This window comes from Balaenoptera acutorostrata, chromosome 6, assembly GCF_949987535.1.
Source record: "Balaenoptera acutorostrata chromosome 6, mBalAcu1.1, whole genome shotgun sequence".
NCBI lineage: Eukaryota > Metazoa > Chordata > Mammalia > Artiodactyla > Balaenopteridae > Balaenoptera > Balaenoptera acutorostrata.
The window spans coordinates 98,513,679-98,802,036 of record NC_080069.1 but is presented as its reverse complement, the minus strand read 5'-3'; the positions used below and the strand labels follow the sequence as shown (position 1 = coordinate 98,802,036).

Sequence of the window (288,358 nt, the reverse complement as noted above, 5' to 3'; positions counted from 1 at the left end):
TATAATTAATCTTAATACTTATCCTATTTAAATCATCACTATTTTTTTTTTCCTCCATAATAGATCTGTGACTGGGAGACTGCTTAAAGTATCCTAAAACAATCAAATCATTCCATTTATCTTCTTTCTTATATAATATGCTCTAAAAAACTTGAATTCTATATTGTCTGAAATTATCACTAGCTCCGCTTTTTTTTTTTTTACACTTTCTTTCTATATCTTCACCACTCAATGATTTCATTCTTATTTTCGTACCTTTCAAGTTGTCCCTTGACGTTGTGTAGGTTTACATTAGGAATGTTTGACTTAAATGAGGCAGCTTAACCTACATATGCAGAATGTCATGACTGAAATATATACTCATTCTTCAATCATCTGCATTTGTGCCTTCTGTTTTTATGCTGCTTTGAAGTTTATTTTACGTCTTCTATTGTTAGGACTGTGTTTTATTTGTTTTATATTTCCTATTAATTTACTCAACAAACATGAACTTCCTCCTATGTGGCAGGCATTCTACCAGACTTTAAGCACAAAAATAAAGAGGAAAAAACGCAACTCCAGTCCCTGATGGGGTGAGGCAGCAGTGGGGGACATAGATATAAATAAAAGAATTGCATTAGTTAATAGATGCAAATAATTGCATTACAAATCATGATTATACACTGATAAATCCGCCAAAAGAAAGGAATGCAGTTCTATGAGAGGCCATGACAAAGGGAGTTGACTTAGGCCTGAAGGTCTTGGAAAATTCCTTGAGAAATTAAATATGACCTAAAACATGAAGAATAAGTAGGAGGTAACTTGTTAAAGGGAGGGTGGTGACCAAGGTGGAAACATTCCATCCAGAGGGAATAGATGAAAAGGACCAGTGATAGAAGGAAGCCATTAAAAATCCTAAAAACAACCCAACAGCAACATTTAAAAAAAAATTACACTGTAGCTGGAGCTTAGAGAGCTATCAAGATCTTGGTGTGAGATGAGATTTATAGGAATTTGATCAGCATTCATCAATTCCTGTCTCTTTAAATCTCGAAGTTAGAAATGAAATTAGACATTCTGATTCCTCCACAACCAAGCAGTTTAGATGAGGAATCAAGTGAGAGTTTTTCTTCCTCCTTAACACTTCTCAGTCTTAAAATATAATTTTAGATTTGGCACACCAGACTGTGTTTATTAAATTATTCTTTTGTGTGTCATATATCTTCCATGTCAAAAATTTTAATTGACATTTGCGTTCAGTTTTGAAACAATATTTTCAACAGTCAGTTTAGGTTAAACTCCAAGACTCTATGTTTACCTGCTTTCCTACTTATCATTAGCCTCCTTTTGCCACAAATTCCCCATGCTCAAGCTTTTAACTTTGATTAATCTTCTGGTCATTTAGAATAGGGGTGTGTCTTCCACTTATTCTTTCAAGAAGGGTGTGTGGTGGCGTATATTTTCTGAACCTGCTCTTTCATGGAATGTATTTGACTTCACAGATGAGCAACAATCTGGCTGTTTATAAAATTCTTGGTCCGTAACCAGCTTTCCTCAAACCTCCGTAGGATGATTTCATTGTCGTTTGGCATTTAGCATTTCAGAGGAGAGGTCTCAGAATGGCTTGATTATTGCCCCTCCAAAAGTAACTCTTTTGTTCTGTTTTGTTTTGTTTTCAGGTTAAATGTTTGTAAAATCATTGTTGGTCTATTCAAATATTTGTCTATTCAAATATTTTCAGGAAATTTTTTGGGTGTGGCTGTCTTTTCATTGATGTGGCCTCGATGTAATCAAGTGAAGTCTAAAAATTTGCATCTACAAATTTTGAGGGGTTCTTTCTCTAGATAAATCCCATGAGACTTTGGAATTAAGAGCATTCACTATAGAGGCAGGCTGGCTGGGTTCAAGTGCCAGCTTTGTCCTTCACTAGGTCTATGACTTTGAACAAAATTAAAAGAAAGCCCCAAATTAAAAACTTCTCTCTGTTTCAGTTTCCCTATTTGTAAAATGGGGCTGATATAGTACCTATCTCAGAGGGTAGTTGTGAGGATAGACTGGCCCCTACGTCCAGAATGGTATCACTATAAGAAAAGGGCAAGAGGCCCAGACACAGTGGCAGACAGAGGAGAAGGCCACGTGGAGACAGAGGCAGAGATTGGAGTGATGCAACTACAAGCCATGGAATAGCAAGGATTGTCAGCAACCACCAGAAGCTAGGAGGAAGCAAGGAAAGATCCTCCCCTAGAGCATTCAGAGGGACCAGGGCCCTGCCAGCACCTTGGTTGTGAACTTCTAGCCTCCATAACTGTGAGATGATAAATTTCCATTGTTTCAGGTTAAAAAAAAAAAAAAAAAGTTAACATTGGTAAAGCATCTAGAAGGGCATTTAGCCCATCCTGAGTGTTTTGCAAGTACCTGCTAGACCACTATCTTTTTTTTCCCTCTCTCTCTGTTTTTAAGCTTCAGAAAGTTTTTCTTTTTCTTTTTGAGAATGTCTGTTTACTTTTTATTGGGTATTTTAAGTTGCTGAACTGAAAAGTATAACAATAAAATTTTTGACTAATTCTGTTGCCATAATGAATAATCCCAAAAGTTTAGCTTAACATGGTTATATAAATTCACAAGGTGTCTAAGAATTAAATGAGAATTAAATTAGACAATATATAATATATAAAACATTAAAAATTTCTAGTATTCCAGCACAGGTGTGAATTATTTTTTTCTGTCATCATTGATATCTATTTTGTGCCTGTGTATTAGGTTTCTAAGCTTTACTGAGGCATAATTGACAAATAAAAATGTAATACATTTAAAGTATTCAATGGGATGATTTTATATATGTATATATTGTGACAGGATTCCCACCATCAAGTTAATTAACACAACCATAACCTCACATATTTATCTTTTTTTGTGTGAGAACATTTAAGTTCTACTCTCTTAGCTAATTTTAATTATATAATACAGCATTATCAATTATAATCACCACATTATACATTAGATCTTCAGGGCTTATTCATCTTATAACTGAAAGTGTGTACAATTTTACCAACCTCTCCCTATTTCCCCCTGACAGCCACCATTCTATTCTTTAAGAATCTGACTTTTCTTTTTCAGATTCCACATATAGGTGATACCATACAGTATCTGTCTTTCTCTGTCTGGCTTATTTAATTTGTCATAATGCCCTCCAGGTTCATCTGTGTTGTCACAAATAGCAGGATTTTTTTTAAGGCTGAATAATATTCCATGGTATATACATACACTACATTGTCTTTATCTATTCATCGGTTGACGGACATTTTGGTTGTTTCAATATCTTGGCTATTGTGAATATTGCTGCAATTAACATGGAAGTACAGCTATTTCTTTGAAATAATGATTTCATTTCTTTGAGTGTCTATTCAGAAGTGGAATTACTGAATAATATATTCTATTTTTAATTTCTTGAGGCATCTCCATGCTGGTTTCCACAGTGGTTGTACCAGTTTACACTCCCACTGACAGTGCACAAGGGTTCCCTTTTCTCTGCGTCCTCACCAGCATTTGCTATTTCTTGTCTTTCTGATAATAGGCATCCTAACAGGTGTTAGGTGATATTGTGGTTTTGATTTGCATTTCCCTGAGAATTAGTGATGTTGAACACCTTATCATGTACCTGTTGGTCATTTGAATATCTTCTTTGGAATATCTATTCAGGTCCTTTGCACACTTTTAATTGGATTTTTTTGGGGGGTTGCTATTGAGTTAGTTCAGTTCCTTATACATTTTAGATATTAACCTTATATCAGATACGTGGTTTGTAAATGTCTTCTCCCATTCCATAGATTGCCTTTTCATTTTGTTGATGGTTTCCTTTGTGTGCAGAAGCTTTTCGTTTGATGTAGTCCCATTTGTTTATTTTTGCTTTCATTGCTTTTGCTTTAGGTGTCAAATCCAAAAAAATATTACCAAGGGAATTCCCTCGTGGTCCAGTGGTTAGGACTCAGCACTTTCACTGCTGTGGGCCCGAGTTCAATCCCTGGTCTGGGAACTAAGATTCCACAAGCCGTGTGGCACGGCCAAACAAGCAAACAAAAACCCCTCAAATCATTACCAAGACCAATGTTAACGTCAAGGAGCTTTTTCCGTACGTTTTTTCCCTAGAAGTTAAAACTTATGTTCAAGTCTTTAATCCACTTTGAGTTGTTTTTTGTGTGTGATGTAAGATATAGGGTCCAATTTCATTCTTTTTTGCATGTGGATATCCAATTTTCCCAACACCATTTATTTATTTATTTATAAAATTAATTTTTATTGGAGTAGAGTTGCTTTACAATGTGTGAGTTTCTGCTGTACAACAAAGTGAATCGGTTATATGTACACATATATCCCCCTTTTTTTTTTTTAGATTTCCTTCCCATTACATCACCACAGAGCCCTGAGTAGAGTTCCCTGTGCTCTACAGTAGGTTCTCATTAGTTATCTATTTTATACATAGTAGTGTATATATGTCAATCCCAATCTCCCAATTCATCCCACCACCCCTTCCCCCCTTGGTATCCATAGGTTTGTTCTCTACATCTGTGTCTCTATTTCTGCTTTGCAAATAAGTTCATCTAAAAATATGGAACGCTTCATGAATTTGCGTGCCATCCTTGCACAGGGGACATGCTAATCTTCTCTGTATCATTCCAAATTTAGTATATGTGCTGCTGAAGCGAGCACTCCCAACACTATTTATTGAAGAGACTCTTCTTTCCCCAGTGTATATGATTGGCTCCTTTGCTAAAAATTAATTGACCATGTATTCATGGGCTTATTTCTAGGGTCTCTATTCTGTTCCATTGATGTGTGTTTCTATTTTTAGACCACAAACATAATTGTTTTGATTCTTATAACTTTGTAATATATAGTTTAAAATCAGGAAGTGTGATGCTTCTAGCTTTGTTCTTCTTTCTAAAGATTGCTTTGGCTATTTGGGACCTTTTGTTGTTTCAATAAAGTTTAGGATTGTTTTTTTCTTCTTCCATGAAAAATGCCATTGCAATTTCGATAAGTATTGCATTGAATATGTAGATTGCTTTGGGTGGTATGGACATTTTAACAATGTCCTCCCAATCCATGGACATGGAATGTCTTTCCATTTATTTATGTCTTCTTCAATTTCTTTCATCAATTTTTATAGTTTTCAGTGTACTGATCTTCCACGTCTTTGTATAAATTTATTCCTACATATTGTATTCTTTTTAATGCAGTTGTAACTGGGCTTATTTCTTAATTTCTCTTTCTGACAGTTCATTAGTATATAGAAACATGACTGACTTTTGTGTGTTGATTTTATATTTTGCAACTTTATTGAATTTTTTTATTCTAACAGTTTTTTTGGTGGAGTCTTTTGGGTTATCATGTCAACTATAAACAGAAAAATTTACTTCTTCCTTTCCAATTTGTATGCTTCTTATTTCTTTTTCTTGCCTAATTGTTCTGGCTAGGACTTCGTGTACTATGTTGAATAAAAGAGGTGAGAGTGGGCATTGTTGTCTTGTTCCTGATTTTAGAGGAAAAGCTTTCAACCTTTCACCATTGAGTATGAGGTTAGCTGTGGCATTTATTATGGAATTTATTGTGTTGAGGTACGTTCTATCTATGCCTAATTTGTTGAGAGTTTTTATCATGAAAGTCTGTTGAATTTTGTCAAATGCTTTTTCTGCATCTTTTCGGATGATAATGTGATTTTTATTCATTTTGTTAATGTGGTGTATCACAATTATTGATTTGCCTATGTCAAACCATCCTTGCATCCCAGGGATAAATCCCACTTGATCATGGTGTATAATCCTTTTTAATGTACTGTTGAATGGTTTACTCATATTTTTTGAGGAAATTTGCATCTATATTCACCAGGGATAATTGCCTATAATTATCTTTACTTGTAGTGTCTTTGTCTGGCTTTGGTATCAGGGTAATGCTGGCCTCATAAAATGAGTTTGGAAGTGTTTATTGCTCTTCTATCCTTTGGAAGAGTTTGAGAAAAGTTGGTATTAATTCTTCTTTAAATGTTTGGTAGAATTCACCTGTGAAGCCATGTGATTCTGGACATTTCTTTGTTGGGAGATTTTTGATCACCGATTCAGTCTCCTTACTAGTAATTGCTCTGTTCAGGTTTTCTATTACTTCATGATTCAGTCTTGGTAGGTTATATGTTTCTAGGAATTTATCCATTTTTTCTAGGTTATCTAATTTGTTGGCATATCATTGTTCATAGTAGTTTCCTGTGATCCTTAGTTTTTCTGTTTTCAGTTTGTAATGTCTCATTTTTCATTTCTGATTATATTTGAGTCTTCTCTTTTATTTCTTAGTTGGTCTAGCTAAAGGTTTGTCATTTTGTTTCTCTTTTTTTAAAAAACTAGATTTTAGTTTCATTAATTTTATGTATTGTCTTTATAGTCTCTATTTTATTTCCAATGTGATCTTTGTTATTTCCTTCCCTCTACTAACTCTAGGCTTAGTTTTTTCTTCTTTTTCTAGGTCCTTGAGGTTTAAAGTTGGGTTGCTTATTTGAGATAAACAATTTCTTTTTCCAAATGTAGGCATTTATTGCTATATACTTTTCTTTTAGGACTGCTTTTGCTGCATCTCATAATTTGTGGTAGGCTGCGTTTCCATTTTCATTTGTCTCAAGATTTTTAAAAATTTCCCTTTTGCTTTCTTTTTTTACTCATTGATTATGCAGATGTGTGCTGTTTGGTCTCAATATATTTGTGAATTTTGAAGTTTTCTTTTGTAACTGATGTCTAGTTTCATACCATTGTATTCAGAAAAGATGTTTGATATGACTTCAATCTTGTTAAATTTATTAAGATTTGCTTTGTGGCCTAATATATGATCTATCCTGGAGAATCTTCCATATGTGCTTGAGAAGAATGTGTGTTCTGCTGCTGTTGCATGAAATTTTCTGGATATGTCTGTCAGGCCCAGCTGGTTTAACATGTCATTTAAGTCCAATGTTTTCTTATTGATGATCTGTCCCTTGATGAAAGTGGGGAATTGAATTCCCCTACTACTATTGCATTGTTGTCTATTCCTCCTTTCAGATCTGTTAGTATTTGCTTTATATAATTAGGTGCTCCAGTGTTATGTACATAAATATTTACAGTTGTTATATTCTCTTGATGAATTGACCCCTTTATCACGATATAATAACCTTCTGTGTTTCTTATTACAGTTTTGGCTTTAAGGCTATTTTGTCTGCTATAAACATAGTTACTTCTGCTTTCTTTTTGTCTGCATTTGCATGGAATATCTTCTCCATCCCTTAGCTTTCAATCTGTATGTGTCCTTAGAGCTGGAGTGAGCCTCCTGTAGGCAGCATATATTTGGGTCTCTTTAAAAAAATCCATTCAGCCACTCTGTCTTTTGATTGGAGAAGGTAATCCATTTATTTTTAAAGTAATCATTGATAGATATGGACTTACTATTGCCATTTCCTTAATTGTTTTCTGTTTTGCAGTTCTTTTGTTCCTTTCTTCCTCTCTTTCCCTCTTCCTTTGTGATTTTCTGTAGCAGTGTGCTTTGATTTCTTTCTTTTTATCTTTTGTGCATCTACTATAGGATTTGCTTTCTGGTTACCATGAGGCTTACATAAAATACATTATAATTATAACAGTCTGTTTTAAGCTGATAACTTTGAATGTATACAAAAGCTCTATATTTTTATACCCCCCTCAACATTTATGGTTTTTGTGTCAAAATTTATGTCTTTGTATATTGTGTATCCATTAATGTGTCTCAGTGTGGGACTCTTGGAATCATCTTATTTAGTACTTTTGGGGCTTCCTGAATATGGATATCTGTTTCTTTCCCCAGGTTAGGAAAGTTTTTAGCCATTATTTCTTTGAATAAGCTTTCTGGCCCTTTCTCACACTCTCTTCCTCCTGGGACCCTTATAATGCACATATTTATCCATTTGATGATGTTCCATAAGTCCCTTAATCTATCTTCATTCATTTTCATTCTTTTATCTTTTTGCTCCTCTAATTGGATGAATTCCACTGCCCTGTCTTCAAGTTGCTAATTCTTTCTTCCACTTGATCTAGTGTGCTGTCGTACTCCTCTATTAAAATTTTCAGTTGTTGTATTCTTCGGATCTATGATTTATGTATGGTGCTATTTCATATTTTCTATATTTCTGTTAAAATTCTCTCTTTGCTTTTCTGACCTAGGTGAGCATCTTTATGACTGTTATTTCAAACTCTCCATTGGGTAAATCACTTATCTCCATTTCATTAAAATCAGTTTCTGGAGATTTATTTTGTTCTTTTGTTTTGAACATAGTCCCCTGTTCCCTCACTTTCCTTAACTCTCTGTGTTGGTTTCCATGCACTAGATAAAACAGCCACCTCTCCCAGTTTTGACACATTGGTCTCATGTAGGAGGTCAACCTTATTAATCAGCCTGGACCAGTTCTTGATATTCTCTCAAACCTTTGTGATTGTCCAAGCTGCTGTATTTGTTCTTAGTGGCTCCCAGTAGTTGAAGATGTGTCAAAAGCCATCAGTGTCCCAAATAGGAGGATTGCAGTCAACACCTAGTTGCAGGATGATTAGAAGCCAGACCCTCAGGCAGCAGCTAGGAAAGTATGCAGTTAAAACTCTTCGAGGAAGAAACTGGTAGATGGGCATTTTTGCTTGCTGCCTCTGTCAAGTCTTCATGTATATCCACGGAGGTGGGGAGTATTCCTGCACCTATTTGCTATAGTCCTGTCGGATTCTGGAATGCAGTCCTCATTGGCTATCATTTGATTTGGGGCCTGTCCCTTAGGTGGCAGCCATAAAATTTTAGGTACTAGCTATTTGGACAGCTTCTTCCAAGGAGATACCAATAACTTGCTTTTATTGTTGGGATGAGTCAGAGGAGAAGGCAGGGGAAGTGCCCACCAGCTCTTTTGGGCTTCAAGGAGGATCACAGAAAGCACCTAGATGCCTGCTAATTAGAAGCCAGACCCTCAAGAAGCAGCTTGTAAAGTATGTAGTCAAACCCTTTCCAGGAAAGACTGGAAGATAGGCAATTTTGCCTACTTCCTTTGCACTGACCTCTGGGGGAATAGCCTCAGTGAGTTCTTGTGTGCCCAGTAACAACTGATTCTTTGTTTGCTATAGTTCTGTGGGATTGTGAATGCAAGTCCCAATTGCTTTCAGAGCCAGTTGATTTGGGGGCCTATCTCTTGTGTGGTAGCCTTAAAATTTGGTGCACTAAATGTATGGCTCAAGCCCAACACTTCTCAAGGAGAAGCTGGGCATTGGGGGTTCCCTCCCAATTGTATGGCACTGTGCCGGTGGAAGGGGGGTGGTTATGGTGAGAGTGTGTCTCAGCCTTTCCTGTTTTTATTATTATATTTTCTCAGTTGTCTTATGCATGCAGTCATTCCTCTAGTTTCTGGATATCTCTCAAACGGAATTATTACATATGTGGCTGAATACTTGGTTCATCCATCGGAGGAGGGAAATTCAGGAGGCTCCAATGTCACTATCTTGGTCTGGAGTTGAGAATGTTTTCATTGAGTGTTTTCTTTTGCTTGTACTGTAATTATTCTGATTTCATATGGTTTGAGATCTGATCTCCATTCTCTGTGTCTCATATCTATCTTTCTCTTTTCCTAATTTCACCTCCATGCTCTTCCTCTAAGGATGGAGATGCTTCTCCAGTCTCAACCCCATTTCCTGATTTGTTTTACTGCAACATCAATTCTGCTCCTTACTGCCCCCAAAACTGATTGTTTAAATTTCGTTCTTCACATTTTACCTTCTTTGGAATTCTGCCTTGCTATCTTTTCTATTGTCTATTGCATTTCACTTTGTTAATATTATTTGTAAACTTCTCTTCTTTAAAATTTTCTGTTCCTCATCAAAAATGCAAGCCTTCTGGGAGATACTAAACAATTTCTAAACCTTTCTACTGCCTTTTGTAGTTAATATTTTCAAAGTTCTATTGCACGAATCTTCAGAATTACTTTCTTCCCTTCTCCTCCATTGATTGGCCCTCTATTGTTGCTGTTGTTGTATTTTCTATTTATTCATTTTAAGAGGAGGAGAGACCCAGACTCAATTAGCATTTACCAAGTGTCAGAGTGTGTGCATTTCCTGTGGCTTCATTCACTCTCCATTTCATTGCAAGTCAAGCCTCTTCCTAATAACTGCAGCCAGAGGGTAAATTTGAGTCTTTAGATTTAACAAATAAAAATACAGGATGCCCAGTTAAATTTGAACTTTAGGTAAATGATGAAAATTTTTTACTGTCAATACATTCCAAAATATTGTATGGGATATACTTATGATAAAATAATTTAAAAATCATCCAATATCCAAATTTAATTTGGCTCCCTGTTTTATCTGACAACCCTTGACTTGGCTGACAAGCATTCAAACCCAGCTCAGTTTCCTCTGTGTGTCAGGTTTTTATCTGATGAAGATCTACTGAGGGAAGTTCTTTTCCTATTCTGCCCACTGGTTCTCTGCAAAGGCTGCACTACTCCGGAAGACCTGCTGTTCCTCTTTCCTCCCCTCTCTACAGTGTTGGAGGGGACTCCATATCCTAGGGTCTTATGTGTGATTGCCCTTCCTCCTTCCACTTCCTTTTCACCACCTTGGGAAACTTCCTGTTCTCTGGGAGGTCAAGCTTCCAAAAGGATGGAGTAAAAATAATAAGTATTTGTTGAATGTTTACTATGTTCCAAACACTATGCTTAGTGTTTTGCATGAATTAGTTCTTCTAATTTAATCATCATGGCTACTCTTTAAGGAAAGTACTATATGAATACCATTTTGCAGATGATGAAACCAAGGCTCAGGAAAGTTAATGACTTGGCCAAATACTAAGTCGACAGCGTGGAGTTCAATTCATAGCCATTTGTCCCTCAGTACAAGCTTTCAACTTCTATCTGATGCCCACATCTCTGGGCCAGGAGGCAGCTGTGCAGTAGACACATGTGTCTTCCTACCTTTGTTCTGCCTTTTTGTGAGGTCACACGTAGACAGCCCATGACTTTTCCTCTCCTAATCCAGATCCAAAAGCTGTTGTACAAGTGAAATTTCTACCAGGTTGTAGAAATATATTTTCTTTCCATTTTTGTTTTGTTGTGAGTTTTTATGTTGTGAGTATTTTCATGGGGATTTTGGTAGAAATTTGGGACAGGCTGGGACAAGACTTACAGCCAGTTTCCGTATTAATTTGTAGAACAGAATTTCATTTTTGCCTCTTTCATTTTTCAGATGACAAGCTCTACTTTTTAAACTTTTTCGAAAAGCCTATTTCAAGCCTAGAGTGTGTGACTATATCAAGTGTCCCTAAAAACTCACTTTTCCCAATTCGTTATCCACTTTGATATTAATGTTTCCCTTCTTGCTCCCAACTGAGTCTGATGTCATTATTTCCTTCATTACTTCCTTGGCCTTTCGGGAGATGATGTCCAAGAAAGTTAAGTATGTTGTTCTGCTTTTCAAAAATGGAGATTTCCAGAAGAGCTGAGAAATATTGGAGTCCCCCAGGCTTCAAAGTCCTGGGCCAGCTTTGCAGGAGAGCATCATAAATTTCCTCCCTCTCACCAGGTGGTAGGTGTTAGTTCTATGGCAGTATCACATCAGTTCCTCTCTCCTTTGCTCTTTCATTTTATACCACTTTAGGTTCTCAATTACCTTACTACTCATTGCTGTCCAGACATACTCTCCTACTTCATTTCCTCTTCTATTTTTTCTATATTTCTATTTCTTTTAAATACACTTAACTTTCAATTGTCATTTTTTTGTCCTTGATACCCACTCCATCAAGCTGCACTGATACCTCTGAAATTTTATTTGACAATTTTGTGCTTTATTCCTTCTCTTGATTGATCCTTGTCCTGAATGTGTTGGCATGTCCACAAGGTAGCTATAAGACATATTTCTGAACATATTTTTATCTGAGTGTTCCTGTGATACTTCATACCACGTTGCTTCTTTTTCTCATATCTATTGTCCTCTGTGACATCTGCTTTTGCAGTTTTATCTGGGATTTCCTTTCCTCTCCTTAAAAATCAGCTACTCAGGCCAGGGACTCTCTGGCCAAATACATTCTTTCCAATCTGTGTGAAGCTCCTCCAGGCCTGTAGGATTCCTCCTTCAACTGACTAGAAAGGTGGTTTTTTTTTTTTTTTTTTCCTGAAACTTGAAAAACAAACTGCTGTCTGATTTCCTTGGCTCTCCCAGGTTGAGGTCATATGTGAAGATTTCATATTACTTGTGACCTTGACCTTACCCTGAAAACATCTACTATATGCCTTTCAGTTAGGGAACCATTTATATACCATTCTGCTTGGGGATGAAGTCTCATAGGGCTGAAAATTAAGAGGAAACAAATCAAGATAAACTTAAGAAAAATTATATTCACAACACTGTATTGTATATTTAGACTTTATTAAGAAGGTAGGTCTCAAGTTAAATGTCTTACCACAATACAAAATAAATAATTAGCAGCTTAAAATATAAAAGGAATTCAAGCAACATAGTATGGTGGTTAAGAGCACCAGGTCTTACATTAGAGAGAATTGAATTTGAGTATGTGATTTGCCTTTTACTAGCCAAGTGACCTTAGACAAGGTACTTTGCCTTTCTGAGCCTCAATTACATCCTCTTTTAAATAGATACAATGATAGCGACAATATAATAGAGTTGTCATGAAAAATATTCTAAATAGTACATGACAAGTGCTTTGTGCATGGCAGAGATAATATCTGAAATATGGTATGTTCAATAAATGTTACCTGCAATTAAAAAAAGAAAAGAAAAATTATATTATAAATGCAGTGTCTACCTCTATACACAACAAAAGCAACTTTTCTCCTTTTGACCTTTTCCATCCTGCATATATATTGATACCATATTTATATGATTTTAATTAAACATAAATAACATCTTATTGTTTTCTCATATTTCCACAAAGATTTCATTATATTTTAAAATGCATGCATCACAAGTTCATTGAGCATATGTGCCATAATTCAATTAAACATTCCCCTATATGTTGAATGTTCATATGTTAAAACCTAATCCCCAGTGTGATGGTATTTGGAGGTGAAGACTTTGAGGCAGTTAGGGCATGAGGGTGGAGCCCTCATGAAAGGCCTGTGTATCCTTATAAAAAATGCCCCAAAGAGTTCCTTCACCTCTTTCTGCCAAGTGAAGAAACATAGCCATCTATGAGCCTGGAAGTGGGCACTCACCAGACACCGAACCTGCCGGTGCCTTGATGTTGAACTCCCCAGGTGCCACAACTGCTAGAAATAAATTTCTGTTGTTTATAAGCTGTGGTAATTTGTTACAGCAGTCCAAATGGACTAAGATGAGGTCAGTTTGGAAAGGTGCATCAAGAACTGTAAAAATGATTTCTGCCTTTATTGGGAATTAGTTTTCTAGGAGTCTAATTTAATTTTTATAATATTAAATATTTGAAGAACTCAAGTGTCCGGCAGAAAGCAAATTATTAATGAGTTGTGGTACAGACGTATGGTAGACTATGATAGTCATATGTCATGCTTAGGAAGAACATTTTAACAACATGGTAAATGGGGGAAGGGAAAAAGTAACATCACATCCTAGGTGCAATATGATCTCCATTATGAAGGAAAAAGTGCAAAGAAAAAGTCCTGGAAAGCAATGTGCCTAAATTGTAATAATAGGTCGCTGCTGAGTGGTGAGCTTATGATTTATATTTGTCCTGCCTTTTAATATTTTCTAAATTATTCAGAATGCCAGTCTACTACATCAACAATCATAAATTAAAAAAAAGAGAGAGAAAGAAAAGGCAAGACTCTTTGGTGTCAAAGTCCCAATGTGCTCATATGGAATTTGAGTCCAGTAACTTCTAGATGTAGCCTGAACTCAGCATTGTCTCCTCCTTCATCCGCCTTTGTTCCATTGTATTAACCGTATGCATATTCAGCTTCCCCACTTGACATCAGTCTTTTTAGGAACATGGGGGCTGTCTTCCTCATTTGTAGATTCCATCACCTACTCCATCCAGTGTCTAATACAAAAATAGTGATTACTCTTCATTCATTTATTCATTCAGTCAGTCATTTCAGAAACATTTAGTTAGTGCATGGTGTCCCAGGTACTGTGCTACACTCTGGGGAAACAAACATAAACAAGGTAGGATTTTTCTCCACAAGTTGCTTAAGTAAAATCTAAAGGTGTTACTAGGAGGTTATAGTTTCAGGAAAGAGAGAGTGACAAAGGGGACTTTTCTGGCCATACCAGTCAAGTTACTAGAATGCCAGCTTCCATCCCCTAAGGCCTGCTACTCTCTGGTATTAGAAGTCCTCCCAAACTCAGCCTTGTTGACCGCATTCAGGCCAGACTCACCCTTCCTGGCATTGAGGCCTGGGCACCCCTGCAGGGCACCCCTGCATCCTCTGATACTGCCTTCCCTTCCCATCACCACCGCCTAGCCCACACTCCAGGGCTTTGCCTCTCTAACAAGCCAAGACTGCCATTGCCCCACCAGATGCTCTTTCTCACTCTTCAATCTCTCTTTGTTATTTTCTTTTTCTTGCACAAGTCAGGGAAAGCCTGAGATCCTAGAAATAGGTGGAGGTGCTCTCCCCTGCCTCTGGGGTTAGAGCCATCATCCTTAATTCTGATACCTCTACAGAAGGGCAGAATTTCCTCACAAAGTTTGATCCTACCAGCCAGCGTGGGATTCCCCTTCATTTCTTCCATCTCTCCTCTGCTGGAGGTTTTTCCCTCTGCCTGTCTCTTCTCCCCTCAAAACAGGCCCACTGTAGGGGTGACCATTTCTATTTCTCCCTGTCCCCATTTCACAGAAACCCACCACTGCCAGGAAAGTCACCTCCAGTGTAGGTGGTGGAAAAGAGGAGCCTCAAGGGTAGAAGAAAACTGGGGCAGAATCAGTCCCTTAAAGAGAAAGGTCCTCATAGTAAGTTCTTTCAATTAGCTTATTTCCATCTGCCTATTCTCTTTGATTTGATAGATAAATCCTCACAAACGTTGCTCTTCCATAAACTTAGACTTTCAGTTACACCAGAAGGAAAATTAAAAAATATTGCTTCATCTGTTCCAATTTTAGTTCTTTCCCTTTCCCCTTCCTTTTTTTTTTTTTCCCAAACATCTTTATTGAAGTATAATTGCCTTACAATAGTGTGTTAGCATCTGCTTTATAACAAAGTGAATCAGTTATACATATACAATATGTTCCCATTTCTCTTCCCTCTTGCATCTCCCTCCCTCCCACCCTCCCCATCCCACCCCTCTAGGTGGTCACAAAGCACCGAGCTGATATCCCTGTGCTATGCGGCTGCTTCCCACTAGCTATCTATTTTACATTTGGTAGTGTATATATGTCCATGACACTCTCTTACCCTGTCACATCTCACCCCACCCCCTCCCCATATCCTCAAGTCCATTCTCTAGTAGGTCTGTGTCTTTATTCCCGTCTTGCCACTAGGTTCTTCATGGCCTTTTTTTTTTTTTCCCTTAGATTCCATATATATGTGTTAGCATACTGTATTTGTTTTTCTCTTTCTGACTTACTTCACTCTGTATGACAGACTCTAACTCCATCCACCTCATTACAAATACCTCCATTTCATTTCTTTTTATGGCTGAGTAATATTCCATTGTATATATGTGCCACATCTTCTTTATCCATTCATCTGTCGATGGACATTTAGGTTGCTTCCATGTCCTGGCTATTGTAAATAGAGCTGCAATGAACATTTTGGTACATGACTCTTTTTGACCTATGGTTTTCTCAGGGTATATGCCCAGTAGTGGGATTGCTGGGTCGTATGGTAGTTCTATTTGTAGTTTTTTAAGGAACCTCCATACTGTTCTCCATAGTGGCTGTATCAATTTACATTCCCACCAACAGTGCAAGAGTGTTCCCTTTCCTCCACACCCTCTCCAGCATTTATTGTTTCTAGATTTTTGATGATGGCCATTCTGACCGGTGTGAGATGATATCTCATTGTAGTTTTGATTTGCATTTCTCTAATGATTAATGATGTTGAGCATTCTTTCATGTGTCTGTAGGCCATCTGTATATCTTCTTTGGAGAAATGTCTATTTAGATCTTCTGCCCATTTTTGGATTGGGTTGTTCGTTTTTTTGTTATTGAGCTGCATGAGCTGCTTGTAAATCTTGGAGATTAATCCTTTGTCAGTTGCTTCATTTGCAAATATTTTCTCCCATTCTGCGGGTTGTCTTTTGGTCTTGTTTATGGTTTCCTTTGCTGTGCAAAAGCTTTTCAGTTTCATTAGGTCCCATTTGTTTATTTGTGTTCTTATTTCCATTTCTCTGGGAGCTGGGTCAAAAAGAATCTTGCTGTGATGTATGTCATAGAGTGTTCTGCCTATGTTTTCCTCTAAGAGTTTGATAGTGTCTGCCCTTACACTTAGGTCTTTAATCCATTTTGAGTTTATTTTTGTGCATGGTGTCAGGGAGTGTTCTAATTTCATACTTTTACATGTTCCTGTCCAATTTTCCCAGCACCACTTATTGAAGAGGCTGTCTTTTCTCCACTGTATATGCTTGCCTCCTTTATCAAAGATAAGTTGACCATATGTGTGTGGGTTTATCTCTGGGCTTTCTATCCTGTTCCATTGATCTATATTTCTGTTTTTGTGCCAATACCAAACTGTCTTGATTACTGAAGCTTTGTAATATAGTCTGAAGTCAGGGAGCCTGATTCCCCCAGCTCCATTTTTCGTTCTCAAGATTGCTTTGGCTATTCGGGGTCTTTTGTGTTTCCATACAAATTGTGAAATTTTTTGTTCTAGTTCTGTGAAAAATGCCAGTGGTAGTTTGATAGGGATTGCATTGAATCTGTAGATTGCTTTGGGTAGTAGAGACATTTTCACAATGTTGATTCCTCCAATCCAGGAACATGGTATATCTCTCCATCTATTTGTATCATCTTTAATTTCTTTCATCAGTGTCTTATAATTTTCTGCATACAGGTCTTTTGTCTCCTTAGGTAGGTTTATTCCTAGATATTTTATTCTTTTTGTTGCAATGGTAAATGGGAGTGTTTTCTTAATTTCACTTTCAGATTTTTCGTCATTAGTGTATAGAAATGCAAGAGATTTCTGTGCATTAATTTTGTATCCTGCTACTTTACCAAATTCATTGATTAGCTCTAGGAGTTTTCTGGTAGCATCTTTAGGATTCTCTATGTATAGTATCATGTCATCTGCAAATAGTGACAGCTTTACTTCTTCTTTTCCGATTTGGATTCCTTTTATTTCTTTGTCTTCTCTGATTGCTGTGGCTAACACTTCCAAAACTATGTTGAATAATAGTGGTGAGAGTGGGCAACCTTGTCTTGTTCCTGATCTTAGTGGAAATGGTTTCAGTTTTTCACCATTGAGGACAATGTTGGCTGTGGGTTTGTCATATATGGCCTTTATTATGTTGAGGAAAGTTCCCTCTATGCCTACTTTCTGCAGGGCTTTTATCATAAATGGGTGTTGAATTTTGTCAAAAGCTTTCTCTGCATCTATTGAGATGATCATATGGTTTTTCTCCTTCAATTTGTTAATATGGTGTATCACATTGATTGATTTGCGTATATTGAAGAATCCTTGCAATCCTGGGATAAACCCCACTTGATCATTCCCCTTCCTTTTTCTATTTCATAGACTCATATGACTTCTGGATGGAAAAGAGCTCCAAGGTCATCCAATAAAATGCCTCATTAGATCATTAAAATTTCTCTGCAACATCTCATCCAGTGGCCCTTCAGCCTCTGCTTGCACACCCCCCAGGAATGGGGACCTCATCCCCTTACTGGGCAGCCCATGCCATCTTTATACAGCTCTGGAAGAGAAATTGTTTTAATTCCCAGTGAGTAAAAACTATTTCCCTGATACTTTCTTCCCTTGGCCCTAATTCAAGCTCTTGACTCGAGACCAAACAAATCTAATTCCTCATCCATGTGGAAAGGCTTCCAGTGCTTTCACCCTTCTGATTTATGCTAGACTCCTTTCTATTTTGAACTCTCTCATTAGAAAAAAATGCACAAATCTAATTTTCCTAACAACGTCTAGGAGATAAGAGAAATAAACCATAATGAAGTAAATTTATTCATTCATTCTTTTCATACAACAAACATCCACCAACTTCTCATTGTTCCAAATCTAGTGCAAAGATCTGGGAACATATAGATGAATGAGCTTCACTCCTTGCCCTCAAGAAGCTCACAGTCTAGTGCAATGGTTAAGATTGGGGATTTCAGTGTCAGATAGTTTGGTTCAAATTCCTGGTCTATCTCTTGCTATTTGTGTGGCCTTGGACAAGTCACTAGGTCTTAACTTTGTCACATGTGAAATACAGTATTGATAGTACCTTCTTCATAGGGTTGTTGTGAGAATTATATGAGATGACACACGTAAAGCTCATTAAAGGGTCAATGAATGTTGGCTGTTACTATTAGGAGGAGTCGTGTGGGAAAGAGATGAGGTCAGTTTCAATATAGTAGGTAGATTAGGCAAAACCAGAATGTGCTGCAGTGGCACAGAGGGGCACCTAACCAAGACTCTGTGAAGGCCTAAGAGAGCAGGTGATTTTTATCTGAGTCTGGAGAGATGGAGGAAGGTGCGTGAAGTTGGAGAGAGATTCCAGGCAGAGAGATCAGGTCATGCAAATGCAGGAATCTGTGAGATCCCAAGAGGTATTCAGGGAACTATGAACAATACAGAAAGGCTGGAGTACATCTGTATTGTGGCAAAGGATGAGACCAGGAATTTTCCAGGGATCATAAAATGGAAAACCTTGTAAGCCAGGCTAAGGAGGATGAACTTTGTCCTATAGGTCATGAAGAGCCAATGAAGGATTTCACGTGAAAAGATTGCATCTGTATGTTAGTATCACTCTGGAAGAGGGTGAACTGGAGAGAGGCAAGCCTGGAGGAATAATAAATTCCTCAGTAGGTGGGTTAAGCTCATGCTTAGGGTGCCAATAATGCATGGGTGAATGAGCCTGTGTCTACTACATGATTTATCCAGAATTTTGCAAGCAGTGAAATACAGAGACAAGTTCTTTTAATATCAGCATATGCATAAGCTCTGGTTTTACTGTTTGGTGTTGTTTTGTTTTTGATTTACAGATAGCAGCAAAGGGATTATGGTGCATAGAGCCCTTAAAAATTACATTAGAATAGGTGAGGAATAATAAAGGCTGGAATTAAGGCAACAGCATGAGAGACAAAAAGGGCAAGTTTCAAGGAAACAACAGTTAGAGTGGAATTCTCTTCCCAAAAATGGCAGAGCAGGGACTATGTTTTTTTCAGCCTAAAGTCTCTCCCTGATAGTGACAGAGCATGGCAATATAGTTGCTTCCAACAAATTAACTTCCAATGACATGAATATATTCTAAATGCAACTTTATCATTTTCCCAAAAATAGTTGTTCAAGATATTCCCTAAATCCTTATTTACTCATTTTTATTCATTTACTTATCAAATACTACTAAGATTAACCATGAATTGAGAAGTGTGAAAGTTCTTGAATATGCAGAAGTAAACAAGAAAGATGTTATTGCCTGATCTTAAGAAGTTTACAGCCCAGCAATGTGGATAGATATTGAATAAAAAACCAAAATTCATCACTTAAGCACATTTATGATAGAAACTACTTTCTTTCACAGCCAGCTCTTCAAAAAAGTGGTAACGTGGTATCTAGACATGCTCACCTACCATCCACTCTTCAACCCATTCTATCCAGCTAGCTCCTTTAGAATTGCCTTTGATAAGGTGATCAATAACCACCTTGTTGCAAATCCAATGGACAGTCTTCAGCCAGCACCGTATTTGAAATCTCCGCAGCACTCAACACTCCTTCCTCCCTGAAACTTTCTCCTTCCTTAGCCTCTGGAACATTACAATCTCCTCTTTTACCCCTTTGCTTCTGCTTCTGTCTCCTTTGATGACTCCTCTTCATGTTGGAGTTCTTTGGGACTTTTCTCATCTTCTCCGTCTTTCCCTAGGTGAACTCATCCATTCCCATAGCTTCATGTACTCTCTCCTTATTTCAAGATTCCTAGACTTATATTTCCAGCTCCAATCTGTTGTGAACTGTAGATTCATATAACTGAACTGATTACCTGATACCTCCACTCTGATGCCTCATGAGCATCTCAACCATGACATGTCCAAAACTTTCTTCTTGGACTGCTGACTCTTCCAATTCCAAATATGTTCCTCTCCCGGTGTCATTGCTCTCATTGAGTGGCATAATCAACTACCCAAATGCAAGACAGAAATGTAGGTGTCAACCCTGACATCTCCTAATGCTCCTCTTCATTTTTCCTTGCCTCACCCAAGTCTAGGCCACCATTGTCTCTCACCTGAACTACTGGGATAGCTTCCTAATTTATCTCTTCAGAGTTACTACTATTCCCTTCCCAACAATTTTCTACACAGCAACCAGATATTTAAAACACACACATATCCTTCTAATCAGGCCACTTCCTATTTAAAACACATCAGTAATTTTTCTTGCCCTGAGGACGTAATACAAATTCAACATGACCCAGGCTCAGCATGATCTGAGACCTGACTAACCAGCTCTGGTCTCTTCTGGGGACACTCTCATCTCCATGTTCCAATCATAGAAATTTTTAGGTCCTCAAACCTTCTATGCACCTCCTTTGCTCTTGTCTATGCTCTTCGTACTTCTTGGACTACTCCCTTCTCTTTGCCAGTTCATGTCTATTATCCCTCTCCAAGATAGCATCTAGTTCATCATGTATTTATTGTCTCTTCCCTCCCATTAACATGTAAGGTCCACACAGCAGGGACTTAGACTGTTTACTTACTGTTATGTACTCAGCACTTAGGAGAGTCACTGGCACATAGTATTTAGTCAATGAATATTTATTTAATGATTAATTAGCTCCTCATCAGAGTGCTGATTCGGTTAGTTTCCTTTATTGCATCGTAGGCTCTTGTTGTGTCTACCTTCTTCTCAGCAGCATAGATCACGGCCGTAACTCTACATTTACTTAGGATGATAATCGTGGTTATGACTGAGCAGGATGTTGAAGGATGAATGAGGTGTCAAGTCACTTGACCACTTCTAGCTCTTAATTATCTACTAAGAAGAGAAAATAGGAGGCTCGGGTAGGATGAATCTTCTTTTAGGTTTGCTTGAGCTGTAGAATTCTAAATCTAGGCAATTCAGGATTCGAGAAGCAATGGGTACTTCATCACTGAGAGGTGCCAAAGGACAGGAATGAGCACTAGGGTAGGAAAAGGGGATTCCAAATGCAGTTTTAAAGGTTAGCGTTAGCTGTGTGATATTTGCCTTTCGGTGTCACGGTAGCTCCTTCTGTAAAATTAAAGAAAATAACACCTTGCCGAGTGTATTAGTCAGGGTTCTCCAGAAAAACAGAACCAATCGGATACATATATCCTATTTATTTATACTACGGTTATTATAAGGTATTGATTCCTTGTGACCATGGAGGCAAAGACTCTCACAATCTGTTGTCTGCAAGCTAGAGACCCAGGAGAGGTGGTGATGCAGTTCAGAAGCTGAGAGCTGGAGAAACAATGGTGAGGTTCCAGTCTGAATCTGAAGGCCTGAGAGGCAGAAGTGCTGAAGGCAGGAGAAGACCTTTGACTCAGCTCATGCAACCAGGCAGAGAAAGAATTCAACCTTCCTCCACCTCTTTGTTCTATCGAGCCCCTCAGTGGATTGGATGATGCCTGCCTACATTGGAGGGGGTCATCTACTTTACTCAGGCTACCAATTCAAATGCTCATCTCTTCCAGAAACGCTCTCACAGATGCACTTGGAAATCATTTTTAGCCAGCTATCTCAGCAGCCGTTGGTCCAGTCAAGTTGACACACAAAATTAATCATCCCATCAAGGTTGGAAAGAGAATCCTGGAATGTATCTACTTTGTAGACACATTTCCATCTTCCATCCATCCGTCCATCCATCCATCCATCCATCCATCTCACCTGATACTTTTGCAACTAACAGTCACTGTGTGCAACACTGTGCCAGGCATTGTGCTCGACATTAGAGGGTCACAGATACAAACAATCAAGTACCTGACCTTGAGGAGGTTACAGTTTACAGACGGATTCGTAGAAGCAGGTAGTTTAGAATACAATGGTCTAAGGACGAGATAGACATATGGGCACCACTCTGAGACTAGTGCAGTCAAGGAGGGTTTCTGAAGGAAATAACTTAGCTGAGTCTTTAAAAAAAATGGGAGGGGGGCTGTTACCTGGGCAAGAAGATTGAGAAAGACATTATAGACCTGTGTGAGAGAGAGAAAGAGCGAGAGAGAGGCGGAAGGAGGGGTGTGGGAAAGGGGGCAGGGTTCAGTGAAGCAATGTGAACAGGAGGAGGTGTGCAGGAGCTGCAAACAGCCCACTGTGGCTGGACCATAAAGTGTGACATGGGGAATGTGGAGACTAAAGCTGGAGAAGTGAGCTGAGGCCAGGTCATGGCAAGTCTTGGGTGGCTTGGGCTTCATCCTCTAGATAATTGGTGGAGGGGGGCATTGAAGGTTTCTAAGCAAGAAAGGGAGGGTGATGTGGTCAGATTTACGTTTTGGAAGTGCCACTCTGGTAGCTGCGTGGTATTTGGAATGCGTATGATCAAGACAAGGGGTAAAATGAGGACCTTCCTCTTGACTCTACATACACTTAAGCATCATTTCATGGTGTGCATCTGTCCATATATACAGAGTCATATAATCTGAGATTTAAGAAGGGGCCTTAGCATCTGTCCAACCCTGATTCAAATCGAAAATCCCCCTGCCCCGTGGCTCCTGTACACACGCAAACAAACTGGCCCATTATTGTGCTGCAAGCAGACAGCTCCCCGGCACGCAGACATTGGCAATTGCCCGTGGTTTCATTTCCCCAGGTACCCGGCGTAACACAGCCACTGCCTGACAGATCTAATCACAGGCAGGGTCTCTTTTGCAGTCACCCCAGAGTGAAAGCTCAGCGTGTTCCTGAGGAAAAGACTGAAACATACAAATCAATTGCCCTTTTCTTCTCTTCTTTTTTGACCCCATTTTAAATGCAAGTATGAGGTTTGATAACAGTTCCAGGAGATGAGGTGGATTTCCCATGGCCAGGGGCTCATCAAAAGGAAAAAGTCTGCACAGAGATAGAAAGACTCAGCCTTGCACCAGCCTTGAAGACTGCCACAGCCGTTCCTGAGAATAGCCGGGAACCCAATCAAACTCTGAAATGTCAGTGTCAGAATGGGGAAAAACATCCAGCACCTGAGTCTCACCGCCTTTGGCTAGGGCCTCAGTGTTGCTACACTGCTACTTGCTGTTCCCGGCCCACCCATGCTCCTGATTACCAGCCTCTGGGCCTCCATTTATACTTTTCCCCACCTGGGACACCTTACACCAATGCCATACATTGAATTTCAGTGTATCCTTCCAGCCCAGCCCAAATGTCTTTTTACCTACGAAGTTTTCCTTGGATGATCTCTTCTAAAATGTCCATATCACTCCAGATGTATCTTTAACATGATACTATGTTTGCCTTGCATGGTGATTATGTATACCCATGTCTCCTCTCTTCTATGCTGAGAGCTCCTTGAGGGCAGGGTCAGCCTTGATATAGCCTGTAGCATGGCCTAGGGCTTGGCATATGGAAGGCACTGGATTAAAGTTTGTTAATTAAATAGGTGAAGTGGAACTGGAACTCACAGATACAAGTGACCTAATTTGGGGCCTTTAGGGATACAATTTAATCATGAAAAGAACTTGAGGAAGACCTACTTGTTCCAGAAAGAGGCTAGTTAGAGACTATATTGGGGGCTTCCTGTTTTCTTGCCAGGAAGCAAAATGTTATTCCAAGAGGGGTGGTCCCAAAGCTAGTCATCCCTGCATGCTAGGTCAAACAGCGTCTCGCAGAGGCCGGGACAAGCTTGTATTTTCAAGACAGATATACCTGTTTGGAATCTTGAATCCTATGTTAACAGCCACATAACTGTGGGAAATTTACCTCTCTCCATCTATAAAGCAGGAAGAATTGTTCTACCTCAGGGGAAAGGTCACAAGCAACAGATGTGCAAAGTGCCTTGCACAATGGCCACCTTTTAACAAATGTTAATTTCCTTCCATTTCACTTTTCTTCTTCCTCCTGTGCTATGCTTAGAGCCCAATTCCTATTTCATATGCAGATGTTTACTAAAGAAAACATGCCGTACTTCCATTTTCTGAATACCCCATTACCTGGAAATAGGTCTGGATTGCCACATTAATATCTGGTGAACCCATCTTCTGGCCTCAAATAAATATAAAGCAGGTATTCTTTGCCATTTCAGTTCCTTGCCAATAGAAATTTGGAACTGGAGCCTTGAAACAGAGTCAATTGACCAGGAGTAGCTTAGACATCAAGTTATAGAGAACCAGGTTAGAAAGAGTTTCCATGGTTGACCAAAGCCACTTCTAACCTGAAATGTTAAAGCGTCTTCATACCTTTAATATATTTTCCACTCATATTCAGGTTCTGAGCTCTGGTTCTCATGATTTCTCACCTGGACAACTGACTACATCAGTTGCATCCATGTCTCAATTTTTACCCCGCCTCTCTCCATCAGCTTCCCTGCAGCAAGAATGAGTGACTGCTCTAGAATCAAATCTTGTGAGGCCTCTCTCTGGTCTGTACTCCTTCAGTGATTCCCATTTGCCTACGGCATTCTTTTCAAACTCTTCCAGAGAAATACTCACAAGGATTGAAGCAGGTAAATACAACCATGTGGTACAAGATCAGAGACGGAAGGGATGGAAGGGAAGGGAACCATCTGAATTGTCCACTTGCCAATATCTTTCACTCTCTCAGGGTGTATTAAGATTCTCCAGAGAAATAGAATATATATATTCTCTATATATATGTGTGCGTATATATATATATATATAGAGAGAGAGAGAGAGAGAGAGAATATATATATTCTATATATGTGTGTGTGTGTGTGTGTGTATATATATATATATATATATATGGGGGTGGGGAGAGAGGGAGAGAAAGATATTGATTGATTATAAGAAAATGCCTAATGAGATTACTGAGGCTGAGAAACCCCACAATCTGCAGTCTGTAAACTGGAGGCCCAGGAAAGCCAGTGATATAGTTCCAGTCCGAGCCCCTAGGCCTGAGAACCAGGGGAGCCAAAGGTATAATTCCTAGTCCAAGTGCAGGAAAAGACTGATGTCCCAGCTCAGACAGGCAGAGAGCCAGTTCTTCCTTCCTCCACCCTTCTGTGCTATTCAGACCCTCCACAACTTGGATGAGGTTCACTCACATTGGGGAGGGCAACTTGCTTTACTCAGTCTGCCAATTCAGATGCTAATCTCATCCAGAAACACCCTCACAGACACACCCATAAATAATGTTTAGCCAAATATCTGGGCACCCATGTCCTGGTCAAGTTGACGCATAAAATTAACCATCACACAGGGAAATGGTGCTGTATTATGTTTTCTTTTTCTTTTTCCTTTTTATTCTTTTTTGCTGTTTTTGGGGGTGAGATGTCTGGGGGTATAGGGCAAAATATGTAGTGGCAGAATTTATTGGAGTGCTTCAAAAGTCATGGTTTATGACGTTGTCCTGGCATGTTACTAAATAGGGCCAAGTTTCAGTCTCAAGTAATAGGACCCATTTCCATTACTGATTTGGATGATAAAGTATACGGTCTCTCCAGAGAAGCATGACGGGGAGTGTTCTTCATTTTCCTATTACTCTTGTAACTTTCATCACATGTAAGTGGGATAAGATTCTCAAAAACAAAATTCCCAAATTAATCCTCATCGTTCAATTGCCAAACGTCAATAAATATTCAGTTTTGTTTTTCATTTGTTCATAGAATGTTTGAACATGTTTGTACATCCAGAGAACCAAAATTTGTGGACCACTATCTAATCATGGAGGAAAACAATGAAATCCTTCACTTTATACAGGTTCCCACTCTCTGTTATGTTTCTCCCCTTCTATGACAAAAAGACCCATTTAGTCCTTCATTAGAAAATCACGCCACAATTATTTCTTGGGTTAAACAAATATACATTTTGCAGAGTAGAGTAGGTTTTCAAAGCTACATCTCATTTCATTTTGGCTTTATCTTGAGATGAATATTCACACCACTTTCTTTATTAAATAAGATTTGTCAGTTTTCTACTCCATTGAACATACTGAGAAATTCAAGAGATGTATTTTTTGGGTGATGCATTCTCAGAGAATAATACAAAGGTGACTAATGTATTCGAGGGGGCATGGTGGTTTTGATCTGAGCACACAACTCATATGTGTATGTGTGTATGTATATATTTTATATGTATACAAATTTATTTTTAAATTTATATATTATTTTGAAAATGTTTATATCATGTCACTCTTTGCAAACAAATATTTTAATCCAAATATTTTCAATCTAAAAATAATATAGGAAAAGCAAATAAAAGGACCACAAAACCAGCATCAGTGTCTTATATAGTTAGACATTAAAGAATCAAATTAATTTCAGTTTTTCAACCACTTGTTCAAGAATATATTTCTGAGCACCTTAAAAAACAGTGTGTGATAGTATCATTCAATAGTGACACTTTTTCAGCATGGTTGCCTCTTATTGACCTTAACTTGATTTGGCCGTATCTTTTCCCCCGTTACTTGCGTTTCACCTTTCAAGATGATTTTTTTTGGTCAGTTGATTTTCTTTTTTTTTAATTAATTAATTAATTTCTTCATTTATTTATTTATTTTTGGCTGCTTTGGTCTTTGTTGCTGTGTGGGCATTCTCTAGTTGCAGCGAGTGGGGGCTACTTTTTATTGTGGTGCACAGGCTTCTCATTGCGGTGGCTTCTCTTGTTGCGGAGCATGGGCTCTAGGCACGCGGACTCAGTAGTTGTGGCTCGCAGGCTTGGTAGTTGTGGCACACGGGCTTAGTTGCTCTGCTGCATGTGGGATCTTCCCGGACCTGTGTGACACAGGGATCGAACCTGTGTCGCCTGCATTGGCAGGCGGATTCTTAACCACTGCGCCACCAGAGAAGTCCCCCGAGATGATTTTTGATATTGGACTCAGAAGAAATGTTAAGCATATTTTGTTTGCTTGATGTTTTTCATCATATCGGTCCCATCTAAAATATGCTTCGGCGTTCAAAAAGTTCAGATAATTATCCTACAAAAGTTGCAGGAATAAAAAAAAATTAATGCCAAATACATATGTAGTTATGCTTTTACAGCTGAAAGTCTTCTCAACACAAGATACATCAAAGTTTAAGCCCTTGAAGCGAGAAAATCACGCAACAGCAAGGTACATATTTTAAGAAGCATTTAAGCACAGACTTTTAAAGCTACCTTCTGAAATAAACTATCTGTTCATTAAGTGTCATTGGTTAGTGCTACCATTTTCCTCCTATAAAGTATGTAGTGAGGCAGGGCCATGGCTTTCTTGGTCAGTGATTTCAGGTTATTTCTAGATTTTGCTCATTTTGCAGAGTTTTTACCACTTTCAAGTTAATGCTTAAAACTTCCAGTTTTTAATCGCTGATAAATATTCTCAAATTCAAGATCATTCACTTCAAAATAAATGAAAATAATAAGCCTCAAATCACATACACATACACACAGAGAACAATTTTCTGTACTTTTGCATTATCAGGGAATTCATTAGTAAGAAATAGAATTAAGCATATTTTGTTTTGTAAACCCTGTGTAATAAACAAAACATTGGATCGAATGCAGCTTATAGGATCAAGTAGCTGATTGTTGTTGCTTTTGTGTGGTGTGTCAACAATAATTTTAGAGTACAAACTTAAGATATTTTTCTATACATTTATACTTACAAAATAATGGATGATGGCTTGTCATGTCCCCTGACCAATCGTCACATACCCTTGGCAATATCTGCACCCCTATTTGAGAAATAACGACTCAGTATAGTATACAAAGTCCCTGCTCCTCCTTTCACACTTCATTGTTCATTCTCTGCTTTCTGGCTCCAGATTTGAGATTTTTATCATTGTAGTAGAGGCCATGAAGGGAACAGGCTAAGAACATGGTCTGCAGAGCCAAACCGTCTGGGTGAAAATCTGAGGCATGCCATTCTCATGGCCTTAGCCAAACTCCTTAACATCCCTGAGTCTTGGTTTCTTTAGCTATAAAGAGAGGATGATAATTATATACTACCTCATAGGGTTGCTGTGAGGATAAAATGAGTTAGTACATACTAAGTGCTTGGAACAGTGTCTTCTTAAAAACACTATGTGAGGGTCAGCTATTAATTCCCCTAGTGATCTAAGTGACATTTCTCCTCCAAACCATTGTCCTTGGCTGTGACTCTTCTGGGATTCTCGTGCTGTGCTAGACCCCAGAGAAAGCCTTCTCACACCCTGCCTGCCAGAACAGCTGGATCAGTATCTCCTGTGTTTTCCCCATCACTCTGAAATGTAATTGTCAGTTGATTCATTTGTCTCCCTGGCAGAGTAAGGGCAATGCAATATGGAACCCTCACCTCTCCAGGGTGTATGTATTCCAGACACCTGAATATTCTACGAATTCATGAAATGATAGTTGAGTTAATGCATCTTAGAAACAGCAAAGGAAACCACAGAAGAAAATGGGATTCCTTTTAGATAACACTGGATGAAAGATGGGTTTTCAAGGTTACCATTTTGGGGGTAGACAATGGGGCAAACTGATAGGTCCTTTGGAAGATTCGTTTTCTCTTCCTTGAGTTATAGGCCTTGGCCACACGAAACTCACCCATATCCATCCAGTGTCTCTCAGAGGATGGTTCACACTTGCCTCTTTCTATGACCCTAGTTGTCTTTCCTGGGGTTGGGTGACACATTGCACCTCCTCGGGACAGTGCCATGTTCCCTGAGGTCTGATTGCACTTACTAATGGAGGGGTTGTGGGCTTCTTGTTCCTTTGGGCTAAAGAGGTGCTCTCGGTATTTTGGACCTCCAAGTAGAAAGGAAGGGGCCTCTGAGAGCCGAATAAATTAGATTGTAGCCCACCTGGGATTATAAGCAGCATGTAGCTGTGTAAGGCCCCTCCCAAGAAGCTTGACTAGGAAGGGGTTGGATTTGAGGCACTGCTGGGCGAGACTGACCTCTGCTCTAACTAAATATGCGGCACAGTAGCAAGCACCCTGTCCCCTAAGGCGCTGCCCCTCTAGAGCCCTAGGACTCACATGAGCGGGTATTTCTGAGCAGCCCATCCTCAGCTGAAGGACCTGGGAAGAGGGAGCTCGGAGCTTCTGCTGAGAGGAGATGGGACCACTTGTTGGTGCCTCCAGGATCTGGAGGTCTGCTCTGAGCTTCTCACACACAAAGGAGGCTTGAAGGGCTATTCCATGCCTGACAGTTCCTCTTTCCACTTCTTTAAAGTCGAGGGGTCTCAACTATTGTACCCAAGTCTAACTTACTTCTTGAAAAGGCAGCCAATGATCAGTCAGGGGATTAGATTAAAGCCTACGTGTTCGCAGCCAAGTTTTATGCTGATTTCATCAGGGACTTGGTGTCTACAGGTTTCTCTTTCTACCTGTGGGAACCTGGGCAAAGGCAGAAATGCTGGTAGGGGTGTGATTGGTAGGATAGTGTTGTTTTGTCCACTAGGCTCACTTTTTAGTCTAACCATCACCCTGAACCCCTTTTCTTTCATGTAACCTGCCCTCAATCTCTGCATTTGCAAGGGAAGAGGGGCGGGGGGAACTGCTGTGAGAGGAGAGTGCTTGCAGAGTGGGGACCTGCTGGTGGGCATCCCATTAGCCCAAGCCTGCCCTCAGAGTACGCTGTGAAGAGCTCCCCTGTTCTCCCTCCCAGGAAGGTCTCTGCTCTCCTGAGACTGGGGGATATTTGGGAGCATTTCCTTGGCTCTCTCTTTGGAAGGGGTGACCAACACTGGATTTCCTCCTCCTCTCCAAGTAGATGGGAGAGAGGATGGCTGTCTCGGGCATGAGCTAGCAGCTTTTGCAAGTTTTATGAGATTACATGAAAGCTCTTGCTCTGAGTAGCAGAAGCCTTGAGTTACCATGCTACTTTGCTTTCAGCATCCTCTATATCAGGTGTCCTGGGAGCCAGATGTCGGAGCTGAATAGACGGAAAGGTTCCACAAAACAACTGACTACTGTCCCTGGGTAACACAACCCCTATCACTGTAAAGAAGACCTCTTGAAAGTTACACTTGATGTTTTAACAGGTCAGGCTTGATTGTCTACCTGCTCTAATCCAGACGTTTCAGACTCAGCGAGTCCATTCACAAAAAATCAGGGCCTCGCTCAAAGCTAACACATAATAAGAAATCAGAAAATACTGGAGAACTGAGCTGAATTTGGGCATTTGAATACAAAACCAAACAAGAATGACTTAAGAGTCTGCAATATTCCAAGAGGTATCTGCACACACATCTGTTTCAGGCCTAGGTTGGAGTATGCACTGATTGAACTTTTGTACTTTTAATCTGCCTTGGAACTGGACTGAGTCAGGGGACCCTGATTTATGTCCCAACACTGCTGTGTAACTCTAAATAATTCACTTACCCACTCTGAGCCACACAGAGTTATTGTGAGACTCAAATGGGATCATGTATGTGAAATCCCTTTGTAAATGGTAAACAACTATAAAAGCAAAACACTAGGACTGTTGCTATTAAAGTAATTAATGTGCGGCATATGCATGAAGAAATTTTCATTAGAAACTAGAGGTAGTAAAACATCAGTTTAGAGAGGGGAAGTATTTCATATTTGGACATCACGTGCATATAGATTATAATCCTGAATTATTGTGACCCTCAATTTACAAATGAGACACAAGCAAGGTACAAGGATAGGAAGTGACAGAGCCTGAATCTAATTTTAGACATGAAGTATTCTAGTTGCCTCTAGCATAATTAAATGGAGAAGTCCAGGAGGCAGTTATTTCTGCAGTCTAGAGAGAGGAAGTATTTCATATTTGGACATCACATGCATATAGATTATATATGCGTAGAAACAGTGGCAGTGGATGAGATATCCAGGGATCTGTGTGCAGAGTGAGAAGAGACGATAGCCCAGAAGAGATGCCTGAGAAACACTAACATTTAATGATGAGTGGGGGAACAGAGTCCATAGGAGACGTAGAAGAAGCATCCAAGAGGTACCAGGATGAGTGATGGCTTACAGAAACCATGGGAGGGGGCTTCTCAAAAAGGGAGTGGTCAACAGGGTCAAATGCTTTCAAGAGGCCAAGTGAGATAAGAACTGCAGGATGCCCTTGGCAGTTGCAGCAGGAAGATCATCAGTGACTTTGACTAGCAGTGTCAGGGTAGTGGGGAGGGGTGGAGAAGCCAAACATCAGTGGGATGGATGGAAAGGGAGTGGGTTCGAGAAGGAGGAACAGTGAATTCAGCCAAGAAGTGTGGCTGTGAAAGGGGAGGAGGAGACAGTACAACTCTGGATGGAGGTTGAATGAATATTTAATTTTGTAAAGATGGGGGATATATGAACTTATTTAAGGTCTGAAGGAGCTGGAAAAGAAGGAGGGATGTGAAGATGTCTGGGAGAGGACGTAATGGTGGAATAAGGCCCTGAAGGGCAGAAGGGAGGAACTGTAGGTCCCGGTGGAATATCTCAATTTAACAGAAAGGAAGGAACAAATGGTGGACACGTAGGCTGGAAAGTCTGCTGGGCTGCTGTGGGCAATAGGGAAGGGAGTTTTTGCTTTTTTCTTTCTGTATAAATGAGAAGCAAGGACATCCCTTAAGAGTAATGGAGGTGATGGCTCAGGTGAATAGAGATGATTTGGCTTTGTTTTTTGATTGTTTATTTTTTAAGCTTCAATATGTTTTATTTATTTTCTATTGAAGTATAGTTGATTTACAATGCTGTGTTAGTTTCAGGTGTATAGCACAGTGATTCAGTTACAAACACACACATATATATATTCTTTTACAGATTCTTTTCCCTTATAGATTATTATAAAATATTGAGTAGAGTTCCCTGTGCTTTACAATAGGACCTTGTTGGTTATCTGTTTTATATATAGTAGTGTATATCTGTTAATCCCAAACTCCTAATTTATCCTTCTTCCCTTTCCCCTTTGGTAACCATAAGTTTTCTATGTCTGTGGGTCTATTTCTGTTTTGTAAATAAGTTCATATTTTTCAATTCCTCATATAAGCAATATCACATGATATTTTCTTTCTCTGACTTACTTCACTTAGTATGATAATCTCTAGCTCCACCCACGTTGCTGCAAATGGCATTATTTCATTCTTTTTTATGGCTGAGTAATATTTCATCGTATATATGTACCACATCTTCTTTATTCATTCCTCTGTTGACAGACATTTAGGTTGCTTCCATGTCTTGGCTATTGTAAATAGTGCTGCGATGAACATTGGGTGCACGTATCTTTTAGAATTAGAGTTCTCTCTGAATATATATGCCCAGGAATGGGATTGTTGGATCATATGTAGCTCTATGTTTAGTTTTTTTAAGAAAACTCCATACTGTTTTCCATAATGGCTGCACCAATTTACATTCCCACCAACAGTGTAGGAGGGTTCCTTTTTCTCCACACCCTCTCCAGCCTTCATTGTTTGTAGACTTTTTGATGATGGCCATTTGGACCGGTGTGAGTGATAGCTCATTGTAGTTGTGATTTGCATTTCTGTAATAATTAGTGATGTTGAGAATTTTTTCATGTGCCTGTTGGCCATTTGTATGTCTTCTTTGCAGAAATGTCTATTTAGATCTTCTGATTTGGCTTTGTTTTTGAAAGCGCCCACTGCCATCCCTGCCATCCCATTGCCCAGTTTCTACATCCTTTACTTCACTCTTTAACTCGTTTATTCATTCACTTGTCCATTCATTCAACAATTGTGAATGAATAGCTATGTGGCAGGCCGTGGGAAATGGGATGGAAGTATCAAAGTAAAAACCATGCTGGGCCTGGTAGACATAGGGTGACTGCCTGTGGCTGCAGAGGAAAGTCAACCTCACTTGACCTGTAATAGAACAGGCCCAGGCACCTTGGCCCCTGGAATCTTTACATTAACAAATTGAGCCAGAGAGCTACATCCTAATTAATCTGATTATTGGACATAAACACATTTCATGATCCATGGGGTAACAATCTTCCTTTCTCCACCCCTACAGAACCTAAATCTCTCTTCAAGCGTATGGTTCTAATTGAGTTTCTGGCACAATTCCCTGTGATCCCCCAGCCTCCTTTAGAAGGGACAGCTAATTATTCCCCAATATCTACGTCCCCTTCCTCCATGGTAAGGGAATTTAACTAGGTCCATGGCTACCCAGCTAAAGGACACTTTTCCCAGTCCCCTTCATGAGTAGGTAGGGCTACCTGACGAAGTTCTGACCAGAATGTGAAGGAAAGGATGCAGGTCATTTCCAGGTTGGTCCTTACAGGGAAGGGGCGTGCCCTATTTTTCCCATTTTCCCTTCTGCTGGCTGGAATGGGGACAAAGTGGTTGTTGGCTAATTTGGACGCCGCACAGCAGGGAGCGTGGAGCAATACCACGGAGAGAACCTGGCCTCCTTGTTAAGTTCTTCATTCACTACCCAGGACTTTAGCAACAGCTGAACCTCCATGTGGGGTCAGCAGGGGCCTTAGTGGAGGAGAGCTAGAGGAGGACAGGGGTCCATGATGCAGTTCCATTTGGGACAATGGTGCTCATGAATCCACGAAGCTGCCGGTTAGGAGTTTCAGCGGGAAGAGCTAGGTGCCTTCACACACACAGTCTCATTCAGCCCTCACCCCAGCCTTATGGAATACATATTATCACCTTCGTTTTATAGACTGTAAAACTCAGAGGGGAAAACGGGGGTGAGCAAACGTCCAGCTCTTGAGCCACACACTGGGGTAGGCATGTCTGCAGTGTTTGCCTCTGTTCTTTCCCGCTCACCATGAGGCTTCTTCTTGCTCCTGTGAGGGCCCCAGGCTACCAGGAGCTCAGACACTTTCATCAGCCCTGTGGCTTAGCAGGAGTGAGAACTCCGTCTTCCCGTCCAGACCACAACATCCTGTGGCCATGTGTCCATCACGCACTGATGGCTTTGAGCCCCTCCGTGTACAAGTGTTGATAGGGCCAAGGTGGGTAGTGGCACAAAGAGAAACTCCCCCAGGCCAAGAACCCTTTACAGTGGAGCCAGGTGCTATAAATTTCTCTAAATGCACGGCCCTTCCCCACACGCGCACATCTGGAAGGCCATATACTTCCCTCTCCAGCCCCCTCCGCAATGACGACTTCCTGGAGCATTTTAATGACTTGCCATTATAAATAATACACTCTACCCGTTATTGTAAAAAAAAAAAAAAAGCAAAAAAAAGCCAGAGGTTTCTGCAAAACCAGCAAATTACTCCAAATCATAATTTCATCGAAAACACTGGGAAAAACAAAAAAAAAAAACCTTCATACCCTGAGGTAGGAAAGGTTTGGGAGATTTATGTCTTTCCTTGAACACACAGATTTATAACAGTGGATAATGTACATTCATTTCATCCATATTTATACCTGAATTGATGCGGAGTCTGGTATCCATTACTTTAATCTATGTAACTTGATCATCAGAAATCTGAACCGTAATTTTAACACGTATTACAAAGAGTTTCTTTTCGGCTTAAAGGAAAATGACGGCAGAGAAGAAAAGCCATTAAGAGCCAGCTGCAGTCACTTACTTGCGCTGCACTTCCTTCTGCAGTAGTGTGGGTCCCCTGCCCCATTTCCCATCCCTTACCTTCCTGGACACACATTCACTCCCGTGTTGAGTCCTCAGCACTCACTGTACCATGACTGGAGCGGGGAGAGAGGAGCATGTGCAGGGCAATTCCGGGGAAATTCATGTAAATAAATCTCTGATGTCACGGCCAACCCAGAGCTCACACGGAGGCAGTGGTAATGGGCTGGTAGTAGCCTCTAGTCACTTAGGAGAAGTGAAAAAATGCAGGGTCTGATCAAAGCTTCCCTCTGACAGACAGTGGAAATTAAACCCAGATACCGGTGCTCAGACAGCATTGCTGGCACTCAGCACGCGGTTCCTGTGCAACTTCTGAGCACCAAACACTGGCCTGGCTTAAATACCAAATGCCTGTCCCTGGACTAAAGCCAAGTAGTGGATTTTTGAGAGATCAGGGCCCCACGATTATATTGGGCAGAAGATGAGGAAAACAAGAGCCTGGGGCCTCACTGTTTCAGAGGACTCTCACAAGTCACCATCCCTGCGATTTCTAAAAGTCAAAGAAGCACCATCTTTCTGCCTGTTTTGCTCACTGGTGTGATCAGGGCTGGCACTTAGTAGGTGCTTGATAAATATTTGTTGAATGAAAGGCCTTCATTACAGACCGTTCCGAGCCATAAATTGCAGTCTGAGTAGATATTGTACAACAGCAAAGGATGAAACCTAGGGGATTTTATGAAATTAGTCTTAGGAATGTGGTTAGAAGGAAGTAATAAGCAATTAAATCTTTTACCTTCCATTCTTGTATCTTCTAAATGCTCTTCCATTTTTCGTTATGTGTATGTCTTAATAATGTTTCATATTTTAGAAATACTTCAAGATTTTAAAGCATGATGTCATTCAGTATTCATGGCAATCCTGTCACATAATTAGAACTAATGCCATTCCCATTTCACAGATGAGGGAGTTGAGAAGCAGAGTTTCCATAACCTGCCTTGTACTACCGGCTAGGAGCAGGAAGCACTAGGCTGTGAGCATTGCCATCTTTTGATTCCTGGCCCCATGTTCTTTCTTAGACTCTACACCACAGTAGAGTGGCATAAAGAGGGCATATTAGGAGTGGCTGGAGGCAGCTGATCTGGTCCCAGTTAGGACCCAGGAAGAGGCTGCCAACCCACAAATCACTAGAGCTGATAAGTGCATTTCTCTAGAGCCTGTTGAGGATGGTTTTCGATTTGACTGTGCCTCAAGGGAACAAATTCCAGCTGTCTGATCCTTGAAGTCAGATAGGACAATAGTTTGGCTTCGTGTTTCACTGGTGAAAACTGATTTTTTAAAAAGGAAACCTATTCTCTCAAAAGGGGATTAATAGAGCTTTCGCTTTATTGGTTTTGTTTTATGTAAGAATGTAAGGGTGTTTATATATATGTATATATGCATATGTACAAACACATACACATATAACATATAAAATTATATGTAATTATAATAAGTCTTTAAAAATTATAATCAAAATAAAGTTTTCGCATTCCACTTTGCAGACACTGTTAGAAGGAAACAGTGAAAGTTCATTAACTGTCAGTCCTGCATTATCCAGATCATCACTCCTGTTTGTAGAAAAGGACACCTAGTGTCAGAGAAGTTGTGTCTTGGCTGAGGTTCCACATATAGTGAGTGAATACATTTGGGATTTGAGTCCAGGTGTCCGTAACTTCACAGCCCATGCCCTATCCAATCCGTGTTCACCATTAACACAATTCTACCAGTTGCAAGAATCCTGAACAACTTAAAGAAAATTTCTTTAGCTACAACCCTTAGATAGCTTCTTCAAAAAGTTTTTTCTCCCCAGGCAGACCTGAGCTTTTCGCTCCCTTGAACCCCAAATTATTACTTGATTTCAAATTCTTGGAAAACTTTCATACTCATTGGACTTGACTGGGGCACTCATCCTGGGAGATTGACACAGCAGATACTTCTCTCACTCCATCGCCGCTAAACAGACGAACTGACTCTAAGAAAGACTGGCAAACTAGCCGAGATCAAACCATGAGCCCGAGCTCACCAGGCACTAGTTCTGTGGTCCCAACTCCGGCCTCAGGGCCCTGCTTTCAGCAACCACATTATTTTCCACTTACTGCAATCAAAAGGAGGACAGAATGTGTGACATTTCTTTTTATTTTTTTTTTATGTGACTCTCACGGACAAATGAAAGAGCCAGGCTTTCCTGGGCATTTGCTGTGTGCCCAGAACTGAGCTGGGGAGTCAGATGACAGAGAACCATGAGCCGTACAGCCCCTGCCCTCAAGGGATGGACAAGGGGATGAACGTCGGAGCTGGGAGGTGTGGCTAAAAACACCTGCGTTATCTGGGCACGGGCTGGCCCGTCGCGCTCTTAGGTGTCTGTGAAGCCGACCAGGTTTCCTAGGTCTCCACATCTCCTGAGGCTTGGCTCAGAGTACGGTGTTCAGCAGGCCAGAGCCCCTGCACACAGCTGTACCCACCTCTGCCAGGCAGGTGCGAAACGATGGACCTCTGGCCCAGCCACAGCCCTGAGTGTCTTCGCTGACCCCCTGCCTAGCCACTCACTGTCCTCTGTTCCCACCCCCACTGCATTTCCACTTCATTCTTCCATTCCATTCTTTGGATTTGGACTTGACCTGTAGTACTATAAACTTTTCATTTATGAAGTCATGATTGCAGGCCAGGCATTGTGCGAGATACTTTCTATTTGCTGCCTCTAATCCCCACAGCAACTATGGGAAAGAGGAGACTTGGGGTCCCTATTTTATTAACATGGCAACGGAGGCTGGAACAAGGTTAAGGAAATGGCCTGAGGTCACAGCAGGCACCCTGAGCCTAAGAGCTTAATCGGTGAGGACCGATTAAGTGTTTTAATATTATGAAAAAGACTTTTACAAAAAATTTTGCTTTTCCCAAGATGTCAGTGATCTGACATAAATTTAAGTATGGCTCCCACATTAGAACATACTTTGAGACACATAGGCCCAGAAAAATACAAAATTGGAAAATAAACACATTTAAAAAATTTTTTTAATTGAAATATAGTTGATTTACAATGTTGTGTTAGTTTCAGGTATACAGCCAAGTGATTCAATTATATATATATATACATATATATATTTTAGATTCTTTTCTGCTATAGGTTATTATAAGATATTGAGTAGAGTTCCCTGTGCTATACAGTAGGTCCTTGTTTGTTATCTATTTTGTATATAGTAGTGTGTGTATTTTAATCTGAAACTCCTAATTTATCCTTCTTCCCCTTTCCCCTTTGGTAACCTTAAGTTTGTTTTCTGTCTGTGAGTCTATTTCTGTTTTGTAAATAAGTTCATTTGTATCATTTTTCTTAGATTCCACATATAAGCCATAATATATGACATTTGTCTTTCTCTGTCCGACTTACTTCATTTAATATGATAATCTCTAGGTTCATTCATGCTGCTGCAAATGGAATTAATTCATTCTTTTTTATGGCTGAGTAGCATTTCATTGTAAACACATTTTTTGATGTTGCCAGAGAAGGATTGTAAAAAATATCTTCAGTAGCTCTCAACTACTTATACTAAAATAACTTTCATTACATGCATTTACTCTCTGCTAGATGCTTTTACACGTAAAACCTCACAAATAACTTCCCATTTCACAGAAGGGCTGTTTGTGTGTGCATATGTATACATACATGTATACGTTTATATTTTATAGACACAAATATATGTGTACATGTGCACTTAATATGTGGGTGAAATAAACTGAGCTCAATCTTAAAATGATAGAAGTGGAATTTGAACCCAGCTTTCTTGACTCCAAACACTGTTGGGGGTTCTATCCACTAAATCATTGCTTCTCAGCTTTGCTTGTGCATTGAAGTCACCAGGGAGTTTATAAAATTCTGATTTTGAGGTCCCACTCCCAGAGATTCTGACATGACTGCTCTGGGGCATGGCCCCAGCCTGAGGACTTTTAAAAGCTCCCCAGCTGATTTTAATGCACTCTAAAGCTGAGAACCACAGCTCAAGCCAGAACTCCACTTATCAGTTTCTTACTGCTGCTATGACAAATGAACACAACCTGTAGCTCCAAACAAGACGTTATTCTATTAGTATCTGTAGTTCAGAGTTCCAACCTGGGTCACACTGGGCTAAAATCAAGGTGTGGGCTGGGCTTTGTTCCTCTCTGGAGTTTCTAGGGGAGATCTGTTTCTTGCCCTTTGCAGCTTCTAGAGGCTGCCCACATTCCTTGTCTAGCGGACCTCTTCCTCCATCTTCAAAACAAGCAACAGCAGGTCAAGTCCTCACATACTATTACTCTGACATTTCCTGCCTCCTTTTCCTCATTTAAGGACCCCTGTGATTACACTGGGCCCACCCAGTTTCTCCAGAATAATCTCCCTATTTGCAAGGCAGATGATTAGCGACCTTAAGTCCATCTGCTATCTAATTCTGCTTTGCCACGTAAGATAACATAGTCACAGGGTCAGGGGATTCGAAGTTGGATCTCTTTCGGGGCCGTAATTCTGCCTACTACCATCGACAAGCAGTTTAAAAAAAAAATCGAGGTTTCCCTTCTAATGCATCTGCTCACAGTGGGGAAAGCCAGTGTGCGGTGTGTTCTTTTACAGAACAGTCAAGTCAGAGCTGCTGGGTATCTGAAAACATCTCCCTTCTGTTCCCCTCGCTCTTCTTTCCCACGGTAAGAAGCGCAGTGAGAGCCTGTTATCCTCTGGGCTTCCCACAGCTGCTTTCACACCACTTGAAAACAGAGCCTAGGTGACCAGCGTTCCCAATCCATCCTGGGACGAGGCAATATGTGAGCTGCCATATGCTCCGGTGGGTTTCGGCTGACGCTGAGCAGGTGTATGGCATTTGGGCCAAGCATGTGGAGGGTGGTAGATTCACAGAGGGGAGGTACCGTTTTCAATTTACCGGAGGAAGACCTAGGAAATAACAGAGCGCTGGGTGTATTTGCCTCTCTCCTGCTTCCCGCTCATTTCCTAAGAAATACAAGATGGTTCCGGTTTTCATTCTCAAAATCCAAGGAAACACTTTGAACACGACACTTGCGCTGATTTAAAAATCATTCTCCAACATTCAGAATCCATCAATTATCAAGATGCAGAAAACCTCCAAATATTTATAATGACAGCACTATCATTATGTTAAGTTATTATGACAAGAAGGGGAGGAGAACAGTTTAACCTTAGTCAAGGTGTGTGTGTCTGGGTGTGTGTGTTTTCTGTGCAGCAATTTAGAATTCCGATAACAAGTTTGCCATATACAGTCGTGTCTCAATAACAATTTATTTTTTACAGAGACCACAGCGTTTATATACCTGAGCAACTTTATTCCTAAATACATTTACATCTACAAACACCTTTTTGAATTAAATGTATCATTTCTGATGGTGTGTGAGGGGAAGAGAAGAAAAGCCAAAGTTAAATGAATGGGACTCCACGAACAACCCAAGTCGAGTTCGCTGATGTTGGCTCCGAAGTATTCATCTTAATCAATGAGATTGCTTCTGCTCCCGTAAAAATGAGTGATTGGGACACATAAAATACGCTATCAACTTTTGCCCAAAACTAAGCAGTTTAGATCATTTATTTCCATAAAATGAGACTGCCTCGTATGTCAAGCTGGCGCATTTTCTGTGTGACTGACTTGAGAGTCTGAGTTGACAATTTAAGTTCTAATTATTTGCACCCTCCTCAGTCTGCTATTACAGGAGGACACGGGACTCTCCCAGAGGAGTGCCGGAAAGGACGTTATGTGGGCTGACGGGAAGCAGCTGAGAAAGATCCACGGGGCTTTTTAATGCAGATGATGTACGGCTGCGGAGAGGAGCCGAAGGGGATCGAAGAACCCTGATTGGAAGGTTCAAGTGTGTTCCATCTGTTACTCCCCTAGCCTTTTCATTAATGCTGTGTAAAGGCAAGCAGAGTCCCAGCTGGTGAAAAGGTATCTGTTTGACAGGCCCACGGCCTGAATCTCCTCTCCCCTGGCAGGGTCAGATGCTCGTAGGGGCCTTGCAACTGTCCACCTTAAATTTCAGGTCAAAACGCAGTTCAGCTCTTTGGTGTGGTCAGAGAATAAGCATGACCTTGGTCGGTTGGGTGGGCTTGGGTTTATATCACAGCACTCCCACGTCCTCACTGTGGGTCCGTCAGAACATTAGTTAACCTAAAGTTTAGTGTCCTCGTCTAAAATAAAATGGAAATTTAATCATGTAAATTCCAGGGCTCTAGTGAGATGTATCTGTGAGACTGCAGTAAATAGGAAGTTTCCTTCTTTCTCCACATTATCTACACTGTATGTGGATGAAGAAAAGAAAATGATAAAGAGGCAGCTGGTTTCATATTTCGGATGATTTACATAAATGGAATATACATGCAAAAAAGACCTCAAGTAGCATTTTCAAATGTATTGGGTCTTTTTTTTTTTTTTTTTTTCCAGCCTATCTTTCTTAATGGTTTAAAGAGCACAGATCTGGAGCCAGACTGCCTGGATTGGAATTCCAGTGCTACCACTTACTTACTACCTGTGCAACCTTGGGCAAGTAATTTAACCTCTCTGTGCCTCGGTTTCATGATCTACATCATGGAGGTAATAGTAATTCATAGGGTTGTTATGAGGAGCCAATGAATTAATACTTAGAATTATTAGAATACAAGAATAGTGCTTGCCACTTAATGTTTGTTGCTGTTACTATTTTCAAAAATATGTTAGTATTATTATCATTACTTTCCCTTCCCTTGCCTAGCTCTACACTTAGGCAGCCCATTCATTCCCATAGGGAAGGGGTTGTTTCAGAAAGGATATAAGAGTCTCATTTTGGTCTTTGAATTTCAAATGCCTAGCTCTCAGGGAAATAGAAATGACTCAGAGCAGATTAAAAAATACAAACAAGGCTTCCTGCTTCTGAGACTAGAATGGTGTTCTTGAGATGGCAAAGAGAAGAAAGTGAAGGGAAAGGTAGGTGCAGTCGACATTAGTAGGTGCCTGGAAGACATCCTGCCCCCTGACTTCACTGACCATGTGTGGGACTGAGGGCCAGTGGTGGAAGGAATGATACGAAACCCCAGAAAATCCGTGGAATGCAAGAGCACAGGAGATGCGTGCTTCCTTTCAGGGTAGAGTACTTGGGAGAGGCAAGACCCCAAAGAAGGAGTAGCTGTGCTGTGTATTCAGGCAGACAGGGCTGGGAGAACCTCACAAAAATTCTCTATACCACAGCCTGGTGGAGTCACAATGCTTCCTTTGCATCTGAGAGGGAGACCAAATTATCAACTAGAAAAAGCCAGGCCTGAAGGAGCCATGAGGATTGGAAAAGGGATGATTCCCGGTGATCTGCATGTACTGAAGATCAAGGATCAGATGGCATGATAGATGTTTCCACAGATGTCAGCATGGACAAATGACACTGAGGACCAGATACCCCTTAATCCCAGACCATAGCAATATGGTAAGTCCCCTGAATTTGGACGCACCCCAGGGAAAAATAGGGGGTAATCCTCAATTGACTGAAATTAAATTTCCACATATTTCCACTCTTTAGATCTTTAAATAGAACCTAAATTGAGTTTCAGGAAAATTTTTGAAGAAGTTCTTTCTCTTACATACCGGAGTTTATAGACCAAGATTCATACCCATTATATGTAAAAGGATTTGTGGAAGAACAGTTTTAAATTGATGACTGGATGAGCTCTTTGTTTTTAATTTAAAACAATTTTCTTAAATTATATAAATCTCTGAACCCTTCACATGTGGAATTTGGCAATCCCATCTGTTGAAACACATTTTTAAAACCTTATTGTGTAACAGTCCAAATATATATGTAAAGAGAAATATAATGAAATCTACCCCCCACATACCCATTTCCCATCTTCAACAAATAACAATTAAGAGTAACTTCTGTTCTGTCAACCCTCCCACATAACTCCAACCCCCAAACCCCTTTATTATTTTGAACCAAATCACAGACATCTTATTTCTTTAGTTAAGTAAGTATCCCTAAAAGTAAGGATTCTTTTGAAGAACATAACTATAATATCATTAATCTACATAAATATTTGTAGTAATTTAATATAAAAAATCCAGTGTCAAATATTCCTAATTATCTCATAAATTTGTTTTTAAAGTTTGCTTTTTTTAAAAATCAAGATCCAAACAATATCCACACATTACATTTTTATGGATTTCTCAGATCTTTTTTAAACTATAGCTTCTCCTCCCTCTTTTGTTTTCCTTACAATTTATTCGTGAAGAAATCGAGTTATTAGTGATGTTCTGTAGTATTTCTCACATTCTGGATTTTGTTGATTGCCAACTCTATGGTAATATTTAACATGTTCTTCTACCACTGTATTTCCCATAAACTGATAGTTATATCCAGAAGCTTGATTTGACTTATGTATGTCAATGCTTTGGCAAAAAAATACTTCCTAGAATGTATTTCATAATTCCAACAGGAGGCACATGGTGTCCGCTTTCCTCTCTTTGTGTGATGTTAATAGCCATTGATTATAGTTACCTAGATCCACTATTTTATTCGAGGTTTGCAAAATGGTAATCTTCTAATTCTTTCTCTGTTATTTGTTAGCTGGGATACTTTTATAAAAATAAACCTCAGGTATTTGGTTATCCTGAGGTTGTATAGGAAAAGCAGGTAGGACACTTGATTCTTTCTCTAATTACCAGCTTTCAGAAAAAAATTGAAAATTCGTTCTTTAGCATACTTCAAGTTTGTCACTGGCTTTTCCCCCTTCTTTTTAAATTGAAGTATAGTTGGTTTAAAATATTATATTAGTTTTAGGTGTACAACATCCCGGGTCAATGTTTTTATAGATTATACTCCATTTAAAGTTATTACAAAATAATGGCTATATTTCCCTGTGCTGTACAATATATCCTTGTTGTTTATCTATTTTATACACAGTAGTTTGTACCTCTTAATCCCATACTCCCCCTTCCCTCTCCCTACTGGCAACCACTAGTCTGTTCCTGTATTTGTGAGTCTGTTTCTGTTTTGTTATATACATTTGTTTTTATTTTTTAGATTCCATGTATAAGTGATAGAGTATTTGTCTTTCTCTGTCTGACTTATTTCACTAAACGTAATACTCTCTAGGTCCATCCATGTTGCTGCAAATGGCAGTGCTTCATTCTTTTTTATGGCTGAGTAATATTCCTCTGTGTGTGTGTGTGTATAAATATATATATCTCACATCTTCTTTACCCATTTATCTGTTGATGGACACTTAGGTTGCTTCCATATATTGGCTATTATAAATAATGCTGCTATGAACATTGGGATGCATGTAACTTTTCGAAGTAGTGTTTTCATTTTCTTCTGATATATACCCAGGAGTGGAATTGCTGAATCATATGGTAGCTCTATTTTTAGTCTTTTGAGGAAACTTCATACTGTTTTCCATAGTGATTCCACCAGTTTACATACCCACCAACATAATATGAGGGTTACCTTTTCTCTACATTTTCATCAACATTTGTTAATTGTGGTCTTTTTGATGATTGCCACTCTTGACAGGTGTGAGGTGATATCTCATTGTGGTTTTGATTTGCATTTCTCTGATGATTAGCATTGTTGAGCATCTTTTCATGTGCCTGTTGGTCATTGTATGTCTTCTTTGGAAAACTGTCTATTCAGGTCTTCTGCCCATTTTTTAATTGGGTTTTTTTTTTTTTTTTGGATAGTGAGTTGTAGGAGCTATTTATGTATTTTGGCTATTAACCTCTTATCGGTCATATCATTTGCAGATATTTTCTTTCATTCTGTAGATTGTCTTTTTTGCTTTGTCCATCATTTCCTTTGCTTTTAAGTTTAATTAGGTCCCATTTGTGTTTTTTTCTTTTTAAATGGCACATGTTATCATTGATTTTTCACATTTTTGATGTGTTTTAACCCATAAATTTCATTATACCTTTAGATGCATAAAATGTTTCATCTTGGTCCAGTGGGAGTCTCTTTACATTGCCTCCTGAGTCCTTTTGGCATGGCCCCAATAGTTTCTGATAGCTTCTTTACTTTCTAGTATAATAAAGTGTTTTAAGCTCATCTTGTACATTTTCTGTCATAGATAGAATCTGTCATTTCTCCAATCTGTCTCCTCTAGTAGGAAAAGATATTCAGATAACAATGTGTATGCTGGTGGTGTTTCTTGGTACCAGTTTGTTATACTATTTTTAAGTCTTTTAAGTGTACAGTGCTATATGTTATAAATATGTACTGATATTTCCATTTCCAGTGATAATATAGAGGTTTTATTTAAATTCTTTGATTTTATATGCATATTTCTTTTTCTACTATACTAAAAATCTTAGGTCCTAATGACAGTGATTATGTTCAAGTGATATTACTTTACTGTATTATATCATATTAATTATGTATACAAAATACATTGTATGTATAATAGTTTCAGAATAACAATATCAATATTATTACTCATAATTTTATTATACCAGTTTCAGAATTTCTTTTTACAGTTTTGGGCAGTTTTGTCTTTGGGGTACATCCCTCTAAAGATGTACAGATAAACTACTCTGTTTTAAATCACTTGAAAATGTTCCTCTCTATTGGGCTGTGCCCACAAATTTATATCAAATTAAAAGTTATTTTCTTCTGTTTTGGGGGAATTTAAAGGTTTTTTTCATTATTTTATTTTGCTTTATAATTGTAGGGACAAGGTTTATTCAGAGAAGTCTAGCTTCTGTCCCTAACGCTTTTACTTTGTTCATTCTCCTTCTATTCTTCACTTTCAAATTTTCTCTCTATATGATTGATATGAGGATGAATTAATTTAATGCATAGAAAGTGAATAGTCTATATTTTAAATATTCAGTAAATGGCAGCTATCATTATGGGGAAGGCATATGACTACTTATTGTCTTTGAAGTTTCCAAGTTTAAATACGCTCTACCATACTCTTGAGTGGTAATTTTGGTCTTGATTGAACCCTGGTTTGTATATATAAGTAATCCAAAACTGCTTCTTCAGAAACATTAAGCTTCTGCTTCAGTGCAGAAGTGTTATGGCTTTCCTGTGGTGACATACAAAGTGGGCAGGAAAATTGCAAAACTGAAGAAAGTCCAAGATTCGATGTTAGAAAATGCTGCATTGGAATCTCAGATTTGTTATTTACTGGCTGTTTTATAATATAAATTTCTTAGCCTCTCTGAGCCTTAATTTCCCACATATGTAACGGTGATGATTATATCCAATGTTATTATTGCAAGAAGTAAATGAGCAGACCTATAGAAAGTGACCTACACAGTACCTGGAATATACTGGTGTTCAAGAAATGTTTTTCTTTTTTCCCTTTTTAAACTTAATCTATATGAAAACCATCCCAGCTGTGATTGAGAGCAGATAGGTCTTTCTCTCTCTGATCAGCATTTACCAAATTTCTGTTCTGTTTGCTTCTTCCAGAGAACTCATTCCTATACCAACGTCCACCCATTTTCATGCTTGTGTGCACCTCCAGATTCACCCTCCACCGTTCTCCACCCTGCTCTTTGCCTCTGAACACTGACCTATATGGAATGTATCAAAGGGCTCCCATGTCCTCTAGCTTTCTGTTGAGGTCGTTCAATGGGAGTCCCAGCAGGAGATTGGTGAATTGATCAAAGAATTTGTTCCTCTAGCTCCCTTCCTGTAGGGGTGCTATTCCTTGACTGGTTCCTCTCTGGAAGTCCTGCACTGCTCCATGTTGATTTCCCTAAATTCTGCCCACTCCTTTGTAAAGAGTCCTTTCATTCAACTTCAAGTACCCAGTTTGAGTGGTGCCATCGCTTTCCTGCAGGGACCCTGATTGACACAATTTCCAATCAAGAAAATAATAGTGAGATTGTTAGTCTGAGGAGTACATCTTGCCTCAATTCCTTCAGTTATTCTGAAGTCCTAAACTCACATAAATTTGAATTATTGAAAAGCAGAGTACCTAGACTTCAGTAAATTACCCAAAACAGCAAGTCACTCAATGAATTTTGCTTTAACCTCTATGCCCTCAGCTTTTAACCAAGGTTCAATACAGGAAATGGTCATATGCTATCTCCATTCCTGCATCTTCAATAAATGTACTGTTGAAAACAGCATCCATTACTGTGGCCAATGTCTCTGACATGGTGATGTGAAAAGAGCACAAGATTTGGAGTTAAAAGATATAGGCTGGAATTCCCACTCTGTAATTTACTGGTTACCAAACCATATTTCTCTGAGCTTCAATCTATTCTTCTGTAAAATGAGACAAAAATACTTATATACTTGTATTAGTGGGGAAAAAAAGAAGAGAGCTTTTTAAACTAAAGAGTACCATAAATATTCACGCATAGTATGAATATATTAAATTTCTTTAAAAATTTAGCACAGGCAAAGGTTTTCTTTACTAAAGAGCTATTTTGCTTTATCCTGTTAAAAAGAAGTGTAGGACTCATTTTTTTTGCATTAGCTTATAAGAAATGCACAATTAACTGTAATATTTTATTATAATAAGTATATTTTACTAGTATTTTTATACCTGTATTTACTTCTCTCTCCATGATTTTTATTCCCATTTCGAGAATATTATGGTATATGTATGTTATATTCTAAGGTACATCCAATTATTTGGGGGAAGAAGATAGGATCTAAACAAACAAGCCAATACAATTTTCAAAAAAGAATTTGTCCATAACTGTATTGCCTCTGGGGTGAAGACTCTCATTCATCTTTCTGCAACATTCCTCTTTAATTCTGTACCCAAGCAGTGTTCATGGTGATGGTTCCAGCCTCCTGTGTTCATGATTCATTATTTGAAAATCAGCAAGATTGACATCTGCCTACCTATAAAAAGATGTAATATAAATATTATATATAATACATATTATATATAGCAATCCATATCCTATAGTTTATTGGCACAAGAAGAATAGGAGAAAGGGATGGAAGAAAAGAAGGAAGAAACGAGGTAAGAAGGGGAGGAGAAGGTAGATGTGAAGGAGGAAATTACCTTCTTCCTAGGAGTTATAATATCCATTTCAAACTTTTTTCAATTTTCGTTCCCAAGTAAGGGTCTAAAATTATTACCATCAGTACAGTATAGAGTCTGTTCATGAATATTCTGTTCTTATTCTACAGAGAGAGGGGCTCAGTTCAGATCCCTCCCAGATAATCACCACTATTTCCAGGAGACCACAACCTTTCTCCAAGCCAAATCAAATCCAGGACTTGTGAGACACCATCGCCTAATTTTCAAATCAACAGGACAGAAGCTAGAAAATAAGCTTTATCTCTTAGAATAAAGTGAAATTCTTGAACTATAGAACTACTACCTTATTTCAGGCAAAAGAAAGATTTTGGGTGAAGAACAGGTATAAATGTGTCTGTCATCAGAAAGAAAAATAGAACTGTCTGAGACAGCTGTAAGCCCAAGTGGAGTTGGTAGATTTTTAAACACACTCTCCAGGCCAAACAAAGAACTTATTTGTGTATGGTGAAGTATGATTTACCAAGGAAGGGGGCTCACTGTCCTATCTGAAACATCCTTTTGAAAGACACCTGCAGCACTATTATGCGACGTAAAGCACCAGGTCATTAAGGGCTCCGTCAATCAAGTTACTGATTCTTCCAGATACGGCTGGTGAATAAAGAAGGCACTTCTCCGTTTCAGACTGAAAGTCACACTCCACCTGCTCCAAGCCCTGGGGTTTTGAAAAAAAGAGAAGTTAACCTAATCTACTTCCATACTAAAAGAAACATTTGGTTCTCAAAGCCAGATCTCAGGAGTTCTTTCATCCAAGCAGAAGGTGATTTTTCAGGTATGTCCGAAAACACTTCTGGATTCCTTTATCTCTTCCTTGTAGGATGATTATTGGTAGAAAAATATGGTACCTACTACCATATTTAATTTTTATTTTGGGGTACAGTTGACTTACAATGTTGTATTAGTTTCAGGTGTACAGCAAAGCAATTTGGTTATACACATATATATCCATTCTTTTTCAGATTCTTTTCCCATATAGGTTATTACAGAATATTGAGTAGAGTTCCCTGTGCTATACAGTAGGTCCTTGTTGATGATCTATTTCATACATAGTAGTGTGTATATGTTAATCCCAAACTCCTAATTTATCCCTCCCCTGCACGTTTCCCCTTGGTAACCATACATTTGTTTTCGAAGTCTGTGAGTCTGTTTCTGTTTTGTAAGTTCATTTGTATCATTTTTTTAAGATTCCACATATAAGTGATAACATGATATTTGTCTTTCTCTGTCTGACTTCACGTAGCATGATAATCTCTAGGCCAGTCCATGTTGCTGCAAATGGCATTATTTCATTCTTTTTTATGGCTGAAAAATATTCCATTGTAAATATGTACCACATCTTCTTTATCCATTCCTCTGTCGATGGACATTTAGGTTGCTTCCATGTCTTGGCTATTGTAAATAGTGCTGCAATGAACATGAGTGCTGCATGTATCTTTTAGAATTATGGTTTTCTCCAGATATATGCCCAGGAGTGGGATCATTGGATCATATGGTAGTCTATTTTTAGTTTTTTAAGGAACCTCCACGCTGTTCTCCATAGTGGCTGCACCAATTTACGTTCCCACCAACAGTGTAGGAGGGTTCCCTTTTCTCCACCCTCTCTCCAGCATTTATTGTTTGTTGACTTTTTGATGATGGCCATTCTAACTGGTGTGAGGTGATGCCTCATTGTAGTTTTGATTTGCATTTCTCTAATAATTAGTCATGTTCAGTATCTTTTCATGTGCTTTTTGGCCATCTGTATGTCTTCCATGGAGAAATGTCTGTTTAGGTCTTCTGCCCATTTTTTGATTGGGTTGTTTGTTTGTTTTGATATAGAGCTGCATGAGCTGTTTATATATTTTGGAGATTAATCCCTTGTCGGTTGCTTTGTTTGCAAATGTTTTCTCCCATTCTGTGGGTTTTTTCATTTTATTTATGGTTTCCTTTGCTGTGCAGAAGCTTTTAAGTTTAATTAGATCCCATTTATTTTTGTTTTTATTTTTATTACTCTAGGAGGTGGGTCCAAAAAGATCTTGCTGCTATTTATGTCAGAGAGTGTTCTGCCTGTGTTTTCCTCTAAGAGTTTTATAGTATTTGGCCTTACATTTAGGTCTTTAATCCATTTTGAGTTTATTTTTGTGTATGGTGTTAGAGAATGTTCTAATTTCATTCTTTTACATGTAGCTATCCAGTTTTCCCAGCACCACTTATTGAAGAAACTATCTTCTCTCCATTGTGTAGTCTTGCCTCCTTTGTTGTAGATTAATTGATCAGAGGTGCATGGGTTTTTGTGGGCTTTCTATCTTGTTCCATTGATCTATATTTGTTTTTGTGCCAGTACCATACATTACTGTAGCTTTGAAATATAGTCTGAAGTCAGGGAGTCTATTCCTCCAGCTCCATTTTTATTTCTCAGGATTGCTTTGGCCCAGTACCATATTTAAAAATAAATAATAAAACACATTTCTGAAACTATAGCTAAATAATCAAACCCTAAAAATTTGATTACTTGCTTATCCATTTATTTCTCCCCACCATTTATTATAAAAATTTTCAGTCAGGCAGCAAATTGAAAGAACCATACAATTAACATCTGTATACAAATCACCTAAATTCTATCATTAACCTTTACTAGACTTGCATTCATTACACACCTAGCTACCCATCCCTCTGTACTACATATATCATCCTATTATTTTTAAGGCATTTTAAAGCAAATTGCAGACCCTTATTATTTCCCTCTAAATACTTCACCATGCACACCATTAATAGAGTTCAATAGTTGTTTGATAGTTATTTTCTTTGGATGTAAAATTTACATACAATGAAATACACAAATCTTTACTTTTGTTGAGTTTTGATAATGCATACATCTGTTGTAACCCAAGCTCCTATCAAGATATAGAATATTACCATAACCCCAGATAGTTATCTTTTTCCCCTTTCCAATCACTATCCCTACTACTCTGGAGATAAACTTTGTTCTGATATTTTTTTCTGACAAAAATTAGATTTGCTTGTTCTAGAATATCATATAAACAGAATCATGCAGTATGTATCCTTTGTATAAGACTCTTTCACTTAGCATAGTGTTGTGGATTAGCCAAGTCAATGCATGCACAAGCAGTAAGTCTTTCCACTTTATTGTTGAGTAGTATGCTATTGTGCGAATATCAATTTGCTTATCCATTCTCCTATGGATTGACACCTGGGCTCTCCAGACTGTGCTGTTATGTTTCTTTTAATTTATTTTGGGTAAATAACTAGGACTGGGATTGCTGGGTCTTAGCTGTAAGTCATTTTTTTGGTCATTGCTTTATGGATGACAATATTCATTCTTTTTCAAAGTCTACTTTAGAAAATTTGCAACTGTAAAAGTCCCTTTGATTCCTAAGCCTATAGTTTTCATAAACATTACATCTACACACATTATACAACCTGCAAAACAATATGTTTTGCTTTAAATATTCATATACATTTTAAAGAAATTAAGAGGAAAGAAAAAGAACTTTTCTATTTACCCCCATAGTTATCATTCTCAATAATTTTCACTTCCTTTCGAGGAACCAAGTATCATCTTGTATCATTTTCTATCAATCAATCAGCTGAAGAACTTCCTTTTGCACTCCTTGTAGTGCAAGTCTGAAGCTGATGAACTCAATTTCATTTTCTCTAAAAATGTATTTACTTTTACTTTGAAGATTATTTTTTCTGGATACAGAATTCTATTTTTTCCAGATGTATTGAAGTATGATTGACAATTATATATGTTTAAAGTATATGTTTGCTATTCATATACATTGTGAAATTATTACCACAATCAAGCTAATTAACATATCCATCATTGCACATAGTTCCCATGTTTGTATATCTCTGTGTGGTGAGGATACTTGAGGTCTACCTCTTTATAAATTTCAAGTTTACAACACATTATTATTAACATTGGTCATCGTGTTATGCATTAGATCTCTAGACCTTTTTCATCTAATAACTGAAAAATTTTGCCCTTTGATAAGTATCTCTCCTTTTCCCCCACCCCTAAGCCTTTGGTAACCATCATTCTTCTCTTTGTTACTGTGAGTTCAGCTTTTTTTTTTTTTTCCTTAGATTCCATATATAAGTGAGATAGTACAACAAGTATCTTTCTGTGTCTGGCTTAGTTTACTCAGCATAATGTCCTCCAGTATTATACAGAATATTTTCACTGTGCCCTAAAAATCATCTGAGCTCTGCTTATCCATGTCTCCCACCAAACCCTGGCAACCACTGATCTTTTTACTCTCCCCATAGTTTTATCTTTTCCAAAATATCATATAGTTTTGGAATCATACAATATGTAGCCTTTTCAGATGGGCCTCTTTTGCTTAGTAATATGCATTTAGGTTCCTCCATGTCTTTCCATAGCTTGATAGCTCATTCATTTCTTTTTAGCAAAGAATACTATTCCATTGCCTAGATAGGTTATTTATCCCTTCACCCACTGAAGGACATTTTGGTTACTTCCAAATTTTGGCCATTGGAATAAAGCTGCTATAAACATCCATGTTCATGCTTTTTGTGGATGTAAGTTTTCAGTTCATCTGGGTTAATATTAAGGATCATGACTGCTGAATCATAAGGTTAAGAGTATGTTTAGGTTTGTAAGAAATTGCCAAACTGTCTCCTAAGTTTCCATATTATTTTCCATACTGTTTTGCGTTCCTATCAACAATGAGTGAGAGTTCTTGTTCTCCACATCCTTGCCAGCATCTGGTGTTGTCAGTGTTCTAGATTTTGGCTATTTTAATAGATGTGTAGTACTATCTCACTGTTGTTTTAATTTGCATTTCCTTGATGACATATACTGTGGAGCATCTTTTCATATGTTTATTTGCCATCTGTATATCTTCTTTGGTGAATATATATTTTTATGTCTAGTATTACATTAGAATTTCCTTTTGGTTCTTCATAATAGTATCTCTCTTTCTCCACTGACATTTCCAATCTTTTCATTTGTTACAAGCATATTTTTCTTTACCTCATTTATTTTAGTCATAAAATCCTACTTTCAAGTCTTTGCAGCTGTTTCTGTTCACTCTCCAACAAAACAGAAATTTCATCTATTTAGTTTTGAAAGCAAATGCCTAAAGGCTTGTAGTATAAAAAGCAATGAATATATCCCTAAAATTATTTCTAGATATTTAATAGCTACTATATATGTGACTGACTAATAAGGAAAAAAATTTAATGACTGGCTCTATATCCCACAGTTAGATCCTTCTGCTACAGCTGCTTCCAAATATCTGAGAAGATTGTCCAAGATGGCAGAGTAAAAAGGCCCTGAGCTCACCTCCTCTCACATCAAAATCACAACTATCTGCAGAACAGCCATCAGTGAAAAGGACTGGAGCCTACCAGAAAAGATCTTCTACAACTAAAGACATAAAGAAGGAACCACAATGAAATGGGTAGGAGGGGCGGACTTGTGCTATCATCAAATCCTATACCCCTGGGTTGGCGGCCACAAACTGGAGAATAATTATATTGCAGAGGTTCTCCCATAAGAGTGAGAGTTCTGAGCCCCAAATCAAGCTCCTCAGCCCAGGGATCCTGGACTGGGAAGATGAGCCCCCAGAGTATGTGGTTTGAAGACAAGTGGGGCTTACTTTTTGAGAGCCCCCATAAGACTGGGAGAAATAGAAACTTCACTAAGGTGAAGTGCACACAAAATCTCACATGCACTGGGACTCAGGGCAAAAGGAGTAATTTGATAGGAACCTGGGCCAGACCTAGCTGCTGATCTGTGGGGGAGGTGGGGGGGCACGGCAGCTGTGGCTCACCCTTGGGACATAGACTCTGGTGGCATTCATATTTGGGAGTGTTCTACCTTGTGGACACTGCTGTTGGTATCGTGGTATCCTCCTTCTAGCTCATTATCACCAAGAGCTGTTCCCACCCAAAAGCCTGTAGGCACTAGTACTGGGGACACCTCAGGCCAAACAAACAACTGGGTGGGGACAGAGCCCCATGCGTCAACAGACAGGCTGCCTCTAGACACAGCCTTGCCCACCAGAGGACCAAGACAGCTCTACCCACCAGTGGGCAGTCACGAGCCCTGCTCTCCAGGAAGCCTGCACTAGCTTCTAGATCAGCCTCACCCACTATGAGGCAGACACCAGACACGAGAAAACTACAATCCCTCAGAATATAGACCCAGCCCACCCACAGTAGGCCAGACCCTACCCTGGGACCAGCTGGGCCCTGCCTACTAGCAGGCCAACACAAGCTTTGGGACACCCTGGACTCCATACCCAACTGTGTCAGAAATCAGCCCCCCCTCACCAGTGATCTGACACCAGCTCTGGGATCCCTGGGCCCTGCAGCCAGACTCTAGGGCCTGGCTCTACCTGTCAGTAGTCCAGCACTAACCACAGGACCTGGCTTCACCCGCCAGGGGGTGGGCAACAGCCCTGGGGTCTTCTGGACCCTGAGTCTGCCCACCAGTGAGCCACCATAGCCCTGGGGTCCCCTAGAGTTCTGCAGCCAGTCACCTCATGACTAGACCCCAGCCAGCAGCATCTTCCCAAGGCAGTGCCTTGCAACCAACTGGGCCAGGGGCCAACCAAGCCTACCAGACTGCTCACATAGTCAGCCCAGAGCAGTCAGAACTATCAGAAAGAGAAATTAAGGAGACAATCCCATTTACCATTGCATCAAAAAGAATAAAATACCTAGGAATAAACCTACCTAAGGAGGCAAAAGATGTGTACTCGGAAAACCATAAAAGACACTGATGAAAGAAACTGAAGACAACACAAACAGATGGAAAGATAGATAGACTGTGTTCTTGGATTGGAAGCATTAGTACTATTAAAATCACCATTCTACCTAAGGCAATCTAGAGATTCAATGCAATCTCTGTCAATGTACCAATGGCATTTTTCACAGAACTAGAACAAATAATTTTAAAATTTGTATGGAAACACAAAAGACCCTGAATAGCCAAAAGAATCTTGAGAAAGAAGAACAGAGCTGGAGAAATCATGCACCCAACTTCAGACTATACTACAACGTTACAGTAATCAAGACAGACAGTACAGTACTCGCACAAAAACAGAAATAAATATAGATCAATGGAGCAGGATAGAAAGCCCAGAGATAAACCCACACACTTATGGTCAACCTATGACAAAGGAGGCAAGAATATGCAATGGAGAAAAGACAGTCTCTTCAATAAGTGGTGCTGGGCAAAGTGGACAGCTATATGTAAAAGAATGAAATTAAACCATTCTCTAACAAACACCACAAAAAAATAAACTCAAAATGGATTAAAGACCTAACTGTAAGACCAGATCCTATAAAACTCCTAGAGGAAAACACAGGCAGAACACTCTTTTGCATAAACCACAGCAATATTTTTTTTGATCCATCTCCTAATGTAAAGGAAATAAAAGCAAAAATAAGCAAATGGGACCTAATTATATTTGAAAGCTTTTGCACAACAAAGGAAACCACTGAAAAAATAAAAAGACAACCAACTGAATGGGAGAAAATATTTGCAAACAATGTGACCAATAAGGGATTAATAACCAACATATGTAAACAGCTCATACAACATCAAAAAAACAACTTGATTAAAAAATGGGAAGAAGAACTGAATAGAAAATTTTCCAGAGAGAACATGCAGATAGCCAACAGGCATATGAAAAGATACTGAACATCACTAATTATCAGGGAAATGCAAATCAAACCACGAGACAGCACCTCACACCTGTCAGAATGGGTATCATCAAAAAGAACACAAATAACAAATGTTGGCGAGAATGTGGAGAAAAGGGAACCCTCATACAGTGTTGGTGGGAATGTAAATTGGTGCAGCCACTCTGGAAAACAGTATGGACGTTTTTCAAAAAACTAAAAATAGAACTACCATATGACCCAGCAATTCCACTCCTGGGTATATATTGAAAAAAACAAAAACACTATTTTGAAAAAATACATGCATCCCAGTGTTCATAGCAGCATTATTTACAATTGCCAAGGTATGAAAGCAACCTAAGTGTCCAACAACAGATGAATGTATAAGGAAGATGTAAAATACACACACACACACACAATGGAATACTACTCAGCCACAAAAAATAATGAAAATTTTGCCATTTGCAGCAACATGGATGGACTTGGAGGGCATTATGCTAAGTGCAATAAGACAGAGAAAGATTGTATGATATCACTTATATGTGGAATCTAAAAAATACAACAAACTAGTGAATATAACGAAAAAGAAGCACACTCACAGATATAGAGAACAAACTAGTGGTTACCAGTGGGGAGAGGGAAGGGAGGAGGGGCAATATAGGGGTAGGGGGGTAAGAGGTACAAACTATTAGGTATAAAAGAAACTACAAGGATATATTGTACAACGTGTAATATAGAGCCAATATTTTATAATAACTATAAATGGAGTATAACCTTTAAAAATTGTGAATCACTATATTGTATACCTGTGACATACAATATTGTACAGCAACTATACTTCAATGAAGTCTGTAAACAAACAAAAAAGCCAAATATTTGAAAACTTGCTTCTAATGGGATACCAATAAATATATTTTTCTGTGTTCACTAGTTTTGTGGGTCAACTTGGCTAGGATATAATACTCAGTTATTCAGTTAAACACTAATCTAGGTGATGCTGTAAAGATATTTTGTAGCTATGGCTAACATCTACAATTAGGTGACTTTAACTGATGTAAATTATCTTCAATAATTTTGGTGGGACTCATTAATTGGCCTAAAGCATTAAGAGTTAAACTGAAGTTTCACTAAAGAAAAAGAAATCCCACCTGTGGACTGCAGGTTCATCTCCTGCTCAAGATTTTCTAGCCGGCCAGCCTACCCTAGAAATATATTAACATTAAATAGACATATGTATAAAGAACATATGGAAGGGAGCCCTTATCTTTGGCTGTAGGTGTTGAGGAAAGCATCCAGGAAAGGTTACATTGAGATTTAAAGGGATTTGAAGGTTGTAGAGATGCTCTTTGGCAAAAGATGGTAGAAGGGCAATTTGCAACTAAGTACGTACATATGCAAGACAGAAGAAAGAGTGTGGAAAAAACCTCTTTGTTCAGGGAAAAGTCACTACACTGTGGCTGAAACATAGAGCAAGATGAAAAGTGGCAAGAAATGGGACTGAAGTGACTGATAGATTAAAACTTGGTAATACTACCCTGAAGGTCCTGCTAAGGATTTTGAATTTTGTTCCCATGGTTATTAGGAAACCCTAGAAGACTGGAATAGGGTGATGATACGACCAGATCTGTGTTAATGGGTAATGGTTTGGCAGGGACAGAACAAAAGGTAGGGATATCTGTCATGCTGTTCTTATTCTCACTTTCCCTCTAGATTCAGTTTCAAGCACTTTTGACCAGTTTGGTCTCTCACCAAAGCCCAATTTCTCCATCTTTTAGAAATGCAGGGCAATAGGTTGAGCCCAGAGCAACCAGCAAGACTGGATGAATGCTGTTCAGGTTAAGCTTAAATAGTAAGCAGAGGTGGTTTGAGCCAGGTAGGTCCCAGTGGTAGGTCTGGGCATGGAAATTCCAGCATTTGGACAGGTCAGGGCATCAGAGATAATGTTTGAGAGCAAGTCATACAAAAGTAACCTCTGATCCTAGAGCAAAGGCTGTTCACTCTCTGCCCTCTGCCCTATGTTATGCTCCCAGATCTGCATGGTAAGGACAAGGTTCTGGGGAATATGTCTGCAGTCAGAATTTCTAAATTGCACTTTGCCTTTTATTAGGAAAGGTATAGAGTTATCAGGCCTTCTGGGTGGTTCTTACATTATTCATACTTACACAGAGCATCCTAGATGACTCCAAGGCTGTGGAAATTATACCTGAGAAGAAAGATACAGAGCAGAGCACGTACCCTTTTGTGTGTTATCAACAATTATTGCATAGCCCAAATGAGAGTGTGAAGTGGTAAAACAAGAACACTTTGGATGTGGGACAGCATGGGAAGAAATTAAATGGAATTACACAGGAAGTGTCCGGATTTCAGTGCCAATGAGGGGAATGAAGAAGGTGTCAATTTTCATTCTGAGTTCCAATGAGGAATTATTCTTCCTACTGAAAGCATCAAAACCCCTCAAAGAGAGACACAAGGTAAACCTGCTAAAGAGTGAAGAGCAGACATCTGAATACATACATCGTAGGTAACATGCATACATAGAAATCAATTGATAAAGTCTATACCCAAAGTGAGCACTGAACAAGGGCTTAAGCAAAGATTGATAAAGAGATATTTGATATTTCATGGTTGAATGGCAAGGGAGAAGAACAGGAAGGGACACATGGAAGAAAAGGAGAAGAAAGTTGACCATACCAGGGGAAGAGAACTCAGTGCCCTCAGATAAAGCCTCTGTCTCTGTGCCAGTGGGAGGCTTCATCTGGCCCATAGCCCAGTCTCTGACCTTGAAGGGTTGTTCCTGCATCAGTCACTAGCGCAGACTGCCAAAATGCCAGCATTGCCAGATCTCAAAGACTACTACCTTATGCCAATGTTCTCTGTAAATCTTTGTAGCCAACACATTCTATCAGCTTCCCTTCAGTGGTTACTGTCAAAAATATAAAGCCCCACAGTTATCTCTGCTTACTCATATTTGCACCCCCTTACTGCTCTGATTTTCTCACTCCTGGTTTCAGTCTTACTGCTCCTCTGTCTTTCAAACGTTCCCAGTAAGACCTCTGGAATCCTCCATTATAAACAAATTCTCCCATATTCAGCTTATAATCTATTAATCCTTCCACCTTCCCCGCTGAAAGTACGGTTTTCCTGTTAGCCCTCTGAAATGAGAGCTGCTCATTCATCCACATTTCACCTTGTTTGGTGTCAGGAGGTAGGTTTGATGTTTTCTTTGATTCTCAATGCTACTTCCAGGTTTTGTTCACCTATTGTAAAAACTCCTATCCCTACAACCTCTGTCCTCACCCATCACTGTCTTCTTTTGGCTTCATGGGCCCTCCCCTTCATTCATTGTGGATTCTGGACCCACATAAATTTCTATGTCATGAGAGTGTCTTTAATTTTCATGTTGATGAACCATCCGGCATCTCATACCATTAGCCCTGTGGCCTTCAACTCCACTCCATCTCACTTCAACCTAGTCATTCACTTTTGTGGCCATTCCTCAGACCTTGCCATCAGGTGGAATGCTCCTCCTCTGAAATATAAAGCTTCAATTTCTCACATAAATCATCTTCCAGGTCCCTCAATATCTTATTATGATCTCAAATGTCCTTCAACCTATTTGGTACCTTAAATCATTCACATCTTCCCATTCTATCAATTGTGTTCTTATCTCTCATCTTTTTCTGCCCAACCCAGGTCCCATAATGGACCATCAACTACTTCCTCAGTTTTCTCCCATCTTTCACTTTATCCATCTAATACATACCTACATTTGGTTTAGTATTTTTTCCTCCACTTCTATACTTTGTTTAGTGCTTCTAGAAAAAGCAGGCAACGATGCAGACTGAGAACTCTACAAATTCATGCTCTCCAAATTGACCCAAGAGTGGTTCATCAGTCTCCTTATCAGCTCTTGGTCATCTCCCCTTTCTGTTTCTCACTGATGCTCTTTTAAACCTCCACTCGTCTCAAGTGCCCCACCCAACACCCACCTTCTTCATTCTTAGCAATGGTCTTGTGCCTTTCAAGAGTTCTAGAAAATGGAGTCTTCTCAATCCCTCTACCTACCTTATCTACACTCACACCAGCTGTTCTCCTGCCATGTAAAAGATTGAGTTGTCCTTCCTCTTGATCACAGCCAACCACTCATCTGAGTCCTGAGTACATCCTCCTCTAGTTCAACTGGCACTTGACTTTTTCAATCGTCCCACTTCCCTCCTGAATTAGTTTCATTCCTTCTCCCCAGACAATAAACATTTTCAAGTTTTTCCCATCCAAAAAAAAAGTGAGATTACCTCTTCAATCTTATAGATCCTTTTAATGACTGTCCAATCTGGCTCCTCCTCTTCTAAATCCAAACCGCTGAAACTCCTCAAAAAAAAAAAAAAACCCAACTTCTACTTCCTCACTTTCCACTCACTCTTCAAGACACTGCCACGATGCTACTAAAACTAGCAAGAGCTAGTTATCAATATCTTTGAATTGTTAAATACCTTGTGTATTTCTCAATAATTCCAGAATATGTGTGTGTGTGTATCTCCTATCTACCCCTCTTCACAAAACTCCAAATTAATATTCAGTACTGGAAAAGTCCTTCAGCATGTCCCACAAGCACCTTGTGCAAAAGTGAACTTACCAGTTCTCTGTTTGAGCCACATCCTCCTTCAGCTTTGCCCATCACAGATGCCGGCACTGCCATTCACACAGTCTCTGAAGACTAAAACCTAGGAGGCACTTTGACTAACCCACAATCAAGACGCCAATTTGCCATCCTCAGTATTTCCATAATATGCTCTCTCTTTTCTACCTCAAATAGCTATTCAAGTTTGTATCCTCATTGTCTTTCACCTATAACACTTCAACAACCCATCTTTGGTTTCTTTGTCTCCAATCTTGCCTGCTACAGTCCCTACTGCAGAGTAACCTTACTGAAAATGCAGATGTGATAATGCCATTTCCGTGATTAAACTCTTCAGTGGTTCCTACAGATATCCCTCATGATCTAGCCCTCGAACAGAATTTTCCCCCATTTCCAGCTTAGTACTTTATCATTCAACAACACCAAATTGCTTATAGCTCCCCCTACACAGTGTTATATTTCTAACTTTGATTCTTTACTTGTACTGAGCTCTCTGCTGAAATGCTCTTCCCCAGCACTTGTCTTTGCCTGACTAACTTACTTTCAAACTTTTAACCAAATTCTGTATTACTTCCCTCAGAATGAATTTCCAAAATGATTTATCTGTTGTGTTTTCATATATCCTATACATACCTCCACTAAAATGGCCATGGTCAAGACAACTCTATTTTGCCAAATCCAGCAATCAACTACCCATTAGCATGTTCATTAAACTCTGCAGCCTTTGGAAGAAAATGACTATTTTTCCTTTTTTGAGATACATTCTTCTCTTGGCTTTTGCAACATCAGTCTTTTGTTTTTCCCCTGACTGAAGCTGCTCAGTTTCTTTTGTAAGTCGCTCCTTATGGCCTCCAGTATGCATGTTGGAATGCCTCAGAGCTCAATCTTCAGCCCTCTTCTCTTCTATATCTAAAGCTATTTCTGAGCAATATCATTCACAACATTTAGATACCAAGTATATTTACTGCCTCTTACATCTATATCTCCTGTGTTGACCTCTCCCCCGAGCTTCAGACCTGGATATTTAATTGCCATCTCAAACTTAACAAGTTCCTAAAAGCACTCTTGATTCATAATCTCCTTCTCCAGTCTTGCCTATCTAAGTTAATGGCTCAGCCCCAAACCTAGCGGCTGTCATTGGACATTCCACTTCTCTTACTCTTCTCTCCAAATATATCTTAAATCTGACCACTACGCATTATCTCCACTGCTACATACCAGACCTGGTCGCCATCTTCTCTCATCTGCAATGGCCTCCTACCTGTCTCCTTGTTTCCATCTTGGCCCCTGCTGTCCATTCTCTGCCTTGCATAAAGTTAAATTAAATCATACATTAGGTTGTATAAAACCCTTGCATAAAACCCTCCAATAGCTTCTAATTGTACCTAGAATAAAAACCAAACTCCTTAATCATGACCTGTAAAGCCCCAGTGGTCTGGCCCCTTCCTCTGTCCTTGACCTCATTTCCCTGCACTAGTTTCCACATTTGCTAAGCTCTAACCACACTAGCCTTCTCTCTGTTCCTTTCCCCTCTCTTCCCATACCTTCCTACCTCAACTGCCTTCGCATTTGTGTTCCTTCTTTCTGGCATGTTTTTCCTTCTCATCATTGTATCCCTGTCCTAACTTCTCTTTCTAAAATACCTCAACCCTCTACTCCATTCAGCCTCTATTCAACTATCACCATTTTCGTCTATATAACACCATTCTCTGAAATAATCATATTTCTAATCACATTTGTATGTTTCCCTATTTAATTTTCATTAAGATCTATGTGAGCAAGGACCTTATCTGTCTTGTCACTGCTGTATCTGCAAGGCCTAATGCCTGGAGTATTGTAGGCATAAGTGCTTTCCCCTCTGACCCTTCCCATGATAGATCCTGAGTTTCTTGAAGCCACCCTAGTGACTTTAGCACAATGCCTGGCACACAAGGGTTGCTAAAATATTAATTAAATGAATGAGTGAATGAATACACAAACATGAGTAAACTTATGCTAGCTACACTGGCTTCATATTTTCACTTGTTACTCAGAGAAAGAAAATTGGGAGTTGACATCAGAACTCACTATGTTACTTATGGTATATCATGTATAAGTATGCCCAAGTCAACTGTGAATTAGCCATATAGTTCTCATTCCAGGATGAGGATTTAATCACATTGAACTAATCCCTTTGTTGTCTGTTGTAAAACTCTGAATTAGAAAATGTTTGCAGACAGAGGGATAGAGAGACATCTGGTTTGGGAGGTTTATGCCTTGCCTTGGCTACTCTGGGTCCCAGAGGTGGCTAACCCCATAAACATCTTCCTCATAGAAGGCTGAGTGAAATCCATGCCTGCCACAGTGCCATGTCTTATCATTTCACTGAAGTTATCCATTTGTGAGTCCAATGAACTGGTTACATTCTTTTGTTACTCGTTTTCCCCTGGTTGATGCTTTTTAATCTAAAGAGCAACCATGAATAACCACTGTGGTGGTTCCACACCCATCGGAGAGGTTATCCAAGGAGATATTATTTGGAGAAAAAGAAATAATTTGGCACCTAGGTCCATCCCTTGGCTAGGGAAAAAGCAGTGGAAACATATGGAAAAATTGCCAGGAAAACCCCATTTTCCATAATTAACAAGACCAAGAGTTTGCCTTGGGTTTACTAGTGCACTCTAATTTCACGACAAGAATTTGCTTCCTAATTAGTCTGAAGGGGAGGAAGAGAGTCCTTTTCACAGCGCTTGGTGAGTCTTTCCTCCACACCATGCCTGCTTATGGACTTGAGAGAAGATTTCATCATTTTGTGGATTTTGCCCAGTTGGAAGGAGGCAGGGTCGTGTGGGGGAAAGCCTTGATGTGTGGGTGTCAGCGAGGTGCTAATTAGAACCTTCTTGAGTAGTCATCTCTGTCCCCATTAAAGGTAACTCTGTTCTTCCAGTTCCAGTTCCAAAAGCCTTGGCGTCATCCTTGCTTCCTCTCTTTTTCTCATACTCCTTATTCCATCCATCTGCAAATACTATCAGCTCTACCTTTCAAATACGTCACAAATCCAACCATTTTTTCTCTCTTAGCCGCCACTTAAGTCTAAGCCTGTCTTACCCGGATTATTGCAAAAGGCTTGTACACAGTCTCCATGCTCTTAGCAGACACAGTGATCTTTTTCAAGCACAAGTCAGATCATGTCACTCTTCTTAAAACTCTCCAGTGGCTTCTATCCCACTCAGAATAAAAGCCAACATCTTTACAATGGTCTACATGGCCCTATATGTTCAGGCCCCTATAATCTCTTTGATCTCATCTCCTACTTGTCTCTTGCTCATTCACTCCACTCCAGACACTCTGCCCCTTGTTGTTCTTCAAACACACCAGCCATACTCCTACCTCAGGGCCTTTGCACTTACTATTTATTTCTGCCAGAAATACTCTTCCCCAGAAGGTCAGCAAGGCTCACTCCCTCATCTTTTTTATGTATTTACTCAAAGCCTCTGCCTTGGTGAGACCCTTCCTATTGGATGGGGACAAATGCCCATTATCCTACAAACACTCCCCTTTCTATGCTTTTTTTTTTTTTTTCACAGAACTTCTCTCCATCTGGCATATATATTTTATTTATGGTTTATAACTCCCAAGAGAATGTTATTTTCCACAAAGGCATGGGTTATGTGTGTTTTGTTTGATTCTGTACCCTCAACACCCAGAACACTTGAAACAGACGAGGCACCCAATAACCCCTTATTGAATAAATGAACCCTCTGAGGATTGAATGGAATCATGTATGCAGCATACATGGCAAATGGTAAGGGTTCAAAAAATATTAATTTCTATCCTCATCCCCTCTCATATTGACTACAATATCTGCCATAGTGATTGTTTAGAATGGCATATCACTATGGAAACATAAAACAAATTCCCAAAGGAATTTGTCTTAATCATAGATGAGTGATTTATATGGCATTATTTATAGAATCAAAGGCCATCCAGATATATTCTTTGGTCAAAATAATAAGACATTTGATAAATTTATATGTAATCCAGCCTGCATGAGTGCTAGCAGTGACAAATAATAAATAAAAAGTTCAAATATCTAGACTTTACTGAGAATGAGAGGAAAAAACTTATGGGTAATTTTCATATTACATGGTAAGAAGGAAAATACATGGGTTCAACCCCCAGCCTACCTCTCTGATTGGCTGTGTTCCTTGGGCAGGAAATTTTAGATTCTCAGAGCCTCAGCTTTTTCATTAAGAGGATGGGAGTATGATATTCCCCTTCTTGGGGTGTTTCAGGGTTTACAGAAATAACACATGTGAAAGGATGTATCCCAGAGTTTACTGATGGAAAACAACAGAAGTTAATTTTCACTAACCAAAAGTCTTGTCCTGATCCTATTTTTTCTTCATCTATAGACAACAACTGAAGGGAAGTATGGTCACCTGGAAGAGGGCTTGCCCTGTGTGTGCGTGTTATGCCCTCCCTCTACAGTAAAAACAGCTGAGTGCTTACTCTTGACCAGACGCTGATTCTCTCTTCTGATATCTTTAACAAGTGTAGGAGGTATATATAGTTACCACTGTCTAGATGCAGAAAGCAAGGGCCAGAGTGATTAAGTCCCTCAACCAATATCACACACAGACAGTAATTGGCTGAGCCTAGGCTCCTGACACTGTGCCCTGAGCTGTGTCCACTACACTACAGAGTGGTCAGTGTAGGAGCTAGAACCATCCAGAAGCCTCACAAGGCTGCTCTGCTTGTGGTTTGGTTTATTTCCCAGAGTATAAGCACCTCCAAGTAGCATCTCAGAATGATTCCTCCCTGTACACACAGCACCTAGCACTGGGTATGGCACATGGTAAATGCTTGAGAATTGTTTGCAGATTGACGGAGTGAACACGACCTGAATTATTCATCAGAAGACAGGGATTATTGAACCCCTACAATGAGCTCAGGACAAGCCTCTTTCAGGTTGCACTAGAGCAGCCTGGGCATCTGGACACCCAGCTAACCTGAAAAGCCTTCATGACATGGTCTGGGGGTCCAACTAACATCAACCTGTCACCTCCCCTCGGCCAACTCAGCACTTACTGCCCAGGGCCAGGCCCTCAACCTGAGAACATTGCACAGATGATCCCATCCCTGGTAAATCCAATAGACCATTTAAAGGTACAAGAAGCTATTTCAGCTCAGGTTCTAGACACATGGCTTTTACATGATACCAGTTATTATGAACAACCATCATCATAAAATTGAGCTTCCATAGAGCAAATTATAGTTTTCAAAGTGCTTTCACATCCATCGCTTCTAATTCTCACAATAACTGTTCAAGGTAGTTCTGATTCACCCCCTTTCACATCTGAGTGGACTGAGTCTCAGAGAGACAAAGTATCTTGCCAAAGAAGACACAGATGAAAACAGTAACTTTGCTTATTCAGAGCCTGCTCTGGGCCATACACTCTGAGGAGCACATCACTTACATTATCCCTTTTAACCTTCGCAGTGGCCTTATGACGTAGGTAACACCATGTTTCATATATTTCATAGGAGAAAAATGAAGCTTAAATTTCTCAAGGTTGCACAACTGCTAAGAGATGAGGCCAAGATTAACACTCAGACCAGAGCCTGCCCTTTTTCCCACTTTGCTCTGCTGCCCAATGTAGTGCAGTAGTAGCCTAAGAAAGGAAAGATCCCAACTCACAGGTCCTGACTCTACAAGCAGGAGAAGTCTGGAAATCCGTGGATTAATCTCAAGTACTGCACTCCTTGATTTTTCTCCTCTTAGTTGAATCTTGCATTTGAAACTTCCTTTGGTAACTCTGGGTGGAATTTCTCTAAGTGATTTTTCTTAAAAGTAAATGGCTAATTTCACACTCCTCTAATTCATCTTATGTCATGATGACAAACTCACCTTCCTCAATACAGTTTTCACTATGTCACTTTCTAGTTCAAGACAATTAATGGCTCCTTATTCCTTCCTATGTGAAATCCAAGTTCCCTACTTGGCTTTACCTAACCGTCTCAGTGTATCATCCACCTGTTCCCATCACACCCCCTCTTCGTCAGCGGGCTCCTCCTTCCCCTAAGAAGTCTTCTCTTACTGCCTCTTCCTGCCTTAAACCAGTGACTCTCAGGGACCATCAACATTAAAAAGAAAACAAAAGTTTTGGCAAACCACACACTTATTTTTTCAAAGTATGGAACTGGAAGAAACAGTGGCTTTATGCTCTCACGATCATTTCACAAAATAAAGAAAAAATTAAAGAAAAACATTAAAGGACAAATAATAGGATCAAAATAAAGAACTGTCAAAAGGAAAGATAGAGGAGGAGCTTCAAGATGGCAGAAGAGTAAGACGCAGAGATCACCTTCCTCCCCACAAATACATTAGAAATACATCTACACATGGAACAACTCCTATAGAACACCCACTGAACGCTGGCAGAAGACGTCAGACCTCCCAAAAGGCAAGAAACTCCCCATGTACCTGGGTAGGGCAAAAGAAAAAAAAAAAAAACGGAGGCAAAAGAATAGGGACGGGACCTGCACCAGTGGGAGGGAGCTGTGAAGGAGGAAAGGTTTCCACACACTAGGAGCCCCTTCGCAGGCGGAGACTGCGGGTGGCGGAGGGGGGAAGCTTCGGAGCCACAGGGGTGCGGAGGGCAAAGCGGAGAGATTCCCGCACAGAGGATCGGTGCCGAGCAGCACTCACCAGCCCGAGAGGCTTGTCTGCTCACCCGCCGGGGCAGGCGGGGGCCGGGAGCTGAGGCTCGGGCTTCGGTCGGATCGCAGGGAGAGGACTGGGGTTGGCGGCGTGAACACAGCCTGAAGGGACTAGTGCACCACAGCTAGCCGGGAGGGAGTCCGGGAAAAGTCTGGAGCTGCCGAAGAGACAGGAGACTTTTTCTTGCCTCTTTGTTTCCTGGTGCACATGGAGAGAGGATTCAGAGTGCCGCCTAAACGAGCTCCAGAGACGGGCGCGAGCCGCGGCTATCAGTGCGGATCCCAGAGATGGGCATGAGACACTAAGGCTGCTGCTGCCGCCACCAAGAAGCCTGTGTGCAAGCACAGGTCACTCTCCACACCTCCCCTCCCGGGAGTCTGTGCAGCCCACCACTGCCAGGGTCCTGTGATCCAGGGACAACTTCCCCAGGAGAATGCATGGTGCCTCAGGCTGGTGCAACGTCACGCCGGCCTCTGCCACCGCAGGCTCGCCCCGCATCCGTACCCCTCCCTCCCTCCGGCCTGAGTGAGCCAGAACCCCCGAATCAGCTGCTCCTTTAACCCTGTCCTGTCTGAGCAAAGAACAGACGCCCTCAGGTGACCTACACGCAGAGGCGGGTCCAAATCCAAAGCTGAAACACCCCCCGTGCCCCCCACCCCTGGGAGCTGTGTGAACAAAGAAGAGAAAGGGAAATTTCTCCCAGCAGCCTCAGGAGCAGCGGATTAAATCTCCACAACCAACTTGATGTACCTGCATCTGTGGAATACCTGAATAGACAACGAATCATCCCAAATTGAGGAGGTGGACTTTGGGAGCAACGATATATATATACTTTGTCCCCTTTTTCTCTTTTTGTGAGTGTGTATGTGTATGCTTCTTTGTGTGATTTTGTCTGTATAGCTTTGCTTTTACCATTTGTCCTAGGGTTCTGTCTGTCCATTTTTTTGTTCCTTTTTTTTTTAGTATAGATTTTAGCACTTGTTATCATTGGTGGATTTGTTTTTTTGGTTTGGTTGCTCTCTTCTTTCTTTCTTTTTTTTTTATTACTTAAAAAATTTTTTTAATAACTATTTTTTATTTTAATAACTTTATTTTCTTTTATTTTACTTTATTTTATCTTCCTCTTTCTTTCTTTCTTTCTTTTTTTTTCTCCCTTTCATTCTGAGCCATGTGGATGACAGGCTCTTGGTGGTCCAGCCAGGCATCAGGGCTGTGCCTCTGAGGTGGGAGAGCCAAGTTCAGGACACTGGTCCACAAGAGACCTCCCAGCTCCACGTCATATCAAATGGTGAAAATCTCCCAGAGATCTCCATCTCAACGCCAAGACTCAGCTCCACTCAACGACCAGGAAGCTACAGTGCTGGACACCCTATGCCAAACAACTAGCAAGACAGGAACACAACACCACCCATTAGCAGAGAGGCTGCTTCAAATCATAATAAGCTCACAGACACCCCAAAACACACAACCAGACGTGGACCTGTCCACCAGAAAGACAAGATCCAGCCTCATCCACCAGAACATAGGCACTAGTCCCCTCTACTGGGAAGCCTACACAACCCACTGAACCAAACTTAGCCACTGGGGACAGACACCACAAAAACAACAGGAACTATGAACCAGCAGCCTGCGAAAAGGAGACCCCAAACACAGTAAGTTAAGCAAAATGAGAAGACAGAGAAACACAGAGCAGATGAAGGAGCAAGGCAAAAACCCACCAGGCCTAACAAATGAAGAGGTAATAGGCAGTCTACCTGAAAAAGAATTCAGAATAATGATAGTTAAGAAGACACAAAATCTTGGAAATAGAATGGAGAAAATACAAGAAACATTTAACAAGGACCTAGAAGAACTAAAGAGCAAACAAACAGTGATGAACAACACAATAAATGAAATTAAAAATTCTCTAGAAGGGATCAATAGCAGAATAACTGAGGCAGAAGAACGGATAAGTGACCTGGAAGATAAAATAGTGGAAATAACTACTGCAGAGCAGAATAAAGAAAAAAGAATGAAAAGAATTGAGGACAGTCTCAGAGACCTCTGGCACAACATTAAACACACCAACATTCGAATTATAGGGGTCCCAGAAGAAGAAGAGGAAAAGAAAGGGACTGAGAAAATATTTGAAGAGATTATAGTTGAAAACTTCCCTAATATGGGAAAGGAAATAGTCAATCAAGTGCAGGAAGCACAGAGAGTCCCATATAGGACAAATACAGGAGAAACACTCCAAGACACATATTAATCAAATTATCAAAGATTAAATACAAAGAAAAAATATTAAAAGCAGCAAGGGAAAAACAACAAGTAACACACAAGGGAATCCCCATAAGGTTAACAGCTGATCTTTCAGCAGAAGCTCTGCAGGCCAGAAGGGAGTGGCAGGACATATTTAAAGTGATGAAGGGAAAAAACTTACAACCAGGATTACTCTACACAGCAAGGATCTCATTCAGATTTGACAGAGAAATTAAAACCTTTACAGACAAGCAAAAGCTAAGACAATTCAGCACCACCAAACCAGCTTTACAACAAATGCTAAAGGAACTTCTCTAGGCAGGAAACACAAGGGAAGAAAAGACCTACAATAACAAACCCAAAACAATTAAGAAAATAGTAATAGGAACATACATATTGATAATCACCTTAAACGTAAATGGATTAAATGCTCCAACCAAAAGACAGACTGGCTGAATGGATACAAAAACAAGACCCGTATATACACTGTCTACAAGAGACCCATTTCAGACGTAGGGACACACCCAGACTGAAAGTGAGGGGATGGAAAAAGATATTCCATGCAAATGAAAATCAAAAGAAAGCTGGAATACCAATTCTCATATCAGACAAAATAGACTTTAAAACAAAGACTATTACAAGAGACAAAGAAGGACACTACATAATGATCAAGGGATCAATCCAAGAAGAAGATATAACAATTGTAAATATTTATGCACCCAACATAGGAGCAGCTCAATACATAAGGCAAATACTAACAGCCATAAAAGGGGAAATCGACAGTAACACAATCATAGTAGGGGACTTTAACACCCCATTTTCGCCAATGGACAGATCATCCAAAATAAAAATAAATAAGGAAACACAAGCTTTAAATGATACATGAAACAAGATGGACTTAACTGATATTTATAGGACATTCCATCCAAAAACAACAGAATACACATTCTTCTCAAGTGTTTATGGAACATTCTCCAGGATAGATCATATCTAGGGTCCAAAATCAAGCCTTGGTAAATTTAAGAAAATTGAAATCATATCAAGTATCATTCCCAACCACAACGCTATGAGACTAGCTATCAATTACAGAAAAAAAACTGTAAAAAATACAAACATATGGAGGCTAGAGAATACACTACTTAATAACCAAGAGATCACTGAAGAAATCAAAGAGGAAATCAAAAAATACCTAGAAACAAATGACAATGAAAACACAACGACCCAAAACCTATGGGATGCAGCAAAAGCAGTTCTAAAAGGGAAGTTTATAGCAATACAATCCTACCTTAAGAAATAAGAAACAGCTCAAATAAACAACCTAACCTTACACCTAAAGCAATTAGAGAAAGAAGAACAAAAAAACCCCAAAGTTAGCAGAAGGAAAGAAATCATAAAGATCAGATCAGAAATAAATGAAAAAGAAATGAAGGAAACGATAGCAAAGATCAATAAAACTAAAAGCTGGTTCTTTGAGAAGATAAACAAAGTTGATAAACCATTAGCCAGACTCATCAAGTAAAAAAAGGGAGAAGACTCAAATCAATAGAATTAGAAATGAAAAAGGGGAAGTAACAACTGACACTGCAGATATACAAAGGATCATGAGAGATTACTACAAGCAACTCCATGCCAATAAAATGGACAACCTGGAAGAAATGGACAAATTCTTAGAAATGCACAACCTGCCGAGACTGATCCAGGAAGAAACAGAAAATATGAACAGACAAATCACAAGCACTGAAATTGAAACTGTGATTAAAAATCTTCCAACAAACAAAAGCCCAGGACCAGATGGCTTCACAGGCGAATTGTAACAAAAATTTAGAGAAGAGCTAACACCTATCCTTCTCAAACTCTTCCAAAATATTGCAGAGGGAGGAACACTCCCAAACTCATTCTATGAGGCCACCATCACCCTGATACCAAAACCAGACGAAGATGTCACAAAGAAAGAAAACTACAGTCCAATATCACTGATGAACATAGATGAAAAATCCTCAACAAAATACTAGCAAACAGAATCCAACAGCACATTTAAAGGATCATACACCATGATCAAGTGGGGTTTATCCCAGAAATGCAAGGATCCTTCAATATACGCAAATCAATCAATGTGATACACTATATTAACAAATTGAAAGAGAAAAACCATATGATCATCTCAATAGATGCAGAGAAAGCTTTCGACAAAATTCAACACCCATTTATGATAAAAACCCTACAGAAAGCGGGCATAGAGGGAACTTAACTCAACATAATAAAGGCCACATATGACAAACCCACAGCCAACATCGTCCTCAATGGTGAAAAACTGAAACCATTTCCACTAAGATCAGGAACAAGACAAGGTTGCCCACTCTCACCACTATTATTCAACATAGTTTTGGAAGTTTTAGCTACATCAATCAGAGAAGAAAAAGAAAAAAAAGGAATCCAAATTGGAAAAGAAGAAGTAAAGCTGTCACTGTTTGCAGATGACATGAAATTATACATAGAGTATCCTAAAGATGCTACCAGAAAACTACTAGAGCTAATCAATGAATTTGGTAAAGTAGTAGGATACAAAATTAAGGCACAGAAATCTCTTGCATTCCTATACACTAATGATGCACAATCTGGAAGTGAAATTAAGAAAACACTCCCATTTCCCACTGCAACAAAAAGAATAAAATACCTAGGAATAAACCTACCTAAGGAGACAAAGACTTGTATGCAGAAAATTATAAGACACTGATGAAAGAAATTAAAGATGATACAAATAGATGGAGAGATATACCATGTTCTTGGATTGGAAGAATCAACATTGTGAAAATGACTTTAGTACCTAAAGCAATCTACAGATTCAATGCAATCCCTATCAAACTACCACTGGCATTTTTCACAGAACTAGAACAAAAAATTTCACAATTTGTACGGAATCACAAAAGACCCCGAATAGCCAAAGCAATCTTGAGAAAGAAAAATGGAGCTGGAGGAATCAGGCTCCTGGACTTCAGACTATACTACAAAGCTATAGTAATCAAGACAGTATGGTACTGGCACAAAAACAGAAATATATATCAATGGAACAGGATAGAAAGCCCAGAGAGAAACCCACACACATATGGTCACCTTATCTTTGATAAAGGAGGCAAGAATATACAGTGGAGAAAAGACAGTCTCTTCAGTAAGTGCTGCTGGGAAAACTGGACAACTACATGTAAAAGAATGAAATTAGAACACTCCCTAACTCCATACACAAAAATAAACTCAAAATGGATTAAAGACCTGAATGTAAGGCCAGACACTATCAAACTCTTAGAGGAAAACATAGGCAGAACACTCTATGACATAAATTACAGCAAGATTCCTTTTGACCCACCTCCTAGAGAAATAGAAATAAAAACAAAAATAAACAAATGGGACCTAATGAAACTTCAAAGCTTTTGCACAGCAAGGGAAACCATAAACAAGACAAAAAGACAACCCTCAGAATGGGAGAAAATATTTGCAAATGAAGCAACTGACAAAGGACTAATCTCCAAAATTTACAAGCAGGTCATGCAGCTCAATGTCAAAAAAACAAACAACCCAATCCAAAAATGGGCAGAAGACCTAAATAGACATTTCTCCAAAGAAGATATACAGATTGCCAACAAACACATGAAAGAATGCTCAACATCATTAATCATTAGAGAAATGCAAATCAAAACTACAATGCAATAGCATCTCACACCGGTCAGAATGGCCATCATCAAAAATTCTACAAACAATAAATGCTGGAGAGGGTGTGGAGAAAGGGGAACCCTCTTGCACTGTTGGTGGGAATATAAATTGATACAGCCACTATGGAGAACAGTATGGAGGTTCCTTAAAAAACTGAAAATAGAACTCCCATACAACCCAGCAGTCCCACTACTGGGCATATACCCTGAGAAGACCATAATTCAAAAACAGTCACGTACCACAATGTTCATTGCAGCACTATTTACAACAGCCAGGACACGGAAGCAACCTAAGTGTCCATCGACAGATGAATGGAAAAAGAAGATGTGGCACGTGTATACAATGGACTATTACTCAGCCATAAAAAGAAATGAAATTGAGTTATTTGTAGTGAGGTGGATGGACCTAGAGTCTGTCATACAGAGTGAAGTAAGTCAGAAAGAGAAAAACAAATACCATATGCTAACACATATGTATGGAATCTAAAAAAAAAAAAAGGAAAGATAGTTAGATACATACATATGTAATAGATATATATAACATGGAAATTAAATATAGTATAATGATCAGATTATATATGTTCTATAACACACACTTCTATACTGATGTTAAAATATCATTCTTATTTTCTCTCCATTTTGAGATAGTTTGATGAATATTTCATCAGTGATCAGCACCAGCCAGAACAGAAGAATCTGGTCTCTATTCCACTGGTATTCAGGATGAAGAGCATACTGAATACATCTGATATTATTTCTTAGTCTTCCATCCTCTCGTTTTAGCTAAATAAGGTTCTCGAGAACAGAGACCACATCTTGTGATTTCTCTGCATTCTGCACAGGACTTAACTAGGCCAGGGCCACTCAGAGGAGAGAGTGCAATATATGTGAGTTTGTATATAATCAAGACAACCTGAAATATTGCAGGCAATGCATTTGGGGGAACAATTACCTCTGGGGTGAAATAAGAACAACCCGTCACCCCATATTAGCTTTCTAGAATGCAGACTTCCAGTCTGACCTTTTAGTGACCTCCGACTTCGCAGAGCTTGTTGATCATCTGAAGCCTCTTTCACTTACTTCCCAGTAAATCATTTCACTCACTGTCCCCACCACCCTTTCAGGGAGGGCGGGAGAGGTGTCCTAAAAGAGGCACATCAAAGCATGAAAATACCTTAACCACAATCATCAGTTTGTCTTCTCTGTCAGAGCAAGCAGGTAGATTTTCCAGCAAGCCTTGAGTCTGTGTCTCTGCACAGTGAGAAAGGCATTTAGAGAAAGAATAAAATACTGCATGAGGTTCCTGGCTGTGTGTGTGAAACCCACAAAATATTCTCACCCAATTAAACATTTAATGAGGCCATCTTGGAAAAGCTGCTGTCTTCAGTTGTAGTTAGTGTTTTCGCCTCATCAGAGCCTTCATTTAGGGGTCATAATGCCTGGAAACATCTTGATCACTCACCCTTTCCCTCGTCTTAATGGGCCATGGCTCACAGAGCTCTCCACCCCAACTCTCGCTTTCTCCCTCTTGCTGACCATCCAATATCTCCAGTGCCCTTACCAGACACTATCCTTGCGACTAGAGATTATCATACTAAGTGAAGTAAGTCAGAAAGAGAAAGACAAATACCATATGATATCACTTATATATGGAATCTAAAATACGGCACGAATGAACCTATCTACAAAACAGAAACAGAATCAGGGACATAGAGAACAGACTGGTGGGTGCCAAGGGGGAGGGGCGGGGAGAGGGTTGGATTGGGAGTTTGGTATTAGCAGAGGCAAAGTGCTATATATAGAATGGATAAACAGCAAGGTCCTCCTGTATAGCACAGGGAACTATATTCAGTATCCTGTGATAAACCATAATGGAAAAGAATATGAAAAAAAATGTATATATATGTATAACTGAGTCACTTTGCTGTACAGCAGTAATTAACACAACATTGTGGTTCAACTATACTGCAATAAAAAATAAATTTAAAAAATTATATTCATTTCCCTAATATGAAAACCAATATTCCTGAAATTCTGGCTGATATCTTTCAGACTCATCAATATCATTATTATTTGCATACACTTGGAATAAAGACAAAGGGCATATCACACACACACACAAACCAGACATTATCTGATTTAACTCCCACAACCAGCCAGTGATATAGGTTTTCTCATCTTCATGTTACAGATAAGTAAACTGAGCCCCAGAGAAGTAAAGTGACTTGCTCAATGCAACACAGCGATGATGAGGTATGGTTGGGATTCCAACCCTGGTCTGTCTGACTCCAAATGATCTGGTCTTTTTATCTAGCCCACCACGCTGTATCAGGTGGCTTGTTATATTTCAGATACATAGAAGATTCCAGTCTGAAGAAGAAATGAGCAAATAACCCCCCATCCCTTTGCTGACAGCCAACATAAAAACAATAGAGATTAGTGGACCTGCCAGTGAAAAATGTTCCATGAGGATCCGTTGTCTTTAAAACTGGTTCACACAGGAACTGGTTCAGGCTGATTAGGAGGCTAAGTTACAGATGGCAGTAAAGCAGTTCAGTTCTGGTTTGAGTTAAGCCAGATCTAAGTTAGTCTTTACTCTACCACCCTCTTAGGAGAGTGACTGTGACAATTAAAAGAAAGACCATAGGTAAAAAAGTACACAGCTCAGTGCCTGACCCATGGCTGAAGCTTATTACATAGTCCTTTAATCTCACTGACATTCAGACACAGTCGCTCACACAGAACTGCATATATTTGCCCTGTTCTATCTTTTAGATGCCATGTTGATACCACATTGATTCCCATAAAATCACAGCTATTTGATTGTCTGGAAAGGTAGAAACCAGGAAGCTTGCATCCATGGTAGAGTCATGAGAGGGTCCAGAAAGTTATGTGTGTCTTCTGCTGTAACCCACTTTGGGACCACATCGTCAAGAAAGAGCTGAAGGAAAATGCCTGCCGTGTCCAGTAGAAACGGTCTGTTACAATTGCCCTCCATAAAGTATTTGCTCCTACTACAGAGGGAGTCAGGAGGCAGCCTCTGAACTGAGAAGAAACAGGTCTACCTGGGATTTATGGTTCAGCGTCCTCTCATCTTTTAGTCAGAGAGCTAACTGACTCACGTTTTGCTCCCACATAAATTGCCTTTGTTCTCTTTCTCTTAGGAGGCCTGGATCGATCAGGTAATGAGATTTGAAATGTCTGTCTGTTTCCCGTGAAGCGTCATGAAGGACAGCATCATTCCCAAAGACGTGTTCCTTGTGCAAGGAAATAAGCAGGGAACTTTGAAACCTAGTTGGTGAAAATGGCCTCAGTGGGACCATTTAAATAAACAGCCACTGTGCCTCATTTTAAGACTGTTTCTCCTGTTATTTCTGTAAAAGAGCACCCTGCATGCCCAGGTAGCATGACATTTACTGATTCCACCAGATCACCGATAGAATTGCATCCTTCAAAGTGAGAAGCAACATGGTCCAGGAAGAAGAATTATAGGAGAATTGATGAAAGAAAAGTTGCTACTGCTAAGAGATGAGGAAAAATGATCGGGAACGTCATGAAGAAAAAGTGTGGGATTTGGGGCTTGAGACAAGTTACAACTCAATTCTCCAACAGTTACATAACGTTGAGCAAATTGCTTGACCTCCCTGGAGCTTGGTTTTGGAATTCCGTTCTGTAAAAATGAATAGGATAATACCTATGGAAAAACATTTATGTGAGCTCTTATACATATATTTAAAAATCTAATAAAAATTCAGCAACTGAAACATATCAGCCTATTTGACCTAAGTAAACTGCTATTTCAAAACACAGAGTTTATGGCAAGGATCTGCTACAATAGCAGAAAACAGTTGTTCTGTCTCAGAAGGTTCTGGTTAAAAAATAGTTAGAAGGGAGCAGGTGGCATAATCTAACAAGATATTGGTAGACCAGTTCAGACACTCAGCCCTAGGACACTCAGCCCTAGTTAACAATACTGTATTGTATATTTGAAAATTGTGAAGAGAATAGATTTTAAACGTTCCCATCACAAGAAAAATAAAATTTGTAACTATGTCAGGTGATGGGTGTTAACTAAACTTACTGTGGCGATCATGTTGTAATGGGTACATATATCAAGTCATTATGTTGTATACCTTAAACTAATACAATGTTACATGTCAATTATATCTCAATAAAACTGGGGAGAAAAAAAAATAATGCTCAGAGTTTCTCCTTTTGACTAGTTTGACTCTATTTTGATGTGTGGGGGGGAATTATGTGTGATGTATTTTTATACTATAAGAGAGCAAGTAAGAGGGTGGGTTATTTTTCACAACTTATGCAATTGATTTCCTGTGGTATCTTGTTTTGTGCTCTCTCACATTTTGACGATAACAAACTTATTTTTTTGTTTCACCCCTCTGGAATAACAGGATATTATCCTGGCATGTTAAAGAGGGACTTCATGATACGGGGTGCCTACATGTTTACACTCTTAAGAGTGCTAATTACCATTAGTATAAAATTATAATCAAATAGTTTTAATACATTTCTAGGGAGTATAGAGAAATACTTCCAATAATAGGAAATAATAGATGAAAGCAATTAATATACCAATGCAAAAGTTCTGTTTGCACATTAATATTACCATAGTGTTAAAGCAAAATATAAAGTAAACCGATCCCTCAGCTCTCTTCATCCCTAGCAAAGAACAGAGATTTTACAGGAGATGGGGCATGAGACAGGTTTCCCATGAACCCTGGGGACAGGTCTAAAGGAGAATTACCCCTGCCACCTCCTATGGGGCTTTGTAGTTTTCAAAAGGTTTTATCATACCATCTTATTTGATCTTCACCACAATTTGGAAAGAAAGGCAATTCAATTTAAAGAGATGGAAACTGAGGCACAGGGAGGTTGCCATTTGCCCACCTTCACCCAGACAAGTGGCAGTCCCAGGACAAGCCTTCATCCCACCCCACCCCCTACACAGGAAAGCACAGAGGAAACAAAGTATCTATTGGTTGCTTATATAAGACTCAGGAACTACTTTGAAGGGTAATTATGTAGCAAACATAAATGAAGGGCTTCCTGGATATCACATTTAGGAAAGAGGAGATAATGTTATGGAAAAACTTCCCCCTCAAAATATGTAGAAACTCTAAAGAACTATAGGGATTTATAAATCTACACCCTTATCCAGTTACTGTTGGCATGAATCTTATGATAAAGTTGCTACTCTCAGAGTTTTTTTCCAATTCTCCAAATCACAGAGTTCTAGACTGAAAAAAAAAACTTCTCAAATTTCAGAAGAGAGGATAGCATTAAATATAGACTCATGCGTCACATGGGTTTGCAATGATTTTGAACAAAATCATTTTAAATAATGTTTATGGTGTTGTTTGAGCGGATAGAATTTTAATGTTTTGCTTGGTGCTATCATTTGAAGTTAGAAGGGAATAAAAGGGAAGCAAGAATGTACAGAAAGACACAGGATAATAAACCCTGAATCTAATAATAAAATTCAAGTCCAGCATGTTTCACCATTAAATAAGCTAGGTACATTTGATATAATGGCTGAAAATTATTAAAAGTTGAGTCTTTTGCGGATAAAATTATGAGACTCTCAAAGCATGCCTTTGTTCTTCCAAGATGGCGGGAAGATGCACTCTGGGCCAACTACAAGGTGTGGCAATGAAGAGCACATCACTGCCCGACAGAGGAGCCAAGATGCACAGTGTACACTTATAGACAAGTAAATTAGGCATTGAGTTCTGCAACCAGAATAGTCCTTACAGATCAGGAGCTCAGTTCCCATCTTTTAGAGGAGAAAAATATAAGGCCTAAAGTGGATAAACACCACGCTCAATGTCCCTCACCTCCTAAATGGCAGAGATAGGACTAGAATCTGGACATCCACATTCTCAGTGAATGCCTCGTACACTAGACCATGTCATGTTTTCCTTTTACACTTACCTCGATTCTCAAAGTCTTGCAGAATGAGCATGTATTGCTTTCATGATCAGAAAAAAATTTAATGAAGGAAAAATATACCACAGGAAGCACATAGAAGGTAGACACCCTACGTTGTGAAGCATTAAGGAAGGAGAGGAGTTTGGATTGAGAGAGTCTAGATGGGGAGAGATGGTAGTGGAGATGGCATTTGAGGTGACGGAAAGGTGGGAGGGAGTGAGTGGTGGGAACACGGTGGAGCAAAGACAATAGGGCCAGAGTATGTAGAAGGTACTGTGAACCTTGGCAGAAGAATGGAGACTGGGGGTCTTTGAGGGATGACTCATTCCCCTTTGTGTCTCAAGACTTTGGTATATTGGGGATGTTTAATATCCTGGAAGGAAGGGAGAAAGGGTGGGAGATGGGAAGGCAGGGATGGGGAGAGGAAGAGAGGGAGGAAGGAAATGGTAAAAATATGAGGATAAGGGAAGTTGAAACCACATTGTGGAGATTTTACATTGTCAATTCTTGGAATTTGGACTTCATTTATGAAATTAAATGAATGTACTGATATGACTTCTGATCAGGGAAGCTACTTGATTTGGATTATATTTTAGAAAGACCATTATAGCAGCAATAAAAAAAAAGATGAATTGGGAGGTGAAAAGACTGGAAATATGGAGGTTTGAGATTTTCAGAACTTCTCATACAGTTGTTTCTTTTCTCTTTAATTTTGATACTCTGGTTAAAGGTTCCAACACTCAATTAGCAAACTCTTTTGAACATAGGGGCTCAAAAGATATCTTGAATTGTTCTTTCTCCTGAGTGTTTTATAAGCCCTGAGCTGGTGAAATGTATTAGCTTAACTGATTATATTTAAATCTGAATCAAAATTGTGGATTTAAAAGCTGCAGTATGTTTGTTTTTCTTTACCATCTGGTCCTTTATTTTTCTATTTTTTTTAAATTTTTTAACATCTTTATTGGAGTATAATTGCTTTACAATGGTATGTTAGTTTCTGCTGTATAACAAAGTGAATCAGCTATACATAAACATATATCCCCATATCTCCTCCCTAATGCTGCAGTTTTTAAACAAAAATATAGGTTAAATAAAAATATCAAATTCTAAATATGATTAAAACTCACAGTCTTTAAGATAAAACCACCCTGAAATATTAAAAAAAAAAACAGTATGCTATTATCAAAATATAGAGTTCATATAATTAGGAAAAAACCCACACATACACAAAATGTCTTCCTGCACAGAATTCTAAAAGACACATTTTTCCAAGCAAAGTAATGAACATGAAGAACTTAAAGCAGACAAGTTCTCACTCCAGCCAGTGACCAGCAACTCTGCTCTCCATCTTTTAGGACACCACAGATCTCATGGAATGAGGTCTTCAGAGACAAAATCCCCATAAAGCCAAAGCTACAAATGACCAATGGAGTGTGGAAGCACGCAATTCCTAGTCTATGCTTCAGTTAACAGGAGGGGGAATGATGGGCAGAATGTAGAGATGAAACCCTGGGCTCTTGGAGGCTGAGCTATAAAAAAGCTCTAAAGTTAAGGAGAAGAATAAGGAGTGGCCTGAATTGGGGATGGTAAATAAGGTGGAGTAAAATCTCATGAAATAATGAAGTAACAGAAAAGGAAGGAGCAGACAAAAGCAAACCTGTGAGAGACAGATCTATAGAAATTACCAAATCAACCATGGGGCCTTTAGAATGAAGGGATCATTCATGTGCTGCAAAAGATTAAGCGAATCTGCAAGAGCCATAAAGCCTTACTTCTCTGGAAAGAGAATTCAAAGCTGCACAGGAATTCAACTAGCGCACAGACAAATATCCGGTGACACTACCAGGAGTTCAAAAATGCTCTTTGCCTAGAGTCCAGTGCATTGGGGGAAAATGGCTTAGGAGGCTTTAGGAACAAGATACATAAGAGCAACCCTATAAATATAACAAGGCAAGTGAAAGGTGAAGATCTTATAGGAGGGAAAAACACACCCGAACTAACACAAGTCATGGGAACATAAATCGTCCAGGGTAAGTAATGATGATTTCATACCACCTTATTGAGCTCTTCAGTAAGTTGACTCTTCAAAGCTATTGGAGAAGTTTTGCATGTGGTATTCTCCAGCCTAGGGGAATAATGTGTTACAGGATATCTCTCACCCCCTCTTTTTTCATCCAGTCAGTTTTCTCTTTCTATTCACATCAGGACTTATTGAGAACATCTGCTCCATTCATCACGACTCCACAGAAGGAAGGGCACTGTTCACCTCAGAACCCTGAGAACATCTTCTGTCTGTGTGCCTGAGATGGATGCCCAGAGCTTTCAGGGGGAGGCTACTCACGTACCAGGTCTTTCCTTAACCACTGAGAGATGCAAAAGAAATGGCACACAGAAAGTAAAACACGCGCACGTCCTGCCCCACCCCACAACAGGAGTAAAAATCCACTGATGACATTAAAGTACTTTGAGTCTTCTTGTTTTGAGGATTCTGGAAGTATCTCTTCAGAAAAGTCACATTCAAAACTCATCCACCAAGGCAAGTGACTAATTATTTTGGAACACAATGAATATAAACAGTAAAGCTGGAGTTCAGACTTAGGAAAGAGAGGAGATCAGTACATTTCTAATGTCAGGAGCAGGCAAGTAACTCAGCAAAAAACAAAAACAACGAGAAACCATAATGGCTACAGTTAGCAGAGGCTACCCACGATGACACATCTGGAGAGGAGAAGTCAGATGATGTGAATAAAAAGTTCACCCAGGATGATGCTGAATGGTCAATGAGGTTGTATTTGAAAAGGATTTAAAGTTAGAGGATTAAGAAAACCTAGGAACCTCCATAGCAGTTTGTGCTGTGGTCAGAGGCATTGCTCAGTGTGGTGGGGATTATATTCATCCCCAAGTTTCTCCCTGAGCTGCACCCTCAGTGGGAGACACAGGGTACAAATTCATCATTACCATGACCGTTTTCTTGGCGCAGATGGGGCATGGTGAAGGGGGTCGGGAATGATGATTCCATGCTCAGTTTTCTCCCCAACCTTCTCACTGTGGTGTCCCTCTCAGTTCAGCCAACAACAAGATGAGCAGACATGTCACATTCAGGAAATGCACAGAGGTTAGATAGCCTGCTGCCATCTGTCCCCCTTGGGGTAGAGCAACACCAAAAGTATTTCCCTAGGCTGGGCAGTGAATTCACTCATCTGACATGGTGAAAACTGCTCTCCTGCCTGGGTCAAATCCTCGCTCAAGGTTCTTTTACACTGACATTCTTAAAGGAAGGACTCCACATCCCAGAGACAGACATAAACCAGGAGAGAAACCAGGAGTCACGCAAAAGGGGGATAAAGGTATTTTTCCAAAGACATACTTGGGCTGATGGACAAAAGGATCACCCAGTCTTGCACACTGCAGGCATGCAGGGCTGGGCTGATGACTCATGTCACAACTCAGACAGGAGGCAGGTGAGGCCTCAGCAACAAGAGCCTTCGAACAACCAGCTGATTGCTGTTCTCTCCCTCTGAAATTCCCTTCCTGTGTACTCATCCCTTATGGCCCGATATTACCCATCCTTCATGGTTTAGCTCAAGTGCTACCTCCTGCAGGAAGCCTTCCTAGCTTTATGCAGCCAAGTGACATTTCTCTCTCCTCTCAGTTCCCGTGACCTGTGTTTCTCCTGCAACCCATGCGGCATCTTCACCAAACCCAGTAGTGTTTAAGAGCTCAGATCTGGAGCCAGACTGCCTGGGTTCATAATCTTAACCTATCTGTTGCCGTTTCATTATTTGTAAAATAGGATAACAGAATCTACTTCACTGGGCTATTGAGAGGACAAAGTGAAATAACTTTCTTAAAGTGCCCTTCCCCTGGGAAGAGCTATATAGGTGCTTACCATTACAATTACTACTACTAGTGGTTTAAATCTATACTAATCAACCGCTTCTAACAGATAGTAGCTCCTTGAGGCCAGGATCTGTGCTTGATTTGTTTTGTCCCCCACAAACTATAGCACACTGCTTAGGACACAATGACATGCATAAGTAATGAATATAACATTCATTAGTTTTTTTAGATGTTTGTATTTTAAGGGTAGAGTTCTTGGGCAGCAGGGAGGGGAGGCAGGCAAGACCAGGGCTGAAGGAACTGGCCATTCTCTATATCGGCCTCTGCCAAAGCTGCCAGGGGTTCAAGGAACAGAGTTAAATGCATTGGCCAAATTCAGACAAATGTCACCATCAAGGGGGCTTAATTCATTAGAAAGAGAGAGGTGGTGAAAGACTCGCTTCTTCAGAAAGAGAGACTCAATGTAAGATAGAACTAAGCTATTTTGGACCTATTTATTTCAAGTCAACACAATAGTATGTGTTTGCAGGGCCCAGAAGGCCAGTAATATCCCGAGTAGACTGAGGTTTTGTGGTCAGAAAAATACATATCAAAATCTTGCCTCCACATGTGGCTAGTTACATGACCCTGGGCCAGGATGTAAGCTTTTCTGTAAAATGGGAATAAGCATACCTAACATTTGGGACTGGTGGAAGGATCAGCAATAAGTAGCCAGTCTAATTTGGACCCATAGCAGATGCTCAGCAATTGGCATTTATTCTTGTTCTTGTTATTGTTATACTTGGCAGGTTAGAGAGCAGCCTGTGAGCATAAGATTCAATTCCAAGTCCTAGGGATGGTGGGCCTGGCACAACCTGGGATGATGCTGGACTGGCCAAGGTTGGACCCAGTAACTAACGCTGGCAAGGATGGAGAAGGCAGAGGAAGGGGCTTTGCTCAGCCCTCCCATCTTAACAGTTTTTTGCATACAAACTGACCACACACATATTCTGTGATCCATTCTCCACGAATAGCTCCACCTTCATTACTGGCATCACCCAACCAGAAAACACAATCCTGTGGTACTTCCTTTGAAGGTAAGGTAAGCTGGGGGCTGAGGCAAGGATAGGACAGAATAAGGAAAGCCAGTTAAAGAGTAGAGATATTTGGGAGAATGAGAGACCATTGAGTTGAAGTGGTGTAATTCCACAACAGCTTGCTGAAAAATGAGAAAATCATTCAATATACTTTGCCAAACAGCTGCTTTGATTGATTTTTTTTTTAAAGCATGAACCAACCAAGTTTTCCAGCTGTCAGAATTGTGTAGCCAAAGCCACAGACTATGTTGCTCTAAGAAATAAAGGATGGCTTGAGCAGGCATGTTTAATAGGCCAAAGAATGGTATTAAGAATTCTAAAGGGAAAGATGGAGGAAATACAAATAAGCAGATTTTCCAAAGCTATTTCTGCCTATAGTATATTAGTGGAGGAACCCCAAATTCTTTAAGATTTATGTAAAGATGACATGCATAGTCACAAACAAGGAGGGACCTCAAAGATTACACAATTATGAGTATTTTTCCAGAAATCAGATTGCACAGAGTTGGGGCTATTGAGAGGTTCTCAGAGCCAGTGATTTAAAGATATTATTCTTTTACTTTAGGTGTTAGTAATTCAAGGGCTTCTGGGCTTTTTTTCTCTACCTTTTCTTCTAAGAAGGAAGGGGGCCAGGATAGAAATTAGCTGAAGACAAAGGGAAGTTCATTGCTGCCTCTTGTTTTGTTTTTTTTGTGTGTTTTTTTTTGTTTATCTTTTCTTCTTCTAAGTTACTTGTAAGCCTTTGCCTGTACATTAAAATACATCCTCATTTTTAACTGGTTGCTAAGAACTGAAACTGAAAGGGGAGGCTAAGAGGGAAGACAAGCCTTTAGGGGCAGGATGTCCACAGAAAGCAACTTACCAAATTAGAGCTGTCTCCTCATTCATCTGCCAGGCCCTGAGGCCTTCGCATGCCCTAGCTTCACATGACTGCATATCCCAGGGATAATTTTAAAATACATAAATTTTACTTTTATCAAAGCAATTCATGTTCACATTTTAAAAATCAAATACAACTAAGAGGTCTGTAATGAAAAACTGCATTCCCCTGGCCCACCCCATGGTCTGGCCCCAGGCAACAACTTAAAACACTTGAATTGTTTCTTCTGGCATCTATCTCCACACCTCTCATCATATACTCCTGGTGCTCTTTTTCTTTTGAAAATATTATTTGTTAATTTCCTGGCATTTTAGTTGATGATTTAGCTCTCTTATACCACCTCACCTCTCCTTTCCATCCAATATAGATATTGTTTCTGTTGTCTATTTGGGGATAACAAATCACCCCAAAATTAGTGGCTTAAGGAAATAACAAGTTATTATTTTTGGGGATGCTTTGCATCAGTTGGGTGTTCTTCTGGCTTCACTTATGTAACTGCATTCAGCTGGTGGACTGGCCAGGAGCTGGACTCAGCTGAGCTTTCATTCAGGGCTCCTTAGTCCTCTTCCACATGCCTCACTCGGGCTTCCTCAGAACATGGCAGTCTCAAGGCAGCATTCCAAGAGGAAGCATTCCTAAAGCTTGAAAACAGAAGCTACAAGATCTCTTAAAGTCCAGCTTCACAAGCCTTCAGCATTCGCTTCTACCGCAGTGTATGGGTCCATGTAAGGGACAGGGCAAGCCTAAACTCTGAGGGAGGAGAAATCAACTCCACATCTTGATGGGAAGAGTGACAAAGTCTCATTGCATAAGGCATACAGGATGGGAGATATTTGGAAATAAGTTACCACAGCTACATCTAACTCTGTTTAATTAACAGCAGTATTTAAGTTATTGTTTAAATATTGAATAAGGCAGAGACAAATTCTACAGGTATAGTTCCATTTTGCACAACATATTTACTTTTCCTACAGTTAATGACTATTATTTTGTTTTTAATGTTTGCTTTTGACATGAGTGGTCTTCAGTGTACCTATCCTTAGTTTTTTTCCATCAGATCAATTATGTGTTCACTTTTCAAATGTAACAGACTGCCCGGAGAGCTTCTCTCCCAGAAGTTTCTATCTTCCATCCTCCTCCTGCAGTCTGAACTGGCTTTTCTCTAGAAAAAAGCTGTCATCTTATGACTTCACTTCACCGCTTTCACCCTTTGTTGGGTTTCTCTTTCCTGAATGCTTCTTTCTTAAAAAAAAAAACAAAAAATAAACAAAAAAAACTTCTTTATTTTGCACATCTCTAATAGCTTGTTAATAAAGGTGGGGGAGGAATAAACATTTTAAGTCCTTCTTTTCAAAGCATCTTGAATCTCCAAAAGATCTCTGGGGACATCAGGGACACAAAATTGAAATTATGACTTTGCACCCTCAAGGTTTCATAATGCTGAAGAAGAGTGGGGATAGTTTCGTGAGGTCAGTATAACTGTACAGGGAGCTCTAATGAATGCAGAGTTTTAAAGGATATGTATAGAGTGGGGAAATAATGAAGGTGACCAACTGGTCAGAAAATAATAATTAGATTTACATGATTCTTACAATAAGTTTGAGGGACAACCAAAAGGGCTTACTTAGTTTTGTAAGGTTCAAGAAGGAAGTGTTGGAACTAATGGCATAATTTTTATGTGAAAATATATAATGGTATAATTATAAGAAAATAGATAATGGTATAATTTTTTTTTTAATTTTTTATTTATTTATTATTTATTATTTTATTTTTTATTTTTGGCTGTGTTGGGTCTTCGTTTCTGTGCGAGGGCTTTCTCCAGTTGTGGCAAGCGGGGGCCACTCTTCATCGTGGCGCGTGGGCCTCTCAACATCGCGGCCTCTCCTGCTGCGGAGCACAGGCTCCAGACGCGCAGGCTCAGTAGTTGTGGCTCACGGGCCTAGTTGCTCCGCGGTATGTGGGATCCTCCCAGACCAGGGTTCGAACCCGTGTCCCCTGCACCGGCAGGCAGACTCTCAACCACTGCGCCACCAGGGAAGCCCCGATAATGGTATAATTTTTAATGAAAACTGAACTTCATTACCGATTCTCTTAAAAAAGAATATTTTTTATGTATGTACCACATCTTCTTTATCCATTTATCTGTTGATGGACATTTAGGTTGCTTCCATGTCCTGGCTATTGTAAATAGCATTGCAGTGAACATTGGGGGTGCATGTATCTTTTCAAATTATGGTTTTCTCCAGATATATGCCCAGGAGTGGGATTGCTGGATTATATGGTAGCTCTATTTTTAGTTTTTTAAGGAACCTCCATACTGTTCTGCATAGTGGCTCTGCCAGTTTACATTCCCACCAACAGTGTAGGAGGGTTCACTTTTCTCCACACCCTCTCCACCATTTATTGTTTGTAGATTTTTTGACAATGGCCGTTCTGACTGGTGTGAGGTGATACCTCATTGTAGTTTTGATTTGCATTTCTCTGGTAGTTAGTGATGTTGAGCATCTTTTGATGTGCTTTTTAACCATCTGTATGTCTTCTTTGGAGAAATGCCTATTACTCAGCCATAAAAAAGGATGAAATAATGCCATTTGCAGCAACATGGATAGACCTAGAGATTGTCATACTGAGTGAAGTAAGTCAGACAAAGACAAATATCATATGATATCACTTATATGTGGAGTCAAAAAAAAAAAAGACTACAAATGAACTTATCTACAAAACAGAAATAGAGTTACAGATGTAGAAAACAAGCTTATGGCTACCAGGGGGTAAGGTGGGGGAGGGATAAACTGGAAGATTGGGATAGACACATACACACTACTATATATAAAATAGATAACTAATAAGGACTTACTGTATAGCACAGGGAATTCTACTCAGTACTCTGTAATGGCCTATATGGGAAAAGAATCTAAAAAAGAGTGGGTATACTTATATTTATAACAGATTCACTTTGCTGTACACCTGAAACTAACACAACATTGTAAATCGACTATACCCCAAGAAAAATTTTAAAAGTAGAGAGAATATTTTCAACTCTGAAAAGGGCAGAAAATACATGGATATGTGGAGACACTACCAGTGTCCACTGATAGCTTGTTCTCTCCTTCCTGATACAATGGAGGGCTGTGATTCCCTACCGCTTGAAGTTTGGCTTGGCTATGTGATTTGCTTTGGCCATGATATGCCACTAGAAGTGATATGTATCATTTTGAGTTTAAAATAGTTAATTGCCTGTGCATGACTTTCCAGCATGATCTTCCAGTCATTGCAATCATGTAAACCCATTTTGATACATAAGTGCAACACTAAAGTATAATTGATGCTATTTGTCACTGCAGCATAACCTAGCCTAATCCAAATAAAACAAGAAAATTGAAGCCAAACACAGGTGAAGTGATCATAAGAAAAAATTAGGATGTTTTTAATGTGTTTCCTGGCCTTGAAAAGTTATAAAGGGCAACATATATACTCATTAAAATCACAATCTTTGGAATTAGAGACCTGGCTTTGAATCCTGATTACTACTTACCATATGGGTGACTTTGGGCAAATAGTTAGCTCTTTGGGTCTTGGATTCCTGATCTGTAAATTTCAGATATTCATGCCTACTTCATAGATTTGGGGGAAATTAAATTAGATAATGTAGGTCAGGTGTCTATGCAGTGTTTATATACGCAACTTTTGGAATAAATGGTTATTGCTGTTTTTGTTGTTAAGAGAAGTTCCCAAATGTAGCCTCAAAATTCTGCCAGAAATCCTATAAGAATTAAGATAGAAAATACTATCTTGCCTCACCAAAAGGAACATGCTGCAAAAAATATATATTGCACTTAATGTCTATCCCAAGTAGTTTTCTGGGTCAAGTGATAAAATTGAGTATTTGTGAACTCTAAGAGAAGAAAGAGGAGAAAAATAATATGTTCATGAAAAACGAGATACATCTTAAGCTTTCCTTTTTGTAAAATAAGATTATCAGAATGGTAGATTTGGGGGAAACTATAGATATAGTGTAATTTGGGGGAAACTATAGTGTACCCGACCACACCAAAACATTTCACAACGTCTCCCTTTAGTAATTACAGATAAAAGTACAAAAATGAGGATATCTTAACAACAAAATCTAATAGATTTGTAACTGAAAGGGCCAATACTACTGTATGTCAAGGGAGACATGGCACAGGACACCACATTATTCATTCATTCATTCAAAAGTCATTTATTGAACACCTACTACCTAATAATAGGTGTGCTAGGTGCCTGGGGTGTAGCAAGGAACAAACAAACTTGCGTTAATTTTTTTTTTAAATTGAAGACTTAGATAAAGGCATAGAATGTTGAACCAAATCCTCTTTGACACAAAATTGGGCCAGAGAGTAAATGCATTGAAAAGAATAATCCAAATGCAAAATGATGTTAAGAGATTATAGCAGGAGATCAATTCTAGCATTTTGTTGTGCTACTCTCAAGAATTTATTTGATTTCTCTAAGCCTCAGCTTTCTTGTGGATAAAATGGAGACAATGATATCAGCTGGTTGACTTGTTTTGAGCTTTTAAGATAATGTATGTAAAGAATATAGCACTGAGCCTGGAATATCCTAGATGCTTAAAATGTAATCACTTTTATTGCTATGGGAATTATCTTTCCACAAAGAGTCATTTGTTCATGCATGCAAGGATTCTCAAAATGTACCAGAAGGCAAAGAGAAGTAAGGTGAATGGTTCAAGGTCAAATAATGAGAAATTGATAGTATCAGACCTTAAAGTAATTTTTCCCTATTTCTGATTAAAAATTTAATATTCTTGTAGTGACCAATATTTGATATTCAAACTCCTGTCATAAAGAATGCAATTATTGAAACAATTTCAAGGTACAATAATTTGAGAGTGCCAGGAGATCCTTTGGAACTCAAAGGGAAATTTTGTTATCCACATAGGAATTTCTGTTTCTGTTATTTTAAGCTAGTTACAATTATTGGAAACCAATATTGCTTTTAAAAAAAATCGGTGATATTTCTTTCATGGGAAAATCAACCTACCCTAACAAGAAAGTCCTTTTCTGTAACTGCACACAAGTTAGATGAAGAAGAGAAGTTGATAAAGCATGAGAAGCCTTTCTCTTGGCCATCACAAGGGTGAATAGGCTGGATGACATGAATCAAAGTAATACTGAGCATCTTACATGATCCTTATGGCAACCCAATGATGAAAGTAGTTAGTGTCCTCATTTATGTAGTGAGAAAATAGGCTCAGAGGGTTTAAGTGACTTTTCAAGTCACCCAACTCGTAAATACTTGAAGAGAGATTCAAATCCAGGTCTTTGCAATTCCATCTCCCATGCTCTTTCTCCTCTTCCATATCGCCTCTGGCATGTTTTTCTGCCTATGATGAGCTGCTGAGTCCTTAGCATTACCTCAAAAGTACCTGCTCACAAGGTATGTCATACTTGGCTAAATCCCACTACCCAGAGGACAGCCCCTTCTATGGGGTCTTTTCTTTGTTATGTCAATATAAAAATAGTGCAAAGCTTGGGAAATAGATTTTTAAGCTATTAAAATCTTACCATCTTAACAATACTATTTTAATTGTGTTTACATACATTCATATTTTTAAATAATTGTAATCATACTCTCTATATAATTTTGTATCATTTATTCACTCATTAAACACATATTTACTGAGTATTTGTTATGTTCCAGGCACCATTCTACCAGTGAGAACTACATACAGCAGAGAACAACAAAGTTCCTGATCTCTTTGAGATTACATGTGCTGGAGAAGACAGATAACAAACAATATAAATAAGTAAGACATATTGTACATTAGATGATAAGTGCTAAAGAAGAAATTAAAAACAAAAACAAAAACAGAAAAAGGGGGTAGAAGTTTGGGTGGGGATAAGAGGAGCAGTTGAAATTTTAGATAGATTCCAGGAAACACTTTGCTGAAAAGTTAAAAACTGAGAAAAGACCTAAAGGAAGTGAGAGAGTGAGCCCAATCTGTGGCATGGCAGGCAGAATTTTAATATGACCCCATGGTACCCTTTGCTCCTTGGTTTGATTTCCATGATTATGTTATGTGGCAAAAGGGATTTTGCAGACATTGACCCTAAGACAGGTCAATGGGCCTAACCCATTGCATATGCGCCTAACCTAATCACATGAGCCCAATAAAAGTAGAGTTTTCTCCAGTTGGTAGCAAAAGAGAAAGTGAGGAACAACATAAGGAAGGTTCTCTAATGCTCAGATGGAGGGGGCCACATGGAAGGGCCTTGGAGAAGCCTCTAGAGATGACAGTGAACCCACCAGCGGACAGCCAGAAAGAAGATGAAAATCTCAGTCCTGCAAATGCAAAATACCGAATTCTACCAACAACTTGAATGAGGCTGGAAGCAGATTGTTCCCAAAGCCCCAGGATAAGAGTCTAGTTGGTTGTACAACACAGGGAGTATAGCCAATATTTCATAATAAATACAAATGGAATAAGCCCTTTAAAAATCATGAACAACTATGTTTTACACTTGAAACTTATATAATATTGTACATCAATGATACCTCAATTAAAAAAATAAAAATAAAAAAGGAGTCCAGCTGGCCTTCACCTTAATTTCAGCGTGCATGGAGCTGACTGAGCCAAGTGTAGAGAAGTGAGTACACAGAGGTATGGGCATTGTTTCATGCTTGTATTCCTGATGATAAGGATATTTTTGTTAGCTATACAATATTCTCATGTGTACCACAATTTACTTAGACCTTCTCCTCTGACTAAGTCTGTTGCTTCAAGTCTTTTTTCATTAGAAACTGCCACAACAAGTACCTTCATTCATATAGCATTTTTCCTTAGTTGGCTAGTTTGTCTTTCCAAAGATTGTTATTTTACAATAATATATGGGCCTCAATTTCCCTGGATTCTTGCAAGCACTGAGTATTATCATTCTTTTAATTTTCCCTATTTTAATAAGTAAAGAATAGCAACAATTAAAGTCTTTTCTGTGAATACTTACAAGAATGAAGATTTCTCCCAATTTGTTTCCTCATAGCATTTCCGTTCATTGATTTTTGAAAGAGGCAGTGTTGCTTATTGAGTTACTGACAGGTAAGGCAATCAATAGAAAGAGGTTTCAGACTTGATTTTGATCATGACTTGCTCTTCTTCAATCCTCTATGTCTCCAGTTCTTCACCTAGGAAATGAAGACGAAGTCTGGCATCGTATCAAAACAATACTTATAAAACATTTACAGAAGTATCCCTGCATTTCTTCCTATTAACCTAAATATATATTTTCTTTTAAAACAAAAAAAGTGTTGTATAGTGCAAATAACTCTATTGTATTAAGTAGTCCTCAATCATCTAATTAGCATGCTGTGTAACTTTGAGTAAGTCACTTCAACTCTTTGTAGCTTAGTTTCTGCATCTATATAATGAGGAAATGGGAGTAATTTTCTAGCCAATTCCTGCATGCTATGAGTGTCTATGATCTTACATAGAAACTATCCACATAATTTACCAGACATGGGCTCTGGTAAAGCCTATCCTCTCTGCACAGATACAGTGGGTCTACATTTGACCCCCAAATTAGTTATTTCTGATCAACTCCCTCAGATACACCTTTTACAGCTCCCTATTCCATTCCTGTTTACTCTGTTATCTCTTCAAATAGTTACATCTTAGCTTTTACTTTTAAGGTGAAAAATTAAACCCAGGTGTCGTCTTCTTCTCTACAATAAATATCAATGATCAAGGAATTATAGACATTTGAAAAATGTATTTATACCACCAAAAAGCATAACCCCAATAAATAGCCCTCTGAGATATTGAACAAAGGTCCAAGGAGTGAAAACACAAATAAACGAGGATTGAGAGGGTGATGAAAATCACAGGTCTGGAAGATATTTTAAAACTCACAAATGAATAATAAATGCTGCTTTATTCCAATACATTTAATAAAATAGATGGATGATTTTCAAGGGAAAAGTATGTTCCCAAGTTGGTTCTTAAAAAAACAAGTAATGAGCAGATCAATAACCAAAGATAAAATTGAATAGGTGTCAAAGGGACATTATTAAAGAATAAATATGGCTAATTTTGTCTGTGTATTCTTTCAAACTTTCAAAGGCAAGAAAATTACTCTGCTTTTGAAAATATTTATTAAATAAATATGTCTAAAAACAGAGCTCTGGGAAACTTTCCCATTCACTTTGAGGTTAGCATAATTTTAATATCAAACTTCAAAAAGGATCACAGTAAAAGAAAACTATAGATCAATCTTTTTATTCCTAAAGATACAAGAATCCTAAATAAAACATTACTAGATTCTGTCAAGCAGGATAAAAATAGAACACTCAGAAATTACCAAGCAGGGTTTATACAGGAATTCAAGGATGGTTTAACATGTTAATTACATTAACAATTAAATGGGCTTTAATGAAATTCAACATTTCTGATTATAAACCTTTTATAAACAGAATGCAAAAGGAAAATTCCTTAACATGATAAAGTTTTCAAAAATCAGACTCTAGCAGCAAACATCACACCTAATGAGAAATATTAGACATATTTGTTCAAATGTTATAAATAAAAGAAAGATGAAGCTTATCCTTATTGTTTTTCAATACTGGATTGGAGATCTTAGTCAATTGATAGAATAATAAAAATAAGTACGAAAAATAATTGGAAAGGAAAATGTAATCATCATTTCAAAATGATATAATTATCTATCAAAGGGCAAGAACCATGTCTCTTCTTTTTTTTTTTTAACATTTTTATTGCAGTACAATTGCATTACAATGTTGTGTTAGTTTCTGATGTATAACAAAGTGAATCAGCTATATATATACATATATCCCCATATGCTCTCCCTCCTGCACCTCCCTCCCACCCTCCCTATCCCACTTCTCTAGGTGGACACTAAGCACTGAGGTGATCTCCCTGTGCTATGCGGCTGCTTCCCACTAGCTATCTATTTTACATTTGGTAGTGTATATCTGTCCATGCCACTCTCTCACTTTGTTCCAGCTTACCCTTCCCCCTCCCTGTGTCCTCAAGTCCATTCTCTACGTCTATGTCTCTACTCCTGTCCTGCCCCTAGGTTCTTCAGAACGATTTTTTTTTTTTTTAGATTCCATATATATGTGTTAGCATATGGTATTTGTTTTTCTCTTTCTGACTTACTTAACTCTGTATGTCAGTCTCTAGGCCCATCCACCTCACTACAAATAACTCAATTTCGTTTCTCTTTATGGCTGAGTAATATTCCATTGTATATATGTGCCATGTCTTCTTTATCCATTCATCTGTCGATGGACACTTAGGTTGCTTCCATGTCCTGGCTATTGTAAATAAAGCTGCAATAAATATTTTGGTACATGACTCTTTTTGAATTATGGTTTTCTCAGGGTATATGCCCAGGAATGGGACTGCTGGGTCCTATGGTAGTTCTATTTTTAGTTTTCTAAGGAACTTCCATACTGTTCTCCATAGTGTCTGTATCAATTTACATTCCCACCAACAGTGCAAGAGGGTTCCCTTTTCTCCACACCCTCTCCAGCATTTATTGTTTCTAGATTTTTTGATGATGGCCATTCTGACCAGTGTGAGGTGATAACTCATTGTAGTTTTGATTTGCATTTCTCTAATGACTAGTGATGTTGAGCATCCTTTCATGTCTTTGTTGACAATCTGTACATCGTCTTTGGAGAGATGTCTATTTAGGTCTTCTGCCTAAATTTTTGGATTCAGTTGTTTTGTTTTTTTGATATTGAGCTGCATGAGCTGCTTGTATATTTTGGAGATTAATCCATGGTCAGTTGCTTCGTTTGCAAATATTTTCTCACATTCTGAGGGTTTTTTCATCTTGTTTATGGTTTCCTTTGCTGTGCAAAAGCTTTTAATTTTCATTAGGTCCCATTTGTTTATTTTTATTTTTATTTCCATTTCTCTAGGAGGTGGGTCAAAAAGGATCTTGCTGTGATTTATGCCATAGAATGTTCTGCCTATGTTTTCCTCTAAGAGTTCTATAGTGTCTGACCTTACGTCTTTAATCCATTTTGAGTTTATTTTTGTGTATTGTGTTAGGGAGTGTTCTAATTTCATTCTTTTACATGTAGCTGTCCAGTTTTCCCAGCACCACTTATTGAAGAGGATGTCTTTTCTTGATTGCATATTCTTGCCTCCTTTATCAAAGATAAGGTGACCATATGTGTGTGGGTTTATCTCTGGAACTTCTATCTGTTCCATTGATCTATATTTCTGTTTTTGTGCCAGTACCATACTGTTTTGATTACTGTACCTTTGTAGTATAGTCTGAAGTCAGGGAGCCTGATTCCTCCAGCTCTGTTTTCTTTCTCAAGATTGTTTTGGCCATTCGGGGTCTTTTGTGTTTCCATACAAATTATACAATGTTTTGTTCTACTTCTCTGACAAATGCCATTGGTAGTTTGATAGGGAATGATTTGAATCTGTAGATTGCTTTGGATAGCATACTCGTTTTCACAACGTTGATTCTTCCAATCCAAGAACATGGTATATCTCTCCATCTATTTGTATCATCTTTAATTTCTTTCATCAGTGTCTTATAGTTTTCTGCATACAGGTATTTTGTCTCCTTAGGTAGGTTTAGCCCTAGGTATTTTACTTTTTTTGTTGCAATAGTAAATGGGAGTGTTTCCTGAATTTCTCTTTCAGATTTTTCATCATTAGTGTATAGAAATGTAAGAGATTTTTGTGCATTAATTTTATATACTGCTACTTTACCGAATTCATTGATTAGCTCTAGTTGTTTTCTGGTAGCATCTTTAGGATTCTTTATGCATAGTATCATGTCATCTGCAAACAGTGACAGTTTTATTTCTTCTTTTCTGATCTGGATTCCTTTTATTTCTTTTTCTTCTCTGATTGCTGTGGCTAAAACTTCCAAAACTATGTTGAATAATAGTGGTGAGAATGGGCAACCTTGTCTTGTTCCTGATGTTAGTGGGAATGTTTTCAGTTTTTCACCATTGAGAAAGATGTTGCCTGTGGGTCTGTCATATACGGCCTTTATTATGTTGAGGTAAGTTCTCTCTATGCCTACTTTCTGTAGGGTTTTTATCATAAATAGGTGTTGAATTATGTCAAAAGCTTTTTCTGCCTCTATTGAGATGATCATATGGTTTTTCTCCTTCAATTTGTCAATATGGTGTATCACATTGATTGATTTGCATACACGGAAGAATCCTTGCATTCCTGGGATAGCTCCACTTGATCATGGTGTATGATCCTTCTAATGTGCTGCTGGATTCTGTTTGCTAGCATTTTGTTGAGGATTTTTGCACCTATATTCATCAGTGATATTGGCCTGTAGTTTTCTTTTTTTGTGACATCTTTATCTGTTTTTGGTATCAGGGTCATGGTGGCCTTGTAGAATGAGCTTGGGTGTGTTCCTCCCTCTGCTATATTTTGGAAGAGTTTGAGAAGGATAGGTTTTAGCTCTTCTCTAAATGTTTGATAGAATTCGCCTGTGACGCCATCTGGTCCTGGGCTTTTGTTTGTTGGAAGATTTTAATCACAGTTTCATTTTCAGTGCTTGTGATTGGTCTATTTATATTTTCTATTTCTTCCTGGTTCAGTCTCAGAAGATTGTGCTTTTCTAAGAATTTGTCCATTTCTTCCAGGTTGTCCATTTTATTGGCATACAGTTGCTTGTAGTAATCTCTCATAATCCTTTGTATTTCTGCAGTGTCAGTTGTTACGTCTCCTTTTTCATTTCTAATTCAATTGATTTGAGTCTTCTCCCTTTTTTTCTCGATGAGTCTGGCTAATGGTTTTTCAATTTTGTTTATCTTCTCAAAGAACCAGCTTTTAGTTTTATTGATCTTTGCTATCGTTTCCTTCATTTCTTTTTCATTTATTTTTCATCTGATCTTTATGATATCTTTCCTTCTGCTATCTTTGGGGGTTTTTTGTTCTTCTTTCTCTAACTGCTTTAGGTATAAGGTTAGGTTGTTTATTTGAGATGTTTCTTGTTTCTTGAGGTAGGATTGTATTGCTATAAACTTCCCTGTTAGAACTCCTTTGGCTGCATCCCCTAGGTTTTGGGTCGTCGTGTTTTCATTGTCATTTGTTGCTAGGTATTTTTTGATTTCCTCTTTGATTTCTTCAGTGACCTCTTGGTTATTCAGTAGTGTATTGAATAGCCTCCATGTGTTAGTGATTTTTACAGATTTTTTTCCTTTAATTGATATCTAGTCTCATAGCATTGTGGTCAGAAATGATACTTGATACAATTTCAATTTTTTAAAATTTACCAAGGCTTGATTTGTTACCCAAGATATGGTCTACTCTGGAGAATGTTCCATGAGCACTTGAGAAGAAAGTGTATTCTGTTGTTTTTGGATGGAATGTCCTATAAATATCAGTTAAGTCCATCTTGTTTAATGTATCATTTAAAGCATGTGTTTCCTTATTTATTTTCTTTTTTTTTTAACAGGAGGAAATCGAATTTAATTTCAAACATACAGAAACCCCACACTTATTTATTTTCATTTTGGATGATCTGTCCATTGGCCAAAGTGGGGTGTTATAGTCTCCTACTATTATTGTGTTATGGTCGATTTCCCCTTTTATGGCTGTTAGGGTTTGCCTTATATATTGAGGTGCTCCTATGTTGGGTGCATAAATATTTAAAATTGTTATATCTTCTTCATGAATAGATCCCTTGATCATTATGTTTTGTCCTTCTTTGTCTCTTGTAATAGTCTTTAAAGTCTATTTTGTCTGATATGAGAGCTGCTACTCCAGCTTTCTTTTGATTTCCATTTGCATGGAATATCTTTTTCCATCCCCTCACTTTCAGTCTGTATGTGTCCCTAGGTCTGAAGTGGGTCTCTTGTAGACAGCATATATTGGGTCTTTGTTTTGTATCCATTCAGCCAGTCTATATCTTTTGGTTGGAGCAGTTAATCCATTTACATTTAAGGTAATTATCAATATGTATATTCCTATTACCATTTTCTTAATTGTTTTGGGTTTGTTATTGTAGGTCTTTTCCTTCCCTTGTGTTTCCTGCCTAGAGAAGTTCCTTTAGCATTTGTTGTAAAGCTGGTTTGGTGGTGCTGAACTCTCTCAGCTTTTGCTTGTCTGTAAAGGTTTTAATTTGTCCGTTGAATCTGAATGAGATCCTTGTTGGGTAGAGTAATCTTGGTTGTAGGTTTTTGCCTTTCATCACTTTAAATACATCCTGCCACTCCCTTCTGGCTTGCAGAGTTTCTGCTGAAAGACAAGCTATTATCCTTATGGGGATTCCCTTGTATGTTATTTGTTGCTTTTCCCTTGCTCCTTTTAATATTTTGTGTTTAATTTTTCATAGTTTGATTAATATGTCTTGGCATGTTTCTCCTTGGATTTATCCTGTATGGGACTCTCTGCACTTCCTGGACTTGATTGACTATTTCCTTTCCCATGTTAGGGAAATTTTCAACTCTAATCTCTTCAGATATTTTCTCAGACCCTTTCTTTTTCTCTTCTTCTTCTGGGACCCCTATAATTAGAATGTTGGTGTGTTGAATGTCGTCCCAGAGGTCTCTGAGACTGTCCTCAGTTCTTTTCATTCTTTTTTCTTTATTCTGCTCTGTGGTAGTTATTTCCAGTATTTTATATTCCAGGTCACTTATCCGTTCTTCTGCCTCAGTTATTCTACTATTGATTCCTTCCAGAGAATTTTTAATTTCATTTATTGTGTTGTTCATCACTGTTTGTTTGCTCTTTAGGTCCTTGTTAAGCGTTTCTTTTATTTTCTGCATTATATTTCCAATATTTTGGATCATCTTTACTATCATTACTCTGAATTCTTTTTTAGCTAGAATGCCTATTTCCTCTTCATTTGTTTCATCTGGTGGGCTTTTACCTTGCTCCTTCATCTGCTGTGTGTTTCTTTGTCTTCTCATTTTGCTTATCTTACTGTGTTTGGGGTCTCCTTTTCATAGGCTGCAGGTTCATAGCTCCCATTGTTTTTGGTGTCTGCACCCAGTGGCTAACGTTTGTTCAGTGGGTTGTGGAGGCTTTCTGGTGGAGGGGACTGGTGCTTGTGTTCTGGTGAATGAGGATGGATCTTGTCTTTCTGGTGGGCAGGACCACATCCGGTGGTGTGTTTGGGGTGTCTGTGACCTTATTATGATCTTAGGCAGCCTCTCTGCTTATGGGTGGGGTTGTGTTACTGTCTTGCTAGTTGTTTGGCATAGGGTGTCCAGCACTGTTGCTTGCTGGCCTTTGAGTGGAGCTGGGTCTTGGCGTTGAGATTGAGATCTCTGGGAGAGCTTTCGCTGTTTGATATTACATGGGGCCGGGAGGCCTCTGTTGGACCACTGTCCTGAACTCAGCTCTCCCACCTCAGAGGCTCAGGCCTGACACCTGGCCGGAGCACCAAGACCATGTCAGCCACACGGCTCAGAAGAAAAGTGAGAAAGAAAAATAAATAAATAAATAAAATAAAATAAAATACAGTTATTAAACTAAAAAATTTAAAAAATTATTAAAAATAAAAAAATAAAAAAGTAAAAAAAGAGAGAAAGAAAGAAAGAAAGAAAGAAAGAAAGAAAGAAAGAAGTGAGCAACCAAACCAAATAACAAATCCACCAATGATAACAAGCACTAAAAATTATACTAATAAAAAGAAAACAAAAATCCCCCGGACAGACAGAACCCTAGGAGAAATGGTAAAAGCAAAGCTATACAGACAAAATCACACAAAGAAGCATACACATACACACTCACAAAAAGAGAAAAGGAAAAAAAAAAAAAATATATATATATATATATTAAAAAAAGGAAGAGAGTAACCAAATCAATAAACAAATCTACCAATTATAATAAGCTCTAAATACTAAACTAAGATAAACATAAAACCAGAAACAAATTAGATGCAGAAAGCAAACCCCAAGTCTACAATTGCTCCCAAAGTCCACCGTCTCAATTTTGGGATGATTTGTTGTCTATTCAGGTATTCCACAGATGCAGGGTACATCAAGTTCATTGTGGAGATTTAATCCACTGCTCCTGAGGCTGCTGGGAGAGATTTCCCTTTCGCTTCTTTGTTTGCACAACTCCTGGGGTTCATCTTTGGATTTGGCCCTGCCTCTGCCTGTAGGTCGCCTGAGGGCATCCGTTCCCTGCCCAGACAGGACAGGGTTAAATTAGCAGCTGATTAGGGGACTCTGGCTCACTCAGGCTGTGGGGAGGGAGGGGTATGGAATGCGGGGTGAGCCTGTGGCCACAGAGAGCAGCGTGACATTGCACCAGCCTGAGGCGCGCCGTGTGTTCTCCTGGGAACTTGTCCCTGGATCTCAGGACTCTGGCCATGGTGGGCTGCACAGGCTCCTGGGAGGGGAGGTTTGTATAGTGACCTGTGCTTGCATACAGGATTCTTGGTGGCTGCAGCAGCAACTTTAGTGTTTCATGCCCGTCTCTGGTGTGTGCACCGATATCCGCGGCTCACACCTGTCTCTCAAGCTCCTTTAGGCAGTGTTCTGAATCCCCTCTCCTCGTGCACCTCGAAACAATGGTCTCTTGCCTCTTAGGCAGCTCCAGACTTTTCCCTGGACTCCCTCACAGCTAGCTGTGGCACACTAGCCCTCTTCAGGCTGTGTTCACACAGCCAACCCCAGGCCTCTCCCTGGGATCTGACCTCCGAAGCAGGAGCCTCAGGTCCCAGCCCCCACCTGCCCTGGCAGGTGAGCAGACAAGCCTCTCGGGCTGGTGAGTGCTGGTTGGCATGAATCCTCTGTGCCGGAATCTCTCCGCTTTGCCCTCTGCACCCCTGTTGCTGCGCTCTCCTCCGTGGCTCCAAAGCTTACCCCCCACCCACCCCCAGTCTCCACCAGTGAAGGGTCTTCCTAGTGTGTGGAACTTTTCCTGCTTCACAGCTCTCTCCCAGAGGTGCAGGTCCTGCCCCTATTCTTTTGTCTGTGTTTTTTCTTTTTCCTTTTGCCCTACCCAGGTACGTGGGGAGTTTCTTGCCTTCTGGGAAGTCTGAGGTCTTCTGCCCGCATTCAGTAGGTGTTCTGTAGGAGTTGTTCCACATGTAAATGTATTTGTCATGTATTTGTGGGGAGGACGGTGATCTCCACGTCTTACAACTCTGCCATCTTGAAGGTCCCTCCACCATGTCTCTTCTTATTTAACATTATGTCCTGAATGGCTAATACTTTCTGGAACTTAGTAGGAGTTGAAATATTTATTGAATAATAAATAAAAATATGGAAAAATTAACTAAAATTGTTCAAAGATAATAGAATGATAGAATTCAAAAAAGGTAAGCAAATTTCAAAATCTATAGTATTCATGTATAGAAATATTAGCTGGAATAAAATTACATCTTATGGAAAATATGTACAGAAACTCTATAAAGAAAACTGTGACAGAAGACTTGAATATCCCTGAAACATTCATGTTTCTAGATAAGAAGACTCAAACAAGTAAGGGTGTGAATTCTCTCTTAAGTTAATCTAAAATTTTATACAGACTATTAAAAATTGCAATGAATTTTTTTCAAAGTGGAAAACTGACCCAAATTTCATTTCAAAAAATATAGTTGGGAGCCATAAGAAGAATACATAATAGAGAAGAACAAGGAGTGGGGACATTTGCCATTGAAGATATCAAAATGCACTACCAAACGAGTATCTTTAAACTGTAATACAGATCTGGCAATGGGTGTGGCTATTACAGATATAAAATAGAGAACCTAGAAATGGATCCAAGATTTATGAGAATATAAAATATGATATAGATATACTATAAGAATGGTGAGAACAAATTGTCAGATATTGCTTTAGTTTCCATTTATTACAAAATAAACTGATACCCATATCACAACATAAACAAAATTACATTCAAAGTTAAAAATTTAATTAGGAAAATTATAAAATAAATAGAGGGACTTCCCTGGTGGCGCAGTGGTTAAGAATCTGCCTGCTAATGCTGGGGACACGGGTTCGAGCCCTGGTCCAGGAAGATCCCACATGCCACAGAGCAACTAAGCCCGTGCACCACAACTACTGAGCCTGAGCTCTAGAGCCCGTGATCCACAACTACTGAGCCCGCATGCCTTAGCTACTAAAGCCCGTGCACCTAGAGCCCATGCTCTGCAAAAAAAGACAAGCCATCACAATGGGAAGCCCACACAGCACAACGAAGAGTAGCCTCCACTCACCACAACTAGAGGAAGCCCACATGCAGCAACGAAGACCCAACACAGCCAAAAATAAATAAATTTATTTTTTTAAAAATTAAAAGCCCAGCTTTAAAAAAAAAAAATAGAAAAACATATTGCAGAAAATTTTAGAATGAGGAATTTTTTTCTAGATATGATGATACACTTGAGAAATTTGACTATATAAGGATTAAAATTTTTTGTACAGAATATCAAATAATTAGGAGTAAATAAAAAATAAAATAAAACACATTTAAATAAATATTGTTACTATATATAGAATTATTAAAATGACAGGACACAGACGAACATCTCAATGGAAAAAAAAGTGGGTATAGATTTCCAGTTAAGCATCACAGCTTGAACACATACATTTATCTTGGTTCCCTCCAAGAAATCCACTATAATGACAACAAAGGAATGACAAAGTATGGACCTTAAGACAAAAAATACAACAGAAGAGACAACACAAACGGGAGATGTCAATAACATTTTAAAAAATCTTAGTATAGAGAACAGAAAGGTGAGTGACTCTGATGCTTTGGTAATGGCATTCTGCTCCATAAGCATACCAACCCTGTGCCTCTACTCATAGCTTTTAATTAGCATTCCAATGCCTGATTCCAAAATACAGATTGACAAGGGTCACAAGATTTATGTGGAAAGACTCCAGTATGAAAGACAGAAACCAAAATTAACAGAGAAGAAAAGCTATAACACAAGGAGAAGAAAGGTTAAAAATATAATACCTTCATAACAATAAGAGAAGACATGGAATTCATGAAGAAAAAAGAACAAGACATTATAAAAAGAGAGCATGCAGGGAATTAAAAAAACCACCACAACATGACAATATGATTGCTAACATAAAACATCCAGTAGAAACTGGAAGGTCTTAGAGTCTAGAAAGTCTAGAAATTTTTCTAGAAAACAGAACAATCAGCCAATGAGAGAAAATGGGAGCTAAAATATGAGAAATTAGAGGATTAATTCAAGAGGTCTAACCAATAGGAGTTCCAGAAAGAATGAGTACATGTGTGTGTCTGAAAGACAGAAAACAGGGAGAAATTATCAAAGAAATAATACCAAAATTTCCTAAAACCAACAGACACAAATTTACCTAAAGTCTTCTCCTACCAATCAGCCCCAGTAATAGAAAAGAACTTGCAAGTACATCATGAAATTTTAGTGCTTTAAGAATAGAGAAAAGAGGGCTTCCCTGGTGGCACAGTGGCTAAGAATATGCCTGCCAATGCAGGGGACATGGGTTCGACCCCTGGTCCAGGAAGATCCCACATGCCGCTGAGCAACTAAGCCTGTGTGCCACAACTACTGAGCTTGTGCTCTAGAGCCCGTGAGCCACAACTACTGAAGCCTGTGCGCCTAGAGCCTGTGCTCTGCAACAAGAGAAGCCACCACAATGAGAAGCCCATGCACTGCAATGAAGAGTAGCCCCTGCTCACCGCAACTAGAGAAAAGCCTGCGTGCAGCAACAAAGACCCAAGCAGCCAAAAAAAAAAAAAAAAAAAAAAAAAAGAATAGAGAAAAGATTCTGAAAACGTCCAGAAAGAAAGATAAAAACACAGGAGATCAAGAATCAGAACAGCGTTGGGCTTGTTAACAACACCATGGATGCTGCAAACAGTGGAGAAAAACGCCTTTAAAATTCTGAGGGAAAAAATAGTGTCCAACCTAGAGTTACATATACAAGCAAATTACCAAATCAAGTGTGAGGGTAGAAAAACATACTTTTAGACATATAAGTTTTCAAAAATAAAATGGTTCCATGTACCCTTTCTCAGTATTATACTGCAGTTATGTCCTATAACAAAATGAGGGAAAAAGAGGAAATGAGGTCCAGGAAAACAGAAGCTGAAACACAAGGCGGCTGTAAGGGGATTTCAATAATGGGGAGAGGAGGTCCTAGGAGGATATTTTTGCAATGGGCCCAAATATCAACTAGCTGAGATTGGAACACAATGATGGACACATTTTTTAAAAGGAAATTATAGATCACCTATAATGCTTAACTTATTAAGAGTTTTAGCACTCTCACAGAAATTTTGGTGATAGAGATTTGTGTACATGGACGATTAAGTGCAAGCCCCCAAACGAGATAATTATTAACTCCAGGCAAAACAAAAAGCTGAACCATAAAGAAAACCTAAACTATGTACTATACTTACTGAGCTATGAATAGTATTCATGTAATAATGATGTAAATAGTGAATTATACACTTAGCCCCAAATTATGATGCATCTGCATTGAAAGGATGGTCGAAGAGAACTGAATATGTCTGTATGGACAGGGTGGGATGGGAAGAACATGGAAAGAAAGCTAAATCCTCCTTTTACCTAGTAGGAAATCAAGAACTCATATCTGAAATTTAAAAATAAAAAAGGAACACAGAAGCAAATAATTTAGAAACATGAAGTTAAATATCAGAAGAAACCATTACAAGAGTTGAGCATGGTTACCTCTGGGTAGCAGAATTGGGAGGGTAAGAAATATGGGACAGACAAATGCTATTTTTTGCTAGTAATCCTTCTGTTCTAGTGGAACTTTTAAACTATGTATGTGTATTATTTTGCTAAAAAGTAAAATAAAGAGTCAAAAGATATGAAGAAGAAATACAGATGGCCAATAGGCACATGAAAAGATGCTCACCATTGCTAGTTATTAGAAAAATGCAAATCAAAATTACAATGAGGTACCACCTCACACTGGTCAAAATGGTCATCATTAAGAAGTCTACAAATAACAAATGCTGGAGAGGGTATGGAGAAAAGGGAACCCTCCTACACTGCTGGTAGGAATATAAGTTAGTGCAGCCACTGTGGAAAACGGTATGGATGTTCCTCAGAAAAATAAAAATAGAATTACCATATGATCCAGCAGTCCCACTCCTGGGCATATACCCAGACAAAACTATAATCCAAAAAGATACATGTACCCCTATGTTCATAGCAGCACTATTCACAATAGATACGACATGACAACTACCTAAATGTCCATCAACAGATGAATGGATAAAGAAGATGTGGCACATATATACAATGGAATATTACTCAGACATAAAAAGGAACAAAACTGAGTTATTTGTAGTAAGGTGGATGGACCTAGAGACTGTCATTCAGAGTGAAGTAAGTCAGAAAGAGAAAAACAAATACTGTATGCTAACACATATATATGGAATCTAAAAAAAAAAAAAAAAAGGTCATGAAGAACCTAGGGGCAAAATGGGAATAAAGATGCAGACATACAAGAGAATGGACTTGAGGATACAGGGAGGGGGAAGGGTAAGCTGGAACAAAGTGAGAGAGTGGCATGGACATATATACACTACCAAACATAAAATAGATAGCTAGTGGGAAGCAGCCGCATAGCACAGGGAGATCAGCTTGGTGCTTTGTGACCACGTAGAGGGCTGGGATTGGGAGGGCGGGAGGGAAGGAGATGCAGAGGGAAGAGATATGGGGACATATGTATATGTATAACTGATTCACTTTGTTAAAAAGCAGAAACTAACACACCATTGTAAAGCAATTATACTCCAATAAAGATGTTTAAAAAAAAAAACAAGACGAAATAATGCCATTTGCAAGCAACATGAATGCAACTAGAGATTATCATACTAAGTGAAGTAAGTCAGAAATAGAAAGACCAATACCATATGATATCACTTATATGTGGAATCTAAAATATGACACTACTGAACCTACCTATGAAACAGAAACAGAATCATGGACATAGAGAACAGACTGGTGGTTGCCAAGGTAGAGGGGATTGGGGGAGGGATGGAGTGGGAGGCTGGGGTCAGCAGATGTAAGCTATTATAAATAGAATGGATAAACAAGGTCCTACTGTACAGCACAGGGAACTATTTTCATTATCCTATTATAATCCATAATAGAAAAGAATATTAAAAAAGAATGTATATATATTTATAACTGAATCACTTTGCTGTATAGCAGAAATTAACACAATATTATAAATCAACTATACTTCAATAAAAAATATTGATAAAAAAGAGTCAAAAGATATGAACTGGAAAAATCAAAATAAATTTGAAAGATTAATAATAAGCATCTGAAAAGATGCAAAACTTCAATAAAGAATCAAGGATTCAAATTTTAAAAAGAAGATATTTTTCACCTATTAAATTGGCAACAATTTACAAAATTTATAATATCAAGAGTTTATAAAGAGGCAGAAAAATGAGGACTCTCACAAAATGCTAGTTGAAATATATGAATTATCCCACTTCTCCTGAAAAGAAAAATGGCAATTCACATCAAAATTTAAAACATGACTGATCCAGCAAATCTACTTCTAAGGAAATCATGAGAAAACTTTTCAAAAATATGTACAGAAAGACATTCATTAAAGCATATTTATTAAAATACCTGAAACAAGCTAAATATTCATTTTATAGAACATTTTCAAAACTAAGTAGAATATTAATAAAAAAGAAACCATGCTCAATTAAAATGATGTAGATTCACATTATCATGGAAAGATGTTGGTAATATACTAAATTATATGAAACTGTGGGTAAGCAATACCTCAATATTAAAATTTATTATAGTTCATTTTAGTTTCTGGAAGGCACCTTCCTCCTCCATTATATGTTCTTTTAAGAGTTTTTCCTGTGGAGAGGAGAAGATGGGGGAAGAGTAAGACGCGGAGATCACCTTCCTCCCCACAGATACATCAGAAATACATCTACACGTGAAACTGCTCCTATAGAACACCCACTGAACACTGGCAGAAGACCTCAGACCTCCCAAAAGGCAAGAAACTCCCCACATACCTGGGTAGGGCAAAAGAAAAAAGAAGAAACAGAGACAGAAGAATAGGGACAGGACCTGCACCAGTGGGAGGAAGCTGTGAAGGAGAAAAGGTTTCCACACACTAGGAAGCCCCTTCGCGGGCGGAGACTGCGGGTGGCAGAGGGGGGAAGCTTCGGAGCCACGGAGGAGAGCACAGCCACAGGGGTGCGGAGGGCAAAGCGGAGAGATTCCCGCACAGAGGATCGGTGCCGAGCAGCACTCACCAGCCCAAGAGGCTCATCTGCTCACCCGCCAGGATGGGCAGGGGCTGGGAGCTGAGGCTCGGGCTTCGGAGGTCGGATCGCAGGGAGAGGACTGGAGTAGGCTGCATGAACATGGCCTGAAGGGAGCTAGTGCACCACAGCTAGCCAGGAGGGAGTCCAGGAAAAAGTCTGGAACTGCCGAAGAGACAGGAGACTTTTTCTTGCCTCTTTGTTTCCTGGTTCACGAGGAGAGGGGATTAAGAGCGCTGCTTAAAGGAGCTCCAGAGACGAGCGCGAGCCGCGGTTATCAGCGCGGACCCCAGAGACGGGCATGAGACGCTAAGGCTGCTGCTGCCGCCACCAAGAAGCCTGTGTGCGAGCACAGGTCACTCTCCACACCACCCCTCCCGGGAGCCGGTGCAGCCCGCCACTGCCAGGGTCCCGTGATCCAGGGACAACTTCCCCGGGAGAACACATGGCACGCCTCAGGCTGGTGCAACGTCACGCTGGCCTCTGCCACTGCAGAGAGAGGGTGAGAGAGGGTGGCCTCTCACCCCGCATCCGTACCCCTCCCTCCCCCCGGCCTGAGTGAGCCAGAGCCCCCGAATCAGCTGCTCCTTTAACCCCGTCCTGTCTGAGCGAAGAACAGATGCCCTCAGGCGACCTACACACAGAGGTGGGGCCAAATCCAAAGCTGAACCCCAGGAGCTGTGCGAACAAAGAAGAGAAAGGGAAATTTCTCCCAGCAGCCTCAGAAGCAGCGGATTAAAGCTCCACAATCAACTTGATGTACCCTGCATCTGTGGAATACTTGAATAGACAACAAATCATCCCAAATTGAGGAGGTGGACTTTGGAAGCAATGATATATTATTTTTTCCCCTTTTCCTCTTTTGTGAGTGTGTATGTGTATGCTTCTGTGTGAGATTTTGTCTGTATAGCTTTGCTTTCACCATTTGTACTAGGGTTCTGTCCGTCCGTTTTTCTTTTGTTTGTTATTTTTTACTTAAAAAATTTTTTTTCTTAATAATTATTTTTTATTTTTTATTTTAATAACTTTATTTTATTTTATCTTACTTTATTTTATTTTATCCTCTTTCTTTCTTTCTTTCTATTTTTTCTCCCTTCTATTCTGAGCCGTGTGGATGAAAGCCTCTTGGTCCTCCATCCAGGAATCAGGGCTGTGCCTCTGAGGTGGGAGAGCCAAGTTCAGGACACTGGTCCACAAGAGACCTCCCAGCTCCATGTAATACCAAATGGTGAAAATCTCCCAGAGATCTCCACCTCAACACCAAGACCCAGCTTCACTCAATGACCAGCAAACTACAGTGCTGGACACCCTATGCCAAACAACTAGCAAGACAGGAACACAGCCCCATCCATTAGCAGAGAGGCTGCCTAAAATCATAATAAGGCCACAGACACTCCAAAACACACCACCAGATGTGGACCTGCCCACCAGAAAGACAAGATCCAGCCTCATCCACCAGAACACAGGCACTAGTCCCCTCCACCAGGAAGCCTACACAACCCACTGAACCAACCTTAGCCACTGGGCACAGACACCCAAAACAACAGTAACTACAAACCTGCAGCCTGCGAAAAGGAGACCCCAAACACAGTAAGATAAGCAAAATGAGAAGACAGAAAAACACACAGCAGATGAAGGAGCAAGGTAAAAACCCACAATACCTAACAAATGAAGAGGAAATAGGCAGTCTACCTGAAAAAGAATTCAGAATAATGATAGTAAAGATGATCCAAAATCTTGGAAATAGAATAGACAAAATGCAAGAAACATTTAACAAGGACCTAGAAGAACTAAAGAGGAAACAAGCAATGATGAACAACACAACAAATGAAATTAAAAATACTCTAGAAGGGATCAATAGCAGAATAACTGAAGCAGAAGAACAGATAAGTGACTTGGAAGATAAAATAGTGGAAATAACTACTGAAGAGCAGAATAAAGAAAAAAGAATGAAAAGAACTGAGGACAGTCTCAGAGACCTCTGGGACAACATTAAATGCACCAACATTCGAATTATAGGGGTCCCAGCAGAAGAAGAGAAAAAGAAACGGACTGAGAAAATATTTGAAGAGATTATAGTTGAAAACTTCCCTAATATGGGAAAGGAAATAGTTAATCAAGTCCAGGAAGCACAGAGAGTCCCATACAGGATAAATCCAAGGAGAAACACGCCAAGACACATATTAATCAAACTATCAAAAATTAAATATAAAGAAAACATATTAAAAGCAGCAAGGGAAAAACAACAAATAACACACAAGGGAATCCCCATAAAGTTAAGAGCTGATCTTTGAGCAGAAACACTGCAAGCCAGAAGGGAGTGGCAGGACATATTTAAAGTGATGAAGGAGAAAAACCTACAACCAAGATAACTCTACCCAGCAAGGATCTCATTCAGATGTGATGGAGAAATTAAAACCTTTACAGACAAGCAAAAGCTGAGAGAGTTCAGCACCACCAAACCAGCTTTACAACAAATGCTAAAGGAACTTCTCTAGGCAAGAAACACAAGAGAAGGAAAACACCTACAATAACAAACCCCAAACATTTAAGAAAATGGGAATAGGAACATACATATCGATAATTACCTTAAATGTAAATGGATTAAATGCTCCCACCAAAAGACACAGACTGGCTGAATGGATACAAAAACAAGACCCGTATATATGCTGTCTACAAGAGACCCAATTCAGACCTAGGGAAACATACAGACTGGAAGTGAGGGGATGGAAAAAGATATTCCATGCAAATGGAAATCAAAAGAAAGCTGGAATACCAATTCTCATATCAGATAAAATAGACTAAAATAAAGACTATTACAAGAGACAAAAAAGGACACTACATAATGATCAAGGGATCAATCCAAGAAGAAGCTATAACAATTGTAAATATTTATGCACCCAACATAGGAGCAGCTCAATACATAAGGCAAATACTAACAGCCATAAAAGGGGAAATCGACAGTGACACAATCATAGTAGGGAACTTTAAAACCCCACTTTCACCAATGGACAGATCATCCAAAATGAAAATAAATAAGGAAACACAAGTTTTAAATGATACATTAAACAAGATGGACTTAATTGATATTCATAGGACATTCCACCCAAAAACAACAGAATACACATTTTTCTCAAGTGCTTATGGAACATTCTCCAGGATAGATCATATCTTGGGTTACAAATCAAGCCTTGGTAAATTTAAGAAAATTGAAACCATATCAAGTATCTTTTCCGACCACAATGCTATGAGACTAGATATCAATTACAGGAAAAGATCTGTAAAAACTACAAACACATGGAGGCTAAACAATACACTACTTAATAACAAAGTGATCACTGAAGAAATCAAAGGGGAAAATATAAAAATACCTACAAACAAATGACAATGGAGACACGATGACCCAAAACCTATGGGATGCAGCAAAAGCAGTTCTAACAGGGAAGTTTACAGCAATACAATCCTACCTTAAGAAACAGGAAACATCTCAAATAAACAACCTAACCTTGCACCTAAAGCAATTAGAGAAAGAAGAACAAAAAGAACCCAAAGTTAGCAGAAGGAAAGAAATCATAAAGATCAGATCAGAAATAAATGAAAAAGAAATGAAGGAAACGATAGCAAAGATCAATAAAACTAAAAGCTGGTTCCTTGAGAAGATAAACAAATAGCCAGACTCATCAAGAAAAAAAGGGAGAAGACTCAAATCAATAGAATTACAAATGAAAAAGGAGAAGTAACAACTGACACTGCAGAAATACAAACGATCATGAGAGATTACTACAAGCAACTCTATGCCAATAAAACGGACAACCTGGAAGAAATGGACAAATTCTTAGAAATGTACAACCTGCCGAGACTGAACCAGGAAGAAATAGAAAATATGAACAGACCAATCACAAGCATTGAAATTGAAACTGTGATTAAAAATCTTCCAACAAACAAAAGCCCAGGATCAGATGGCTTCACAGGCGAATTCTATCAAACTTTTAGAGAAGAGCTAACACCTATCCTTCTCAAACTCTTCCAAAATATTGCAGAGGGAGGAACACTCCCCAACTCATTCTATGAGGCCACCATCACCCTGATACCAAAACCAAAGATGTCACAAACAAAGAAAACTACAGGCCAATATCACTGATGAACATAGATGCAAAAATCCTCAACAAAATACTAGCAAACAGAATCCAACAGCACATTAAAAGGATCATACACCATGATCAAGTGGGGTTTATCCCAGGGATGCAAGGATTCTTCAATATACGCAAATCAATCAACATGATACATCATATTAACAAACTGAAGGAGAAAAACCATATGATCATCTCAATAGATGCAGAGAAAGCTTTCGACAAAATTCAACACCCATTTATGATAAAAGCCCTGCAGAAAGTAGGCATAGAGGGAACTTTCCTCAACATAATAAAGGCCATATATGACAAACCCACAACCAACATCATCCTCAATGGTGAAAAACTGAAACCATTTCCACTAAGATCAGGAACAAGACAAGGTTGTCCATTCTCACCACTATTATTCAACATAGTTTTGGAAGTTTTAGCCACAGCAATCAGAGAAAAAAAAAGAAATAAAAGGAATCCAAATCGGAAAAGAAGAAGTAAAGCTGTCACTGTTTGCAGATTACACGATACTATACATAGAGAATCCTAAAGGTGCTACCAGAAAATTACTAGAGCTAATAAATGAATTTGGTAAAGTAGCAGGATACAAAATTAATGCACAGAAATCTCTTGCATTCCTATACACTAATGATGAAAAATCTGAAAGTGAAATTAAGAAAACACTCCCATTTACATTGCAACAAATAGAATAAAATATCTAGGAATAAACCTACCCAAGGAGACAAAAGACCTGTATGCAGAATATTATAAGACACTGATGAAAGAAATTAAAGATGATACAAATAGATGGAGAGATAAACCATGTTCTTGGATTGGAAGAATCAACATTGTGAAAATGACTCTACTACCCAAAGCAATCTACAGATTCAATGCAATCCCTATCAAACTACCACTGGCATTTTTCACAGAACTAGAACAAAATATTTCACAATTTGTATGGAAACACAAAAGACCCCGAATAGCCAAAGCAATCTTGAGAACGAAAAATGGAGCTGGAGGAATCAGGCTCCCTGACCTCAGACTATACTACAAAGTTACAGTAATCAAGACAGTATGGTACTGGCACAAAAACAGAAATATAGATCAATGGAACAGGATAGAAAGCCCAGAGATAAACCCACGCACATATGGTCACCTTATCTTTGATAAAGGAGGCAAGCATATACAGTGGAGAAACCTCTTCAATAAGTGGTGCTGGGAAAACTGGACAGGTACATGTAAAAGTATGAAATGAGAACACTCCCTAACACCATACACAAAAATAAACTCAAAATGGATTAAAGACATAAATGTAAGGCCAGACACTATCAAACTCTTAGAGGAAAACATAGGCAGAACATTCTATGACATAAATCACAGCAAGATCCTTTTTGACCCACGTCCTAGAGAAATGGAAATAAAAACAAAAATAAACAAATGGGACCTAATGAAACTTAAAAGCTTTTGCACAGCAAAGGAAACCATAAACAAGACCAAAAGACAACACTTAGAATGGGAGAAAATATTTGCAAATGAAGCAACTGACAAAGGATTAATCTCCAAGATTTACAAGCAGCTCATGCAGCTCGATAACAAAAAAACAAACAACCCAATCCAAAACTGGGCAGAAGACCTAAATAGACATTTCTCCAAAGAAGATATACAGATGGCCAACAAACACATGAAAGAATGCTCAATATCATTAATCATTAGAGAAATGCAAATCAAAACTTCAATGAGATATCATCTCACACCGGTCAGAATGGCCATCATCAAAAAATCTAGAAACAATAAATGCTGGAGAGGATGTGGAGAAAAGGGAACACTCTTGCACTGTTGGTGGGAATGTAAATTGATACAACCACTATGGAGAACAGTATGGAGGTTCCTTAAAAAACTAAAAATAGGGCTTCCCTGGTGGTGCAGTGGTTGACAGTCTGCCTGCCAATGCAGGGGACATGGGTTCGAGCCGTGGTCTGGGAGGATCCCACACGCCACGGAGCAACTAGGCCCGTGGGCCACAACTACTGAGCCCGCGCATCTGGAGCAACAAGAGAGGCTGCGATGGTGAGAGGCCTGCGCACCGCAATGACGAGTGGCCCCCACTTGCCACAACTGGAGAAAGCCCTCGCACAGAAACGAAGACCCAACACAGTGAAAAAAAAAAAAAAAAAAAAACTAAACTAAAAATAGAACTACCATATGACCCAGCAATCCCACTACTGGGCATATACCCAGAGAAAACCATAATTCAAAAAGAGTCATGTACCAAAATGTTCATTGCAGCTCTATTTACAATAGCCAGGACATGGAAGCAACCTAAGTGTCCATCAACAGATGAATGGATAAAGAAGATGTGGCACACATATACAGTGGAATATTACTCAGCCATAAAAAGAAATGAAATGGAGTTATTTGTAGTGAGGTGGATGGACCTAGAGTCTGTCATACAGAGTGAAGTAAGTCAGAAAGAGAAAAACAAATACAGTATGCTAACACATATATATGGAATCTAAGGAAAAAAAAAAAAACAAAGGTCATGAAGAACCTAGTGGCAAGACGGGAATAAAGACACAGACCTACTAGAGAATGGACTTGAGGATATGGGGAGGGGGAAGGGTAAGCTGGGACAAAGTTAAAGAGTGGCATGGACATATATACACTACCAAACGTAAAATAGATAGCTAGTGGGAAGCAACCACATAGCACAGGGAAATCAGCTCGGTGCTTTGTGACCACCTAGAGGGGTGGTATAGGGAGGGTGGGAGGGAGGGAGATGCAAGAGGGAAGAGATATGGGAACATATGTATATGTATAACTGATTCACTTTGTTATAAAGCAGAAACTAACACACCATTGTAAAGCAATTATACTCCAATAAAGATGTTAAAAAATAAAAAAATAAATAAATTTTTTAAAAAAAGAGTTTTTCCTAACTATTCTGTTTATTCAAAAGAATAACGTTAGAATTATTTTTGTCATGGTCCCAAGCTGTAATGTGCGAGCCCATCCAACCCCAAGCTAGCTGTCCATTTATCCAGCAATCCATCCATCCATCCATGCTAATATAGTTAGGTTGTACCAACCTATCCCCATACTAAAAGTAGATAAAGAGTGTGGGATGATGTCTGAGTATAGATAACGTAGAGATATTTGCTTTCTGTTTTCTAACTTCTGCATTGTCTTAATTTTTCTTTTTACAATGAAAAGAATATCATGTTTGGAATCCTCTCAAAAAATTATTTCCACTTTACAAAATAAAACAAAACACAATGGGTATTTTTAAAACTGTTTTCGCAAGACCAGTGACTCAGACCATCTTGATTCCATTGACAATTTTGTAATGAACAGAGGGAGAGGCTGAAGATAGCAGAAGAGATCCAGATAACCAAGGAATTGGGACTTCCCTGGTGGTTCAGTGGTTAAGAGTCCATTTCTTCTACTGCAGGGGCTGTGGGTTAGGGTTAGGGTTAGGGTTAGGGTTAGTGTTAGATCCCTGGTTGGGGAACTAAGATCCCTCATGCCGAGTGGCACAGCCAAAAAACAAACAAACAAAACAAATAACTAAGGAACTGAAGTCCCCATGAATGCAAGCCAGGAAGGAGCTGAAGCCCAGACAGAATGGCTGGTCTTGAACAGGAATAGATATCCTCTGTGAGAGAAAAGGGTGACAGTAAGTGAACATGAATTAAAGTGTGTGGGGTTGGGAGAGGAGCAGGAGAGGAAGCTAAAGCAAAGTACCAACAGGTCAGCCAGAAGAGCAACTTTGAAAATTTGTTTCGTTATACCTATAGCAGATATACATGGTTTTTAAAAAATCTTATTTCTTTAATATAAAAGGCATTCATGTTCTGTGTAGATAATTTGGGAAATATAGGAAAACATAAAAAAGAAAATTAAAATTACCTGTATGTTCCCTTTATACTCTCCCATTTTCTCTCAATATTATACCCTGAGAATTTCCCTAGGTATTTAATGCTTGTAAATTATTCCATTATATTTGTTTTAACCATCCCTTTATTCTTAGATATTTAGATTATTTTTTTCATTCTATTATAAATATTTTAGGAATATCCTTGTATAAAATTCTTTGCACAGCTGGTAATTCTTTGGAATACATTTTTACAAGTGGAATTGCTGGGTCAAAGGATATAAACTGTTTTAGGCATATATATCTAGCCTGATTGATTTTTAAGAAATTTATTAATACTTCAAACAGCCTCAGATGAGGGTCCAAATATTCTATCCCTTGTTAACATAGAATATTTTTAAAACCTTTGCTAAGTTGATGAGTTAAAATTAATTAATTATTCATTTGGGCTTTTTTTTTTTTAATGCCGGTGGAGATGAACTTGTTTTTATATTTTTACTGTCATCTCTATTTTCTCTACTCTTTCTTCACATACTAACGAATTTTGCATTATATCATGGATAATCTGATGTTATATTGTAGAGACTTTGGATTCTTTTATATTCCTTTAAAGACTATTGACTTCCTTAAGTAGGCAATTAACTTGGCCTCAAAATGCAAACTCTGTCTCTTGGATAGTAACTCAAATCTCAATTCAGTTATTAAGCTTTAACTATTCTGCTTGTAATCTGTTTTGTATATGCATGGTTCGAGGGTCAACCAGATATCTGGATAGAGTTATGCACAATATGCAGGGCTTCCCTCTCTGGTTCTCTCCTTTCCAATACCCACCCTACCCCTCACTTCCTAGCACCCATGGTTGCCCTGAACTCTGTTTACTGCTTCTCTAGGAAAGATCAATTCCAGATTTTATATCTGTGTTTTAGCGAACCTGAATGGTACAGACTAGGGCCTGCCTTCTGGCTAAAAATCACACACACAGGTGGTTGTGTGATGAATTGGGAGATTGGGATTGACATATACACACTAATATGTATAAAATGGATAACTAATAAGAACCTGCTGTTTAAAAAAATAAATAAAATAAAATTCAAAATAAATAAATAAATAAAAAATAAAAATGTATTCTTAAAAAAAAAATCACACACACAAATAGACACACACACACAAACACATGTGGGAGAAAAATCACCAAGTGCTATTCCCTTTTTCCAAATACGGACTTTCCTTCAAAATGTGCCTGTGTCTGCTCACTCTTAAGCCTTTAGATTTTTATTTTTCATATTTTATTTTGAAGTTTACAGTTGTTATCTGCAGAAGAGTTAGTTTGATATGAGCTTATTTGATTACTACTGGGAAGAAAACCCCTGGGATTATAGATAATTAATTTTCACTTCCACAAAGGTTTTTTTTTTTTTTTCTTTTTTTTTTAAAGATGTAATTCCCAAGCACACCTCAAGGAAGATAAGTTTCTCAGAATTCCAGTCCTTTTCTTTGAACATATTTGGGGAATGTTTCCTACAGAAGTTGCTCCTGGTAACTAGAGCTGTCTAGTTAGCTCCAAGCATACACAGAAAACTGCACCTGAGCTCATATTGAACAAGATAACAATGGCACTGGGGGACTATAGTGCCCAGAAACCAATTAAGGCAGGGGTAAGGAAGGGATTTTCTTCAACTGGCTAATGGAGACCATAAACAGAGGCTCTGACCACAGAGAATTTGATGCTGGTCCCACACTTTCTTCTTGAATTTGAACAAGGATCAATGACTAGGAGGACTAATCTAATATGAGCCCTGGATGGCTTTTGTGTTTGCATTACCTCATGCTTAGCAACAATCGCTCATCTATGACTCCCTGGCACAAGGAAATACGATACTTTGCAGCTACAAGGTATTTGTTAAGATCCCTATGTTCCTTTTCATCTTAAAGGGACATGAGAACTTACCTATTTTAACCCATCATTTTAATTATCAGAAACCCACTGTCCAAAATAGGGAAGACCCACCCAAGATAACATAGGAAGGGGCAGAGCTGCAATTAGAATGCAGTTGAGCCAACTCTCATTCTTGCAACTCTCAGCTACACAATCAGTGTTTCAGAGACACTGCTATATGGCGTGTCCCTAACCTTTCTTAAGGTTAGACTCGAAAGTGTTCTGAGAGGAAGAAAATAGTCTGCTCAGTGATGTGATCACAATCTCTTGAATTCAGCAATATGACAGTGTGACCACTGCATTTAATGGTTGGTTGTTCTCCAAAATCAGGTAGACAAGTAAGGGCATGTGGTCTCTCTTGTAATTCTGCTCTCCTCACTTCCCCACCTCCCTCCTTCCCGTTATCATCTCTGTGGCCCCGTGCTCTCCCTCCATGCATGTTCCATAGAATTCAGTTGCAAAAGGATGACTCAAGATATAAGTCAAATAGCAAAAAGGAACTGGCCAGGGCAAAGTTAGGTCAAGTCTGAATGATAAACTTCTTTTCCTGTGAAGTGTTTGGTTCTTCATATGTAATAATTTCAATTATTCACTCGTTACCTAACAACACAAGAACATGTTCTTACTCATCAGCCTTCCTCACTTACGCTACAGGAACATGGAACTGAGCCATTCAGTCTGAAGAAAAAGCTTCTCCATGTTCAGAAATCCCTCCTTAATACCTAGCTACCAGCTCAGGCAAATCTGGTGGGACATCAAAGTCCTCAGCATGGAAAAGTAAGAGTAGATGTAGCTTCACATTATAAGAGTTGGGGAAAACACACACACACACACACACACACACACACACACACACACACACACACACACAACACACCCTGCCTGTCTTCAGTAGTCTGTAAGATCTCTCTTGTCCCCAGGGCGGGAGAGATTCCTCAGGTGTTACCCACTTTATCATAGCATTCCTCATCTTTCTTTTTATCTTGTGCCCTTCTCCTCTTTCCAAGATCATAAATCAACAGAGACAGGTCTTCATTCTTCTTTCAAAGAGACAGGGGGAAGTCTAGACTTCTCCTATTCCATGGCAAAGTGAACAACCAGATAAATTTAACTACCTGCTTCTCAGGTAAAAACGAACTATTTCAAAGCCCAAGTGGGAAATCTGTAGCCAGGAGCCTCTGTAGCACCAGTCCAGAGTCTTTTTTGAATTCCTCTCCACTGCAACACCAGGAAGGGGGCCCATGTGGGAAAATGGCAGATTGGTGCAAGAGACTTCAGATTCCGGAGAGGGGTCACAGTCAAATCCAAGAGTGTGTGACAGCTGAAATTGTCCATGATTTACAAATTGCTGAAGGCAGTGACCTCGCCATAAAGAGCAAAGGCCAAAGGGAAGGCTTGGTGCCCATTGCTGGCATTAGGTTTCTGTCTAGAGGAGGAGAAGATAGCAGAAAACTGAAGAACATTTGGAACTAATTAGCAGGAATGAGGAAACTTGAGGCTAAGAGGTGGGGGTGGGATCAGGGTTGCATTATTCCTTAAAATAAGAAATAGTTGATCAACTTCACCAAGGACTCTGCTTCTCCTTATCTTTCTTGTCCTCCACATAACTTAAACATAGCTGATTAAAGTACAGACTCAGCTTTCAGCTTCCTGCAATATTAAGGATCTTATCTGCAGAATAATACAACTTTAAAAAATGAAAGGAATCAGCAGATATTACTGTTTTCTTCAAGGATGGTCTGGACCTGGGAATGTGGGAGATGTCAGGGAAAGAACTGAACTTTAGAGTCAAACAGACATGAACTCAAATATTCGCTCCACTGCTTACAAGCTATGTGACCCTGAGAGAGTGAGGTATCTCCACTGAGCTTATGTTTTCCCATCGGTAAGAGTCAGCCAGTACCACTTCCTTCACATGGCTGACAAGAGGATAAAATGAGATCAAATATGAAAAGCCCCCCTCCCCTGCACTGTGCTTAGCACAGAGCTGAGCTCATTAATTAGAAGTCTCTTTTCTTTACGCCTCATAAAGAAATTACAAATACGATATGAGGCATTTTTATCATTCTGTCATTCTAGAAATCGAGGCATACAACAGAGCCACAGTACTTAAAACAGTGTGGTATTCTTTCAAGAATAGGCATATAGATCAATGGTATAGATTGAGAATTCCCCAAAATTGTCTTATTCATAGGCAGAAATAAATTCAAGTTGAGTTAAAGACCCAGATTTGGGAAAATAAAACTAATTTTGTGCCAAGATAATAAAGGACAATAATAAGACCCTAGAGTTGGGAAGATTTTCTTAAAATCAGTTATGTAGCAAAAATAGAAAGGGGAAAAAAATAGAAATTTGAACACTAACTAAGGACAAAGAGAAGAGATAATCTGAGAGAAAATAGTCACAGTTGTAAAATACTGAGATACAGAACAGACCAGAGATAAGTACCTGAAGCTTTCAAATAATTCTTAGATATCTATTTAAAAAGTCAGAAGTCAATGAAAATATGACTTAAAGGATGTGAACAGGTAATCACAGAAGATGAAATCAGAACTGCCCTATGAAAAATGGCTCTGCCTCATTATTAATCAGAAAATGTAAATTAAAATAACAATGAACTACTATTCTGCTACCAGTTTGACAAAGATTTAAAAGTTTGATAGTATCAAGTATAGACAAGCAAGGGATGGGTGTGGGGGAACGGAGAGTTAAATTAAACACAGCTGCTCAGGACCTTGAAATTAGTACAATCAATCTGAAGGGCAAAATGATGTATATATTAAATTACTCACCCTAGGCCCCAGCAATTTCTTTCTATATATCTGTCCTGGATAAAAACATATATACACACATAAAATATCTGATGCAGTATTGTATATAATATGAAAAAAATGTTTAAGTATTTAACCACAGAGGAAAGGATGAATACAATTCCATAAACGCAAAGAATTCCTACAAAATGTTCAAAGAATAAAGTAGATTACACATATCAACAAGGAACACTCACAAACAAAACCCAGAACCCAATATTTCATATTTCTCCCAATATATAGATATGTATGGGAAATACAAAGAGAAACTATTTCATCAGACAAATTGATCATACACTATGCTCTTAGTATTGATGGGAAGACATCCGTATGGAGATGTGAGTTATCTGGGGACTATGGTTTAATCTGTAATTTAAGTTATAACTGGTATATTTATTGCTTGTATAAATTTAAAAATAAATATGTACATATATTGAAGAAAGATAAGGTGAAAATATTCTGAAAATGTTGACAGTGATTTATTTTGGGGGGAATGAGGAAGGAGTATGGTTGATTATTTTTTCTTCTTTATACATCCCTATAATTAAAAAAAAAAAAAAGTTTTCCAAAGAGAAAAATGATCATCGTTATTCAGTGATACTCATAAAACCTCAGGTTATGGCACAAGATACCAAGCTAAACATGTTCAGAAAAAATGTTCTTGCCCAGTTTCGCAAGCATGATCTCATTTAATTCTTATATTAACCCTATGAAATAGGTATTATTATCTCCATTGATAGATAAGGAAATTGAGCTTCCAAGAAACTAGGCAATTTGCCCAAGTTCACACAACTACAGAGTCACAGAGCTGACAGCTCAATATATGTCTTTGGATACCAAAGTTAATACTTTTCTCACCATATGAGAGCTATCTCAATGCCAATGTTATATGTTACTTTTTTTTTAAAACAAACTATAAAGCTATCGGGTTTTTTTACAAATTATAAAGCTGCTTCACTGCTAAATAAATTTGAAATCTAAGAAAGTGATAAATTAAACAAGCTTTTAAAATATACAGACATTTTATGGACATATATGCATTTAAATATAGGAGTTAAAACAACCTATTTAAGAGAACAATATTACTGGTCCCAAATAAGGCTGGTGTGTAGAAAAGCCATTTGCACAGAAAGGAAAAATCCTTTGTTCAGACATAATATTCTTACGCAGTGCGATACAGCAGCATGGAGTTCCACAGAATCAATTGTTAGCTAGAACCGTATTAGCAGGATCCCAACTCAAACAAGCCTAAGACGATGAGAATTTATTGCCTTACATAACTAGTTGCAGGCATATTTGCATCCAGGGGTTCAAAAGATGTTATTAGATCTCTCTCTCTCTGTCTCTCCCTCCCCCCACCTCCTCCCCATCCTCCTCTCTTGCTCTCTCCCTCTCTCTCCTCTTCTCTGTGTTGTCTTTATTTTTCAGTATACTCTAGGCAAGTGGTCATATATATAACTTTCAAGTTCTCCAAGTTTCCATGAATATACTTTCTTGCAACCTCAAGAAGAAAAGAGATCCTCTTTCCCTCAGTGTGGGTCCCTGAGGAATAAATCTTCCATACCATAATAATCTCTGTAGCTAGTGGGATTGGTCAACCCTGGGTCTTTATTACCATCCCTTTAGGCCCAGAAAAATGGATTCAAGCCCACTCACACCAAAGGGATTGAATTGGATTATTACAAAATAGGTCAAGAAAGGTTAACCAAAGGGATTCTGGTCAAAGAACATATGACCACAATTCAGTTGCAGCTTTGACAGTATTACGTATGTGACCACTGGAAAGCCAGTGGGCTAACCTATGGAAGAGGAGAGACCTCACAGGGTTCTCTTGAAGATTAAATAGCTGGAGAGAAAATGCCTACCATAGCATCTGGCAGATACAAAGTATCTTATAAAGTTTGTTTCCTAATTGATTAATCAAAGGCAGAGGTAGTTCTGAACTACTTGTATCAATCACCTCATCGCAGAGACTTTATCAGTCAACAAGTCCAACTGAAGAATATAGCATTCCTATCAAATATGAAGTAGGATTGCAAGCCCATTTCAAGTTGTCCTTTCTAAGTCTATGGAAAGCCAGGGTACTGTGTGACCTGGGAGTCATAACAACCACAATAACAAAAACTGCAGTAACTAACATTTATTGCATGCCGACCATGTGCCAAGTAGTCTAAGTGCTTAACATGCATTTTCTCAGGCAATCTTTCCCATAACTAACAAAGTCGATATTATTGTTTTCATTTCCATTTCACAGATTAAGAAACAGATGTAGTGAGGCCAAGTAATTTGCCCAAGGTCAAGCGAGTGACAAGACTTGGACTCCCACTTGGTTGTGTTTGACTTGGGAGCCTGAGCTCTTAACCGTGCATTGTTCTGTCTCGCATTGCCCTTCGAGGCCTCATAATACCCCGAGGAGAAGACTCAACATGAAATAGCATTTGGCTGCATTCCAGTCAGTCAACACATTCATCACTAGATGCACAAAGAGAGCAGGTAGGTTGGATTCCCTGTGCTGAACACAACAATTCAGGCCAATATAGGCACTGACCTCTCACTCGATTTGAAGATTTAGCATCTCCACCTTGAAGACTTCCCTAACATCTCAGCTGCTGTATTTAATGGGACCTTTTGTTGATGGGGTCAAGTGGGATCAAAGAGAATTTACCTTTATAGTTTTTTTTCTTTCATTGAAAAAAATTATTTAAGCATAATGATTATGGAATTATTTCTCATTGGCAAAATTGTGGAGCTGCGTATTGAATCAGAGAAGTGTTGGGACGCTGGGCACAGATGGCTTTAATTATTAGGGCAGCCATTGACAGATGTGACAGTCTAGGTTTCTGCTGCCTTGGACAGGTGTAAGCTATAGGATTTACCCAGAGGGAGTTGTGGAGAGCCAGAATTGGATAGAGCCCTGTGATGGCTCTTTATTTTGTCTTAATCCACCCCTAGGTACATAGTGATCATATTTCTTTGCCTCAAGGCATGGTCAAGTCAGTCAAAACCATCAAACCAAGTTTGTGTGCAGAAAGAAAATCTCAAAGAGAGAATACACTGTTAGCAATTGGTCCCAAACTCTGTTCACTGTTTTTACTTAGAAGCCTTTCTTCTCTTTAATTATGTCTTTATAATCAAAAGACATAAGATATATGTATGTCCTTCCTCTGGATCAAAACAAGCATGTTTACTTCTCCAATTAGAGTCCACTCAAATAATTTCAAAAAATTGGAAGTCAGCCTGTGAAATCCTTCATTATTTTGCTCAACAAATTTATTGAGAAAGTTATGGAGAGTAGGAAGAGAAAGCAGACATATTCCCTGCTCTTAGGAGCTGGTATTAGGAGGGAATTTTCAGACCTTTGATCTGATAAGAATATGATAGTCAGCACTTACCATGTCAAGGCACCATTCTAGGCTCTGAGGATGCAGTGGTGATCAAAATAGCCCTTTTCCCCATGGAGCTTCCATTGTGACACGGGACATGGACCATTAAAAACCCATTTCTCGCTCTCTTGCTCTCTCATGTATATATGTATACATGTATCCAAATATACACGTATATATGGACACACACATATATATATATACACACATATTGTATGCGTGTGTATATCTGTGTATGTATTAGAGGGGGTGGATATAGTATACTACTTGTTATAACAGCTTATATCTAAGGAATTGTGACTAGCTGTGTAGATGCGTTCAACAGTTCTGCAGAGGAAAAGATATTTAAACTGGGCTGAATATGAGAGAGATCACCAAGTGGAAAAGTAGAAGAAGAAGGTATCCCAGGTCCTACTACTCTTTGTTTGAAAAAGCAGAGTTTGACTTAGTACCTAAGCTGAATTTTTTCCCCCCAAATTCCTGTGTGAAAGTCCTAACCTCCCAGTACCTCAGAATGTAATTGTATCTGGAAATAAGATCTTTAAAGAAGTAATTAAGTTAAAATTAGACCATAGGGTAGGGGCCTAGTTCAATGTGACTTGTGCCCTTATAGAAGAGAAAGAGATGCCAGGGAAACTCGGCACAGGGAAAAGGCCATGTGAAGGCATGGTGACAAGGCGGCCGTCTGCAAGTCAAGGAGAGAGGCCTCAGGAGAAAGCAACCAGCCAACCCTGCTGGCACCTTGATCTTGGATTTCCAGCCTCTAGAACTGTGAGAAAATAAATTTCTGTTGTTTAAACTACCCAGTCTATGGTATTTTGTTACAGCAGCCCTACTAAACTAATACATATGCCTCCTGTTCAGTTTGGAAGGAGAACAGTATATACCTAGTGTGCAGAAAGCTTTCAAAAAATATTTACTGAATTAAAATGTCTGAGAGTTAACACAGCTGACCTATACTGAGCACTGATCTAATTTAATCCACAACTCTCTGATGTAGATCTTATTATTTCTGTTTTATTGATGAGGAAACTGAGGCTCGATGAGGTTAACTAAGGTACCCAGTGTCACTTGGCTGGTGAGTGAGCATGTATTTGAGCCCAGGCAGTCTGATTTGACAGCAAATGCTCATCACTGCAGGCCCGGGGAGGGGGAAGGAGTTGGTAAAGAAGGAGAGGAAAGGCCAACTCATGGAGGACCTTGGTTATAGCCATGAGGCTGAATTACCAGGGAACCAGAAACCTAAGTCAGTACCCAGAAAACCTGTGATGCCATTACCTATATTTACTCAGGCCGACTCTCAAAGCGATCACAATCCATGCACACAACTCACCACCCTGTACCTCACGTAGACACAGTCCTCCCAACCACTCATCTCCCCCCTTGTGCAACACACACACAAACACACACACGCACTCACACTCGCCCCAAACTCCTCAGACAATACAACTTTTTAGGAAGTCCTTTGAAGAATGCCTTAATGGATCTGAATCAATAATCTCCTCAGATCCTAAACTGGTGCTCCCCAGTTTGCTTTTTAATGATATCTCCCAACTCGGCAATCACAGCTGCTTCTTACTGCTCACTCCTAGCTGGTTACTCTATTCTTCCCTCGGCCCATAGCACACGTTTTTTTTTTTTTTTTTTTTAAAGAAAGAAACAGACATGGAATTAAGTCTTGATGTCCCATGTGCTTCATTATCCTGCCTTGTTGGGAATGTGTTAAACATACAGTGTGAGTTTTCATAAGTAGCAGAAAAGGATCAAAGGAACCCACTTTACCAAAGGTTTTTCTTCTCTCTCTCCCCCCGTTTTTTTAAAAACTGAGGTTTGGGTGATTCAAATCACACTAGGTAGTTGAGCTGATAAGATAGGGGAGGAGAGATCTTCAGCAGTAGTTTTTATTTCAAGAAAAGAAAACTTTTTAAGTCCTGAAATGGTCTTAGTTGTCTTTGATTTTTTTTTTTTTCAGTTGAATTGCAAACCTGGAATTAGAAGACGTTTTCAAAAAATATGCCTGATGTTAACCCTAGGTAGTTATATAAATAGAGTGAATTGAAGGAAGTTACATAGCCCAAAGATTACACTTTGCTATGCTGTTGAGATTTTTACATACCAAAAACTTTAAAACTTAAAATGGGCTACTTAAAATTACATTCTTTACTGGAAATACACACACACACACACACACACACACACACACACATACATATATCCCTTTATAATAACGTTTTCATATTGCTCTTCTGTAAAACTTTGAAGTGCTTGTTCCTAGGAGACATTAAGTAACAGTCCTTGGATTGGGAGGATTTGAATAAATTGCCCTGAGATGAGATATAATATGAAATATAAAGTTCATGGGAAAACAAATTTCCTCATTTAATCCTACCTGTGCAATACAGAGGGATATTTTTTTTTCCTTTTCATTTTTTAAAAATTTAAGTATATTGACTTACACTATTATAATAGTTTGGGGTGTACAACATAGTGATTTGATATTTTCATAGATTATGCACCATACAAAGTTATTACAGTATTATTGACTATATTTCCTGTGCTGTACATGACATCCCTGTGACTTATTTTATAACTGGTAGCTCTTTTTCCTTAACTTTTGGATGTCCCTAGGCTATTTGGGTTTCCAAAGACAAGACTGGAATACATAAGCTCTCAAACTGAGTCGAGAGTACACATTTATAATGACAATCCATTAGCATCTGGTTTATATACAGGACTCTAAGACATTTTCCTCAGTAATACTTTTTGAAAAATTGCCTTTCAGAATCCAATTTTGCTGAATAAAAATCTATTTCCTCTTTCCTTTAATTTTGCAGCTACTATTGTGGTATTATTTTCACCAAAAATGGTTCTGAATATTTGCAGATTCATGTCTTTGATGTGTATTCAGCAGATACTTTTTTTCCTTGTGTGACATCAGTGAAATGGTGAAAATTTCAAATGAAAGCTCAGTGAAAAATATTTGGGTATAAAAAAAGTCATATAAGCACCACCCTCAACAGATTTTTGTTGTATTTTCATTATTCTATGCATATTTTAAAAGCTGTAATCAGACTGTGCCCACAACTTTTGTATCTTGATTCTATTGCTTAAAGTGATTAAAATCTTTCACATTAAAATCATAAGAAAATATTTTACTAAGTCTTTATTAAGTGTAACTTATACTCAATGACTCATCACTATTTATACACTCACACAACCATCATTCAAGTCAAGATAGTCAACATTTAATTGACCCTCAAAATTACCCTCTGCTTCCTTATAGGCAATCTTTTCTGTTCCTAGCCTCAAATAACCACCACTATGCTTTCTTTATAAGTATATTTTTTTGCCTTTTCTAGAGTTTCACATGAATGGAATCATACAGTATGCACACGGCTGACTTTGGTGTCTGGCCTCTTTCATTCAGCATATGGGTTTTAAGATTTATCCTTATCATTGTGTGTATCACAGGTTTGCTACTTTTTATTGGTAGGTAGTATTCCATTGTATAATTATTCAACCATTTATTTATTCATTCACCTATTGATAATCATTTGGGTTGTATCCAGTCTGTAGCTGTCATTAATAAAGCTGTTATGAACCTTCTTGTACACATTATTTTGTGGACATACGTTTTCATTTTTCTTGGGTAAATAACTAAGAGTGGAATTGCTGGGTGATAAGTGAATATTTAACTTTTTAGAAACTCTCAAATTGTTTTTTTAAAGTGACAGTACTATTTTGCATTCCCTTCAGCAACATATGACAGTTTAACTGCTTCATATTCTAGCCAACATTTGGTATTGTCAGTCCTTTAATTTTAGTCTTTCTGGGGCATGTGTAGTGATATGCTATTGTGGTTTTATTTACATTCCTTGATGACTCATGATGTTAAGCATATTTTCACATGCTTTGTGGACATTTATATATCTTGTGTGTGTGTGTGTGATCAAATATTTTACATTTTTTTAAATAAAAAATTGGGTTGTTTATCTTCCTATTATTGATTTGTAAGACCTTTTCATATATCATAAGTTCTTTGTCACATATATGCATTGTGAATGTTTTCGTTGAATCTGTGGCTTGCCTTTTCATAATCTTTATAATGAGTTTCAAAGAGTAGAACTTTTCCATCTTGATAAAGTCCTATTTATCATTTTTGTCTTTTATAGGTAGTACATTTTGCATCCTATGACATCTTTGCTTCAAGACTGTAAAGATTTTTCTCCTATGTTTTCTTCTGGAAATTATATAGTTTTCATTTTAAGGTACAGATTTTAGATCCACTTTCAGTTAATTTTGTATGTGATATAATGTAGGGATCAAGGTTCAGAATTGCTTTGGCTATTCTGTTTTATGCATTTCCATGTAAATTTAAAATCATCTTACTAATCTACTTTTTAAAAAGACTCCTAGGATTTTGACTGGGATTTCATTGAATCTACTGATCAACTTGGAGGAATTTACATAATAATAATATTTAATCTTCTGATACTGAGAAGTGTATATATACTATAGTATAACACTCCTTTCTTTGTCTAATTTAATTTATCTCAGAAATGTTTTGTAGGTCTCAGTATGTAGATCTTGGACATATTTTGTCAATTTTATCCTTAAGTATTTCATGTATAAAATCCATTTTAATTGCTATATGATAGTCTACTGAGCTCAGCCATTCTACCTATTTTTTACTGAATAAGTTGTTTACAGTGTTTATTCTAATACAATTAATATGGTGATTGGTAATTTGTGCATGCATTTTTTTGTATTTAAAATTAGTTTACAGAAACTTCCAGAAGAGAAGTTACTAAGTCAAAGGGCATGAAAAATTTTCAGGTTCGTGATGCATATTGAGTAACTTTTTGTCTTGAAAAAGAATTACAGAAGTTTTTTCCAGATATTCCACTCTTTCCTCCTCTGTAGCCAAGGTGAACAGAGTCACTGTTATATAATCTCCAAGAAAGATAGAGGAAGAGAGAAAAAAAATTTTAAATCCCTTTTAAAAGAGAAATAGAACACACCAATTTTTTTCTTGCTATACAGTTGAATATAAGAAAGACCAAGGCAAGCTGTTGCAGGTGATGTTTTTATATGTTAAAATGCATGGATTCTTTCTAGTAAGTAACTCTTCCTGGACCTCAGTTTCTTCATTTACAAAATAAGATTGTTAGAAGTATCAGTGGTTTTCAAAACCTGCTCTGAAAAACCTCAGGGTTTTGGAGGGGAAGGTTTGCGATGCAAGTCTGAGCTGGCCTGCTTTGCGTCCCCCAGTATTTCTTCATGCAGAAAAGCTTTTTTTGTCAGCTTTGCATAACATGTTCTTTCTCAAATGTGTTTTAAAAATTGGCATCCACTAATAAAAACAATTTAGAAACCCACTGAACTAGATGGACTCTAAAGTATTTTTCAGTGAAGTCTTTGGTTTGAAGCTATGTTATCTTCTGGGAGCTTGTCTACATAAGAAGTCCTGGGGAAACTGGGATTAAACTGGGATTCCGTGCTGCCAAATATATCATAAAACACCCCTAGAGTACCTTCAGTTCACAGGACACAGTGGTTCTGGGCAGGTCCCAAAAGAAACTGGAATCAGAATTCAGATTCAAATTCAGATTTCTGGGTGCCTACTACCACAGGCCAGGTGCCCTGACTGCATTCTAACATACACAGTCTTATTGAATTCTCACAAGAGATCTGTGTTATTATCACCATTTTGCAAATAAGGAAATTAGAGCCCAGCTTAGTAAGCAATGGAGTTGTGACTCAGCCTCAGGTCACCTGACTTTGCATCATCCCAAGGTATCCCAGATTTGTGAACAGAGCTTGGTCAGAGTCTGGGCACCAGACATGGATTGCTAAAATAGTCAAGGGATTAAAAACAGGTGAGAAGCTCAGAGAGTCACAGGAAGAACCCAGGACTGGAACATGCTTTTATGTCTACTTACCCCCAAGAAAATCAAAGCCAAAGTAGACCATTTGAGACCCAGTTCTGCTTTTTACTAGCCTTGTAATCTCGGGACCATGCCTTAACTTCTCTGAGACTCAGTTTCCTTATACATGAAGGAATAGCAGTGAACCTCATAGGGTATCTGTGAGAACTAAATGAGATGATGAATATGATAATATCTAGCTCAAAGTCTGCACAGGGAATGTGTCACACCCAAAGTGCCACATGAGCAGACCACAGACACATCATCAGATACAGCAGTTCTGAATCAGACCCTCGACAGACAGAGGAGAAGAGAAAAGAGTGAGGGCAAGGAAAATAAGATTATTATCGTTTCTAAGCAACCACAGAAAAAGAATAATATAAAGTCATTTCTCATAAGGGTGCTACACTGGCTACTTCACAGAAAGACTCGTCAGGTTTTAAAAGTAGGATACAATTATCAGTGACTGTAGAGAGACTTTTGATGATTTACAATTATTCAAAATTCTTCCTAGCCACACCCCCTCCACTTCCTCTCTCTCCCAGTTCTCAAAGTAGTCAGTGAGGAAAACCAGAAAGACGTTTTCATTTTAATTTTATAAATAATCAAACTGAGGCTCTGAGAAAGCTTAGAAAACTATACACAGTCATCTACTTTAGGCTCAAAGCCCCCCTGGGCTATAATCTTCTTGAGGCCAGGATCTATATCTTATTTTTCTTATATACCTTCCCAAAGTGTCCTCAGAAAATAACTATCGAGTGAAATACATTCGTTTAAGACCTGCTCATTCAGCCATTTTTCTCAGAAGCAGAATCTCAGATTAAATTTCAAGGTCACAGATGCTGTGGAAAGCATCTTCAGTTGGTACATATCCATTTAGGAATAACTTATTTTAAATGTCTTGGTGCATTGTCATGTCCCACTGCTAATCCATTCTTTCTTTTCTTTCTAATTTTTGAATAATGCATGTATTTTTTTTTTTGAGAAACAGCATAGAAAAAAACACTGATTAAGGATAAATTTTTATTTTGAAAAAATCCTTGATGTTAGCTTATCCTACTGATTGGCTTTAAGTTGCAAGGAAAATTAATTGACCTTGGACATAACATGTTTTAAAGCCAGAATGGGTGAAATTTTACTGAGGGCATATTTATCTGAAGTTGAGATGTAACTTGCTGTCTCTGGTATTATCTCTGATTGAAGGCAGGAAGTGTTGTCCTGCCTATTAAAAATGTACTTCATCTGGACCCAAAATAAAAATATGTCAAATGCAAAGAGACCCATATTTGAACCTTGACTCCCCAGATTTACAATGTTCCATTATGAATATCACTTAAAACTGCTCTGTGTCTCCAAATAAAATAACCACTTGCCCTTCTTCCCCAGCTCGTAAAAATTAATATAATGTTGCAGAGGACTGACATCCTTAGAAGAAAAGACTTGCTAGGTAAATGCAGAGACTCCCCCGGATTCTTAGAACCACAGGTCGTCACTATTAAAGCCATAAAAATAGGACAGAGAAGACATGTTTTGCTTCCGACAATTTGAGGATTGGATTTTCCAACCACCTTTGAACCTTTTGATGTTCAAATTCCTCACTGGCAAGCATTCCAAAGCCTTGCAGGGCTCCTGAAATCTGAGAAGTCTTCTCACCAGAGACACGTTGAGCTGAGCTGAAAGCTCACAGATGCGGCTGCAGTCTGGCTCCCGGAACGGGAAGAACCACAGTAAATTATTTAGATGATGCTTTCTCTCTGCTCTGCCCCTCTCAAGGTCCCCTTCTATGCCAGGCCACCTTCTTTTTCTTTGTGGGGAGAGGTTTTGGCAACCAAGAGGGATCTCTCCCCTCTAGCACTGCCTGACAGAGGGTACCTCTCCCTTGCCCCACCTCAGGGGCTGCACTGACAGCCTTTCTTTGACTGTGTCACTCACAGCTGGAGGAGAGTCCAGCCTGGAGATAAATCTCTCACAGCTCGCTCATTCTTCTCCACGGGGCTGTGAGGAGAATATTCAAGGCAGTGTGACAAGGCTAGTTTGCTCAGTGAACCACAGAGAGAGAGAGAGAGAGATTACAAAGAGCCCATTGAAATACCGAAGTCCCCTCTGCTCCCCCCTCCTAAGTCATGGCCTTGCTCTTACAATTTCAATGGGTGTATCTACAAACAGTGACCTCAGGGAGATGGCTGGCCAAAAATACCCCCTCAGGCGATGACCCCGGCAGCTCCCTGAAAATAAGGCCCTTGTACCTCTTTCGAAGAGGGTGCCTCTCCACCATCGTTGCCTAAGCTGCCAGTTGTTCATCCGATGGAGAGCAAGCTCTGGGACAAACGAGACTGGGAGATTAGCAGGACACTATTGGGCCACTGACAGGTGCAAGGAGACAAACATTAATTTGCTAAGATTCTAAAGCCCTGCTACAGGCCCCAGGCTGGCAATAATGTGCTCTCTCCAAGAACCCGAAGGTATTTCTGGGGTGGCGGGTCATTTTCCACAAGCCAGAAGGCTTTGTTGGGTTTCTGTGTCGTGCCCTGCATTCACTGTGCATTCCAGGAGCCAGCCCGTCACTACGGCAACTGGTCACTGATCTGGCCGGCCTTTTCTCTCTTTTTAATAGGCTGTCTGGAAGTAAGGGTGCAAGTTCTCTCCTCTCTGAGCCCAGTGGTTCCATCACGCTGGAAACAACTTTCAGTAGGTACTTTTCTCACGTATCCTGTCCGTCACCCTTGGCACATGCCTTGTAATTGGTTCCACTGCAACCAGTTTCTTCCTCTTCCATTCATACTCTTTGCATCCTGGCATCAGAGTGATCACTTCAAGCTCAGACTTCACAATGTTATTCTCCTGCTTAAAAAAACTGGATGGCTTTTGATCAATGACAGGACGGATCTCTATACTTGGTGGGCCCTACTCCATCATCCTGCATCTGGGCATGATGAGGATGTGGAGTCAAAGCCAACCCACGACGGACAAGCCTGCAAGAAACAGCCTTTTCTGCTGTCAGCCGCCAAGGCGTCAAGCATTACTTCAGCCAAACTTAGCCTAAACTGCGTGAAACTGTGACTATGGTCATCTTATTTGAGACATCAAATGACATCAGGGAAACTATTGAAGACCAATTGTGTCTTCAGGAAGAAATGTTTTTAAACAATACACTCTTAAGTCCAAGCTCGTCCTAGGCCTTCATAGAACTAGGAAGTAGAGTAATGGAGCATGAAAAATTGACCCTTTCATCACGATCCAAAACACTTTAGTTTGAGAATTCCCCTATATCTGAGAGAAAGAAATGATTTGAAAATCTGAAAAACAATCCATGATCTCAGTGTATGATGTGGTTTCCAGGACAAGGAAAGATCTACATTTTAACCTTTCCACTGTGCACCAAACACTTTGGGAGCTTTAGATAGATAGATAGATAGATAGATAGATAGGTGATAGATAGATAGATAGATAGATAGATAGATAGTTGGATAGACAGATAGATAGATAGATGATAGATAACATGGTCTCAGCCTGAGCCTAAATGTGGATATTCAGACATGCCCAGATGTGTCTGATGAGTATGAGGCCGGCCAGCCACATGCCTTTTTGCACCAGGGTTTGAGCGAGAGAACTCAGGGAAGGAGGAGCTGCCCGATGGGTACCATCATTCTGAGACTGGTGTGATGGCTTCTAGAGTCATTTCCAAGCACAGCCCACACAGGGTTCATCATATCTGAGTCCCATGGAACAAAGAGACTGAAGGAAACACCTAATGAACTGCCTTCATAAAAGTCTGTGAAACATCACGTCTCACGCAGCCCTGCACAGGGACCCCTGGAATGGAATGTGACACAGAGCTGGGACAGGGGCCTTCTTCTCTACCTTGTCCTAAAATATCTCACAGGCTCCAGGACCTATTCAGTGTTAGGAGTTCTTGGCTTATTGCTAGTAGCACTGAGCAAATGCCCTGCTGGAGACAGGGAAGCAAATATGACACCAGGGAGGAGATACACGTGGAAATTGCCATAAACCCTTGAAAAGTAATTACACAGAGATGAGGTCATGTGCACAGAAAAGGCCCAAAGCTATAGAACCATAATTACTATTGCTGATACAACCCCATTAATATCAATCAACAATTATGTTTCCAGCACCTACTCTATGCAAATTACTTTGTTACATGCTGAGCAATAATCCTTGATCTTAAGGGGCTAGTCTCTAGCCCTCCGTGGCCTGACAATGCTGGAAGAAACTCCATCTAATCACATATTATCTCATTTAATCATCACAGTAACTCCATGAGGGAGATTTTATCATCTTTTTAAAACAAGGACCTGGCTTCCCTGGTGGTGCAGTGGTTAAGAATCTGCTTGCCAATGCAGGGGACATGGGTTTGAGTCCTGATTCAGGAAGATCCCACATGCCATGGAGCAACTAAGCCCGTGTGCCACAACTACTGAACCTGAGCTCTAGAGCCCACGAGCCACAACTACTGAGACCGAATGCCACAACTACTGAAGCCCACGTGTCTAGAGCCCATGCTCCGCAACAAGAGAAGCCACTGCAATGAGAAGCCCGCGCACCGCAACGAAGAGCAGCCCCCGCTCGCTGCAACTAGAGAAAGCTCGCGTGCAGCAACAAAGACCTAACACAGCCAAAAATAAATAAATAAATAAATAAATAAAAATTTTAAAAAATTTTAAAAATTTAAAAGGAGGGCCCAGAGAGATTAGGTAACCTGTTGAAGGTAACACAGCTTTTAAGTGGTAGAGATAAGGCAAGTCAGATATGATGACACAAACAACTGATCATCAAGGCAAGGCAGAGTTCCTGCTTATTATTAACAAAACAAAAAGATGAAGAAACAAACAAAAGAAGTGCCACAGACCTTTTTTCTGTGATTCTTTGGTGGAACATGTCACCAGCTCTAACACCCCGGGGAGAAAACAGCAGCTGTCAGAGGCTGCCCACCTTGCTTTGCCTCTCGCTTGCTCTCTAGTAGCTTCCACGATTTCTCCCCTTACCAACCTGAGCCTCAGGAGTAATCAAATCAGTAACTGATATTCAGGAAGTAGGTACAGGCTTAGCTGAAGTGGATTTTGTATGTTAATTAAGTGTTTTATGGAACCTCTGAGAGCTCAGATGACACTCGGTAAATATTTCTCACTGAATCCACAGAATCTGTGAGCGGGTTCTGTATAATAAAGCAATTTCAATGTCCTGACAGATGGGCCACAGAAATTGACTGGGTGGCTATGATTCCAACAGATTATATACGATGAGAAATCTGGACAATAAGTGCTTTCTGTGATTGTTGCCTATGTCCTGGTCATTTTCTAGAAGGGAAGAACTCAACTGTTTTCAATTTGTATTACAGAGAGAGGAGGGGTTCTGAGATGCTTGCAGTTCTTTTGTCCTGGCATTAAGTAAAAAAGAAGAAGAAGAAAAAAAAAAGTACCTCCCAGTTCTGCTTCCTGGTTCTTGCATGAACAATGCAACCCGCTAAAAGTCATTTGTAAAGCATTTATCAAAAAGATAGAAGTGATAAATTCCCCCTTCTCCTCTTGAGTTCAGAGCCCTCTTTTTCCTACAATTTCTCTGTAGAGAGCCTGATTGAGGTTCTGCTGTACCTTCAGCTCTTTCAGGTCAGGACTCCAAATTCTTGGAATGAGTTCATGTACATAAACCCTCACCATGTGAATGTGCACACACACACAATCCAGGAATTGGCGAAGCTTGTGTTGTTAAACACGTTGATTCAGACTAATAAATACCCACTAAGCAAAATATTTTTAAAACATTCACATAAAGATCTTTCTAATCTAAACAGAAAAAATTCTAGGCTTCTAATCTGTGGATTTTGCCTACCTTGGACAACCACATTAAAGAATAAAATTTCAAAATTGCCTAAGCCAGTCACAAAAAGATAAATACTGTATGATTCCACTTATATGAGATACTTAGAAGGGTCAGAATCATAGGGACAGAAAGTAGAATGGTGGTTGCCAGGGGCTGGGGGAAAGGGGAATGGAAACTACTGAGCTATTGTTTAATGGGGGAAAGTTTCAGTTTTACAAGAGGAAGTTTTATGGAGCTAGCTGGTGGTGATGTTTGCACAACACTATGAATATATTTATTACAACTGAATTGTACACTTAAAAATAGTTCAGGTGATAAATTTTATGTTATGTGTATTTTACCATAATAAAAATTTTTTTTAAAACCATAGTACAAAATTAAAAACAAAACAAAAAAATTTTTAATTTCCTTTGTTGCTACTTTACCTTCATCAAGAGGCATCGTCTTCTGCCTACACTGGCTGGTCTATGCTCAAATGATGAAAGGAATCTGGTGCAGCCCCACAATTAGATAAAGGCAAAATTGCCTATGGAAATGACCGAACCCTTAATTAGCTAATTGTAGGTGCAATTGGCCACTTGCACCATCAGATGAAGGGCAAGTGGTTAATTGAGCCCACAAGTGACCTACTCAATCAGAACTAACAAATGGCTCATAAGATGAGGTCCTGGCCAAAACGTATCTGCAAACAATAGCATGTGTGAAAACCGCATGAATCAGAAGTGGCAGTCGGGCTGCTATCTAAAAACAAAACCCACAAAACACGAGCTAATTATGGAAATGATCAAAATAAGGAAAATTCAATAATGAGCCATGATCATGGGGGAAGGGAGGGAGATGAGTGATGAAGCAATTTTGGGAACCAAAGGCCCTAGATATTGGAAAGAGCATCTGCTTGGAGCCATCCCTACTTGTTCTTATTTAAAACTTTCAGGAACACTTGTCATTTTCTTCCATTGTACATTCTTATTCATGGAAGGTATCGAGAGACCTCAGCACAAAATGTTATACCGATAGGGGGCTTGGGAAATGTGACTGAATGAATGAATGGGGGACACCATATTTGCACACAGAGGGCTAAGACACAAATACAGCCACTTCAGTAAATTGATGGTACTGAGAAGTTCCTGTTGGGTTTCCCCAATACTGAATATTTTGTTTGACTGTGTTGCTACCACATGCAAGTTAACTAATAGGAGGAAATACTAACAATTATGAGGCTGTTGACAGAAACAATAATAATAGTTTGTACTCATGAGGTTAGGCCAGGTCTATGCTGAGGTAGAAATCCCAAAATCTCAGTGGCCCTAAACAACAAAAGTTTATTTCTTACACAAAATTCATTCTAGGTTGTTTCTCCTTCTCACCGGTAAAGATTCTTTCATCCTGTGATTCTGCCATCTCAACAAAGGCCTCTACCTTTACCACTCAAGAGGACAAGAAGACCAAGAACTATGCAGTGAAATAGGGCTTTTCATCACGTCAGCCTGGATGTGTCACATGTCACTTCTGCTCACATTTCTTTGGCCAGAATTAGTCATGTGGTCCCGGGGAGCACAGGCTCCCATTCGCTCAGGAAAGAGGAGAGATGAAATAGGGTTGGGTGAATCTGTGGCATTTTTTCTACCACAGAGGCCAAAAACAAAGAAGAATAAAAAATAATCTATCCATTTGGAAACTTAGAATACCTCTTGATATAATGTTATTTTAAAGAAGTACAGAAAATTAAATGTACAAATGAGTCAGAAACTTTCATGATAAAACATATAAGCTGAAGTGGTGTTCATAAGGAAATGCAAAGCCGTGAAACTCCTTATAAGAGGAAAAGTAGACTGAAAATAAATGACCCATACTTTCACTCAAGAGTCTTAACGACAAGAAATAACAAGTGTTGGCGAGGATGTGGAAAAAGGGAACCCTTGTGCACCACTGGTGGGAATGTAAATTGGTGCAGCCACTATGGAAAGCAGTATGGGGGTTCCTCAAGAAGTTAAAAATAGAACTACTATATGATCCAGTGATTTCACATCTGGGTATTTACTTGAAGAAAACAAAAACACTAATTTGAAAATATATATGCATCCCTGTATTCATTGCAGCATTATTTACAACAGCCAAGATATAGAAACAACCTAAGTGTCCACTGATGAATGAATGAATGAAGAAGTGATGTGGTATATATATACACACACACACATACTTACACACAGTGGAATACTATTCAGTCATAAAAAATGAAATCTTGCCATTTACGACTACATGGATGGACCATGAGGGCATATGAAGTGAAATAAGTCAGATAGAGAAAGACAAATATCATATGATCTCATTTATATGTGAAATCTAAAACAAAAAAAACAAACAAAACCAAGCTCATAGATACAGAGAACAGATTGGGGGTTGCCAGAGGTAGGGGGTGGGGGTAGGCAAAATGGGTGAAGGGGGTCAAAAAGTACAAACTTCCAGTTACAAAATAAACAAATCATGAGGACATAATGTACAGCATGGTGACTATGGTTAATAATACCGTATTGCATAGTTGAAAGCTGCTAAGGGAAGAGATCTTTAAAGTCCTCATCAAAAGAAAAAAACCTTATCTATGGGGACCAATGTTAACTATGAAGTAGACTACTGTGGTGATCATTTCACAATATACACAAATATTGAATCATTATGTTGTACGCCTGAAACTATTCAATAATATGTCAATTACATCTCAGTTAAAAAAAATCTTAAAGAAGCAGCAAAATAACACAAAAGAAATGTGATTAGGAATTACTGAAGATTTTTTAAATGATGAAATAAAAAATATTTTAAAAGTACATCATATTAATAAAAATTTTAAATGTGTCCTTTGTAAAGATTGATAAAGTAGAAAGATTTGGGGCCAGTAGGATTATAGGGAATAAAGAATGGATTACTATGAACAATGTTATAAACAATATAGGAGACATAAATATAGATGTTGAGGAGCTAGCAAACATCTTAAGAGAACACACATAACAATTTCAACCAAAAAATTGGAAAATATAGAAAACTGATGAAAATCTAGGAAAACGGTCATTATTAAACCTAGGAAAATTATTTATCCTTACTCAAAATTTTTTCTTTTCCTTATTTGCCTTCCTTAAAAATGAAATAACACTCTGGAGTTTGGGCTATGCTCTGGGGTATCAGTACCAGGATTCAAATCCTGACTCCACCCTACTAGCTGTGCCAAATTATTCCACCTCTCTGTGATTCAGCTTCTTAATTTACAGCTACTCACTAGATTATCGTGAGGATCGGGTAGGTAGCAAGCTATCAATGAACACTGATACTATTCTTTAAATGGGACTTTAAGCATGTGATTTTTAAGTGGGTTGAAAAAAATTTTTTAATAGATTATATTTACAGAGCAATTACATCAATTATTCCAGAGTATAGAAAATATCCTATAACATCGTGTTAATTTAAGGATGTAATCTAGGCACATGAACACAGATCACAGATACACAAATCAGTGGATCACAAATTCAGATGCTTTCAAGAGCCATGCAGCAATCTAAATGAGAAAAGTAGGCTTGGTTTAGGAAGGACCAGGCATGCATGTTTTTTGGTCTATTTTGGTATTCTCAGTTTTAATAGAAACATGAGACTAAGAAGCAGTTCTCTCCTATAAGAGAAACAAATGGGCACTCATAGTTAAATCACCCTCTGGCACGCTGAGGTGACAGGGAGCAAAAGGGACCATGAGAACTAGTGGCCATGGGCCCCCATTAAATGGGGCATTTGCCTCTGAGCTACAGCCAAAGGCTAATGTGCAGAATTAAACTCCCAGTGTAACCTCATCATCTCAATTTTTTAAAGAAAAATTCTCTTTTATAAAAAAATGTAGATCTATATATTTACAAAAAAATTATAGTGTTGGATCCCTACTTTATACCTTTCACAAAGCTAAATTTCAGATGGTTTAAAGAGATAAACTAAACTTAAAATAATATTTTTATGATCATGGTGTAAGACAGCTTTTCTTAGCAAGCACAAATAAGGAAAAAATTAACATGTTAGACTACATAAAATTTTAAATATTTATATAACAAAATAGTCGTAAAATGCAAGTAACAGACTTGGAAAAGTATATGTAGAGTATAAAACCAAAGATTAAGATCTAGAACAGTGCTGCCTAGTAGAATTTTCTGTGGCGAGGGAAATGTTAACAATTTGGTATGTATTCTTCTGGATATTTCTCTCTATATTTATATGGATATTCAGGTGGGTACATATAAGTATGTAGTACTATTATGCTAATAATAACAATATTGCTTACTATGTCATGTACTGTTCTAACGGTTTTTCATATATTAATTGATTTAATCCTCATAACAACCCTATGAGATAAACACTACTGTTATCCCCATTTTACAGATGAGGAAACTGATGCATAGATGGGCTTAGTAAATTTTCCAAGGACAGAGAGCTAGCGAGTGTCAGAGACACGACTCAATCTTGGGCCGTCTGGCTTCAACGCCTATACTCTTCAAATATATACTAAATTTCCTCACATATAATTTTAATTTTCTTGATTGTTTTTAAGGTTGTTTTTGTTAAGCATAAGGTGGATTTTATTGCACATGTAGCTCTACAAATGATATTTTTCATTAACAGTCTACCTGGCATATGTCTTCACTAGGACATATATCTCTACTTCATTCTTTTTACTGGTATGATATTTCATAGTGTGGATGCGATGTACCATAACTAATTTAACTATTCTGACATTGTATTAGGGTTTCCAAAGAACATCACCCAGAGAGCACCATTCATAGAAACTACAAAGTGAAAGGCATCTACTGGACATGTGCAGTGCATTGCCCAAGTGGTCCTGCATTTAAGTATTTCCACTTTTTTCAATAATACAAATGGTGCTGGAATAGACTTTCTTGTCCAGGTCTGTGCCAGTATCCCCACAAGCCAGATACCCAAAATTGGAGTTGTAAAGAAAAGAGTATGGATGGTTTAAATGGTGATAGACACTGCCAGAGTGATTCCAGAAAGACCCTATCATTATTCTCCCACCAAAAGTATAAGAGAGAACTCATTTTCTTCCACCCACACTAAAACCTACACTGCCAATATTTATGTTTCTTGTCAATCTGAAGAATGAAAACTGGTACCTGACTTTTGGTTGCTTCAGCATCTTTTCATATGTTTACTGACCTTCAGAATTTCTTCTATTGTTTTAAATTATTAATTTATAGGCACATATATAGTCTACATCTGCAGTGTCCAATACGGTAGAGACTAGCCACGTGGCTATTTGAATGTAAATTAATTAAAATTAAAGTTAAATATTTAATTCCTCAGTTGCACTAGCCACATTTCAAATGTGTATGTTGTCTGATGAAAGGAGACAGTAGAGAAGAGACTGAAGATAAAAGAGAATAAAGCGATAATTAGAAACTAAAGGGAAGATGGAGAAAGTAATATGATTACAGAAAAATAGCCATAAAAGTAGACAGCTAGTACTGAAAGGAAACTTGGAGATGATCTGATCCCATAGTTTTCAAATTCTATTTTGTGAAGTCCAGGAATTCTGTACAGATGCACAGATCTATATATTTTAAGATACGTTTCAATGTAATTTAAGGTTGTAAATAAAAACATAGACCCGGGGCTTCCCTGGTGGCGCAGTGGTTGAGAGCCTGCCTGCCGATGCAGGGGACACGGGTTCGAGCCCTGGTCTGGGAAGATCCCACATGCCGCGGAGCAACTAGGCCCGTGAGCCGCAACTACTGAGCCTGTGCGTCTGGAGCCTGTGCGTCTAGAGCCTGTGCTCCGCAACAAGAGAGGCCGCGATAGTGAGAGGCCCGCGCACCGCGATGAAGAGTGGCCCCTGCAACTAGAGAGAGCCCTCGCACAGAAACGAAGACCCATCACAGCCAAAAATAAATAAATAAATAATTAAAAAAACAAAACAAAACAAAAAAAAACATAGACTCAAATTTCAGCACATCATAGGCCACTGGAATTTTAACTTGTTTTGGGGCAGACCTGAAAAGTTTTCTGGTGTGTGTGTGTGTGTGTGTGTGTGTGTGTGTGTGTGTGTGTGAGAGAGAGAGAGAGAGAGAGAGAGAGAGAGGGGACAAACTTACGGAAAGTATGTCATTGGGTAGGAAGGTTATAGCTCTATGTGGAAGTTTTTTTTAACAATTCAAGACAATATGTCAACACTCATAACTGTGACCAAAAGCAAGCATGCCACCTTAGCTCATGCACACAATACCCATGCAAGGCAGGTCTCTACTACATCTGCTTGACACATGCTCCCATCTTCAATGAATACTCAATAGTGCAATACGAAGGAAATGTTAATATATACAGTCAAAATAATATGTTATATAGATAGCTTTAGAGCTCATTTTAAATCTTAGAGGCTTCTGGTTTGACTTTTTATTGATAAACTTTCTGCAAATATTGAGTTATTCTTATTTCATTTTTGTATTTATAAACGTTCTCTTTTTTTTCAAGAGATGTAAAAAATACTCTTGAAGCAAGAAAGAGTTATCTGGTGAGAAAGAGAATATTAAAAGGGGAAGTCAGATATGGCATATTAGCATGTATTGGTATATCCACTAATGTTAACTCATTGAGAATCATGTAAGGAGTGAAGGCAAGTGCTGACAACTCTCACACAAACGCACTTAAAATTCACACAAGATCAAGAAACTACATGATGGAAGGAAAAACTGGAGGAATCTATGTTTATGATCATAACATCGTCCCCATCTGCAGCAGGTTTTAGGCAACCAACTACTTCAAAATAGTGTTATGGTCCCTGACAGGTTAGTCCTATCTAAATAGAAGACAATGAGCAATATAGTAAGTCTTTCTACTTGCTTTTTTCAATGGTAATTGAACAGTGTGAATGCTATCAAATTTGATGCAAATTGCTTGTTAGTGAACATGCACTTTCTCCCATGGCAGAGAATCAGATTCTATGAAGGGAAAGTTTTAAAACCCAGTACTTTTAAACAATCCTACTCAAATGTAAGAGAATGAAACTATTATAAATATATACATACAACTGTTTCCATTTTCTGATGATATGTCTAGAGAGGAGTGAAATTTTTTTAAATTAATTTTTATTGGAGTATAGTTGATTTATAATGTTGTATTAGTTTCTGCTGAACAGCAAAGTGAATCAGTTATACATATATCCACTCTTTTTTACATTCTATTCCCATATACATCATTACAGAGTACCAAGTAGAGTTCCCTGTGCTATACAGTAGGTCCTTATTAGTTATCTATTTTATATATAGTAGTATGTATATGTCAATCCCAATCTCCCAATTTATCCCTTCCCCTCCCTTTCCCCCTTGGTAACCATAAGTTTGTTTTCTACATCTGTGACTCTATTTCTGTTTTGTAAATAGGTTCATTCGTATCATTTTTTTTAGATTTCACATATAAGTGATATCATATGATATTTGTCTTTCTCTGTCTGACTTACTTCGCTCAGTATGACAATCTCTAGGTCCATCATGTTGCTGCGAATGGCATTATTTTTTCTTTTTTATGGCTGAGTAATATCCCATTGTATACAATATACAATATCCCATTGTATACAATGGGATAAAGATGTACCACATCTTTATGGATAAAGGAGTGAAATTTTTAACACCCAAAATACATGATGGATCAGTGAAGGTTGTCAGTTTTATGAACTCTATCATGAATTTTACTAATAATACTGTGGATTTCAGAATATTTCTTATTTTCTATGTTGGGTTTATGCAGATGAAAACAAAAAAATGTACCTTACACTCGCCAATGTGTAGTTAACATCTATACAGATGATGTGAAAGTAATATCTAAGAAGAACACAGATGTAATGATTCTCTTAAAGCTCAGCACAATGTGTTCAAGCAGTCTAAAGACTCTTTAACAGAACTGTAGAGTCAAACATTAGGTGTTAACTTCTTACAAACATGCAAGCATCTTTCTAAATATTGTTGGAGCAAACCATATAAATAATCAATTACATTAAAATACAGCCTTAAAACTGCAATTTTTCAGAGTTATTGGTAATTATATTGGCAGTATATTACAGAATAGCCTTTTCTTTACAGGAGACTTACATGATGAACTGAAGGCAAGGAGCTAGTACAAATATTTCAAAGATTCTAAGGGAGAAAAAAAATTGTGCTTGTCAGTGAAGGAATTCCATTTATTAAGTAGCTAACAAAAATACAACAGCTTTTCAGAAATCCAGTATTTTCATGCTTATAATTGCAAATGAGGTGTCAGAAACGGAAATGAAACTTCAAATTTCTACTGAATGGAAAACAAAGTAGATTTTTATAGCCTTGAAAAATGACAGAGGTGTGCTAAGACATGTGAGATTTTTTTAAAATGAAATCACTGAGAAATCTTATATTGTTATCAGATATATTTGAAAAATATTTCCTGCCAAAGACATTTTAACCAGCTAGGTAGGAGTGAGTTTACCTACCCTCCCCAAATGAAACACTTACCAAGTAACCTAAGCGAGCGGCTATGAGATAATGTTAGTGATTCAGTCTCGAAATAAAAATACCCTATTGCTTCTCTTTCAGTCTTCTCTGATGGTTAATGGAAGAATAAGCTTAACCATTGAAAACCTGTTATCTTTTGTAAAAAACTTCTCTAAGTGAATCAGCATTTTTGTCCCATAAAAACCAAAACAAATCACTGGAATAATTGGATTCTGACCCTAGTTATTATCCATAACTCCTGATTTCAAAATTATGTTTAATGACACATAATTCTGATATTTCAGTTGCCTTTACAATAAATAATAATAAGCATGCATTAGATAAATATATGTGTATATGTAAATATATATAAGTGAATACATACTGAAACTAAGAAAATTATACTAAATATTGCTTTTTCTCTTATTATATATTTGGGTTTTTCATATCATTTTGTTGAAAAGAAATACTGCTAGAAATGAAGCAGAGCTGATTGATTCAACTCCATTTTACAGAAAAGGGATTGCAACCAAGGAAGCAATGAGCACCATACTTCAGAGCATGGTCTCTAGGTTCTGACAGATTCGGGCTTAAATCCTGACTCCATCACTTATTTTCTGTGTGCCACTGGCTATATTTCTTAGTTTCTCACCAAGTTTTAGTTTCATCATTTGTTTGATGAAGGTAATAATAGTATTGACCCCCAAGGGTTCTTATTATGGTTAAATTCAATGTAGTGAATTCTCTTAAAAAAGAAAAAAAAAAAAAGAAAACAAAATGAAACATGCCCTGCATGGGAAAGTGATCCAGTATTACCCAGAAGTCAATAGTTAAGCCTGGACAACAAGTTAGTTGTCCTAGTTATAGAGTTCTCTCCATCATACTAGTCTGCAGTGAACCCAGTGGGAAAGTTCCTTCGGATGAAGACGCATATGGCTTCTTCCTCTGTAAGGAGGGGAAAGAGACAGGAGTCCAGAAATTCTGATCTGGAAGGTGGACAATGGCCAGGAATATTTCTTAAGTGGTGGTTAGTTTTTCTGTTGAAAATGTGGGTTTTGAGTGGCATCGGAAAAGGTGGAAAAAGTCTTTGTAGCAGAGAGTATGAGATTAATAAAATTTATTGAGCTGCAGTTTTGACTAAGTTTGGAGACTTTGGAAGAATATGAAGCTTTGAGTTCCAGTAGAATTGCTGTAAGCTCAAGATTTGCTACATAGCAAATGTGTGGTTTTGGCAAGTCTTTAATATTGCCATACCTTTCTGCTGAGGTTACTGTGGCAATTACATTATATAACATTAGGTGAAATTCCAGGCCTGTTGCTGAGGCCTGCAGCACAGAAGGCAGACATATGGCCCAGATCCTCCTAGACCATGGGCTCCTCGAGACCGGGAAGAGTGTCAGACTCAACGTTTGTTGAGTGTTGAACAAACCCTGAACTCTCGTTTCATATACTCCTTGATCTGAATATTTGACCTTTGTTCTGCTGGTGGTAGCCCAATTTATTAAGACTTTTTCCTTCATCTTTCAGGCTATGTTACTACCCTCAGCCTCTGGTCCCTGGAAATAAAATGGGAATGATAACCACTTTGTACAGGTATTATGTGATTTAGCAGTAATTCATGTAAAGGCTTCAGCACAGTCCCAGCACATAGACACAAATTCAAGTTCCAGTATTTTTTATCTTCTAAGTGTCCCCCCCTGTGAAATGGGATAATAATGCAGTTTTCCTGAAGTCTAAATGAAATTTTTACATGTGAAAAGACTTTTCAAATTATAAAGTGCTAAATGAATGTTGATTAACATCTTCAGTAGAGAAGAGTTAATTTAGGTATCTTCGATTAAAGACAAAACAAACATAAAGTGCTAGAACTTGAAGTTTTCCCACTAAGTTCTCAAACTGAAGGATATTCTTCCTATTAATGTGTTGGTTAAATGTGGTCCCTCCACCTGCATTCTTGAAATCATTCCCTCTACCTTTTCCAGGAAATTTGTTCTATCAGTCAATGAATTGCTGCCTCTATAAGATCAAACTGCAGCTAGTAGCTTGGACACTTAACAAATCAGTGCTTGAAAAAAAATTGGCTAGAGGACTCCACTTTCCAAGGATGCTATAGAGGAAATGCCTGTGTTGGGTGGAAGACAGGACTAAAGCGATAGGAATGTTGAATTGGAAAGGGTTTATATTCCAGTTCTTACCACAGCAAGTGGATATTTATCTGCTTCTGCTGAAGCATTTCTAGCCATTTGATTTTCAGGGCACCTTCATTTTTAGAAAGCTCTTTAGATTGCATTAAATTCTACCTCTCCTTGGGCCACATTCTCTCCTCTGGAGCCATCAAAACCAGCCTCTTCCATATTCAATGTGAGGTTGTCAAATATTTAGAGAAAGAGATCAAGCTTTTCATCATTTGAGCATGTTATTTGTCAGCACACAAGGGAGCTTGAGGGAAGGGTGGTCAGTGGGTTTGAGGAGCATCTCAGACAGGGTTTGGCAAACCCTCTTTAACCACAGTCTATATCTTGATTGGCCACATCAGATCCAAAGAAGCCACAGGATGTCACTAAACCACCCAAATCTGTCCCTTCTCTTGAAATTCTCTTGATCTTAGTCATACTTTTGGACCCCTTTCATTTTCTATAGCATATTAAGTAGCACTTTGGTAAAAGACATGCTTTATGTGGGAAAAAACCTCTTACATATTGCGTAGCTACAGGGATTACGAGTCCATCTCAGTTTTTCCCCTCTCAGGCTCAAGTGTCTTTTTGTCAACCTTTTGGTATTCATCTCCAATCCCTTCACCATCCTCATTTTCTCACTGTATAATTTCTTCCTTCCTTTCTAATAAGCCATTTGAGAGGTTCCCAAACCATTTTACCTTTTCCTCAAATAGGGTGACAAAATGGCATGGAATATACACATAGTCAGGATGGCCTCAGGCAGGAAGAAAATTATAAGGGGACAGTAGAACCTCTCAACTTCCATGCCTCTTGATGATGGGAAGGCTACGGTTAGATTCTGCAGTGAACCACAATTCTGTTGTCTAACTCCAGGTACCTCTAACTAACTGCTACTTATAAGTAGACTATGGTTTCCTGTTACATTTAAGCCAGTGCATCTATTCTTATTTTTTCACCTCACTGTTAGTTGCTTAGTCACTCATTCAATGAATAAAATATCAGTCATTTCCATAAGTCTCTGCAGACCTGTTTCCAGATATTCAGCAAGACACTGGCTTAGTCTGCTAGGATTTCTCATTAGTATTTGTAAACTGGTAGCAATAACACGCATCATGTGAATGAGCTGTTATTAAATATTTTATATACATCATGAAGATCCTTATGACACTTCCATGATGTATGCAGAAGAGAGATATTATTAATAATTACCACTCTAAAGATGTAGGAACCAAGGTTCTGGAAGATTGTTTGCCTGCAGAGATTGTATGTGGTGGGGCTAAGACTCCAATGCGGGTCTTCAGACCCACAGTCTCACTTTATTTACCTCACACTGTATTACTTGTGCTACTCTTTCCCAAAAAGAACAAAAAAAAACACACCATGGAAAATATTATTAAGTACAAAAAGTTTCTCCTAAATTCTTCACCCTTGGCTTAAAAAAAGTAACACCCTGAAATCTCCCTAGAATACTTTAGTCTGAAGTTCTGTCTCTCCTTCTAAAACCAATGTATTGTACACTTCCTCTTTGACTTTAACTCATGTTCATTCATCCATTGTGCTTTGAGTGTCTTTCTTGTACCAAAGTGCCAAGCATTGGGAATTCAAAGTTGAGTAAGAGATGGTCCTTGCTTTTGAAGAGCTCACTGTGTAGTACAGGGCATAGGGAAATCTTTTAAATGGTACAAAAATAATGATGTTTATAACAATAATGGCTAACATTTATTGAGTACTTACTATGTGCCAGACACTTATAAGCACTTTACACATATGGTTAAAAAATGCACAGTGTAATATGATTTATATTTTCTTATGAATACATATTACTTGCCCAGCTGGTATGCAAACTCTTTGAGAACAAGAGCCTTCCTTCTCAGTGTTTTGCTTACATTATATATGTCCTCAGTTAAACCAAAATGAACCAGTTTATGGTAGCAACCTGGGAATTATAAACTAAACTGGAATACAATAAAAACTTTCCTACTTGTTTTAATGACAGCTGTTGCCAAGGGACACACATATTATTAGAAATCATTTTGACTAGGTTGAAAGGGGACCACAAAGGACAAGGTTTAATAGCACATGAACTGGATGATAGCTGTAAATACATAAAAAAGTTTGAAAATTGTTAGGATATGAAACACAATGTTTCACAGATCAAAAGCATATCTGGAGAATTAACCTTACAAGGGAAGGAGTAACAGATGAAAACAAGGGACTGGGGTATACAAGTCCTAGCTAGCTTATAAAGCAGTAAAGAATACAAATCTCAGTGGTTTAAGACAACAGTTCTCAACCAGGAGCAATTTTCTCCATAGGGGACATCTAATGATGTCTGGCCACAGCTTTGGTTGTCACAACTTGGGGAGGGGTGCTACTGATAGCTGGTAAGTAGAGATCAGGGATACCGTTCAATGTCCTTTAGTGCACCTGAGAGCTCTCCTCTCTACCCCCAAGAAAGAATTACTCAGCCACAATGTCACTAGCACCGAGTCAGAGAAACTCCAGATTAAAATAACAAAGGATCATTGCTCACTCCTACAACATGTCCACCACGGAGGAACTTAGAACTCTGCTCTGGGATCATCATCAACCTCAGTCCAGGATTCAGGCTAACAGAATAACATGGCTGAGAGAAGAGAGAGCTTTGGTGTTTCTCACAGTGGCAATTAGATCATCCAGCTCTGAAATGCCATGCATCACTACTGCTCAAACTCATTGGCCAGAACCAATCACATGGTCCCACCCAAGCCATAGGAGCCAGGAAGTGCAATTCTGAAACTAATCACACAGTCCCACCCAAGCCAAAGGAGCCAGGAAGTGCAATTCTACTGTGTGCCCCAAACAGGGGAGAACTCATATATATGATGAATAGCACAAATGTATAGTTTGAGGGATGGAGGGCAGGAAATAAGAATATTATTGGGCAGAATTATCGCTGTTCTAATCACAGTTTAAAGTTCTGAAGTCAATGCAGTTTCCACTTTCAGAAAATCTTTACAGAGAAGGAAGTAGTATATTCACTACTACAAGTGTAATTCAGAGATTCTTCAGCTGGAAATGGTTAGAAATAATGCCTACCTCTCAATGTTATGTGAAAGCATAACCTCTCAATATATGAAAGCAATTGATATGGTGCTTAATTTCTAAGAAATACTCTTTAAATAATTTCCTCCCCTCTTTCCTTTGCAGAGTGGATAGAAGGGCAATAATGTTGCTGAAGAAAAAATTTATCAAAAATGGGCTACTTCTTTTGCATTAGGGAAGAGAAGAACACACTGTATTATGTACGATAGCTGAGGCCTTTGTTCCTTCTTGCCAGGATTGCATCAATTACCTTATGGATTCCATAACTCCACTCTCACTCCTTTCCTCTTCTCCTTCCCTCCTTGACTTCAAAACTCCAAGTCAGTCTTTATTGTTTCCTTAATGAAAACCCTTCAGTGGCTTCTTAGGACCCTCACTAGAAAACTCTAATTCCTTAGCACGGCATCCTTCCCTTTATGACTTTGTCTGCCCAACTCTCCATCCTCATCTTTCTCCCTGTTGCCCAACGATTTATATTTTCTCAAACACAATGCTGTTATCCATGTTTCATGCCTTCTTGCAAACTGACTTCTTCTATCCATTGGCTTGGAAAACCATACTTTGCCCACAAAAAGATCTCAACCATCACTGTCCTCAGGAACATATTCTCTGACTCTTCCCACCCCCATACTCATTTCTATGATAGCATTTATTAAGTTACATTATTTGACTGTCTAATTGCCTGTCTCCCCCATTCTATGTAAACTGCTTTTACCAGGGGCTGCATTTCATGTCTATAGCCACAGAATCTAGCCCAGGACCTGACATAGAATGGGAACTCAACAAGTGGTTTTTGAATGAATCATTAAGATATAAATTTAATTTTGCTATGTCTTCATAATGATCATTTTAGCATATGCATATTATCCAGCCAAGATGATATCAAACTTTTCAAAACATTAAAACAAGGTAATATTTTCCTTTAATAAATTAGGAAAAAATATTTGTATAAAGAAGAAAAATGTCAATCCTCAGATATTTCCTGCAGTATTATATAAAAGCAAGATTATCACCTTCTTGTCTCAGCAGTAGCTCTTCGGAAGGGACTGAATAAGGTATCAATGACTGAATAAAGTTAGATAAATAAGTAAGAAAGGGGTTTCACCTTTTTTGTTCCTAGGAGTTTCCAACTCTTGCACCACAAACTCTACTTTTATTATCTGTCCTAGAATGGTCAGACTTGAACTTGAATCTCAAGTTTGCCTGGATCGTTACCTCTGAAGACTCTTCTAAGAAACCAGGGATTCTAAGCAGAGCACCATTGGTTTAGTCCAAATCTGTCATTTCACACAATCCTGTAAGATGGATACTATTATAATCCCATTTTACAGATGATAAAATGGAGGCATCAAAAGGCTAAATAAGGGCTTCCCTGGTGGCGCAGTGGTTGAGAATCTGCCTGCTAATGCAGGGGACACGGGTTCGAGCCCTGGTCTGGGAAGATCCCACATGCCACGGAGCAGCTGGGCCCGTGAGCCACAATTGCTGAGCCTGCGTGTCTGGAGCCTGTGCCCCGCAACGGGAGGGGCCGCGATAGAGAAAGGCCCGCGCACCGCGATGAAGAGCGGTCCCCGCACCGCGATGAAAAGTGGCCCCCGCTTGCCGCAACTGGAGAAAGCCCTCGCACGAACCGAAGACCCAACACAGCCAAAAAAAAAAAAAAGGCTAAATAAAACTGGGTAGTACATCAGGTTTGAACCAGGAAGTCTGATTCAGAGACTATACAATCCTTATACTATAATATCTTCTATAACAAAAGCTATGTATTTTAATAGCTTGAAAAACTTTATCCCTAAAAGAATGGCCTTCATAAATGAGTGTGAAAAGTAACTGGGAAAGTGGAAGAGCTTCAGTGGACATTTGTCTATTATTTTGTTTACTTCCCAATCTGAGGACTTGTCTTTATCAGGAGAATTCCTCATCTTAAGAAACTTGGTGGGAGGCAAAGATTGCCTTCCATGATAGTGAAAATTGTCCCCTTTTCTTTCTAGGGCAGATGGAGGGCACAAAATGGAACAAGGGTCACCCTGGAAAAATGATCTGTCTTGTTTTCCAGGTATTTAAGCTTTCTGATTTTTATACACAGAGGAAAAAAAGCCATAAGTCAACCGAGATCACTCTTTTACAAGCATGATTCACATGCCATCCAAACCATAAGTTATGAAATTGAAATCTAAGAGGAAGTGACCAGCCTGTCAACTCTACCTGAAGAAGAACCTCTCAGTAGGAACCATCCATGCATGCTTATTGCTGAGTGAATCTTCTCTAAAGACCCAGCCTCTTTCTGTGAAACAGATTTAAATATTTAAATATGCTATTTAAATATGATAATGGAAGACTTCCCTGGTGGTCCAGTGGGTAAGACTCCACACTCCCAATGCAGGGGGCCCGGGTTCGATCCCTGGTCAGGGAACTAGGTCCCACATGCATGCTGCAACTAAGAGTCCACATGCAGCAACTAAGAAGTCCACATGCCGCAACTAAGAAGCCCGCATGCCACAACTAAAGATCCCGCGTGCCGGAACGAAGATCCCATGTGCTGCAATGAAGACCCGGCACAGCCAAAATAAATAAATAAATAAATAGATAAGTAGGTAGATAGATAGACAGACAGATACATAAAATATTTAAAAATAAATAAATAAATATGATAAGGGCTTCAATGGGGGCATAAGAGAACTCTCCTGAAACACCTTTTCTTTGTCATATTGGTTGTAAGAGTTTGCTAGTAACTAGCTCATCCTGAGGGAGAAAAAAGCAAGAGAATAATAAAGATAGTTTTAGCTATGATGATTTCAGTGTCTTTCTCTGTTATCATATTGGGGAAGGACGTACACTCTGGTGACTGCAGCCATGAATCAGTGTCAGGGAAGACTAAGCATGACACAACCTCCTGGAGGGATCACTTGACTCAATGATTATTATTTTAGGACAGTATGTTTTATCTCAAACAAATGAAAATAGATATATTATAGAAGAGCATAAAAAATTAGTGTGGGGGACTTCCCTGGCAGTCCAGTGGCTAAGACTCCATGTTCCCAGTGCAGGGGGCCCAGGTTTGATCCCTGGTCGGGGAACTAGATCTCACATGCCACAACTAAGAGTCTGCATGCCACAACTGAAGATTCCTCATGTCACAACGAAGATCCCACATGCGGCAAGGAAGATCCTGTATGCCACAACTAAGACCTGACTCAACCAATCAACTAACCAACCAACTAACTTACAAACTAAATAAATAAATAAATATTTTTTAAAAAATTAGTGTGAACTTTTAAGATTCATTGATTTATTCAACAAATATTTACTGAGTGTTGGTGTCCCTATAATGGGCAGAAAAGAAAAATGGCCCCTGATCTTAGGAAATTTAAAACCTAGTGAAGGAGGCAGATGAGTTAGTCACAAAAGCTGGGCTAAGGGGTTTTACCTTTCTTATTCCTAGAAGTTTCCAACTCTTTCACCACAAAACTCTACTTTTATTATTATCTGTCCTAGAATGGTCAGACTTGGACTCGAATCTCAAGTTTGCCTGGATCATTACCTCTGAAGACTCTTTTAGGAAACAAGGGATTCTAAGCAGAGCAGACAGGAAGACATCACAATTCTTAAAAAGCCAAGAACAGAGGCAAGGGAAGGATAATCTGAAGGATGAGAACAGCAAAAATGGTGAAAGGCAGGGAGTGATGGTAGCAGGGAGGTAGGTACAGATGGCCTTGAAATGTATGGGGATTAGGACACACTGAAGAAATGGAAAAGAAGGCCAGTGAGACTGAAGTTCATAGGATAAGGGGGAGGGTGGTGGACCAGGCTGGAGATACTGCTGGGGCCAGACAGGGCAAATCTTGTGAGTATGTTAGGTGTACAAAACAACAAAGGTGAATACTTGCTTCACGCTGCTTTGCAGTTAATTTTCTGGTCCTTCCAGAGGACCTTCTCCCCTGATACTGGGGGGTACACGGATGGAAAATGTGAAGCATTGGCTTATTACATATCTTGCAAAGTCAACTGTACTGGCCCTAATTTGCAGATGAGGAAACTGAGGCACAGAGAGGAGAAGTGAACAAGGTAGTTTACGTTGTAATCAACAGACAGGATTTCAACTTTTGTCTATTGGACCCCATCCTGTGGTGAGACTTTAGAAACCAACTTTGTCTCCTCCATGATTTACCTGTGACCAGTCAGGGCTATGTATACTCATTCTGTGGGCAATAGTTTCCATTTTTATTGCTTTTTAAAATTGACCTCAACATGATTTCCTTTAGGCCCAGCCTCTTTGTGGAATCTCTAATCTGGGATCAAAGCAGGTTTACATGGTTGTCTTAAAATGATCTCCTTCTGGTCACCCCCTCAGTCACAGGTACATTCAGCACTCAAATGCAGTCAGCTTTCCTTTGGCTCATCTGAGATGTGAATCACTTGTCCACGCCAGTTACATTTTGCTTAGTAAATTCATTGCTCTATCCTCAACAGGTTATTCTCATCCTACCTCACTTCCCTGGAATTTATAGCAAACTCAGAATTTGTCAGAGTTGAAATTGACTCACTGCAACTTCTCACTCGAAGAGATTTCGTTCAAATAAATCCTCGATGCATCCAAGATATTAATGAATCAGCACATTCACAAATATCGCTCTAATATAATTTCTCCCAGAAAAAGAAATAATGAAATACTGAAACAGTTAGGTTGTGCTTTGATGATTTACTTAATGAGCAGTATTTGCCCGGGGTAGAGTACTGCCTGAAGTGGAATCAGAAATATCTTCTTCTCGATGCTGTACAGAGTGTATGGGGGACTCGTTTATGTCATGGAACCCGAGCACTGCCAAATGTGACATTCCATTCCTTAATGAATCCAAGGGTTCAGCTTTCTGGCAAGGGACTATCACTTTCTTAGGCTTCTTATTTTCTATTCCCTTTCGGCACCAGCTCTTGCAATTGATGTTCTTCTCTTGTTTAGTTTTTTCACAAAGAAATACAATTTATCACATTATGAGAATTGCTAAATTCTCGTCAAGGAGTGTGAAACCACAAAACTGATTAAGACACAAAAGCTGGACGGTTGGCTAGGTTCGGAGACAGAGTGGCGTGGTCGAAACGCGAGCTTTGAAAACCCATGTGATTTAACGTGCTGTTGCAGCAAAATGATAAATCACGCCATATCCTGGCCCTGCGAGGTCCCTTGTGAATAGCTGAATTCATGGATACCAAATTCACAAATGCTAATGGTCTCCTCTGTTCCCGTAAGTTTTCACCTAACTTGTGTTTTGCTTTTTATGTAATAATATCCAAAGTCCTAAGTCCTTTGTGTATACTCAGTCTGTTCTGGGTCTCTCTTTGAGCTTCTGCCTTTGACTGTGAACTTGCCACATGACTTTAGTCAATTCATCATTGACACTGACCTTATTTAGCACCCCAAAAGTCCCCATAGCCATTTCTGATTATTCTGTTCATCTGTTTCTACCAAACAGATTTTATCTGACAAAGGATATAAAGAAAAACCTAGACTGTCTAAGGATCTAGGTTATATTACTCTGGGTGAAACAAATGCTCACTAAAATAAACATTTTGAATTTTTTCAAGTGAGTCACAAATTCAGTGAACTATTATATATTAGTGAAAATTATGAATAAATAGTGATATAGGGAAATGATTGTGAAGTAGTACTAAGTGACAAAACAAGATACAAAATGACAAGTATAGTGAGATTTCAATGGTGTAAAAAAAGTATACTAAAAATACTAAATTGCAATATACCAACAAATAGTAATCATATCTGGGTATGTGAATAATTTAAATTTTCCATTTATAGTACCTCAGATCTTCAACTTTTTTACAGTCCATAAAAAAGACTATTCAACAGCTCAGTAGTACCTATGAAGTACCTTAGTCTTAGAAGAATTGTAGACCAGCTCCTTAAAACACAGCTCAAATTCCTCCACAGTTTCAGAGGCTAAAAATCAGGGCCAGCAACTTGAGGAATTTAATAAAGAACAAGAAACAAATCCCAACTTCAATTCCCCTGCAAATATGACAGGATTTTAAAATGTGCCTGGAAAACTGCATCTGGGGTTTTGCCAATCCCATAACGTTTGGGACGTTTGCTGAACCCAAAACACAGCCGGGCCCACCCATCCATAATTAAAGCCCTCCCCCCAGATGAATTCATTGCTTTGTGGTACCATCTGTCTCATTCCCTTATTTACATAATAGGGAACCCTGCTCCGACTGCAGCAAATGAGAAGCGACAAAAGAATGGCGAGTGAAGATGAAATGTATACATGTATACATCAGATTATGTATAATATGGTCAAATCCTTCCAATTTAAAATTTTTTTAAAAATTCCAAAACCCATCACAATTTTCACTTGGGCCTCTTTCCAGCTCTCGGAACCTCCTTCCTCCTTCTGCTGTATCTGCAGCTCTCCCTAATATGGCTTGTTTCACTCAAAGAGTTCATTTGTCACGTTTTATTTTATTAACTACTTTATTTTCCTCTTGTGGACCCATTAGAATGCCAGTTCGAGAAAATGACATAAATCAGTTGTGTTTGGTAGTCACTAAGGATGCAGAGGAGAAATAAGTAGTTTCATATTAACTTGAAATTTAAAAAGAAAAAAAAAAAATTGTCCCCCATGTAAAGCTTCCTTGAATCCTCATTTTCCTCTTGCCTGTCTCCTGGGAAGTTCCTGTCCTAATAATGGGAGCATGAAGAGTGGATCTGTTCAAAGACAGACAAAGGGCTGATTTTTGAATATGCAGCAGTCACTCTAATCCCATGTTTTGTGTCCCTTCCTACAGGCTGAGGCAGGGACACCCTTCCAGTGCCCAAGGCAGCCGCAGGATTCCTCTCTGGGCTCTGCCACTAACTCTCAGCAAATCCACTTCTGAGAACTTCAAATTCACAGTCAGTGCTCTGCTGCCCCAAAAATGCCTGCCTGGAAGCTGAGATGATGCTATTCTCTATGGATCTAGAGCACCCCCCCCCCTCCAAGCCCCCAGACACAGATGCAACTAGGTGGAGTGTTAGGGTGCCTGAGTTCCTTCAGCTTCGGTACTCACCTTTTGCCAGGACTGAGCACCGTCAGACCAGAGGGAGAAAGACGCCAAGGCTTAGAGGTATATATTGTCTTCTGCACCAAGCTGAGCTCTTTTGCAGTCAGGGATCAGGAGGGAGCCTCCTAGGTCCAGCACTGACAGCCCACCTGTGGAAGCAGCCACACTTCAGATTAAAATGTGAGAGGCTAGAGCAGAGTTCCCTGTGCTACAGAGTAGGTCCTTGTTGGTTATCTATTTTAAATAAAGCAGTGTGTACATGTCAATCCCAAACTCCCAATATATTTCTCCCTCTGCTCAATATTCTGTAATAACCTAAATGGGAAAAGAATTTGAAAAAGAATAGATACATGTATATATATAACTGAATCACTTTGCTGTACACCTGAAACTGACACGACATTGTTAATCAACTATACTTCAATATAAAATAAAAACTTAAAAAAAAGAAAAGATAAAAAAATGAAATAAAATGCTATGCAAAGTTTAAAAAAAATGTGAGAGGCTACTGCTGGGAACAGTGGCTTTATCACCATAGAGGGCTTGGGAATCCAGCTGATCTACAGAAAATGGATTCCTCAGCCCCTCTCCAGGTCTCTCAATCAGAATTTCCAGGGATGGGGTAGAGGAATCAATGTATTTATTATGTTCCCAGGTAATTCTGATTCATAGCCCAGGTTTGGGCCCTATTGGTTTCCATAACTCTTGTTGTGATAAAAGGAAGATTAGTATCTCTTTAGGAGAAACAATTTCTTAGTTCTAAACTCCAGAAGGAATTTGCCACATGTGTGTCTTTATCCAGGGCTTACTGATCAGCAGAACAAGTAAAGCTAGCAGCAATTTTATTCCTCAGATGCAGAAATGTTCATGTGGACACATCTTACACCCACCTGCGATCAACCTGAGGCCAGAACCCTAGGCATTTCCCTGGTAAAAGCATTTCAGTCCTGGCTATACTGATGAGGTGCAGGCTGGGCTTCTAATCTATGCCTGGCAACCCACTGAGGCTAAGAGCAGCCTCAACAAAGAGGCCAAACCCCCTCCCCCAACCCCACATTCTCATCTGGTGTCTGAAACCTCCTTCGAAAAAAAAGATGAGTACAATGATGATAGAATTTTTCAATATAGGCAACTTGGATTTTCTCAATCATATACGATGTATGAGATAAAAATAGCTTCAGAAGACATTACAATATTTACAATGATGTAGAACACAATCCAAACACAACCTCTGTCCTTGCCTTGCAAATGCAGCTTGAAGGCAAGTTGGTTAGACTTCTTTTCCAACCAGGTGCCCTCTGCTAAGCCCCTTCTGTCTACATGGGAAAAGTTGCCGCTGCTGTTGTAAACAGTAAAGAAGTGAACTAGCAAAGAGTGTATGGCAGTGGGGACACTTGGCTCGGACCTCTGGGCCTTCCATTTACTAACTGCACAACCTTGAAACGTTAGCTGAACCTGATCGTCATCTGTAAAATGGGATAATAGGGGCCTATCTGACAGGGTTGGAGGATCAATCAGACAAAGGACATGAAAGGTCTAAGTAAGCAGTAAAAACAAGCGGTGTATTTATAAGACATGGTACGTGTTCTACTGAGCTGGCAGTTTAGGAGAGGAGGTGATAAATTGGAAAATTAAGTGAAATTCAAGTTATTGCAAAAGCCCAAATGTGGAAAGGATTTATCTGGCCTAGAGATCGTCAGCCACTTTTCTTCACAAAGAAGATTCGAACTGAATCTTTAGGGGTGGGTGGAAGTCTTCTAGGAGGACAAAGGGAGGCAGTATAGCATATGCGAGGGGAAAAAAATGGATGCTCATTTCCGGAAATAGCCATGTCAGTTGACTTGACTGGTTCATAAGGTGCATTTTGAGGGATAGGAATTACAGAAGTGGGAGGTAGGGAGCCTCTAATTAGGCTTTTGTTGCTTTGTGCTGAAAGGGGAGGCCTTTCTGTTGAACACACTGAAGGACCAATGGAGGCTTTATAAAGGATAGTGACATGAATAGATTTGGGTGTAGAAAGGTCACTCCGGAAATACTGATTAAGATGGGCAGGAGCAGAGTGAGACAGGAGGCAAGAAGACCACAGTTGGAGGGGGTGTTGCAGGAATCCTGGTAAGGAGAGACAGGGGCAGCAGTGATGGAGTGGACATTACTTATTTGAAAGATGCTAAGAAGGCAAGAAAGGCAGGACTCAGGAACTGATTGGTTGGGGCAGATAAAGGGGAATAAGAAATCAAGGCTGCCTCCCAGCTTACAAATGCAGGTGAATGAGTAAATAATTTGCACACTGACCAAGAGAGAAAGAAAAGAAGAGGAACAAATTTAAGAGTAAGCTGATGTGGGAGATAGTGAATTTGCTTTGAGGCATGTTGAGTTGAAAACTACCTGTGAAAATCCAGAAGGAAAAGTCCAGTAACTATGGAAATGAACATCTCTAATTTATGCGGGGAAAAACTCAGGGGAAAACAATCTCATGATGTGGAAGCTAAGAGTAGTTACTTGATGGCAGGATGTTCTTAGAAGAAGTTTGCTAATAGCAAATACAGTGGTTATTTTCAGAAATTGAACTGCTTGGAGGATTGTGTTTCTTTCTCCATGAGCCAAGCTCTGGGTTCAGAGCCACACAACCAACAGTGCTCAACCATATTCTTGAGGCTCCAAACAAAACTCAAGGACTTTTCAGCTGTGCCATGTCCAAGGTGAGATAACCCTGGACAATGGTGAAGGTCATAGACTAGTCAAATGAGACAGTGTACATGAAATTGCTTTGAAGTCCCTCAAGATACAGCAGTGTCTTCTCTCTTCCCTCGTTTCCTCACACAGGGGTAGCCCACAGCAATACGATCAGAAGTTGCGTCATGCCTGGCACATTATCTGACACACAGTAGTTATGCAGTTAATGCTTCGTGAATAAACTGCCGAAGGTAGGTACATGTCAATCAAACAGAATAAACATCCCAATGACTAATGATGAAAAATCTGAAAGTGAAATTAAGAAAACACTCCCATTTACATTGCAACAAATAGAATAAAATATCTAGGAATAAACCTACCCAAGGAGACAAAAGACCTGTATGCAGAAAATTATAAGACACTGATGAAAGAAATTAAAGATGATACAAATAGATGGAGAGATAAACCATGTTCTTGGATTGGAAGAATCAACATTGTGAAAATGACTCTACTACCCAAAGCAATCTACAGATTCAATGCAATCCCTATCAAACTACCACTGGCATTTTTCACAGAACTAGAACAAACAATTTCACAATTTGTATGGAAACACAAAAGACCCCGAATAGCCAAAGCAATCTTGAGAACGAAAAATGGAGCTGGAGGAATCAGGCTCCCGGACTTCAGACTATACTACAAAGCTACAGTAATCAAGACAGTATGGTACTGGCACAAAAACAGAAACATAGATCAATGGAACAGGATAGAAAGCCCAGAGATAAACCCACGCACATATGGTCACCTTACCTTTGACAAAGGAGGCAAGCATATACAGTGGAGAAAAGACAGTCTCTTCAGTAAGTGGTGCTGGGAAAACTGGACAGGTACATGTAAAAGTATGAAATTAGAACACTCCCTAACACCATACACACAAATAAACTCAAAATGGATTAAAGATGTAAATGTAAGGCCAGACACTATCAAACTCTTAGAGGAAAACATAGGCAGAACACTGTATGACATAAATCACAGCAAGATAATTTTTGACCCAGCTCCTAGAGAAATGGAATAAAAACAAAAATAAACAAATGGGACCTAATGAAACTTCAAAGCTTTTGCACAGCAAAGGAAACCATAAACAAGACCAAAAGACAACCCTCAGAATGGGAGAAAATATTTGCAAATGAAGCAACTGACAAAGGATTAATCTCCAAGATTTACAAGCAGCTCATGCAGCTCAATAACAAAAAAAACAAACAACCCAATCCAAAAATGGGCAGAAGACCTAGATAGACATTTCTCCAAAGAAGATATACAGATTGCCAACAAACACATGAAAGAAGGCTCAACATCATTAATCATTAGAGAAATGCAAATCAAAACTACAATGAGATATCATCTCACACTGGTCAGAATAGCCATCATCAAAAAATCTAGAAACAATAAATGCTGGAGAGGGTGTGGAGAAAAGGGAACACTCTTGCACTGTTGGTGGGAATGTAAATTGATACAGCCACTATGGAGAACAGTATGGAGGTTCCTTAAAAAACTAAAAATAAAACTATCATACAACCCAGCAATCCCACTACTGGGCATATACCCTGAGAAAACCATAATTCAAAAAGAGTCATGTACCAAAATGTTCATTGCAGCTCTATTTACAATAGCCAGGACATGGAAGCAACCTAAATGTCCATCATCAGATGAATGGATAAAGATGTGGCACATATATACAATGGAATATTACTCAGCCAGAAAAAGAAACGAAATGGAGGTATTTGTAGTGAGGTGGATGGAGTTAGAGTCTGTCATACAGAGTGAAGTAAGTCAGAAAGAGAAAAACAAATACAGTATGCTAACACATATATATGGAATCTAAGGGGGGAAAAAAAAGGTCATGAAGAACCTAGTGGCAAGACGGGAATAAAGACATAGACCTACTAGAGAATGAACTTGAGGATATGGGGAGGGGGAAGGGTAAGATGGGACAAAGTGAGAGAGTGGCATGGACATATATACACTACTGAACATAAAATAGATAGCTAGTGGGAAGCAACCGCATAGCACAGGGCGATCAGCTCGGTGCTTTGTGACCACCTAGAGGGGTGGGATAGGGAGGGTGGGAGGGAGGGAGATGCAAGAGGGAAGAGATATGGGAACATATGTATATGTATAACTGATTCACTTTGTTATAAAGCAGAAACTAACACACCATTGTAAAGCAATTATACTCCAATAAAGATGTTAAAAAAAAAAAACCATTCCAATGGAACTGGAGGAGGCTGGAAGAAGTTTGGGCTCCCCCCTGCCCCCAGGTAGAAGTGATGCCCGAAGTGAGTACATTCAGATTTTAATCAATGGTGGCATTTCACCCTGGCCACGTCTCAAGGGATCCGTTAGGGGGGTTGAAAGTGGGAAACTGAAATTTTCTTTCTTTCAAGGAGGAAATGAAAAGTTCCAAGAAGGGATGAGTGGGTGCGGCTTCTTTTTAAACAACGGTGAAATGTTACATCAGGTCATAAACCTGCGGTAGAGTTTAGTGACTGTGTTTAAATGGATGAGTCTCATTGCCTTATGAGATCCGGAAAAGCCATAAAAATTCATGGCCTACTTGTGGCTGAGCTCTAATAAAGGAATAATCGGTGCTTTAAGCGAGGGGTAATGGGAGGTACAGTGGGAGATTTACTGGAGCAATAAGGGCTGCAGAGAGAGAGTAGGTTTTTCATGCCAATTACACTGACAGACAACAGTGCAAGACTTCCCTGACACACACTTGCAATCCTGTTCTGTTAAGTGACAAGATGGGGTCCTTAGTTCTTCCTTCTCCTGCACTTGCAGGAATCAAGCCTTGGAGTTTTACTCAGGGCTCCTGTCATCAAGGTCAATAAATCTGCACTGAGGTTCCCATTAGAGATCACTTGGTATGGCAGAAAGAACTTGGAATGTGGATAAGGGAGGACTTTAGTTTTAAACCCAGCTCTGTCACTTACTAGATGGCTTTCTTATTGACCCTAATGATTCCTTCCCAATTACTCCTTCCTGTCCATTGCCATGGGACTTGGGATGTCTATCTATGGGAGAAGCCCTCACTGCTATCGCCTGGACTTCAAGCTTGGCCGTATGACTTGCTTTGGCCAATGGAATGTGAGTTGAAGTAACGTATGCCACAGTCCAAAGGAGCTTTAAGAGCCTTTGGGAGGGCAGCCATTGCTCTTTTCTCTCTGTCATGAGAATAATCTACCCCAAATCAGGATTGTATTTTAGTCCGGGTTCTGGAATAAAGAAGACCCATAGGGCAGAGCCAAAGCTGCCCTCAGACACTGCACTAGGAATGTAATATGATTGAGAATGAAAGGCTTGTTCCAAGACATTGAGACATTGGGGGGTGTTTGTTACCTCAGTATAATATACTGAAAGCTGACTGATACACAGAGTGATTTTGGGAAAAGCTCTTAACCTGACTGAGCACTATTTTCCCTAAAATGGTGACCGTACACCCACTTTTATGTTTGGGCGGACATCAAATGAGATTCTTGCGCCAGGTATGACAGGGAAGATGTGCCATTAATGGTGGGTTTTGGGGCTTCCCTGGTGGCGCAGCGGTTGAGAGTCTGCCTGCCAATGCAGGGGACACGGGTTCGAGCCCTGGTCTGGGAAGATCCCACATGCCGCGGAGCGACTGGGCCCGTGAGCCACAACTACTGAGCCTGCGTGTCTGGAGCCTCTGCTCCGCAACAAGAGAGGCCGCGATAGTGACAGGCCCGCGCACCGCGATGAAGAGTGGCCCCCACTCGCCGCAACTGGAGAAAGCCCTCGCACAGAAACGAAGACCCAACACAGACAAAAATAAACATAATAAATAAATAATAAATAAAAATTAAAAAAAAAATGGTGGGTTTTGTTCTTCTAATTTGCTACTCGATTAGAGAAATAAGGGAGGCGAAGTTGCTTTTTCAACAGGTGTGCTTCTGCTTAGCTACGTTTCAGTGACTTGTTGCTGTGGAGTCCCTGTGCCAATGCGGCAATCAGTGGCAAATTGGACATGTATGACACCCTTCTTCCAGGACTAGGGCAAAAGAGTTTCTCAGATCTTTTCATTACAGTCTTCACAAGCTGTGATAGAAATAGCAGCAGGTTCACTTTCACCCCATTACACGTCCAGTCAATGGAACGCTGCCTTTCCCTTACCTGGGGTGACGGTCAGGCAGCTAAGCGCTGGCTCCTATGGCCCTGTGTACCTGGCCACACTGCTATGAGAGCCAGGGGACCGTGCTCATTGCAATCACAGTAATAGCCTCTTGCCCAGGCCCAGCCATATGTGGTTCACAAAGCTTCCACAGTGTTCATTTGGATTTTCACAACAGCTCTATGAGCTTTTCATTCCCTCACTCATTCATTCAACCGAGTGCCAGCTACGTGGTTTCTGCCTTCTTGGAGGTCGGTATTATTGTATTAGTGCCAGTTTATGACTAGGTATTGTATTTATTCAGCAAATATTATTTTGCATCTACTGTGTGCTGGGCATTGTAAAGTCAGTGAAGATACCCAAATGAACCAAGCCTGGTCCCAGCCCTCAAGGAGCTCACAACTGCAAAACGAGGATGCAGACACGTAAATCACCACGTCTGAAAGGTTATAGCAGAAGTGTGACCACAGAGGTTGAACCAAGTGTGTGGGGCACAAAGAAGTGAGACAGTGAGTCTGCCTGGAGAATCAGGGAACCCAGGCCACAGGAAGGGACACAGGGGCTGGGTTCTGAGAGATGATTGGTAGTGTACCAGTTGGATGAAGCGGAACAGAGGAGCAAACAGTAGAAACAATGTAGAGATTAGGAAGACTGTCTGTGCGTGGCTAGAGCACAGCGTCAGCTGGGGTCATAGGGAGAGATGGAACTCAATAGGTAGGAAGAAGTGTGTTGTAAAGAACCTTGAGGTACAAAGGAGTTTAACTTTATTCTGTAGGCAATGGTGAGACTTCACATAAAGTGTTCTAAACAGAGGACTATCGTGGTCACATTTTTTTAAAGAGATCACTCCGGCAACAATGTAGTCTATTGGAAATAAGAGACTTGGGTAAAGGAAACCAGTTAAGAGGTTAATTCCAAAATCCAGAGTCCTGAACTAATGTGTGCTCACTCCAAAGTCTTGTGTTTCTGCCAAGGACTTGTACTCATAGGGAGATGTCACCCGTATATCATACCATCTCTGCCCTTCCTTTGGGAAAAGCACACACTTAACAAATGATCCACCCACTTATCCCTCTGATAAAAGACTATAATTAATGATTATAGTCTTTTATCAGAGGGATAATCGCTTCCCAGATACCTCACACACTCTCTCTGGATGGTGATCCCAAGATCAGGGTCACCAGGATAATCAGCTAGGGCTTGATGATGAATGGCAAACTAACATGTGCTCTGAGCACCAAAAAAGCAGGGATTTTTTAAAAAGTACGTGTAGACATTTTAAAATCATCATGGAAAAATGAGAACTTTGTTGGATTTGGATACACTTATTTTATAATTTACCTTTGTTTTCCATTGCATATAATGTGGGGAATAGTGGTGGCAGTGGAGGTGGGACACATATTTTTAGCACAGAAGTCTTCTAAAGGACTCGGTCTGGCCCTGATTATGCCCTCTTTTCTCTGGTCGCACTGCAGGTGGCCATAGCCATTTCCTTCCTTGGAACTCCTTTACAGAGAGAGTCTAGACAGCAGCAAGCAGGAAACTGCAATGAATTGGATTCATCATTCACAGCAATGCCGTGGACATCACCACCGCCCTTAGTAAGGCTACACGAGGGGACATGGCTAGCAACTCTCATTGCTTAACTGTTCCGGTTTGAACTCCATGTAAGTTTATTTGGGCAACAGAACTGGAACCAGAGTATTTCATACTTCGGTTACTCAACAGCAGTATTAAATTGAGATCCTCTATACGGTCAGGGCTTGAAAGTCTTGGTGATTATTGCAGGGCAGGTTTCTTAAGCTGTAGATAAACTACTCCAAACTAGAGCAATCCCAACACTCTTCCAAGGGATCCCGATTGGAGGCCCATCTGTTTCAAGAAGGTCAGCTCCATAGAGAGAGGCTGAGAGGAATAAGCTGTTCTGTTAACAATATAAGTCATTGCTGTTCCCAAAATGGTTCCCAAACACTTGCACAACCCAGTAGGCTATACTCCACTAGAGAACCAAAATCTGAAAGGTCTATTCAGGCTTTCTAGGCCAGAGTCGTTCAAAATCACACTGTAAGCTTTCCCTACTAATTCTATCTTTATTCTTTGGTCACAAGCCACAAGCTTTCCAACAGAGTTCTCTTGAGATAATAAAGATACATATTGAGCACTTACTATGTGCCAGGCATATGCTAAGTGTTTTACATGCATTCTCTGATTTACTTTTCATATCTATGGGGCATAAACTATTATTATTATCCCTATTTAGCAGATAAGGAAACTGAGACACAATGATCTTTGGTAACTAGGCCAAAGTCATAGAGTAAGTAAGTTTTGGAGCCCAGGCTGGAATTTAGGAAGCCTAACTCTAGAGCCAACCTTCTTGACCATTTGCTTTCCTGCCTAGGAGTTTAACCTGATCTTTTATTCCAATTTACAAGCATTTGTTAACTTCATTTGTAGGGGAGAAAACGGAGGTGAGAGAGGTTAAGTGACTTGCCTCAGGTCACATCGCTAGTGGTGGTAGAGCTGGAACAGGCATACAAAATCATTGCCTCCTTGATTTCTTAATTTGACATCCTCATTTTAACCTAAACTAGGCCGAAGACAATTTTATCCCCTCAAGGGAAAGAACAAAGGGAGGTGGGAGTGGGGTGTCATTTATTGAGCTCTTTCTAAGCATCAAGTAATCTGCTAGGCACTTTATATCCGACATTCATTCATTCAAGCAACAACCTGGAAATGTTGGCATTATTGCTTCCATTTTCCAAATGAGAAAACAGAGGCTTCAGGAGGTCAGGGAAACCTTCCCAGGTACCAAGTGATGGAGCTGGGGCTCTAGACCCCATCTTTGTGAACATGATGCCCAGGTTCCTCTACCAAGAATTTAATAGTGGGTTTATCCCTTGCAGGTGTGGATTTTATTCCGTACCTGCTTTTACCAGGTCATCAAGGATGAAGGAGTAAAATGGGTCTTGAATCAACACAGGCAATCTTCTTCCATCACCCCCTCACAAGATCCTCCCCACTATGATTTAAATTGAATTTGTAAGCAGTTTCTCCAAGGCTCTGGGTCAAATGGCTTGTGATGTTTCGGGAAGATTCCTCCCCCTGATTCTGTTTCCTGACTCTTCTCATTGGGCCCAGCAATGAGAAGCCTCACAATTTATTTAAAGGTTACCCACCAGAGAAAACATCTTCTAGACCTTGGCTTGAAATTGCTAGGTGAGCCAAGTCATATTTTAGGTACAATGAATGTGTTATTTCCCAAGTATTTGGGGTTTAATACAGCAACAGAAGACTCTCACCAGAAACCGTCCCCCCTAACTTTGAAATATGTGTGTACAGCAGAGAAAATTTTCTGGTTTTGATGCCCTTGCAAAAATTGTCAACACACTGTATCTTTTTTCACAGCTCTTTGATGTACTTGAAGGGGTTTCTTCCTTGAACAAGAAGCCACAACTCCAAATGTGTTTAAAACAGAAGCCCCTAAACATTTGAAGTTCAGTTCAGAATTCCTAAGCAGAAACTTGGCAAGAAGTCCTAACTTAAATTAGGAGAAAGGAAAAAAAAAAAAAAACCCCTTCTCTCATCCATAAAGTATCAAATGTATACTTCCCAATAGAAAACAGACTTTTCACATCCATGTCATGCTGGTCTATCTTTTTATTCACTGCATTTTCCCCACAGAACTTAGACTTTTCGACTCATATCAAAAGCACGGTAAAGACCATTTGGATGTACTGCTTTCATCTCAAATTCAACAAGCCCAAGTCTGAACCTGTAATCTTTTCTCTACTCGGTGTCCTTTGCTTTCTTCTTTGTCTCCCCATCATATAGGCTCAAAATCTAGACAAGGACAGGAAATATGCCTTAATTATCTTTATATGCTTAGTACCCAGGCAGTGCTGGTACATAGAAGATGCTCAATAAATACTTGTTCAATAAATAGATTTAAAAGTCGTCTTCTCCTTTTCTCTCTCCTTCGCCCATGCATCTTATCTCTTCAAAGCCCTTACCACTTGTGTTTTACAATATGGTACCCAACAGCCAAATATGGCCCATCTGATCAGGATGCAGCCTGTTTAAGAATTTTATGGAAAAAACAAAAAACAAAAACATATAAAATCAGCCAGAAATAGAAACTAAGAGGCCAGTGGTTCCAAGTAATTATGGGTCTGAGTGCAGATTAGGGTCATTCTAAAAAGAAGTGGACCCGGTGTAACTGTCACTGAATCTATGAACAATTTTAATCTTACATATTAAATTACTTTATAAGATCAAGGTAAAGGTAATGGATCATTCCAAAGGATTTCTTACCAAAAACTAAGTATGCACCATATCATTAACATAAACTTCTTAAGAGCAGAATCCATAAAGCCCCTTTGAAGTCACTATCATGCTTTGAACATGGAAACTACTTACTAAAGCTTCCATGTATCCTTGAATCTCACTTGAGTCATTGTGCCCAAACTAAACATCAGCTATTAGCCCTCTTTTAAACTAAAATGTATTAACAATAATGAATAGGCTTCATTACACTCTATTTCTGATTATGGGGTTCTCTATAAAAACCATATACCTTTACCTTTTGTTTTCCTTCAGTTATTTATCTCTCCCCATTCTTTTAATATATACTATGAATCTTATGGCTACTGCTGTAGTTCATACCTTCCTGCTCCACTAGATCAGCTGTTCTTAACTTGAGGTCTACGGTATAGAAGAGAGACTGTGGAAGTAGAGATAAGGGCCCAGAAGCAAGAAAGCAGCATTGACTTCAAGCGGGCATGAGTCTAGAGAAACCTCAGACACGCTGACGAGAATAAGCAGATTCTGGAGGAAGGACCCGCAGGGTTTAATATGCACCAGGCATAGTTTTAGGTACTGGGGGGGAAAGCAGTGAACACAAATCCTGCCCTCCTGACCCTCCATTCTGATGGAACAAATGGCTAGCAAACAAATAAATACATATTATGAAAAACAGTCATGAGTGCTACGGAGACAAATGAAAGAGGTAAGGAATGGAGAGTTCTATAAATTGCCATTTTATACAGGGTGGTCAGAGAAGGCCTCCCCGAGCAGAGAGCTGATGGGAGAGAGAAGAGGGATTTGCTGTTATCTGGGGAAGAGCCTGAAGGCAGGGGAAACAACTGAAGCAAATGCCCTAAGGTGGGAAAAGCCTTGGACCAGCTTCAGCAGCAGAAAGCAAGGTGGCCAGTATGGCTGGAGCAGAAGGTGGGAAACATCATGTACAGTCTTGTGCTGGTGAGAGGGCTCACACTTTCACTCTGAATGAGTGTCTACTTAAAAAGACAATCTTTCCCTGATTCTATTCCACCAGCACGCTGGTTGTCCGTCATGTTCCAAGCACTCTGATAAGCTCTGGGAACGTACACGTAAATAAGATCCAGTCCCTCTTTAATAAGGAAACAGATATTTAGACAGATGAATCTAATGCCAGGCAGCAAATAGGCAAGTGCTGTTAAGAGAGCTGGGTGGTCTGCAGGAGAGCTGAGACCCCTCTCAGCTTCAGAGAGGAGGTAGTCAGGTTTGGCCCGTGGAAATAGTTCCGATGTGATGGACCTTGAAGGATGGGCTGGATTTGAATATGGGCATCACTGAGCTACAGAACTTTCTAAGAAAACAAGTCGGGCTTCCCTGGTGGCGCAGTGGTTGAGAGTCTGCCTGCCAATGCAGGGGACATGGGTTCGAGCCCTGGTCTGGGAAGATCCCACATGCCGCGGAGCAACTGGGCCCGTGAGCCACAACTACTGAGCCTGCGTGTCTGGAGCCTGTGCTCCACGACAGGAGAGGCTGCGATAGTGAGAGGCCCGCGCACTGCAATGAAGAGTGGCCCCTGCTTGCCGCAACTAGAGAAAGCCCTCGCACAGAAACGAAGACCCAACACAGCCATAAAAATAAATAAATTTAAGAAAACAAGTCAAGAGACAGAGGTGAAAATATGCCTGATATTTTCAGACAATTGTGAGAATTGCCTGAGATGGGAAATGCTTGAAGGTGAGTAATTGGAAATGGGTTTGGACAAAAGGTTTGAAATTATATGTTTGAGGTACATAGAGGCAAGACAGAGAATTAGTGAACCCTTATTAGCTCTGGGGTATAATATGCCTTCTACATCATTTCCAGATATGGATGTTTACATCTATATATGAAGATTTCATAGGAGAACAGTACATGCAATGAACGTACAGGAATTAAATTGAACTCTCCTTTGGTGATTTGGTGAAAAATTTTATATTAGATTCGCTATTAGAGATAATTTATTATAAACCCTTCCCTCACCCTCCAACATTGCACTGTCGAGGAGTATGAGTCCTAAAGGTTTAATAGGCAGTGAAAGGTCATGTTATTAATAACTGATGAATCAAGAATTGGACTAATGTCCCATTATTTTCCTACCACATTTCTCTACTCAGCTCTATCTGGCTTTTCCATTACTGTACCAAAGTAAGGTGAGGGTGACACATTTAGTGCTTCAAATCCAGATCTTGAGCTGTCCTATTGTAATACACAGATGATATTAATGACTCATCTGCTATTCCTCCCCCAGCTGAGTGCAATCTACCTCCTTACAACTCCTTCACATTGTCAACGGTGACTTAGCTGCACAGCTGTAGGCAAGGCCTTCCAAATACTCAACTATGGCATCTTCCACCCCTGCTTACTTCTCTGCAGGACAAAAAAAAAAAAAAAAAAAAAAAGGAATTCCCTCCACCCACCACTACCACACCATTAAGAAGTTTTGTTTCCATTTATTTGCTCAATATTCCTTACGAGAAGATCTTGACTTGTTCTTTTTCAATAATTGAGCTTAGCAACCAGATTAACAAGCTTTTGGATGTTTCAAATTTATTTCTAATGAAAAGCAGAGTTGACAGAGAGCAAGAGAGAATGAGCCAGAGAGAATGAGCCAACTTAGCCACAAAAGTAAATTTTAGCTCTTTGCTCATATCTTAAAGAAAGACTAGAAAATTTGGAAAAATCCTTCCAGAGCTTGATGTTTCATTTGAATCTTGAAAATAACAAACTAGCCTCAAGACTCCACCTAATGGCTAGCTGTTTCAGGAAACCCTCGGTGAACAAACCCCACTCCCCAAATCTGTGTGCCCTTGAAATTCCATACATACCTTTAAGATGATGGCACAGACCGTACTGTGTTGTGATAATTGCTCTACGTGTCTCTTCTTTCTCACCAGGTTCACAGCACCTATCACAGTGGGGAAGAAAGAAGGAAGTTATCAAAGATGGGAGGGAGGAAGGAAATGTTCAATGTACATGTTTTCCAAACTAACTCAAGACACATGATCTGGCAAAGAATGTCTTGGCTGCTACTTAGTTAAGAGTAACTTGAAGAGAAATAGCTTGGGTGTCAATACTAGGATTCCATGCACACTGCTGGTTTCTGATGACACCAGAAAAGAATGTTCTAATTTGAGACTGAAAATCTATGATGCTCATACACTCTGCTCACATTACAACTCAAACCTGGACAAATGAAAATAAACATTTCTTGGATCTACGACTATTTTTATAAAAGCTTACACAGGCACTTCTTGGTCTAGATACATTAGTGTTTTACATATTTGATATATACATAATTTTATTTAGGCCTTTTAGTGAAATAATACAGTGATGCAATGTAACGTGTGGCAAATACCATGGTAGGTGGGCACCGCAGTACCTGAGACTAATTTCTGGTGAATGACAACGTTCTAGTATCCATCCTTTACACTGTTCATTTCTCCATTGCCTGTCAAGTGAGATGCCTTTGTGCTGTGTTTGTGCTTTTCTGCACTGTGGTTTTCTTTCTCACATTAACTACTTTTGATTCCACAGCTACACAGAGCAACATGGCACATGCTTCACTTTTCGCAATTTTTAATTTATTTAAGCATAGAAAGAAAAATCCTAAGACATGATATGACCCATCGCCATCAACCCTGTGGCAGTACAAGGAAGCTGATTTATCACCTCCAACTCTTTCTCTGTTTACACCACCTCTCACCCTGTATACTTATTAAATTAGTCCAGCTTAAGTAACTATGGATTAAATAGAAATAGTGATATCCCCCTAGAGTGGCTGAAATATCCTAAATCTCTTCTGTGCCATTACTCTATTGGAAAATTGCTTTGGGCATATCAGTTTTGGCTGGCATCCTTTGTAAGGAATTTAGCCACTGGTCATGTCAAGGGGTGTCTGTACACCTGAGTTTTTAATCTCCAATACTTGGGACATTGGAATTATATTTGTATGTTTGAGAGACATTAATCGATCATGAGCCTCACCTTGCCAAATGACTTAAAGAATACTGGTATAAAAAAAATTAATATCAGAAGTTTGACTTAGGATATTAATTCTCCCTAGTATTTTACTAAGACACTGAAAGGGTTCTGCAAAAGGAGATACAAACAAGGAATGTCCCAGGGCAGAAGTGCATATGATGAAGGCAGCATGGATTACTCAAGGGAGCAACAGAATTTAAATGATTCAGAACCTCAATCCATGAATATATTTTGAGCACCCATTATATGCTGGAACGTGTGCATATATAAAATCATATAGTAGTATATATAAATATAGGGTATAATTATGAGTTCTTTTAGCATAACTTAGAAGGTATGGGAGATCCAAAGGAACACTTGACCACCTCTTTGAAGAGACTGACTTGGCTGAACAACATCTTGCAGGAATCTTTTGGGTGGGGCTGGAAGAATCAGGAGCCTTTCACATTGACTGTATTTACCCAAATCATCTGTCTTTTTTGCAAAGGTTTAATTTTCATGTGAAGCCACACTTACACTGAAGTATGAAACTTTCCATTATCTATGTTAAATATCATCCCTCTAGTTTGTTGAGTTTTTTGATATCTAATTTTGATATAACACATGTTCTTTATGATTCCTTCCGGCTCCATATCATCTGCCACTTCAACAAATAAGTCTTCACCTATCTCAATAAAAAGATGTTGGCCTGGGCCAGATCAATGACCTGAAGTTTCACCGTTTCTCCAGGGATCTCCCTTCTGACAGCCACTGTGACACTCTACCAATTACATATCCGCCAAATTGAAAACCATCAAGCTCCGTTTTCATCTTCACTTTAAGGTTTTATAAAGCACCCAGCTCAAATATCCTACTCTTGTGACTACAGGATTTTAAAAATGGGCAAGATTTGATCCACAAAATGAAATGAAGATGTGAGGGCATAATTTATTCTTAGGGATTATTGCTAAGTCCCAGGGATCGCTATACCTTTTGTAATGGCTCAAATTTTTTCACTTAATCTATTTAAAAATCAGAAGCATCTTCAAGTTTTCTAAAGCTTTTGGAAATCAAGATATTGGCTCAGTCACCTAGTACCTCTTGGCTCCCCTCATACTGCAAACATGGCTGACAGCATCTCAACGATCTCATCTGCGTCTCTGCCCAGCTCAGCATCAGGCAGGCCTGCAATTCCATCTGGGCAGAGGGCTGCATCTCCTTTACAGAAAGGTAACCCTCCTTTGGAATCACTTTATCTTGATTGGGCTTCCAGATCCTCCCCTTAATGTTTGTTCCTCTCTTTCCTGACTTTTTTGACTACTGATCTGGGGAGAACTTAAGAGAGGCGTTTTATAATTTATTCAGTTGACAATGGACACCTTGCTCTTTAAAAACAAAAACAAAAACAAAAGAATACATGTCACCAAACATAATGTACCTAAAAACCAAAGGTGCTTCAACTAATCGAGCCTAAAAGAACTGATATGAGTGAGAAGATGGAAAGGGGAATGTGTTTCTAGAGGGAGTGCTTTTATTTGTGGGAAATTCCCTCTACAGATGGTGAGCTTGTCAATATAACAAGAAGGGTGGAGGCCGCCCCTTTCAAGATGATTTGAGGAATAATGGTGAGCAACCAGGTAGCTGATGCACTGTGAGAAGGTCTGTCGTCCACGCCTCTACCTCCTCCGAGGGATCTGCCCTGTTCATCTGTCAGTTCAGCAGAAGCTCTGTCTGTGACAGCCAGAAGCCTGGCGGTAAGTCAATATGTTCCCCTTGAGACAAGGAAAATTCCGCAGGTCAGACTCACTAGGCAAGTAGACTACAAAAAGCACCTAGTGCATACAAATGCTGTAGTAAATTAAGATAATGATATTAGCTGTTTATTGTAGATAAAACCTAAATCTGTAATAGAAGCATCTAGGAGATTCCAACACCCAGTGTATCAACATCAGAAAGAGCAGTTATGATTGTTGTCAAGGAAAAAAAAAATGCAGGACTGACTAACATTTAGAGATATAAAGCTTTCATATCCTTCAGTCTTCTTTCCTTTGTGATTTCCACAGGATTTTCATTTCCAGAGATATTATACTACTTGCTTTCAAAGGAATTCAATATTTTCATTCAGAAAAGTAATTTCACAGGAAAGTAACACAGAGTGATGTCCTGGGTATTCATTTTCAGAGCCAATATTACAAAGTCAATTTGTGCTGCACGGAGCTGGGGCGACATGAAAAGGTGCAGATCCTGTGTATCTGGGTTTCCAGGGTCCTCTTCTTCCTTCCCATTCCCCTCCTGCAGGACACCCCACAAGCCTTTGAAAAGAAGTGTCTGGCGGTAAAACAAAACAGGCTGTCTGATTCCCTTAATAACCTCACCCAGCGTCACCCAAAGACCTTGATCCCGAGCCCAGGACTTGATTACGGCTTCATCCCCTCTGCCCTGTAGTAAAAGTCCTATCTCCATAACCATCACAATCATCCTGTTTCTTTTCTTCATGTTGTTATAGAAATTAGAGGAGAAAGCAGCCAGCCTAAGGTGAAAGACGAGGAGATGAGTGACTTCCTCTGGTACTTCTGTGCAGATAAAAGCTAATTCTGATAAAACCAAGACTGAAATCCTTCCAGCCCACATAAAGTCAAGGTCAGGCAACATGAACCAATCAAGTTGAAAGCTGACCGATTTTTTTCTTTTCGCAAGTAAGTCAGAGACTGACAGAGGAGCAGAGGTGGACGGAGGAAGGATGAGGGGGGAAGAGGGAAGAAAGGAGGAGAAAAGCCCCCCCATCGAGGTGAACAGATGGACTGACAGAGTGAACGAGAGACAGAGATGGAGGGGAAAAAAGGGAGTTCCTTTTGCTATTCCTGTTCCTTACATATTTCAGGATCACAAGGCATAAAAAAACATCTTCAAGTTTTTCATCAGGCATTGGGGGTGACGGGACCACAAGGTCCAGCTGCCAACGGGTGTTTTTCCTGGGGTGTTACAAGTCGGGCCGCATGCCCTAACCTTGAGGATGATGTTTATTCCTGGGGGAGAGATAAGCCAGCAGCCCTGGCCCCAGCCCCATCGGAGCAGAGTGGGCATTACCAGCGAACAAAGGAAGAGCGCTGTACAGCAACAAGCATTTGGTTTTGATTAGAGGATATTCAGGGACTGTGCAAGTTCTATTAAAATAAGCACAAAACCATCTTAAAGGGCTTTTTCTTTTCTTTCTCTTTTCCCCCCTCGGTTTATATTGTTAATCTTTCTTCCTGGACGGCTCCTCACAAATGCCTTTTGTTTTCTTGTGTGATTCTACGTGCCAGGACTCTAAGAAGGCAGGACGGAGGTCCTGTTCTGGCATGCTTTCAAGTCTCTTCCATAGGAGATGAAGGCTTGTTGCTGTGCCTTCAAGGGTATAAATTTAGAGGCCGCCAATCCGTCCGGAGGTAATTCAAATGCTGGTAAATGGTGGAATCCACCCTGGCCCCCTGCTCCTATGAATACCCTGGCACTTACCCCACTCAGAGGAAACGAAACCAATTTGGGAAAGCGAAGAGAGAATAAACATGCAATTAAAATGGTCATTTCTCCTGGTTTCTTCCTTTAGTTCTTTTTTTAACACTGCATCCCATTCTATAATCTGATGATGAAACGGGCCTGGTTAATTATAACAACGTACAAAAGATCGCTGCCTTTTCCCCACAGTGACTAGGCTAGGTCTGAATATTTTTTTTTTGTGGTGGTGGCGAGGAATGGGGAGAGAGGTGGGTGAACTTCAAGTGAAGACGTCATCTTGGAAGAGCCGCTATTTTTATATTGTTTCACACCCTTCGCCAGGGTGAGCATTACAGAAATGGCACTTTCCTTTCAATTTATCTATCTTCCTCCTTTATCCGTAGATAGACAAATAAAAATGAATTCTATCCAGAGGCAGCATGCATGCCGCTTCTATATGTTCTTCAGATAGCTTATTTTTATTCAGCTTAAAGCAGAACCTATAATTTTTATTCAAGATTCCATCCAGCCTCTCTCTCTCTCTACCTCCAAGCAAGTCTTCAAGAAGCCCTGCTGCCCTGCTTTGTTCCAAAGACTCTGCTAAAGGCCAAAAGATGGAGATAGCACACCCATCTGGTCTGTTTTCGCATCCTAAGAGAAGGGCTTGAGAGAGCCCCCTCCAGTGGAGGGAACAAGGTGGTCGGGAATAAGCATTGCTGTCTTTGTTTGTGATTAGCTTCTTGTGCTTATTCCAGGAAGACTCTTAATATCCATGGGGAAATAACACCACTAAATGAAGCTCACCCAGCAATCAGGAGACTTCGTTGCCAGGGCTCTGAAATACTTACACTTAAAGATTTCATTTCAGTGTCAAAAAAAACATAAGCATCTCACTTCCCCCTTCGTCCTTTTCTCTTGTTTTTCCCCTTACCCACCATCACCCCCACCGCCCCCCGCCTAATTCTCAACAGTGTGTGAATTTTATATGGATCAACCTTAAAGCATCTGCTAGAAAATAACAGCCAACCTGTATATGAAATAGGAATAGATTCCATGTCAGAGCAAAATTAAGATCTTGATGCCTCCTCATTTCCATAATATTACCCTTGCGCTTGGTGAATAAATACCACAGGAATACCAAACAGTGGTGGAGCAAAAATGAATATTGAAATTTAGAAAATGGCCAGTGTCCAAAATAGTAATATTCACGGGGAAGTGTTTTGACATCTGAGATAACCTCCATTTTCCTTCAGAGAGCTGAGCATGCTTGATTTGGTAACACGGATTTGAACAAACACGTTATTACAATGCATTTCAAACTGCTCACCTCTTTTTTAACCCCTTCAATTCTGACAATCTCCCATCACCCCAGTTTTAGAATAAGAAGGGTATTAAAGCACAGAATTTTAAGTCAGATGATTTGGGGCTAGAATCCTTGTTCTGTCACTCTCCAAATGTTTAGCTTTGGGTACCTGAATGAATGTTTCTGAGCTTCAATTGACATCTATAAAGTGAGGAAAGCAACAGACCCATTCTCACAGGGTAGTGGTGAGGACTAAATAATAACATATATTACAGATGACATAAAAAGTCATGGTAATTATCACAACTAACATTTATTGCATACTTTAACATGTATCACCGTTTTAAGAGTCTTACACGTACTAGCTTATTAACTATGAGATAGGGTTATTGGGAAGATTAAATGAGCTCTTTCATGTAAATGAAGTAATACACTTCTGCCTGGCACATGGTTAATGCACTATAAATAGTGATTACAGTGATAATAATATAATCCTCAAAACCTTCTAAAAATGGAATTGATATTAGGCTTTTTACACAGATGAGGAAACTGAGGCACAGAGATATTAAGGGACTTAACCCAATAGTACAGATTAGGAAATAGTGAAACAATTCAAACAGACAGTCTGGCCCTGAAGCCTATAATTTTAACCATTGTACTATATGTAAAAGCTCTTTATAAAATATGACACACGTTAATATGTACATATGTGTGTGTGTGCATGTGTGTGTGTGTCTAGACACACACACACACAAAATTGATTTCTCATATTAAAAAAGGAAATATTCTGGTTAAGTTTCTACCACACAGGCCAACCCCATAAGTAACGAAGGAAAGTTGTGACTGGTGCCTGGCCTGATTTATATTCTGAAATCATCATATTTTCTTCTCAGTCCCCTTCCTGCCCATATTTTCCTTTCTGGCTGATGGGGGTTGCTCAGCTGGGCTTTGTGTGAGTTACAAAGCAGCAACAATTACATGAGGGAGTCCAGGAGCATGTTAACCACAAAAAAACAGTTGTCATAAACACTGTGCATCTTAATGCAGTGCTTCTGTCTTTACGTAAGATTAATTAAAGAGCAGATGTTCTGTCATGCCCCACGTTAGGTATGGTTATCTTTGAGATTCCAGCTCCTCCATTTGCTGGGTTTTAATTTGCATCATTATGCATTTTGAGCCTGGGGCATGAGTAGTCAAGTGGTAAACATTAGCTATACTGCACTGTATTTCCAAATGCAACCTCACTATTAGGCTGACTAATAGAATTCAATTCTATTTTCAGCCGAATCCTCTCAATTTTCATTTGCTTTTGACACATTACATGGCAGGGGGAGAGAGCAGGGGAAAATGAGGGAGAGAGAGGCAGCTACAGCACTGTTTGTGCACAGGCCTCGAGTCGGCAAGACAGCCCCCTTCCGGTGGGTTTTGACCATGCAGCTGAAGAGCTCCCACCCTTGCCTTCCTTTTGCACACAGCTGTGACAGCCCTGAAGTTTCCCCTCCCATCCTCATCTCCAAGGTTGACACTCCAGATATGGCAAGATGTCCCTGCTGTTGTTAAGAACTGGAGACGCTAAAGTGAATTCTGATTTTCTAAATGCAACTCCTAAAAACTGATGTCAAAAAAGTTTTCAGGCCACGATCAAAGTCCGCTATGAATTAATTTGTCATTATAACACAGCCCCGCTTGCCAGGCATTTCAGGCCAGGGTCTGGGAAAGGCAGCAGATATCTGGGTTGACAATTTCATTTAAAGGACAGAAAGCTTTCTGCTTTCTTTTCATTGGTATCTTGATTTAATGAACACACAAACAGACCATGGCCATATGCTCCAAATACCAGCTTGCTGTTCTTCAAGAAGCAGCTTGGGAAAATGCCAAGGCAAGAAGCTTGGAAGAAACTTGAAAAGGCTTCAAGACATATCTGTGTAGCCTGGGATAGCAAATGCACCAGTGATTAATTACGCTGGGGTTGGACGTGAATAGGAATGCCAATAAGGCGTTCGTAGCACAGCAATAGTGGGCACGTTGGCCTGATAATAGAATCCTTCCTGTTTTGATTTCCCGAGTTTCCTTTCTGTTGGTAACACATTCACATGCAGGTCAGAGATATAAGATGGTAATGTCATGCTGCTTCTCATTACAGAATCATTAGATCAGGTGTGCCCACAATCAAAGAGGGGGTGGCCCTAGGAAATGGGAACTCCAGAATTTGTGCCAGAGAACTCTTGTCTGAAGAGAAATCAATGACTGCCTCTTCCTGCAGAAACCCTCCACTACATCCCCCAGAGATGCTCAAAAACAATGTAGGGGGTGGCTTGACTCTGCTGGCAACACAATCCATAGATTCTCCCCTAAAGGACTTTGAAAATGATTCCCCTCCTTCAGAATCCACAGTAGGAATTTGCTGAAGTTGGAGAGCAAGGAAGTTCATCTTCTTTCTCTTCCTCTGTTAGCAGATGAAGGAAGAAGAGGAGAGGAAGAAGAAGAAAAGCTACCTTTTATCCAGAGCAGAAAGCTTAACTGAGCCTAATAAGAGGGAAGAACTTGTCTTGGTGGTAGAGTTTCAAGGATTAGGCCCATTGGAAAAGGACCATTTTGACTCCAGTCTTGGGGCCTGTGTCATCTGCTTTAAGGACAACTTGTAGGTTTCTTCCATCCTGTATTTCCTGATCTAATAATCTGGCCACGTACATGTTGAATGGCTTCCCATCACCTACAAGACATAGTCTAGAATCCTTTATCTTTCATACATGGTCCTTTATGACCTGACCCTGCCTTACAGATCCAGTTGTGGCTCCTGTTTTTCCCCCCTTCACCCCCCATTCATCTTATCACACTACTTGTAAAAGGCTTAAGGGTGCTGACCCTTTTAACTTCTAGGCTTTTGCACATTTGCTACCTCTACCTAAAATTCTCTTCTCCACATTGTCTTTCTAGGAAAAATTCTGCCTACATTCCTATCTCTTGGGATATTCTCCCAAATTTCTCACTAATTCTCCTTGAAAATCCCACCAACACCTCAAACCAAACACATTTAGGGCTTAACTCATCTTTCCCTTTAGACATACTCCACTTTGTAATCCCTGATGCCAATTAATGGTACCTACAGACCATAAGGACACTAACGCTCAAAACATTGATTTTGTTTCCCTTCTAACTCCTTGATAGCCAGTCACTAAATCATTCCTGATGAGTTTACCTCCAGAATCACTCTTCTATCCAAAATCTTTATGCCCTACCTAAATTGTCTCCCAGGATTTTCCTTTCTATTGTCATTTCCCTACCCAAATACTGGTTTTATCTCACATGGCCTATTGTGATAATCACCTAATTGATCTCATTTCTTTCCAGTCTTTCTCTCTTTCTATCCATTTTACCTTGAGTCACAGGATTAAATTGTGATGCTTGAAGTATTTATTCAGTCATTCATTCGATATGTATAAGCATATGTGCCAGGTACCAGGAAGTACACCCCTTAAGAATAGAATTCCCATATCCATTGAAAGTGTCAGTCAGTGATTGGTACTTAGTCACTTTTAAATACGTGGGTATTAAGTAAATGACTAAATGAATGGGCTTAAAGTTTAGTTGGAGAGAAGAGTTATCAGAAGCTAAAAATAATAAAATGCTTCTATGGAATACTTCAGGACAATCTGTAATTGATTGCCAGATGACAGATATTAGCATTCTAACTAATGTCATCAGAGAAACCCTTAGAGAAGGTAAGGGAGAAGAAAGAGAACCAAGATTTATTGAGTAACTATTATGCATCTAGCCCGATGCTATGTGAATTGTATACATTATTTTATTTATTCCTTACAACAACCCTATTAGCAAGCCCATTTTACAGATGAATCAGCAGAGGCTCATGGAGGTTAAATAGCTTGCTCAGTCATCTAGCTAGAAAGGATTAGAACTGAGGTTTGAATCAAGAAGTGTGTTGTCCCAATGTCTCCCTTTTTCCACTGAACTAAGCTAGAAAAGAAGAGGTGGCTGTAAAAACATTTCAAAGAGGACTAGATAGGTCTTTGGTTACTGATTTGACATGGTAGACCTCAGTAAAGGAGGGGTCAAAATTTACCCTCAAATTTTGAAACAGAATGTTTGGGAGGAATACTAGAAGTGTGAATTGGGTATGCTTTTAATCAGAAAGCAATTTATTTATAGACCTACTAAGTTAGTTTAGTGAGAAACTCTTACCTCTAACTCTGGGTTCCTTATACAGTTGACCCTTGAACCATGCAGGGGTTAGGGACACAGACTCTCCACGCAAAAATCCATAAATAACTTTACAGTCGGCCCTCAATATCTGCGGTTCCACATCCACAGATTCAACCAACCGCAGATGGTGTGGTACTGTGATATATATTCAGTGAAAAAAATACGCATAAAAGTGGAACCCCTGTTGTTCAAGTGTTGACTGTGTATCATCCCTTGGTTTCTGCAGGGGATTGGTTGCAGGACCCCCAGAGATACCAAAATCTGAGGATGCTCAAGTCCCTTATATAAAATGGCATAGTATTTGCATAGAACCTACGCACAAACTCCTGCCTGCTTTAACTAATCTCTAGATTACTTATAATACCTAATACAATGTAAATGCTACGTAAATAGTTGCTGGCTTGCAGCAAATTCAAGTTTTGCTTTTTAGAACTTGCTGCAATTTTTTTTCTGAATATTTTCTATCCACAGTTGGTTGAATCCACGATGTGGAACCCTCCGACACGGAGAGCTGACTGTATTTGGTTAGGGTCTTCATGGGTTCCACAGTGCCTGCAGGATATCAGATAAAGACAACACTGAAAAATGAAAAATAGCCATGAACTTACTTTCTAAGGTTTGGGGGGATGCCTGGTCAGACTGTGGTGTGATATGATCAGTTTGGTTGCTAAGAACAAGCTTACGGAGGGTAAGGGTGGTATAACAAGATCACTAAGAGCTGGGCAGAACTTTCTACGGCACTTAGGACAATGTTCCATCCAGGGTTGGAACTTTGCCTCAGGAACCTCAAATCTGTTCAACTAGAGTCTGCTCACCACCTGAGGTAGCAAGAACCCCATTCTATCATCAGAAGTATCTAATAGTGAGAAATTGCTTCTTTTTTTGGGGAATCAAAATCTACCTTCTAGTTCATCTACTAGCCCTATTTCTGCTAGTCCTTTAGAATATATATGATAGCTCTTCCTATATTTTCTGACAACCTTTGTATCTCCCTTCAGTCCTTTCTTTTCCAGGCTAGAATCCACACAGTAAATTTATTGTATATTTTTATCTGGCCTATTATATCCACTTTGTAAATGAAGACATTGAGTGTTAATCAAGGTCAGCAATAAGCCCAAGCTCATAAGGCTCACAAGCAGAGAAGCAAGAATTTGAACTCAGGCTTGTGTGCTACCCTATTCTTTCTATTACAAACTGCTGCTTTCACTTTCCCATTGGACATTTATTTACAGATAATCTCTTTCCCCTTCTAAATTTTTAAGTGATGCAAAGAAGAACACTAAAGTAAATTGGTTAGTCAAAAATAAATATATTTCAATAAAAGGATGACAAGAACAGCATATTTTTTAAAAAATTTATTGAAGTATAGTTGACATTCAATATTGTATTAGTTTCAGGTGCACAACATAGTGATTCGACATTTATATACCCCACGAATTGATCAGCACATTAAGTCTAGTAACCATCTGTTACCATATGAAGTTACTGCACTGTTATTGACTATATTCCCTATGCTTTATATTACATCCTCATGACTTATCTATTTATAACTGGAAGTTTGTACCTCTTAGTCCCTTTCACCTGTTTCACCCAACTCCCCACCCGCCTCCCCTCTGACAACCTCCGGCTTGTTCTCTGTATCTATGAGTCAAAACCAGAATATTTTCAAGGAAGGAAGATAATTATGTCTGACAACAGTTGCAAGAGAAGTTTTACATTATGTTCAAGTATTTCATTTAGCTGTGAGCTTCCTGGCACTCAAGGCAAAAAGAGAAGTAAAACTACAGTTTCAAAGCTCTTGCCATAGGATAAAAGGAAACTAACCAGTTCCTGAGAAGACAGAAATGTTTTCCTGGCACTGCATTCTAAAAAGAATTCTCAAAAGCATTTATCACATAGCTGTAAGAAGAAATCATCACTTAGATGTTGAGTAAAACAACAGATGATGCCTTCAAAGTGGCTTTACAGAAGATAAAACAACAGTCTTCCCACAGCTATTGCTTGTAGAGATTCTTTATTAAAGCAAAGGGGAAAATACTAAATTGCTACTCAGCGAAGGCAATTCTAAAATCAGCAAAGGCAATGTAATTTGCAAGCATTCACGTAAGAACAGAGCCCAGAAAAAGTGAGGAATGGGCTTCTTTACTGGCCCAGACAGTTAGAACTTTGGAGAGGCTAACCCTGTTCTGGCCAGAGACTATATAAAAGAAATGTCCTCACATACATGCTTTGAGAATCTCATTTTCAGCTGGGTTTTATGTTTCCATTACCTGGCCTTTTAGTTTGGATGTCCACATGGTTCCTTCCAGCTCCTTCTCTTTATCATATTTTCCAAGCTCACAATTTCAACTCTTGGCACTGCATTTCTCAGAATGGATCTCCTCCCCAAAGACCCTTCCACTTGATGAGCCCAGGATCTTCCTTCTTCAGGTTCTGCTTTAGCCAGGGACACAGGCAGCACAGTAGGCACCTGGTCAGCAAATCCCTTTGAGAATTTCTCAAAAAGCAATCACTTCAACTGTGCTCTGGGAGAGAACTCAAGCAATCAATTCCAGACTGAGCTTTCTGGCAGCACTGAAGGTGCAGTTCCTCTGTGTGGCTGAACGAAGCAAATTCCATCGGCTTTTGATATGAGACATTCCACTGGCACAACTGACATTCTGTTAGGGTAATTGTGGAATCTGACATACTTTTCCAGTTGAAGGGGCAAGGCAGGGTATGAAAGTGCTTGCAGATACAATCAAAATTTTCTTTAAAAGAAGATTTAAATCTGCTTAAGAGCTCAGCTCAATCTCTGGTTGACTTCAGAACATGGGAGGGATTTTTCCCCTCAGTTGCCTTTGTTTTTGTTTCAGTTGAAAAACACTAACAAAATTCTAAATAAAATTAAGGATTTATCTACAGTCCACCATCCATTCATCCCTATCAGACTGACTTCCTTTTACCAGGTTCTTTTCTAGCCTTTGCTCATATAAAGACATAATTTTTAAATTACAATTACTGCATAGGCATACTCTTGCATTCTGGGTTTTTGCCCCATTCAGCTTTATAAACACTTTTCCTACTACACAGTTCCCACCACATGGTTTTCATAATTATCATTTATGATGAAGCCACACCTCCATTAAGCAACTGCATTATGAGTTAATTAACCATTTCACTACACAGACATTTAAGTTGTTTGAATTGTTTGGGTTATTTCCACATGACAAGTTCAAAGGAGTTAAATTTTTAAACCAAACCATGTAAGTATGGTTCTTTACATCTTGTCAAACTGATTTTCGCAATGATAGTTCCCATTTACACGTTCATCGGTAACATATGAAAATATCATCATCACCACAGCCATGCCAACACCGGGGATTTGCATTTTTTAAACATTAATGTTAAAGGTAGAGAGTGGCAAACGTGCATGTATTTAGTGAAGTGGCCTAGAAATGTGTAACAATTGTTATAATAAGTGTAACAGACAGCGATGGTGCCAAATAGCCTTTCCCTCTCTTCCTTGTAAGAAGCCCAGATTTTGTCCTCATTTCCATCTTTCCTCCATGTCACTAAGAAATAAATACTTATTAGTCAAAGACAATCTTGAAAATCTCATTTCATTGCCAATGAGACTCAGGAAGGGGCCCCCAGAGCTTCTAGGAATGGTTTCTTTGCTCCTAAAAAAGGCAGATGAAACAACTGAACACAACTGGATACTCTATAACAACAGGATAGCATAACCACAATCATTATATCATGTAACTTTGAATATACTTCTCTGACTATGTATCCTTAGTGGCATATGCTCTAAAAACAAAAAGAACTACAAAGAAATCTTAAAATTTACTCAGTAGGTTTTTTTATCATAGTGATGTCAGTGTTCTAATTTTGTTATTTTATTTGTATTGTAATATATATAATAATTATATATAATCTATTATGTTTATATATTATATATAATCTGTTATATTATATAGATATAGATATATAATCTGTTATTAGAAATAAAGATATGCACTTTAAGGGAAAAAACGGCAAACATAAAGTAAAATAAGACAGTGTAATGTTAAATTTGAATTGCAGATATCAATATAAACTTATGATTATATAGATTATATATGTATGTGTGTGAATATATATATATATATGTTTCTCCTAGCTCTTTCCACTACAAGAAGACAGAAGGAATAATAAACCACCATCAATAAATACCCCGACAACGTATCTTGGTTTCTAAATGCCAGTCCCCACCTAAGGTAACAACAGCTTATAGAAATGGCTAATCTATGTCTGGGACAGAAAAGTGCAAGGTTAATATTAGATAACTTGTTGTGCCAGAAAGCAAAGGAACATTCGAAGACTAAAGGGATAATGTCAAAAGCACAGAGGAGCCAACTTGAAGGGGTTCCAACTGGCAAAATTTGGGACAATTTAAGCATCAGAGATAGTAATCACTGTAATTGATTATAACATTAAAAATAAATGTATGACTCCATAGTAACATGTAATATTTAAGTAAAAGAAGGGGTGCTTTTCTCTACAGAAAAAATACAAACTGATAAATGTGAAAGGAATGATAGAATATTGCTATTTTATAACCTGCAGTGCAATAAGCAATTCAATGGATCCTGAAGTCATTAGCTGAGAAAGGACAAGATGGAGAAGTACCACCCCCTACCCCAGATTAACTGCTGAACTCTGCAGGGAATATATACCTTTGTTATGGAGAGATATGACGGTCACCACTTTAACCAGGTAATCACACTTAATATCACCAATAGTAGGACATCCTGACATTGTGCCTGATATGCAGCAATGTGTTGTACATGCCATCACCCATGAAGTTGTCTTGCCTAAAATAACCTAAATCTACTCAAGGCTCTAGACCTGATGTCTGTGTGTACAGTTAATTGAGAAAAATTTAAATGACACCATTAGGAAACAATCACAAAAATCTAGAATGTGGTACTTATTACAAGACCTGAACTTTTCAAAACATCAGTGTCACAAAAAATTAAAAGGTATGGGGACTGTCCTAGATTAAGAAAGACTAAAGACTCATAAACAAATGCAATGGGCACATAATCATTGGTCCTAGATTGGGGGGGGGGGGTTGCGGAAACAGATATAAAGGATATTTGGGAGCCGATGGAGAATTTGAATATGCATTCGATTTGAAATAATATTATGGAATTTTTGTAAACCTTAAATCTGACAATTATACTATTCTTACACAGGATATTATCCTTATTCTTAGGAGATGCATGCTGAAGAATTTAGAATGAAGTGTAATGATATCTGCAACTTAATTTCAAAAGGTTTGGCCAGAAGGACTGTTCTTTCAATTTTCCTATATGCTTGAAAATTTTCAAAAGAAAAAGTTCATGAAAGAAAAGAGAGATGAATGAGAACAAACAGTCCTACTTCTTCCACTAGATGTTATCCCTTAGTTGCCATAATCAGGAGGATATACTGATAAATTGAGAAGAGAACAGCTAAAAACAAACAAAACAAAATGAAAAAATGAGTCCTGGACTTCTTGAGCCACTGAATTGACCAATTTTAGAAACGTCTTACCTAATGGTTTCTTATTATATCAATTATTTTATTTTTTAAGCAGTTGAGGTTTTGTAACTTGCAGACAAAAGTATTCTAACTCATAGCATAAGTAGCAGACCACATAAACTTACCATGTGGCAGCTACCATAATAAATACTGTTATTTATAGTATATATTTTCAGCATTTTACATCCATATGAAGTAAGTACCACTATTGTACACATTTTCTTCAGATTTGGAGGCCAAAGTGTAGACAGGTAAGTCTTATTGAAGGTCACACAGCCATTAAGTAATCCAGCTAGAACTCAAGCCTAAGCATCTAGCAATACCTTGCCACTGAGTCCCAGACACTTATGTTCAATTGCCTGTTTACCAAGTCCATTTTGGTCTAGAATGTACTTCTTGAATTTAAATTAACATAGCTTATACAACATTCTTGATTCCCTCCACAAAACATGCCTCTCTACCCAATTCCTCAAGACTAAATCCTAGAGATATCCCTGTACTTGCCTCCCCACACCACATCCAGTCTATAAGCAAATCTCTTTTCCTTTACCTCAAAAATATACCCAAAATCTGTTTGCTTTTTTTTTTTTTTTTTTTTTTGATCTGAAGCTTCAATCTGCTACAATCGGGACTGAAGCTTCCACTGTCTCTTATACAAATGCAGTAACCTCCTAACTGACCTCTATACATTCATTTTGCCCCCTGCATCTTCTCTCTACACAATAGCATGAGTGACCTTTTCCTGCCATGAATGATTGGATCATATCACTGCCATGGTTAATGACCTCAAGGACTTTCCATTAAACTTTAAATCCAAATGTATTACAAAGGTCAATGAGGCACTACAGAATCTTTTCCTGTCTTTCCCTCCAACCTCATCTGGAACTCCTCTCCCCCAGGTTCACTACACTATAGCACACACACCTTCTCTCTGTTCCTCAAATACAACAAGCACATCCTTGGCACTGGTTGGTCTTCTCTCTACCTGAAATACTCTGCCCCCAGATATTTGCATTGTTGGATCCTTCAGATCATTCAAGTCTTAGTTCAAGTGTCTCTTCAGGGAGGTCACTGAAACTCTATACAACACACTCTACATAAAGTGTTCACGATCACTCTCAATTGCCTTTGTAAAAGTTAATAATCTTTCAAATGATCTTGTTCATTCATTTACTTAGTTTTTTTTTTTAACTTTCCTTTCCCTCTTCCCAACTAGGATGTATGTTAAATAAGAGCAGGAATATTACCTGTCTTGTTTAGCACTTTATCCCTTGTTCCTAGAATAGTGCCTGGCACATATTCAATAAATACTTGTTAATGAATGAATAAAAACAATATTCAATGGCTATTAACAACCACATTTTGCCATTTCTACACAAAATATTGACCCAGGTTGCTTTTCCTTGAAAGCATACCCCCTGGTTTCTCAAAGTTTCCCTTATAATGCCGCAGTCAGACAGCAACAAAAAACAGTAACCTTTCTCACAAGTTTTTTTGCCATATACTTTGTTTTATTTTCTTTTTTTCTCCTATTACTTGGAAGATGAACATTCAATTTTAAGCTATACCAGTGGTTATTTTTAAGTTTCATAAAAATATGTTTTACTGCTATTGCTCTAATTTTCAGCATTAAGAATAAAATATATTTTGCACTGCATCAAAAAGAATAAAATATCTAGGAATAAACCTACCCAAGGAGGCAAAAGACCTGTACTCCAAAAACTATAAGACGCTGATGAAAGAAATTGAAGATGACACAAACAGATGGAAAGATATACTTCATTCTTGGATTGGAAGACTCAATATCATCAAAATTACCATACTACTCAAGGCAATCTACAGATTCAATGCAATCCCTATCAAATTACCAATGATATTTTTCACAGAACTAGAACAAAAAATTCTAAAATTTATATGGAAAATACAGAAGACCCTGAATAGCCAAAGCAATCTTGAGAAAGAAGAACGAAGCTGGAGGAATCACACTCCTTGACTTTAGACTATAATACAAAGCTACAGTAATCAAAACAGTATGGTACTGGCACAAAAACAGACATACAGGTCAATGGAACAGGATAGAAAGCCAAGAAAAAAATCCATGCACTTATGTCAATCTATGACAAAGGAGGCAAGAATATACAATGGAGAAAAGACAGTCTCTTCAATAAGTGGTGCTGGGAAAACTGGACAGCTACATGTAAAAGAATGAAATCAGAATATTCTCTAATACCAGATATGAAAATAAACTCAAAATGGATTAAAGACCTAAATGTAAGGCCAGACACTATAAGACCGAAAAAATAGGCAGAACACTTTTTGACCTAAATCGCAGCAATATTTTTTTGAATCCATCTCCTGAGTAATGGAAATAAAAACAAAAATAAACAAATGGGGCCTAATGAAACTTAAAAGCTTTTGCACAGCAAAGGAAACCATAAACAAAACAAAAAGACAACCTATGGACTGGGAGAAAATATTTTTAAACAATGCTACTGACAAGGAATTAATCTCCAAAATACATAAACAGTTCATACAGCTCAATATCAAAACAAAACAAAACAAAAAACCTGATAAAAAGATGGGTAGAAGACCTAAATAGACATTTCTCCAAAGAATACATACAGATGGCCAACAGGCAAATGAAAAGATGCTCAACATCACTAATTATTAGAGAAATACAAATCAAAACTATAATGAGGTATTATATCAGTCAGAATGGCCATCATTAAAAAGTCTACAAATAATAAATGCTGGACAGAGTGTGGAGAAAACGGGACCCTCCTACACTGTTGGTGGGAAGGTAAATTGGTGCAGCCACTATGGGGAACAGTATGGAGGTTCCTTAAGAAACTAAAGATAGAGTTACCATCTGATCCTGCAATCCCACTCCTGGGCATATACTCAGAGAAAACTTTAATTCGAAAAGATACATGCAACCCAATGTTCATTGCAGCTCTATTTACAATAGCCAAGACATGGAAGCAAACTAAATGTCCATTGACAGATGAATGGATAAAGATGTGGTGTGTGTGTGTGTGTATATACACACACACACACACACACACACACACACACACACTAGAATATTACTCAGCCATAAAAAAGAATGAGATAATGCCATCTGTAGCAACATGGATGGAATCAGAGATTATCATATTAAGTGAAGTAAATCAGACAGAGAAAGACAAATATCATATGATATCACTTGTTTGTGGAATCTAAAAAAAAAAAAAAAAAACAAATAAACTTATTTACAAAACAGAAATAAACTCACAGACATAGAAACCAAAGGGGATAGCGGCGGGTGGGTGGGGGAGATAAATTAGGAGTTTGGGATTAACATATATACACTACTATATATAAAATAGGTAAATAATAAGGACCTACTGTATAGCAAAGCAAACTATACTCAATATCTTGTAATAACCTATAATGGAAAAGAATCTGAAAGAGAATAGATATATATTCATGTATAACTGGATCACTTTGCTGTACACTTGAAAGTAACACAACATTGTAAATTAACTATACCTTAATAAAAAAAAAGAATAAAATACATATTATGTACATATACACAGGCATATGTACTCTGTAAATGATGAAGAAATCAGCATAATATGATATTCTCTTACTTATCAAATCCTATTTTTAGGTAGTATACAGAATTTTTGTCTTAGACTACTATTGTTATCTTACTATCATTATGTTATTATTTTTACTGTGTATTTACCCTTTCCAAGAATCATTTAAGATATTTACATTAGAGTTTTCCTTTCCACCATATGTCTAGCTGTGATTTAATATAATTTTATGTTTAAATTATTTTCATTTAAGCTACTAGTTCGTTCATTCATTCTGTGACTTCTCTTTTAATAACCTTTATTTTGATTCATCTCAGAGATATCAGGAATAGGTCTCCAAGTAATTTTTCAAGAAAGATAAATGGAAAAAATATATTCCATGTCCTTGCCTATTTGATAATGTCTTTCTACAGCTTTCACATAAGTGTCATAAACTGGCTAGGCCACAAACTTTTCTTCCATAGTTATATAGATGTTTCTCTACTGTTATAAGACATAAAGTGTTAAGACAACCTGGAATTTATTCCTTTTTGGATGACCTTTTTATTTTGCATAAATATTTGTGGCATTTTTTTCTTTACTTGAAATTTTAAAACATTTCAAGAATGTGCCTACAGATTAGTTGCTTTTCATTAACTGCCTGATAACCATTCATTTGCTTTGATCTAGGGCAGACATCAGCAAATGTTTTCTGTAAGCGGCAAGACAGTAAATATTTTAGGCTCTGAGGGTCACATGGTCTGTCACAATGATTCAACCCTGCCATGTAGGGCCCTTCTTGGCAGCTGTTTTCTGGCTGGGATTGCTACAGGAATGAACAAAATGGGGAGGAGTCTATGACGATGAGGCTTGGAGAGGAAGTATTTGTTATTTCAACCTGCAGATGACACTAAAATCTAGCAACTTATAGCTAAGCAGGAAACTGAAGTCACTGAGTGAGGAAAGGGTATCCAAATGTGTTTGAAGAATCAAAGGGCTACAACACATTCCAGAGAGAGTTCAGAAAACCATGGATTTGAGGACAGAAAGCAGTGAGTAAGACAAATGCACAGTCAAGTGGTTCTGGAGGGGCATCTGAGACAAGGGTGCTTGGGTGAGGCTGGCTTTGATTCATTCCCCCACGGGGACTGAACAAAAACTATGTTTCCATCTTAAAGGATAGGACGAGTATACATCAATGGCCCCTACTCAAAGACCTTCCATGACCCCCCATAATTTATGCGATAAAGTTCAAATGACACAGCAGGAAATCAAAGCCTTAACCTATCTGATCCCAGCTACCTTTATCCTAATTCAACATCTGCCTTTTTCTCCCCTCCATGTACCATATATTCCATTAAATAACCCATTTTCTTAATGTGTCAAACTCGTTTACAACTGCATGCCTTTTTATTCTTAGAGTGTTCTTTCTTCTCCTCTCTGCCTTGTAAAATAAATATATTTATCTTTCAATGTTCAGCTTTAATGTTCCCTTGTATATGAATATTTCCCCACTATTCTCAACTATGTTAAAATATATTCATTCCCAATATCTCCCTGGAATTCCATCACCTGGCTTTCATCGTAATCCACTTACTTATGACAGTCTTCTAACTAATGGTTTGTCCCTAAGCCATTTCATTTCTTTGCTTGAAAATTAAAACATAAGTATTTCCACAAACTCAACCCTTTTCGATGTTGCATAATTGACCATCTAAATATAGAAAAAGACATGTGCCTAAATAATATAGCAGTATTATTTATAATAGCTAAAGACAAATGCCAGCAATTGGTTAGACTTTTTTTTTAAACATCTTTATTGGAGTATAATTGCTTTACAGTGTTGTGTTAGTGTCTGCTGTATAACAAAGTGAATCAGCTATATGCATACGTATATCCTTATATACCCTCCCTCTTGTGTCTCCCTCCCACCCTCCTTGTCCCGCCCCTCTAGGTGGTTGCAAAGCACCGAGCTGATCTCCCTGTGCTATGCAGCTGCTTCCCACTAGCTATCTATTTTACATTTGGTACTGTATATATGTAAATGCTACTCTCTCACTTCGTCCCAGCTTACACTTCCCCCTCCCCATGTCCTCAAGTCCATTGTCTACATCTGTATCTTTATTCCTGTCCTGGCCTTAGGTTCATCAGGACCTTTTTTTTTTTTTTTTGATTCCATATATATGTGTTAGCATACAGTATTCGTTTTTCTCCTTCTGACTCACTTCACTGTGTATGACAGACTCTAGGTCCATCAAACTCACTACAAGTAACTCAATTTCGTTTCTTTTTGTGGCTGAGAAATATTCCATTATATATATGTGCCACATCTTCTTTATCCATTCTTCTGTTGATGGACACTTAGGTTGCTTCCATGTCCTGGCTATTGTAAATAGTGCTGCAATGAACACTGTGGTAAATGACTCTTTTTGAATTATGGTTTTCTCAGGGTATATGCCCAGGAGTGGGATTGCAGGATCAGATGGTAACTATATTTTTAGTTTTTTAAGGAAACTCCATACTGTTCTCCATAGTGGCTGTATCAATTTACATTCCCACCAATAGTGCAAGAGGGTTTCCTTTTCTCCACACACTCTCCAGCATTTATTGTTTGTAGATTTTTTTGATGATGGCCATTCTGACTGGTGTGAGGTGATACCTCAATGTAGTTTTCATTTGCATTTCTCTAATGATTAGTGATGTTGAGCATCTTTTCATGTGTTTGTTGGCAATCTGTGTATCTTCTTTGGAGAAATGTCTATTTAGGTCTTCTGCCCATTATGGATTGGGTTGTTTGCTTTTTTGATATTGAGCTGCATAAGCTGCTTGTATATTTTGGAGATTAATCCTTTGTCAGTTGCTTCATTTGCAAATATTTTCTCCCATTCTGAGGGTTGTCTTTTCGTCTTTTTTACGGTTTCCTTTGCTGTGCAAAAGCTTTGAAGTTTCATTAGGTCCCATTTGTTTATTTTTGATTTTATTTCCATTTCACTAGGAGGTGGGTCAAAAAGGTATCTTGCTGTGATTTATGTCATAGAGTGTTCTGCCTATGTTTTCTGTGAAGAGTTTTATAGTGTCTTGCCTTACATTTAGGTCTTTAATCCATTTTATTTTTGTGTATTGTGTTAGGAAGTGTTCTAATTTCATTCTTTTACATGTAGCTGTCCAGTTTTCCCAGCACCACTTATTGAAGAGGTTGTCTTTTCTCCATTGTAATTTCTTGCCTCCTTTACCAAAGATAAGGTGACCATATGTGCATGGGTTTATCTCTGGGCTTTCTATACTGTTCCATTGATCTATATGTCTGTTTTTGTGCCAGTACCATACTGTCTTGATTACTGTAGCTTTGTAGTATAGTCTGAAGTCCAGGAGCCTGATTCCTCCAGCTAGCTCCATTTTTCGTTCTCAAGATTGCTTTGGCTATTCGGGGTCTTTTGTGTTTCCATACAAATTGTGAAATTTTTTGCTCTAGTTCTGTGAAAAATGCCATTGGCAGTTTGATAGGGATTTCACTGAATCTGTAGATTGCTTTGGGTAGTATAGTCATTTTCACAATGTTGATTCTTCCAATCCAAGAACATAATATATCTCTCCATCTGTTTCAATCACCTTTAATTTCTCTCATCAGTGTCTTATAGTTTTCTGCATACAGGTCTTTTGTCTCCTTAGGTAGGTTTATTCCTAGGAATTTTATTCTTTTTGTTGCAATGGTAAATGGGAGTGTTTCCTTAATTTATCTTTCAGATTTTTCATCATTAGTGTATAGGGATTCAAGAGATTTCCATGCGTTAATTTTGTATCCTGCTACTTTACCGAATTCATTGATTAGCTCTAGTAATTTTCTGGTAGCATCTTTAGGATTATCTATGTATATTGTCATGTCATCTGCAAACAGTGACAGTTTTAATTCTTCTTTTCTGATTTGGATTCCTTTTATTTCTTTTTCTTCTCTGATCGCTGTGGCTAAAACTTCCAAAACCATGTTGAATAATAGTGGTGAGAATGGGCAACCCTGTCTTGTTCCTGATCTTAGAGGAAATGCTTTCAGTCTTTCACCATTGAGAACAATGTTGGCTGTGAGTTTGTCATATATGGCCTTTATTATGTTGAGGTAAGTTCCCTCTATGCCTACTTTCCAGAGAGTTTTTATCATAAATGGGTGTTGAATTTTGTCAAAAGTTTTTCTGCATCTATTGAGATTATCATATGGTTTTACTCCTTCAGTTTGTTAATATGGTATATCGCACTGACTGATTTGCATATATTGAAGAATCCTTGCATTCCTGGGATAAACCCCACTTGATCATGATGTATGATCCTTTTAATGTGTTGTTGGATTCTGTTTGCTAGTATTTTGTTGAGGATTTTTGCATCTATGTTCATCAGTGTTATTGGCCTGTAGTTTTCTTTTCTTGTGACATCTTTGTCTGGTTTTGGTATCAGGGTGATGGTGGCCTTATAGAATGAGTTTGGGTGTGTTCCTCCCTCTGCAATATTTTGGAAGAGTTTGAGAAGGATAGGTGTTAGCTCTTCTCTAAATGTTTGATAGAATTCACCTGTGAAGCCATCGGGTCCTGGGCTTTTGTTTGTTGGAAGATTTTTAATCACAATTTCAATTTCAGTGCTTGTGATTGGTCTGTTCATATTTTCTATTTCTTCCTGGTTCAGTCTTGGAGGGTTGTACTTTTCTAAGTATTTGTCCATTTCTTCCAGGTTGTCCATTTTATTGCCATATGGTTGCTTGTAGTAATCTCTCATGATCCTCTGTATTTCTGCAGTGTCAATTGTTACTTCTCCTTTTTCATTTGTAATTCTGTTGATTTGAGTCTTCTCCCTTTTTTTCTTGATGAGTCTGGCTAAAGGTTTATCAATTTTGTTTATCTTCTCAAAGAACCAGCTTTTAGTTTTATTGATCTTTGCTATCATTTCCTTCATTTCCTTTTCATTTATTTCTCATCTGATCTTTATGATGTCTTTCCTTCAGCTAACTTTGGGGTTTTTTGTTCTTCTTTCTCTAATTGCTTTATGTGTAAGGTTAGGTTGTTTATTTGAGATGGTCCTTGTTTCTTGAGGTAGGATTGTATCGCTATAAACTTCCCTCTTAGAAATGCTTTTGATGCATCCCATAGGTTTTGGGTCATCGGGTTTTCATTGTCATTTATTTCTAAGTATTTTTTGATTTCCCCTTTAATTTCTTCAGTGCCCTCTTAGTTATTTAGTAGCATATTGTTTAGCCTCCATATGTTTGTGTTTTTTATAGTTTTTTTCCTGTAACTTATATCTAGCCTCATAGCATTATTGTCGGAAAAGATACTTGATATGATTTCAATTTTCTTGTTTACCCAGGCTAGATTTGTTACCCAAGATATGATCTATCCCAGAGAATGCTCCATGAGCACTTGAGAAGAAAGTGTATTCTTTTCTTTTTGGATTGAATATCCTATAAATATCAATCAAGACCATTTTGTTTAATGTGTCATTTAAAGCTTGTGTTTCCCTATTTATTTCATTTTGGATGATCTGTCCATTGGTGAAAGTGGGATGTTAAAGTCCCCTACTATTACTATATTACTGTTGATTCCCCTTTTTTTGGCTGTTAGCATTTGCCTTATGTATTGAGGTGCTCCTATGCTGGGTGCATAAATACTTACAATTGTTATATCTTCTTCTTGGATCGATCCCTTGATCATTATGTAGTGTCCTTCTTTGTCTCTTATAATAGTCTTTATTTTAAAGTCTATTTTGTCTGATATGAGAATTGTTACTCCAGCTTTCTTTTGATTTCCATTTGCATGGAATATCTTTTTCCATCCCCTCACTTTCACTCTGTATGTGTCCCTAGGCCTGAAGTGGGTCCCTTGTAGACAGCATATATATGGGTCTTGTTTTTGTATCCATTCAGCCAGTCTATGTCTTTTGGTTGGAGCATTTAATCCATTTACATTTAAGGTAATTATCGATATGTATGTTCCTATTACCATTTTCTTAATTGTTTTGTGTTTGTTATTGTAGATCTTTTCCTTCCCTTGTGTTTCCTGCCAAGAGAAGTTCCTTTAGCATTTGTTGTAAAGCTGGTTTGGTGGTGCTGAATTCTCTTAGCTTTTGCTTATCTGTAAAGTGTTTAATTTCTCCATCGAATCTGAATGAGATCCTTGCTGGCTAGAGTAATCTTGGATGTAGGTTTTTCCCTTTCATCACTTTAAATATGTCCTGCTACTCCCTTCTGGCTTCCAGAGCTTCTGCTCAAAAATCAGCTGTTAACCTTATGGGGATTCCCTTGTATGTTATTTGCTGCTTTTCTCTTTCTGCTTTTAATATTTTTTCTTTGTATTGTATTTTGATAGTTTGATTAATATGTGTCTTGGCATGTTTCCCTTTGGGTTTATCCTGTATAGTACTCTCTGTGCTTCCTGCACTTGATTGACTATTTCCTTTCCCATGTTAGGGGAGTTTTCGACTATAATCTCTTCAAATATTTTCTCAGACCCTTTCTTTTTCTCTTCTTCTCTCAGACCCCTATAATTCGAATGTTGGTGTGTTTAATGTTGTTCCAGAAGTCTCTGAGACTGTCCTCAATTCTTTTCATTCTTTTTTCTTTATTCTGCTCCCTGGCAGTTATTTCCACAATTTTATCTTCCAGCTCACTTATCCGTTCTTCTGCCTCAGTTATTCTGTTATTGATTCCTTCTAGAGTATTTTAAATTTCATTTATTGTGTTGTTCATCATTGTTTGTTTGCTCTTTAGTTCTTCTAGATCTTCGTTAAATATTTCTTGTATTTTCTCCATTATGTTTCCAAGATTTTGAATCATCTTTAGTATCATTACTCTGAATGCTTTTTCAGGTATGTTGCCTATTTTGTCTTCATTTATTTGGTCTTGTAGGCTTTTACCTTGCTCCTTTGTCTGTAACATATTTTTTGTCTTTTAATTTTTTTTTTTTTTGATGGGTAGTGCTGTATTCATGTCTTACTGGTTGTTTGGCCTGAGAAGTCAAGTACTGGAGTTTGCAGGTAGTTGGATATAGCTGGGTCTTGGTGCTGAGATGAGGGCCTACAGGAGGCCTGACTCCGATTGATATTCCTTGGGGTATGAGGTTCTCCCTTAGTCCAGTGGTTTGGAATTGGAGCTCCCACCACAGGAGCTCAGGTCCAACCTCCGGCCTGGGAACCAAGATCCCACAAGTTTGTGGTGCAAAAAAAAAAAAAAAAAAAGAGGAAGAAAGAGAGAAAAAAAGGAGCAGTACAGAGGGGAAGGTGACGTGGTGATAGCTTCAAATGTGCTTGGAAGCTGGAGGGAGGGGTTGCAAGCCAAGGCTTACTGACGGCCACTATAAGCTGAAAAAGGCATTTGCTGAACCAGACACCTTGAACTTCTTTCCTTCGCAAAATAAGATAAGACAGATACACAGCCCAGAACCAGCCCAAGATCCAATATATCATTTAAATCCAATGTCATGAAGGACTTCTATCAAATTTCTCTTCCTCACAGAACCTAGAACTCATGAATTACTTCCATTTTGGTTGAGGGAATGATTTAAATGTTAACTACCAACCAAATTTTCATAGTTTCCTCACTCCAATTCCATTATATAAACATTTGTACTAGGACACCAGAATCACAACTAGCTGCTGGACAGTCATCAACAGGAAGACACTGGAACTCACCAAAAAAGATACCCCACACCCAAAGACAAAGGAGAAGCCACAATGAGACAATAGGAGGGGCGCAATCAGAGTAAAATCAAATCCCATAACTGCTGGGTGGGTGACTCACAGACTGGAGAACACTTATACCACAGAAGTCTACCCAATGGAGTGAAGGTCCTGAGCCCCATGTCAGGCTTCCCAACCTGGGGGTCCGGCAACGGGAGGAGGAATTCACAGAGAATCAGACTTTGAAGCCTAGTGGGAATTGATTGCAGGACTTCAACAGCACTGGGGGAAACAGAGACCCCACTCTTGGAGGGCACACACAAAATAGTGTGCACATCGGGACCCAGGGGAAGGAGCAGTGACCCCAGGGGAGACTGAACCAGACCTACCTGCTAGTGTTGGAAGGTCTCCTGCAGAGGCAGGGGGTGGCGCTGTTTCACCATGGGGACAAGGACAGTGGCAGCAGAAGTTCTGGGAAGTACTCCTTGGCGTGAGTCCTCCCAGAGTCTGTCATTAGCCCCACCAAAGAGCCCAGGTAGGCTCCAGTGTTGGGTTGCCTCAGGCCAAACAACCAACAGGGAGGGAACCCAGCCCCACCCATCAACAGTCAAGTGGATTAAAGTTTTACTGAGCTCTGACCACCACAGCAACAGTCAGCTCTACCCACCACCAGAGCCTCACATCAGGCCTCTTAGATAGCCTCAACCACCAGAGGGCAGACAGCAGAAGCAAGAAAAACTACAATCCTGCAGCCTGTGGAACAAAAACCACATTCACAGAAAGATAGGCAAGATGAAAAGGCAGAGGGCTATATACCAGATGAAGGAACAAGAAAAAAACCCCAGAAAAACAGCTAAATGAATTGGAGATAGGCAACCTTCCAGAAAAAGAATTCAGAATAATGATAGTGAAGATGGCCCAGGACCTCGGAATAAGAATGGAGGCAAAGATCGAGAAGATGCAAGAAATGTTTAACAAAGACCTAGAAGAATTAAAGAACAAACAAACAGAGATGAACAATACAATAACTGAAATGAAAACTACACTAGAAGGAATCAATAGCAGAATAACTGAGGCAGAAGAACGGATAAGTGACCTGGAAGACAGAATGGTGGAAGTCACTGCTGTGGAACAGAATAAAGAAAAAAGAATGAAAAGAAATGAAGACAGCCTAAGAGACAACAGGGACAACATTAAACGCAACAACATTCACATTATAGGGGTCCCAGAAGGAGAAGAGAGAGAGAAAGGACCAGAGAAAATATTTGAAGAGATTATAGTCGAAAACTTGGCAAACATGGGGAAGGAAATAGCCACCCAAGTCCAGGAAGTGCAGAGAGTCCCATACAGAATAAACCCAAGGAGAAACACGCCGAGACACATACTAATCAAATTGGCAAAAATTAAAGACAAAGAAAAATTATTGAAAGCAGCAAGGGAAAAATGACAAATAACATACAAGGGAACTCCCATAAGGTTAACAGCTGATTTCTCAGCAGAAACTGTACAAGCCAGAAGGGAGTGGCATGATGTACTTAAAGTGATGAAAGGGAAGAATCTACAGCCAAGATTACTCTACCTGGCAAGGATCTCATTTAGATTTGATGGAGAAATCAAAAGCTTTACAGACAAGCAAAAGCTAAGGGAATTTAGCACCACCAAACCAGCTCTACAACAAATGCTAAAGGAACTTCTCTAAGTGGAAAACACAAGAGAAGAAAAGGACCTACAAAAACAAACCCAAAACAATTAAGAAAATGGTTATAGGAACATACATATCGATAATTACCTTAAACGTGAATGGATTAAATGCTCCAACCAAAAGACACAGGCTTGCTGAATGGATACAAAAACGAGACCCATCTATATGCTGTCTACAAGAGACTCACTTCAGACCTAGGGACACATACAGACTGAAAGTGAGGGGATGGAAAAATGTATTCCATGCAAATGGAAATCAAAAGAAAGCTGGAGTAGCTAGACTCATTTCAGATAAAATAGACTTTAAAATAAAGAATGTTACAAGAGACAAGGAAGGACACTACATAATGATCAAGGGATCAATCCAAGAAGAAGATATAACAATTATAAATATATATGCACCCAACATAGGAGCACCTCAATACATAAGGCAACTGCTAACAGCTATAAAAGAGGAAATCGACAGTAACACAATAATAGTGGGGGACTATAACACCTCATTTACACCAATGGACAGATCATCTAAAATGAAAATAAATAAGAAAACAGAAGCTTTAAATGACACAATAGACCTGATAGATTTAATTGATATTTATAGGACATTCCATCTAAAAACAGCAGATTACACTTTCTTCTCAAGTGCGCATGGAACATTCTCCAGGATAGATCACATCTTGGGTCACAAATCAACCCTCAGTAAATTTAAGAAAATTGAAATCATATCAAGCATCTTTTCTGACCACAATGCTATGAGATTAGAAATCAATTACAGAGAAAAAAACGTGAAAAGCACAAACACATGGAGGCTAAACAATACGTTACTAAATAACCAAGAGATCACTGAAGAAATCAGAGAGGAAATCAAAAAATACCTAGAGACAAATGACAATGAAAACACGATGATCCAAAACCTACGGGACGCAGCAAAAGCAGTTCTAAGAGGGAAGTTTATACCTATACAAGCCTACCTCAAGAAACAACAAAAATCTCAAATAAACAATCTAACCTTACACCTAAAGGAACTAGAGAAAGAAAAACAAAAACCCAAAGTTAGCAGAAGGAAAGAAATCATAAAGATCAGAGCGGAAATAAATGAAATAGAAAGAAAGAAAACAATAGCAAAGATCAATAAAACTAAAAGCTGGTTCTTTGAGAAGATAAACAAAATTGATAAGCTTTTAGCCAGACTCATCAAGAAAAAGAGGGAGAGGACTCAAATCAATAAAATTAGAAATGAAAAAGGAGAAGTTACAATAGACACCGCAGAAATACAAAGCATCCTAAGAGACTACTACAAGCAACTCTATGCCAATAAAATGGACAACCTGGAAGAAATGGACAAATTCTGAGAAAGGTATAACCTTCCAAGACTGAACCAGGAAGAAACAGAAAATATGAACAGACCAATCACAAGTAATGAAATTGAAACTGTGATTAAAAATCTTCCAACAAACAAAAGTCCAGGACCAGATGGCTTCACAGGTGAATTCTATCAAACATTTAGAGAAGAGCTAACACCCATCCTTCTCAAACTCTTCCAAAAATGTGCAGAGGAAGGAACTCTCCCAAACTCATTCTATGAGGCCACCATCACCCTGATACCAAAATCAGACAAAGATAGTACAAAAAAAGAAAATTACAGACCAATATCACTGATGAATATAGATGCAAAAATCCTCAACAAAATACTAGCAAACAGAATCCAACAACACATTAAAAGGATCATACACCACGATCAAGTGGGATTTATCCCAGGGATGCAAGGATTCTTCAATATATGCAAATCAATCAATGTGATACACCATAGTAACAAATTGAAGAAGAAAAACCATATGATCATCTCAATAGATGCACAAAAAGCTTTTGACAAAATTCAACACCCATTTATGATAAAAACTCTCCAGAAAGTGGGCATAGAGGGAACCTACCTCAACATAATAAAGGCCATATATGACAAACCCACAGCAAACATCATTCTCAACGGTGAAAAACTGAAAGCATTTCCTCTAAGATCAGGAATGAGACAAGGATGTCCAATCTCACCACTATTATTCAACGTAGTTTTGGAAGTCCTAGCCACGGCGATCAGAGAAGAAAAAGAAATAAAAGGAATACAAATTGGAAAAGAAGAAGTAAATCTGTCACTGTTTGCAGATGACACAATACTATACATAGAGAATCCTAAAAATGCCACCAGAAAACTACTAGAGCTCATCAATGAATTTGGTAAAGTTGCAGGATACAAAATTAATGCACAGAAATCTCTTGCATTCCTATATACTAATGATGAAAAATCTGAAAGAGAAATTATGGAAACATTCCCATTTACCATTGCAACAAAAAGAATAAAATACCTAGGAATAAACCTACCTAGGGAGACAAAAGACCTGTATGCAGAAAACTATAATACACTGATGAAAGAAATTAAAGATGATACCAACAGATGGACAGATATACCAAGTTCTTGGATTGGAAGAATCAATATTGTGAAAATGTCTATACAACCCAAAGCAATCTACAGATTCCATGCAATCCCTATCAAATTACCAATGGCATATTTCACAGAACTAGAACAAATCATCTTAAACTTTGTATGGAAACACAAAAGACCCCGAATAGCCAAAGCAGTCTTGAGGGAAAAAAACGGAGCTGGAGGAATCAGACTCCCTGACTTCAGACTATACTACAAATCTACAGTAATCAAGACAATATGGTACTGGCACAAAAACAGAAACATAGATCAATGGAACAAGATAGAAAGCCCAGAGATAAACCCACACACCTATGGTCAACTAATCTATGACAAAGGAGGCAAAGATATACAATGGAGAAAAGACAGTCTCTTCAATAAGTGATGCTGGGAAAACTGGACAGGTACATGTAAAAGAATGAAATTAGAGTACTCCCTAACACCATACACAAAAATAAACTCAAAATGGATTCGAGACCTAAATGTAAGACCGGACACTATAAAACTCTTAGAGGAAAACATAGGAAGGACACTCTTTGACATCACAGCAAGACCTTTTTTGATCCACCTCCTAGAGTAATGGAAATAAAAACAAAAATAAACAAATGGGACCTAATGAAACTTCAAAGCTTCTGCACAGCAAAGGAAACCATAAACAAGACAAAAAGACAACCCTCAGAATGGGAGAAAATATTTGCAAACGAAGCAACTGACAAAGGATTAATCTCCAAAATTTACAAGCAGCTCATGCAGCTCAATATTAAAAAAACAAACAACCCAATCCAAAAATGGGCAGAAGACCTACATAGACATTTCTCCAAAGAAGACATACAGATGGCCAAGAAGCACATGAAAAGCTGCTCAACATCACTAATTATTAGAGAAATGCAAATCAAAACTACAATGAGGTATCACCTCACACCAGTTAGAATGGGCATCATCTGAAAATCTACAAACAACAAATGCTGGAGAGGGTGTGGAGAAACGAGAACCCTCCTGCACTGTTGGTGGGAATGTAAATTGACACAGCCACTATGGAGAACAGTATGGAGGTTCCTTAAAAAACTAAAAATAGAATTACCATATGATCCAGCAATCCCACTACTGGGCATATACCCAGAGAAAACCATAATTCAAAAAGACACATGCACCCCAATGTTCATCGCAGCACTATTTATAATAGCCAGGTCATGGAAGCAACAGATGAAATGCCCATCGACAGATGAATGGATAAAGTAGATGTGGTACATATATACAATGGAATATTACTCAGCCATAAAATGGAACGAAATTGAGTCATTTGTTGAGACGTGGATGGATCTAGAGACTGTCATACAGAGTGAAGTAAGCCAGAAAGAGAAAAACAAATATCGTATATTAACGCATGTATGTGGAACCTAGAAAAATAGTACAAATGAACCGGTTTGCAGGGCAGAAGTTGAGACACAGATGTAGAGAACAAACATATGGACACCAAGGGGGGAAAACCGCGGTGGGGTGGGGATGGTGGTGTGCTGAATTGGGTGATTGGGATTGACATGTATACAATGATGTGTATAAAATTGATGACTGATTAAAACAAACAAACAAAAAAGGAGCAGTACAATATCAAAGAATAAAAAACAAAATAGAATTAGAATGATAAAAATTATATTAGGAAAAATAAAACTATAACTGACACAACTGCAACAAGGTAGAATAAAATCACAACAGAAAAAAGAAAAAAACTGCGGTGGGGAACAAGCCAAAAGGAGAGAACAATAACAAATTATAAAGAATAAAATAAAATTAGAAAAATAAAAGATTTATTAGGAAGAATAAAAATATAAAAGAATCAATAACAATGAATCAACAAGGTAAAAGAGAACCCCAATCTAAAAGAGGAAAAAAGGAAAAAAAAAAAGAAAAACAAGCCTTGGCTATGGGGGTGGAATTTAGGCGGGGATGGAACTTAGGCAGGGTTGGGTTTCTGGGGGGCAGGACCTAGGGGGGTATGGGGGTGATGTTTGAGCATGGGGCAGGGCCTAGGCAGAGCGAGTTCAAGTGTGGGGCAGGGCCTCTGCTTAGGACCTGCCCTGAAGTGGAGGTGCCACACGTGGAAAGGGGGTTCTCAGGAGTTTGGGGTTCCACAGTCTGGAGGTAGGGCCCTGAGTGAGGGTGTGTGGGTGGGGTTTAGGGCCAGCGAGTTGGAGGGGGTCTCAGAGGTGGTCTCTGAGTGTAGAGATAGGGCCCTGGGTGGCGGTGTAAGGGTGGGGCTTGGGCTCTGCACAGCAGGAGGGAGGCTCCGAAGGCAGAGGATTAGGCCCGGGAGCCCAACAGGCTCCCCAGTGCCTAAGTGGACAGGGAAAGCACTGGCCTCGTACCCTTCCGTTCCTTAGTGCCCCTCCCCTACCATCTCCCCAGGGTCTCTCCAGTCCCCGCTGGACCCCTAACCATGGGTGGGTCCCACTGGGTGTAGCAACTCCTTCCCTCCCCCAACCGCCCCTCAGGGGCACCAGTCCCATCCTGCCTCCACTTCTCCTCCCCCTTCACTCCCCCCACACCCCACGTCCTACCCGGTCCCTGGGGGTTCCTCCCATCCCCTTAGGTGTCCGTGGTCCTCCTCCAGTGCCTGGTAGGTGCCCTAGCTGTGAGGAGACGTGAATTCCGCATTATCCTAGTACGCCATCTTGACTCTGCCCTGGTTAGACTATTTAAATAAACTGCATGGAATAGTATGCAACCACTGAAAAAAACGATTTTTGACATATATATAACTTTTTTGAATACCAAAATCTTTAAAATGATTGTTTGCAGCTGAAGAATTATGGCTGCAATATTTTCTTTTCACTTTTTTTCATATTTAAAATTGCCTGTAACAGTATATGTTATTTTTATAATAGAACAAAGTATTTTTAATGCCTAGTAGAAAAAAGGATCACAATCTGTAATGTCTAATTTTCTCTTTTGGCAATTCTCCATTGACCTGATGGAAGTATTGATTTACCTTAAAAAGCTCCATCACTTGTACATGTAACATGCCTAGATACTTATATGTTAACTCTGCTGCTCTCATTTTAGGGAGGTAGTCCTGGGTTGATGAACTGGTTGTCCTTGATCCAGGACTTGTGTAAGGAAGGGGAGGGGGAAGCTATTTTTGATCTAGGTGTTGTTCCCATTGCTTGTAGTTTTTATGGCCTGTTTGACTTACAGATTTTTTTAACTAGGGGAACTTTAATCTTAGTCAGCAGCTGCTCTTTCTGCCCTCAGAAACCTGCTTGGAGATGCAGTGAGCAAATGTACTATATTGGATTCCTCTGATGCAGCACTTCAGATTCTCTGTGCCTCACCTCTATTTCCAGCAACTACTTTATCAACCAGCTTCCCCCAGGTGGAACCTGACAGCACCTTGACCCTCTTACTTACTGCCTTGCAGTGTTCTGAGATTCACGAGAACCAGCTTGGCACTCATGAATGTACAAACCAGAAGTATGGGCAATCCTCAACCAATAGGGATGGGAATGATGGATAAGTGTTCCTCCCTTTCTACCCCTGCATAGATGGTTCTTGAGGGATTCAAGAAGATTTATCAGAAGAATCTGCAGCATCAATAAATCAGTTACTTATAGTGGTGGTCAAAACAATAACACATCCTACTATGGGGTTTTCCTTCTTCCATGTTTCATCCTCTCTGTCCCTCACTACTGCTCTCTGTGATCATATTCATTATTAGATTTTGGAGATCTTTTATGATTTTCTATGTGCAAAATTATGTCATTTGCAGATAAAGACAGCTTTGTGTCTTCCTTTCAAGCCTGCGTGTCTTTTATTTCTCTCTCTGGTCTTACTGAATTGACTAGGACCTTCAGTATAATGTTGAATAGAAGTGACAGTAGACATCTTTGCCTTGTCCCTGATCTATGTTTCACATTAAACATGTTTGATGTGAGGATGTTAGGGTGTGGTCCTTATTCACACCCTAAAATGGGTGCATTTTAATGTAAATAAATTGTATTTCAGTAAGTTGTTTTTTTAAAAAGCTAACCCTCCTAAATAGATGGAGGTGAGATACAGGTAGTTTCAAACAAGCAAAAACGAAGAGATTATGTTACCAAGAAATCTGCACTAAAAGAAATAATAAAAGAACTTCCTGAAGGAAGACTGAAGGTAAATGATATCAGATGAAACTTAGATGTAGAAGAAGGAATGGAGAGCATTAGAAATACTAAATATGTGACTAAATATAAAATATTATACTTTTTTCTTAATTTCCTTAAAATACAACTGATTATTTAAAATAACAATGTAACATTGTATTGTCAGGTTTATAACATACATAACTAAAATAGATGACAAAACAGCACAATTCGTAGTCATAAATGGAGTTATTTAAAATGGTTCTTATATTTTATGTGGGCGGCACAATATTAACTTAAAGTACACTGTGATAAGTTAAGGATATATAACGAAAACCCTAGGGTTACCACTAAAAACATAATACAAAGAAGTATGGCTAAAATGTTATTAGAGGAATTAAAGTGGTATGTTAGAAAAAATACAATTAACCAAAATAAGGCAGGAAAACAAGAGGAAAACCCACAAAACAGTGAGCAAATAGAAAACAAATCACAAGTGATAGGCCTAAACATAAACATTTCAATAATTTCATTAACTATAAATGGATAAAACATTTCAATTAAAAGGCAGAGGTTGTCAGACTGGATAAAAAAGTAAGATATAAGAATATACTGTTTACAAGAAACAAGCTATCAGTGCTAAGATACAGATATGTTTAAAGTAAAAACATGAAAAAATATGTATATGTAAATACTGAACATGATAAATCTTGGGTATGCAAATTTCTGTCTTAGGTTCTGTCTCTTAGGGAACCTGATCTAAGATGATTCCCAAATGAAGCTATAGCATCTGTGAGTCATTCAAAATGTTCTGATCCTATAATTGCACCTAGTATTCATTGGATCATAAGCAACTTATTACAGTCATTTTCCAAGACTATGCATGTAGGATCTCCCTCATATTCAAGTGGTTCGTGTAAGCTTGAGGCACTTTCCAAAATCATGAGCATCCTTGACTGGCCCTTAACATAATGATATGATCAGGTACTGTCATTAAACTACACACCATGTCCCAGCACATCTGTGTGATTGGAGAGAACTTACACAGGTCCTGAGTCCTCTTCCAACTGTGATGAATTCCCAGACTGCATATTAATCCTTTCACTGCTCAACTCTGCCATCTTACAAGGAAGTTCAGAGCAGGTGGGACTGGCACACTGCCCATTTAGACTTTCTAGTCATAACTGGGGCTTTGGGATGCTATCAGAGAAAATCCCAAGTACCTTTACAAACTTAACTGGATCAAATCTTTCCCAGTTTTTCACAGGGAAAGTCTCCACTGGCAAATTGTATGTGAAACATGGACACATGACATATTCAGGTTGTCTTTCCCTAGAGAAATTTGGATTTATGACACAGTGTTTCATTTTTATCATTTAGGAATATTGCAGAGCCATACAATCACGCCATCCAGAAGGGGGGGAATTTCTTCATATTTGCCCACAAATTCAGCATTTCTAATGTTCCTCATTTCTTCCTATAAATCTGTGTTTTCATGAGTTGTCATTTATCCTCAGTCTGAAGAAGTCTTTTTAGCATTTCTTATTGAACAAGTCTATTGGCAACACATTCTCTCAGCTTTTGTCTATCTGAAAATGCCTTTATTTCACTTTCATTTGGTGGGGCTGGTTAGTTTTAAATCAACTTTATTGTGGTATAATTGAGTTCATGTGTTAATGTCTCTAGGTGATGCTCCATGAGGGCAAGACCCATGACTCATTCTGAAGGGACAGCAGAGCACAGTGATCCAGAAGCCAAACTCTAAAGCCAAATGCCTGAATCTGAATCTCAGCTCCACAGTCAACTACTTGGGCAGGTGCCTTAGCCTTTCAGCACCTCAGTTTCTTCATATACCAAATGAGGAAAATATAAACTACCTGTTTCAGAGAATTGCTGCAGATATTATGTGAAATACTATGTAAAAAATCTTAGAACAATGTCCAATACATAGGAATCACTATACAAATGTTTTCTATTATTGTTGTTATTATTAATATCTATATCCCCATCAACTAATAGAATGTTTATATCTTAGTCAATACTTAAAACATGTTGAATAAACAAGATCTTCCTAGATTATTTAAAGACAATGAATCGAGAAGTCACAATCACTAAGAATTCTAAGATTATTCCTTTTGTCTACTGGGTGTAAGATAGGCTCAAGGACGTATTGTACAGCATGGGGAATATAGCCCATATTTTGTAATAACTGTAAATGGAAAGTTAACCTTTAAAACTTGTATAAAAATAAATTTTTTAAAAAAAAAAGATTATTCCTTTTGTAATTTTCCTTCTGACAGTGACCTAACTGGACTATGTGGTCCTTGCCGTGGACTCCCCTCCCAATCCTATTTTGGACTTTGGCCTCCCTGTTCTTTCCCCTCCTCCATTAACCTTTCAAATTCAAATAAACAGGGGTCCTCTTTTCCATGAATCTTTCCCAAATACCCAAGTACAATGTGCTCACTCCCTTCCATACGTCTTGGAGTTTTTGTCTGACCTTCTTTTTAAGCAGTCGCCATAACTTATGCCAGACTATAATTTTTCAGATCTGAGTCATTCACTTGTATATTTCACCATAGTCATGAAGGATAAAAAGACCACAGTATCAACCAACTCCAAGCCTGAGATACAGATATCCTGGCTGCTAATCTGCTGTTATTTCATGCCTGAGGGCAGATATTTGGGCTTCTGCTTTGAACTCTGTATTTGAGTCCCCAGGTTAGTAAACAGCCTACAATACTACAACTGGACGTGGCCCTGGTCTCCAGTCTGGATTGCAACATTGACAACCTGATGCTGACTGTCTGCCCCACCACTAGGCAACACCCACCAGCCAAAACCCTGTGGCCAGACTTTACTCTTTGAAATAGACATATGATAATGAAAGTCACCTGTCCAAAAAGCATCCATGTCTCCCCTCTGAAAGAGGAGTACATCCTTAACTTGGTACCAAGGCACTTTTTAGCCTTTCCTACTTCATCTTCCACCAATCCCTTTCCAAGCAACTTAAATTCCAGCTACTCTGAATTCCTTGGAGTTCCCCTGGAAGTTTTTTTTTTTTTTTTCTTTTTTTGAAAGATGTAGGAGTGGAGAATGGAGGGTACATGGTACATCTACATAGAATACCTTCACCCTCATAACTAATTCCTACTTAGCCTTTAAAACCCTCACCAGTCATCATACTTAAATCAGCAAGGGCATGTCCAAAAGTTCAGCTAGTGGCTCTGCCTTATTGCAAATGCTCATTAGCTAGCAACTTTGCAAGTGAAAACCCTGTGCAAAGGGGAGATTTAGCCATGCAGGATTTAGCAGAGCAGGTGCACTCAGGCATGCCCAAAAGAGCAAAGCAAGGAGCAGCGTTTCATTCCTAGTTCTCAAAAGCTGCTATTTCTTCTTGTAGATCAATGGGCTTTCTGTGCCTATGAACCATGTCAGTGTTCTAGATCTGCAAGCCCATGACTGTTGGCCAGAATATATGCATATGCTACCATGTCCAGAATCTAAACAAGTGATACTCTCAGAGAGGATGCGTCTCCTAGTGAAAAGCTACTGCCCCAAAGATGTAAAAGAACCAGGAGAGAGTGACTGCTCACAAGACATCTCATATCCAGCCCTGAGCAATACTTTTCCCTATTAAGGGAAGATTTGAGTTGCTACAATTCATCATAAACCTTTATAGACTCTTTTCTTCAAATATGCTCTATTGCCCGGCACTATGTCTGACAGTTCCTCACTTTTTCAAGTGAGGGGCTCGATAATTTCTCCATTCCTGGCCTCGGCTGCAGTTAGTGTAAATGAGGCAAGCCTTTAAAAAGGCCTCAAGGAATGATGGCTGTCCTCTTTTCCCTCACTGCATCCCCACATCCGGCTTCCATCATGATAATAAATATAACTCTTGGTGACTGAGCACACCTTGTGTAAGACCAGTTAAAATAAACCTCCCTGTTTCTATGGTGCCTGACACTTCAAAGTAGAGGGTTGCTATCAGTTGGTTAATACATTCATTGTCAGCTTGGGTTTAGATTCTTCTTAACCTACAGTTGAGAGAGAAATGACAATGACAGCCATCCTTTGGATGGCTGGGATTTATCTATGAGAAGATGCAGGAGCTGGGCCCAGGTAAAGGGACTTCTCTTGTGTTATTGTGCTGATCTTTTTAACTCACTCATCTGGTAAAGTTCCATGTCTTGCCCTTGGCCACTGTCATTAGCCAGGTGCAACAGCAGTTTTGAGCCACAGCTGCTCCTCCTCTATCAGGTGTTGCCCTTGATCCATCAGTAATGCCTTGTGACTGGAGGGTGTTTAGACCTTCCTAATCCAGAGGTTGTGATTACTGCATGGAGTCAATGCCACTCAGGAATGTACGTGATTCTGAAATGCAATTTTACTCCACTGTCAGGTCTGAATAGGTGTCCCATATATGGTAACATCTCCTTATTTGTGGGCAGAAGCTCAGAGAAGAAACCTGTTCTGAACACCTACTGTATGGGTACTATGGACACTTTATATGTATAATTTCCTTTGACCCTCACAACAACCTTGTGAGGTCAATGATATCAGCTCCTTATTAGAAAAGTGATATCTGAGATTCTGAAATAGCAAATAACTTGCCCAGAGTCATACAGCTACTATGTGATGACTTGGGTTTGAAACTGATGCCAAACTTGTGTTTTCCCATAATTTAATTTAGGGATGGTTAATATATTTGGATCATAGAAACTTTACGGAGCTGCTGGGTAAAGCCTTTGGATCTTTAGGGTATGGAGGACTCAAGTTCTCCAGTTGTTGGATTTCTGGGTGGTGGTACAATTTATGAGATAGTAAATGCAGAAGGAGCAGGAGTTTGTGAGCATACACACGCCTCAATTATTCCAGGCCTTCACCCAGATCACCTCAGCAGCATCTGAGATGTATACAAAATGGCACCTAAGTGATTAAATCAAAGCAGACTTGTCTGCCCAAGCAATAACTATAGAATAGATACAACGTAGCCTGAAGGTTTAGCCATCCTCTCCTTTGCCTGTCTGCAGAGAAAGTACATTATCTGCAAAAATTCTCCATTCTTCCTTTCCTTTCTTCCTTTCTCTCCTCTCATTTCTTTTTCCTTTCTTGATTTCCTGTTCTTTTTCCTTTGCTTATTTACTTTTCCTCTAATTCATTCATCAACAAGATTCTTATTAAGCATCACATACACGTGGGAGCATTCTATTTACAGAGATGAATTATGCTCAATTATTGCCATCCATGAACTAGTACTCTGATTTGTGTAATAAGACATGTACATAAAAATATATAATACAAGATGAAAAGCATTACTGGTCTTAGGAGAAGTTTGGAAAAATACGTAGTGGGGGTAAAATGAAGGATCAGGTTACTTTTAACTGAAGATGAGCCTTCAAGGATGGATGAAATGAATGGATAGGATATAGGCATATAAAATAAAGGGGAAAGGAACCTGCCAAAAGTTCTGTGCTCTGCAGAATAATGCCCCCCACCCAAGGATGTCCACAACCTTTTAATGCCCCAGAACCTATGACAATGTTAGGTTACACGGCAGAGGGGAATTAAGGTTGAGGATGGAATTCAGGCTGCTAATAGAGTGACTTTAAAGTAAGGAGATGATCCTGGGTTATCTGGGTGGGCCCAATAATGGTCCTTAAAGGTGGAAGAGGGAGGCAGAAGGAGAGAATCAGAGGCGATGTGATAATAGAAGCAAAGTTGTAGAGATGCTATATTTATGGCTTTGAGTATGGAAGGGATACGGTCATGAATCAAGGAATGAAGGTAGCCTCTAAAAGCTATAAAAGGCAAGGACTAGATTCTCTCCTAGAGCCTCCAGGAAGAAACACAGCCCTGCCAATATTTTGATTAGTCCAGGGAGACCTATGTCAGACTTCTGACCTCTAGAACTGAAGGATAATAAATGTGTGCTGTCTGAACCCACTGAGTTGGTGGTGTTTTGTCACAGCAGCAAATGGAAAACTAATACAGGAGAAATCACATAGTAGAAGGGTGGAAGTTTAATTGTATTTTTTATGACACAATGCCCACAAAGGAGAAAGTAGGAGATGAGGCTTGGGAGGCAGGCAAGAGTCTAGCCATGAAGGGCAATAGGGTGCCACTGAAGGTTTTAGAGAAGAGAGTGACAGGATCAGATCTGCATGTAAGAATGACCATTGTGGCAGTTGTGTGAAGGAGAAAATGGAGGGAGCAGATCAGGAAAATCAGTTAGGAAGCTGCTGGAATGGTTTAGGCAAGAAGTGATGAGGCCTCAGGGAGAGCAGTGTAATGAGAAGAGATAAGCGTAGTCATTCATTCATTCGTTCACTCAAGAAATTATTTTTGAGTGTCTGCTATGTACCAGGCACTGTTGTAGATGTCAGGGATATGGGAAAGCCCATGGCTGATATTCTAACCCTCCTTCAGGACTTATAGTCTAATGGGTATAGGGAGGCAATAAAGAAATAAGTATATAATGTGTTAGGAGTGATAAGATCTCTGGAAAAAAGTGGAGTTGGGAAAGATGCCTCGAGAGTGACAGATGTGCACAGGGGACTATTTCAATGGGACTTTGGGGAAGGTCTCTCTGAGAAGGAGGTATTTGAGCACAGATCTGAAAGAAGAGAAGAAAAGAATCAAGCAAGTATCTTGGGGTGACGCCTTCCTGGCAGACAGCAGAAAGGGAAGTGCATTCACAGTAAAGTGCAGAGGCTGGTATGGCTGGAGGAAATGAACAAAGGTGTGAGTGGTGGGAGCTGAGGGCAGAGGTATGGAGTACAAGCATCTCATGGGCAGCTTTGGTGATCACTGTGAAAACTCAGGCTACCCAATAAGATGAAGGCATTCTGCTTTTAGAAATGATAAGGCTAGGAAGCTGTTGAAATGGAGAGCCAGGGGTCTGAGAATAATGGACAGTCTTCTACTACGGCTTCAGTTGTAAAATTCATCCTGAGCCAATCAGACGTTCCCATCAGATGTACCCACCCGAAGGAAGCCCACTCAGAAGAACACGGGAAATGTGAGCTGGGATACACATCATCGCAGAATCATCCAAATCCAGTTTGACTGCGAAGTGGGTGCTTTGCATAAAGAAAACTTCCATCTTGCTTTCCATGCTTTCCTCATGGGTCAAAACCAGATTGGAGGTACACCATCAGAGAAAATTTGGGTCCCTAATTTTTGTACGTTAGCCTGGTTAGAGACAAGGCAAGAATTCTGTTCAACTTACAACCAGAAAATATCCCACAGCAATGATGGCAACAGGTGTGGTTTGGGATGTTTCCCTTAACCTTTCCAGGTCTCAGATTCCAAATGGAGGAACGGAGGATTGCTTAGTTTCCAAGAGATCATCTGATCTCTTCAAGGCCTTTCGATTATAGGACCCACAGTTCTACACCTGAAATAAAGGCCTCAAGTATATCCAATAAATAGGCTCCCAGACAAAGGAGGAGAAATCAGGGGTCTTCAATCTTTGGGATTTTATGTGGCCTGGTATTTTGATATTATAGAGCAGGAGAGCATCCATTGCAGGGATAAGAGCACAGACCCATGTTTAGATTTCAATTGCATCTCTTACTGGTTGTGGTGTAGAATAAGCCAGGGTACAAATACACAAATGTATAGTAATAACCATAAGACGTTGAACTCATTATTTCCCCTCTCTGGGGCTCAGAACATCATCTGTAAATTGGGGATATTCATATCTACGCCATAGTGTTATTGGGAGGTTTAGAGAAAAGACAGACAGGAAATGCTCATGAGGCCCTTTACCATTTAGAGGTGTTAAAATGGAAGAAAATACTGTTTCTGTTATTTTAAAAAGAAAATTAAAAGTAAGAATTCCATTAGAAGTTGAACACTGCAATAATCCCATTGAGGAACAGCACATTAAAGACACTAGCTCGGGGGGAAAGGAGAAAGGTAAGTCCAGGTTCTCCACAGTTGCTCCTAAAGCAGCAAAAGGTCTCAGATGCACAATCTCTGCAACAGTCAACCTAAGAATTGAGGGTGAGCACTTTTCTTGTTCTGTAATCCTTGACTCCTACTCAGACATCTTATTAGCTCACCAGGAGTTCCCTTAACACTGATTGAGAACCACAGCCCTAAGGGGAACTCAGGGACTGTTCGAAGTAACACTGATTTCATCTAGACTGTATACATCCCCAGCGATCTTGCTGAGAGAGGGGCAAAGTGGGCCAGCAGGATCTGTCCCTTGTCTTACCTGCTGTGTTCCCTAAGGCAGGGCTGTGGTGGGGGGCTGGCCCTGGAGCCTGCATTTCCCCAGCACCAGTGTGAGCTGCAATGGGCCAGTGGGAGGCCCTGGCAGGAAATGAAAGAGCAGGAGGAACGGACACACCACGGTACTTCCCCATTTCTCTCTCTGCTCAGGGAGGAATCTCTGAAATCATTGATGTCCTTTCCATAGCTCCAACTCCCACCTGGTGACCCCACACCCTGAACTCTGGCTTCCATCCTTTGTCACTTCTGTCTACAGATGGAAGACATTTCCTTTGATGGAAGGTGGGTTGATTTGCTGTTCCCAGTTCGGCTTTGCAGCTTTTCTTTTACCTATGTAAGCAATTCGCTACATTAATTTCCCTCTGTTTTTAATGCTTAGAATGCTTTCCTTCCTGGGTGGACTCTAGCTGATAGAGCCACATTGAGAGTTGGCTGCACCCAGGGCGGGGTTGATGAGCTCAGGGGGGTCTCACAGAGCAGCAGCACCCTGGAGGCAGCAACACACTCTAGGGTTGGTCTATGGTCAAGTTGGTCCAGAAATTCATTCTTGTCTGTGGTCCTGAGCTGATTTAAACTCTAGGAAGTAGACTCACTGATTCTAAACTAGCAAGATTTTAAAAAATAAATCATAAAATCATAATGTCCATTTAAAAATTCTGATGAGAAATGGAACTGCCACATGGACCAGAACAATCTTGGCAGCAGGATTCACACAGTCCTTCATAGAGAAGCCTGATAGAATCAGAGGGAATTTTGGAAGGACTAGAGACAGAGACCTTATGTGTTTAAACGTTGAATAGCATCAGGCTCTGAGAGCCCACAGCATCCACTGCCACAACAGAGATGGCCTTGACAATCTGCCAATGTCATTTATCAGGAAATTCATACCAACAGGATAGACAGCTCCTACCCTCCTGGAACGTATAATACGTCTCCAAGTCTAGTGGCCATTCCCTGGGGAGAACTCTGACAGGCACTGCCCACATCCATCTCTGTGACCCCTTTACCTATACTTCCATGACTGACCATCCCCTGCTCCAATGAATACATTGTTGCTTTGGATCTCTGTTACCTGGAGAAAAAGTGTCAATCATTCTTCAGTAGGAAATGGTCATGGACTTAGGTGAGGCAGATCCCAGAACTGGTCCTCCCCAGACCTCCAGAGGGAGACAGGGCTCCTAGGGAAGTTACCATACAAGTGAATCTAAAGAGTGGCCTGCTGGAAAGTCAGGCCACACACGGAATGAAGCATCCTCCTCTAAGTTTAATAGTAAGTAAATGAGGTCATTTCCCCTCTGGGAACCTAAAGGAACCATCAGGAACTTAGGGCTCATGTGACTTCTGGTGACCACAGGCAAAGGCAACACTCACTCACACACAAGCACACTCATACACACACCCTGCAATAATAGCAGGGTCATCTCAACAGCAAATAAACCATTCAATATCATCTGTTGAGGAGCATCATACATGGCACTCACTAAATCTGGCATCGGAAAACTTGGCCTTCTGGAGGACTGATTATGTGCTCTACATCTCTCTCCATGAGGCACCTGGAAGCAGGAGAATTTTACCATCCTCTTTTTGGGATCCATAATCTAATAATCCATGCTTTAAGTCTCAAAAGACAATTTTATGACTTCAAGGCCAAAGTTTTGGAAGAGTAAGGAGGGCAGCACCCAAGGGGTGTGCTGGTAAACCAATTCTCAAAAAAAAAAATTGAATTTATAACTTTTGACAAGTTCTTGATAAATCTTCCCACTATGGCTGATTTTAAACTACCCAAGTGAAACCAACCAACTGGCAAAATTCCTTTATATTTGACAAAATTCCCTCTCATGAGCTGGGACAAATACAAACACACGACTGGAATTTCTGTCCCTCAAAATGAACCATCATCCCTCAAAATGAACCACAGTAGGAACTCAAGAAAATCCATCTATGATTAAAATTTACTTATAGTTTTCTCTGCTACCTAGAGCTGTGGAGAAAAATTCTTACCATCATAAGGATCTCAAGTCTATCTCTCACAGAGATTATGTTTGCTTATTTGCCTGTTTATTTATTTATACCTTCTTTTTTTCAATAAAGGATTTAAGGTGGATTACTTAAATACATTCAATATAAAAGTAGATAAAATTGAATTTAAAATAAGTAGATGAGAAAAGTGGGACAAAGAGAAAGTTTTAATAGTAACAGAGGAAAAAAAAAATGAAATCAGGAGTGAGTTTAGCACACTAAAGACATGGTATAAGGCTTTCTGGGCCATTCAGAGTGCATGCGGGAACAAATAGACATTCAGTGATGAGCCACTCACAGGAGTTCCTGTGTCCAGATTTTAGTGGATCTGGCCATCTGTGCAGAGTAATGTGGCAACTGGGTCCCAGTGGGTCCATTTGGACATTAATGTTACACCCAGGACTTCTATGGAAAGGTGGTAAATTGGTCTAGTGTCCTACTGTCTGCCTGCAGAGGCTCTTGCCAGTCTAATGATCTCCCATTGCCCTGCCGATTTGTCAGAACTGCTGTTCTGGAGCAAACCCCAGTCTCTAGGAACAAGCTCACTAGGGGCACTTTCTGGATGGTGAATTCATCAAGCCCCCTCTAAGTCAGACTGGCAGTCTATGAGAGCTTTGATCCAGCTCTGCACAGACAGTGCCTGTCAAGCAGAATAGTGGCCCATGCTTTCTCCAGGTGCCAATAACCCAGAAGAGCCAGAAAATCAGCTCTTGGGACATGAGTAAGCAAAGAGGCCAGAGAAGAAGAGAATCATTCAAATGGACATATATCTGGGCTTCAGTTACATGTAGTCATTGAATGCCTAGGATAGGAACTTTGGCAGGCTTTTCATGTGTTATGATTAAGCTCCAATATTAGTCCTCACTTGGTTCCCCAGGGCCCCTGGGGAGACCTGCAAGTGTCTCCTCTATGCTGGGCTCATTCCCTGAGTTGGCTCCATTATTAGGGATGTGTTCCTGCTTAATAAAAAAAAAAAAAAAAAGTATCAACATATGCCTGGCATAGTGATTGGCATTGAGCAATGAGTTGAATGGAAGCACCATACCTAACTCTGCCAGGCATTCCAGGCCCCCCAAGGTTGTCAGTGGGGTCTTTATGGCAAGGTCTTGCTCTTCCTGGGGTCCTGCCTGGGTTAAAGCTCCTTTTCCCAAGATTACGACTATGGGACTCCTAGTGCCTCTCACCCCCATGCCCCATACTCTTGTGCTCAGCCAGGCCTGGTACATGTTGAGATTGCCAACCTCTCTGGGCTCTGTGCCTTCCTGCTTGGCTGTACCTCCAGAGCCCAACTCTGTAGCCAGGACAGTTTCCTCAATGGTCTCTATCTCATGCCAGGCCCAACCCACTTTCATGCCTTCTCTGAGTCTAAATCTGCAGATAAGACCCCTAGAGTGATGTTTTGGGGAGACTGCATTAATCTGGCATTGGTCCATCAGCATTTAGGGGACCAGTTCATGGCAGGGGAACAAATATGCAGATCCTGAGAATTCCATATGCTGAATATCGGTGGGAATTGGCAGAACCTGCTCAGTGTTGCATGCCCAGCCCTCAGAGAAGACTTGCCCTCTCCAATCTCCAGTCAGTCACATCCAGTCACAAATATCCTATGAGCAGTTCATCAAAGCTATCCAGGCCTCAGCTATAGGCAAAGATTCCCTTTGGAGACAGCTTTGCTACTGTGAGAAAAACACAGAGCTTAGAATCAGCAGAACTGAGTTCAAAAGAAAATTTCAGTTATTAGATGCATGAACTTGCTTAAGATAGTGTCTCTGAATTTCAATTTTTTTATCTGCAAAATGGGAATAGTAAAAATATCTTTCTAACTAGATTGAGTCAAGGTCTAAAAAGGAAAATATATTAAAAAATTCTTCATAAACTAAAGCACAACATAATGTTATATATTATATTTATTTATAACTGACTTCTCAAAGAGTTTGTTAAAATTTTAAAAGGCAAAGTGAATTTAGGGAAGTTCCAGATTTCAGTAATGGCAAAGTAGCTTGGCCAGACTAACTCTTCTACAGATAACAATAATAAAATGTGTACAAAATATTTTTTAAGAGCATTGGAGAGTACCACAAACTGGCAGAAACTGAATGGGAGATCAATCTTTGTTAGATACGAAATGCACTGGTGAGATTTCTGAATTAGCAGCTTTTTATCTGAGGGCATATTCCAATCCCTGTAGCTCAGGATGGTAGAAAGCTACAGTCCTGCTATCTTAAGGTGACAAAAAATGGAGTTTTGAGCTGGCAAAACTACTGAAAAGTGTGTGTGTGTGTGTGTGTGTGTGTGTGTGTGTGTGTGTGTTTAGGGTGGGGGAAATATCCTGGAAAGGAGGCAGCAACAGAGGCAGTGAGTGCAAAAATCTGCAAATAGATTCTGCTAAAAGTATTGGTTGACTGCTGAAAAAGGAAGAATACAGAACCTGAAAGCTGAAATAACTGTGTTGATTATTTCCTTCCCAGAGAAGACACACTTTGGAGTTTAATTTCAGCCAGTTAATTAAACAAATGTAAACACTTCCAAAGAAGATAACAAAATCCAGAGTCTTTACAATATACCTTCCAAACTGTCCACATATAATTAAAAAATTACTAAACATTAAAAGAAATAAGAAAGTATAACCTGTACTTCACAGATAAGCAGTTTGTTCAAGAACTTCTAAGAAAATATGTCAGTGAGTTAAGGACAAGGGATATCAGCAAAAAATAGCAACTATTTTAACAAAAGCAAATTTTAGAGCTGAAAACACAAAACAGAATATTAAAAATGTAAGGAGCTTCAAGATAGCAGAAGAGTAAGATGTGGAGATCACCTTCGTTCCCAAAAATATATCAGAAATACATCTACATGTGGAACAACTCCTAGAGAACACCTACTGAACACTAGCAGAAGACCTCAGACCTCCCAAAAGGCAAGAAACTCCCCACGTACCTGGGTAGGGCAAAAGAAAAAAGAAAAAACAGAGACAAAAAAATAGAGAGGGGACCTGCACCAGTGGGAGGGAGCTGTGAAGGAGGAGAGGTTTCCACACACTAGGAACCCCTTCTCTGGTAGAGACTGTGGGTGGCGGAGGTGGGGACCTTCGGAGCCACGGAGGAGAGTGCAGCAACAGGGGTGCGGAAGGCAAAGCAGAGAGATTCCCGCACAGAGGATCGGTGCCGACCAGCACTCACCAGCCCGAGAGGCTTGTCTGCTCACCCGCCGGGGCGGGCGGGGGCTGGGAGCTGAGGCTCGGGCTTCGGAGGTCGGATCCCAGGGAGAGGACTGGGGTTGGCTGCGTGAACACAGGCTGAAGGGGGCTAGTGTGTCACAGCTAGACAGAAAGGAGTCTGGGAAAAAGTCTGGAACTGCGAAGAGGCAAGAGCCTTTTTCTTGCCTCTTTGCTTCCTGGTGTGCAAGGAGAGGGGATTCAGAGCGCCGCTTAAAGGAGCTCCAGAGACAGGCGTGAGTCGCGGCCATCAGCGCGGACCCCAGAGGTGGGCGCGAGCCACGGCTATCAGCGTGGACCCCAGAGACGGGCATGAGACGCTAGGCCTGCTGCTGCCGCCACCAAGAAGCCTGTGTGCAAGCACAGGTCACTATCCACACCTCCCCTCCCGGGAGCCTGTGCAGCCCTCCACTGCCAGGGTCCCATGATCCAGGGACAACTTCCCAGGAAAACACACGGCGCACCTCAGTCTGGTGCCATGTCATGGTGGCCTCTGCTGCCGCAGGCTCGCCCCGCATCCGTACCCCTCCATCTCCCCCTACCCCGGCCTGAGTGAGCCAGAGACCCCCTAATCAGCTGCTCCTTTAACCCCGTCCTGTCTGAGCGAAGAACAGATGCCCTCAGGCGACCTACATACAGAGGCAGGGCCAAATCCAAAGCTGAATCCCAGGAGCTGTGCGAACAAAGAAGAGAAAGGGAAATCTCTCCCAGCAGCCTCAGGAGCAGCGGATTAAATCTCCACAGTCAAATGGATGTACCCTGCATCTGTGGAATACTTGAATAGACAACAAATCATCCCAAATTGAGGAGGTGGACTTTGGGACCGATGATATATATATATATTTTTTCCCCTTTTTCTCTTATTGTGAGTGTGTATGCTTATGGTTCTGTGTGTGATTTTGTCTGTATAGTTTTGCTTTTACAATTTGTCCTAGGGCTCTTTCTGTCCGTTTTTTTGTTGTTGTTTGTTTGTTTTTAGTATAGTTTTCAGCACTTGTTATCATTGGTGAATTTGTTTCTTGTTTTGGTTGTTCTCTTCTTTCTTTCTATTTGTTTTAATTACTTAAAAAAATTTTTTAAATAATTATTTTATGTTTTTTATTTTAATAACTTTTAAAAAATCTTTTTCTTTCTTTCTTTCTTTCTTTTCTCCCTTTTATTCTGAGCCGTGTGGATGACAGGCTCTTGGTGCTCCAGCCAGGCATCGGGGCTGTGCCTCTGAGGTGGGAGAGCCAAGTTCAGGACATTGGTCCACCAGAAACCTCCCAGCTCCATGTAATATCAAACGACAAAAATCTCCCAGAGATCTCCATCTCAATGCCAAGACCCAGCTCCAATCAATGACCAGCAAGCTACAGTGATTGAAACCCTATACCAAACAACTAGCAAGACAGGAAAACAACAACACCCATTAGCAGAGAGGCTGCCTAAAATCATAATAAGGTCACAGACATCCCAAAACACAGGACCAGACATGGACCTGCCCACCAGAAAGACAAGATACAGCCTCATCCACCAGAACACAGGCACTAGTCCCCTCCAACAGAAAGCCTACACAACCCTCTGAACCAACCTTAGCCACTGGGGGCAGACACCAAAAACAACGGGACCTACGAACATGAAGCCTGTGAAAAGGAGACCCAAACACAATAAGTTAAGCAAAATGAGAAGACAAAGAAACACACAGCAGATGAAAGAGTAAGGTAAAAACCTTCCAGACCTAAAAAATGAAGAGGAAATAGGCAGTCTACCGGAAAAAGAATTCAGAATAATGATAGTAAAGATGATCCAAAATCTTGGAAATAGAATGGAGAAAATACAAAAAACGTTTAAAAAGGACCTAGAAGAACTAAAGAGCAAACGAAAAATCATGAACAACACAATAAATGAAATTAAAAATTCTCTACAAGGGATCAATAGCAGAATAACTGAGGCAGAAGAACGGATAAGTGACCTGGAAGATAAAATAGTGGAAATAACTACTGCAGAGCAGAATAAAGAAAAAAGAATGAAAAGAATTGAGGACAGTCTCAGAGACCTCTGGGACAACATTAAATGCACCAACATTCGAATTATAGGGGTCCCAAAAGTAGAAGAGAAAAAGAAAGGGATTGAGAAAATATTTGAAGAGATTATAGTTGAAAACTTCCCTAATATGGGAAGGGAAATAGTTAATCAAGTCCAGCAAGTACAGAGAGTCCCATAGATGATAAATCCAAGGAGAAACATGCCAAGACACATATTAATCAAACTATCAAAAATTAAATACAAAGAAAAATATTAAGAGTGGCAAGGGAAAAACAAAAAATAGCATACAAGGGAACTCCCATAAGGTTAACAGCTGATCTTTCAGCAGAAACTCTGCAAGCCAGAAGGGAGTGGCAGGACATATTTAAAGTGATGAAAGGGAAAAACCTACAACCAAGATTACTCTAGCCAGCAAGGATATCATTCAGATTTGACGGAGAAATTAAAATCTTTACACACAAGCAAAAGCTAAGAGAATTCAGCACAACCAAGCCAGCTTTACAACAAATGTTAAAGGAACTTCTCTAGGCAGGATAAACAATAGAAGGAAAAGACCTACAATAACAAACCCAAACAATTAAGAAAATGGTAATAGGAACATACATATCAATAATTACCTTAAATATAAATGGATTAAATGCTCCAACCAAAAGAAATAGACTGGCTGAATGGATACAAAAACAAGACCCATATATATCATGTCTACAAGAGACCCACTTCAGACCTAGGGACACATACAGACTGAAAGTGAGGGGATGGAAAAAGATATTCCAAGCAAATGGAAATCAAAAGAAAGCTGAAGTAGCAATTCTCATATCAGACAAAATAGACTTTAAAACAAAGACTATTACAAGAGACAAAGAAGGACACTACATAATGATCAAGGGATCAATCCAAGAAGAAGATATAACAATTGTAAATATTTGTGCACCCAACATAGGAGCATCTCAATACATAAGGCAAATGTTAACAGCATAGAAGGGGAAATTGACAGTAACACAATCATAGTAGGGGACTTTAACACCCCACTTTCACCAATGGACAGATCATCCAAAATGAAAATAAATAAGGGAACACAAGCTTTAAATGATACATTAAACAAGATGGACTTAATTGATATTTATAGGACATTCCATCCAAAAACAACACAATACACTTTCTTCTCAAGTGCTCATGGAACATTCTCCAGGAGAGATCATATCTTGGGTCACAAATCAAGCCTTGGTAAATTTAAGAAAATTGAAATCATATCAAGTATCTCTTCTGACCACAATGCTATAAGACTAGATATAAATTACAGGAAAAAACCTGTAAAAAATACAAACACATGGAGGCTAAACGATACACTACTTAATAACCAAGAGATCACTGAGGAAGTCAAAGAGGAAATCAAAATATACCTAGAAACAAATGACAATGTAATCACGATGACTGAAAACCAATGGGATGAGCAAAAGCAGTTCTAACAGGGAAGTTTATAGCAATATAATCCTACCCCAAGAAGCAAGAAACATCTCAAATAAACAACCTAACCTTACACCTAAAGAAATTAGAGAAAGAAGAACAAACAAAACCCCAACGTTGGCAGAAGGAAAGAAATCATATAATCACATCAGACATAAATGAAAAAGAAATGAAGGAAACGATAGCAAAGATCAATAAAACTAAAAGCTGGTTCTTAGAGAAGATAAACAAAATTGATAAACCATTAGCCAGACTCATCAGGAAAAAAAGGGAGAAGACTCAAATCAATAGAATTACAAATGAAAAAGGAGAAGTAACAATTGACACTGCAGAAATACAAAGGATCATGACAGATTACTACAAGCAACTATATGCCAATAAAATGGACAACCTGGAAGAAACGGACAAATTCTTAGAAATGCACAACCTTCTGAAACTGATCCAGGAAGAAATAGAAAATATGAACAGACCAATCACAAGCACTGAAATTGAAACTGTGATTAAAAATCTTCCAACAAACAAAAGCCCAGGACCAGATGGCTTCAAACGCGAATTCTATCAAACATTTAGAGAAGAGCTAACACCTATCCTTCTCAAACTCTTCCAAAATATAGCAGAGGGAGGAACACTCCCAAACTTATTCTACGAGGCCACCATCACCTTGAATAACAAAACCAGACAAAGATATCACAAAAAACCAAAACTACAGGCCAGTATCACTGATGAACATAGATGCAAAAATCCTCAACAAAATCCTAGCAAATAGAATCCAACAGCACATTAAAAGGATCATACACCATGATCAAGTGGGGTTTATCCCAGGAATGCTGAGATTCTTTAATATACAAAAATCAATCAACGTGATACAGCATATTAACAAATTGAAAGAGAAAAACCATATGATAATCTCAATAGATGCAGAGAAAGCTTTCAACAAAATTCAACACCCATTTATGATAAAAAACCCTCCAGAAAGTAGGCATAGAGGGAACATTCCTCAACATAATAAAAGCCATATATGACAAATCCACAGCCAACATCGTTCTCAATGGTGAAAAACTGAAACCATTTCCACTAAGATCAGGAACAAGACAAGGCTGCCCACTCTCACCACTATTATTCAACATAGTTTTGGAAGTTGTAGCCACAGCAATCAGAGAAGAAAAAGAAATAAAGGGAATCCAAATCGGAAAAGAAGAAGGAAAGCTGTCACTGTTTGCAGATGACATGATACTATACATAGAGAATCCTAAAGACGCTACCAGAAAACTACTAGATCTAATCAATGAATTTGGTAAAGTAGTAGGATACAAAATTAATGCACAGAAATCTCTTGCATTCCTATACACTAATGATGAAAAATCTGAAAGAGAAATTAAGAAAACACTCCCATTTACCACTGCAACAAAATGAATAAAATACCTAGGAATAAACCTACCTAAGGAGACAAAAGACCTGTATGCAGAAAATTATAAGACACTGATGAACGAAATTAAAGATGATACAAATAGATGGAGAGATATACCATGTTCTTGAATTGGAAGAATCAACACTGTGAAAATGACTATATTACCCAAAGCAATCTACAGATTCAATACAATCCCTATCAAACTACCAAAGGCATTTTTCACAGAACTAGAACAAAAAAATTCACAGTTTGTATAGAAACACAAAAGACCCCGAATAGCCAAAGCACTCTTGAGAAAGAGAAACGGAGCTGGAGGAATCAGGCGCCCTGACTTCAGACTATACTACAAAGCTACAGTAATCAAGACAGTATGGTCCTGGCACAAAAACAGAAATACAGATGAATGGAACAGGATAGAAAGCCCAGAGGTAAACCCATGCACATATTGTCACCTTATCTTTGATAAAGGAAGCAAGAATATACAGTGGAGAAAAGACAGCCTCTTCAATAAGTGGTGCTGGGAAAACTGGACAGCTACATGTAAAAGAATGAAATTAGAACACTCCTTAACACCATACACAAAAATAAACTCAAAATGGATTAAAGATCTAAATGTAAGGCCAGACACTATCAAACTCTTAGAGGAAAACATAGGCAGAACAATCTATGACATAAATCACAGCAAGAACCTTTTTGACCTACCTCCTAGAGAAATGGATATAAAAACAAAAATAAACAAATGGGACCTAATGAAACTTCAAAGCTTTTGCAAAGGAAACCATAAACAAGACGAAAAGACAACCCTCAGAGTGGGAGAAAATATTTGCAAATGAAGCAACTGACAAAGGATTAATCTCCAAAATTTACAAGCAGCTCATGTAGCTCAATATCAAAAAAACAAACAACCCAATCCAAAAACGGGCAGAAGACCTAAACAGACATTTCTCCAACGAAGATATACAGATGGCCAACAAACACATGAAAGAATGTTCAACATCACTAATCATTAGAGAAACGCAAATCAAAACTACAATGCAATAGCATCTCACACCAGTCAGAATGGCCATCATCAAAAAATCTACAAACAACAAATGCTAGAGAGGGTGTGGAGAAAAGGGAACCCTCATAAACTGTTGGTGGGAATGTAAATTGATACAGCCACTATGGAGAATAGTATGGAGGTTCCTTAAAAAACTAAAAATAGAACTATCATACGACCCAGCAATCCCACTACTGGGCATATACCCTGAGAAAACCATAATTCAAAAAGAGTCATGTACCACAATGTTCACTGCAGCTCTATTTACAATAGGCAGGACATGGAAGCAACCTAAGTGTCCATCGACAGATGAATGGATAAAGAAGATGTGGTACATATATACAATGGAATATTATTCAGCCATAAAAAGAAATGAAATTGAGTTATTTGTGGTGAGGTGGATGGACCTAGAGTCTGTCATACAGAGTGAAGTAAGTCAGAAAGAGAAAAACAAATACCATATGCTAACACATATATATGGAATCTAAAAAAAAAAAAAATGGTCATGAAGAACCTAGGGGTAAGACAGGAATAAAGATGCAGACCTACTGGAGAATGGACTTGAGGACACAGGGAGGGGGAAGGGTAAGCTGGGACAAAGTGTGAGAGTGGTAGTGTATATATGGACATATATACACTACCAAATGTAAAATAGAGAGCTAGTGGGAAGCAGTCGCATAGCACAGGGAGATCAGCTAGGTGTTTTGTGACCAGCTAAAATGGTGGGATAGGGAGGGTGGGAGGGAGGGAGATGCAAGAGGGAAGAGATATGGGGATATATATATATATATACATACATAAAACTGATTCACTTTGTTATAAAGCAGAAACTAACACACCATTGTAAAGCAATTATACTGCAATAAAAATGTTAAAATAAATAAATAAATAAATAAAAATGTCAGAGGAAAGAAGCAGTAAACTCAAAGAAAGATGAATGGAAGTTATCCAAACTAAAGAACAGAGAGGAAGATTTTTGAATCAAAATTAACAAAGCTTTAGTGACCTTTGAGACAATATCAAGCAATGTAATATATTTATAATTGTAACTCCAAAAGGAAGTCAGAGAGAACGGAGCAGAAAAAAATATAATGGTCAAAAATTTCCCAAATTACTTAGAAAGTTCAATTTATAGATGCAGGAAGCCCAGTAAACACCAAGCAGAATAAATATAATCAGTACTGTATAACATCATATCAAATGCTTGAATCCAGAGTTAAAAAGAAAATATGAAAAGCAGCCACAAAAAATCATATATTATGTACAGAAACATAATGCCACAAATACAGCTGACTTCTTATCCAAAATCATGGAGGCCATAGGCAATGGAATGATGCCTTCAAAATAATGAAAGAATAAGACTGACAACCAAGAATCCTATATCTTGTAAAATTATTCTTAACATACAAAGGCAAAATAAAGACATTTTCAAATGAACAAAAAATGAGGAATTTGTAGCCAGGATATTTACTGTGCAAAATATTCTGAAAGAAGTTCTTCTGGCTGAGGGGCAATAACACCAGATAGAAATTCAGACAGATCAACAAAAAAGAACGAGCGGCATGAAACATAATAAGTATTATATAAACTCGAAAGAGAGTTTTCCTTTCCTCTTTCCTTTTCTTCAAAAACATATAACTGTTTGAACAAAAACAACTGTAATAGTTTGTTGTGGTGTTTATAGTATATATAGATTGTAAAATGTATATATATGTTTATAATAACACAAAGGTTGATCATGTCAATAGAACCTTATCATTGCAAGTTTCCTAAATGTCATATGAACCAGTAAAAAGTTACACTGTGAAGAGTTAAAGGTGTATATGGTAATCATCAGTTAGAAGCTGAACAATCAGTTAAAGAAATGAAAAGAGGTATGGTTAAAAAGCCATTACTGTAGTTGGGGTAAAAGTGAATATTAAAAAGTGTTTGATTAACTCAAAACAAGGCAAGAAAGGTGGAATAGAGGAATGAAAAAACAGTCGGAACAAGTAGTAACATGACTGATCTAATACAAAAATATCAATAATTATAGTAATATAAATGGACTAAACCCTCAAATAAAAGGCAGAAATTGTTAGATTGTATTAAAAAATCAACAATATGCTATACACAAAAGACAAATTTTAAAGCAACACAAATAGAGCAAAGCAAATCTCATGACCACACCTAACTTTAAGGTGAGTACAAAAGTGCAACGCAACCATGTGCTAAGATAGTGGAAAACCAAATATCTATGAACATCAGCTCTCTCTCCTGTCCTGCAAAGACAGGTACCATCAGTGCTGGTAAAGAGAAGGGAAGAGCTGCATGTCTCTTAAACACCACATATCCACCATCCATGCAGCTGGCCACAGTGCCTAGTGAGCATTATGACCACGGTTCCTGTGCCAAACCCAGTCCCCATTGACACCATGCCTGAACTGAGGGTGGCATTTTCAGGAACCTGTGGGGTCCAAAATAGAATGGACAATACCAAAGGGATAGGCAAGTGGCCAACCAAACCCTGTAGAATCCAGCATTAATGTTCATTACTCCCATAAGCATTTGAGAGAGAGATTTAGACCAGCAAAATCATCTCCTCTGTGGTTGGTATCTCACAGAAACAAATTACACCAGTTATTTTAACGGGAAGAACTTAATATAAAAATTGTAATGCAAGTAAAAGAATTGTTAAGTAGATATCTGAAAAGACAAAAAGATGCACTGAGGTATCACAGAGATAGCTAATGCAGAAAGAGCTACTACCCCTAGGACTGGGGGAACAAAGAGAAAACATAGACTTTAAACTCTAGAAGTGTGGATGAAGGTCCCATGAATGGGCTAAGATCCCTATGCACCTGGAAATTTTGGCTTCAGCTGTTGCTGCAGAAACACCCTGCTGCCTAGGTAAAGAAGGAAGCCTGAGGTGACCCAAGAGAAGCCCACAGGAAGCTGAGAGAAAGGAGGAACTCCCTTCTCCCTCCTCCTCCTTCCTAGTCTGACTCTGGCTCCCCCCGTTGACAAAACCTATGATGGAACCGGGGACAAAGCAGAAATGAGGTATAAAGGCTCCAGTCCCAGCATCACAAATCTGAGTGTGGAAGGGTGAGTTTGGAGCCAACAGACAATAGTGTAATACCTGACTCAGCTGGGCTATGGCAAGTCCAAAAGTAACTGCTGGGGTGGGTTCCCTAAGCAGGGAATTTGACATAGGAATTGGAGAGAAGGCTTTCCTAGAAAAGGGTGACTGAGTCCAAGGGAGTATGCAGGACCACAAAGTGGGAAGCCAGACTGCGTATTAGGATAAAGGGGACTGTAGAGCTGGTGTCGGGAGAGGAAAATGCAGGACGCTGGTAAATGTGGGAGCATAGCAAGGCATGAGGAGCACAGATGGGAAAGAAACAAGAAGGTCTAGAAATGTGCAGGGCCTAGATGTGGAAACTCCCTCTGGGATGGCTATATGCTGGTGGGAAGGTTAAAGACATGGTTTGGATAGGGTGCTATAAATTGAGACAGAGAGCAATAGCACTTATCCATCTGTTTATCAATCAGCCTTATTTTGTGTTTTAGAGGACAAGAGGTATATAAATAAGTTTGTGTGTGAGTGTGTGCATGCATGCAAGTGCACGCGTACATGGATGCATATCCCAGGGGATTGTTCCAGAAGAACACTGTAACATTGATGCATGGGAAATATGATATGTATTTATTATGGCTGGTGACAAGAACTGTGTCTTAATGAAGAAGGTGATTGTTATTCATGATTTCCAAATGGTTAACTAGATCCAGAGGATTTGCATTAAACCAAGTCATTCCCCTTCCATGCTTGCCGGCCATGGTCGATGGAAATGTCAAGTCCCATGAGATCTCTGAGCTCACATTCTCTTTCTACTAGAATTGGGGCATTTTTTCCCCCTACCATTTCTGCTCTGCGTCTCATTTCCACAAACAGGGCTGGTGATATGTCTATGGATTTGATCTTCAATTTCTGACTTCTTTTAAAGGGCACTGTCAGCCTGCAACACAGTTTCTAAAGCAGATATTGTTCTGGCATCCAGGAAAAAAATAAAGATGAAAGAAAGCAGGTGACTCTGAATGTGAAATGCAAGATTTCACAGAATCATGGATTTCCAAGCTGGAAAGCACTGTAGAGATTACTGAGTTCAGTGTTTTCAAACTCTGTCTTAAACACAGGAGCTGTTTACACTAGATGTTGGAACTGGTAGTAATTTTTTGAATGAACAAATGAATGAACAAGGCAGAATATGTGATGGAGGACTTTTCAAGTAGAAGAAATTATAGGATCAAAGATATAGGAGTCACAATATTGTCCAGGGTTTTCTGGAATTATAGAAGCCAAAGTGTAGGAGAGGGAGAGGGAACGGTGTAGGATGAACTCATTTCCTACATTTCAACTTAATCCAATGGCTAATGGTTGGAGAACTAGTGACAGATTTTAAGCAAAGGAGATACACAATCACATTTGAGTTTCAAATATATTAGATCAGAAAAAGGGGGGTACGGGGATTTTGTAATAATCAAAATGAGAAATGATAAACTCTGTATTAGAGTACTAGGATTGGGTAATTAGGAATAGGAAGAACAAATTCAAGAGGCATTTAGAAGATAGCCGGTCTTAAGTGACTGAGTAGAGAGAGGACACACAGGGATTTGGAAGAGTCTGAGATGACCCCCAGGTCTCCAGCTTGTACTACTGAGCTAGTGATGGTCTTCCCTGAACTGAGGAGCCCAGGAAAAGCAGGGGGGTACAATTATTATGTTTGGTTTTAGAGATGTTAAGTTAGGCTCAATGTGGGAATATTGAAGGCAAAACCAAAAAATGAAAAAGCCAAGATAAAATACTGGTGATCTTCTGGATGGGATAACAATCTAAATAGATTGAATGGGAGACAAGACATAAAGTATAGGCAGCACCAAATATGGCCACCTAAGTTCCACTATCAACGCCAGCAAGGATGAATAAGAGGCAAGGCCTAGGAACGAGGGAACATCCCAGTAGGTTAGGAAGAATTTCCACAGAATATCCACACTATTGGCCTGGGCCTTCCTCCAATTCATTCCCTTGACAGGGTCTTAAAGACACAGTAGTCCATACGCAGCTTCTGAGGGAGGATACGAGCAAAGCTCGGCTTTGTCTATTCCAGTGCTTCTGCGTTCTACTTCCAAGGAAGCATATAACCATTAAGCTGGAAAAGGATGTCTCCATCTCAGGGGAGATGGAGCTGTGTGGGTAGTGACTTTGGCGAGCAGTCCAACCTCAGAGAGCGAGTGTGAATTACCGCCCGCACACACAGAGTGGCTCTCCGCGACTGCCTGCCAAGGAAGAGATGGTTCTCAACCAAATCAGTCTGTGGCTGCCAAAAGCTCTTGTGAGGGCCCAGTTTTCCAGCAGGAAACATAACCTGAATTGGAAAACATGAGTGTAAGCTGGAAAACAAACAGCTCAAAATATCCGTGTCCTGAAATGAACTGTAAGCCATTCTGTCTCCAGAACTGAATCCACTTAGTCAAAGGAGAAGAGGGTCAGAGGAGCCAGCAGAAGGGAGGGAGAGAGGAAGGAAAGACCAACTGGTGGAGGGAAGAAAAGAAAGAAGGAAATTCAGAACAAAAGGAACATTGAACTTCTGCTATACGCCAGGATCTGTGCAGGGAGCTCCACATTCATTTTCTAATGAAGTGTCTCAACAACATGATGCATGGAGAAGTTGGAGGTCCTGGGGTTAATCAACTGGCCCAAGATCACATAATTAGGATGCAGCAGAGTGGGAATTTGAACTCAGATTCAATGACTCAAATTAATATGCTTTCACTAGAATCTTTTACCCCCTGAAAAAGGGAAAGGAGGAAGTACTATTGGAAAGTGCCTTGGAGAAGGCTTCCTGAGTCCCTATTAGATTTAAAAAAAAAAAAAAAAAAGGTTGAGGGTTTGGAAGTGGCCAACATCACAGATTCCTAGTCTCTGAGTTGGACTTATGGAGAATGGCCTGAATAATTAACAAAAGCCTATAGGACCACTGTTCTTTCCTAGAAAAGCTTCCCTTCTCATGTCCCTTTTTTTCTGGATTTTTCCCTGCCCTCCGAGGCTCCACTTGAGCCATTTGTATACGCATTTTCACACGTGCTTATACATACATGAAACTCTACAGGGTCAAAGGATTTAAGCAATGTTTCAAGGCACCTGAATAATAAATGACAGGATTGAGATTTAAACCCACATCTTCCAACTCTTCATTCTAAGCAATTTCCACTGCATAATAGCTGTCTCTATAACATGTGCCTAAAACAAGGAGATGCAAGATAAACACTGACCATTAATTTGTCAATTCCAGCTGCTGGGATATTTGAGTGACCAGTAATCCATCAGTAATTTAACAGAAAGAGTCAGAAGGATAGGCCAATGTCAATGAGGAAATGATTATTAAAGTAGGTTAAAACTGTAAAGTGATATGCAAGTGAAAGTAATTATTAGCATTTTAAGAACAGATTCTCCTTGCTCAGTTCCCAAAACCATACTTATTAGTATGTTCAAAGATGTTCAAACATGTTCAAAGTTGACCTTTGGAAAATATTACAAATGTAGGCTATTCAGTTACTCATTGAAGAAATGATTGCCTTTTCTAAAGTCTGTTTTAAATGTTAAGTGAGTTGTCCAAAGTCACAAACCTGGAAAATGGTGAAGCAGAAATACAAATTCCAGCAATTGGTCTCCAGCAACTACAATTAAAACCATTTTACAACAATCCAATGAAGTAGGTGACATCATTAGATATGTCTCCATTGCATAAACGAGTCAATAAGAAGCTACGTTCCTTGTTCAAAGGATCCATAACCAGTAAGCAGTGGAGCTGAAATTGGCATTCAGGTTGTCTGACCCCACAGTTGGTGGAATTAACCACAATTCTACAGGTGCTGCCTTAGATGGAAGATAAAGAGAAGACCGAAAAACATAGGACTAGTTTCTCTTTGTAATTTATAGAAGAGTAGAGCACTGAAAGGTGTTACCATCATGACCCATGACAATTATCAGCTATCTGTTCCTTAGACCCATCCCTATTACCATCTCCACTGAAAGCACCTTAATTCAGGGCCATCATGTCTCCCATAGACAGCCTCTTATGTTCCTGTCTTCAATCTTTCCCTCCTGTTGTCCCACATTGTCACAGGAGGAATCCTTTAGAAACATGGATCTGACCATGTTACTTCCCTCAGTGAAAACTCACTAGCTCTCTATTTTCTTTAGTAAAATGCACACGGATTCTAGCACCATGTTCCCAGCCTCCACTGTGCCATGTGACCACCTCTTGGGTCTAGTCCCTTGCTGCTCTCCACCACCCTGCACAGATTCTGCTCCTGCCACCAGGGACCACTTCCAGTTCTGGGATTAAGCAATGCTGTTTCCTGCCTCTGTATCTATGCTCACAATGCTCTCTCTAGCTGGAATATTTCCTCTCCCTTGTGTATGTCTGAGGAACTCTGCAGCCAGGATACCCCCTCTTTAAGATTCCCTCTCTTTCCCATTACCCTAGGATTTCCAGTCCTTCCTCAGGCTGCTTTTGTACTAATCATACACCTCCGTCATTTTGCGTGGTGCATATGTCCCCACAACCTAACTGATACAACCCGAAGGTAGAGACCCTGTCTTAATCATCTTTGGGTCCTCAGAGCCTAGTATAAGGGTTCAGTAAGTGCTTGTCAAAATAAATTTAGCTGGCTTCTCTGTTTCTTCCTTGCTAGTCCCCAGTCAAGGTAATAAACTGCCCATCCATGCAGAGAAAATGTGTTTTTCTTTACTGCTTTCCTCCCTGCCTCTCTTTCTCTCTCTCTGTATCCTCTCTTCTCCTCCATGGACTGTGAAGGGATGAGAAAGCAAGAGGCTGGATGAAAAAGTAAACTCAAAAGCCCTATCCTAATGCTGGTTTGTATTATTTCTTCTGTGTCTGTACAAGAGAGAGGAATGGGGAGAGGGTGAGGGCTTCCAGCTGGCTGTGAGTGGGAGTGTCCCCACTGGGCAGCATCTCACACTGGATTTAATGGCAAGCCTACTTTGGGGGACGACGGGGACAGGGAGCAATAGATTGACTGCTGTGTGTACCAATTTCAAATTGCTAGCTATACCCTTAGCTAACACTAGTGTTTCATGTTGCAAATCCAGTGTTACCACATGAATTAGTCAGCAAGTACACTTCTGCCAGAGATGGAGTAATTTGTTACTGGCTGGAGTGAGAAGCTGACACAGTTAGCTCACAGAGATGCTTTTATTGAGATGCACAGCCTTCCCCAAATTAACCGTGAGTGTCCCGGGTCTCGGCGACATATGTTCTGAGCAGTAGCTCCTTGGCCAGTGCTGTTGCATTTTTGAAGAGGGTCCCCTATCTGCTATGCAAACAGTTTCTGATTTTCCTGTCTTAGCTGTTTCATGAGGATGGTACAGGAGGGTAAGTTGGAAAGGAATAGAACTCAGAGGCAGTTGGGAAAGACAGACTTCTGTCTCTGGTCTTGTCTCCCTTCAATCCATCCTCAAGCGTGTTTTGCTAAAACTCCGATCGGACCACGTCGCCCTCACTGAAATCCCTTAATGATCCCTATTGTACTCAGGATGAAGTTCAAGCTTCTTAGACTAGTACGTGTGCCTGTATAAAATCTGGCCCCTGCTTACTTGTCTACCAGCAAGTTTTGTCTCTGACTTTTGGATCTGGTAACACCAAACTATTTGTCAGTTTCTGCACATATGGTTTTTGTCTCCACGCCCTCACTCAAGCAGTTTCTTCTGCTTGGAGTACCCTTTCCTGCACCCCTCACCTCTCACCCACTTTGCTTTGCAAACTTCCACTTATGGTTTAAGGCTTAGCTAAAGCATCAACTCCGCTAGCTTCTTCCAACCCTCTGGGTTAATTAATTTCCTTCAGGCTCCAATAGTCCTTTTTCATTTCTCCCACTTGTGTTACAGTGATCAGCGAAGCAGTAGAATATAGTGGTTAAAAACAGAGGAAGTACCAAGGGGAGTGGTAGGAGCGGTCTGCTAGGATGCAGGCAATAAAGGGTGTGTTATATGTAGAATATATTAAAAAAAGGAAAAAATGCACTAAAAGTTTTATGTACCTGCAATTCTAAACAATCTCAGTGATAAAATACTCTTCCTTACAAAGGCAGTCTATTCCCATCTCCACCCCTGGCTAGTAATTCAGGGTCTGGAGTGAAAACACTTAGCTCCATCATTTTACATCATCACATCATGTGTGGCCTTGGGCACATGACTTATCTTTCTGTTCCTCAATTCCTGCCTCTGTAAAATGGAAACAAGAAAACTATCTGCCTGGTTAGTTTGTGTGATGATTACATGAGATGATTCATGTGAAGCACCTAGAACAGTAACTGGGAGTAAGTAATCACTCCATAAATGTTAACTACTATTTGCTGATGAGTCTGTATTCCTCCCCTTGGGTTAAGCTCCCTCACTAGCTTAAAGCTCTTTGAGAATCTATCTTGCTCACTGTTGTATACACTCTGCCTAGCATAATAATCATTTGTTGAATGTATAAATGGGTCTTATTCATCTCTGTGTGCGAAGTGCATTGCTGAGGATGTGAATTGGTAATAGGTGCTCAGCAAATGTTTGTTGGATGAATGGGTAGTTGAAGAAAAGAATAGCTCATAAGAGAAGAAGAAACTTGCAAAAGGAGCTGGATGGAAGTGCCCCTGAAGAGACACAGAAGTGGGGACAGAAAATGTAGAGAAAGTCAATGGTGAGAGTGAAAGAAAGAACCAAAGTTACCTCTCCTTGAACTATCCCAGAAGGTAGGGCCTAATGAAATGTAAGTCTATGAAAACTGGAGAGTCACACCTGTCAATTCCATGACTTGTAGAAGCCTAGAGGAGGGAGAGGAAAATCCATCCCATCATGGGCTCCAGGAAAATGGCAACAGTAAATGAAAGCAACAGGAAGATTTTCCCACAGTCTAAGCCCCACATAAAGACCAGAAACCTGGCTGTAAAGAGGGAAATGGGGATCTGCCAGTTTCTTGTTCCAGTTACTGTGTGAATGTCAGATTTTTTTTAAAAAATTGGTTAACAGCGCTCATTAGTATAATACTCTGTATCTAGTTCCTGAAAGATACATGACTAAAATATGATCAGTATATGGATCACTCTCAGATTTTCCAGGGGGGGCTACCTCCTAAACCTAACGAGATATTCATGAAACTCTAGATTGGAACCATTAACAGGAGAGATGATGATTATACTCTCACGACTATCTCATAACAACGTTTAGAATTTCCCTCCGAGGTTTCAGTTCAAGATGGCAACATAGGAAGATCCTGAATGGACGCACCAAATCTACAGCTATATATGGAACAATGTCCTCTAAAGAAAACCTAAACACTGGCAGAGTAACCCCTTCACATCAGGCAAACAAGAGGGAAACCACGTTGAAGCAGGTAGGAAAGGCTGAGACACAAGCTCACCATAAACCCCACTCTTAGCACAGTGACTCACAATCAGGAGGGAACTCAAAAGCCAGAGCTTCTCCCTGAGGAGCAAAGGATTCATATGTCACACCGGGTACCCCAAGTTTTAACACCAGCACCTGAGAGATAAGGCCATAAAACACCTGGCTTTCAGGACCGATGGGGCTTATGCCCATGAGACTCACAGGGCTGTGGGGAATTGAGGAATGGCTCTTAAAGCACCCATGTGCAGACTCACTTGCCCCGGGGTCCAACACAGAAGTAGCCCCTTGAAAAGTGCCCAGACACTATGTGAAAGAAGCAGGTGTTCTCAAGGAAGGTAAGCCAGGGGATGCCATCTTTGCACTGTCCCTCTGTCTCACTACAACTCACCAATATCTCCCAGAAAGAAAGCCTCATGGCAACCATCAAGGAAAAACCTATAGCTGATTCACAAAAGAGAGTGAGAATTTCCATCTAAAATAAAATTCATTAAGTTTTAGCTTTAATAAGGAGGAGGAATGGGCCACTTCTGGGTTCCGGGCAAAGTCTGCTATGGCAGCTCTACAATCGTTAGGGATCCGGGTTATATCTCTCTTCCATTCTGCTATCTTGAAAATGCAGCTTCCATTTCAGGGTACAAAGTGGCTTTTCCAGCTCCTTTTCTCACATGAGATTACATTTCCACTAGCAAGAAAGAGAGAGGAGGAAGGGGAGAGGCATAGACTTCCTTTTGAGGATCCAACCAGACCAGAAGTAATATATACATCATTCTTCCTCAATTCCAGTTGACCAGGCCTCAGTTACATTCCATGCATGGCTAAAAGGAATTCTTTATTCTAGACCACCATAGGCTTATCCAAAAATCAAGATTCTACTAAAAAAAAAAAAAAAGGATATTGAAGAACAACTGGCAGTTTCTGCCATACAAGGTTCAAAAATCTCCCTAATATTTAGGTAAAATTGCCTCTCTGTTGTTTCTGTAACTGAAAATAATTTGTTCTCTGGAGATAAAATAAGCAAAATTATGCTCGTCAAAAAATTAAATAGATTGGTTCAAGATGGCGGAATAGAAGGACATGCGCTCACTCCCTCTTGCGAGAGCCCCAGAATCAAAACTAACTGTTGAACAATCATTGACAGGAAGACACTGGAACTCACCAAAAATACCCCACTTACAAAGACAAAAGAGAAGCCTCAAGGAGATGGTAGGAGGGGCACAATCACAATAAAATCAAATCCCATAACCGCTGGGTGGGTGACTCACAAACTAGAGAAAAATTATACCTCAGAAGTCCATCCACTGGAGTGAAGGTTCTGAGGCCCACGTCAGGCATCCCAACCTGGGGGTCCAGCAATGGGAGGAGGAATTCCCAGAGAATCAGACTTTGAAGCCTAGCAGAATTTGACTGCAGAACTTAGGACTGGGGGAAACAGAGACTCACTCGTGGAGGGCACGCACAAAGTAGTATGCACATGAGGACCCCGGGGAAAGGAGCAGTGACCCATAGGAGACTGAACAGGACCTACCAACTAGTGTTGGAGGGTCTCCTGCAGAGGCAGGGGGTAGCTGTGGCTCACCGCAGGGACAAGGACACTGACAGTGGAAGTTCTGGGAAGCGCTTCTAGGCATGAGCTCTCCTGGAGTCTGCCATTAGCCCCACCAAAGAGCCGGGTAGGCTGCAGTGCTGGGTCACCTCAGGCCAAACAACCAACAGGAGGGAATCCAGCCCCACCTGTCAGCATACAAATGGATTAAAGTTTTACTGAGATCTGCACACCAGAGCAACACCCAGCTCTACCCACCACAAGTCTCTCCCACCAGGAAGTTTGCACAAACCTCTTAGATAGCCTTATCCACCAGAAGGCAGACAGCAGAAGCAAGAAGAACTACAATCCTGCAGCCTATGGAACAAAAACCATATTCACAGAAAGATAGACAAAATGAAAACGCAGAGGACTATGTACCAGATGAAGGAACAAGATAAAACCCCAGAAAAACAACTAAATGAAGTGGAGATAGGCAACCTTCCAGAAAAAGAATACAGAAAAATGATAGTGAAGATGATCTAGGACCTCGGAAAAAGAATGTAGGCAAAGACTGAGAAGATGCAAGAACTGTATAACAAAGACCTAGAAGAATTAAAGACCAAAACAACAGAGATGAACAACAGAGTAACTGAAATGAAAAATACACTAGATGGAATCAATGGCAGAATAACTGAGGCAGAAGAATGGATAAGTGACCTGGAAGACAGAATGGTGGAATTCACTGGCATGGAACAGAATAAACAAAAAAGATTGAAAGAAATGAAGACAGCTGAAGAGACTTCTGGGACAACAAGTAACACATGAACATTTGCATTATAGGAGTCCCAAAAGAAGAGAGAGACAAAGGACCCGAGAAAATATTTGAAGAGATTATACTCAAAAACTTCCTTAACATGGGAAAGGAAATAGCCACCCAAGTTCAGGAAGCGCAGAGAGTCCCATACAGGATAAACCCAAGGAGAAACACACCGAGACACAGAGTAATCAAACTTACAAAAATTAAAGACAAAGAAACATTATTAAAAGCAACAAGGGAACTCCCATAAGGTTAACAGCTGATTTCTACAAGCCAGAAGGGAGTGGCACGATATATTTAAAGTAATGAAAGGGAAGAACCTACAGCCAAGATTACTCTACCCGGCAAGGATCTCATTCAGATTCAATGCAGAAATTAAAACCTTTACAGACAAGCAAAAGCTAAGAGAATTCAGCACCACCAAACCAGCTCTACAACAAATGCTAAAGGAACTTCTCTAAGTGGGAAACACAAGAGAAGAAAAGGACCTACAAAAACAAACACAAAACAATTAAGAAAATGGTAATAGGAACATACATATCATTAATGACCTTAAATGTGAATGGATTAAATGCTCCAACCAAAAGACACAGGCTCACTGAATGGATTCAAAAACAAGACCCATACATATGCTGTCTACAAGAGACCCACTTCACACCTAGGGACACATACAGACTGAAAGTGAGGGGATGGAAAAAGATATTCCATGCAAATGGAAATCAAAAGAAAGCTGGAGTAACAATACTCATATCATATAAAATAGACTTTAAAATAAAGAATGTTACAAGAGACAAGGAAGGACACTACATACTGATCAAGGGATCAATCCAAGAAGAAGATATAACAATTATAAATATATATGCACCCAATGTAGGAGCACCTCAATACATAAGGCAATTGCTAACAGCTATAAAACAGGAAACCGACAGTAACACAATAATAATGGGGGACTTTAACACCTCAGTCACACCAATGGACTGATCATCCAGACAGAAAATTAATAAGGAAACAACAGCTTTAAATGACACAATAGACCAGATAGATTTAACTGATATTTATAGGACATTCCATCCAAAAGCAGCAGATTACACTTTCTTCTCAAGTGCGCACGGAACATTCTCCAGGATAGATCACATCTTGGGTCACAAATCAAGCCTCAGTAAATTTAAGAAAATTGAAATCATATCAAGCATCTTTTCTGACCACAACGCTATGAGATTAGAAATCAATTACAGGGAAAAAAACGTAAAAAACACAAACACATGGAGGCTAAACAATACATTACTAAATAACCAAGAGATCACTGAAGAAATCAAAGAGGAAATCAAAAAATACCTAGAGACAAATGACAATGAAAACACGACGATCCAAAACCTATGGGATGCAGAAAAAACAGTTCTAAGACAGAAGTTTATAGCAATACAAGCCTACCTCAAGAAACAAGAAAAATCTGAACTAAACAATCTAACCTTACACCTAAAAGAACTAGAGAAAGAAGAACAAACAAAACACAAAGTTAGCAGAAGGAAAGAAATCATAAAGATCAGAGCAGAAATAAATGAAATAGAAACAAAGAAAACAATAGCAAAGATCAATAAAACTAAAAGCTGGTTCTTTGAGAAGATAAACAAAATTGATGAATCTTTAGCCAGACTCATCAAGAAAAGAGGGAGAGGACTCAAATCAATAAAATTAGAAATGAAAAGGAGAAGTTACAACAGACACTGCAGAAATACAAAGCATCCTAAGAGACTACTACAGGCAACTCTATGCCAATAAAATGGACAACCTGGAAGAAATGGACAAATTCTTAGAAAGGTATAAACTTCCGAGACTGAACCTGGAAGAAACAGAAAATATAAACAGACCAATCACAAGGAATGAAATTGAAACTGTGATTAAAAATCTTCCAACAAACAAAAGTCCAGGACCAGATGGCTTCACAGGTGAACTCTATCAAACATTTAGAGAGGAGCTAACACCCATCCTTCTCAAACTCTTCCAAACTATTGCAGAGGAAGGGATCCTCCCAAACTCATTCTATGAGGCCACCATCACCCTCATACCAAAACCAGACAAAGATACTACAAAAAAAGAAAATTACAGACCAATATCACTGATGAATACAGATGCAAAAATCCTCAACAAAATACTAGCAAACAGAATCCAACAATACATTAAAAGGATCATACACCATGATCAAGTGGGATTGATCCCAGGGATGCAAGGATTCTTCAATATACACAAATCAATCAATGTGATACACCATATTAACAAATTGAAGAATAAAAACCATATGATCATTTCAATAGATGCATAAAAAGCTTTCAACAAAATTCAACACGCATTTATGATAAAACTCTCCAGAAGGTGGGCATAGAGGGAACCTACCTCAACATAATAAAGGCCATATATGAGAAACCCACAGCAAACATCATTCTCAATGGTAAAAAACTGAAAGCATTTCCTCTAAGGTCAGGAAAAAGACAAGGATGTCCACTCTCACCACTATTATTCAACATAGTTTTGGAAGTCCTAGCCAGGGCAATCAGACAAGAAAAGGAAATAAAAAGATTTCAAATCAGAAAAGAAGAAGTAAAACTGTCGCTCTTTCCAGATGATATGACACTATACATAGAGAATCCTAAAGATGCCACCAGAAAACTACTAGAGCTAATCAATGGATTTGATAAAGTAGCAGGATACAAAATTAATGCACAGAAATCTCTTACATTCCTATACACTAATGATGAAAAATCTGAAGGAGAAATTAAGGAAACACTTCCATTTACCACTGCAACAGAAAGAATAAAATACCTAGGAATAAACCTACCTAAGGAGACAAAAGACCTGTATGCAGAAAACTGTAAGACACTGATGAAAGAAATTAAACATGATACAAACAGATGGAGAGATATACTATGTTCTTGGAATGGAAGAATCAATATTGTGAAAATGACTATACTACCCAAAGCAATCTACAGATACAATGCAATCCCTATCAAACTACCAATGGCATATTTCACATAACTAGAACAAAAATTGCACAATTTGTATGGAAACAGAAAAGACTCTGAAGAGCCAAAGCAATCTTGAGAAAGTAAAACAGAGCTGGAGGAATCAGGCTCCTGGACTTCAGACTATACTACAACGCTACAGTAGTCAAGACAGTACAGTACTGGCACAAAAACAGAAATACAGATTAATGGAACAGGATAGAAAGCCCAGAGATAGACCCATGCACATATGGTCACCTTATTTTTGATAAAGGAGGCAAGAATATACAATGGAAAAAGACAACCTCTTCATTAAGTGGTATTGGGAAAACTGGACAGCTACATGTAAAAGAATGAAATTAGAACACTCCCTAACACCATACACAAAAATAAACTCAAAATGGATTAAAGACCTAAATGTAAGACTGGACACTATAAAACTCTTAGAGGAAAACATAGGAAGAATACTCCATGACATAAATCACAGAAAGATCCTTTTTGACCCACCTCCTAGAGAAATGGAAATAAAAACAAAAATAAAGAAATGGGACCTAATGAAACTTCAAAGCTTTTGCACAGCAAAGGAAACCATAATCAAGATGAAAAGACAACCCTCAAAATGGGAGAAATATTTGCCAATGAAGCAACTGACAAAGGATTAATTTCCAAAATATACAAGCAGCTCACGTAGCTCAATATCAAAAAACAAACAACCCAATCCAAAAATGGATGGAAGACCTAAATAGACATCTCTCCAAAGAAGATATACACATTACCAACAAATACATGAAAGGATGCTCAACATCACTAATCATTAGAGAAATGCAAGTCAAAACTACAATGAGGTATCACCTGACACCAGTTAGAATGGGCATCATCAGAAAATCTACAAACAACAAATGCTGGAGAGGGTGTGGAAAAAAGGAAACCTCTTGCACTGTTGGTGGGAATGTAAACTGATGCAGCCAATATGGAGAACAGTATGGAGGTTCCTTAAAAAACTAAAAATAGAACTACCATATGACCCAGCAATCCCATTACTGGGCATATACCCTGAGAAAACCATAATTCAAAAAGTCATGTACCACAGTGTTCTTTGCAGCACTATTTACAATAGCCAGGTCATGGAAGCAACCTAAATGCCCATGGACAGACGAATGGATAAAGAAGTTGTGGTACATATATACAATGGAATATTACTCAGCCATAAAAGGAACGAAATTGGGTCATTTGCAGACACGTGGATGGACCTAGAGACTTTCATACATTGTGAAGTAAGTCAGAAAGAGAAAAACAAATATCGTATATGAACGCATATATGTGGCACCTAGAAAATGGTACAGATGAACCTGTTTGCAAGGCAGAAATAGAGACACAGTTGTAGAGAACAAACGTATGGACACCAAGGGGGGAAAGCGGGGTAGGTGGGTTTGGGGGGGAGATTGGGATTGACATATATACACTAATATGTATAAAATAGATAACTAAGAAGAAGCTGCTGTATAAAAAAAATAATAAAATAAAATTTAAAAAAAATTAAATGCAACTGTCATGGAATGTCCCCTTACTGAATCTCACTTTGCCAAGGAAAGCAAGCCCCCATTCTTTGCTTTCTCTGTAATGTGGTTTCTGCAAACTTCCACAACCTCATCACATTCCCCTCGTCTTTTTACCAATGTTTCTCTCATCACTTTAGAATCTTTTTCTATACCTCTAGGATCACATTTAGCAATCCACCTTCCACAAATATGTGTTTATTACTGATATTTTCCAAACACTATCTCAGCATTGGCAATAACTCAAAGAGGACATGATTTTTAAACTTAAGGAGCTTATAGTCTAGTGCCACATTAGACAACTGATTCATAATGACCTTACAGTCAGTTCAACCCTTGTATATATTTTTCACAAGAACAACAATTAAGTCATGCTATTCAAAACTTAGATAATTGACTTTTTCATTTAATTGAGGGACTTGATGCCCAGCTATGCTATACCTCACCTTGGTTTTCAGCCTCTTATTCTATCACTTGGAACCTTGATTCTGTCCTTGGATATTAAGCCACCACTCCCAATTTTATGGGTTTTGACATTTTTCCTTTGGTAGACATGCTTGGAGGGATCACTGATACAAGTGATTTGCTGAAACCCAGATATAATTCTAAGTATAACATCCACTGCTTAGAAGAGAGTAGAAAAAGAAACCATGATTTTTTTTAATCAGATTTTTTTTTTCTTTTTGCATTTTTCATTTTTCTTCTGTTTAAGATGCTAGAAAATGATCCTGACAGCATGAATTGCTCTGCAGGTAATTTGCCAATGCCAACTGAATGCAGCCCAGAAGGTTCCTGAGTCCATTGGCAAGCTGGTGCCAGTGATAGATACTCCATATTACTAGCTGATAAGGTTGGCACAACTCTAGGAATTATCCTGTTTTGTGAGTTTAATTCTCACCAACAGAGGCCTCCCCCATGCTCCACCTCCTTTTCTGAAGAGAAATGCAAATGAATGTGATTTAGAGTTTGGGGCATTTTCAGATTCTCAAAAAAAGTACATTTCCCCTGTTCTTAGGCCATGAATGATGAACCAACCAGAAGCTGAAAATTTCTTATCACAAGAGCTTCATGTCAGCCATGGGTCTATCTCTTTTCAACAGGAATCTGGAGCTTGCAGAGTGGGAGCCAAATAAAAGTCTTGTTCCACTGGCTCCACTTCTTCCTGTTGTCACAATCATTCCCTGCTTGTGTCATCCATATTACAGGGCGAAGGAAGTGGTTAAGTACAACCCTCACACACACCTGGAGTAAGTTAATTGTACTATGCAGAAGAAGGATGGCAGCCATGGTTTCAACAGTGGGGGACATCCTTCATGAGTTTACATTTTCATAAGTAAATTGGTGACCCCACCCTCAGAAAGTAAGGAAAATAGATCTTCCATCATTCCTTTCTGGGGAAAAGACAGAACCCAGGAGGAGGATTATTAAGTATAAAGAGTATTAGGGGTGTGGGAGATCCACAGAGCTAGGCAGGTGAAGAAATCATCCATTCCTTGGCTAATAAGAGAATGGGAAAGGCACTTGGCAGAGAGCATTCAAGGGAAAGTACATCTTTTCACTGCAGTTAATAAAAGCTCTCCATTTTAGGTGACCTTTGGGCAGTAACAGACACAGAGAGTGGAAAGTTCTTGCAAATAGAAATAAATGCCTCATAGAAGGAAGTTACATCTCAGAGCAGAGCTATTTGGGGCAACTATTGCACAAATGAGGACACATAATATCCTTGATAAGGGCCTGCAGTCACCCTCATGTCCCTTGGGGCCACAGCCAGAAGAACCAGGATAACTCATTCACGTTGAACACCTACTGTGTACCAGGCACTGTGCAATAAAATCATCAATCCATCCTGGACCACAGCAGTGACAATTCTCTTTACAGGCCATTTTGATAGAGGCCAACCAACAAAAGCAACTGAGATGGAGTCCCAAGGCAGACCAGCACTTAAAGAATATTGCTTTTTCAAGGCATGTTTGGGCAGGTTGCCTGCCAGTTACTTTCACATTACACTGTTGCTTATTTTTTTTAACTCCCTGAAGTATATTCACACACTGTCTATGAGAAACATTGAAATTAGTGAATAACATTTATGCATAATACAGAATTACCTCTCCATGACTTGAGGTTTCTAGCAGCAACAGAAATGTGAAGCAAAACTGAAACTGGATTAGGGGTCATGAGACAGCCTGAGACTTCATCGATTATTAAATGAGATACTTTATGCAAAACCTTAGCATGTTACATGGAGAAGAGGAATTACTCAAGATATCACAGCTATTGGTATTGTAACAACAAATGTTATCAATGATATTACTGCTGGTGTTATAATTATTATGACTACTGTTCTATATAATTTCTGAGGCCATTACATATCAATAGTTCTAAAATTATCCCTATTTTATAGGGGCTAATTTCCTAGGGATGAATTGGGGAAAATGAGGGAAGAGAACCTTCCTTTCTAACAAAAGGTATATAGGAAAAAATGCCTAGAAAGGTATAGTCTACACCCGTAGAATGAATGCTCGGGAAAGTCAGCAATTTTTACATACAAGTAACCTAAAATATCATCATGCCTGGACTGAGATTGTGCCACACATCATAGGAGGTAGACGTGGGCTACATAATGACCTACAGTTTTGTGCTTTCATCAAGGAAGGAGAGAGAAGACGAGTCTGTGTAGGTAGGTGGAAGAATATTCTGGCTTTAAACTCATTAAATGTGTCAAGCCTAGCTAACTTAAAGGCTGCTTAGGTGCAGACAACAGAAGCCATTATATCTGGCTGAAGCGGAAAGGTCTATTATTAGAGGGTAGCAGATAGCTCACAGAACTTACTGGATGGCCAGGGCAATAAGACTGAATGCTACGCAGCCTGGAATTACATTGTCAGGAGAAATGTCCAACCACACTATTGAATCTCTGTAGCAGATACCCTATTGCTGTTGTCATCTGCTGCTTAGCAGTCATGCCAAAAGGTACCAGAAAGTAAAACTTTCACCACAGCTGCACCATAGGATCCAAACACTTCTGCAATGAGGTCTGATCTCACACATGCTCTCCAAGTCTCCAACAACTGTATCAATTTAGCAGAATCTAGGTAATCTAGGAACTTCTTAGCTGCGTGATCATTGCTGAGAATATAGATTTTCATGGAGATAAGAAAGTATGAGGAAAAGGTAAATAATCTGCAGCATCTACCACATCAGATTTGGAAACTAAACTTTTTAAGGCATCTGGTTATTAAATCCGGGAATCCCTTTTCGTGCTAAGTGGCCTGGAGCTGCTCCAGGACTGTGGAATGGTAACTAGTTTTACCATCAACTTGATGGACAGAAATTCAGACAAAAGCTTAGAAACCTGTCATTTTGCTGAACTCAGGAAGGCTCAGCACAGGCTCCACTGGTTACTTTCAATATTGAAAGTTGCTTATGTGCCTTCCCATTAATGGTAGTCTCAGGTTGGAGACATGGATGTAGATCAGTGTATCAAAATATATCCTACACAACACCCTCTTCAAAATCACTTGGGGTGTTTGTTAAAATGAAATCCTTGGGGCCCACTCCAAACTCTGAAGTAGAATCTCTGCATTAGTGGGAACTATATAGTTAGAGGACCACTGATCTATATTTTGATACATGCTCCTGTGCTCATAGAGCCTAGACTCTGAGTGTAGTGAAATGCCCAGTTATTCCTATAAGAGCTTATTATTGAAGTCTAAAAGTTGTAAAGTAGGAAAGAAGTTGGAAACTCATTTTTGGCCTGGTGAACTTGAGGGCCACAAAAGAGCTGAGATTGGGAATATATTGAGACAATTAAAAATATATAATGTTTTAAAGCTACATTAGCATATCATCATATCCTAGGCATCAAAAATATATAAATCAAAATTGAACTCATACTAATCCAAATGTTTGTGTGCAGAATCTCTTGCTCAGTTACAGGAATAAGGTCATAGGCCTGAAAAATTGTTTACAGGTGTCTCCAAGGAGATGGAATTAAAACATTTACACATGGTGTACCCTGTATTTATATGCAAGCTAGCCTCTCCTCTATGTTTTCCTATGAATGTGTTTAACTCTACAGAGAAATGTGAAGACCAACTCCTAGCATATGGAAGTATTTTCAAGTGGCAAATTATATGGGCACTAGAGAGAACAAGGATTTGTAAATACTGCCAGTTTAAATGTACCTTTCAAATTCTATTAGGAGACTTAAATCTTCCTGTATTCAACTAAAATCAACCAACATTTACTGAAAACCTACTGAAAATTTTGTGTTCCAAAATCTTGGTGCTTTCTCATATGTTATCTCATTTAACTTTTAGAATAATCCTATGAGGTAAATATTTTCAATCCTGTTTCACAGTTCAGAAAACCAAAGTTCCAAGAGATTGGGTAATGTGTCACAGAGCAAAGAAGAAGTGAAGCCAGGAGTTTCTGACAGCAAATCCCATGCTCTCTCTACTCTACCACTCTCTATAATTAATGCTAATTAAGTACTATGTAATATTCAATTAATACTAACAACCCACTACATCTTATAGCACAATACACTTTTACTAAGGACATTATCTCATTTGATCCTAGTGACAGCACACAAGGCCTAGTACAGAATGATGTTACCATTGCACAATGGAAAAACAGAAACTCCAGGAGACTCAATAATTCTTCATAGGTCACAAAGCTCAGAGCCTTTGAGCCTTATTCTTCTGATTCCAAAAATGTGTTCTATTAACTACCTCAGAGTTTAGGAAATGGGAATTAACATTATTGTGTACCCAGTTTATGGTAATCTGCTAGGCATTTTACATACATGAGTCCTAATCCTCACCACAACCCTGAAAACCAGGACGTAGACCCATTTCATAGATGTCTAAATAATGACTTGAAAGAAGCTGAAGTTAGTCAGTGTTAGAAGTGATTCAAACCCAAATCTGTGAGACACTGATATAATTACATATTACACACATACACACACACACACCCCATAATTTAAAGTGAATACTACGATGAAGAAAGTACAAACAGCTCTTAACAGAACTTTCTATTTGGAAATGCCTAGTTTTGATCACTAAAGTGTTCTAATTCACTAAACTTAAACGTGAAAGTAGAATGAGCAAATATAGACAAAAATCTCTCAACGGATTCCATATAGTCAAGATTGTACCTAAAGGAAGAAGAAATTGGTGGCTCATTCTGAAAGCACTTGGCCATGCCTATGAATGTCTACTGCCAGGATAACTTCAAATAGTTATGTCCTTCATGCCATTTACCCAGTGTCATTCTTGGAAGTGATGTCTTTGAGGATTAAGTTACGAACAGACACGTAGAGTCAATGAGTTCTTGTGCTTATAACTCCTTGCAAATGGGTAGAAAATTGGGTAAGTAGAACTTGTTTACTGAATGAGACCAGCAGGCCAGCCAGGACTTTCACAGACACTCTGTAAAGCACAGTTGCTATAAAATATATGCAATTTTACCTGAGAAGGAGCAATAAAGTATTTTCTTTGTTAACCAATAGCTCAGCAGGTAAGAATAATGGTCATTGAGACTTATGTATATTTTTGCAGGTTACAAAATATGTCACACAGAAAGCTCATTTGATTTTCTGATTATAAAACATTTAAATCCCATTATCTGGCCCATGGTAGGCTTTCAATAAATGTGGTTGCATGAAAAAAATTGAACAGAGTTAAGAATTGTTATCCTTTTTAAACACATGAGACAATGGAGGCTCAGTAAAGGTAAGTGACTTGCCTAGTTTCAAATATAAGCTTTTATATGTCATTAAGATCTTTTACTCATTCATGAATCTTTTAGAAATTATCTAACTCCATATTGTTAGCAAGGAGTAACAGTAGACCATATGATATACATCAAAATTCGGTATTTTTCCATTAAGATGCCTCTCCATCTTAGTCAGAAAACCTGGATTTGATTAATTTTGGTTTCCAGAATAGAACCCCTGAAGAATTTAAATCCAGATTTTTTGAGTGATCCATATGTCTGAATCAGTTGTTTTTGTCAAACATCCATTACCTCATGGCCCAGATTTCCATAATTAAATGAGGTCAAATGAGAATATACAGAAACTGAAAAGCACTATGTTAATATTAGCTGTTATCAGTGAGATGTATTTCTCTTATAAATATAGAAGACAGTAAAGTAAAGGACTTCTTTTATAGAAGAAAGAAAGAAAGAATTACCCAGCCAGCACACAAAAAAGTGTGTTATTATATATCGTGGACACAAATTCAAAGGCAAATATAATTGGTAATAACATTGTTATATTAGACTCTATTACAAAACAGGTTTAAAGTTTGGAGTTTTATGTTTGAAAGGACAGTCAAATGTTGTAGGCATGGAGAATTTTTAGGGATTCAGTCCATTCTGAAAATCAAAGATTTAGCCAGGCATAATCCTCTTAAAACATGATCATCGATGGTTTTCACACATTTACAAACTCAGCCTCTTTGATGTCTTCAATCATTAAAAAGCTACTAATTTTAAAAAAAAAGTTTTTTAAAGGCACTTGGAAGGAACATATAGTATATTGTATTCAAACATAGTCATTTATTGAATGCCTGCTAGGTGACTGATAATTGTAAAAAATTCATTACTATCTCCATTCTACAGATGAGAAAACTGAGATTTAGACTGTTAAGGCACTTATGATGAAGGTAATAATTAACAAAGACATGCATTAAGCTCAAGTATTCCAATGTTGTGTCCTATATTCATTTTTTTCTAAAATTTTCTGTAAGTTTCAAAATAGACCAATGTATAGATCCAGAATGGCAACACTAAATAGCCTTTTGTGCTTTTTATTGTCTTTTATTAATGTAATTATCTTTAACATTCGCTTCAACTTAATTTCGTAATCACTTTCTATTTTGTATCTCTATTTAAGGATTAAACTATTAAAATCAACATAACAAAAAGACTTCTGGTGTTAAGATGCCCTCTTCTTTCAGATATCACTCCCAAAGCAACAAGAAACATGAACAACAGAATTCAAAGTCTTTTTTGGACAAAATTTAGAAACATCTATAATCCCAAACCACTGTATATGATTAAAAGATGTCAAGATATGAGATTAATGCAAGAAAAAAAGTCTGCAGGAGCAGATCTTAAACATGTCAAGAGAGCACAATCACCAAAACAGATGGTGCATTATAAGAAGCAAAACACAATAATCATATCTTTGAAAAAAAAAAAAAGGAACATGATGCCCAGGCAATGAAGAGTACCAGGAAGTAAGCAAGGAAACAGACAGACATCCCTTTTTTGTAAGAAACAGTTCATTGATGAATCATGATGGAAAAAAAAGTCAAAGGCTAAAGAAATAAAAAAAATGTCCAAAGACTTAACTATCACATACACATAAACACACATATACACAGGGGAGTGGGGGTGCAGAGGAAGAGAGGCAGAGAGAGAACTTTCACTTCATTGTGAAATAGGGAGACTCCTACTAGCCTGTAATATCTCTTGGTTCTTTTCCCATAAAGTTCCTACACATGCAATCCAAGAACTCGATAATTCATTTTATTCAAAAGTAAGCAATATTCAAAAAGAACCAAAGATTTTTTAAGAAAAAAGGAAGAAATTGACAAAATTGTTTTCTCTCACACACCTATACATACATGCACATAAATGCATATATAGAAGTAATGTTGTTCACTAGGAAATGTTAACAGGCAGAGGAAAATCATGACAAGTTATTGTGATGAATCAAAAACCATTAAAAAAAAACAAAGAACCCAAAGTAAAAATACAAGAGTTTAGGGACTATGTGGTTGAATGATAGAAGAAAGTAAAATATAAGAGGTCAGATCTAAGAAAAGATGGAGAGTAAAGAGTAAAAGCATTAAATAATGAATACCATATTATAAGCAGTGCACACACACAAAAAAGAATGGAATCTTATGAAAACATAGTAAAGAGTAAAGGATGATAAAATTGCAAAAAGTAAACAAAATTAAATCAAAACAAACAATTCATTAAAGTAGCTTAGAGAAAAATTATATTAATAAAAAATAGACTAAGGAGATCTTTCATGCATATGATCAATATTCCTAAAGAGAAAAAAACACAAGGAAAAAATTTAAGATATATTTCAGGAAAACTTCCAGAAAGAAAGTAATACTTGATACAAAGATTAAAATGGTCCATTCTGTCTGAGAAAATGAATATATTATAGGACAACCACCTAAAAACATATCTCAATAACGCTATCACATTTTAAACAAAAAGATTACCTATAACAATAAAACAAACCAAGCTAATCATGGGTTTCTCAAGGGCAATCTTCAAGGATACAATAAAGTTATAGTAAACACTATGTTTAAAAAATCCTAGAGGAAGATTTTTAATAATTCAAGTATAAAGACAGGAGAAAATCATTTTGAACTTGCAAAACCCAGAAAATATAAATTATATAAAAAGGAAAAACCTAAGTAAATTAAGAAATGAATTGAATAACTATTAAAAAAAAAAGTCTGGCAGTGACCACTCAGTTGAGGTAGCCACAAGCCCAAGTCTAAAATGACTGTGGGAATCCTAACTATACAAATTTTATAAATCATATAATGTAGAAATAGTATAAAATATATATATATTTAAGCACATAATATGAAAAGCATACATATAAAGTACCAGAAGAACAAGAAAAGAAAAAAGAAAAGAAGAAATAAGGGTAGAAAAAAATGAAGAATGCTACTTTCATCATTACTTAATATACTGTCTTTAAAAAATAGAGAACTGAGTATGTCATATAAAGTTACAGTAATGAAGGTAACAAGAGAACTTAAAACAAAATATAAACTTAAACAATTATCAAAAAGAAAACAGATCATTTGTAAAAAAGATTTTTAAAAAGAATCAATAAAAAAGAATGTGTATTACAAGATGATATTGCAAAATTAAGACTAGCCTATCTATCAAAGCCATTAATAAAAACAGGATAAACTCACATATTAAGTGGAAAAAATACTAAAACTAAAACTAAGTCAGAAAGAAAATCCGACTACATACCACACACAAAAAAGATATTATGTGTTAATTATATACGTATACATGAACATATATATTCTCATATATAATCTTACAACTTAATAATAAACAACCCAAATGAAAATGGGCAAATGATCTGAAATACATTTCTCCAAAGAAGATACACAAATGGCCAGTAAATACTGGAAAGTGCCTAACATCATTAGCCATTAAGGGGAAATACAAATCAAAACCATGATCAGGTCTTAACATCACACTCACTATCATGGTTATAATCAAAAAAGAGACACTAGCAAATGTTAACAAGTATGTGAAGATATTGGAACACTCATGTATTGCTTGTGAGAATTTAATATGGTGCAGTCACTTTGGAAAACCGTTTAGTAGTTCCTCAAGATGCTAAATATAGAATTACCATATGATCAAGCAATTCCACTCCTAGGTATCTACTATCCAAGAGAAATGAAAACATATGTCCACAAAAAGACTTATACACAAATGTTCATAGTAGCATTATTTATAATATCTAACAAGTAGAAAAAACCCAAATTCCCATCAACTAAAGAATCGGCAAATAATATATGGTATATCCATAAAATGAATATTATTTGGCAACAAGAAGGAATGATGTAGTGACACGGTAGGACATGGATGAAACTTGAAAACATAATGCTAACTGGAAGAAGTCAGTCACAAAAAACCATGCAGTGCATTATTCTATTTACATGAAATGTCAAGAATGGACCAATTTTTATGGAGACAGAGAGTAGATTAGTGGTTACCTAGTGCTGGGGTGTGGGGTGGGGAGAGGCTGTGGATAAATGGGGAGTGATGCTAATGAGTATGTAGTTTCTTTTTGAGAGGATGAAATGTCTTAAAATTGTGGTGAGGGTTGCACAACTATCTGAACACACTAAAAACTATTTGATTGTATATTTTAAATAGGCAGATTATATGATGTGTTGGTTATACCTTAATAAAGCCACTAAAAAATAAACTGTTAGTTAATTTAGGTTATAGAAGAGGGCAGGGAAAAGCACAAATATATAAATGGGATATTAGAATGGGGAATTGACCAAATATAGAAGAATTTTAAAGATTACAAAAGACTATTTTGCTTTGACTATAAAAATTAACTAGGAAACCTGAATTAAATGGATGATTTTCCAGGAAAATATCAATTACCAAAAAAAGACCCAAGAAATGTTAGAAAATCAAAAATAAATTATCACATGAGACATAGACAAAGTTGTCAAAAAACTACTCACCCCCTCTCCACCAGAGGATCAGAACCAAACCTTTAACAACTATATATCTCAAATACTATTTAAACTGTTCCAGAGTAAAGAAAATATAAATGCTCCCAATTTTTTTAATGAAGTCAGGAAAATACTAATATCAAATCTGACAATGATAGCCCCAATCTCACTTATAAGACTTCATGAAAAAAATTCTAAATAAAATATAAACAAGAAGAATTCAGAAACACAAATGCAAAATAAACCACAACCAAATTGGGGTCATTCCAAAGATAGTCCAATATTAGGAAATATTATCATATTAAAAGATTAAAGGAGAAAAATCACATGATAATCTCTGTTGATCCTAAAAAGGCACCTAATCAAATTCAAAACTATTTTTGATTGTTATAACTTTTACTAAAATATAAATTAATTGATACTTATAAGACATATATGTGTGAGAGAAAAAGCAAGTAACCATCAAACTTACAAGTAAAACGCTAAAAGCATTCTTAGTCAAGACAGAAAATAAGACAAGGATTATAGAATGCTATCAGTTGGATACATACAAAATTAATATCACAATATAATAGAAGAAAAGATCTTGTTTACAACAGCAAAAAAAAAAAACCCACAAACATAAAATATATAGAAATAAGCCTAATAAGATATAGCCAAAATCTAAGCAACTTGAAAACTTACTGAAAAATCCAGAAGAAGGCTCAGATAAATGGAAGGAATACCCTATTCTTAGATAGAAAGACACAATATTTTAAATATGTATATTATTTCTAAACACCTACAAATTTGACCTAATACAAATATCAACAGGGCTTTTATTTTTAGAATTAGACGAATTCTAAATTTCATGTGGGGGGAAAAACATGAAAGAATATACAAGAAAATTCTGAAAAGAAAAAGTAATACGGGTGAACTCCTCCTAAAAGATATTAGAATATATTTTAAACCAGCATAATTAAATCAATGTGGTACTTGTGCGTGAATAGAGAGTCTAGAGAAATAGAAAAACCACGTACAGGAATTTAGTATATGATGATATGGTCATGTGGGAAAATGATGATTTGTTCAATAAATGAGTAACCTTCTAGAAAAAATAAAGATCCTTGCCACATAAATATTTTCATGGATCTTTACCATACATAAATTACAGATGGATAAATGGCTTAAATGTAAAAACTGAAACCACAAAATTCCACAAAGAAAACATGAAATTTTTTATAATCTTAAAGATAAATCTCAGTATGATATGAAACCCAGTAATTATAAAAGATTGTTCTATATTCCAAATTGTTATGCATGGTAAATAAAAATTTAAGTTAAAAGTCAAAAATTGGGGGGAAATAAATAACACATAGCAAGGCTATTTTTTGTGTGTATAAAGAGAGCTTGTGAAGATCAACAAGAAAATGACCTACAGCCTTAGAGAAAAAGTGGCAAAGAACATGAATATGTTCACAGAAAAAGAAATAAAAAACTTTTAGACATGAAAAAATGCTCAAACTCATTCACAATAGAAGAAATGAAAATTAAAACTAAAATGAGATAACATTCAATTGGCAAAGACAAAACCCATTCTAAAATTCTGTATTTTTCAGGGGATGGGAAACAGGGAAACTCTCCTATTTTGTTGGTAGGAATTTAAGTTAGCACCAGGACAGTTCAAAAATAGATATTAAAAAGATACAATTAAAAAGACACAATACTGAAGAATAAATTTCAAACTGAAAACTGCTAAACATTGCTGAAAGAAACTAAAAAGACCTAAATGAAGGACGAGATATATGCTATTAATAGATTGGAAGACGTTAATCCTACCTAAATTGATCTATAACTTTAATGCAACGGGCTTTATCTTATTTTTTTAATTCAAAAATTTATATGGAAAAGGAAAAAACCTAGGTTAGTCAAAACAATCTTGAAGAAAAAGAATAAAGTTGGGGGATTATAATCAAGACACTGTAGTACTCACATAATGAGAGTTAAAGAGAAATGGAAGAGACTGGAGTATCTAGATATAGACCCACTCATAAATGGACAATCAATGATTTCAACAATGATGCCAAAGCAATTCAATGAGGAAAGGAATGGCTTTCAAAAAATGATGCTGGAACAACTTTTAAAAGATGTGGGGATAAAAAAGTACTTCAAAACCTACCTCACATCATACAGAAAAATTTGAGATGAATCATAAATCTAACTGTATAGCAAACTATATGATATCTAGGAAAAAAAACAAGATAATATGGTTGCAAATTTAGGGTATGAAAATATTTCTTAGAAAGAATACAACAGGCTATAATTATAAAAGAAAATATATTGATAGACTAAACTTCACAAAAATAAAATCATCTGCTCATCAAAAGACATTGATAAGAAAATAAAAAGACAAGCCACAGACTGGGAGAAAATATTCACAAAACATGTATCCGACAAAGGACTTGTTTCTAGACTATATTTTAAATCGCATACAAATCAGTAGCAAAAGATAAACAATCCCAATTTTTTTAATGGCAAAAGACTTAAACACTTTGCAAAAAGAAAAATATATGAATGGTCAATAAGCACATAAAAAGGGACTCAATGCCATTAGCCACCAAGGAAACACAATTTAAAACCACAATGAGATACTATTTCATACTCCTTCAAATAAATAATATTTTTAAACGACAGCAACAAATACTGGTGGAGATATGGAAAAACTTGAACTCTCATACATTGCTAATGGGAATGCAGAAACTATGTGGCAGTTTCTAACAACGTTCAACATACATCTACCCTATACCTAAAAGTTCTATTCTACATATTTACCCAAGAGAAATGAAAACATATATCCACTAAAAAATTGTTACAGAATGTTCTTAGCAACTTTATTCATAATAGCCTCAAATTATAAATGACTCATATGTCTATCAAAAGACAATGGGTAGAGAGGACCTTCAAGATGGCGGAGGAGTAAGATGTGGAGATCACCTTCCTCCCCACAAATACATAAAAAATACATCTACATGTGGAACAACTCCTACAGAACACTTACTGAACACTGGCAGAAGACCTCAGACTTCCCAAAAGGCAAGAAACTCCCCAAGTACCTGGCCGTGTGGCTGACAGGGTCTTGGTGCTCTGGCCAGGTGTCAGGCCTGAGCCTTGGAGGTGGGAGAGCCAAGATCAGGACATTGGAACACCAGAGACCTCCCGGCCCCACATAATATCAATCGGCCGGAGCTCTCCCAGAGATCTCTGTCTCAATGCTAAGACCCAGCTCCACTCAATGACCAGGAAGCTCCAGTGCTGGACACCCCACGCCAAACAACTAGCAAGACAGAACACAACACCATCCATTAGCAGAGAGGATGCCTAAAATCATAGTAAGTTCACAGATACCCCAAAAAACACCACTGGACATGGTCCTGCCCACCAGAAAGACAAGATCCAGCCGCATCCAAGAGAACATAGGCACCAGTCCCCTCCACCAGGAGGCATACACAACCCACTGAACCAACCTTACTCACTGGAGGCAGACTCCAAAAACAACGGGAACTACGATCCTGCAGCCTGCAAAAAGGAGACCCCAAACACAGTAAGTTAAGTGAAATGAGAAGACAGAGAAATACTCAGCAGATGAAGGAGCAAAGTAAAAACCCACCAGACCAAACAAATGAAGAGAAAATAGGCAGATTACCTGAAAAAGAATTCAGAGTAATGAGAGTAAAGATGATCCAAAATCTTGGAAATAGAATGGAGAAAATACAAGAAACGTTTAACAAGGACCTAGAAGAACTGAAGAGCAAACAAAAAATCATGAACAACACAATAAATGAAATTAAAAATTCTCTAGAAGGGATCAATAGCAGAATAACTGAGGCAGAAGAACGGATAAGTGACCTGGAAGATAAAATAGTGGAAATAACTACCACAGGGCAGTATAAAGAAAAAAGAATGAAAAGAATTGAGGACAGTCTCAGAGACCTCTGGGACAACATTAAACACACCAACATCTGAATTATAGGAGTCTCAGAAGAAGAAGAGAAAAAGAAACGGGCTGCAAAAATTTTTGAAGAGATTATAGTTGAAAACTTCCCTAATATGGGTAAGGAAATAGTCAATCAAGTCCAGGAAGTGCAGAGAGTCCTATACAGGATAAATCCAAGGAGAAACATGCCAAGACACATATTAATCAAACTATCAAAAATTAAAGACAAAGAAAAAAATATTAAAAGCAGCAAGGGGAAAGCAACAAATAACATACAAGGGAATCCCCATAAGGTTAACAGCTGATCTTTCAGCAGAAACTCTGCAATCCACAAGGGAGTGGCAGGACATATTTAAAGTGATGAAAGGGAAAAACCTACAACCAAGATTACTCGACCCAACAAGGATCTCATTCAGATTCGATGGAGAAATTAAAACCTTTACAGACAAGCAAAAGCTAAGAGAATTCAGCACCACCAAACTAGCTTTACGACAAATGCTAAAGGAACTTCTCTAGGCAGGAAACACAAGAGAAGGAAAAGACCTACAATAACAAACCCAAAACAATTAAGAAAATGATAATAGGAACATACATATTGATAATTAAATTCAATGTAAATGGATTAAATGCTCCAACCAAAACACATAGACTGGCTGAATGGATACAAAAACAAGAGCTGTATATATGCTGTCTACAAGTGACCCACTTCAGACAGAGGAACAAATACTGACTGAAAGTGAGGGGATGGAAAAAGATATTCCATGCAAATGGAAATCAAAAGAAAGCAGGAGTAGCAATTCTCATACCAGATAAAATAGACTTTAAAATAAAGACTATTACAAGAGACAAAGAAGGACACTACATAATGATCAAGGGATCAATCTGAGAAGAAGAGATAAAAATTATAAATATATATGCATCCAACATAGGAGCACCTCAATACATAAGGCAAATGCTAACAGCCATAACAGGAATTCGTCCATAACACAATCATAGTAGGGGACTTTAACACCCGACTTTCACCAATGGACAGATCAACCAAAATGAAAATAAATAAAGAAACATACTCTTTAAATGACACATTAAACAAGAGGGACTTAATTGATATTTACAGGACATTCCATCCAAAACAAGAGAATACACTTTCTTCACAAGTGCTCATGGAACATTCTCCAGCATAGATATCTTGGGTCACAAATCAAGCCTTGGTATATTTAAGAAAATTGAAATCATAGCAAGTATCTTTTCCGACAACAATGCTATGAGACGAGATATCAATTACAGGAAAAAAATCTGTAAACAATACAAACACATGGAGGTAAACAATACACTACTAAATAACCAAGAGATCACTGAAGAAATCAAAGAGGAAATGAAAAAATACCTAGAAACAAATGACAATGAAAACAGGACGACCCAAAACCTATGGGATGCAGCAAAAGCAGTTCCAATAGGGAAGTTTATAGCAATATAAGCCTACCTCAAGAAATAAGAAATATCTCAATTAAACAACCTAACATTACACCTAAAGCAATTAGAGAAAGAAGAACAAAAAAACTAAAAAGTTAGCTGAAGGAAAGAAATCATACAGATCAGATCCAAAATAAATGAAAAAGAAATGAAGGAAACAATAGCAAAGAAAAATAAAACTAAAAGCTGGTTCTTTGAGAAGAGAAACAAAATTGATAAACCATTAGCCAGACTCATTAAGAAAAAAGGGAGAAGACTCAAATCAACAAAATTAGAAATGTAAGAGGAGAAGTAACAACTGACACTGCAGAAATACAAAGGATCATGAGAGATTACTACAAGCAACCATATGCCAATAAAATGGACAACCTGGAAGAAATGGACAAATACTTAGAAAAGCACAACCTTCCAAGACTGAACCAGGAAGAAATGGAAAATATGAACAGACCAATCACAAGCACTGAAATTGAGACTGTGATTAAAAGTCTTCCAACAAATAAAAGCCCAGGACCAGATGGCTTCACAGGCGAATTCTATCAAACATTTAGAGAAGAGCTAACACCTATCCTTCTCAAACTCTTCCAAAATATAGCAGAGGGAGGAACACTCCCCAACTCATTCTACAAGGCCAACATCACCCTGATACCAAAACCAGACAAAGATGTCACAAAAAAAGAAAACTACAGGCCAATATCACTGATGAACATAGATATAAAAATCCTCAACAAAAAACTAGCAATCAGAATCCAACAGCACATTAAAAGGATCATACACCATGATCAAGTGGGGTTTATTCGAGGAATGCAAGGATTCTTCAATATATGCAAATCAATCAACATGATACACCATATTAACAAACTGAAGGAGAAAAACCATATGATCATCTCAACAGATGCAGAAAAAGCTTTCAACAAAATTCAACACTCATTTATGATAAAAACCCTCCAGAAAGTAGGCATAGAGGGAACTTACCTCAACATAATAAAGGCTATATATGACAAACCTACAGCCAACATCGTTCTCAATGGTGAAAAACTGAAACCATTTCCACTAAGATCAGGAACAAGACAAGGTTGCCCACTCTCACCACTATTATTCAACATAGTTTTGGAAGTGTTAGCCACAGCAATCAGAGAAGAAAAAGAAATAAAGGGAATCCAAATCGGAAAAGAAGAAGTAAAGCTGTCACTGTTTGCAGATGACATGATACTATACATAGAGAATCCTAAAGACGCTACCAGAAAACTACTAGATCTAATCAATGAATCTGATAAAGTAGCAGGATACAAAATTAATGCACAGAAAGCTCTTACATTCCTATATACTAATGATGAAAAATCTGAAAGAGAAATTAAAGAAACATTTCCATTTACCATTGCAACAAAAAGAATAAAATACCTAGGAATAAACCTACCTAAGGAGACAAAAGACCTGTATGCAGAAAAATATAAGACACTTATTAAAGAAATTAAAGATGATACAAACAGATGGAGAGATATAGCATGTTCTTGGATTGGAAGAATCAACACTGTGAAAATGACTATACTACCCAAAGCAATCTACAGATTCAATACAATCCCTATCAAACTACCAAAGGCATTTTTCACAGAACTAGAACAAAAAATTGCACAATTTGTATGGAAACACAAAAGACTCTGAAGAGCCAAAGCAATCTTGAGAAAGTAAAACAGAGCTGGAGGACTCAGGCTCCTGGACTTCAGACTATACTACAATGTTACAGTAATCAAGACAGTATGGTACTGGCACAAAAACAGAAATATAGATCAATGGAACAGGATAGAAAGCCCAGAGATAAACCCATGCACATATGGTCACCTTATTTTTGATAAAGGAGGCAAGAATATACAATGGAGAAAAGACAACCTCTTCAATAAGTGGTGCTGGAAAACTGGACAGCTACATGTAAAAGAATGAAATTAGAACACTCCCTAACACCATACACAAAAATAAACTCAAAATGGAGTAAAGACCTAAATGTAAGGGCAGACAGTATAAAACTCTTAGAGAAAAACATAGGAAGAACACTCTATGACATAAATCACAGCAAGATCTTTTTTGATCCACCTCCTAGAGTAATGGAAATAAAAACAAAAATAAACAAATGGGACCTAATGAAACTTCAAAGCTTTTGCACAGCAAAGGAAGCCATAAACAAGACGAAAAGACAACCCTGAGAATGGGAGAAAATATTTGCCAATGAAGCAACTGACAAAGGATTAATCTCCAAAATATACAAGCAGCTCATGTAGCTCAATATCAAAAAAACAAACAACCCAATCCAAAAATGGGCAGAAGACCTAAATAGACATCTCTCCAAAGAAGATATACAGATTGCCAACAAACACATGAAAGGATGCTCAACATGACTAATCATTAGAGATATGCAAATCAAAAGTACAATGAGGTATCACTTCGCACTAGTCAGAATGGCCATCATCAAAAAATGTACAAACAATAAATGCTGGAGACGGTGTGGAGAAAAGAGAACCCTCTTGCACTGTTGGTGGGAATGTAAATTCATACAGCCACTATGAAGAACAGTATGGAGGTTCCTTAAAAAACTAAAAATAGAACTACCATATGACCCAGCAATCCCACTACTGGTCATATATCCTGAGAAAACTATAATTCAAAAAGAGTCATGTACCACAATGTTCAGTGCTGCACTATTTACAATAGCCAGGACATGGAAGCAACCGAAGTGTCCATCAACAGATGAATGGATAAAGAAGATGTGGCACATATATACAATGGAATATTACTCAGACACAAAAAGAAATGAAATTGAGTTATTTGTAGTGAGGTGGATGGACCTCGAGTCTGTCATACAGAGTGAAGTAAGTCAGAAAGAGAAAAACAAATACTGTATGTTAACACATATATATGGAACCTAAAAAAAAAATGGTTCTGAAGAACCTATGGGCAGGACAGGAATAAAGATGCAGACATAGAGAATGGACTTGAGGACATGGGGAGGGGGAAGGGTAAGTGAGAGAGTGGCATTGACATATATACCTTACCAAATGTAAAATAGATAGCTAGTGGGAAGCAGCCGCATACTACAGGGAGATCAGCTCGGTGCTTTGTGACCACCTAGAGCGGTGGGATAGGGAGGGTGGGAGGGAGATGCAAGAGGGAGGGGATATGCGGATATATGTATATGTATAGCTGATTCACTTTGTTATACAGCAGAAACTAACACAACAATGTTAAGCTATTATACTCCAATAAAGATGTTTAAAAAAAACAGAGAGAATGGGTAAAAATCTGTTACATAGTCATAAAACTGAATACTACCCAGCAATAAAAAAACAAACTACTGAAATACCCAACAACATGGAATGAACCTCAAAAATATTATGTTGAGCAAAAATGTGCATTCTGTATGATTCCATTTATATAAAGTTCAAGAGCATGTGACACTCAACTACCATTAGAAATAAGACATTGATTGTCTTTTGAGAAAATAGGAATTGACTAGGAAAAGCACAAGGAACTTTTGAGGTGATGGAAATGCTCTATACCTTGATTAGAATGGTGACTTACATGGGTATATACATTTATCATAACCCATCAAACTGTACACTTAATACAGATGAATTTCACTGTATATAAATTTTACCTCAATTAAAAAACAATTAAGGAAAAAAAAATACATACACTTTGATCTTGCAATTCTATTTCTCAGAATTTATCCTAAAGATAAAGCATAGTGTTCATCGCAATACACTGGAAACATTCTAAATATCCACCAACATCCACAATGGAAAAAAAAATGACACACCACAATTGATAAAGAATGAGCTTCAATATATAAAGTGCTACGTTTAAAAAGCAAGGAACAGAACTGTGCTTATAATATGCTACCACGTGTATTTAAAAACAAAACACAGAAAATATCTAAAAGGATACAAAAGAGATTAGTAACCCTTGTCTCCAAGGAACTGGATGACTGAGGGACTTGGAGTAGGAAGGACTTATTTTTCAATACTTATCCTTTTATCTCTTGAATTGTATATCACTGTGCATATGCACTCTATTTTTTAAAGTAATAAATTATTTAACTATGTTTTTTTAAAAAATACATGTTACAAGACAATGCACTTACATAGTTTTTAGAAACAATACTGAATAAATGTCAAAGGAGAGGCTAGGACTAAGTGGTACCATGGATTTTCAGAGAGAAAGGGATGAGTTTATACATTGATGAGAAACCAAGGAAGATCAGATTGGAGGGAGGATGTGTAATGGATTTTTGAAGCAAGAGTCATATTTTGACAGGAATAAAACAAAGTGAGTCAGAGGCAGTATCTAAATAAAAGAAGAGACATGGCAAATACAGGGCCTTGGCAAATGCGGGGCATGTTTGGGAACAGGGGCTTGAGGAAGATATGTTTGAAAAAGTAAATGGGAGCCTTAGCCTGACTTCTGAAGGCTCATTCAACATACTTCACTGATTTGGTTATAATTCTCAACCTCGTTTCTTGTAAACTTACACCACTGACTCTTTTCTATCAGAGATAGAAAATCAAAGGGGATTGGGTAAAAAATGGAACAGAAGGGAAAAGGGAGGAGTAAAGAAGAACAAACATCAAGATAAAGAATCTGAGAAAAGTTAAAATGGAGTTTACTGGAAAGGAAAGTGAAGCAAATTTAAACATTGAGAAGAATAAAGATTTGGTTGATTTTGATTTTGTTGATACAGAAACAGAAAAGAAATACAAGGAGAAGGGCAGTTGCTTCCTTAGGACCCATGGTTGGTAGATAGGTAACCGGACACTAGAGGATAAAAGGGCAGAAGACATATTAAATAACTGTTTTCCACCTGCAGTTACAATCGAAGAAAGTGGATCATCAGACAAACCAAGGATCAGGTTTCCAGGAATGAAAGATGAGGGGCAGATAAAAATCAGAGTGGAAATGAAAAGTCTTTGGAAATTAAGAAGACACCAGGATCTCACAAAAGCATGAAACCCGTGAAGGGAGGAGAATCCAACACGTGGGCGAGACTTGGCAGGCCAGTCCTTGAATTCATTCATCACAGCTCACTAGGTCTTGCAAAAGCTGCCTCCTTTCAAAATGAATTGTAGGGACAGAGATGATAACAGAGACCCAGGGGCTCCTCATTAGCTCATAGTGCTAAGGTTGCAGGCTCCCTCCTCTATCCCAGGAGAAGGCCTGTCTCAGGATCCGTGCCTTATCTTTAGTTAATATTTGCTCAGACTTAGAAAGGCTGTGGAACCGCTCTGCCTAGCATCTCCCTGGATGCTCAACCTCTGTGATGTGCTAGGAAGGTGTCTGAAGGGATAACAAAATCCATCTATTCATTCATTCATTATTTGGACAAACATCTATTGGTTACCAACTATGGGCCTGGTACTCTGCTAAGTACTGATGAAATAAAGGTAAATTAGATTAATGATCATGAAGGCAGCCCCGTCTAGCGGGAGAAGAGAAACAGTAATAGATAAAGCAGACATAGCAAAATGTTAATTGTAGACTCTAGAAGGTGGGAATGTTTGCTTTTGATGCACATTGCTTTCAATTTTTCTATAATTTTGAAAGCCTTTACAATAAAATGATGAAAAAATAAAATTACAATACAACATGACAAGTGCTTATTGACACTTAATCCAAAGTGAGGAGGCTATCCTTTTTCTAACAATTGTTAATGGGTGCAACATAAACAGAGGTCTGTGGTCAAGTAAGTTTGGAAAAAATTGGGTTAAACAATAGTAAACATGTTCTTTACTGCTTCATTTATTGATATCTCCAAGGTGTTCTATGCCATAGGACTCTTTTAGATCAAATGTGTAGAATTTTCCAGGCGTATTTGACTGTAAGACATTTTTTCCCTATAAGGCATTTCTCAGCATTCATGTTCTAAGGAACAGACAGCGAGAAACGCTAGATTAACGATTAATTCCCCAGAACTACTGTTGTGCTGCAGAAATGTCGTGGGGTTACACAGGTAGTGTCATGGGTACTGTACGTGGGGAATCTTTTTTCAGCTCATAGTCTAAACAGGAATTTATTTTTCACATGTATAGTTGTTTAACGCACACAAGCTAATATTATAGCACCATGATCACGCATAGAAACACTGAGTGATGGCCTTATATGGTATGAAGATCAGGAACACAAAAATGAATTGAAAACAAAAAACAAACATAATGACTTACTTCAAACAAATGCATAAGCAAAATTTAAGCGCTTTGAAACTATTTAGTTAAGGATCCTGAATTGAGAAAGGGGCATCTCAGTCCAGAATGACATACAGGGGAAGAAAAGAAGTACCAGAACAATGCAAGCAGCAAAGAAACATTTCTTGCCCCATGGGTTTAGAGTCCTTTCATGAAGGAGAACTGGAGACAAATATCAGAGCCTACAAAATAGTATTCAGAATGATCCCTGAATAGGACTGTGTAGTAAAATACACATAATTCTCAGACAAGATGACATTTTCAAATCCTTCTGTTTTTTTTTCCTCAAAGTCCCAAATGAAAGAGCCCTCCTAAGTACTGTGTAAGGTATGAATATGTCTACATTGGTAGGAACCTTCCAGACAATATCTGTTAAATTTTGCCTCACAGCGTGGGTAAACTAAACAGATGATTTCTGAGAATTTTCCCTTAACAAGCTGAACTTCTCTCTTGCAGTGCTACATCTTACATAATCATAGAAGTATAACAAAGATTACACTTTATTACAGTTATTTGTTTACATTTTCATATGAGAACATTCTGCATAGTGCATTAAAATGATTTGTGTATGCATTGGCCTCCCTAATCAAACTGTGAGCTCATCAAACAGGGGACTGTACATTTTTTCAGTTTCATATCCCATGTGCAAATTCCGAAGGTCCTGGTACGCTGCTCTAAAGAGCTTGGATCTTATCCCAAGAGCAATTGGAAGCATTAGAGGCTTTTAAATAAGGTCAGTTTTTAATAGGACTAGATTTGCATTTAGAAAGCCCTTTGGCTGGATTGTAGAAAGTAGATTAGAGGCAAGAAGCCAGGTGGCAGAGAGGCCAGCGAGAAGGCTACTGCAGCAGTGCAGGTGAGGGATGGAGAGGGCTGAAACTAGGGCACTGCCGTAGACCAGGGGACAGCCAGAGATTTTTAGGAGGTAGAATGGGCTAGATTTGGTAACTCATGAGATGTTAGAGATAAAGAAGAAGGTATAGCCTTAAATGACAGATGTTTCTAGCTTTGGTGATGCCAGTGACTGAAAAGTGGGAATACTGGAGGGAGAACCAGGCTGGGAGAAAAGAAAATTATAATGTTCATCACAAACAGTCCTTTTTTGGAAAGTTTTGTGCTGTGGAAACACTAAGGAATAGAAATGGTTTCTAACTCAGCACCAGGCTAGATTCCAACTGTTTACAAGTCAATTGCTTAGAAATTACAATGTATTTTCCGGAAAGAAGCAACACTATAGACCCTGATTGAGCCTAAAGCCTATTTATTCCCCATTGGGCACAGAGTATGGTATTATTTCTGTGGGAGGGAGGGTAATGTGGAGGGAAAAGCCTTGGTCACATGGGAAGAAGCCTTAGGACCCAGACCCAGGTTCATCATTGACTAATATTGTCATCTGCTTCCTTAGGTTCTCTATCAATAAAATGAAGATTCAAAATAATGCTCTGCTTACCAAGGAGGGCTGGAGAGACAGCCTATGGGAAAACATTTTGTATACTGTAATGTTTTTTAAATGTAACATTTGAAGGCAGCCATTTAGTTATCTGGACTCCTAAAGGGTAAATGATTCTGGATAGCTGGGTTTGAAACACAGGTTAGAGTTTATTCCTTTGAACATGAAAACGTTTTTTCTAAAATATTAACTACTCTGTAGGTATAGAATGCTTTCCAAAATATAGCCTGTTACAGAGCACACTGAACATAAGTCTAGGACTTAATAATTACTTACTGAGTAAATTTGCAGAGTTAAGTTTATGGTCTTATCCTCATGTGGCCACTCTACTGCTTCTTCATCTTCTACCTACTCAACACCTTTGTATGTCAAGTATGTCACATTTAACATATCCAGAATGATTCTTGATTCTTACCCATGTCCCAACTAAAAAACCTGCTCCACTCTCAGACTACTTAATCTCAACAAATGGCAGCACCAGTTGGCTATGGGCTCTGATCAAAACCCTTGGAGTCAGCCTTGATTCCTCTCTTTCACTCCCAGCATTCAATCTATCAGCCAACACTGGCTGTCCTCCATTCCAGGTCATTTCTTACTCCAATCACTTCTCATCATCTCTCCTGCTACCCGCCATGGCTGAACCACCATCATTTGTCCTATAGATAGTACAAGAGCCTCCTAACTTTCTTTCCTGTAATCTATTCCCCAAGGAGTGGCCAGTATGGCCACGTTTGTAATTCACGTCACTCCTTTGCTCAACACCCTCCAAAGGATCAGAATAAAGTCCAAACTTATTTTAATATCTATAGATCCTAGTAATCTGACCCATTTCTCCCATGCCCCCCACTCCTAGAACATAGTACAAATCTTGATCCAGGACCTTTGTGCTGATGATTTCCATTCCCTCAAACTCCCCCTTTGATATCTGCAAGGTTCACACTCTTACTTCATCCCATTCTCTGTTCAAACTTCATGTCACTAGAAAAGCCCCTCTGACTTCCTTCAATAAAGTGGCACCACCATCCTCCAGCTCTGTCATTCTCTATTCCACTGCTGGACTAAGTGTCTATAGCATTTTAACGACGCTTGCACATTATATGTGTATTTGTACATAACATTTCAAGTGGTATGTGTGGTCCACAGATTGCTGCCAGTCTGCAAGATTACCAGTCTGCAACAAGAAACATAGAAAAAATGCTTTGAAACTTCTTTAGCAACTTGACAGAGGAAGTTCATGTCTGTAGAATCTAATAATAAAAAAATTAGGGCTTGTGCTTTATATGTCCTTTCAATTTTTTTCAAATATTTTCAAGTTATCAGTCTACAAGAGATTGGAAAAAATTTTTAATTAAAAATAATTTTTTTAAATTTCTTTAATAAATTTATTTATTTTATTTATTTATCTTTGGCTGCGTTGAGTCTTCATTGCTGCATGCAGGCTTTCTCTAGTTGGGCGAGCAGGGGTTACTCTTCATTGTGGTGCGCGGGCTTCTCATTGCAGTGGCTTCTCTTGTCGCGGAGCATGGGCCCTAGGTGCGCGGGCTTCAGTAGTTGCAGCAGGCGGGCTCAGTAGTTGTGGCTCGTGGGCTCTAGAACGCAGGCTCAGTAGTTGTGGTGCACAGGCTTAGTTGCTCCGCGGCAATGTGGGATCTTCCCGGACCAGGGCTCGAACCCGTGTCCCCTGCCTTGGCAGGCAGATTCTTTTTTTTTTTTTTTAAAGTAGAGGGAAGGATTTTTAATTAATTAATTTATTTATTTTTGGCTGTGTTGGGTCTTCGTTTCGTGCAAGGGCCTTCTCTAGTTGTGGCAAGCAGGGGCCACTCTTCATCGCGGTGCGCGGGCCTTTCACTATCACGGCCTCTCTTGTTGCGGGGCACAGGCTCCAGATGCACAGGCTCAGTAGTTGTGCCTCACGGGCCTAGCTGCTCCGTGGCATGTGGGATCTTCCCAGACCAGGGCTCGAACCCGTGTCCCCTGCATTGGCAGGCAGATTCTCAACCACTGCGCCACCAGGGAAGCCCGGCAGGCAGATTCTTAACCACTACACCACCAGGGAAGCCTCATGGAAAAAATTTTTAATTTTTAAGAGGAAAAAGTCTGGTCCTTCACCAAAGATTATCCAAAAAGCACTGGTTTACTTCCGCCCTGGACTGTCAGATCCAGGAGAACACAGTTATTTTTATCGAATGTTTACTAAACACCCACTATGTCCCTAGCTCTGTACTGATCTCTAGGACTTAAACGTGAATTGGACATAGACAATGCCCTCTTGGAACTCAGAGTTCAGTGGAGGAGAGAAACATGTATAAACAAACAGCAGTAGAGTGTGAAAGTCCAACAGCACAGACAAGGTACATACCACTCATGAGTTACAAGTTTTTATATTTGCATACCTGAAGATAAAACCAACAGTGCAAGTGTGTGATAAGCAGGAAATAAGTGGTCCCAGAGAGCTTGCGGAGAGTCCTTGGGCTACATTGGTATGTGTCTCCCTCCCAGTGCATGTGAGTACCTTTGTGCCTCTTCCATTAGCATCACCTTACATATCATATATCTGTTTGTTCATTGTTTACATCAGTGGTATTCATAGTGTGGTCCACGAACCAGTGCCTATTTTTTACCAGTCTCAAATGACATAACTCCCTTTCATCCTTTCTGCCCTTCACACACACCATATCTATGCTCCCTGTCTAGAGATGAGTCTTCTGTCTCCCATGTTGGTATGGCAGAGGGTGAGAGTTCCTGCTAAGTGGCAGGTTGTACGCAGGAAGTGGGAGGACAAATCACTCCTAAAGATCCAAAAGCTTACAAATACCTGATACTGCCAAACCGTAGCTGGAAAACCTTTGTTTACTTCACATTCTCTGGGCCAAAGTAAAAACATCACAGTTCCTCCTAGCACTGCCTCTAAACACAGGGCATCTCATTTCATTAAAAACAGTCACCTCACCCTCTCCATTGCAAGCCTGGAACTTTGAAGGTAGGCAGTATGGTTTTTATAATGGTTCCCATTCCCAAAGATACAACACACATTTGGTACAGTGCCATGCAACCTGAGGGTCCTCAACATTGGGGTATTTTAATACTCATTTAAAACTTATTCCTTTCTAGAAAAATGATTTGAGATAGTTAACGATAAAGGAAGATGGAAACAAGGATTTATTGATCAAGGCCTGTTGCATAGCCCTTTGATTATTTACTCTTCACAGTGGACCTGGGAGGGAAGGAGGTTATGCCCCTTATACAAATGAGGAAACAGGCTCAGGGAAGACAAGTGGAGAGACCAGGCTTCAAATCATGTCTTATTACAGGGCTATGGACTTAAGTAGAGCCCTGGAAAAAAAAAAAAACAGGAAGAAAATATGATAATGATAATGACTACTAGAGTTCCTACAACTGCATGATATTGGCTAAAAATGCTTTTGGTTTCAAAATTTCTAGTGGCTAAAGCATCAAAAAGAAGAAGGAGGAAGAAGAGAAGGAGAAGAAGAAGGAAGAGGAGGAAGAGAACAATGGAAGGGGGAGGAGGAGGAGGAGAAAGAGGAGGAGGCAAACGGGGTGGGCGAGGAGAGGGGAAGAGAAGAAAGAGGAAACTAACTTTCCTAACTTCTGTATCAGAAAAAGAGGAATCATCTCAATTTCTCAAAGGTAAAGTTTCTCATGAGACTTTAGATAAAACGTAATGGGAAAAAATGTGGTTGTCAACAAATTTATTCATTTATTCAACAATACTGAGTGTCCTATATGTCTGGCATCAGGCCAGTGCTGAAGTTCTCCAGGATACAATGACAAACAAGGGTTCTTGGTCTCATGGAGCTTAGAGTTCTACAACAAACACAGATGGGGCTATGTCTTTTCTCAATAACAATGCTGTTATTTTCAAATAACAATTCTCAAAATAAAAATACTCAATTCTCTATAACATCCAGGGACTAATGATAAGTGGACTTCAGTCAAATCTCTTGGTAAGTTCCTAAGCTAACACAGCCCATGGACATAACATTTTGGAGGAGCTAATTTGACCCAAAGATAAAATATAGAGCAGTGGATAGAAAATGTGTCCCTTTAGCCTATTTTCCCCAGATACTCCATCTGACAGCCTGGCTTAATTGAGGTCATAGTCCTGACTCAGACCCATAAACAGGGTTTTCTGTGTTGCTGATGGACGAAAGATCCATTTGTTTTAGATGCCAAATTAGTGGATAGAAGAACTGTGATCAAGCTTTGAAAGCTAAGAATCCAAACCAATTTCATTCAAATGGTTCACAAGTAAATTCATATTAACTAAGATTCCTTTTTCCCTTTGCTGCTTTAGTCCTCTCCAGTTGCCCCCCTACACACATACACACCCCCAAGACACACAACAGGACAAAAAATATTTCATAGTATCACACAAGAAACAGACGTATGATTGGATTGGGATGTTATGGTCATCACTTGCCTCATTTTAGTGGGATTCCTTCCTTCCATCATTCCAGACTTCAGAATACTATTAACTATAACCACTCATTCACTGAATAGTAAATGAGTACTTACTGTGTACTAGGCATTATACTAGTATTAGAGAGGCCTTCAGGAAGTTCACACTCTAACGGAGGAAAGGGGCAAATAAACAAAATATGAGAAGCACATTTCTGCAATAGAAATGGAACTAAGCTGTGGAGCCCAAAGAAAGAATGTAGTGATGATTATTACATAATGTGTTGTACAATGATAGTATAATCACAGTAAAAAATGGAAAGTAGAACAGACATTGCAAAATCTTACATTTTCAACAAAACAAAGCATTTGTATTCCCTCGTTCCCTTCTTGCCTTTATCTGTGTTCTAGTTGATTTCCCCAGGATGCATGTAATTTTGTATTATTTTTATATATTGAGAATGTCTATATATTGCTCTGTACTTTATAATTATCACATAATAGTCTACTAAGTTTATTATAATTTTCATATTAAGTTCTCTATTGTTGAAAACTTAGACTGTTTCCAAACTCTCTCCCATATAAGTGACATGGTAGTGTACATCTTCCTTTTTCCCTTTATCATATTTTTCCCCTAGGGTAAATTCACAGAAACAAACTTAAAAATATCAACATTTTATAATTATTCATTCACTTTTGCCATATTGCTTTCTAAAATATTTGTATTCATCTACCATGCCTCTATGGTAGCAGAAGAATTTTTGTTTTGTTTTCTTCTCCTCTAGTAGATGTCATTATCTATTCATTCTCCAATGTCTTATATTTTCCTGACCTGCAATAACTGGTTATATAGGCAGAAGTGATGGGTTTAAGTGGCTTATCAGATTTCCTAGTTCAAGAGTACTCTCTTCGGGCTTCCCTGGTGGCGCAGTGGTTGAGAGTCTGCCTGCCGATGCAGGGGACACGGGTTCGAACCCTGGTCTGGGGAGATCCCACATGCCGCGGAGCAGCTGGGCCCGTGAGCCACAATTACTGAGCCTGCGCGTCTGGAGCCTGTGCTCCGCAACAAGAGAGGCCGCGATAGTGAGAGGCCCCGCGCACCGCGATGAAGAGTGGCCCCCACTTGCCACAACTAGAGAAAGCCCTCGCACAGAAACGAAGACCCAACACAGCCATAAATAAATAAAATAAATAAAATAGTGTTTAAAAAAAAAAAAAAGAGTACTCTCTTCTATTGCTATAGTGAAGTCAACTGCTTTAATCAGTCCCTTAAACAAAGGTTTCTTTTATTTGGATGGAGGCTGGAGATAAGAGTTGGTGTGACTTCTAATTTTATGATTATCTTTTGTTTCTGAAATATGCTTTATTTGCACAGCTTGCTTTCTTCTTTCCACTTACCGCCAAGCCTCCAAAAGACATCTTCTCTATCCAAATCAGCCTCCTCTTCCCCAAAAGCAGTGGCTTCTCAAACTGCTGCTTTTAGTCTTATATACTTTAAATTCTCTCTGTTTTGATTCTCTAGTAACCAGTGCTCCAACGCATATGTCTCAGAACCACTTTCAGTATTTCTCCATTAAATGTAGGTCTCCTTCTTTATAAGGGTGATTTTATTTGATTCCACCAATGTTAGGATTACCCCCCCACCCCATTCTTCCTTCTTTTTGAGGAAATCTCTACATAACTCTTCTCCAGCCCAGACTTCAGAGTGTCCCTAGGAATTGGAATGTTTATTTCCCCATGTATTAGTTTCCTAGGGCTTCTGGAACAAATAACCAGAAACTTAGTGGCTTAAAACAACACGACTTTATTATCTTACAGTTCTTGAGGTTAGAAGTCCAAAATGGTTCTCAGCAGGCTAAATTCAAGGTGCTGACAGGACGGAGTTACTTCTGGAGGCTCTAGCAGACAATATATTTTCTTGCTTATTCCAGATTCTAGAGGTCATCCACATTCCTTGACGGGTGGCCTCATTCCTCCATCTTCAAAGCCAACAAGGTCTTGCTGAGTCCTTCTCATATTCTCATCTCTCTGATTCTTTCCCTTCTTGCTCCTTCTGCCACTTATGGGGACCCCTGTGACCACATCGAGCTCATCTGAATAATCTAGGATAATCTCCCCATCTCAAGATCATCTGACTAGCAACTTTAATTTTCTCTGCAATTTTAATTCCCCTTTGCCATGTAAGTAACATATTCACAGTTTCCAGAGATTAGGATGTGGAGATCTTGGGCAGGAGTGGAGGTGGGAGGGGTAATTATTCTGCCTACCATGCTCTACTTGCACAAAAATGGAGCTTGTAGTACTCTATGCCTTTTAGTATGCTGTAGGTATGGATTATGGGTGATTTTATTCACCCTTATTGATATGTATGGTTTTTGTAGGGGATATGCAGAAGTTTGGCTTTAGGCAACTACCATTACCCTACTAGAAAATGAAATGATTTGAAAATCATTTCAAATGCCAGAATATTTTTCATATCTTCATTCCTTTGTAGTGTACTTACTGACCAAAATGTCCTTTATTCTTTTTTTTTTTTTTCCAACTGTTAGGTTGTGTAATTTTTTTTCAGTCAACAAGGAGACACATGGATTATTCTATATTCTCAACACATGGGGAAGTTGAGGGGCACAGAAAAGAGGCATGGACTTGCCCAGGACCACAAAGCCCAAGCAGGCCTAGAGAAGCCCGACGGCTTTGGGGGAGGGGCTGTCGAGGAGGAAGACATTTTCCTCTACCCTCCATGCTCCTCTGGCTGATCTAAGAATTAAATTGACATGAGATAGATTAAGAGAAGAAAATCAAACAAAATTTCTAACCCGTCGACATGGGAGAGACCCAGGAAACCTGAGTGATCCTCACTTTAAATACCATCTTCAGCAGAAGACAAAGAGGATGTGGAGGGTGGGGACAGCCAGTTAGGGGAGGTGACCAGAACAAAATATCCTTTATTCTTTATAAAACCCTAACTCAGGTGGCACCTCTCCCATACTTCATAGGCAGAATCAATTATTTTTTTTCTTTGAGGCTTCTTTAAGACTTTGTACTTGATCTACCATTCCATTTGCCGTGTTGTATTAAAATCATTCCTTTATGTATTCCACTAGATCAGGGAATATTTGAGAGTAAAAGATTATTTCTTATTCACTGTTGTTTGCTGCCGAGCATAGTATGCGGCATGTGCTCTGGTCTATTATCGTTATTACCTATATTAATGATATCAATTTTACAGCTACCATTTATACTGAGCACTTGACACATTATTATTAATGCTCACTAAATTTCAATGACATAAGTCTTATCATCCTTCCTTTACAGAAGAAAAGACTGAGTCTGAAATTGTGTCCAAAGTCACAGAGTCAATAAATAATGCTGTAAACTTTTATCTTAATCCAAGTCTATTTGACTACATGCAAGTCTTAAGCTGTTTTCACTTTGTCCCAATATGTTTTTAGAGACACAAAGGAAGAGTGGAGCATCCTTGGGACAGTCAGCAAAAGAAAATTCCAGATGAAGTTTCCAGAACTCTATTGTTTCCTCTTCCTTCATGTTCCAATAAAATCACATGGTCTCCCCAGAGGCCAAGAACTTCTGCTAGGTGGACAAATATAAAACTTCTAAACTAAAGCATACTCTAAATAATTTTGGCACTTAACATTTTACTTAGAACAAAAGGAAGCAAGGCCTTGATCATTTTCCCAAGAAGAAAAACCAGATGAACTTTGGGAGTGGTGGAGATGGTGGACATATGCCGGAGGCACACAGAGGCTTTCAGGAAGAGCAGTCCTCCTAATACAGACAGCCGGAATGCTCTGAATAGTCACCGAAGTCCTCAGAACAGGCCTAGAGAAGGGATACAATTCCTTGTTTTCTAAAAAGCTGATAAAAATACTAGGCTTGGCTCAAAAAGACAGAAATTGAAATACAAAGCTGCTGTGTGAAAACTAATTTGCAAGTACACACCACCGGGAATCCACAGATTCCATTGTTAAGATGGGAAGACAGACCTAATAGGCAGAGTAACCAGAGAAACGAGTGCAAGGCTCACGCTGGTTAATTGGTTGTAGGCTGGGCTTGTATGCTAATTTTATAGACCTAGGGATGTGTTTCATAATTGCAGGTGGCCCCAAACTGGGAGAAGCCAGAGCAAAGCAAAATCCTGAAACTAAAATGAAATCCTCTTCAGTTCTGCTTTCAAAAACTACCTTGACAACTGGTTGCACTTCTTAAGGGAAGTGATAGCTTGATAGCCCTAGAAAACAATCTTAAGGCAGGTCTGATGCAAAGAAAGACATGGTTCGTTCATGCTGACCATTGGTCCCTAAGATCTAATGTTGACTTCTAGTATAACAGAATGCAGACCTAAGTAAAATGATGTAAACCAGGAAGGAATTAGAATTCATAAGTCAGTGCCACCAAATACTGAGAGGACTGAGGAGTGCCAAATAATGTTACTCAAGAGGAAGGCTCTCAGACTGCTGGTACCAGAGAAGACTGGATGAGCCAGAATGATCTGAGAGAGATGGACTCTAAGTGCAACTTCTGCCTCTATTATTACATGACTTCATGGCTTTGAGGAAGGAACAAAACCAAGCCAAAATGGTTGAGTTAATGTATAAAGGGCAGTAGGATGTGAAGGCTCTGACTTACAAGACAGGTCCAGAACTTGAAAGGGCCTTTCCATTAGCAAACAACAATGATGTAATATCTCCCACTTAAACTAACAAAGATAAAACCAAATGAAAACAAAACAGACATAAAGAAAAGAAAACCTCCCTTGCCCCACAGCTCTTTCTAGTCACTCCCACATCATTATAAGAAGGACTGACTGTTCTCACTGTTTCTATTTCTCTACCTTCTGTTCTTTAATGAAAATACTCCCATCAAGCCCTCATCTCCACCACTCCACCCAAATTGTCCTATAGGGGCCACCAGTGCCCTCCACCTTGATGAACACAATAGATGACTTTTAGTTTCAAGCATACTTGACTTCTCAGTAACCTTTGGCAGAGTTAATTTCCTTCTCCCTCTTGAAATACTTATCTCTCTTGTCTTCTGGAACAGTACACATCCTGTTTTGTTTCATTTTTGTTGATGGCTTGTTCATTGGTTTATTAGACTTTTCTCCTACTTTACTGACTGTTCCTTCTAAGACTTCTTTGCTGACTCTTCCTCATTCTACTCTCCACATGTTGGAATACCCAGGCACTCAGTCCTCAGCTCTTATTTCTTCTCTTTTTATATGTACATCCAAGACACACTCATCCAGTTTCATAATTAAATATCATCTATTCTGTCACGGTGTTTAAAAGTGACTGTCCAGCCCCAAACTCTCCCTTGGTTCCACGTGTTGACTAATAAGCTTCTCAAAATTCCTACCTGGATATCTAAGAGGCTTCTCAAAATTAATGTGTCCAAAGGAGAATTTTTGATTCCCATTCAGTCCTGCACCCTGTACCTTGCAAGCTGCCCCTTATCTGTTCCTCTTCAGTCTTTCCCAACTCAGTAAATGAGAACATTGCTCAGACCCTCCAATCCATATGCTGACTTGTATTTACTCAACTTTAAAAAATATCAGAACACTGACCATTTCTCACAAATCCATACCTAACACCCTAGTTCTAGTCTTCATCTCTCATGAGAATAAATAGGAGGCAACAGCTGACACCTTTGGTCCACCCTCACCATTGCTATACTGTCCAATTGTTCCCCACATGGCAGCCAGAGTGATGGTTTTCAAACGTATGTCAGATCATGATATTCCCCTGACGAAAAGCACTTCAAAGTCTTCCCATCTCACTTAGACTAAACTCCAAATTTTTGGTCTTCTTGACCATAAAATCTGCATAACTTATGTTCTCACTACCTTTAAGTTTTTGCTCAAAAGTCACTTTTTAAATGATGCTTACACCAACCACCGTGTTTTAAATTGTAGCCCTCTACTTCTGGTCTATTTTTTCTGATCTTATTCTGATCTTTTTTTTTTTTTCATAGCGTTTATCACCATCTAAGCCGTTATATAATTTACTTATTACAGTTATTGTTAATGGTCTCTTGTTCTCCACTAAAATGGAAAGTCCTATATTTTTGTCTGTCTTATTCACTGATTTGTCCCGAGAGCCTAGACGAGTGCCTGGAATATGGTGGGCACTCAACAGACACCCACTGGGTGTGAGACAGGCTGGGACCTGGGACCCTTTGCTGCACTGCTGCAATGTTTGCACCTGGACACACCTCTCCTTGAGCAACAAAATTACAAAGAAACTGTATGGGACTAAAAACAGCTGCGTGCATGCGCAATTGGGGCAAATTCTGGACCCAAAAGATACAAAGAGACCAAAAAAACCCAGCTGCCACTTTTGAAGAGCCTGCAGCAAAAACAGGGTGTCAGGAGCAAAAGCAGGGTACTGCGCATGCCCCCTGCACACAACACCACCTAAGGGGTGGGCAAAACACCTAAGTCACCCCTCTGGCCCGATCCCTGGACACACCCCTACCCTCACCCCATATAAGGAACAATCTTGCCCCCCTCAGATAGCGAGCAAGCAAGCCTGTTGTTTGTTCTCGCTCCCCACTGCTGCAACAGGGGCCCCAATAAAGCCTTGCCTGAATTTCCTGTCTGGCCTCTAGTCAATTTCTATTGATTGGGGAAGGCCAAGAACCCTGGTCGGTAACAGATGGTGATGACCGCTCTATCTTGCCCTGGTGACTGTCCTCCTGCCTAGTTCCCTGGCCTCAGCGCTATCACTCCTCTGCTGTTCTCTGCGCTCCAGCCACACTTGCCTTCTTGCTGTCCCTCAAACACAATCACCCTCCTGCCTCCCTCACACCCTTTGTGCTTGCTTTCCCTTTGCCTAGAACAGGCTTTGCCCATATCTCCACATGGATTACTGCCTCACTTCATTTAGAGAATACTTTCTGGATTCCCAGCCCTGGCCCGATTGAATGTGTGCTCTCTGTTAGATTGTATCACCGTCCACCAAACACCCCTGTTTCCCTCCCCACAGTGCCTCACTCAGTGGGAGGATAATATAAATCAGGCGTGGCCATATAGTTTAGTTTGATTAATAAAATGTGGACACAGGTGATATGTGCCACTTCCAGGAAGGAGCTTTCACAGCTTGCAGCTGTGCTTTATTATCTCTCTTTCCTCTCTGCCACCATGACTGGAAGTGCTCCAGAGGGAGCCTGCTCTGTCAATCTGGATCCCAAACCGTGGCTCAGAGGTGCAGCTAACCTACGATAGACACGGTGCAGCAAGGAATAAGCAAGGAATGCCTTGGATAGCAAGGAATAAGCTTGCTTATTGTAAGCCACTGAGATTTAGAGCTTGTTTGCTACTGCAGCATAACTAGCCCTTTACCCTCCATAGCATTGGTCATCACCTGAAAATATAATATGCTTTTTATTTGATTACTTGTTCAATGTCTCCCACTGGAACACTGGGGGTAGGGACTCTGTCTGTGTCGTTCAGTATATTGCTCTCACCTATAACAATACCTGTAGGTGCTCAACAAATATTTATAGAATTGTTCATGAAGCTTTGTGCTTTAGGATAACTAGTGCTGGTGGCTTCAACCTGTGTACGTAGGTGTTCTGGAGCTGCTATGTCTCTCTCAAGGGAAAGAGTGTATTGAGAATGCTGACCCAAGAGCTTCCCTGTTTAAGAATCATCAATCCTTCCATCCCTCCTCTCCTGCCCCATCCAGGTGATAACAGAGGGGTGTATCTGGAAAAATTCAGCCCTGACAAGGGGCAGCCAAGAGAAAATCCCCATCCCACTCTGATCTACATGAACAGCAGAATGTGTAGCTCTCACACCTGAGAGGGTCCTTCTACCCAAGATCCTCATTTTTACTTAGCTAAGCTCTCCTTCTGCTTTAAGAAAAAAGTGGGACGGGGCTCTTTTTTTTATATATAGGGACACACAGATACCACAAGGGGCAGAGGGCATGGTATCTTTGCTTTGAGGCTGTTCTTCTTCTTCTTCTTATTATTATTACTATTTATGCTGGTGAATATTAAATTCTCTGTTCCTTCCTCATCTGCAGTAAGGCTAGGACTAGTTCTCAATGAAGTTGTTTGGATTCAAAAAAAGAAGAAAAAGAAGGAAGGAAGGAAAAGAAAAACATCAGTTTTGTTTAATCCCAAACATGAACCAAAGAGAAAATAGCTTGTTTACTAAATGTGATTATAGAGATTAAACTCATAAAGCCTCAGAAGAGACAGTGAAAAATCATCTCGTTTTCCTCTCCTTCCCCACAAACCCCTGTCCCAGTTCAGAATGTTCTGCACTCTCCCTTCCAAGAGGCTGTCCAGCCTCTACCGCTCACTCCCAGTGATTGGGAAGTTGCTCTCCCACTCAATCTTTGGACAGCTAAACTGTTGGAAATGTCTCCCTTGAATTTAGCTAAAGTCTGTGCTTGATAGCTTTTTGTACTGTATCCCTAGCTCTAATCCCTGACACCACAATCACTAATCCTTCCCTGTAGGCCAGTTGTTAGGAGTGCCAGAGGAGTCAACTGGATCTTCTCAAAGAAAGGCACCTCTAAGCAGATATTTTATAAAATAAGTAATAGTAAGTCACATGAAGAAGGGAGGAATCTTGAAGGAGTCAAAAGGAAAAGCACACGCTTTTGCCCAGAAGCAAGAAAAAGCAGGGCAAATTCCAAGGGCTGAAAGACATTTAATGTCGCAGGAGTACTAGTTCTGGAAGATCTTTGGGAAGAAAGGGCAAGGAATGAGCCTAGAGACGTAGGAATATGAAGGCACTTGTAGAGACTCTTAAGCAGTTTGGATTTCGCCCTAAGAACATCAAGGAACAGTGACCTGTGTCAAGCCAGGGAGTGGCTAGATATACATTTTACGAAGACCATCTTGACCATAGTGTGGAAAATGGATTGGATGGGGTGGGAAGTAAGAAAGAATTAAGAGAGACCTTCAGGAGGCTCTTGCAGTAATTAGGGTTCCAGATAATGGGAGCCCGTAAAAGAAAAATAGCAATGAGACAGATAGAGGTTGACAGAATTAAAGAATTAGGAGATAGAATGGACAGAACTTGGTGAATGATACCTTGTTTCATTCTCTGTGAGACTGTCTGATAGTCCCACAGAGCTTTATTATGTTTTTTATTGGGCTAATAGCCTGGCATTCACTTTGCTTCCGCACCATCTCCTCACTTCTCTTGGGCTCCAGTACCCCTTGACTACTGTTGCTCATTCTGTCAGCAACAGGCCAGATGCTTCTCCTTGGCAGGGAGGAAAAAACCTCAGGCGGGAAGTGAGAACTCTGCGCTGCCCTCTGAAGATGACGTGTCGCTATCAGTGTATTCGCATAATTGACAAAGAGCCAGAATAAGACTCTGTGTAGGACGGTGACAGTTGTCAACAATGACAGAACACAAAAGTGCAAAAGTATTTCATTTGTTTTCTTTTATGTTTTAAACAATGCTTCAGCAACAGATAAAAGATTATCAGATGTTACGTAAATTTAATGGTATTTATGCTACCATCATCTCTATTTTGGGAAGCAATCAAGGGACATGGTTAAGATAGACCTGGATTTGAATCTCAATAACACTTTCTTAAAAGCAGTGTGACCTTGGACAAGTCATGTAACGTCTTTGGCTCTCAGTTTTCTCATGGGAAAAGCAAGGTGAATAATACCCACCTGTCATCGGACAGATAGTTGGAGTCCAGTGCTCATAATGGCCTATAATTCACAACCTTTTTTCCATCCATAAGTTAAACATGATCTGACCTCTCTGAGGAAATGTCTATTGACTCTAAGTTCTGAAAGTTCTCTGTACCCCCATCTCTGTAAAATCTCAAAGCAAGGGAACCAATGAATCCTAACCCTCAAACCACAGCAGCATGATGACAACTGTGTTTATGCTACAGCGGACAAACCACTCGATCTTCTTGGAACCTCACCACCACTCTGAGTGAGAGACAGAGCAAATGTCACCATACCTACTTAGAAAGCAGGCCTAGAGAGGTTAGGTGACTTACCCAAGGTCACAGAGCCACAAAAAGACAGAACAAGGACTAGAGTGAAGATCTTATAACCCCTGGTAATACCTCTTTTAACTCCTAACTGAGCTTCTCCACTCAGAATCAGCCAACTGCTTGGCCCAGGACTTCTGGGTCTTATGGCCTCATAGAAAGTATACAGACCAATGGCTTGTATGCTGACAGCACTTGACCTCTGGTTATTCATACAAACCAGAGCAAAGAGGAGAGAAAGGGAAGGGAGCAAGGAATTTCAGAGCTCCGAAGACCTCAACATGCCAATTCCCTGTTCTGGATAAGAAAACCATCCCTCTCCTGACATCACACTGAATTCATAGCAGAGCCAATTCCAAATTGAAAAGGAGACAATTAATTTAGGAGTTGACTCGAAAAAATCCATGGAATCATCATGACTAGGTTTCATTACTGTCATTAATTTGATTAACATTTACTGAGCACCTACCATGTGCTAGAGCCTATACTAAATTCTGGGATTCAGAGAAAGAAAAGATGCAATTCTTATTTTGAAGACAATTACAATCTCTCTCTCTTTCTCACACTCACACACACACACACACACACACACACACACACTCATATTTATAAAAAATATTGAGTAATTCACATGATCAGAGCGCTATAATTTACATATAAGCACTTTACATGTTAATTAACCCCATGAGGGTAGGCACTGTTATTATCCCTATTTTACAGATGGAGAATGGAAGGTCCATTAAGGAATTTTCCCAAGGTCTAAGTAAATATAGCTAGGATTTGAAATCAGGCACTCAAATTCTAAATCCATCTAGTGGAAGGAGACAAACGCCTAAAAAAAAGTTTCCAAAATATTTCCAAGGGATGATAGGTCAGTTCTGCCTCAGACGTAAGGGACCCTTGAGCTGAGGATGGAGCCCACAAGCACCTGAGAATGGTGTTCTCCTGAGTTATAGATCTAATAGAAAGTATGAAAGAAATTCATGGACAAAGCTGCTGGAATTCTACGTCCACTACCCAGGCAGTATCCTATCCCTTTTCTGAATTTTTTCATAGCACCACTTCTTGATGATTCTGCAGCAGCCCCAACCAGAGTGATTGCAGATAGAGCACTAAAAAAAGAAAACCAGGAGTGGGAGTTGGTGAGGGAAGGGAGGGGGTTAGGTGACATGGAGAGACACTTTAGTCTCATTGCTATTGAATCTTTTTTTTATCTTTCAAAGCTGAAACAAGCAATTCAGTCCATACAGTCTATCCCCCCTCCAATAAATTGCATTTAAAAAAAAATCAACTGGTGCAAGATTTATTGATCTCAATTGACAGTGAACCTCACAAATTCATACAAAAGAGTTTTCTCATTATAGAGTCATTTAAAGGACTTGTTAGTTCAGAGCATTCATCGTAATGTAATATTTTTTAAAAGGCCAGAAAATGTATAAAATGGAGCCCAGACTGGTTTTTTAAAAAATCAATTGTATTTTTTCAGTATATTCTTTCAGCCATGTTCTCTTCAATTTGGTAGATGAAACCAAGAGGTGTCACCTTGACAATTTTTTTCCAAGAGGCAGAAAGAGAAATCTTTCCAGGGGTTTTAGCCAGTCAAAACTTGAATCCAAGTGCTACCATTGATCAAAAGCTGATTCTAGGAAAAACTATGTTTTTTTTCTGCAGGTTCCCCCATGGCCTCTTTCCATGTGGAAAGGAAGTGGTTTGTCATCAAGGGAGAATTGCTTGTTGGGGTTCTTGGCCTTCATATCAGAAACATCAGCCCTACTGTCTACTCCTTTGGCTTCCCCAATATAAAGATCTGTCTTCAGTCAAATACACGAAGCCTTATCAGACAGTATCAGTCTCATATGGCTTGTAGTCTGGCCTCTGACAGAAGCTCCTAAGTATTTAGGGAAGATATTCACACCACAAAACCATTCCTTTAGGCATTTTAACATAAGGTCATGAAACCAGCCATGGCTCTACAGTCAAACAATCACAGATTTGTCCTGAGTTGCCCTTTAATGACATGACCACTGTTTTCATGGAGGGATCATATCAGGAATATTCTATTTCTTGCTGTATTTGTCAGAAGAAGAGTTAAGGGCCTGGGCTCCCTAGTCAGGCTGCCTGAATGTTATTACTGGCTCTCCCACACTGGCTCTCCCACACAAGTTATTTAATTTCTTAGGTTTCCGTTCCTCCATCTGTAAAGTGGGGATAATAAGAGCACCCATCACATAAAGTGAGAATTAAATGAGATGAACATATGCATATTTACAGCAGCTCCTGGCTCAAGAAATGCAAGTTATTAGATTTAATCATGCTTATAAAAACTATTGTGTAGGACACTGTATATTAAATCATCTGATGTCTCTGATGTTGGGTCTTCCATGAAAATTTTTCTTAAGAATTCAACCTAAAGAAAATAGAGTATCCACTAAGAATCACAGCATTCTCACATTGAAAAGCTCTGTAATCTAATCTGGTTCCCACTTTTCCTTTGCAGAAAATAATCTCAAATCCAAATGTGATGACAGCCTGTATTGGATTGACCATGTTGAACATATTCATTTCACCTCGTTAATACCAGGATTTTGATACCCTGCTCTAGAATGTTTCGAATTCATTCTGGAAAGAGTCTACCTGACTGTCCGTTTCGTAGAAGCAACATGCCTGTCATTCCTGTTTGTACACTCACGTCTAACCATAGAGCACAAAGTAGCTGTTCATAAATATCTAGTGATTTGCATATTTGAGAGAATTTAAGAAAACAAAAGATACCCAAAAGATAGAGCCTAGAGTGTGGTTAGCAATGATATTGTCTGAGGTGCAATGAAAGAAATTTATGCCTTCATCAAAACCTTCTTGCTTACTGCCATTAAAAACACTCTTTCAATATAGTATAGTATCTGCTTAATCCCACGTAATGAGTTAATTGAGGGACTTGATCTTATTCATCTTCCTTTTCCTACATCTAGCCTTGTGGTTAGCACATTTGTGGTAAAGGTAGTAAACAGACATACAAATGAATACATGACTATGAGTAACAGATGGTCAGAAGAGTCCTCAGAATGAAATGAAACTTAAACTTCACATCAAGCACATCACAGTTACAATGACTCAATGGTTGTAGTTAGAATGGGTTCAGGCCATTCTTAGTTAATCTAAAAGATAAAAAGGAAGAGGATAGGGAAAAGGGAGCAGGAAGCCTTCTCCAACCACATTCATTCAGTCAATAAACATTTCTTAAGCACCTGCCTTATGCCAAGCTCTGTTCTAAACATAGCATTATAAGAGTGATGAGTCAAGGGATCTGCTCTCACAGAGCTTGCATCCCAGTGGAGACAAAATAAACAAGGAAATAACAGAATAAATAAGCTCAGAGAGCAAATGCTATGGGGGAAATGACACTGCATAATGTGACAGAGAATAACTGGCTATGTAAAGGTGGGTAACCTTAGATAAGGTGTCTAGAAAGGTCTCCTTCTGGTCTCTATTTGATCACTTCTGTACTATAATCTTTATATCATTGGGTTATGATTATCTGTTCCTACATTCATCTCCCAACTGCTCAACTGAAGTATAACATATCTCAGCCTCAAGTACAAAACACAGTGTCTGGTATCTATGAAGCCCTCAGTAATTTTTTGGCTGGATTAAAATTTTTTTTAAAGGAAGCACTTTCTCTAACTTTGGAGACACAGAGGAAGGAAAACCAAAATCTTTTTTTTCCTAGGAAGGGCAGAGGTGTTGAAATCAGGAAAAGCTTCAGAAAGTGTATAAGAAGGGAGCAGGAAATTACATGCCATATCTGAGAAACAATGCTAATTCAGAAGTAGCACAGCAGGGAAGTAACTGCAAGGTTGATGGGTAGAGGCTGGTTGTGTCAAGGTCGAGAACAGCCATCGTTGCTGTGCTTGGACTTTCTCCCTTAGACAACGTGGGAGCCATCAGAGATTTTACAACAAAAGAGCCACACAACAAGGTCTAGAAGGTGGAAAAATCATTCTGAAAGAGCTAGAAGGAAGGGGAAGAGACAACAGAAGGGGAATCAAGTCAAAAGCAGCTACAGTGGTCTAGATGAGAAAAGCAGAGAGGATGAGCTGGGCAGTAGCAGTGTGGACAGATAGTCATGAAACAGAACCAATAGGTCTTGGGAACAATTGCATCTGAGCCCAGAAGGAATTGGGCAGGGTGGCTTGGCAGCTGCCGGTTTGGTGACCTCTGTTTTCTCATGGTTTATCCATATGAAAGACTGAGATACATAAAATGTCTTAAGAAAACAGATACCTGGAGCAGTTGGCAATTCTGTCAACAAATACGGAATCATTTTCCTTTGAGCCTAGATGAGAGTCTGAACGAAGAGGCACCCCAAACCTTTTTGGGGTCAGCAACCAGCATGAACTCTTACTCTCAGTTGGCCAGTTTGACATGGAGCCTTTTCACCTAAGGATGTCAGCCAGCGAACTGTGCAGGCTAACTCTCATCTTCCCAAGCAGACCTTGTCTGCACAGCAGTGGTTGGCAACTTAATATTTTGCATAAAAATTCATGAGGAGCAGTATCCATTTCAGCTATGTTATAAAGTAGTAAAAGGAAGAGAGAGGGAGGAAAAGAAAAAGTTCAGCCCTGCACTCAGAAAGGGTTCATTTTGAGTGATGATTGCGAGCCATCCTTGGAAATTACAGATGCTACTTGGTTCACTATTATTTTGCAGCATCTCCAGTAATCTTCCGTGATCATTTATAACAGCATGTCTGATGACTTTCAAAATGTAACGGGAAAGGATACTTCTGTGAAGCATGTCTACTCAAAGGAAAAATCAATCTTGGCTGCTAAGGCAGTGAACTTTGTACCACCACGATTAGACAGTTAGAGATTTCAACATATAAAAATAGGAATGGCAGGGGTCCAGTCTCCGAAGTATATGTGTGTATAACATGTGTTCCAGTTGCTTGAAAAGTTTAAGATTTCTCCTTTCATCCAAACAAAACACAACATGTGTCGGAAATCCAAATTGGCACACTCCAATAGAAAATAATCATGAACCACTTAATAATAACTACTAATGTTTACACACTGCCTTTACAGTTTGCTAATACTTGTCACACACCTGAGCTGCTAATCATCAAAAATACCGCACATTTTCCAACCTTCTTTTCTTCTCTGACAACCATTCCTATTACCTGGAATGTTCTCCCACAAAATCTGTGCTCCCATCTTTCAAGGGCAAGCTTAAAATCTCCCTCCCTGTGGCATAGTCCCTGGTTATTTTAACTCTTTCAAGGGAATAATATTTTATCATGTATAAAGATCTCTGAAAGGCAGTGCAGTATGGTGGTAGCACCATTCAGAATCAGAAGACCTGGGTTCATGTACTAGTTTCACAATTTATTATAATAATTGTATGACCTGGGTTCATGTACTAGTGTCACAATTTATTATAATAATTGTATAATAATTGTATTATAATAACTGTATGACCTTTTAGCCTCAAAATGAGGGTGTTATAAATGATCACGGAAGATTACTGGAGATGCTGCAAAATAATAGTGAACCAAGTAGCATCTGTAATTTCCAAGGATGGCTCGCAATCATCACTCAAAACTCAAAACTAGGGTAAATTATTACCTACCTTACATGATTTTTATGTAGATCAAAAGGAACACTATAGGTAAACCTGTTTTGTAATCTTAATTGATTAAATAAACATTAAGTATTAGTGTTCTACTGTGTTTACCTAGGAGGGTTATTTTCATGACTAATTTATGTAAACACCTAGCCCAGTGCCTGGCACATAAATGCTTAATTAATGAAAGTGATTATTATTATTAAAGTTTACTTATTAACACAGCAGATATGAATTAAGCACACATTATGTGCAAAACACTGTAATAGATATAACACCTCACTCATCTTCTAAATAATTTATTATAGAAATATAAAAATATTGTTGTTGTGAATAAACAATATAATGTAGTGATTAGGAACACTGGCTCTGGAATCAGATCACCTAGACTCTAAGCCTAATTCCAATTCTTTAGAACTCTGTGATCTTGGGCAAGTTATTAACCTGTCTGTGCCTTCATTTTCTTATCTATAAAATGAGGAAAATAGTATATCCTTAAATACAGGGTTGTCAAAAAGATTAAGCAAATTAATCCATGGAAAGAGCCCAAATAGTTCTCGTCACATGTAAATAGTTCAATAAATGTGTAAAACATTTTTGGTGTAACTAACTCAGAAACAGTTTTTCATGTGAATCAAGAAAAAACAGTTTTATAGTCAAGCATGTAGTCAATTATTTATTCTTTGACTCCATCCCACTGCTGCTCCTAATTCACCTCTCTGCTTCCATTCTTGTCCTCTCTCAATGCTCCCTCCACACTCTAACCAGTCAACTTTCTAAGGCATCAAGCTGATCATGTTGAAACCTGCAATGGGTCCTTAACATGCTTTATGGTTTCTATCACCTGGATTCACCTTCCTCTGTGGCTGCTCTTCTGCAACTCATCTCAGCCGATTCTCCTGACTGTCCTGGTTGCAGAGCCATGGAGATGACTTGGGAGAGATTACCCATCCTCTTCAATAAACTCCAGGAGCCACACATCTTCATTTTAATATAGGCAATGGATAGCTTATCAATTTTGTGTTAAGAGGCAATGAAAATTCAGCTTCAGTGCAAGTTTCCTAGTTCTTTCTTCCAACCAGATCACTTCCCCCAAATCTCTCTTACGTAGGAATTCTGAAGTGATAATTAATTGCCTGTCCACTCAAAACAAGCCATTTCCAGATTGGTTCAAGATGGGGGAGTAGAAGGATGTGTGATCACTCTCTCTTGCGAGAGCACCGGAATTCACAGCTAACTGCTGAACAATCATCAACAGGAAGACACTGGAACTCACCAAAAAAGATACCCCACATCCAAACACAAAGGAGAAGCCACAATGAGACGGTAGGAGGGGCACAATCACAATAAAATCAAATCCCATAACTGCTGGGTGAGTGACTCACAAACTGGAGAACACATATACCACATAAGTCCACCCACTGGAGTGAAGGTTCTCAGCCCCACATCAGGCTTCCCAACCTGGGGGTCCGGCAATGGGAGGAGGAATTCCTAGAGAATCAGACTTTGAAGGCTAGTGGGATTTGATTGCAGGACTTCAACAGGACTGGGGGAAACAGAGACTCCACTCTTGGAGGGCACACACAAAGTAGTGTGCACATTGGGACCCAGGGGAAGGAGCAGTAACCCCAAAGAAGACTGAACCAGACTTACATGCTAGTGTTGGAGGGTCTCCTACAGAGGCAGGGGCTGGCTGTGGCTCACCATGAGGACAAGAACACTGGCAGCAGAAGTTCTTGGAAGTACCCCTTGGTGTGAGCCCTCCCAGAATCCACCATGATCCCCAACACAGAGCCGGGTAGGCTGCAGTGTTGGGTCACCTCAGGCCAAACAACCAACAGGGAGGTAAGCCAGCTCCATCCATTAACAGAGAAGAAGATTAAAGCTTTACTGAGCTTTGTCCACCAGAGCAACACCCAGCTCTACCCACCACCAGGACTTCCCATAAGGAAACTTGCACAAACCTCTTAGATAGCCTCATCCACCAGAGGGTAGACAGCAGAAGCAAGAAGAACTACAATCCTGCAGCCTGTGGGAAAAAAACTACATTCACAGAAAGACAGACAAAATGAAAAGGCAGAGGGCTATATACCAGGTGAAGGAACAAGATAAAACCCTAGAAAAACAACTAAAAGAAGTGAAGATATGCAACCTTCCAGAAAAAGAAATCAGAATAATGATAATGAAGATGATCCAGGACCTTGGAAAAAGAATGGAGGCAAAGATTGAGAAGATGCAAGAAATGTTGAACAAACACTTAGAAGAATTAAAGAACAAACAGGGATGAACAATACAGTAACTGAAATGAAAAATACACTAGAAGGAATCAACAGCAGAATAACTGAGGCAGAAGAATGGATGAGTGACCTGGAAGACAGAATGGTGGAATTCACTGCCATGGAACAGAATAAACAAAAAAGAATGAAAAAAAATGAAGACACCCTAAGAGACCTCTGGGAAAACATTAAATGCAACAACATTCACATTACAGGGGTCCCAGAGGAGAAGAGAGAGAGAAAGGACCCAAGAAAATATTTGAAGAGATTATAGTTGAAAACATCCCTAACGTGGGAAAGGAAATAGCCACCCAAGTCCAGGAAGCACAGAGAGTCCCAGGCAGGATAAACCCAAGGAGAAACATGCCAAGACACACAGTAATCAACTTGACAAAAATTAAAGACAAAGAAAAATTATTGAAAGCAACAAAGGAAAAATGACAAATAACATACAAGGGAACTCCCATAAGGTTAATAGCTGATTTCTCAGCAGAAACTCTACAAGCCAGAAGGGAGTGGCAATGATATACTTCAAGTGATGAAAGGGAAGAACCTACAACCAAGATTACTCTACCCAGCAAGGATCTCATTCAGATTTGACAGAGAAATCAAAAGCTCTACAGACAAGCAAAAGCTAAGAGAATTCAGCACCACCAAACCAGCTCTACAACAAATGCTAAAGGAACTTCTCTAAGTGGGAAGCACAAAAGAAGAAAAGGACCTACAAAAACAAGCCCATAAGAATTAAGAAAATGGTAATAGGGACATACATATCGATAATAAACTTAAACGTGAATGGATTATATGCTCCAACAAAAAGACACAGGCTTGCTGAATGGATACAAAAACAAGACCCGTATATATGCTGTCTACAAGAGACCCACTTCAGACCCACTTCACATACAAACTGAAAGTGAGGGGATGGAAAAGATATTCCATGCAAATGGAAATCAAAAGAAAGCTGGAGTAGCAACAGTCATAACATATAAAATAGACTTTAAAATAAAGAATGTTACAAGAGACAAGGAAGGACACTACATAATGATCAAGGGATCAATCCAAGAAGAAGATATAATAATTATAAATATATATGCACCCAACATAGGAGCACCTCAATACATAAGGCAACTGCTAACAGGTATAAAAGAGGAAACTGACCGTACAAAATAATAATGGGGGACTTTAACACCTCACACACACCAATGGACAGATCATCCAAAATGAAAATAAATAAGGAAGAGAACCTTTAAATGACACAACAGACCAGATGGATTTAATTGATAATTATAGGATATTCCATCAAAAACAGCAGGTTACACTTTCTTCTCAAGTGCACATGGAACAT

General features: G+C 39.0%; 1 long non-coding RNA gene and 1 other non-coding gene across 2 annotated transcripts; both read right to left on the bottom strand.

The window, feature by feature from the left end:
• Window positions 1-4,579: 4,579 nt before the first annotated feature.
• On the bottom strand, window positions 4,580-4,686 carry LOC114237166 (U6 spliceosomal RNA). The gene has a single exon (XR_003622919.1). It is a non-coding gene; the product is annotated as a U6 spliceosomal RNA (small nuclear RNA).
• Window positions 4,687-47,279: 42,593 nt separating this feature from the next.
• On the bottom strand, window positions 47,280-169,484 carry LOC130708527 (uncharacterized). Its single transcript, XR_009008759.1, has 4 exons — window positions 169,369-169,484; window positions 155,377-155,519; window positions 91,425-91,602; window positions 47,280-47,527 (listed from the first exon to the last, which is right to left on the bottom strand). It is a non-coding gene; the product is annotated as an uncharacterized LOC130708527 (long non-coding RNA).
• Window positions 169,485-288,358: the final 118,874 nt, after the last annotated feature.